Raw genomic sequence first — 288,358 nt, 5'->3', positions numbered from 1 at the left:
ACCTTAGGCAGTATGTTATATCTATAATGCCCTGAAGGTAGTGGCAAGCGTGTGGCTGATTGCATTAGCCACTAATTTGAACTAGTGCCTTGTCTTCTTTTAACTTCCTCAATCTCTCATTGACTGCCTTAGCAGAAATTTCTGCCTCTTTTAAATAAAGTCCACGCAATTATATATTGCCTTTGTATGATATTGTTTTTATGTTAATGAATAAACAGTGATATAAGACCATAAGAAATAGCAGCAGGAGTGGGTCATTTGGCTCTTAAGCCTGCTCTGCCATTTAATGTCTGATCTGATTGTGGCCTTAACTCCACTTTCCTGCCTGTCTCCCAATATCCTTAACTCCCTTCTCAGTCAAAAGTCTGTCCAACTCAGCCTTGAATATATTCAATGACCCAGCCTCAACTGCTCTCTGGAGTAGAGAACTGTAAACATTAATTACTCTCTCAGAGAAGAAATTCCACCTTATCTCTGTCTTAAAAGGGAGACCCCTTACTTTGAAACTGTGCTCTCTAATCCTAGATTCCTCAACCAGAGGAAACATCCTCTCATCATCTATCCTGTTAGACCTCCTCAGAATCCGATATGTTTCAATCAGATCACCACTGATTCTAATAAATTCCAATGAGCATAAGCCCAACTTGCTCAACCTTTCCTCATAAGACAGCACCTTCATTCCAGGAATGAGCCTAGTAAACATTCTCTGATTTGTTTCCAATGCAAATATATCTTTTTAAATAAGAAGACCAAAACAGCATGCAGATGTGGTCTCACCAATAATCTGTACGGTTGTAGCAAGACTTCATTACTGTTATATTCCAACCCCTTGCAATAAAGGTTAACATTCCATTTGCCTTCTTAATTACTCACTGTACCTGCATGCTGAGTTTTTGTGATTGATTGATGAGGACACCAGGTCCCTCTGTACTGCAGCATTCTTTCTTCATTTCAATTACTTTTCCATTCCCCCCAACAAAGTGGACAATCTCACATTTTCTCACATTATACACCAGCTGCCAAGCTTTTGCCCATTCGCTTAACTTATATCCTTTTGCAAGAAAGCAAAACATTGGATGCTGGAAATTTGAAATAAAAACATTAAGTACTGGAAAAGCTCAGCAGGTCTGGCAGCATCTGTGGAGAGAGAAACATAGTTAATGTTTTGAGTCCAATATGACTCTTCTTCAGGTCTTCAGTTCTATTTCTCTCTCCACAGGTGCTGCCAAAATGCCTGAGTTTTGCCACAACTTTCGGTTTTTACGTTATATCCATTTGCAGAGTCTTTCTGTCCATTTCACAACCTACGTTCCCATCGATCTTTGTATCATTGCAAAGTTTGGCTACAATGGACTCAGTCTTCCAAACTCATTATCATCGAGGAGGACAAGAGCAGCAGATATATGGGAACAACACCACCTGGATGTTCCCCTCCAAGCCACCCACCATCCTGACTTGGAAATAAATTGCCATCCCTTCACATTGCTGAGTCAAAATCTTGGAAATCTCACCTTAAGAGCATTGTGGGTGTACCTACACCACAATGCTTCAAGAAGGCAACTCACCACCAGGTGGGCAATTGGGGAAGGTAATAAATGCTGGCCTAGCTGGTGAAACCCACATCCCTTGAATGAATTTTTAAAAAGTCCCTTCATCCAAGTATTCAACATATATTGTAAACGGTTGAGGTCTCAGCACTGACCTTTGTGGCATTCCATCAGTTAGTTTACCAGCCTGAAAACGACTCAATTATCCCAATCAGTTACCTAGTCATTTATCCATGCCAATTTATTACTCCAACCAATATATTACTCCAACATCATGAGCTTTTATTTTTATAGCAACCTTTTATGTGGACCTTACCAAATGCCTTTTAGAAATCTAAATGCATGAGATCTACTGGTGTCCCTTTATCCACCCTGTGTGTTACATCCTCAATGAACTCTAAATTTTGGCAAACAGGTTATCTGTGCAGTGTTGGTGTGCTCCAAAAGCTTGTCATTCCAAATAAACCTGTTGGACTTTACCCTGACATTGTGAGACTTCTTACTGTGCCCACCCCAGTCCAACACTGGCATCTCCACATCATTGCTATAAATATATATATATTTATGTTTAAGAGACTGTTTACAAATTCAGCTCTATTCCGCAGGCAGTCGGTGTATCTGGAAAACATCTATCCCTGATGGTGAGAGAGCGAGATAATTACTCCTTTTAGTCATGTCGTGTTTACTTAGAGAAGAGCTAATGGATTTTTGTTTATAGATGGAGATTTCCCCAGGGGTTTTGATTAACAGAATGGAAGGTGGGTTTATGTATGCAGGGTCATGTGATGATGTGGGTAATTGGAGGAGCCAGGTTTATAGCAGGGAGAAACAGTTCAGTTCTGGCTGGGAACTTCTTGAAGACAGAGATCTTCTGCAAGCCACTGAAACTCATTCTTTCTGTCTCTCTGAAAGCTTCAAAACTGTCTACACTTACTATAACAAGTATAGTTGTGATTGCAAACTGTATTTAATATGTTTTTTGAGTTTTTAAGAGGAATGTTGCTTAGTTGGAACTGAAATAGACATAAGTTAGAAATAAGGTTGTTTCCTTTCCTCCTTAATTCGTGTTAAACTGATAATAGTTAAGCTGCTTCATTTGTTAGAGTTATATTTCAATTGTGTTATTGAATAAAATTTGTTTTGCTATAAAATATCCCTAATTTGCCAGTGGAACTACTCCTGGAGTGAAGCATCCAATCCTCACATTTATGTTAAAATAGAAAAATGTTGGGTTCTTGTCTGACTTCCTCATGTCACTTGGAGTTCTGGGCCAGGACCCTAACATCTGTTTCATGTAGACATGACTTAATTGTAGAATTATTTTCTAAATGTCCGGCTGCTACTTCTTTTATAATGGATTCCAGCATTTTCCCCAATGATAGCTGTTAGACTAACTGGCCTAGATTCTGCTTTCTGTCTCCTTCCTTCCTTGAAAAGAAGTGTTTGAATACAGGTTTACAGAGATAAAAGTTTTTATGAGGAGATTTTGGTGGTGCTGGTTCAGTTGAGGTTAAGTGATGATTCAGTACAATCATGTATCTGTACAATCACCTGAAACAGGACCATCAAAATCTTTTTACACAAACTTTTATCTTTGCTTTTTCTCAACTACAACTCATACCCATGTTATGCGCACCTCTTCAAAAATGGACTGATCTTCCTGGATAAAGTCGGGCCAATATATTTGAATTATGTTCTGTAATTATGGACGCATCTGCTGTCAATATACTATGAATAGATTATGTGGCAATTACCTTGTTAAGAGAATTGCTAGTTAAACATAGAAATCATAGAAATTATAGAAACCGTACAGTACAGAAAGAGGCCATTCGGCCCATCGAGTCTGCACCGACCACAATCCCACCCAGGCCCTACCCCCATATCCCTACATATTTACCCACTAATCCCTCTAACCTACGCATCTCAGGACACTAAGGGGCAATTTTAGCATGGCCAATCAACCTAACCTGCACATCTTTGGAATGTGGCATTGATTGTACTATAAATCCAGGCAGCTGGAATACTTGGAGAACAGTGCTTCTTGTCGGTTAGTAATACTGAGGGAGTGTCACACATTAAACCAACTTCAACCTAAAGATGAGTCTGAAGTGATTCCTCCATCACAGCTGATTTTGTGAGTAACATCTGCAAGGCCACATTATCAGATACCAACAGCCAATGAAAGGCTGCTGACTGCCCATTGTTCAGCAGTCACTTTTTTTTTTCATTCATTCGAGGAATATGGATGTTGTTGGCGAGCTAGCATTTGCCCCTCCCTTGTTGCCTTTGTTCAGAGGGCAGTTGAGAGTCAACCACATTGCTGTGGCTCTGGAGTCACATGTAGGCCAGATCAGGTAAGGATGGCAGATTTCCTTCCCTAAAGGACATTAGTGAACCAGATGGGGTTTTCCGACAATTGACAATGGTTTCATGGTCATCAGTAGATTCTTAATTCCAGATCTTTTTAACTAAATTCAAATTCCACCACTCCCATGGTGGGATTTGTACCTGGATCCCCAGAACATTAGCTGAGTTTCTGGATTAATAGTCTAGTGATAATATCACTAGGCCATTGCCTCCCCATGTATGTGTGGGGAAGGTGGAGAATCTGAATTTTAGGCATTAGTCATTGCTGCTGAAGGTTGTTGAGGGGTGGGTGTACATTGAGCAGTATGAGGTAGGTGGTGCAGTGGGTAGATGATAGCATTTGAAGATGTATTTACTGACCTTGACCATCTATCTGAACTTATTAAACATTTTCTGAACTGAATGGCTTGCTGGGCCATTTCAGAGGGCAGTTAAGAGTCAAACACATTGCTATGGCTCTGGAGTCACATATAGGCCAGACCAGGTAAGGATGGTAGATTTCTTTCCCTATAGGACATGAGTGAACTAGATGGGTTTCTCCAACAATCAACATTGGTTTCATAGTCATCAGTAGATTCTTAATTCCAGATTTTTTTTATTGAATTCAAATTCCACCATCTGCCATGGCGGGGAACCTGGATCCCCAGAACATTAACTCAGTTTCTGGATTAACAGTCTAGCGATAGTACCACTAGGCTATTGCCTTTTCCAGTGTGGGGAAGGGGCAAAGTATAAGAGGCACGAAAAGTGGAAGAAAGGTGTTGGGGCTGAGGGAAAGAATGCCCAGATTGGTTTGTACGTTCCTCTAGAACATAGAACAGTACAGCACAGGACAGGCCCTTCGGCCCACGATGTTGTGCCGAGCTTTATCTGAAACCAAGATCAAGCTATCCCACTCCCTATCATCCTGGTGTGCTCCATGTGCCTATCCAATAACCGCTTAAATGTGTTGTAGGGAAATATCCCTTTACCAGTGCAGAATAGAAGTTGAGTCGCAAATCAAGGTTCAAAGCGTGTCTTTATTGTACAATTACTGGGATCCCAGGGAGACCCCCGTAGCCAGCTCAGAAACAGTGGCTTGGCCACGTTGATCTCAATCCTTTCACATCAGCTCTGGATCTTTATAGGGATCCAAATTCGAGCGGGAACATTTGATTATGCATTTTTACAATATGTATAAAGTGGTCTGTCAGTTTAAAAAGTCCCTAGGAAGTTTCATCGATTAGCATTTGTATGGTGTGTGTTCGTGTTAATGGGATTACTTGGTCCTGCCCCGGTGTCTAAATGCGTTTCCCATTATCTTCTCTATGTGTCCTCTTATCTGAATTGATCTTATTGTTTCGTGTCTGTGTTTCCTGCTTGTGAGATTGAGTGTTAATGTCATCCTGTCCTGTTGGATGTCTGGAGTATTTCATTCTAATCTTTTATTCTTATATCTTAGTTTATCAGATTTTTATGTCTGCCTTGGCCGAATTGGTAATATTTCAGTGATAGCTTGGTTTTGATAACCCACTCTATGTCTCGTTTCGTAGGGATCTTGATCGTCCTTGGCCAGTTTAAAATACAGCTGCGCGCTGTTGCTAGGCAGATTAGGGATCTTCCGTAGTCTTTGAAATTCGCGAGTCTCTTAGCTGTGCAGGGGGGGACCCGATCGAATATCCATCCGGGGATGCCCCTCTGCATTATTGGCCCGTTATGAGTGGTGCCAATTAGTCCAATAAGTAAATATGTTTGATGATGCAAAATATGGTTTTCTGGAAAATTTCCTCCTTCAAATGTTTCTAAAGTCTCTGACTCCACTATCACTGCAGGCAGTCCATTCCACACCCCAACCACTCTCTGCGTAAAGAACCTACCTCTGATATCCGTCCTGTATCTCCCACCACGAACCCTATAGTTATGCCCCCTTGTAATAGCTCCATCCACCCGAGGAAATAGTCTTTGAACGTTCACTCTATCTATCCCCTTCATCATTTTATACACCTCTATTAAGTCTCCCCTCAGCCTCCTCCGCTCCAGAGAGAACAGCCCTAGCTCCCTCAACCTTTCCTCATATGACCTACCCTCCAAACCAGGCAGCATCCTGGTAAATCTCCTCTGCACTCTTTCCAGCGCTTCCACATCCTTCTTATAGTGAGGTGACCAGAACTGCACACAATATTCCAAATGTGGTCTCACCAAGGTCCTGTCCAGTTGCAGCATAACCCCACGGCTCTTAAACTCCAACCCCCTGTTAATAAAAGCTAACACACTATAGGCCTTCTTCACAGCTCTATCCACTTGACTGGCAACCTTTAGAGATCTGTGGATATGGACCCCAAGATCTCTCTGTTCCTCCACAGTCTTCAGAACCCTACCTTTGACCCTGTAATCCACATTTAAATTAGTCCTACCAAAATGAATCACCTCACATTTATCAGGGTTAAACTCCATTTGCCATTTTTCAGCCCAGCTTTGCATCCTATCTATGTCTCTTTGCAGCCTACAACAGCCCTCCACCTCATCCACTACTCCACCAATCTTGGTGTCATCAGCAAATTTACTGATCCACCCTTCAGCCCCCTCCTCTAAGTCATTAATAAAAATCACAAAGAGCAGAGGACCAAGCACTGATCCCTGCGGCACACCGCTAGCAACCTGCCTCCAATCCGAAAATTTTCCATCGACCACCACCCTCTGTCTTCGGTCAGACAGCCAGTTACCTATCCAATCGGCCAACTTTCCCTCTATCCCACACCTCCTCACTTTCATCATAAGCCGACCATGGGGGACCTTATCAAACGAGTCTATCAGAGGTCCCCCGACCATGGGGGACCTCTGATAGACTCTGCTTCAGCATCATTCCTCAATAAGCACTGGGCTGCTGGAATCAAACTTCATTCAAAAAGAACGAGGCAATTCAATGAACCTGACACAAAACCAACTTTCAAGCTCTGTCTTCTTCATGTTCATTGCTCATACTGGGGCATTCTGATTACTTGGAGCAAACCTGAATGAGGTGTCTATTTATGGGAGGTAAGAAGTGTTATGTGTGCCTGCCTGTGTGTTATCAACCACACCCTGTCAGTGATTCATTTATTCTCAAAGGTCAAAAAGCTTTTAAGTGGCACAGTGCCACACCAACAGGAATTCACCTCATGACGTACACAATAACCTTTTCAGGAAGTCCCTCCAAATTGTACAATGAGTCACCATCAGCCAATTAATTTAATAAGATTGATAGTTAAAACAAAACAGCTCAGTAAATGCAATTGTACACGAGCACACTTTAACACAGTTGACACTCAATTCTTGTTCAAACCAACTTTCCCTTCTCTCAGGAAAAGCTACCTCACTTAGTCCACCTTTTGGCGGGGGATGTGATCTGTTGTTCTGGTGTCAATCAGCTGCTGGCAGCAAAACGTGAACTAGACTTCAAAGTAATTTTCTTACTTCACCCTGAACCAGTACATGATTTTTTTTGGAGATGACAATCTTCATTCATTCATAGGTGGGGGGCAACAGAAAGCTCTAGTCGCCAATGCAGTGAAGTGCATTGATGTAAAACAGCAGTCAGACACAAATTCATCAGTGAATTCGACGTACATGCAAAATTAAAAATTGAAAAACCATTCCATTGAATCATGAAAATCATGGAATTTGCTGATGAAAATGCTAAGATTAATAGCTTTGATTAATTTAATTTGAGGTATAATATTTTTTCTAATACAAAATGTGAATTCCCATTAAACTCCAAGTTATTATAAGGGTTATGGTGAGCGGGCGGATAAGTGAAGCTGAGTCCACGAAAAGATCAGCCGTGATCTGATTGGATGGCAGAGCAGGCTTGAGGGGCCAGATGGCCTACTCCTGCTCCTATTTCTTATGTTCTTATTTACACCAGGTTGGTTGTACATACAAGTTAGGAGTGAGCCACTCAGCCGGTCCTGTATGCTCCACCATTCAAAAGGATATGGCTGATCTGATTGTGACCTCAACCCCATAACACTTCATCCCCTTGTTAATCAAAAATCTTTCAAGCTCTGCCTTAAAATTATTCAAAGACTCTGCTCCCACTGCATTTTGAGGAGGAGAATTCCAGAGACCCTCAACCCGCTGAGAAAAAAATTATCCTCACGTCTCTCTTAAATGAGCAACTCCTTATTTTTAAACAGTGAACCCTAGTTTTAGTTTCTCTGACGAGAAAACAAATGTAAAGTAAAAGCTTTATTTACAAGGTGTGACCTGATTGAAGTTCGATATGGAAGAGAGACCGAAACCCACAAATGCCTCTGGTGATTACACAACACATCATAAGACTAATAACACAGAGATGCATTACTTCACAATAAATAACGTCCTTCCCCTTTACTTCAGTAGTATGGCAACAACATTTTAAACATCAATGATTGCCCACTATGAAGATCAGTTATGTTACAAAGTATTATTATCTACATATGTACAATTAATACTAGAATCTTTTTGGTGGACGTCAATTTCACTTTGGTAAGATAAGAGGTTCTGGAGTCTGATCTTTGACATCCACAGTAGAACATAGAACAGTACAGCACAGAACAGGCCCTTCGGCCCACGATGTTGTGCCGAGCTTTATCTGTAACCTATATCGGTAACCTGTTCCTCACGAGTATCAGGTACTTCATCTTGTGAAGTTGCTTTGTTGTCAGCTTCCAGACAGTTTGGTTGTTCTACTGGAGTAGAATCTGAAGTTGGTTCTGCAGTAATCTTTGGTTCAGGGATTTCACTATCTTGGATGTCTGACACAGGCCTTTCTGATACTGTCTCCACTAATTCACTCTTTGAAGTGAGGATTTGATCCATGTGTCTCCGCCATATTCTCTCGTCATCAAGTTGTACTGTTTAAGAAATCGGCCCTATTTTTACTAAAATGGTCACAGGTACCCACCTTTCACTTGTAAGAGCAGTTTCTCATTAAAAGCCATGATCTATTTTGGACAGTTAATTTAAGTTCCCTCATTATATAAAGTCTGAATTCAGGGTTTTTATTTCATTTATCCACTGATGTTCCTCTCAAAACCATTACCATCACCATGACCCGAGCCATTACCAGGTCATTCCTCATGTGCCTTTGCACCTGAGACGATGTTATTGGGACATTCTCTACCTCGGAGAATGTTGATGCAGCTGTCTTGTGATTTGGTTTTGTCCTGAAGTGGCAATCTTGATAAAGCATCTGCGTCGACATGCTGTTCTGATCTCCCTTACTTGATTTCATAATTATGTGCTGATAATATCAACGCTCATCTTTGTAGAGGATTTGCGTCTAATAATGAAGTTCCCTGGTATGGCCCAAAAATGGTTGTCAATGGCCTGTGGTAGGTCAATAAAATAAATCCCCTGCCAGACAGTACTGGCAAAATGGTTTAATGCCAAAAATTACTCTGAGTGCTTCTTTCTCAAGTGTGCAGAATTTTCTTTCGTGCTCGATAACATTCATGATGTGAACACTATTGGCCCCTCCTCCCCAGTTGCTATAATGTGATATACAACAGCACCCACCCTGTAAGGCGATGCATCACATGCTGGTTGAATTTTCAACTCTGGGTTAAAGTTGACCAATACCTTGGACTGCTTGAGCATGTCTTTAACTCCTTTGTATGCACTTTCCCACTCCTTCATCCAATTCCATTGTTGGTTTGCACACAAAAAAGTATGAAGTGGCTTTAGTAGCGTTGCAAGGCTTGAGATGAACTTCCCTTCATAATTGATTCGCCCTAAAAATGATCGCAGCTGTGATATGTTCTATGGTTTTACAAATCTAGGATCGCTATCATTTTCTTAGGTTCTATGTGGAAGCCATCCTTGTCCATTATGTGACTTGGATGATTTGGAAAATTCACATTTTTCTTTCTTCAATTGGAGCTCCAGTGTTTCATAGAACATATAGAACATAGAAAGCCACAGCACAAACAGGCCCTTCGGCCCACAAGTTGCGCCGATCACATCCCCACCTCTAGGCCTATCTATAGCCCTCAATCCCATTAAATCCCATGTACTCATCCAGAAGTCTCTTAAAAGACCCCAACGAGTTTGCCTCCACCACCACCGACGTCAGCCGATTCCACTCACCCACCACCCTCTGAGTGAAAAACGTACCCCTGACATCTCCTCTGTACCTACCCCCCAGCACCTTAAACCTGTGTCCTCTCGTAGCAACCATTTCAGCCCTTGGAAATAGCCTCTGAGAGTCTACCCTATCCAGACCTCTCAACATCTTGTAAACCTCTATCAGGTCACCTCTCATCCTTCGTCTCTCCAGGGAGAAGAGACCAAGCTCCCTCAACCTATCCTCATAAGGCATGCCCCCCAATCCAGGCAACATCCTTGTAAATCTCCTCTGCACCCTTTCAATGGCTTCAACATCTTTCCTGTAATGAGGTGACCAGAACTGCGCGCAGTACTCCAAGTGGGGTCTAACCAGGGTCCTATAAAGCTGCAGCATTATCTCCCGACTCCTAAACTCAATCCCTCGATTAATGAAGGCTAGTACGCCGTACGCCTTCTTGACCGCATCCTCCACCTGCGAGGCCGATTTAAGAGTCCTATGGACCCGGACCCCAAGGTCCTTCTGATCCTCTACACTGCTAAGAATGGTACCCTTCATATTATACTGCTGCTTCATCCCATTGGATCTGCCAAAATGGATCACTACACACTTATCCGGGTTGAAGTCCATCTGCCACTTCTCCGCCCAGTCTTGCATTCTATCTATGTCTCGCTGCAACTTCTGACATCCCTCCAAACTATCCACAACACCACCTACCTTGGTGTCGTCAGCAAACTTACCAACCCATCCCTCCACTTCCTCATCCAGGTCATTTATGAAAATGACAAACAGCAAGGGTCCCAGAACAGATCCCTGGGGCACTCCACTGGTCACTGACCTCCATGCAGAGAAAGACCCCTCCACAGCCACTCTCTGCCTTCTGCAGGCAAGCCAGTTCTGGATCCACAAGGCAACAGCCCCTTGGATCCCATGCCCTCTCACTTTCTCAAGAAGTCTTGCATGGGGGACCTTATCGAACGCCTTGCTGAAGTCCATATAGACCACATCCACCACTCTTCCTTCGTCAATGTGTTTGGTCACATTTTCAAAGAACTCAACCAGGCTCGTAAGGCACGACCTGCCCTTGACAAAGCCGTGCTGACTACTTTTGATCATACTAAACTTCTCTAGATGATCATAAATCCTGTCTCTCAGGATCCTCTCCATCAACTTACCAACCACTGAGGTTAGACTCACCGGTCGGTAATTTCCCAGGCTGTCCCTGTTCCCTTTCTTGAATATAGGGACCACATCTGCAATCCTCCAATCCTCCGGAACCTCTCCCGTCTCCATCGACGATGCAAAGATCATCGCCAAAGGCTCCGCAATCTCCTCCCTCGCCTCCCACAGTAACCTGGGGTACATCCCATCCGGTCCCGGCGACTTACCAACCTTGATGCCATTCAATAGTTCCAACACATCCTCTTTCTTTATGTCCACATGCTCGATCCTTTCTGTCCACCGCAAACCAGCAGTACAACCACCCAGATCCCTTTCCACCGTGAATACCGAGGTAAAGTATTCATTAAGCACCTCCGCCATTTCTAACGGTTCCGCACAAACTTTTCCCCCTTCACCTTTTAAGGGTCCTGTGCCTTCACATCTCATCCTTTTACTCTTGACATATTTGTAGAAAGCCTTGGGATTCTCCTTAATCTTACCCGCCAAGGCCTTCTCATGACCCCTTCTCGCTCTCCTAATTTCCTTCTTAAGCTCCTTCCTACATCCCGTATACTCCTCTAAATCCTTAACACCTCCTAGCTCTCTGAACCTTCTGTACGCCTCTCTTTTCTTATTCACCAGGTTCATCACAACCTTCGTGCACCACGGTTCCCGTACCCTACCAACACCCCCCTGTCTCATCGGAACGTTGTCATGCAGAGCTCCAGACAAACATTCCTTGAAAATCCTCCACTTTCCTTCGGTACTTTTCCCCAAGAATGCCTCCTTCCAATTTACCCGTCTAATTTCCTCCCTGATGAAACTGTATTTCCCTTTACTCCAGAGAAACACTTTCCTAGCCTGCCTGATCCTATCTCTTTCCAATGCTATCATGAAGGAGATAGAATTATGATCGCTATCCCCAAGATGCTCACCCACCTGAAGGGCTGACAGAGTGTTGAGAGCCTGCCCAACTTGAACATCAGGTGGAGAAACAAACTAGGACTCCTGATCTCGGAAGGGACAGTAGAAGCTGAGATTTGTCATCCAGCACCTCAGAACCCGATGATAAGCCCAGTCATTGATGCCTTCACTTCTCTGTCTTGCTGGAGTCAGACATATTGCTGAGGATGAGCGGAGCATCGCTCTGTTCTCAGTATAAGTCATCATCATTCTCCTGCAATGTCCAGCCAATGGCTTTAGCGCCCTGCCCATGAATTAGGCACCTTCACCAGAACCCCTCACGTGCACTACAGTAGTGATTTGATGTCAGGCCCCATGGTGGGAGAGCTCTTCATTCCCTAGTGCTGGTCAAACCAAAACCGAGATGCTATGAGGGCATTCTTAGCCCTTCACCCCAAGCAGGCCCTGGACATCAAACCTGAAGACCCTCCGCCTCCTCCTCCACATGTTGACCCTCGCTGTCCTTCTTGGTCTCCTCCTGGTCCAGCTGGTTGCCCGGCTGCAGAGACAAGTTGTGACGAGCACAGCAGACCATAGTCATATGGGGCACCATCTGGGGGTTGTATTGGAGGGCTCCCCTGATCAGTTCAGGCACTGGGACCACATCTTGAGCAATCCAATTGCCTGCTCGACAACACACACAATGATGCATGAGTCTTGTTGTAGAGAGTCTCAGCAGGAGTTTGGGGACTCCATACTGGCATCATTAGCCACCTCCTGAGTTGGAACCCTTTGACCACGAGGAACCATCCCTCCAGCCAATGCACTCCTTCAAAAATGGCTGGGATCTGCGGGCGCTACAAGATGTAATTGTCATGGACGCTCCGTGGCACACGCCTGCACGATGCACATTGCGTGGCCATAGATTTGTCAGTGTAGACTCGATGGGCTGAAGGGCCTTTTCTGCGCTGTATGACTCTATGACAGAGTCCGTTACAGGGTTCTGTTTCTGGCCACGTGCAGTAGCATGTCAATGTCGCTACTCCTGTTTGATCACAATCAATAGAATCGCCAACTCGACTGGCTTCATGATTCTCCAGAATCGTAAACTCAAAGGAATAGAACATCATGTGTTTCCCTCTGTGAGCGCTTCTCTGCTAAGCCTCACTCCCTGCCCTGTCACATAATAGCACATCTCCGTGGTTGCTCCTCTCAACCCCACCTGGATGTAGCACCCAGACAGTCTAAGTGGTACCTAACCCCTGACCATTACCGCCCCCTCTTCCCAACTCAACCTTTAGGAGATAGGGCAGTTGAGTGTTTGCATTAGACCAGCATTTTAGCCTCACAGGCTCAACGATGCCCCCTATCAAGATTTTGAATGAGGTGAGCATTGAGAGCCCTACAACCACATTGAATTCTCTGTTATTATGCTGGCATCTTGTGTATCTGTTTTCACCCAGCTAACGGCAGCTGTAACAACAGCAGCGTGTAGTCTGACCCCTGCAATTACATCCTAATGCCATCCATCACCAACATCAAAACCAGTCACCAAAGAAAGGCCACTCTCTTTCTGACACTTGTCATTTTAAACACTTCTGAATATTCTGATGGTTTTAGGATGTGGAGATGCCGGCGTTGGACTGGGGTAAACACAGTAAGAAGTTTAACAACACCAGGTTAAAGTCTAACAGGTTTATTTGGTAGCAAAAGCCACACAAGCTTTCGGAGCTGCAAGCCCCTTCTTCAGGTGAGTGTTACCTGAAGAAGGGGCTTGCAGCTCCGAAAGCTTGTGTGGCTTTTGCTACCAAATAAACCTGTTGGACTTTAACCTGGTGTTGTTAAACTTCTTACCGGTTTTAGGATCAACAGTACTCTTCTGATTGTGAAGAATACGGTATCAATAATTCTGCTTTTACAGACATGGAAATAAGAGTTTGTGAAGTTGGGATTAAATTAATCAAAATGGTTGAACTTGTAAGTATTTCTCTTGTGGGTGGGGTTGTTACCTCAGTGTTCCACAAGGTGTCAGAGGTGATACTGCAAACCTCATCTGACACAGTGCATCAGCCGGTTTCAGTGTATCTTTGAAGTCACCTGTATTTGAATGGTATGGTGACGTACTCTCCTCGGGTTCACAGATTGAATAATAACCACTGGATAATTGTTATTGAATAATCGTAGTTATTGACTGGAGGAAGATATGTTTGCAGCCATTGAACACCTTCAGGTCAGATTGGATCAGAGGTGGGGATTTGGGGCGGGGGGGGGGGGGGGGTGGCGTGGTTGAGTTATGCAGAAAATTGTCTGACACTTGTTGTTTTTTCAAAGATTAGTAGAGCAAACTCAGACCAACAGGATATTTAAATTCTTTTCAGGTTTTTAATGCATTCCATAACTCACAAAGTGACCCAATTTTTTTTGTTCATTTGTGGCATTTATTGCCCATCCCCTGTTGCCCGTGGGGGGCAGCTCAGAGTCAACCACATTGCTGTGGCTCTGGAGTCATATGTCGGCCAGACCAGGGAAGGACGGCAGATTTCCTTCCTGGAAGGACATTAGTGAACCAGATGGGTTTTTCCGACAATCAACAATGGTTTCATGGTCATCAGTAGATTCTTAATTCCAGATTTTTAAAAAATTGAATTCAAATTTCATCTGCTGCCCTGGCTGGATTCAAACCTGGGTCCCCAAAACATTAGCTAAGTTTCCGGATTAATAGTTCAGCGATAATACCACTAGGCCATTGCCTCCCCCATAGGCTTGGCTGTGAAACTGAGTCCTGTTGTTAACGTGCTTTTCATTGCATTTCCAGCAGAGGTTCAGGGATCAGAAGACGTGTCTCCAGCTGATTTCTTCCCCAGAAGTCAAAAATCTCTGAAGCCATTTTTGGTGTTGCCCTAGCTGAGATCAGCCGGAGACCAGCAATCCAAACTGGGATCTTTCAGATCTGGATGTCTCGTTGTCGCCACATGAAACGCTTCTGACATCGTGAGACCTAAGTTTCCTTTCAAAGTCTAACTTTAGAATTTACAAAATTAACTTTACGATGATTGAAGTTTAATTTGGAATTGGCGATGGTAAGTGATTACCTGCTCCAGGCCTGACACAAACATCACACTACTTCTACTGCCATTCACTCTGGATCCACTTCGCAGCGACAAATAGATTTTCTGCAGAATGGGCAGTACAGTGGCACAGTGGTTAGCACTGCTGCCTCACAGCACCAGGGACCCGGGTTCAATTCCAGCCTCGGGTCACTGTCTGTGCGAAGTCTGCACATTCTCTCTCTGTCTGCATGGGTTTTTCTGGGTGCTCCGGTTTCCACCCACAGTCCAAAGATGTGCGGGTTAGGTTGATTGGCCATGATAAATTGACCCTATTGTCAGGGAGATTAGCAAGGTAAATATGTGGGGTTATGGGAATGGGGTCTGGGTGGGATTGTGGTCAGTGCAGAATTGATGGGCCGAATGGCCTCCTTCTGTACTGCAGGGATTCCATGAACTCCACCAACTGAGATGAATGGCTATTAATTTCAAAAAGCCTTGAAAAATGTTCAGATCCTTTTCCTGGTAAATCGGATATATCTCTATGGTTCAAAACAAAGAAAACAGTGTGTGCAGGTAGTGATACATTTATTCAGAGGATACTCATGCTTCATTATTATTGTTTTAAAAGTTAATTTAGTCTTACATGCCTGCAAACCTGGGCTGGTAAAAAGTAATGACTTTTTCTTCAAAATAATAAAAAGTTAACTTTATCTTTGTAGGTATTTTGTGTTGCCACCAAGAAAGTTTATTTTTTTAAATGTGACTTTCTGTCAATGGCATGAGGTAAAAACTATGATCCTTGGATCCCAGGGGATCAGTGAAGTCTTAAGATTTTATTTTCCTTTATCTTCAGATATCATGGCTTTACTTGCCTTTCATTAAACGATTCCAGACCAATCTCAGCAAATCGAGGGCATGATTTTCCATCAACTGGTGTGTTTGCCAGTATGTACTGCTTGGAAGCACCACTGAGAGTATGGAATTTTTCCACATTTTTGTTGTTGTACTCAGCAGTTTATTGCAATTTTTTAGGGCAATTGTACAGGGCATTGGTAAGGCCACTTGGAATATTGTGTGCAGTTTTGGTGTCCTTATCTAAGGAAGGATGTTTTTGCTATAGAGGGAGTGCAGAGGCTGATTCATTTTAAAGTTTATTTATTAGTGTCACAAGTAGGCTTACATTAACATTGCAATGAGGTTACTGTGAAAATCCCCTAGTTGCCACACTTGGGTGCCTGTTCGGGTACAGTGAGGGAGAATTTAGCATGGCCAATGCACCTAACCAGCACGTCTTTCAGACTGAGGGAGGAAATCGGAGCATCCGGAGGAAACCCATGGGGAGAATGTGCAGACTCTGAATAGACAGTGACCCAAGCTGGGAATCAAACACAGATCCCTGGCGCTGTGAGGCAGCAGTGCTAGCCACTGTGTCACCATGTTGCCCTTGTGCCACTGTGCTGCCCTTGATGGTAAGTCTGTCATTGAGGAGAGACTAAGTCGGTTGGGATTATATTCACAGGAGTTTAGAAGAGTGAGAGGGGATCTTATAGAAACTAACAGGGTTATATTAGGTAGATTCAGAAAGAATGTTCTCGATGGTGGGGGAGTCCAGAACTTGGGGTCATAGTTTGAGGATAAGGGGTTAAACCTTTGGGACTGAGGTGAGGGGACATTTCTTCACTCAGAGAGTGGAGAAACTGTGGAATTCATTACCACTGAATGTAGCTGAGGCCAAAACATTGTATGATTTCAAGAAGAAATTTGATATAACTCTTGGGGCTAAAGTGACCAAGGCATGTGGTGGGAAACTAGGATCAGGATATTGAATTTGATCATCAGCCATGATCTAAGTAAATGGCGGAGCAGGCTCGAAGGGCTGAATGGCCTACTCCTGCTTTTACTTTCAATGTTTCTATGTTGCTATATTGCACTTCTGACAGTGCAGGTTGGTTCTAGTTAAGCACTGTTTCTACTGATCTTCAGTTTAAGTTATTAGCATTATAAAACTAAACGACATTGTCAAAAGCATAATAGTTCTACGATACATCATACAGAACTAATAATAGAGACGAGCATGTTCTGTTATTACTGGGCCTGGTTTGTTGCCAAGCAACATGGAACAGATGCTGCCTTGATGTTCAGGCAGAAAGAGCCTCAATGATGAGTTCAAGTGAGAACGTGAAGCACAAACCTCATTTGGAACCTTATTATCAAGATACACTCCTTTGGGAACTTGATTTTTGACATGATCATTGATCAGACTCTCATACTCCAGCAAGATATAATTCTCAGGGGTAAACTCGCTGGCCTGGCAATGATGAGAAATAGTACCATTAGTGTTCGCATGTCTCTGTTTACAGGCTCTGTCATTAGCAACACTTTAGATGAATTGCCCGCTCTTCAAGTGCTCTTCTGGTTCATTTTCAAAATTAGAGCCAGTGCTCCTGTCATGTAGCGAGGTAAGGCTTGAATTCGGATTAGTTAACAAAGGTTTATTAACAGGACAACTATGCACCTTACAGAGCAAGGAGAAAGGTCTTAAACTCCACAGGCCCGAAATTCTGATTGAAGTCCAGACAAGTCCCAGTGAGTCCCCAAACTCAGTTCCCGATTGAGCTCATGGGTCACATGACCCTTTCAGGGAAAGCGCACCCCCCCACCCCGCATCCCCACGGCCCCTTAATGGGTTATGAGACCACAGGACCCCATTGCATTCGATATCACACTGATGCAGCTCTGATGAAGGGTCATCCAGACTCGAAACGTTGGCTCTATTCTTTCTCCACAGATGCTGTCAGACCTGCTGAGATTTTTCAGCATTTTCTGTTTTGGTTTCAGATTCCAGCATCCGCAGTTTTTCGCCTTTACCTTCTGTTCACTTCAACCATTCCAATATTCTTACTTCACCTGGCGTCCATGGCTTTTGTAGGTCCTAAGCTTGAGAATGTCCCCCTTTGTTATCCAATCTATCCATGGGTGGCATGGTGGCACAGTGATTGGCACTGCTGCCTCACAGCAGGTTCAATTCCAGCCTCAGGTGACCCTCTGTGTGCAGTTTGAACATCCTCACCTGTGTCTGCATAAGTTTCCTCCGGGTGATCCGGTTTTCACCCACAGTCCAAAGATGTGCAAGTTAGGTGGATTGGCCATGCTAAATTCTTCCTTAGTGTCCCAAGATGTGTAGGTTGGGGAGATTAGCAGGGTAAATATGTGAGGTTACAGGGATCGGGCAGGGGGGTGGGCCTGGGTAAGATGCTCTGTGGGTTTTTTACCAGTTCATTAAAAGTTTTTCAGTTGGGGCATCCGGACAGGTCAGATTTTTTATCACACTGAAAGTCGGGCTCTGCATGCTCTTAGCAATATCACCTTTTGCTTCTTATCTCCTTGAATGTTGTTAGGATGGAAGAAGTAATGCATGCACTCAGTGTATTGGACCCAGTCTTCCCCACTGGCGTCACTGGGCTCGGGTTTCCTGAAAAGAGACATAATGGCTTTTTCTTACAGGGGAAATTCTTGATTTTCAGAGCTTATCTTATATTCAGAGGGAAAGATGAAAGAAAAAGATGTTTTTCTCCTCATTGCCAATGCAGTAATTCAGCCAAATGCCAGTTTCCTTCACCAATATGCTTCATTGTGCACCAATGGAAAAGGCCTCTACCACGGCTTACAGTCAGATAGTCTTCACCTCAGGACCTACAACTCTGGTCTGGGTAAAGTTACAGCCTTCAAAAGTCTGACTGGCTGCTTCTCTTTGGGCGAGCCTCCACTCGTTCAATAAGGCATCTCGTATTCCACGAAGCCCAGAGGTAGATCTATTGATGATCCCCCATGGCCTTTGTAGTTGTTGTAACAGTCGTATTCCATTCTCTATCCAGAAGCTTTCAAAGTTCATAAGTTCACAAGATATAGGAGCAAAATTAGGCCATTCAGCCCATTGGGTCTGCCCCGCCATTCGATCATGGCTGATATGGTCCACATCCCCATTTTCCTACCTTCTCCCCATAACCTTTCAACCCATTACTAATTAAAAATCTGTTTAACTCCTCCTTAAATTTACTCACTATCCCTGCATCTACCGCACTTTGGTGTAGCAAATTCCACAGATTCATAACCCTTTGGGAGAATGGGCGGCACAGTAGCACAGTGGTTAGCACTGCTGCTTCACAGCTCCAGGGACCTGGGTTCGATTCCCGGCTTGGGTCACTGTCTGTGTGGAGTTTGCACATTCTCCTTGTGTCTGCGTGGGTTTCCTCCGGGTGCTCCGGTTTCCTCCCATAGTCCAAAGATGTGCGGGTTAGGTTGATTGGTCATGCTAAAAATTGCCCCTTAGTGTCCTGGGATGTGTAGATTAGAGGGATTAGTGGGTAAAATATGTAGGGATATGGAGGTAGGGCCTGGGTGGGATTGTGGTCGGTGCAGACTCGATGGGCCGAATGGCCTCTTTCTGTGCTGTAGGGTTTCTATGATTTCTATGAAGTAGTTTCTCCTCAACTCTGTTTTAAATTTGCTACCCCTTATCAAAGAACAAAGAACAATATCGCACAGGAACAGGCCCTTCGGTCCTTCAAGCCTGCACCGATCATGTGTTCCTAACTAGACCATCCGTTTGTATCCCTCTATTCCCATTCTGTTCATGTGGCTATCTAGATAAGTCTTAAATGATTCTAGCGTGTCTGCCTCAACCACCTTGCTTGGTAGTGCATTCCAGGCCCCCACCACCCTCTGTGTAAAATACGTCACCCGCATATCTGTATTGAACCTTGCCCCCCTTACCTTGAACTTGTGACCCCTTGTGTTTGTCATTTCTGACATGGGAAAAAGCTTCCAACTGTTCACCCTATCTATGCCCTTCATAATTTTATAAACTTCTATTAGGTCGCCCCTCAACCTCCGTCTTTCCAGGGAGAACAACCCTAGTTTACTCCAATCTCTCTTCATAGCTAATACCCTCCATACCAGGCAACATCCTGGTAAACCTTGTCTGCACTCTCTCCAAAGCCTCCACGTCCTTCTGGTAGTGTGGCGACCAGAACTGGACGCAGTATTCCAAATGTAGCCGAACCAACATTCTATATAACTGCAACATCATCTGCTAACTTTTATACTTTATGCCCCGTCCAATAAAGGCAAGCATGCCATATGCCTTCTTCACCACCTTTTCCACCTGTGCTGCCACCTTTAAGGATCTGTGGACTTGCACACCCAGATCCCTCTGTGTGTCTATACTCCTGATGGTTCTGCCATTTATTGTATAGCTCCCCCCTGCATTAGTTCTACCAAAATGCATCACTTCGCATTTAGCTGGATTAAATTCCATCTGCCATTTCTCCGCCCAATTTTCCAGCCTATCTATATCCTGCTGTATTCTCTGACAATGTTCATCACTATCCGCAACTCCAGCAATCTTTGTGTCGTCCGCAAACTTACTAATCAGACCAGCTACATCTTCTTCCAAATCATTTATATATATATCACAAACAGCAGAGGTCCCAGTACAGAGCCCTGCGGAACACCACTAGTCACAGACCTCCAATCAGAAAAAGACCCCTCCACTGCTACCCTCTGTCTTCTATGGCCAAGCCAGTTCTGTACCCATCTAGCTAGTTCACCTTTGATCCTGTGAGATTTAACCTTTTGCACCAGCCTGCTATGAGGGACCTTGTCAAATGCTTTATTAAAATCCATGTAGAAGACATCCACGGCCCTTCCCTCGTCAATCATTTTTGTCACCTCCTCAAAAAACTCAACCAAATTTGTGAGGCATAACCTCCCTCGTACAAAACCACGTTGTCTATCGCGAATGAGATTATTCAGTTCTAAATGTGTATAGATCCTAACTTTAAGAAACTTCTCCAACAATTTCCCTACCACGGACGTCAAGCTCACTGGCCTATAATTACCCAGGTTATCCTTGCTACCCTTCTTAAATAACGGGACCACATTTGCTATTCTCCAATGCTCTGGGACCTCACCTGTGTCCAATGAAGAAACAAAGATTTCTGTTAGAGGCCCAGCAATTTCATCTCTTGTCTCTCTCAATAATCTAGGACAGATGCCATCTGGCCCTGGGTATTTGTCTACCTTAATGCTTCCAAAAACACCTAACACTTCCTCCCTTGTAATTGAGATTTGTTCTAATGGGTCTACACATCCCTCTGAGACACTACCAATCAACGTGTCCCTCTCCTTTGTGAATACTGATGCATAATTCCAATCAACGTGTCCCTCTCCTTTGTAAATACTGATGCATAATTCCCCTCCTTTGTTCTTGAGAGGTCCAACTCTTTCTCTGACAACCCTCTTGTTCCTAACGTATGTATAAAATGTCTTGGGATTCTCCTTAATCCTGTCTGCCAAGGACATTTCGTGACCCCTTTTTGCCCTTCTAACTCCCTGTTTGAGTTCTTTTCTACTTTCTCTGTATTCCTCCAGTGCTTCATCTGTTTTTAGCTGCCTGGACCTTATGTATGCCTCTTTTTTCTTTATGATTAGACCCACAATTTCTCTGGTTATCCACGGCTCCTGAATCCTACCTTTCCTGTCCTTCCTTTTTACAGGTCCTGCACACCTATCAACTGCTCCTTAAAAGACTCCCACATGCTAGATGTGGATTTACCTTCGAACAGCCTCTCCCAATCAACAGCCACCAAATCCTGCCTAATCTGGCTGTAGTTAGCCTTCCCCCAATTCAGCACCTTACCCATAGGACAACACTCATCCTTTTCCATGACTAAGACTATGACCTCTCATCCTAGAGTGTCCCACCAGCAGAAGCATCCGCTCCACGTCTACTCTACCCAAAGCTTTTATCATCTTGTGTACCTCAATTTGATCTCCCTTCATTCTTCTAAATTCCAGAGAGTATAGGGATAAACTATTCAATCTCTCTTCATACGACAAACCCCTCCTCTCTGGAATCAATCTAGTGAACCTCCTCTGAACCTTCCTGAGTAAATGGTTAAGAAGTATTTGTCCTGCAACTACTATCAGACTGAGAACTTACAGTGGCTGGCACACATTCATTGCTGATGTCCATCTGCTGGCTGTATGTGGCAACTCTGTGTTCCCTAACTTTTAGACTGTTTGATATCCTTATGACAGTGTCAGTTTTCAGTGAGCAGACAGTGTACTTACCCTGGCAGAGTGTAGCAAATCATTCATTCCCTTGCAGCACTGGTGGTCAGTTCTCTTCTGGGAATCATGGGTGCTAACAATCCCTGCCACCTCCTTCCAGACCACCATGGTCAGATGAGATGGCATCCTTCTGCCATCATGGTGCAACGATATATCTCGTCTTTAGTAGAAGGCCTGTGTGCCAAAGAAGCAAATCCATGTGTTTCCCAACCAGAAACGATAGATGGACAGGGATATCCACTGCTTGTTGAAGTTCAGGTCTAAGACATGCAAGTCAGGTGGCACTGACCTATACAGGAAAGCCAGGTATTATCAACAGCCATTCATCAAACTCCAAAAGACAGTAGCGGACCAAGCCAGAGTCCCAGGCTAGCCACACAGACTCCCACCGCCTATGGCAAGGTCTGCAAGACATAACAGGCTATAAGATGAAGGCATGTAAAAACGCTGGCTCCAACGCACCCCTCCCCAGTGAGCTCACTGTATTCTATGCCCGTTTTGAGCGAGAGGTCAGCGAAAGCAAGCCCTCCATCCCAGAAGCTTCAAATGAATCTGTATCTGAGGTCACCATTGCAGACCTTCTTGAAAGTCAACCCATGGAAAGTGAGTGGCCCGGATGGGGTACCCAGACGAGCACTCAGGTCCTGCACAGACCAGCTGGTGGGGGTATTTGTAGACATCTTTAACCTCTCCTTCCAACAATCTGAGGTCCCTATTTGCTTCAAGAAGACAGCCATCATCCTAGTACCAAAGAAAAGCCAGACGGCGTGCCTTAATGACTACCATCTGGTGGCTCTGACATCCATCATTATGAAGTGCTTCAAAAGATTGTCATGGAATGAATCAATTCCAGCCTCTCGGACTGCCTGGATCCAGTACAGCTCACCTACTGCCACAACAGGTCCACAGCAGATGCCATCTCTCTGGTCCTGCACTCAACCCTGGAACACCCAGACAACAAAGACACCTATGTCAGACTCCAATTTATTGACTACAGCTCAGCCTTCAACACCACAATTTCTACAAAACCCATCTCCAAACTCCGTGGCCTGGGGCTCAGCTCCTCCCTCTGTGACTGGATCCTGAACTTCCTAACTCACAGACCACAATCAGTATGGATAGGCAACAACACCTCCTCCACGATCATCCTCAACACCAGTGCCCCATAAGGCAGTATCCTCAGCCCCTTACGATACTCCTTATACACTTATGACTGTGTGGCCAAATTCCCCTCCAACTCAGTTTTCAAGTTTGCTGACAACAATACCATAGTGGATTGATTCTTAAACTATGACGAGACAGAGTACAGGAAAGAGTTAGAAAGTCTGGTGAACTGGTTTGATGACAATAATCTCTCCCTCAGTGTCAACAAAATGAAGGAGATAGTCATCGACTTCAAGCAGCTTGGTGGAGTACATGTCCCTGTCTACATCCAAGGGGATGAAGTGGAAATGGTCGAGAGCTTCAAGTTTTTAGGTGCCCAGATCACCAACAACCTGTCCTGCTCCCTCCATGCCAACACTATAGTTAAGATAGCCCAACAACACCTCTACTTTCTCAGAAGATGAAGGAAATTTAGCATGTCCGCTGTGACTCACACCAACTTTTGCAGATGCACTATAGAAAGCATTCTTTCTGGCTGTATCACAGCTTGATATGGCTCCTGCTCTGTCCAAGACCCCAATAAACTACAAAAGGTTGTGACCAAAGCCCAGTCCATCACTCAAACCAGACTTCCATCCATTGACTCTGTCTACACTTCCTGCTGCCTTGGAAAATCAGCCAGCATAATCAAGGATCTCTCTCAGCCAGGACGTACTCTCTTCCACCTTCTCCCATCGGGAAAAAGATACAAAAGTCTGAGGACACATGCCAATCGACTCAAGGACAGCTTCTTCCCTGCTGCCATCAGACTTTTGAATGGACCTACCTCACATTGAGTTGATCTTTCTCTACACCCTAGCTACACTAGGGTGTAACACTACATTCTGCACTTTCTCCTTTCCTTCTCTATGCACGGTATGCTTTGTATAGCACGCAAGAAACAATACTTTTCCATGTATACTAATGCATATGACAATAAATCAAATCAAATCAGCTGGAGGAGAATTTCCAGGGAGAATTACTGAACTGTGGAGCTGTAGATTATTTTTTTGGGGGGGACACTGTGGTTGAAGTATAATCCTGAGCTCTTGGACCTGCAATGACTTAATATGTGCCTGGGTGCCCTTGAAATATGGAGCCCAGCACTGCAACCCCATGAGCTGACTTCCTGCTTGCCCACATCCGCAAGAGTCACCTCTGCTCATGGTGCAGGAGGCTCAAGGGGCTGAATAACCTACTCCTGCTCCTTGTTCTTATGTTTGTATGTAGACATCTGGGTATGCTCGTAATCATTGAATCCCCATAGTACAGTAGTATATGAATCACAAAAAATAATGAGCTAAATGACACAAGATTGCATGTGGTTGCGGTGTTTAACATGGGGAAAATGTGAAAATGTCCATTTTGGCAGGAAGAATAAAAATTAAACATACTATCTAAATGGTGGGAGATTGCAGAGCTCTGAATTGCAGAGGGATTTGGGTATCCTTGTGCATGAATCACAAAAGGTTAGATAGATGCAGAAAATAATTAGAAAAGCTACCAGAACGTTACAATTTATTGCAGGAGTGATTGAATACAGAAGTAAGGAAATTATGCTTCAGTTGCACAGGACACTCGTGAGATCAAATTTAGAGTACTGCGTACAGTTTTGGTCACCTTATTTGACAAGGGTGTCAAAGGTTAATGGGGGCAGACACAAAAGTGGAATTAAAACCCCAGTCAGATCAAGCATGATCTGATTGAATAGCAGAGCAGACTCAAGTGGTCAAATGGCCTGCTTTTCCTCCTATTTTCTATGTTCTTAGGCTCTTTGTACACCTGAAACACCAATGGTGCTGTGTACTTGGCTTTGACCGTTCGGTGGCAAACTGGTTAGCGCTGCTGCCTCACAGCACCAGGGACCTGCCTTGGGTCACTGTGCAGAGTCTGCACGTTCTCCCCTTGTCTGCGTGGGTCTCCTCCGGCTGCTCCGGTTTCCTCCCACAGTCCGAAAGACATCCTGTTGGTGCATTCGCAATGCTAAATTTTCCCTCAGTGTACCTGAACAAGCATCGGAGTGTGGCGACTAGGGGATTTTCACAGTAACTTCATTGCAGTGTTAATGTAAGCTGACATGTGACACTAATAAATCAACTTATAAATAACTCAATCACCAGCAGAAGTGTTGTCCACACTAGTATTCAGAACATTATACCAGTCAGACATTACCTCTGCTTGAACATCCTTAAGTGGCAGGGTTACGTGGCATGTAGCTTGCCGATGCTCAGCTTTTGCTCAAGGTCAGAAACCCAGAGCTATAACTCCTCAAATCAATCACACCTCCTGCACATGTGCTTGTCCAGAAGACAAAAAGCATCCCACAGTTTCCACATGACACAGGATGTGCATCCAACAGGATCCAGCTGCTCTGAAGTGTGTCTGTTTATTACACGAGTAGTTAAACTTATCAAAAATAAACTTAAGATTCAGTTATTTGGTATTAAGTTATAAGTAGATTAAATTTTATATTTATCTGTAACTGATCCTTGCTGCCTGCCCTTTGTGATGTGATGTGTTCCGTTGTGTGCACTATGATATTATTTTCTTAGATTCCCTCAGTATTTTTTTTGCTTTGTTTAGATCTCAGGCCTCTCCCATGAAGATCTGCACTTGGCCAATTCTGCAACCCTGCTCTGTTTAAATCTCACCATGAGCAGCAACAAGACAGGTCACGGTGGAATGGACTCACAAGCTACTGAGCAATTGGAGAAACGTCTATTGTGAGGGTTGCTCACAGTCATCTCACATCTCTGGCACCTGAAGCAAAGGCCAAATGCAAAAATGATTCATACTTTTCTGGTCCTAATTAACTTATAATAGAGTTGTACATCTCAGCTTCAATGAACCATCTTTGAAACAGAATATGGTAGACCTTGACATTATGTGTCCAACAGAACATTTCTACTGATTCATCACATCCACAATTTCTGTGCAGTCAACTCTCCAATAAAAGGATTAAATCAGCAATGTAAAGTGAACTAACACACAGGAGCTCTCGAAACAGTCGCTCTGTTAGAGTTAACACTTCATATTCCCAGTTTTAAAAAAATATTTGCCTTCCCTGACTGCATAAATAACTTTTGGTCATTTAAGAACATAAGAACTAGGAGCAGGAGTAGGCCATCTGGCCCCTCGAGCCTGCTCCGCCATTCAATAAGATCATGGCTGATCTTTTTGTGGACTCAGCTCCACTTACCCACCCGCTCACCAAAACCCTTAATTCCTTTACTGTTCAAAAATTTATCTATCCTTGCCTTAAAAACATTCAATGAGGTAGCCTCAACTGCTTCACTGCACAGGGAATTCCACAGTTCACAACTCTTTGTGTGAAGAAGTTCCTCCTCAACTCAGTCCTAAATCTGCTCCCCCTTATTTTGAGGCTATGCCCCCTAGTTCTAGTTTCACCCGCCAGTGGAAACAACTTCCCTGCTTCTATCTTATCTATCCCCTTCATAATCTGATATGTTTCTGTAAGATCTCCCCTCATTCTCTTGAATTCCAAAGAGTATAGCCCCAGTCTACTCAGTCTCTCCACATAAGCCAACCCTCTCAACTCCGGAATCAACCTAGTGAATCTCCTCTGCACCCCCTCCAGTGCCAGTATATCCTTTCTCAAGTAAGGAGACCAAAACTGTACACAGTACTCCAGGTGTGGCCTCACCAGCACCTTATACAGCTGCAACATAATCTCGCTGTTTTTAAACTCCATCCCTCTAGCAATGAAGGACAAAATTCCATTTGCCTTCTTAATTACCTGCTGCACCTGCAAACCAACTTCTTGAGATTCCTGCACAAGGACACCCAGGTCCTTCTGCACAGCAGCATGCTGCAATTTTTTACCATTTAAATAATAGTTCATTTTGCTGTTATTCCTACCAAAATGGATGACCTCACATTTACCAACATTGTACTCCATCTGCCAGCCCCTCGCCCACTCACTTAGATTATCTATATCCCTTTGCAGACTTTCAGCATCCTCTGCACACTTTGCTCTTCCACCCATCTTAGAGTCATCTGTGAATTTTGACACACTGCACTTGGTCCCCAACTCCAAATCATCTGTGTAAATCGTAAACAATTGTGGTCCCTACACTGATCCCTGAGGCCATCCCTGGGGATGGCATTAAACACGAAATTGGAGATGCTTGTGATAAGGGAATATCGGTGATCATGGGTGATTTTAATCTGCACATAGATGGGGCAAATCAAATTAGCCACAATGCTGGAGAGGAAGAATTCCTGGAATGTATACGGGATGGTTTTCTTGACCAATATGTGGAAGAACCAACTAAAGAGCAGGCCACCTTAGACTGTGTAATGAGAAGGGAATCATTGCCAATCAAGCTTTGCGAGACCCCTTGGGGATGAGCGACCATAACATGATAGAATTTTTTATTAAGATGGAGGGTGAAGTAGTTGATTTGGAGACTGGGGTGCTGAATCTTAATAAAGGAAACTATGAAGGTATGAGGCATGAGTTGGTCTTGATAGATTGGGGAGAGTTACTTAAAGGGATGACAGTGGACAGGCAATGGCAAACATTTAAGGAATGCATGGGGGAACCGCAACAACTGTTTATTCCTGTCTGACACAAAAGCAAAAGGAATAAGAGGACCAATCCATGGCTCACAAAGGAAATTAGAGAGAGTAACCGATCTAAGGAAGATGCAGACGGATTGGCCAAGAAAAGTAATAGGCCTGAGGATTGGGAGCAATTTAGAATTCAGCAAAGAAGGACCAAGGGATTAATTAAGAATGGGAAAATAGAGTACAAAAGTAAGCTTGCATGAAGCATAAAGACTGACATTAAGAGTTTCTATAGATACGTGAAGAGAAAGAGGTTGGTGAAGACAAACATAGGTCCCCTACAGACAGAAACGGGGGAATCTATAATAAGGAACAAAGAAAAAGCTGAGCAACTGAATACATACTTTGGTTCTGTCTTCACAAAAGGGGACACAAATCAGATGCCAGAAATGTTGGAGAATGCAAGATGGTTTGATTTATTATTGTCACATATATTAGCATACAGTGAAAAGTATTGTTTCTTGTGCGCTATCCAGACAAAGCATACCATTCATAGAGAAGGAAACAAGAGAATGCTGAATGTAGTGTTACAGTCATAGCTAGGGTGTAGAGAAAGATTAACTTAATGCAAGGTAGGTCCACTCAAAAGTCTGACGGCAGCAGAGAAGAAGCTGTTCTTGAGTCAGTTGGTACGTGACCTCAGACTTTTATGTCTTTTTCCTGACGGAAGAAGGTGAAAGAGAGAATGTCCGGGGTGTGTGGGGTCCTTAATTATGCTGGCTGCTTTGCCAAGGCAGCAGGGAGTGTAGACAGAGTCAATGGATGCGAGGCTGGTTTGCGTGATGGATTGGGCTACATTCACAATCTTTTGTAGTTTCTTGTGGTCTTAGGCAGAGCAGGAGCCATACCAAGCTGTGATCCAACCAGAAAGAATGTTTTCCATGGTGCATCTGTAAAAGTTGGTGAGAGTCATAGCTGACATGCCAAATTTCCTTAGTCTTCTGAGAAACTAAAGGCATTGGTGGGCTTTCTTAACTATAGTGTCGGCAGGGAGGACTCTCATTAGTGAGACGGAAGAACTGAGGGAGATCAATATTAGTAAGAAATGATGTTGGGAAAATTGATGCGATTGAAGGCAGATAAATCCCCAGGCCCTGATAATCTGCATCCCAGAGTACTTAAGGAAGTGGCTCTAGTAATAGTGGATGCATTGGTGGTGATCTTCCAGGATTTTATACACTCTGAAACAGTCCCTGCAGATTGGAGGGTAGCGAATGTCACTCCACTATTCAAAAAGGGAGGTAGAGAGGAAACAGGGAATTATTGACCAGTAAGCTTAACATCAGTAGTGGGGAAAATTCTCGAATCCATTATCAAGGACGTTATTGCAGAGCATTTAGAAAGCAGTGGCTGGATCAGACAATCATGCTTGACAAATCTGTTGGAATTCTCTGAAGATGTAACTAGTAGAGTTGACAAGGGGAGCCAGTTGATGTAGTATATTTAGACTTTCAGAAAGCGTTTGACAAAGTCCACATAAGAGATTATCGGGCAAGATTAAAGCGCATGGGATTGGGGAAATGTATTGAGATGGATAGAAAACTGGTTGGCAGAGAGGAAACAAAGAGTAGGAATTAATGGGTGCTTTTCAAATTGGCAGACAGTAACTAGTGGGGTGCCACAGGGGGATCAGTGTTGGGACCCCAGCTATTCACAATATATATTAATGATTTGGATGAGGGAACAAAATGTAACATCTCAAAGTCTGCAGGTGATACCAAGTTGGGTGGAAGGGTGAACTGTGATGAGGATGCAGAGATCCTTCAGCATGATCTGGACAGGTTGGGTGGGTGGGCAAATCAATGGCAGATGCAGCATAATTTGGATTAATGTGAGGTTATTCACTTTGGAAGCTAGTTATGATGTTAAGCTTGCTGATCTATAATTCCCTGATAAAGGATTGGCTAATTGATAGAAGACAGAGAATTTGAATAAGAGGGGCATTTTCAGGGTGGCAACCTGTAACTAGTGGAGTGCCGCAGGGATCCGTGCTGGAGCCACAGTTATTTACAATATATACCAATGACTTAGATGCTTGATGTGAATGTACAATTGCTAAGTTTGCAGATGACATAAAAACAGGTGGGAAGGCAAGTGGTGAGGATGACACAAAGAGGGGAATTTTCCCATTCTGCCCACCATGGGAACCGTAGCGGATGGGAGGGGCAGACCATGTAAAGGTCCATTGACCTTGAGCAGGTTTTTCTGGATTTGTGGTGAGTGCGGCCGGAAAATCCCACCCAAAGTGTCTGCAGAAGATGTGGACAGGTTCAGTGAATGGGCAAAAAATTGTCAGATGGAATATAAAGTAGGGAATATGAAGTTCTGCACTTTGGTAGAAAGAATAAGGGGCTGAGTATTTAAAAATGGAGAAAGACAACAAAAAGTTGCAATACAGAGGGAATTGGGTGTCTTTGTGCATAAATCACAAAAAGCTAGCATGCTAGTTCAGCAGGTAATAGGAAAGGCAAATACAATGTTGACTTTATTTCAAAGGGAATGGAGTATAAAAATGGGAAGTCTTGCCAAAACTATACAACTGACTAGTTAGACCACACCTGGAATGACATGAACAGTTTTGTCCCCTTATCTGGAGAAAGAGATGCTGGCATTGGAGACAGTCCAGAGAAGGTTCACACTAGGTTGATCCCCGGGTATGGAGGGATTTTCTTATAAGGAGAAGTTAAGTAGATTGTGCCTGCACTCATTGGAGATTAGAAGAATGAGGCATGACCTTATTGAGACATATAGGGGGCTTGACAGGATAGATGCTGAAATGTTTCCAAAGCGCATAATTTCAGAAGAAGGGGTTGCCCTTTTAAGACATTTCTATTGACTTGAACAGCCTCTACCTTCTCCATAAAGGTGGACTCTTTCTATTCCTCCAACTGCCTTGTGGGTTTACAAATGGAGACCTACTACACCCTGCTGTCTATGTGACATATCATACCCATCTGCCAGAATGACTGCTTCCTGTACCTTAGAATCCTTGTGGTCTTCCAGGTGTGACCTAATAAATATTGGGTTGTTACTTTGAAATTCTTCCAGTATTATTAGCTTTCTCACATTCTCAAAATATTGTTCTGACTTCAGTGCACAAAACCACTGGTCCCACAACATATCTTTCTCCCCAGCAAATTCTACACATCCTTCACTTGGTCTTTTCTTTAAAGTCCAAAATTTCAACTGATATGCTTCAGGGACAAGTTCATAAACATTAAGTCGCATAATTTTAAGTTTGTCACAATCTGAAGACTGTTCTTCTGAAAGGCTAGAATACTATTCCACAGTCTTCCCGATCAAAAAACTTTGCAATATGAGAATGTGTGTGTCATTTGGCCAAATCAGCCAAATCCACCTTTTCGAACAAGATAAATATCTTTGAACTCTGTCTTCAGTGAATATATGCAATAGGTGAAGATTCTTTGTTATATCAAAGAACAGAATAGGACTCGATTCCTCCAATGAACTTTCTTTCATCCTGTAATTTAAGTTTTTTTTCTAGCCAGTTCATGCCATCTGATTTCTCTCTCCCTCTCTTCCACTTCTTTCACTCTTTCTTTTACCACTTTTGTTAACCTCTCTTCTGATGATGCAAGGAACCTAACCCTGGTTAATTGCTGCAAATCCCTCAGGGATAAAATTTCCCTTTTCAGAAAGCTCATAGAAATTGACAAAACCATCCTGATTTTCAATCAGTTATATTCAAATTTACCATGGAAATCTATTCAACCTTAATCTCAGCGAGTATCAGCTTTCGTGGATTCAAAATTCCACAAAAGCTGCCAATTGACCAGAGCCCCACAATGTTATTAAGATTCGATTCCGGACCAGTAGCATTTTGTTTAAAGTACAGTAAGAAGTCTCACAACACCAGGTTAAAGTCCAACAGGTTTACTTTGGAATCATGAGCTTCCGGAGCGCTGTTCCTTCCTCAGGTGAGTGACTCACTCAGGTGAGGAAGGAGCAGCATGCCAAAAGATTGTGATTCCAAATGAACCTGTTGGACTTTAATCTGGTGTTGTGAAACTTCTTACTGTGCCCACCCCAGTCCAACGCCAGCATCTCCACATCTTGTTTAAAGTAGACAAGGTTTGAGATGTAAGATACGTGCTCAATGAATAAAGCCACACGATTCCATGGGTTTTGTACAATCAAAAAGTAAACTTTACTATAGATGGTCAGAAAGATAAAATAATTTACAATATCGATCTCACACCCTAGCATTCAGAATAAGGAAGGTTCTGGTCAGCAGCTGGACAAGCCACTGCTGTTCCCATCTTTTGAAATAGAGAGATCGCCAGCTTTCCATTGTACCAACCTTCCTGTCTCCCAGCCTTTCTCCAATGGGCTGGTTAGAACCTGGCCACATTGGGGTGAGCTTCCTCGGAACCAGTGGAGGTGGTTCTGACCTGCATCTATAGCTCTCCATCACCTTTAGAGTTGGCTATAATTGGACACCACGGAGGTATCATGTAGTGTTTGTTTCTTCATTGAGCAGGCAGGAGAGTAAGATTGGTTACCATGGTGAAATGGTGCACTGTGGGAAAGTTCATTAATTTTTGTTATTCTGACAATTACTTTACTATTAATGAATGAATAAATTAACTCTCCTACACTGTATCTCACTTCCATGGCAACCAACCATGTGCGCATCGAAAGCCAATAAAATGCCAAATCTACCATGCCCATCAGCTCCACAAAAAGCTAAGTCATAGCTTATGTTTCAGAGAGCATGATATTCAGTTATATAAAAGAAAAATACCGTGGAAGCTAGAAATCTAAAATAAAAGAAATTACTGGAAAAACTCAGCAGGTCTGGCAGCAGCTGTAAAGAGAGAAACAGAGTTAATGTTTCAAGTCGTATGACTCTTCTTCAGAACATGATATTCAGTTTGTTCCCTATTAGCTGTGGAATCGCAGCAAAACTAGTTTGACCTCGTTCTGTTAAGGGACCACGATTCTAAATTAATACTGAAGTGCAGAAGTAGAAGTGCAATGCTATGACTGCTCCGAACCTAGTTGTGAATAATTACAAATTTGTTTTTCTTCCCCAGTATTTTCCACTTCTTCACTGAGTCACAGTTCCATATGGTTCCAAAGTATAAAAAATGGCAGGTCATGCTGCAGCTGCACAGAAACTTAGTTGGAGCTCATTTGGAATATTGTGTACAATTCTGGTCACCACACTACCAGAAGGATGTGGATGCTTTGGAGAGGGTACAGAAGAAGTTTACCAGGGTATTAGCTATGAGGAGAGGTACGATAAACTCAGTTTGTTCTCACTGGAATGATGGAGGTTGAGGGGTAACCTGATAGAGGTTGACAAGAGTTTGAGTGGCATGAACAGAGTGGATAGTCAGATGCTCTTTCCTCGGGTAGAAAAATCATGTAGTAGGGGACATAGCTTTAAGGGGTGTGGGGAAAAGTTTAGAGGAGATATGCGAGACAAGCTTTTTACACAGAGGGTGGTGAATGTCTGGAGCACGCTGCTTGGGGAGGTGGTGGGAGCAGGTATGATAGCGGCATTTCAGGGGCATCGAGACGAATACATGAATAGGATGGGAATGGAAGGATATGGACTCTGTAAGTGCTTACATTTTTAGTTAGGCAGGCATCATGATCGGCGCAGGCTTGGAGGGCTGAATGGCCTGTTCCTGTGCTGTACTGTTCTTTGTTCTTTGTACTGGCAACCTTGGAAGCTGCAAGTGAGGATTGTATTTTGAGTTGTAGAAGAATGCAAGGCATATTGGCAGTGGTTTGAGGCAGAGGCAGAGACCATTCTATCCTTTGAATAAGAACTAGATAAATAGAGGAAAATAGACAATCTGGAAAATATCAGGCAGTGAGATTACTTGTAGACCACTTTAGTAAAGACCTAGGGCACACAAAGTTGAATGGATTCCTGCTGTAAGGTAAAGTTGCATAGTTCTACTGCCCCACAGTACCTTGCCTAAGGAATCATTGCCCATTTTTGAGAGTTCTTCAGATTGAAAACTTGAAAAATATGTCACCTGCAATTTAAGTAAGGTGAGAGAGGGAAACCAGTGAATTATAGACCGCTTTGCCTAATAGTTCCATGGTGGCACCGTGGTTAGCACTGCTGCCTCACAGGGCCAGGGACCCGGGTTTGATTCCTGGCTTAGGTCATTCTATGTGCAGAGTTGCATGTTCTCCCCGTGTCTGCGTGGGTTTCCTCCGGCTGCTCCGGTTTCCTCCCACAGACCAAAAGACGAGCTGGTTAGGTGCATTGGCCATGGTAAATTCTCCCTCAGATTACCCGAGCAAGTGCCGGAGTGTGGCGACTAGGGGATTTTCACAGTAACTTCATTGCAGTGTTAATGTAAGCCTCCTCGTGATACTAATAAATAAATAAAGTTGTTTTTGGTAAATTATCTTTCAGGAGTGAAATTAGACAACACTCCTTCACACAAAGGGTGGCAAGCATTTGGAACTCTCTTTGCTAAATCCAGTTGAGGTTAGCTAACTAGACAGATACTGGGAATAAATCTAGAGCAGTTCCCATCCATATGACCAGGGCTGTGTAGGTGATGCATTTATTCAATGTTCAGTGGCGCTCACATGTATAACAATACTTATTTCTTGTTAGTCTTATTAATGGGGTTTGTCTAAATAATGGCCCAAAGCTACAGTTTGCCATAGTTCATGGATGTAATAGATCTCTGCTGGGCGGTTCCAACAAGCCTGAACCAGTGAAGAAATCAGATACCTATCAGTGATTGCTGCCTGAAAATATGTTACACGTGAACATAGAAAGAGAACAGGTTGGGGCAGAGTTGTAATCTGATCTGAGATTAAATAGTGTACTTGCTTAGGCTGGCACATACAGACAATGGTCAGAGTCAAGAGGACACAAGTCAGCTTCATCATCATCCTGACGTCTTCAGGAGAGGATTGGGGTGGAGGGAAAAGTAAATGTTTGGCAAAGGTGTGAATTGGAAATTTCAAAACAAATTGTTCATGCCAGTTTATATTTGTCAATTTCTGCTTTTTCCGCCCATCTTCATTTTTTGTGAATGTAAAATCTCACTTCTGCAACTTTTGACTCTTATAGGTGTGTCACACTAGATATTAATCCAGGTCGATTACAAACATCGAAACTAGAAGCAGGGGTGGGCCATTCGGCCCTAAACAGATACTAGACTTACAAAAATTGCTTTTCTGTTTAAAAAAAGGCAGTCAAAAAGCCTGTCTAGAGGAACAGAAGTATAGTATAGATAAATGACGATGCTGTTTAATGACTGTTGGAATTGTATACATAAACAATTAAACATCACGGGCTCAGGATCTAGTTATAAACAGCGGGTAAGGAGCGGGCCAAACACAATTAAACCTCTGTATAAACATATAATGCTGTTATGTATTATAACCTAGCTAATTGACATTAAAACCTATGTTTTATTAGATCTGTGGAAGAATACAGACTATACAGGAATAGGGCAGTGAAGGGCAAGAACAATACAAGAAGGATAATGAACCAACGTGCAAGTGTAATATTTATCGGCTGATTACTAAACACCTAGATGCTCCAAATGATCCTTCTATGTTGTCATTAACATGTCATGTAATTTCAGTAGCAATGTGGATGTGATTGGGTGAGAGATTCAGGAAATTAGTTTGTTTATTTATTGGTGTCACAAGTAGGCTTACATTTAACACTGCAATGAAGTTACTGGGAAAATCTCCGAGTCATCACACTCCGGCGCCTGTTTGGGTACACTGAGGGAGAATTTAGCATGGCCACTGCACCGAACCAACACATCTTTCGGACTGTGGGAGGAAACCGAAGCAGCCAGAGGAAACCCACACAGACACGGGGAGAACATGCAGACCCCACACTGACAATGGCCAAAGCCAGGAATCGAACCCGGGTCCCTGGTGCTGTGAGACAGCAGTGCTAACCACTGTGCCACCATGCCGCTGTACATTTTACATGTGCTGGGCTTCATTATTGTAACCAACCAGGAGAGTTGGCTGAGAAACACTTCCAAATGATATACATTTCCCGTACTCCTGCTTTGGTTTCCTTGCACTGCACTTCATTCCTCAGTTGAGACAGGGCATATACATTTGCACAGTGGACCTGATGGAGACCAGTAAATTAACCTTGTCATGTAAGTGGGATGTGTAAGTGCTGAGGCACATACAATTAGCTGTGCCCTGCAGAAATTTGTAGTAAGTTGGATCACTGAACAGAGTATTTTGTAAATCCCATTTTACAAATAAGAAAACGGAGCAACTGGTAGATGTGAAAGAAAATGGGAAAGAGGACTTACATGACCTAAAGTCATTCCAACGAGCTTTACAGCCAATTATTTTTTCCAGTGTAGTCAGTATTGTAATTTAGGAAACAGTGTAACGAGTTTGAAGACAGCAAATGTAGTAAATCGAGGGTAACACGATGAGGCTGAAAGCCAACAATAATAAGTATTTACAACAAAAGGTCAGATTGAGTCAACCATGCGACTAAACAACTCTCCTCCCAGTCTCTAACTGTGGGACCTCCTCGATCTGGGATACATGCCCTTCTGATTGGCTCGGCTTCCCACCTTGACAATCCATAGGGTTCCACCTGATCACCTGGCCCTTGGGTAAGGCCCCCTTAAAGGGGCCACGCTACCATGCTCCTTCCCCCTTGGCTCCAGAATTCTCTATGGAGGAACAAAGAACAGGGTTAGCACGGCAAACTATATTTTTTTCATTAAACAGGAATGCCCCAGGGTAAATGTCAACATATGTTTAGTTGGTCGGGGGACTTCCAGACTCCGGGAAAACGCCTCAGTTCTCTGAATCAGGCCGGACAGATGCAAAAGGCAAACTCATCAGTTCAACTCCTCCTTGGTACTTGCTGATTCCTCAATTACCATAACAACGATTCTCAGGTCCCTCATTTCCAACTGAAATCCCGATACATTCACAGTAGGGCTTGCCTGTTGATCTATGTGTCTATCACTGCTTTCCTTCTTCGATGGTCAACTTGTTTCCTGAGACGACAGTCTTATATCTCCACAACATAGGAGAGTGGCCCTGTTCTCTCCACAATTGTACCAGCCACCCATGCAGGTCCAGCTGCAAAATTTCTGACCATGACTGAATCCACAACTTGGAACACTCTGGGGGCGATCTTGCCGGCTCATCCCGCCAGTCGATCAGCATGATGAACTGGTGAGATTGCGAGAGAGGCCTCTCATAATAATACTGGCACTGAATTGCTGGCATAATCAGCCTTGCACGTGGCTGGACGTCCACCGGCGAAGATCATGTATGGTCCCCCACCAACGGGGGACCTGTCATGATGGCATAGCTGGTGAGACCGGGGGCCATTGAGGGCCCCCGGGTGTTTGGGGGCAAGGATGGGCAATGCCCCTTAGGCAGTGCCAGCCTTGCACCCTTGCACTGCCCACCGGGCACCGGGCAGTGGCACGGGGCAGGGCCTAAGGGGAGGGGGTGGGGCTTGAAGGGGAGGCAGCGCATGGGGAACTACACACTTTGCAGTTGGGGATCGCAAGGGCGGTGATCAACCGGGGGTGGGGGAGGTGGTGGATGGGGATGGCGATCGAGCAGGAGGCAGGGTGAACAGGGGTGGCGATTGCCGCAGTGGGCGGGACTGGAAATCCTACTCTATCTGTTTTTGTGATGTTGACAGAGGGATGAATATTGATCCGGACACCGGGTATAATTCCCCTGCTCTTTTTCAAAATCTTTTACATTCACCTAAGAGAGCAGGTATTGTGTTTGTTTAATGCCTGTTCCAAAGGACAGCACCTTTGATGGAACAGCACTCCTTTAGTATTCGACCAGGATGTCAGTTCATCTCTGGAGTTGGACTTGAAGCAACATCCTTCTGATGAATACAGCGGAGCATTTTATGGAGCAGGACAAGAATTAGGTGTGTCAGTTCGAATGCAGTTTCAGTTTACGTCAAAGCAATGTTATTTATATATATTATGCAAGCAGGAAAGTTAACAATGACAGAATTTTAAAAAAAATTTGCAATGAGCAATCCCTGCTCATTCAATGGTCCATCGCCGACACTTCTTTTCCCTTCCTTGATCTCTCTGTCTCCATTTCTGGTGATAAACTATCCACCAGTATCCTTTACAAGCCCACCGACTGCCACAACTACCTTGAATACAGCTCTTCATATCCCACATCCTGTAAGGGCTCTATCCCATTCTCTCAGTTCTTTCACCTCCGCCACATCTGTTCTGATGTTGTCACTTTCCAAAATAGTGCTGCCAATATGTCTTCCTTCTTCCTCAGTCATGGTTTTCCACCCACTGTGGTTGACAGGGCCCTCAACCATGTCCAAACCATCCCCCGAGCCACTGCTCTCACTCCCCTCCCCGCCCTCCCAGAATCAGGATAGGGTCCCCCTTGTCCTCATTTTTCACCCCACCAGTCTCTGCATTCAAAGGATCATCGTCCGCCATTTCCACCAACTCCAACATGATGCCACTACACAACACGTCTTCCTCTCATTCCCCTGTCAGCATTCCACAAGGACTGTTCTCTCCAGGACATCCTGGGTCCACTCCTCCATCACGGTAGCACAGTGGTTAGCACTGCTGCTTCACAGCTCCAGGGACCTGGGTTCGATTCCCGGCTTGGGTCACTGTCTGTGTGGAGTTTGCACATTCTCCTCGTGTCTACGTGGGTTTTCTCCGGGTGCTCCGGTTTCCCCCCACAGTCCAAAGATGTGCAGGTTAGGTTGATTGGCCATGCTAAAATTCCCCTTAGTGTCCTGAGATGCGTAGGTTAGAGGGATTAGTGGGTAAATATGTAGGGATACGGAGGTAGGGCCTGGGTGGGATTGTGGTCGGTGCAGACTCGATGGGCCGAATGGCCTCTTTCTGTACTGTAGGGATTCTATTCTATGATTCTATGATTCTATCACATCCAACACCTCATCCCCTGCCCACGGCACCTTCCCATGCAATCGTAGAAGGGCAACACCTGCCCCTTCACTTCCTCCCTGCTCACCATCCCAGGTCCTAAACACCCCTATCAGGTGAAGCAACGCTTCACATGCACCTCCTTCAATCTGGTCGATTGCAATCGCTGCTCTCAATGTGGTCTACTCTACATCGGAGAGACCAAACGTAGACTGGGTGACCGCTTTGCTGAACACCTTTGGTCTGACTGCAAGCAGGATCCAGACCTTCCTGTTGCTTGCCACTTCAATACACCACCCTGCTCTCCTGCCCACATGTCTGTCCTTGGCTGTTGCAATGTTTTAGCGAACCCCAACACAAACTTGAGGAACAGCACCTCATCTTCCGATTAGGCTCTTTACAACCTTCCAGACTGAACATTGAGATCAAATAGTTACGAGTATGAACTCTCCCCTCCACCCCATTGCCATTCATTTTCTTTCATTTCACTACATCTCATTCTCCATTTTATTGCTCTCCTTCTTTTCACCTTCCCCCCCACCACCCTTCTTCAGGCCAACTGCCACATTTCTCAGGCAGTCCTTTACTAAGCTGCACCTTTGTTTTGCCATTAACGTATTCTGATCACTTAATGGACACTTTCAACACCTTCTCAGCCTTCTGCATGCTCATTTACATTCCCTTTGTCCAATTCCACCACCCCTCCCTACCCTCGTTGTATAAATCTCTGCTGACTCCCTTTCCTCTCCGCTCTGATGAAGAGTCATCGAGATTAGGAACATTGTCTCTACTCTCTCTGCACAGATGCTGTCAGAACTGCTGAGATTTTTCCAGCATTTTTATGTTTTTGTTTCAGATTCCAGCATCCACAGTATTTTGCACTGATCTTAATGAGCAATCCCTCCAAGATTAGAAGGATCCCAATCTCCCTCAAAAACTCCATGTATTATGCTTGGTGTTCAGCCAGTGATATGTACACTTGCAGATGTACGAGCTGTACAGGGATTGATGTGGGGCCCCAAAATGACAATCAATCCATGACAATCAATTGCCATCTGCAACATTTAAGGGAACATGAGCTCAGGTAACTGAGGCTTGAAAATATTTGGCCCAGTATGAACCACAATCTCTTGCAAATGGAGGAGAAAAGTATTGTCCTGCCATCCTACTCAGTCCCTGGCATGGACACTCTGTGGTGTGCTATTAATGACATGAACATAATAGGTTTCAGACAGGGATGTGGGAAGTACTGGAAGTCTTGTCCTGCCATATTATCTGGCAGTGCAGCAATGAAATTCCTGTGCTTCTCCACGTGACTGGCAGTACAGCACTATTTATAACACATGGTATAATTCTGTGCTTCACAGAGGAATCTGGCATTTAATAAAACATATAGCAATAACACTGGGTGTGGTACATTTAGAAAGAGGAAAATAGCAATGTCACCCTGATTAATCATGAAGCAATGCGTGGCAAACGTCATGATGAGACTACGTCCTGCCAGGACACTAATATGTGAATAACACGAAGTAAGATTGCCTTAATGATACAATAGCTGAGGTGACAGTCGCACATGACAGTATAACATGGAACATTTTTCAATGTTAAAGGGACAGCATAAATACAAGTCATTGTTATTATAGTAGCAAAACATAATTGCCTTGGAATTACAACAGGAACATAAAACATAGAACATTACAGTACAGTGCAGGCCCTTTGGCCCTCGATGTTGCGCCGACCTGTGAAACCAATCTAAAGCCCATCAAACCGACACTATTCCAATATCATCCATGTGTTTATCCAATGACCATTTAAATGCCCTTAATGTTGGTGAGTCCACCACTGTTGCAGGCAGGGCATTCCAGGCCCTTACTACTCTGAGTAAAGAACCTACCTCTGACATCTGTCCTATATCTATCACCCCTCAATTTAAACCTATGTCCCCTCGTGCTAGCCATCACCATCTGAGGAAAAAGGCTCTCACTGTCCACCCTATCTAATCCTCTGATCATCTTGTATGCCTCTATTAAGTCACCTCTTAACCTTCTTCTCTCCAACGAAAACAGCCTCAAGTCCCTCAGCCTTTCCTCATAAGACCTTCCCACCATACCAGGCAACATCCTGGTAAATCTCCTCTGCACCCTTTCCAATGCTTCCACATCCTTCCTATAATGCGGTGACCAGAACTGTACGCAATACTCCAAGTGCGGCCACACCAGAGTTTTGTACAGCTGCATCATGGCTCCGAAACTCAATCCCTCTACCAATAAAAGCTAACACACCGTACGCCTTCTTAACAACCCTATCAACCTGGGTACCAACTTTCAGGGATCTATGCACATGGACGCCGAGATCTCTCTGCTCATCCATACTACCAAGTATCTTACCATTCGCCCAGTACTCTGTATTCCTGTTACTCCTTCCAAAGTGAATCACCTCACACTTTTCCGCATTAAGCTCCATTTGCCACCTCTCAGCCCAGCTCTGCAGCTTATCTATGTCTCTCTGTAATCTGCAACATCCTTCCGCACTGTCCACAACTCCACCGACTTTAGTGTCATCCGCAAATTTACTAACCCATCCTTCTACGCCCTCATCCGGGTCATTTATAAAAATGACAAACAGCAGTGGCCCCAAAACAGATCCTTGCGGTACACCACTAGTAACTGAACTCCAGGATGAACGTTTCCCATCAACTACCTGTGGCCAAATGGGCCATCTAAAATGGCGATTTGTAAAGCACTCTGGGACAATTGGGCAAGAACTAAAACGACAGGCTGCAGTTTAAAAGACAGAGACAAACAGGGTGCAACCCTGACAAGTGAATAAACAGGATATGTTTCATCTCCAGGATGAAAGAGACTTTCTGGTCACACTAGGTTGTGTACCAGACATGAGGGCGCCGTAGCCCCTTGTTTGGGGGGAAGGTGTGAACTCTATGTGCCTCCAGCACCTACAGGCATGGCCATTGGGTACACACCCAGAGATTGGTGTGGCAGCACCTGATTGGACTCTTATCGATCAGGACGATCAAGCCCTGATCGATTGATTGACAAGAATCAGGAGACAGCACAAAAAGGACACGAAACCAAGGAGGGATAAAAGCTGCTGCACAACAGAAGAAGCTCTCTCTCTCTCGCTCTCTCTCTCTCGCTCTCTCTCTCGCTCTCTCTCTCTCGCTCTCTCTCTCTCGCTCTCTCTCTCTCGCTCTCTCTCTCTCGCTCTCTCTCTCGCGCTCTCTCTCTCACCCCACGAACGGGCTACAACAACGGTGAACATCGCCAGCGACGACCAGCACGAGGAAGCCACCACACCCAAGAAGGAAGGAAGGAAGACCAGAGCCAGAGTGCCAGACCCAGAGTGCCAGACCAGACCAAAGGACCAAACTACGCAGACGGCTACCGAGACCAGCGCACAGATAAAGGCCAATATCTGCTTGGGTACTTGCCAGTCACGCAAAGTTAAGTCAAGGTCTTGTATTGGACTTGAACTTTAGTATTTTCCTGTAAGATAACTTATCGTTGGTTGGGTGGGTGATTATTGATTGTGTGGGTTTAAATAAATATTGGTTGTACTAATAAGACGTCTACCCGTATTATTTGTCCAGCGTATAAGGGTTAAAACAGACTGTGTGGCAGATAAGAGGCAACACACCACCCTCTGTCTTCTTACAGCTATGATGTGGAGATGCCGGCGTTGGACTGGGGTAAGCACAGTAAGAAGTCTCACAACACCAGGTTAAAGTCCAACAGGTTTATTTGGTCAAATAAACCTGTTGGACTTTAACCTGGTGTTGTGAGACTTCTTACTGTTCTTACAGCTAGCCAATTTCTGATCCAAACCGCTAAATCACCCTCAATCCCATGCCTCCGTATTTTCTGCAATAGCTTACCGTGGGGAACCTTATCAAACGCTTTACTGAAATCCATATACACCACATCAACTGCTTTACCCTTATCCACCTCTTTGGTCACCTTCTCAAAGAACTCAATAAGTTTTGTGAGGCACGACCTACCCTTCACAAAACCGTGTTGACTATCCCTAATCAAATTATTCCTTTCTAGATGATTATAAATCCTATCTCTTATAATCCTTTCCAAACCTTTGCCCACAACAGAAGTAAGGCTCACTGGTCTAGAATTACCAGGGTTGTCTCTACTCCCCTTCTTGAACAAGGGGACAACATTTGCTATCCTCCAGTCTTCTGGCACTCTTCCTGTAGACAATGACAACATAAAGATCAAAGCCAAAGGCTCTGTAATCTCCTCCCTAGCCTCCCAGAGAATCCTAGGATAAATCCCATCCGGCCCAGGGGACTTATCTATTTTCACACTTTCCAGAATTGCTAACACCTCCTCCTTATGAACCTCAATCCCGTCTAGTCTAATAGCCTGTATCTCAGTATTCTCCTCAACAATATTGTCTTTTTCCTGTGTGAATACTGACGAAAAATATTCATTTAGCGCCTCTCCTATCTCTTCGGACTCCATGCACAACTTCCCACTACTGTCCTTGACTGGCCCTAATCTTACCCTAGTCATGCTTTTATTCCTGACATACCTATAGAAAGCTTTAGGGTTTTCCTTGATCCTACCTGACAAAGACTTCTCATGTCCCCTCCTGGCTCTTCTTAGCTCTCTTTTAGGTCCTTCCTGGCTAACTTGTAACTCTCAAATGCCCTAACTGAGCCTTCATGTCTCATCTTTACATAAGTCTCCTTCTTCCTCTTCACAAGAGATTCAACTTCTTTAGTAAACCACACTTCCCTCGCTCGACCACTTCCTCCCTGCCTGACAGGGACATACTTATCAAGGACACGCAGTAGCTGTTCCTTGAACAAGCTCCACATTTCAATTGTGCCCATTCCCTGCAGTTTCCTTCCACATCCTATGCATCCTAAATCTCGCCTAATCGCATCATAATCCCCTTTCCCCCAGCTATAACTCTTGCCCTTCGGTATATACCTATCCCTTTCCATCGCTAAAGTAAACGTAACCGAATTGTGGTCACTATCACCAAGGTGCTCACCTACCTCCAAATCTAACACCTGGCCTGGTTCATTACCCAGTACCAAATCCAATGTGGCCTTGCCTCTTGTTGGCCTATACTGTGTCAGGAAACCCTCCTGCACACATTGGACAAAAACTGACCCATCTAAAGTACTCGAACTATAGCGTTTCCAGTCAATATTTGTAAAGTTAAAGTCCCCCATAATAACTACCCTGTTACTTTCGCTCCTATCCAGAATCATCTTTGCAATCCTTTCCTCTGCATCTCTGGAACTTTTCGGAGGCCTATAGAAAACTCCCAACAGGGTGACCTCTCCTTTCCTGTTTCTAACCTCAGCCCATACTACCTCAGTAGAAGAGTCCTCATCAAACTTCCTTTCTGCCACTGTAATACTGTCCTTGACTAACAATGCCACACCTCCCCCTCTTTTACCACCTTCCCTGATCTTACTGAAACATCTAAATCCCGGAACATGCAACAACCATTCCTGTCCCTGCTCTATCTATGTCTCCGAAATGGCCACAACATTGAAGTCCCAGGTACCAACCCATGCTGCAAGTTCACCCACCTTATTCCGGATGCTCCTGGCGTTGAGGTAGACACACTTCAAACCACCTTCCTGCCTGCCGGTCCACTCCTGCGACCTTGAAACCTTATTCATGACCCCATTACTCTCAACCTCCTGTACACTGGATCTACAATTCAGGTCCCCATCCCCCTGCTGAATTAGTTTAAACCCTCCTGAAGAGCATTAGCAAATTCCCCCCCCCCCCAGGATTTTGGTACCTCTCTGGTTCAGGTGTAGACCATCCCGTTTGTAGAGGTCCCACCTACCCCAGAATGAGCCCCAATTATCCAGGTATCTGAATAGAGGAACAGATCCTCTAATTAATCAATATAAAAAGCATTCAGAATTGTTAACTGTTTTTCTCTTTCTACAGATTCTGCTGCAGCATTACAACTGAACATTTCCAGCAGTTTCTGTTTGTATTTCAAATTTGCACCATCTGTAATATGTTACGGACGGGAAGGTGATTAATCTAAACAGCCCCTCTCACTACTCATCTGTAAATAGAAAGGTGTTTTGCATTTCTGATTTCCTCCTTTATGAGTGGTGTACTTTCCCCGACCTTTCAGCTTGGCGTGATCCAATCCTTTGTAAATAACCACACAGCAAACTTGAGATAAGGTCAAATAGGAGAGTTGGTTGATTTTACACACATACAAAACATGGGAAGGGTTTTTGTAATGTACTTTCAGTTTACATTCATACAACAATGTACATCCATTTAATAAAAGAGTGATAGGGAAAGAAAAGAGTTCATGGCAAACAGCACGAAAGCTCATAGTCCCAGAACCAAAAATCCACTGATGCTTTCCTTCAGAGGGTAGCAGGCTGTCTATTGCAAGGTGATCCATCTTTCCAGAAAGGCTGACTTCCATGATGGAAGAAGGCACATCGGGATGAATTCTTCTTGAAGGCACAGATGCAGAAGTTCCAATATTCCAGTAGTTCACAGTCTAGGTGAGGGTCAGGCAATTTACTTCCATGGAGCTCTTGCTGCTACCTGCTCGATGGTAAAATGGGACACTGCCTGGGTTCAGTTCCACACAGCAATATTACAGGTTCCAGCAGCTTGGGGAGGGTCATGTGACATACTTTCCATTTCTTCTCCTGGGTGTTGGACATAGGATGTATTTTTCCAGGTTTGGAATCCTGAGGTGTTGAAGAGAGGAGTCAGGTATCCTTTTGTCCTTTGCAGTCAAACCGCCTCCCTTGCCCAGAGCTTTGCCTTAGCAATGTAAAGAGGCTGCAACCCTTTGGAATTTGATTGTCTGCAGTAACAGAGGGCATCAGCACATCATTAAAGATAACAAGGTCCCTGTTTGTTTCTGAAGATGAGATGTTCCTCTGGTATGAGTCATGGTGAGTCAGGGAAAAGCCTTGTCCATTTAAAAAAATGAAATAATAATTTTATAGTGTAGCGAGGGTTGGTGTGGATATTTATTTTCCTTCCTGTCTTCTGGCCGGGACATGTATTTTACTTTTGTATTGGAATAACTGAATAGAAAACAATGAGATAACGAGGCATAGATGGCAATTTCAATGAATGGTCTGAGGCAAGGGAAGAGATGGGTGTTGTTGATGAAGGTCGAAGTGGGTGGTGCAGGTGATGGATTGAATATGGGGTTATAAACTCAGGATCAAATATTACAGCAAGTCTAGCACCGCAGCCTACGGGGGGAGGGGGTGGGGTAGAGTTTGTGGCAGGGGCCGAAAACAGAGGTTTTGGTTTTCCAAATATTTAATTGCGGGAAATTTCTGCTTATTCTATGTTCATCAAGCAACATTAAAAATCATTGGCGATGCAGTCATTAAGAGAGGAAGTCCTGGTGTCATTACTATACATGTGGAATCTGGCATTGCTTCCGGATGATGTTGCCAAGTGATAAAACGCAGATGAGAAAGAGAAGAGGGCCAAGAACAGGTTCTGGGGCTAATATTTAATTCACTGCCATGTCTCTCCCAGTAAATCCACATAGAAGAAGTTCTGCTCTTCTCTCTGATGGGATTTCCAAGAGCTCTTTCTACCTTTGTCACCTTCATTGTTTTCTATTCAGTTCTCATGAAAGGCAATCGATCTGAACCATTAACTTTGTTTTTTCTCTCATGCTGCCAGACCTGCTGAACATTTCCAACCTTTTCTATTTTTAGCCCAGATGTTGTGCGGAGTTTCCACATTCCCCTCGTGTCTGCGTGGGTTTTCTCCAGGAGCCCCGGTTTCTTCCCACAGTCCAAAGATGTGCGGGTTACGTGGATTAGTCATGCTAAATTGTCCCTTAGTGCCTCAGGACGTGTAGGTTAGAGGGATTAGCGGGATAAATGTATGGGGTTGTGGAGATAAGGCCTGGGGTGGGATTGTTGGCGGTGCAGAATCAATGGGCCGAATGGCCTCTTTTTGCACTGTAGGGTTTCTATGATTTCTCTGATTCTATGCTCACATTCCTGGAGAGCTGTCTCACAAATAGTAACAGTGCAGACTGGCGCATAGAAAATCAGGGATTTATTTCATTATGTCATGAGATGTGGGTGTCACTGACAAGGCCAGCATTTGCTGTCCAAATTGCCCTTGAACTGCATTCCTTTCCAGATTTTATTAATTGAATTTAAATTCCATCGGCTGCCATCTGTTGCAGAATGAGGCAGAATATCATCTGAGATCACATTTTACACTCTACCTTTGGGGGCTGTACCATCAGCTGCTAAACTGTGGAACTCCTCTCTAAACCTCTCCACCTAAATACCTCTCAGTCCTCTTTTAAGACTTGCTTTAATATTCTACCTTGTTCAGCCAAACATTTGCATGACAATCCTGATATGTCCTTAAGTGACGCAGTGTCAAATTGTATTTGATAATCACTCCTGTAATGTGCCTTGGAATATTTTGCTACATTAAAGGCACTGTGCAAATACAACACATTGCAGTTGTTGAGTTCAGAAGTTCTAACATTTGCTTGTCATGAAGACTTTGACTGCAGGTTCAACTTGATGGGTATCACCAATGGGACATTCTCTTACAACTAGATTGTGAGCTTTCTTGCTGAATATACAGTCACCTCAGTATCTTATCACCATTGTTAGAATTATTCCAGACAAATCTTTTCCAGTTGGTTGCTGCTAAATGGCCATTGTTGGATAACCTGGAGACCATACTTCCTCAGCATGAGTAAACAACCTTACTCTCACATGTTATCTATTAACCACAATCGTACATGTAATTAACAAGAGAATAAGCCTCTTGTTAATCACTCAAACCATCAAACCAATAACCATCTTGTCAATTACTCAAACCATCTTCTTGTCAATCACTCAAACCATCTTTGGGAAAACAGGAGATGTATTACTCACCACAGGATTCCGAGCCACATTGTGTTTATGTGGCAAGATCCAGTTCAGTTTCTGGTCAACAGTAACACTGAGGATGTTGATTGTGAGGTATTCAGCGATAGTTAACCATTGACTGTCAAGGAGTGATGGTTAGATTCTTGTTGTAGATGGTCATTGCTTAGCACTTGTGAGGTGTGAATATTACTTTTCACTTGTTAGCACAATCCTGGATATTGTTCAAGTCTTGCTGCATTTGGACATGGACTGCTTCAGTGTCTGAGGAGTCATGAATGGTGCTGAACAATCATCAGTGAATATTCCCACTGCTGACCTTATGATGGAAGGGAGGTCATTGATAAAGCAGCTAAGGGTGATTGGGCCTAGGACACTACCCTAAGGAACTCCTGCAGTAATGTCTGGAACTGAGATGATTGACCTACAACAGCCACAAACATATTCCTTTGTGCCAGGTATGACTTCAACCAGGGGAGAGTTTTCCCCGCTTCCCATTGACTCCAGTTTTGCTACGGCTCCTTGATCCCACACTCTGTTAAATGCAGCCTTGATATCAAGGGCATCTGCCCAGCATGTGGAGAATTGCCCAGTTATGTCCTACACACAAGAGTAATGATTGATCAGCTGATGGGGTGGAGGTGGGGTGGTGGGGGTTGGGAGTCTTACATGGTAATCAGCAGGACATTTCCTTGCCCACATTTGGCCTGATGCCATGAGACTTCATGTGGTCAAGAATTGGCCTTAAAGATTCCCAGGGCCACCCCCTCCCAACTGTGCATCACCTTGCTGTCACCTTGGCTGAGTCTGTCCTGTCGGTGACACAGATATACCCAGGAATGGTGGTGCTGGTGTCTGGGACATTATCTGTATGGTATCGATTTTGTGAGTATGATTATGTCGGGTGGCTGCTTGACGAGTCTGTGTAACACCTCTCCCAGTTTTGGCTCAATGTCCCAGATGTTAGTAAGGAGGATTGTGCAGGGTCAACAGATCCAAGTTTGCTAGTGTCATTTCTGGTCCATCCAGTTTCATTCCTTTTTATTGGCTTTGTTGTGATTTGCTACAACTGAATGGCTTGCAAGGCCATTTCAGAGGGCATTTAAGAGTCAAACACATTTTACGATAATTGACAATGGTCCCATGGTCATCATAGATCATAGAAACCCTACAGTGCAGAAGGAGGCCATTTGGCCCATCGAGTCTGCACCAACCACAATCCCACCCAGCCCTACCCCCACATATTTACCCGCTAATCCCTCTAACCTACGCATTTTAGGATTCTAAGGGGCAATTTTTTTTAACCTGGCCAATCAACCTAACCCGCACATCTTTGGATTGTGGGAGGAAACCGGAGCACGCAGACACGAGGAGAATGTGCAAACTCCACACAGACAGTGACCCGAGCCGGGAATCGAACCCGGGACCCTGGAGCTGTGAAGCAGCAGTGCTAACCACTGTGCCACCGTGCCGCCTCATGTGGAGATGCCGGCGTTGGACTGGGGTGAACACAGTAAGAAGTCTCACAACACCAGGTTAATCACCAGGTTAAACACCATGGTCATCAGCAGACTTTTAATTCCAGGTTTTTATTGAATTCAAATTCCACCATTTGCCTTAGCGGGATTTAAACACAGTCCCCAGTATATTACCCTGGGTCTAACACTGTGCCATTGCCTCCCCGTGATACATTGCATGAAAGAAATCCTGACCGAGCGTCAAATTTATATATTGGGGAAAGTTGGAACTTGCCATTTTGGTCTTCTTCCCGGGGTGAGGGGCATTGATGTATTTTGGGCAGACCTCTGAAACCTTGGGAGCTCGATCGACACTAACCTTTTTATTATACTACACTGTATGGTCAATATTAAAACAAATATTACAGAAAGAACAAACTTGGTTTAAGAATCACATCACAACACCAACAGTTCTGACAGAAGGTCAATGAGTTGAAACGTTGGTCAGAATTCTCCGACCTTGTCTGCGGTTGGGATTCTCCGGTCCCGCTGCAGTGAATGGAGTTTTGGCTGAGCACCAAATTCTTCATTCTTGCTGACCGCAGTGACAGGGCGAACAAGATTGAAGAATCCCAGCCATTAACTCTGTTTTTCTCTCCATACATGCTGCCAGACTTGCTGAATATTTCCATCATTTTCTGCTTTCATTTGAAATTTCCAGCCACTGCAGTATTTTGCTTTGGTGCCACGTCAACTATTTCGTATTAACATCATTAACATTAGTTCAAAGCTCACGACTAAGGATGAAGGAGAACTCTTCACCCATCTACTTTATTCTTCATCAAAATCCGGGATTTCTGGAATTGTTGCCTTTGTAATTCTATCAGGACCCCATTCTAGGTATTCATTCCCCTTTCTTTTTAAGGAACTGATTCCTGACAGGTCTCCTGAGCTTGCATTTTGCTGGTCCCTGCTGAAATCTTCTTGTCTTGCAATGATGGTTTAACTTGAAATGATGCTCCAAATTAACGTTTCCTGCCTCAATTAAGTATTTACTTAAGTGCTTTCTACCCTATTCTCCTCCTTTCAAGGCTGACTAGATCATGTTTTACTAGCCATTGCTCATAGTTCAGTCATTCTGGCCACAGATTCCAAAGTTTAGATACTAACCGCGTACTTTGGTGAGTTGCAGTGAATGAAGCTGCTGTCTATTCAGATTCAGCACAACACTTTTACATTCATTCTTCACTGATGTAACAGTATGGATCCATTTGACAATTGCTACTCTGCAATGACAAGATGTGATCATGGCCGAGTCTATTATTGTAACTTGATCTCTTTCAGAATCTCCTCTGGCTGCTTTGGCACAATTCAGTCAACATGTGCCTCCTTTTTTGCAACAAATAACACCTGGTACTGACATACACTGAATTTCATTTTCCATAGCTTTGTCACTTATCCTTCTCTCCTATCTTAATTATTCTATAAGAATTGACTGTCTTCTAACTTCTTTGATAAATTAATTTGATCAAGTTACATACTACTTCTGGATTCAAGTCACCCTCGATTAGAGATAGAAAGAACTCGAGCACTGATCTTTGGTGCAGTAGCCTCAGTATTTGCCCTGGCATTGCTTACTCCCCCAACTGGAACTACTCTTTACAGTTCTTCAGTCTTTTTCTTATTCATCTCAAATTTAGCTGACATTGGGAAATAAAAAGGGAGGTTTTGAAAAACGTTAAGATGGACAAGTCTTCAGGGCCAGAGAGGGTCTATCCCAGAATACTGAGAGAGGCGAGGGAAGAAATTGCTGAGGCCTTGGCCAAAATCTTTGTATTCTTTATAGCTACAGGCGAGGCACCAGAGGACTGGAGAGTAGTTAACATTGTTCCTCTGTTTAAGAAGGGCAGAAGAGACAATCCAGGAAATTACAAGCCGTGAAATTACAATTCAGTGGTGGGGAAATTATTGGAGAAGATTCTTAGGGACAGGATGTACTCACATCTGGAAGAGAATGGTCTTGTTAGTGATAGGTGGCATGGTTTTGTGAATGGGAGATTGTGTCTCACAAACTTGATTGAGTTCTTTGAGGAAGTGACAAGAAAAATTGACTAGGGCAGGGCAGTGGATGTTGTACACATGGACTTTAGTAAAGCCTTCAATAAGGTTCCTCATGGCAGGCTGATACAGAAGGTGAAGTCATATGTGACCCGAGGTGAGCTGGTAAGGTGGATACAAAACTGGCTTGGGCATACAAAGCAGAGAGTAGCAGTGGAAGAGTACTCTTCTAACTGGAGCTCTGTGACAAGCGGTGTTCCACAAGCTCGTGATCAATGCTAGGGCCTTTGTTATTTGTAATATATATAAATGATTCGGTGGAAAATGTTGGTGGTCTGATTAGTAAATTTGCAGATGATTCAAAATTTAGGGGAATGGCGAATAGTGAGGAGGATTGTCAGGATACAGCAGGATATAAATCAGCTGGAAACCTGGGCCAAAAGATGGCAGATGGAATTTAACCCGGACAAATATGAGATGAAGCGATTTGGAAGGTCTACTGCAGAAGAAAAGTGTACAGTAAATGGTAGAGGCCTTAGAAATATTAGCATACAGAGGGATCTAGGCATGCAGATCCACAGTTCCCTGAAGGTGGCAACTCAGGTGGACAAGGTGGCCAAGAAAGCATATGGCATGCTGAGCTTCATCAGTCAGGGCATTGAGTAAAGGAATTGGAAAATCATGTTGCAGCTGTATAGGACTTTGGTTCGGCTGCATTTGGAGTATTGTGCATAATTCTGGTCGCCACATTACCGGAAGGATGTTGATGCATTGGAAAGGGTGCAGAAGAGATTTACCAAGATGTTGCCTGGTTTGGAGGATATGGACTATGAAGAAAGATTTGTTTTTATTGGAGCATTGGAAGATGAGAGGGGACCTGATAGAGGTCTACAAGATCATGACAGGCTTGGAAAGAGTGATAGTCAGAGTCTTTTTCCCAGGGTCAAAGGGTCAATTACTCAGGGGCATAGGTTGAAATTGAGAGCGGAAAAGTTTAAAAGAGATGTAAGGGGCACGTTTTTCACACAGAGAGTGGTGAATGTCTTGAACATGCTGCTGGAAGAGATGGTGGAAGCAGATTCAACCATCACAAGAGGCATCTGGATAGATACATGAATAAACAGGGAATGGAGACAAATGGATCACATAGAGGAAAGAAAATATTAGATTCAAGAGGCATCTGTGTCGGCACAAACTTGGTGGGCTGAAGGGCCTGTTTCTGTGCTGTACTGTTCTCTTTGTAAAAGCCATCGTCAAACCTCTCCATCTAGAAGGACAAGGGCAGCAGATGCGTGGGAAACCACCACCCACAAATTCACCTCAAAGTCACACACCACTCTGGCTTGGAACTCGTTGTTCCTTCACTGTCACTGGGAGAAAATCATTTAACTCCCTTCCCAACAGCACTGTCGGTGCATCTACACCAGATCCACAGCAATACAGTTGACTCTTAAATGCCATCTGAAATGGTGTCATGACCATTCAGTTCAAGGGCAATTAGGGATGGGCAACAAATTCTGATCCAGTCAGTGACACCCACATCTCATGAATAAAATAAATGGATTGCAGCAGTTCAATAAGGCAATTCACCATCTCCCTGCTCAAAGTTAGTTCGGGACTGGCAACAAATGCTGGCCTTGTCAGTGCCACCCATATCCTGTGAAGGAATACATTTTTAAAAAGTTTAAATTTCATTCACTCTGTCCTTAATATTTAATCAATTTCAATAATTTCTTCACAACAGATGTTAGATTGAGCATGTCTATAACTTCTCGGTTTATTAGAATCATCGAACAGCACAGCACAGAAGGAGGCGATTCTGCCCGATGAAACTGTGCCAGCTCTTTCAATGCCCAGTCCAATTATCTCATTCTCTTTTTACCCATTTCCCTGCAATTTTTTTTCTCCTTCAAGGAATTAGCCAATTTCTTTTCAATGGTTAAAATTGTGTCTGTATCAGGAAGTGAATTTGAATCCTGAGCACTGATTGTGTAAAAAAGCTTTTCCTCACCTGACATCAGGTGCTTTCGTTAATCTCCCTATATCTCTGCCCTTTGATGATCGACCGTTCGTCCACTCAAAACTACTCGGGTGGAAAATTGACAGTGCTCTGGGATAAGTCCTAACACAGAGCTGGAAATTGCAATGGATGATGAGTCACCTGAAATTTTCTTACCTGGTTTGTTGTTATCTTATCTGAACAAAGGCCCTTTTTAACCTTTCAAATCCAATTGACATAAAATGACGTAGTTACATATCAACAACTCAGTTCCAGAGTTCCTCTGTTATGAACAGTTATCTAATGAAATCTTTCTTCTATCAGTTCAGCAAAGGTCGGAGTACAGAGACTCAAACCTTTGAAACGTGTTCAACAAAACTGCACCCCTGAAGAAGGGCTTTGCTTATAATGTCTTCTCGTCTGTTCTCTCCAAAAATACTGACAGATCGCTTTAGTTTCTGATTTCCTTGCAGTTTGTTGCATTTCCTTTTACCATAGTTAAATGTGTCCACATCACCAGCTCTCCCCCACACAGAAGGAGAATGATGCCAGGTGCCATGTAGGGCCCAGACAGGAAAATCAATGTTCTATAATGCAATTACCTTCGCCAATAGAAGACAACCAATGAACTATGACTATCAAACAGCTGCAGATGTAGTGGCTGCATCAATTACATTTTCTTCAACTATTGTGCACCCATGTTCCTGATGGCACTCTGTTCAAACTCACATAATAACTTGGGCAAGTCTTTTCTCCACCTGTGGCATTATGCCCTGATCATAGAATCTCTACAGTACAGAAGTACATCGAGTCTGCACTGCTAAACCCCCTGACACTAGAGTCAACTTAGCATGGCCAATTAACCTATCCTGCACATCTTTGGACTGTGGGAAGAAATCAGGGCACCCGGAGGAAACCCACACGACACGGGGAGAATGTGCAAACACCACACAGACAGTGACCCCGAGGCCGGAATTGAATCCAGGTCCCTGACACTCTGAGGTAGCAGTGCTAACCACTGTGCCACCCCTTCAAAGCAATGACGATTCACAGGAGCAGTGAGGTGGGAAAATGAGGCTGGAGATTTGTGTGAGTTTCCTACGTTCTACTGCTGAGACTGCCGTCCAATGAAGGACAATGGACTACCTTCCAGAGTTGCTGGCCCAGTCAGACAGCTGGCAGCTCAGGCAGCACTATAAATAAAGGTGCTGATTACTGAGGCTGCAGGGATGGACAGGTAAAGAATTTTTTCAAATGCCGGGCCAGGCAGTCAGGCCCCAGCAATCAGAGGGGCGAACCCTCCAGTATCGGTGAGCGTTCAGTGAGAATTCAGTTTAGTAGAAACTGAAGAGTAGGAAGAAGCAGGCAGTGCATGAGTCTGCATGGTTTGTGCCACTCTCAAACAGATACTCAGCACTGGAGACGTTTGGGAATGACAATACCTTGTTGGAGTGTAATTCAGACCATGGCACCCATTGGGCAACTGACTTCACAGATAGGAACAGCAAAGTGTAGAAATACAGATGTTACAGAAGATTCCATAGTTAGGACAATAGTCGGGCTTTTTTGTAATGGTCACTATGAGTGTCACATGTGTTGCATCTTGATGAATGGACATCGCGGAAAGGGTGCAGAATGTTCTATAGGGGAAAAGAGTGAGCTACAGGTTGTGGTATACGTTGGTACCAAAGACATGGGGAAAAGTAGGTATTGAGGCCGCATTGTCAGATTTCCTAGAGCTAAGAAGGAAGAACCTCCAAAGTAGTAATCTCTGGATTATTCTCAGTGACATACATTAGTAGGAAGAGAGGGAAGATTAATACATGGTGTGAGGTGTGGTGCAAGAGGGAGGGCATCATATTTTTGAGACATTCTGAATAGTTTTGGGACAAGACTCACCCATTCAAAAGAGACAGTTTGCACCTCAACAGGACAAGGACCAATGTCCTCATGGGGCTGAAGGATGGTTTATAATAAATTGGCAGGAGGATGGGCACCAACATAGAGAAGTAGTACCATATTAGTTAGGAATGGACTCAGAAGGACTATGAGGAATGCAAAGGCAGGTTTACAATGTATGTATGTAAACAGACAAAATGTGGTAAATAAGGTTAGTGCACTACAAGCACAAATAGCTGTGTGAAATACTGGCAATAACAGACACGTGGCTGAAACATTGAGGACTGGATTCATAATATTCAATGATGTTGAAGGCTCAGAAAAGATAGGGAAAGAAAAAGTGAGGTGTGGTGGCAATACTGATCAATAAAGTAATAATTTTGGATGGAGAGGGGGTCAAGGGCAGAATCCATTTGGATAGAGTTGAGAAGGAAATAGAGGGTGATCATGCTACAAGGGTATTCTGTGGGCCTCCAAATAGTATAAGACAAATAGAGGAGCAAATTTGCAAAACAATTACAAAGCTGTGCAAAACTATAGGGTGGTGATATTGGAGACTTTAATGACTCAAAAATTGATTTGGGTAATGTTAGAGTAAAGAGTAAGGAGAATGAAATATTTCTGAGCTATGTTCAGGGAGCGTCTTTGACCAGTATGTTCTCAGTCCAACTAGAAAGAAAACATTGGGGAAAGATGTGGACCAACCGGACCAAGTGTCTGTGGGGGAACACTTGAGTAAAAGTGATCATCATATGATAGGGTTTTGATTAGTAACAGGGAACAACCTAAAGGAGAACTTCTAAATTGTAAGATGAGTCACTTCCATGGGTTGAGAGAGGATCTAGCCAGGATGAAGTGGAACAAAAGATTGGCAGGAAAAACAGTAACAGAAGAAAGGTAATCCTGGAGGAAGATTTCAAGGATCTCAAATAATGACGAGACAGAGTACAGGAATGAGGTAGAGAATCTGGTGAACTGTTGCGGCAACAATAATCTCTCCCTCAATGTCAACAAAACGAAGGAGATTGTCATTGACTTCAGGAAGCATAAAGGAGAACATGCCCATCAATGGGGATGAAGTAGAAAGGGTCGAGAGCTTCAAGTTTTTAGGTGTCCAGATCACAAACAACATGTCCTGGTCTCCCCATGCCAGCATTGTAGTTAAGAAAGCCCACCAACGCCTCTACTTTCTCAGAAGACTAAGGAAATTTGGCATGTCAGCTCCGGGTCTCACCAACGTTTACAAATGCACCATAGAAAGCATTCTTTCTGGTTGTATCACAGCTTGGTATGGCTCCTGCTCTGCCCAAGACCACAAGGAACTACAAAAAGTTGTGAATGTAGCCCAATCCATCACGCAAACCAGCCTCCCATCCATTGACTCTGTTTATACTTCCCACTGCCTCGGCAAAGCAGCCAACACCCCACGCACCCGGACATTCTCTCTTTCACTTTCTTCCGTCGGGAAAAAGATACAAAACTCTGAGGTCATGAACCAACCGACTCAAGAACAGCTTCTTCCCTGCTGCTGTCAGATTTTTGAATGGACTTACCTTGCATTAAGTTGATCTTTCTCGACACCCTAGCTATGACTGTAACACTACATTCTGCACTCTCTCATTTCCTTCTCTATGAATGGTATTTTTTTTCTGTATCGTGTGCAAGAAATAATTCTTTTCACTGTATGTTAATATATGTGAACATCTTTTCCCCAAGACTTTTCCCCAAGACATATGATGTGAAGCACTGCTGCTTCACAGCTCCAGGGTCCCGGGTTCGATTCCCGGCTCGGGTCACTGTCTGTGTGGAGTTTGCACATTCTCCTCGTGTCTGCGTGGGTTTCCTCCGGGTGCTCCGGTTTCCTCCCACAGTCCAAAGATGTGCGGGTTAGGTTGATTGGCCAGGTTAAAAATTGCCCCTTAGAGTCCTGGGATGTGTAGGTTAGAGGGATTAGCGGGTAAATATGTGGGGGTAGGGCCTGGGTGGGATTGTGGTCGGTGCAGACTCGATGGGCCGAATGGCCTCCTTCTGCACTGTAGGGTTTCTATGATTTCTATGATTCTATGTGACAATAATAAATCAAATCAAATCAAAATCAAATCAAAGATTTGTTTCAGGTATTTCAGCTGTAGGCCAGGTATGTACCAACAATGATAAAAGGGTTTTCACAGTAACATCATTGCAATGTTAATGTAAGCCTACTTGTGATAAATAAACTTTAACTTAAATGTTAAACTTTAGGGAAGGAAACCAAAGTCAGGGATCCTTGACTGATGAGGAATATGAAAAATAGGATGCCATTAAAAAGAGGGTGTATTATTTCTGTCAGGTAAAATCTTCCAGTGAAAACCAGGCAAAATGCAAGAATTGACAAGGGCAGTGAAGAGGAAAATAGAGTCATAGAGGTTTACATCATGGAAACAGGCCCTTCAGCCCAACTTGTCCATTCCACCCAAGTTTACCATTAAGCTGGTCCCAATTGCCCACATTTGGGCATAACCCTCTATACCAATCTTATCCATGAAACTGTCTGAATGTTACTTAGAAGGCACAATTGTATTCCCCTCTACTACTACCTCTGGCAGCTTGTTCAAGCCACCCATTGAATAAAGAATTGCCCCCCTGGACTCTTTTGTATCTCTCCCCTCTCACTTAAACCTATGCCTTCTAGTTTTAGACTCCCCATTCTTGGGGAAAAGATGTTGACTATCTATCTTATCTATGCCCCTCATTATTTTACAGACCTCAATAAGATCACCCCTAAGCCTCCTACGCTCCAGGGAAAAAAGTCCCAGTCTATCCAGCCTTTCCTTATAACTCAAACCATCAAATCCCAGAAGCATCCCAGCAACTCTTTCCTGCACTCTTTCTAGTTTGATAATATCCTTTCTATAATCGGGTGACCAGAACTGCATACAGTATTCCAAGTGTGACCTTACTAATGTCTTGTACAACTTCAGCAAGACGTCCCAACTCCTGTATTCAATGTTCTGACCAATGAAATCAAGAATGCCAAATGCCTTATTCACCACCTGTCCATCTGTGACTCCACTTTCAAGGAGCTATGAACCTGTACCACTAGATCACTTTGTTCCATAACCCTTCCCAATGCCCTAATGTTAACTGAGTAAGTCCTGCCCTGGTCCAATCTATCAAAATACATCACCTCGCATTTATCTAAATTAAACTCCATCTGCCTTTCATCAGCCCACTAGCTCAATTGATCAAGATCCCATTGCAATTGTAGATAACCTTCTTCACTGTCCACGATGCCATCAATCTTGGTGTCATCTGCAAATTGACTAATGCCTCCTAAATTCTTATCCAAATAATTAATATAAATGACAAATAACAGTGGACCCAGCACAAATCTCTGAGGCTGGTCACAGGTCTCCAGTTTGAAAAACAGCCTCTACTACCACCCTCTGTTTTCTGTCATCAAGTCAAATTTGTATCCAATTGGCTATCTCACCCTGGATCCCATGGGATTTAACCTTATGCAACAACCTACCATTCAGCACCTTATCAAAGGTACCGTATGGACTGCTTCAGTATCTGAGGAGTCATGAATGGTGTTGAACATTATGCAGTCATCAGCAAACATCTCCACTTCTGACCTTCTGATGGAAAGAGGTCATTGATGAAGCAGCAGATGATGGTTGGGCCTAGGACACTGCCCTGCGGACCTTCTGCAGAGATGTCCTGGAGTTGAGATGATTGACTTCCAATCACCAAAGAATTTCTGCTCAGCATGACTCCAACCAGTGGAAAACTATTTTCCCCTGATTCCCATTGACTCCAGTTTTGTGGAGCTCCTTGATGTTAAATGCTGCCGTGATATCAAAGGCAGTCACTCTCACCCCACCTCTGGAGTTTAACTCTTTTTTTTGACCATGTTTGAACCATGTGTTTGCTTGTTGTCATGCAACAAAAGATGTGTAGCCTGTCTGTTTAATAAATTTACGTGAATGAATGTTTCAGAGTAGCTGCTGATGCATGCGGCCATTGTGAATTGATTCCAGTATAGTTGCCTTCTGCAGGCGAGTACTTGATTCTTCAATTCAGGTGTTCTGTGGCTTGGTAGAAAGATTTCAGGTTTTTTTTTCCAGCTGCAATCCTTTATTCCTGGCTGGTTGACCTCCACAGTCAGAGAGTTTTTAGGTATTCCTGTAAACATCGCTATTTCATTTTTGCAGGAGCACTGCTTCTGGTACTGGATCGTACACCTTCAACCTGAAAAACTTCCAAGCTAAGAGAGCTGCTTTTCCTCTCAGCGCACACTCAAAAGACAGACTGGCAGGGCAAGCAGGCAGGCTGTGGGCAGCTCTCTTAGCTTGGTACCCTGTCAAAGGCCTTGCTAAAATCCATGTAGACAACATCGACTGCACTGCCCTCATCGACCTTCTTGGTTACCCCTACAAAAAGCTCGATCAAATTCATAAAACATGATTTCCACTCACAAAACCATGTTAACTGTCCCTAATCAGCCCTTGCCTCTCTAAACGCCTGTAGATGCTGTCTCTCAGAATACCTTCTAACAATTTACACATTACAGATGTGAGGCTCACCAGTCTGTAATTACCAGGCTTTTCCCTGCAGCCCTTCTTAAACAAAGGCACAACATTTGCTACCCTCCAATCATCAGACACCTCACCTGTGGCTGTCGATGATTCAAATATCTCTGCTAGGGGACCCGCAATTTCCTCCCTAGCCTCCCACAATGTCCTGGGATACACTTCATCAGATCCCAGGGATTTATCTACCTTGATGCACCTCCTTCTCTGTAATATGTACATTCCTCAAGACATCACTATTTATTTCCCCAAGTTCCCTAACATCCATGCCTCTCTCAACAGTAAATACTGATGAAATAAGACTGGCATTTGAAGATTATGAGAATAACGCGACAGTTAACATAAAAAGGATCACAAAAATCTTCTACCAACATGTAAATAATAAGTGAGTAGTAAGAGGTGGCATGGGGCTCATTAAAGACAAAGAGGGTGATTTATGCTGAGAGGCACAGAGCAAGACTAGGATATTTGGTAGTAGTGGAGAAAGTAGGGATAATAATGGATGGGTGAAAATTGATAGTCAAGATGTACTGGGAAAGCTGGCAGGATGGTTAAATTTCCTGGTCTGGATGGCTTGCATCGCAAGTTATTGGAGGAGGTGTGAGTAGAAATAGAGAAAGGATTTGCCATAATCTTTTGTTCTTGCCTAGATATGAGGGAGGTGCCGTAGGATTGAAAAGTGGCAAATATGGCACCTTTATTCAGAGTAAGAAGGTAAGACAATTGTAATAACTAAAGATGATCAGTTTAATATCAGTGGTGGGTGAGGTTTTGGAAACAATAATCAGAGAAGAAAAATCAACAAATCATGAGGTTTGAGTCAATTCAAGAAAGCCTGCATGGATTTTGAAAAGTTGCACTGTGTTTGACTGATTTAATTAATTTATTTGTTGAAGTAACAGCCAAGTTGATGAAGGGAATGAAATGGATGTTGTCTGCAGTGTAAATGGATTTTAAGAAAGCCTTTGACAACGTCACTGAAATTGAGGCTCATGGAATAGGAAGGATGAGTCCAATTAAGTTTTAAAAAATTGCTTTGGGACAGAACTTTTCAGAAGCATTATTTAATTATTATGCATCTTTTTTCACAAAAAAGGTCACTCGCTCGATTTAAGTAATGTATTTTTTCAGAGGAATGAGAAAAATACTAAATGTTCCAATTTCCATTGCAGCAAAACAGCAGCCGATTTTCATGTACATACACCTGGTCTGGTCATGCCGGAATGTTCTAAGTGCACTATTAAGACTTCCTTAATAATAGATTCCAGCATGTCCCAGTGACTGATGTCAGCATTAATTCCAGTTTTCTCTCTCCCTCCTTTCTTGAGTAAGAATTCCACTTGAGAACTTGCAATCCATTGAGCAGTTCCAGAATAGAGGGATTCATTCATCATGGATTCATTTTCTGCACCTACCGCTTTGAGAACCATGAGATTTAGGCTATCGGGTGCTGGGGATTTGTTAGATTTTACTCCCTTTGGTTTCCCCAAACCTTTTCTCTGCAAATATTAATTACCTTAAGTTTCTCACTCATATCTGTTTACCCACTATTTCTGCTTTTTCGATTTGTGTCTTCTACTGTGAAGGCAGACACTAAATATTTGTTCAACATTTCTTCCATTTTCTCATTCCCCAGAATGATTTCCCCGATCTGCCTCAAAACGATCACCATTTACTTTAACTCCAGCCCTCTTTTTTTACATAGTTGTAAAAGCTCTTATCTGTTTTTATATTGCTGACTAATTTAATGTCATATTCTGTACTTAATCTTTTTATCAAGTTTTTGATTGCACTTTGCAGGTTCTGAGACACTCCCAATCCTCAGGTTTACTGCTATTCTTTGCAACATTATATGCCTCTTCATTTATACTATCTTTAACTGTCCTGGTAAGTTTTTTTTAATAATGGAGTGTATTTTTGTTGAACATTTTGAATTGCTCCTTGAAATGTTTTCCACTGATTATTTATCAAGGTATCTTTTGGTTTATTTACTTAACCAACTTTCCTCAGCTCACAACTTACATCCACATATTTACTTCTGTGGCTTTGTTTAAAATGTTTGTTTGGAACTGGAGTATGTTGTTTTCGAACTTAATATGAAATAGATATTCATGATCTCTCAGGAATCAAGGAATATGGACAGGAAACTGGAGTTGAAATCAAATATCAGCCATGATCATATAAAATATTGCAATGGGTTTTATGGGCTGTACTAGTGATGGCAGAGGGTCCAAGAAATTGATCAGAAATCTCTCGCACTCCTAAAACTTGCCATTAATGTCTGTTGAAAGGAATCACAAGTTGATACTCAATTTGCTTGGATATGAACACCCCTTCCTTAGACATTAAGTACTTGAGTGGCATTTGAATCCAGAGGTTCCAGCTCAGGGGCAGGGATGCTTCCTACTGTGCCACAAAACATCCACTACAGTGCATAGATATAAAATAGCATCATCCCTAGTTGATTCCACAAAATATTATCTCAAGAAACTGTCACCAAAGCATTCTACAAACACATCATCTAGACAACCTTTGTTAAGTGGGTTTGTTTGACCCACATCACGATTAAACAATTATTATCTTGCCTTTGTTACAAGCTCCAATTATTCTTAATGCACTGAATTACTGTGAATAGACCTATAGACTCCTCTCACCAGTGTTTCCAAATTTCCATGTAAAGTGGGAAGGTTCTAATGAGTTAATTAGGTACATGACAAATTTAGACACTGACAAGACTACCAGTAAAGAATTAAATGATCCTTGAAACAAAGTTAGTAAGTCAATGAGGCTTATAGTTTACAGATGTAGATACAGTAAGAGGATTCAACAAATCATTGTGATTCTAAAACATATACATTGATATTTTAAATGTATTTTAAGTATTGTATGAATAATTGCTCACATCAGCCGAAAGCAGATAAGGGATGATGGTGAAGCAAAGAGTTCAGAACCAAAGGCCTGGGAACCCCGTAGTTAGCAAATTTATCAGAAACTTTCTGGTGAGGGAACACATCTTGCAAAATTATGAACATGGATATTCATTGCCTAAACATAGAATAGATATGTACCTGGATGCAGGATCACGTGTCTATCCAGTTTGACAATGAGCCATTGAGAATGGTCACTTTGACCTCTATGATGAGCGTCTAGAGTAACCAGGAAGTGACTTTGGCCAAGATGGGAGTTAGCGTCCGGATTAAATGGATGAATGAAATATCATTATGCTGGATGGTAGAATGGAATTGGCTGAGGTGAATGACAGAGTTTATTATTCATGTGTGTACACAAAATGTAATTGATTTTAAACTAGTGTAAGGCAGGAATAATTGATAAGAAAAACTATAATTGATCTGTTTTTGATGGTAAACATCAGATTCATTGGAGAGGTTCTGCGCTCTATCCCAGAGCTGCTTGACCCTTTTGGTGATCTCTGAGCAGCTGCTTATTGTGTTTTTGTCAAATAACTGTTATCTGCCTTGTGAATTTTGTATTGTCTGTAGATAAAGACAGTACCAGCCATCTCAATTTATCCCACAACACCACATATAATGCTTCTATTTCCTGATCTTCTGAGCCAAGATCATTTCTCACAACTTTCCTTGTGCCATCCTTTACTATCAGAATGACTCTTGCTCCCTTGTCATTTTGCCAGTCTTTTCAAAATGTTTCATACTCTGAACTGTTTATTTCTCCAGATTTGTCATTATATAATCATATCTCTGTAATGGTGATTAGATTAAAACCATTTCTCTTTACCTGCGATGTTAATTTATCTATCCCATTGTGGATACTTTGTGCATCCAGAAAAGAGCCTTTAATTTAATGTTTTAACTGCTATTCTTTGTATGGAGCATATTAAAAGAACAAAGAACAATACAGCACAGGAACAGGCCCTTCGGCCCTCCAAGCCCACGCTGCTCCCTGGTCCAAACTGGACCATTTTTAGTATCCCTCCATTCCCACTCCATTCATGTGGCTATCTAGATAAGTCTTAAATGTTCCCAGTGTGTCTGCCTCCACCACCTTGCCCGGCAGCGCATTCCAGGCCCCCACCACCCTCTGTGTAAAATACGTCCTTCTGATATCCGTGTTAAACCTCCCCCCCCTTCACCTTGAACCTATGACTCCTCGTGAACGTCACCACCGACCTGGGGAAAAGCTTCCCACCATTCACCCTATCTATGCCTTTCATAATTTTATACACCTCTATTAGGTCACCCCTCATCCTCCAACTTTCCAGTGAGAACAACTCCAGTTTACCCAATCTCTCCTCATAACTAAGCCCTTCCATACCAGGCAACATCCTGGTAAACCTCCTCTGCACTCTCTCTAAAGCCTCCACGTCCTTCTGGTCGTGTGGTGACCAGAACTGGGCGCAGTATTCCAAATGCGGCCGAACCAATGTTCTATACAACTGCAACATCAGACCCCAACTTTTATACTCTATGCCCCGTCCTATAAAGGCAAGCATGCCATATGTCTTATTCACTACCTTCTCCACCTGTGACGTCACCTTCAAGGATCTATGGACTTGCACACCCAGGTCCCTCTGCGTATCTACACCCTTTATGGTTCTGCCATTTATCGTATAGCTCCCCCCTATGTTAGTTCTACCAAAATGCATCACTTCACATTTATCTGGATTGAGCTCCATCTGCCATTTCTTTGCCCAAATTTCCAGCCTATCTATATCCTTCTGTAGCCTCTGACAATGTTCCTCACTATCGGCAAGTCCAGCCATTTTCGTGTCGTCCGCAAACTTACTGATCACCCCAGTTACACCTTCCTCCAGATCATTTATATAAATCACAAACAGCAGAGGTCCCAATACAGAGCCCTGCGGAACACCACTAGTCACAGGCCTCCAGCCGGAAAAAGACCCTTCCACTACCACCCTCTGTCTTCTGTGACCAAGCCAGTTCTCCACCCATCTAGCCATCTCCCCCTTTATCCCATGAGATCCAACCTTTTGCACCAACCTACCATGAGGGACTTTGTCAAACGCTTTACTAAAGTCCATATAGATGACATCCACGGCCCTTCCTTCGTCAACCATTCTAGTCACTTCTTCAAAAAACTCCACCAGGTTAGTGAGGCAGGACCTCCCTCTCACAAAACCATGCTGACTATCGTTCATGAGTTTATTCCTTTCTAAATGCGCATACATCCTATCTCTAAGAATCCTCTCCAACAACTTCCCGACCACAGACGTCAAGCTCACCGGCCTATAATTTCCCGTATGCACCTTTACCATAAAGCATTCTGTCCATTCCTGTACCACTCTGCTTGTGTTTACCCAAATAACTACTGTTTGGGTACTGATCAGAATATGTTATGGAATCCAACTCGACCCCAACAGTTTTCTTATTTTAGCATTAATATGAGGATAAGGTGTTTCACTCCAGATGTGATTTTATTGACACACTAGGAAGCTTTTCTCAAAACTAACTTTATTTAACAATATAGCTTAACTATAACAAATGAATTAGCTTAACTTTTACCAATTGAAATACTTAATCATGATAAGATACAATTCTTAACTGTTAACCTATCTCTATTAGTTCCAATTAAAGCAATTTTCCTCTTATAGACTTAAACTCCTCTTAAAAACCAGTTAACACCACACAAGTTAAAAGTCTGTACTTGGTAACAGTCCTGGAGCTTTTTGAACAATTCTAGAAAGAGAGGTATCGACCACAACACCACCTAGGCCCTATTCCCATAACCCCGCATGTTTACCCTGCTAATCCCCTGACACTCGGGTCAATTCAGCATGGCCAATCAACCTAACCTGCACATCTTTGGACAGTGGGAGGAAACCAGAGCACCCAGAGGAAACCATGCAGGCACAGGGAGAAAGTACAAACTCAAAAATGACAGTCACCCGAGGCCAGAATTGAACCTGGGTCCCTGGCGCTGTGAGGCAGCAGGCCTAATCACTGTGCCACCCGTTCTTTATCAAAACTCACTTGCTGCCATTCCTCCACTGATGGGTCAAGTTGTACTGCTTGGATATCTGAAAAATGAAAGGCACAAGACTATAATTGTGGTGCAGAAAGATGAGGAGCATGAAGTGGTTGTGTGCCACCTTGTCCTGCAAGGGAGAGGGAGTGTGTCAGTGAACATAGTTTAGGTGATGCACCTGTCTTGGTGAATAGCTGGCATAGTGTGAGCCTTTCAGCAGTGCTGTGCCATCATGCTGAGTTGAAATATATGTATGTAAACCAAATTGAAAGAGATCATTGCTGTGTGAATGATGGATATGTGGTAATTTGAGATGTGCCTGAAGACAGTCAACAGTTGGTTGCGGTACTTGAAGATGCATTCGCTGACCTCGTACAGTGTCATTGAACATCTTGTGGCAATGAGTTGAGGTCTTCTGTACTCAAGTCCTGCCATTAACCTAGTTTCCTTTCCTCCATTGGATGTGAGCATTGCTGGAAAGGCCAGCCTTTGTTACTCATCCCAAATTGCCCTGGAGAAGATGGTGGTGAGCCTTTTGTTGAACCACTGCAGTCCATCTGGTACACCCACAATGCTGCAAGCCATAGAAACCCTGCAGCGCAGAAGGAGACCTTATGGCCCATCGATTCTACCCCGACTCTCCAAAAGGGCTTCCCTCACAGCCCTATATCCGTAATCCTACACAATTAGCACCTAACCTCGATATCTTTGTACTGTGGGAGGAATGGGAGCACCCAGAGGAAACTCACACTGACACGAGGAAAATGTGCAAACTCCACATAGTCAGCCAAGGTCAGAATCAAACCTGGGTTCCTGGTGCTATGAGGCAGCAGTGCTAACCACTGTGCCACCGTGAAAGGTATTTGAGACAGCAACAATGAAAGAATGGCAATATATTTCCAAGCCAGTGTGCTGTGTGACTTGAAAGGCAACTTTCAGGTGATTGTATTCTCATAACGTCCACTGTCCTTATTCTTCCAGGTGATGGAGGTCATCAGGTGTTGTTGAAGGAGCCTTGGTGTGTTCCTGCAGTTCATTTTGTAAATGGTACCAGTGGTGAAGGGAGTGAATATTTAAAGTGATGGATGGGGTGCCAATCAAGCAGGTTGCTTTGTCCTGCATGGTGTTGTTGTACCTGTTAATTCTCAGATACTTTCAACCAGTTTACTTACTCCAAGGTTTTACCCCGGTGCCCTTATTTGCAAGGTGGACAAAGGACAAACACAAGTAAAGATTCAACAAGTTTATTAAATAACACTATTAACCCTTAAATTACCCACATAAAACAAGAGGATACCCCAGATTCAAGTATACTACCCGTAAAGATGGCTTGGTTAAACTGCAGGCCCGATTCTCTGAGTCCCTCTGGTCTGTCGTCACGAAGGTGAGTCTCGATGGCCGCTTCTTCCTTCCTTCCTTCTCTGGTCAGTCTTCCGAATGGTCACGGCTGTCTCCCCTGTCGAGTCTTCGCTGCTGTGTGCCTCTGAGTGTGTCCCTTTATCCCCAGCCTGCTTGCCTTTCCAGAAACTTCTCTGGCTTCTGGCCAATGAGGTCCCAGGAGGGGTTTCCAATACCCAGTGGGTTTCTTGATGTCTGCCTGACAGGACACCAGGGTCCACTCCCCCAGGTGTCCATCTCCATGTTGTTAAACTTGTTATCAGGTAAGGTTTCTACAGGATCTCTTGGTGACAGAAAGTCTGGCCCGATCTGGGCTTCTAACAATAGACCGATGCATTTCAATGAGGTGCCATGATCTCCTGCTAAGTCTCAAGTAGAGTGTAACGACCTTTGATGGGTGGTTGATGGGTCAGGCCCAGACACATTTGTGTATTGTACAATTGGCCTGCCTGCGGTTTGACTGTATTTGATTTCAATGTGCCCAATTCTTTAATTTAGGATATCCAATTTTATCAGCCTTAAAACTAGGCCCTGTTTATATCACCAGTGTCAAGCTTCTTGAGTGTTGTTGGAGCTGCACTCATCCGGCAAGTGGAGAGTATTCCATCATATTCCTGATAAGTGCCTTGGAGATGGTGGACAGACTTTAGGAAGTGAGGAGGCAAATTACACATTTCAGAATTCCTAGCTTCTGACCATCTCTTATAGCCACAGTATTTATATGGTTGGTCCATTTCAGTTCTGGTCAATGGTAACCCCTATGTTGAGGGTGTGGGAAGGAGGCACCTTTATCAATAGCAATGCTGTTGAACTACCATAGCTCTCTTCTCCCCTGTCTTTCCAATGTGTTTTTGAAAGGCCTTCTCTCCTGCTAAGTATCTTATCTCCTTTCAACATCCTCCACCAAAATCTCCAATGCAACATCTCTCAACAATGGGGCTCAGTCTCTCCAATGTTGTATCTTTCCTCACTCTTTTCCAGATGAGGTTACTCAAGTAAGGAGGGAGAGAGAACACGGGAATTAATGCTGACATCAGTCTTTGGGACATGCTGGAATCTATTATGAAGGAAGTCTTAATAATGTACTTGGGACATTCCGGCATGACCAGACCAGGTGTATGTACATGAAAATTGGCTGCTGCTTTTGCTGCAATGGAAATTGGAACATTTAATATTTTTCTCATTCCTCTGAAAAAATACATTACTTAAATCGAGCGAGTGACCTTTTTTGTGAAAAAAGATGCATAATAATTAAATAAGTCTTCTGAAAAGTTCTGTCTCAAAGCAATTTTTAAAAACTTAATAGGATACGGACCTTCCTATTCCATGAGCCTCAATTTCATTGACTTTGTCAAAGGCTTTCTTAAAATCCATTTACACTGCAGACAACATCCATTTCATTCCCTTCATCAACTTGGCTGTTACTTCAACAAATAAATTAATTAAATTAATCAATAATTCACAATTCTTGCTTCTGCACGGTTCACCTCCCCTTTTGGGGTGCAGACTTGCTTTGAGAAATACAGTCTATCTTTAAGTGATGAGAGATAACCATTCATCATAGTGGCCCCCTATTGATGTGTCCAACCAATGAACAGTGCAATGAGTGCAGACTGGGTGTAGAAATAAATCAAATGAGCAAAAAACATAAAGTTGGCATGCAGTCAATGGACAGAGCTTAATCGTGCATTGCAATCCCTGCATTTTTGGGAGCTGTCAGCTATAGCTCCTAATGTCTTACCTGGCTGAGGAATGAGGGGACTTCTCCCCTTAATTAAACCTCCCTGCCTGGTTACATTTTTTACCACTCGCACCTTCCCAAGACCATCGCAATGGTGCTTATCACAAGATCACAGGTTGGTCTGACTCCCTACACCTCTGACATTTTCCCCTCCTTTCAGCAGCTCACTCCGTTCCACCCACCTCAAGACTTTCAAAATCATCATTCACTATCACCCTCCCAAGTATAACAAAAAATGATTTATTTTCTGCATTCCTCCCTCAGTCTCTGCACTGAATGACTTTATCCTCGACAATTTCGACCTTCATTTCAACTCATCACATTCTCTCTTTGAGTTCACTGCCCTCTTATCCTCCCTGGATCTCTCCTTTCATATGTTCTCTCCAACCCATATTCACAATCACACCCATTATCTTGCCACATCACATGGTCTCACTATTCTAATAGTTTCGTTCATCAATACAAATTTACAGCATGGAAACAGGCCATTCAGCCGAACTTGTCCATGCTGTCCCTTTTTTTAACCACTAAGCTAGTCCCAATTGCCTACGTTTGGCTTATATCCCTTTATAGTCATCTTACTCATGTAACTGTCTAAACGCTTTTTAAAAGACAAAATTATACCCGCCTCTACTACTGCCTCTGGCAGCTCGTTCCAGACACTCACCACCTGTGTGTGAAAAAATTGCCCCTCTGGACCCTTTTGTATCTCTCCCCTCTCACCTTAAACCTATGCCCTCTAGTTTTAGACTCCCCTAACTTTGGGAAAAGATACTAACTATCTAGCTGATCTATGCCCCTCATTATTTTATAGACCTCTATAGAACATAGAACATAGAACATTACAGCGCAGAACAGGCCCTTCGGCCCACGATGTTGCACCGACCAGTTAAAAAAAAAAAAACTGTGACCCTCCAACCTAAACCAATTTCTTTTCGTCCATGAACCTATCTACGGATCTCTTAAACGCCCCCAAACTAGGCGCATTTACTACTGATGCTGGCAGGGCATTCCAATCCCTCACCACCCTCTGGGTAAAGAACCTACCCCTGACATCGGTTCTATAACTACCCCCCTATAAGATCACCCCTCAGCCTCCTATGGTCCAGAAAGAAAAGTCCCAGTCTATCCAGCTTCTCCTTATAAAACAAACCATCAAATCTCGGTAGCATCCTCGTAAATCTTTTCTGCACTCTTTCTAGTTTAATAATATCCTTTCTATAATAGGGTGACCAGAACTGTGCACAGTATTCCAAGTGTGGCCTTACCAATGTCTTGTACAACTTCAACAAGATATCCCAACTCCTGTATTCAATGTTCTGACCAATGGAACCAAACATGCTGAATGCCTTCTTCATCACTCTGTCCACCTGTGACTCTACTTTCAAGGAGCTATGAACAAGTACCCCTAGATCGCTTTGTTCTATAGCTCGCCCCAACTCCCTACCATTAACTGAGTATGTCCTGCCCTGGTTCGATCTACCAAAATGCATCACCTCGCATTTATCTAAATTAAACTCCATCTGCCATTCATCAGCCCACTGGCCCAATTGATCAAGATCTCGCTGCAATCCTCGATAACCTTCTTCACTGTCCACTATGCCACCAATCATGGTGTCATCTGCAAACTTACTAACCAAGCCTCCTAAATTCTCATCCAAATCATTAATATAAATGACAAATAACAGTGGACTCAGCACCGATCCCTGAGGCACACCACTGGTCACAGGCCTCCAGTTTGGGAAACAACCCTTTACAACCACCTGCTGTTTTCTGTCATCAAGCCAATTTTGTATCCATTTGGCTACCTCACCCTGGATCCTGTGAGATTTAACATTATGCAACAACCTACCATGCGGTACCTTGTCAAAGGCCTTGCTAAAGTCCATGTAGACAACATCAACTGCACGGCCCTCATCGACCTTCTTGGTTACCCCTTCAAAAAACTCAATCAAATTTGTGAGACATGATTTTCCACTCACAAAGCCATGCAGACTGTCTCTAATCAGTCCTTGCATCTCTAAATGCCTGTAGATACTGTCTCTCAGAATAACTTCTAACAACTTACCCACTGTAGATGTGAGGCTCACTGGCCCGTGGTTCCCAGGCTTCTTCCTGCAGCCCATTTTAAACAAAGGCTCGACATTTGCCACCTTTCAGTCTTCAGGCACCTCACCTGTGGCTATCGATGATTCAAATATCTTTGCAACATATCCCACAACAATATCTTTGCAACATATACCACAACATCCCGGGATACACTTCATCAGGTTCCGGGGATTTATCTATCTTGATGCGCTTTAAGATTTCCAGCATCTCCTTCTCTGTTATATGTACACTCCTCAAGACATCACTATTTATTTCCCCAAGTTCCCTAGCATCAAAGAACAAAGAACAAAGAACAGTACAGCACAGGAAACAGGCCCTTCAGCCCTCCAAGCCTGTGCCGCTCCTTGGTCCAACTAGACCAATCGTTTGTATCCCTCCATTCCCAGGCTGCTCATGTGACTATCCAGGTAAGTCTTAAACGATGTCAGCGTGCCTGCTTCCACCACCCTACTTGGCAGCGCATTCCAGGCCCCCACCACCCTCTGTGTAAAAAACGTCCCTCTGATATCTGAGTTATACTTCGCCCCTCTCAGCTTGAGCCCGTGACCCCTCGTGATCGTCACCTCCGACCTGGGAAAAAGCTTCCCACTGTTCACCATGCCTTTCTCAACAGTAAATACTGATGAGAAATATTCATTTAGGATCTCACCCATCTCTTGTGGATCCACACATAGATGATCTTGTTGATCCTTAAGAGGCCCTATTCTCTCCCTAGTTACTCTTTTGGCCTTTTTGTATTTGTAGAGGCTCTTTGGATTCTCCTTTGCCTTACCTACCAAAACAATCTCGTGTCCCTTTTTGCCCTCCTGATTTCTCTCTTAATTCTAGTGAAAACAATCCTAGTTTTTTCAACCTCTCCTCATAGCCAACACCCTCGAGACCAGGCAACATCCTGGTGAAACTTCTTTGCACTCTCTCCAAAGCTCCCACATCCTTCCGGTAATGTGGTGACCAGAACTACATGCAATATTCTAAATGTGGTCTAACCGAGGTTTTATATAGCTGCAACATGTTTTCCCAACTCTTGTACTCAATGCCCTGGCTGATGAAGGCAAGCATTCCATATGCCTTCTTAATCACCTTGGCCACCTGTGTTGCCACTTTTAGGGAACTGTGGACCTGTACGCTTAGATCCCTCTGTATGTTAATGTTCCTAAGGGTTCTGCCATTTACAATATAATTCACAGGTGGAGAAGGTGGTGAAGAAGGCATATGGTATGCTTGCCTTTATAGGACGGGGTATAGAGTATAAAAGCTGGAGTCTGATGATGCAGCTGTATAGAACGCTGGTTAGGCCACATTTGGAGTACTGCGTCCAGTTCTGGTCGCCGCACTACCAGAAGGACGTGGAGGCATTGGAGAGAGTGCAGAGAAGGTTTACCAGGATGTTGCCTGGTATGGAGGGTCTTAGCTATGAGGAGAGATTGGGTAGACTGGGGTTGTTCTCCTTGGAAAGACGGAGAATGAGGGGAGATCTAATAGAGGTATACAAGATTATGAAGGGTATAGATAGGGTGAACTGTGGGAAGCTTTTTCCCAGGTCGGAGGTGACGATCACGAGGGGTCACGGGCTCAAGCTGAGAGGGGTGAAGTATAACTCAGACATCAGAGGGACGTTTTTTACACAGAGGGTGGTGGGGGCCTGGAATGCGCTGCCAAGTAGGGTGGTGGAAGCAGGCACGCTGACATCGTTTAAGACTTACCTGGATAGTCACATGAGCAGCCTGGGAATGGAGGGATACAAACGATTGGTCTAGTTGGACCAAGGAGCGGCACAGGCTTGGAGGGCCGAAGGGCCTGTTTCCTGTGCTGTACTGTTCTTTGTTCTTTGTTCTTTGTTCACACCTAAATTTGATCCTCCAAAATACATTATCGCGCATTTGTCCGGTTTAAACTCCATCTGCCATTTCTGTGCCCAAATCTCCAATCTATTTATATCCTGTTGAATCCTCTGACAATCCCCGACACTATGAGCAACTACACCAATCTTCGTGTTACCCGCAAACTTACTAATCAGACCCCATTCCGTCCCCTTATTGCACCGACTACATTGGTCCCTGGTCAAGCAATGTCTTGATTTTAAAACTCTCATCCTCGTTTTCAAACTCATCCATGGCCTCGGCCCTCCCTGTCTCTGTAATCACCTCCAAACACACAACCCTCTGAGATAGTGATGGAAAAGGATGGAAAAGTGATGGAAAAGGATGAGTGGTGTCCCAAGGGTAAGGTGTTGGATTGGGGGAAGGCTAACTTTAGTGGGATTAGGCAGAAATTGGCAGCTCTTGATTGGGAGAGGCTGTTTGAGGGTAAATCCACATCTGGCATGTGGAAGTCTTTTAAGGAACAGTTGTTAGGGCTACAGGACAGGCATGTGCCTGTAAAAAAAAAGGATAGGAAGGGTAGGATTCGAGAACCGTGGATAACCAGGGAAATTGAGGGACTGGTCAAAAAGAAAAGAGAGGCGTATGTTAGGTCCAGGCAGCTAAAAACGGAGGGAGCTCTGGAGGAGTACAAAGAAAGTAGGAAAGAACTCAAACGGGGAATTAGAAGAGCAAAAAGCGGTCACGAAATGTTCTTGGCAGACAGGATTAAGGAGAATCCCAAGGCATTTTATTCATACGTTCGGAACAAAATGGTTTTCAGGGAAAAAATCGGACCTCTCAGGGACAAAAGTGGGGAATTATGCATGGAGCCCAAAGAAGTAGGGGAGATCCTAAATGAATACTTTGCGTCGGTATTCACAAAGGAGAGGGATGTGTTGACTGGGAGTGTCTCGGAGGGGAGTGTTGAACCGTTGGAGAAAATCTCCATTACAAAGGAGGAAGTGTTAGGTTTGTTAGAGAATATAAAGACTGACAAATCCCCAGGGCCTGATGGAATCTATCCAAGGCTGCTCAGGGAGACGAGAGATGAAATCGCTGGGCCTCTGACGCAAATCTTTGTCTCGTCACTGGACGCAGGTGAGGTCCCAGAGGATTGGAGGATAGCTAATGTGGTCCCGTTATTTAAGAAGGGTAGGAAGGATAACCCGGGTAATTATAGGCCGGTGAGCTTGACGTCCGTGGTGGGGAAGTTGTTGGAGAAGATTCTTAGAGATAGGATGTATGCGCATTTAGAAAGGAATAAACTCATTAACGATAGTCAGCATGGTTTTGTGAGAGGGAGGTCATGCCTCACTAACCTGGTGGAGTTTTTTGAAGAAGTGACCAAAATGGTTGATGAGGGAAGGGCCGTGGATGTCGTCTATATGGACTTTAGTAAAGCGTTTGACAAAGTCCCTCATGGTAGGCTGGTGAAAAAGGTTGGATCTCATGGGATAAAGGGGGAGGTGGCTAGATGGGTGGAGAACTGGCTTGGTCACAGAAGACAGAGGGTGGTAGTGGAAGGGTCTTTTTCCAGCTGGAGGCCTGTGACTAGTGGTGTTCCGCAGGGCTCTGTATTGGGACCTCTGCTGTTTGTGATTTATATAAATGATCTGGAAGAAGGTGTAACTGGGGTGATCAGTAAGTTTGCGGACGACACAAAATTGGCAGGACTTGCAGATAGTGAGGAGCATTGTCAGAAGCTACAGAAGGATATAGATAGGCTGGAAATTTGGGCAAAGAAATGGCAGATGGAGTTCAATCCTGATGAATGCGAAGTGATGCATTTTGGTAGAAATAATGTAGGGAGGAGCTATATGATAAATGGCAGAACCATAAAGGGTGTAGATACGCAGAGGGACCTGGGTGTGCAAGTCCACAGATCCTTGAAAGTGACGTCACAGGTGGAGAAGGTGGTGAAGAAGGCATATGGCATGCTTGCCTTTATAGGACGGGGCATAGAGTATAAAAGTTGGGGTCTGATGTTGCAGATGTATAGAACGTTGGTTCGGCCGCATTTGGAATACTGTGTCCAGTTCTGGTCGCCACACTACCAGAAGGACGTGGAGGCTTTGGAGAGAGTACAGAGGAGGTTTACTAGGATGTTGCCAGGTATGGAGGGGTATAGTTATGAGGAGAGATTGGGTAAACTGGGGTTGTTCTCCCTGGAAAGACGGTGGATGAGGGGAGACTTAATAGAGGTGTATAAAATTATGAAAGGCATAGATAGGGTGAACGGTGGGAAGCTTTTCCCCAGGTCGGTGGTGACGTTCACGAGGGGTTATAGGTGAGGTTTAACACAGATATCAGAAGGACATATTTTACACAGAGGGTGGTGGGGGCCTGGAATGCGCTGCCAGGCAAGGTGGTGGAGGCGGACACACTGGGAACGTTTAAGACTTATCTAGACAGCCATATGAACGGAGTGGGAATGGAGGGATACAAAAGAATGGTCTAGTTTGGACCAGGGAGCGGCGCGGGCTTGGAGGGCCGAAGGGCCTGTTCCTGTGCTGTATTGTTCTTTGTTCTTTATATCTGCCCCCTTATTTTATTGATTTATTAGTGTCACAAGTAGACTCACATTAACACTGCAATAAAGTTCCTGTGAAAATCCCCCAGTCACCACATTCTGGCACCAGTTCGGGTCACTGAGGGAGAATTTAGCATGGCCAATTCCCCTAACCAACACATCTTTTGGACTGTGGGAAGAAACCGGGGCACCCGGAGGAAACCACCATTAGTGGCTATACCTTCTGTTGCTTCAGCCCCAATCATTGAATTTCCTCCCTGTGCACAATCTCACCTCACTTTCCTCCCTGTAGACACATCTGAAAGCCTGCCTCTTTCAACAAGATTTTGATAATCTGACCTCACATCTCCTTAAGTGTCATGATGTGGAGCTGCTGGCGTTGGACTGTGGTAGGCATCGTAAGTAGTCTCACAACACCAGGTTAAAGTCCAACAGGCTTGTGGATCCCGTAGCAGAGATATTTGAATCATCAATAGTCACGGGTGTGGTGCCTGAAGATTGGAGGATGGCAAATGTTGTGCCTTTGTTTAAAAAAGGCTGCAGGGAAAAGCCTAGGAACTACAGGCCAGTGAGCCTCACATCTGTGGTAGATAAGTTGTTGGGAGGTATTTTGAGAGACAAAATATACAGGCATTTAGAGATGCAAGGACTGATTAGGGACTGTCAGCATGGCTTTGTGAGTGGAAAATCATGTCTTATAAAGTTGATTGAGTTTTTTGAAGGGGTAACCAGGAAGGTAGATGGGGGCAGTGCAGTTGATGTTGTCTACATGGACTTTAGCAAGGCCTTTGACAAGGTACTACATGGTAGGTTGTTGCATAAGGTTAAATCTCACGGAATCCAGAGGTATCTAAATGGATACAAAATTGGCTTCTTGACAGAATGTGGAGATGCCGGTGTTGGACTGCGGTAAGCATTGGTGACTCACCTGAGGAAGAAGCTTGAGACTCCAAAAGCTAGTGCTGCCAAATAAACCTGTTGGACTTTAACCTGGTGTTGTAAGACTTCTTACTGTTCTTGACAGAAGCCAGAGGGTGGTTGTAGAGGGCTGTTTTTCAAACTGGAGGCCTGTGACCAGTGGCGTGCCTCAGGGTTCAGTGCTGGGTCCACTGTTATTTGTATTTATATTAATGATTTGGATGAGAATATAGGAAGCATGGTCAGTCAGTTTGCAGATGATACCAAGATTGGTGGAGTAATGGATAGCGAAGAAAGTTATTTCTGATTGCAACGGGATCTTGATCAATTGGGCCAGTGGCTGACAAATGGCAGATGGAGTTTAACTTAGATAAATGTGAGGTGATACATTTTGGTAGATTGAACCAGGCAGGACTTACTCAGTTAATGGTAGGGCGTTGGGTACAGTTACAGAACAACAAAATCTAGGGGTACATGTTCATAGCTCCTTGAAAGTGGAGTCACAGTTGGACAGAATGGTGAAGAAGGTATTCAGCATGCTTGGTTTGATTGGTCAGAACATTGGATACAGGAGTTAGGACATCTTGTTGAAGTTGTACAAGACATTGGTAAGGCCACACTTGGAGTACTGTGTGCAATTCTGGTCACCCTATTATAGAGAGAATATTACTAAACTAGGAAGAGTGCAGAAAAGATTTACTAGGATGCTACCGGGATTTGATGGCTTGAGTTATAAGGAGAGGCTAGATAGACTGGGACATCTTTCTCTGGAGCATAGAAGGCTGACGGGTGATCTTATAGAGGTCTGTAAAATAATGAGGGGCATAGATCAGCAAGATAGTCAATATCTTTTCCCAAAGGTAGGGGAGTCTAAAACTAGAGGGCATAGGTTTAAGGGGAGAGATACAAAAGTGTCCAGAGGTGCAGTTTTTCACGCAGAGGGTGGTGAGCATTTGGAACAAGCTGCCAGAGGTAGTAGTAGAGGCAGGTACAATTTTGTCTTTTAAAAAGCGTTTAGGCAGTTACATGGGTAAACATGGGTATAGAGGGATATGGGCCAAATCCGGGCAATTGGGATTAGCTTAGGTGTTTAAAAAAAAGGGCGGCATGGATAAATTGGGCCGAAGGGCCTGTTTCCATGTTGCAAATCTCGATGACTCTAGGTTTATTTGGTAGCATGAGCTTTCAGAATGCTGCCGCTTCATCAGGTGATGAAGGGATAGCGCTCTGAAAGCTTGTGCTACCAAATAAATCTGTTGGACTTTAACGTGGTGTTGTGAGACTACTTACTGCTCCTTAAGAGTGTCAGCATCATACTTTGTTTCATAATACTTACCTGAGGCGCCTTGGCACACTTCATGACATTAAAGGTACCACATAAATGTGGGTTGTTGTGTTTTCACAGGAGTGAAGAAAAGAAAAACACAAGGGTTTGTTTTAATTTCTGGAAAGAGGTGGAAAAAAAGGTTGGTTTTCTTGACTTAAATAAAGAACCCCTTTGTAATTTTCTTGGTAAGTACTATCTTCTCCGGTTCCAATCCTCAGCCAACAATTTCCTTTCTTTCTTCATACAAACCAGCTGTCTTAAATTTACAAACAGGATCCATTTGTTACCGAGTAACATCTGACACCACCTTTTATTTGCCAAGCTCTCTGATAAAACTGGGATAAGGTAATACATTAAAGGAGAGAAAAAAAACAACTGTTTGTGTATTTTCATCAAATCTCAGCCTCACTTTCTCTGCCGCCTTGTTATAATTTCTGTTTTATTCTGCAGCTTAGCCTCAGGTTATCTGCCTTCAGGTATTCAGGGAGTGTAGCTGTTTGCTCCACCTCTTTTTTTTCAAAAGATCATAAACTTAATTTCCACACTACTCCCTCACAGTCAAGAAACTTGTTTGAATGATTTGTATTTAAAAGGTAGAATTTTTACCACTGTGATCGTGTAACAAAGTACACTAATTAATTTCCAGTGTAACCCGAGAACAGCCAAATGAAGCTTCGGTAATGGAGTACAGTCTGAACAAAGTGATTGATGTTTCTGACGGTACCTGGAGTCACGTGATTTCAGTGCCATTCCAGCCTTATAGGAATAGGAAGTGTTCTGACTTCTGTTTCCTTAGTCAACGACATGTCATAGACGTTTGCAATTGTAGTGGGGGAAGAGGGAGGGAGAAAGAGAGAAAGAAGTTGAAGAACCTGTTTGGCAAGGTGCTTCTATTAAAAGAGGGTATTATACAGAAAGCAAATCTTTGGGTGGAGCACTCAAACAGAGGGAGGACGCATTTAACTTGTAGGGGACTCTGGTAAGACACTTTAATTGACTTTCTTTTTATAAAAGATTCCTTGGAAAGCCAGGTTTTTGGAATGTAAATTGCTGAGTGGAGGGGGGAGTAAGTGTTTGTGACTTTTATTTCAGTAAAATCTGTTGCTGTACGTGCCCGACTTTAATACCTTGGGCGGCGAACTTTCATCTGGTTAATTACGAGTTTTAGAAACCAACTATTTACCGTGTCTATTTAAATTTTACTGGCATGCGGTAGAGTGGCTCTGAGGAGGATATCTGCGACTGGTGGGTTTTATTCAGTTTAGTAAATGGTTTCTGTTTCTAAGTCATTAAAAGAAACCTTTTATGTTCTAATGATTAACAAATTAAAAGGTTACCTGCCCGCAGATTGCATCTAAGAGTTTGAATCGCGTGTAAGGTGGCCAAATGGCTCACACACTTTGTGATGGGTTGTTCGTTTGAATGCTTGCTTCATCTGTGAAGTTTACCTGTTAAGTTTACCGATTTGATATTGTATTGAAAGTACTTTTTTGGCTTTGAACGTGGGAGAGTTATTCCTCTCTGCCTGGTGCTATCTTCTTTGAGTCTAAAGCTAGTCTCTGTCGACGCTACTTTCCACAATTCCAAAGTGCGGTGAAGCTTTGCACTGCAACTTGACGCTGTTTAATGTTTTGAGTCGAACTCGATAATCACCTTCTTGCTCAACGAATTTGGACCGACAGAATACATATCTTCTGGCGATGATTCCACTGAACGCAAAATAACACATCTTGAGGACGAGACATCAAACCTTGGTTTGAGAAGGTTGTGATGGATGAGTGCTGGTGGGGGAAGTTTAATTCGAGTGGGAAACTTGCCTACCAACAGTGGAACAAGAAAGAATAAAAGGGTATTTTGATTTATTATTGTCATATGTATTGGTATACAGCAACAGTATTGTTTCTTGCACTCTATATGCATACTGTTCATAGAGAAGTAAAAGAGAGTGCAGAATGTAATGTTACAGTCATAGCTAGGGTGTGCAGAAAAATCAACTTAATGCAACGTAGGTCCATTCAAACCTGATGGTAGCAGGGAAGAAGTTGGTACCCGTCCTCAGACTTTATCTTTTTCTCGACGGAAGAAGGTGGAAGAGAGTATGTCAGGGGTGCGCTGGGTGCTTAATTATGCTGGCTGCTTTTCGAGGAAGTGGGAAGAGTAGACAGTGTCAATGGGTGGGAGGCTGGTTTGAGTAATGGACAGGGCTTCGTTCATGACCCTTTGTCATCTTGGGTAGAGCAGGAGCCATACCAAGCTGTGATACAACTAGAAAGAATGCTTTCCATAGCACATCTGTAAAAGTTGGTGCAAGTCATGGTGGACGTACCAAATTTCCTTAATCTTCTAAGAAAGTAGAGATGTTGGTCGGCTTTTTTAACTATAGTCTTGATGATGATCTGGACACTTAAAAAGTTGAAGCGCTCGTCCATTTCTACTTTTTCTCCATTGATGTAGACAGGGGCATGTCCTCCACTACGCTTCCTGAATTTAATGAATGTCTCCTTCATTTTGTTGACATTGAGGGAGAGATTATTGCCGTCGCACCAGTTCACCAGATTCGCCATCTCTTTCCTGTACTCTGTCTTGTCATTGTTTGAGAACCGACCTATTACGGTGGTGTCATCAGCAAACTTGAAAATTGAGTTGGAGGGGAATTTGGCCACACAGTCATAGGTGTAGAAGGAGTTTAGTAAAGGGTTGAGGGGACTGCCTTGTGGGGCACTGGTGTTGAGGATGATCATGGCGGAAGTGTTGTTGCCTATCCTTACTGATTGCGGTTTTTGGGTTAGGAATTTCAGGATCCAGCTGCAGAGGGAGGAGCTGAGGCCCAGGCCACTGAGCTGAGGCCCTGGCCACTGAGTTTGAAGATGAGTTTCATAGGAATAATGGTGTTGAAGACTAAGCTGTAGTCGATACATGGGTGTCTTTGTTATCTAGGTGTTCCAGGGTTGAGTGCACGGCCAGGTAGATGGCATCTGCTGTGGACCTGTTGCGACAGTAGGCGACCTGGGAAGCCAGGGGTATGTGAAAAAGGCCAGAGTCATACTGGCATGGATGAGAATTTAAGTGTTAAATGAGGAAAAGTGGATTTGGAAGTGAAGACTATTTTTAAATCTTGATACATCGAGGGTTTAAGGAGTTGCTGTAGATCAGCTGGAGTAGAGTGTGATGAGCAAGTGACAGTTAATATGGGTATGATTTGAGTAGTGAAGTTAAGTTAAGAAAATTGGATGTTGTGAATTTCTACAAGCTGCTATGTATGACGTTGAAGCAATTGTGAAATTCTTCAGCGATCCTTTGCCCATAGACACGCAGCCAGCTTCCAGTATCACTGAAGATTTGGCCAAAATGGATTTTGAGGTGAACTTCAGAGGGTAAAGTGTGAAGGTTGGAAGAGAAGCTTGCAAAAGATGCATTTACTGCATTGGGACAAGTAAAATGTGCAATGATGGTCCAACAGAGGAGAATCAGGGGAGGATGGCTCAGCTGACTCTGCCAAATGTCAAGGAAGACAGTGTTCTGGTTAGGAGTCGATACATGAACTGAAGTCAGGCCTTGTCTTTATTGCCACTCCACCAGCACCAGTTGTTTTAAGCACATTACCATCCTCCAGCCCTCAAGCCTGTCATTTAAAGTTTGTGTTGTTTATCATTATCCCCCTCATGTTGACGTCCATTCTTTCCCTTAAGTCTGCATTTCATCTCGGTATAAAATTTATCTCCTGTGGCCTCCCCTTGCTTCGGGCCTCCTGTTGCCTCCCCATTCACAGAAATGTCCTACCCACAAGCTTGACCATTGCTAGCCCCAACTCCCCCCTCCTTCCCCTTTTTATCCATATTTAATCCCACTCTTGCAACCACCAACTCTTCCTCATGTTTCCCATAAAGCTTCATGTTTAAATTGCCAATTTTCTTGCTTTTGGCCTATTAAAAGTCATAATACCTCTCTAATTTAAGATTTCACTCATCTGTCTTTAATGCCCTCTGTTCAAGCTAAGTTGTGATAGATCTCTCAAATCTAATCCTATCCCCTGTCTGATCTTTGCCCTGACAATTTTTTACGCAATATTTCTGTCAATCTATTTCTTCCAGGCATTTTCAATTTGGCATTTGGGAACTTTAATTTGACAATTTGTCAGCTTAACTGTGCTGCTGCCATGGGAACCTGACATGGTAAATATGGTAGTGCTCTCATGACCGAAAGACAGACTGCAGGCCATCAATGTGAAGGCCTACTGGTCTCATCCACATCCTGAGAGTAAATATGTTTACTGCTCAGACTGCAGTACAGAACTGAAGGACTGCATCATTGCTGGGAGTGCCAGAAAGGAAGTTAAACCAAGTTCCTGCCTGTCAGTTCAAAGATCCATGCAGGAAATCATGTGACATTGGTCAAAGATGGCTGCAATTGCTCCAACTATGATTAACTTGTTCATTGTAATTTTAAAAATTCATTCATGGGATCTGAATGCCTTTAACACTCTGAATTATAAACTGATGGAATGCTGCATTCTGAACAGTGTTCTCAACATTTGGAAGTTGTGAAAGATTGTCTTGTCTGTGATCTCAAATCACTGCTTTCCAACCTTCAACATGTCACGGCGCACCTCCTATACTGGGGCGGGGGGCAACTTTTGAGGCACACTACTTATTTTCTCTGGACTGTCCTCCAGCAAAATGGGGCAGTTTTCAGCCTGCTTTCGCCATCAGAGAATGGTGACATGGGCAGAAAATCCAGAGGAAATTGGGAAACATGGGTTACCATGTTCTACTGTGCGTGTGTGAATGCCTAAGATCTGATTTCAGCCATAATAAAGCTGAGCACTGATAGCTTCAATTCTGGCTATCACAAAATCTGGGCTATTGACTTGGAAAATGTGAACAATGTAGGTATAAGCTGCTGAAGGGAACCTTGATTCCCTTAAAAATACAGTTTACAAAAATCCTGCATGAACTGGATAAATTAATGAAATGGTATTCAACATTAATGTTGACTGTTTCTCTCCACAGATGCTGCCTGATTATCTGAGTTTTTCCAACCCTTTATTTCTTGTCAGATTTCCAGCATCTGCAGTATTTGCTTTCGTAATATTTTGAATACTATAACTTCAGTTAGAAAAATGAAGTGCGATGGGAAAAAAAGTGGTAACATAATTCATGAAGAAAGAAGGGAAGGTTGAAATGCTGGGACTGTCTCAGCATAATGCTAATCTTGTTTCTAGGCATTAGTTAAACATAACTGAAGATACAAGTTATTGACATGCTTTCAATATTGTGATTTTTCGGAACATCATACCTGTCTCTTATTTCTCCTGGGTTTTTGCACCCATTTTCTGTGCAGGCGCATGGGGTTCCAAGTCCTGTTTGTCGTGTGCCTGAAAGTGGAGGATGAACCCATGAGCTTCAAACTGTTGGGCGGCACAGTGGTTAGCACTGCTGCTTCACAACTCCAGGGGCCCGGGTTTGATTCTGGCCTTGGTCACTGTTAGTGTGGAGTTTGCATGTTCTCCTCCTACTTGTGTTGGTTTCCTCCAGTGCTCCGGTTTCCTCCCACAGTCCACAAGGATGTGCAGGTTGGGTGGATTGGCCATGTTAAGTTGCCCCTTAGTGTCCGAAGATGTGTAGGTTAGATGGATTAGCCGTGGGAAATGTCTGGGGTTGTGGGGATAGGGTGAGGTGGAAGGCCTCAGTAAGGTACCTTGTCAGAGTGTCAGTACAGACTCGATGGCGGCCTCCTGCCCTGTCGGGATTCTATTCTCAGAAATAAACCTTGTGCATCTCCTCCAGCTCCACTCTTGTTTTATTCACCCTTGGCTTTTCTAATCTTTTGCTTCTCATTCTATTTTTTGTGTGCTTGATTTCCTTATTGTACCTAGATTTCAAGTATGCGCACTTAAAAATAAAAATTATTTGAATTTCTCAATTCAAGTTAGTCTCCTTGTTATATCATTTGAGGGCTGCAAATTTTCTTATAGCTGTCAAGTTAATGAAACTGAAATTTTCCTGTTCTTACTTGTCATCTTGTTTGAATACTGACGGAACACAAGCCGTCTTCCAATTCATTCGAACAATTCCAGCTTTCATAGAACATAGAACAGTACAGAACAGGCCCTTCCCTTCAGCCCACGATGTTGTGCCGAGCTTTATCTGAAACCAAGATCAAGCTATCCCACTCCCTATCATCCTGGTGTGCTCCATGTGCCTATCCAATAACCGCTTAAATGTTCCTAAAGTGTCTGACTCCACTATCACTGCAGGCAGTCCATTCCACACCCCAACCACTCTCTGCGTAAAGATATCCGTCCTGTATCTCCCACCACGAACCCTATAGTTATGCCCCCTTGTAATAGCTCCATCCACCCGAGGAAATAGTCTTTGAGCGTTCACTCTATCTATCCCCTTCATCATTTTATAAACCTCTATTAAGTCTCCCCTCAGCCTCCTCCGCTCCAGAGAGAACAGCCCTAGCTCCCTCAACCTTTCCTCATAAGACCTACCCTCCAAACCAGGCAGCATCCTGGTAAATCTTCTCTGCACTCTTTCCAGCGCTTCCACATCCTTCTTATAGTGAGGTGACCAGAACTGCACACAATATTCCAAATGTGGTCTCACCAAGGTCCTGTACAGTTGCAGCATAACCCCACGGCTCTTAAACTCCAACCCCCTGTTAATAAAAGCTAACACACTATAGGCCTTCTTCACAGCTCTATCCACTTGAGTGGCAACCTTTAGAGATCTGTGGATATGGACCCCAAGATCTCTCTGTTCCTCCACAGTCTTCAGAACCCTACCTTTGACCCTGTAATCCACATTTAAATTAGTCCTACCAAAATGAATCACCTCATATTTATATTCCCTTTAAACTTTTCTCCTTTCACCCTTAACCCATGCCCTCTGGTTTTTTTCTCCCCTAGCCTCAGCGGAAAAAGCCTGCTTGCATTCATTCTATCTATACCCATCAAAATCTTATACACCTCTATCAAATCTCCCCTCAATCTTCTACGCTCCAGGGAATAAAGTCCCAACCTATTCAATCTCTCTCTGTAGCTCAGCTTCTCAAGTCCCGGCAACATCCTTGTGAACCTTCTCGGCACTCTTTCAATCTTATTTTCATCCTTCCTGTAACTAGGTGACCAAAACTGTACACAATAGGAAAATCAATCCAAGCCAAGATAAATTGGTTGAAAACTGTTCCAGTAAAGGCTTGCATTTCTTTTGTCCATCCTGCTAGTGAGGTTTTTGAGATGGCCGGATACCATCAGAAATTTCAGACAATACAAGACGCACGAAGCCAGTGTCTCAGTTTAAAGACATAACCTTTTATTTTGATCAATGGCCGTTAGGAGAAAGCATCAAAGGGATGGAGCAGCTAGCCCCCTCCAAAGAATTCTGGCATAGACAATTCAAATCAGATCGATTGATAGAATTTCTTATCAATTACTCCCGCCTTTAATTGAATGCATTAATTTCTATGATTTTAAATCATAATCATTTGTCTACACTAGCACTGCAATGAAGTTACTGTGAAAATCTGCGGGATGCCACACTCCAACACCTGTTCGGGTACACTGAGGGAGAATTTAGCATGGCCAATACATTTAACCAGCACGTCTTTCAGACAGTGGGAAGAAACCGGAGCGCCTGGAGGAAACCCACTGGGAGAACTTGCAGACTCCGCACAAACAGTGACCCAAGCTGGGAATTGAACCCGGGTCCGTGGTGCTGAGAGGCAACAGTGCTAGCCACTGTGCCACCCTTGTTATGTAGTCCCGAGGGAATGCTGCACTGAAAGGTAAAATTTTCCCTCGGTGTACCCGAACAGGTGCTGGAGAGTGGCGTCTAGGGGATTTTCACAATAACTTCATCGCAGTGTTAATGTAGAGAAGTGATTATGATTTTAAAACGCATGCTAATATTTGGAATGTATTAATGTATTTTTAAGAATCATTGTTCACTTTAACTTGGGTTCTGTGCAGAAACAGCTAGGTTGGGGTCTGAACCCACAGCATCCTGATTCAGAAAGGTGCTGCAACAGAACCAAGGCTCACAAATGGTTCACACGGGAAAATAATGCAAATAAATTGGAATGAAAAATTGACAGATTAAACCATCCATGATAATTGGGAACATGTTAACAGTGAACATTAAGGATGCAAATTAGACTTTTTGAACAAAATGTGCAGTTCCTCAGATGAGTTGGAAAATATATCAAGCTTTTTAATAATGAGGCATATTTGAAACCTAGGTTCAGTAACACCAGCAAATCGAACATTCAATAGATAATTTTGAGGAGAGAGTTTTTTATTTATTAGTCACAAGTAAGGCTTACATTAACACTGCAATGAAGTTACTGTGAAATTCCTCTAGTTGCCACAATCCGGCGCCTGTTCAGACCAATTCATCTAACCAGCATGTCTTTCGGACACGGGGAGAACGTGCAAACTCCACACAGACAGTGACCCAAGCCGGGAATCGAACCCGGGTCCTTTGTGCTGTGAAGCAGCAGTGCTTGCCACTGTGCTGCCCCCTACAAAGATTAGAAAGGCTCACAGTGAATGAAGACAGACAAACTGGTAATATCAAAGCAAAATGTAATGCATTTAATGAAGTAAAAAGTATAGCTAACGTAAGGGTAGGTTTGATTGGTAATGTAAAAAATAACTGGTGATGGAGCTGTGGAAATTTTCAATGGTTACTTCATTGTCTGCATGATGTGGCAATGGAAGATGAGGAGGAGGTTGTTGCACAATTAAACTGGGTAACATGCATCACTGAATAAATTGTAGGAACTCCCAAAGGTGAAAAGCCAGCAGATCTTGACAGCACATATCCTAGATTGATGAAGGAGTCAGAAGAAATGGCAGCGACTCCAGCAAATTTTCCAAAGCTCCTTGGAATATGGAGGTTGTGCTAGTTGCCTGGAATGTTGCCACTTGAATACCCCTGTTCAGAAAGGAATAAGCCAAGCAACTATAGGCAAGTCAGCCCAAGATCAATAGGTAAATTTTGGCGAACATTAGTAACTTGCTTTGAAATTCATGGGATAATTATGAATAGCCAATGGCAATTGTAGAAGGCAAGTTTACGTCAGCAAAGTGTAATGCTGTCCATTGAGGAAATTAAGGTATGCTGATAAAAGACATGTCACGGGCGTGTACTTAATGGATACAAAACAATTTTTCTGAATTTGGTTTGGAAATAGGAAGCAATATGTGCGTCAAATTCCTCTGAGGAAATATTTTTCGTAAGTTCCATCAATATTTGCTTCATGTTTCCAAATCTATGCCCGCCTAGTACAATGTTTTTTATGTATGGTTTTTCCTCTTGCAATGAAATTGGTTATGTGTGCAGCTTAATTTGTGATCAGTCTGCCAAACTCTGCCCTTGCTGAATGTTGTATGTCTTGTATTCCAGACGCCTGTAGGGTGGTGTCAGCTTTTAACGCCAACTTGTGTTTTTGTAATTGGGCTTATGAGCTGCTTTATTTTCAAACTGGCACAACAAAAACCATATGGGGTGGGGATCATGATTCTTACATTTGTTGTTGAAGATTCATTAAAGCCATTCTAATCTAATCTTCTAACTGCATTTGGATAAAATTAAAGTGGTAAATGGGAGGGGATAAAGTGTTAGAATAACAGGTTAGAAATTGCCTGACTCGGGGCCTGATTTTCCCAAATCTTCGTGCCCATTTTCGGGCGCGAAATCGCAGTAAAGTTGGGCGTCGGGCCTATACCGCGATCTGCACCCGATTCCGAGCAGCTTTACCGACACCCGATTCGGACGCGGGTCTGGCCCGCGCCCGAATCGGACGGCCCAACGATTTAAATGCATTTAAATCGACTTAATGAACCACGCACCCAACTCTACCGCCAAATCCCACTTTACCGTCTTCTGGCCCGATCCGCGTCTGCGCTGTTACCGACCTGCAAAATAAAAGTCTGAAGTCGCCGCTGCAGCCTCCGAAGAGCGGGGTCAGAGACTGCAACGGCTCTCTGACCCAGGTCATCCTCTGGTCGGGGTGGGAAGAGGAGAGGGGGTGTGATGTCTCATCCCCTAGGGGGGTGGGAAGAGGAGAGGGGGTGTGATGTCTCATCCCCTGGGGGGGTGGGCGGTGGGAGGGGGGGTGACATCTCATCCCCTGGGGGGGGGGTGTGATGTCTCATCCTCTGGTCGGGGGAGTGGGGGGGGGGCGTTCCGCTACCTGTCTGTGGCCGATCCCTCCTGGCACCATCACTGGTACACTACCAGCCACCGATTTACTCTTCCCTGCAGGTGGGAGAGATGCCCCCCCACCACCACCCCAGGGGATGATTGGTCACACACACACACACACCCGACCAGAGGATGAACGTCAGAGAGCCACTCTTTCCGCTTTACTACTTTTTTTTCGCGCCTGGGCACGCTGTCAGATTTTTTTCAAACTGCGCATGCGCGGTTCAGAGCTCCGATCGGTCCGCCAGTGCTAAGCCCCAACCACAGGGCGGGTCGGACTGGAGCCAGCAAAAAGCGTATGGGCGCACTGCAAAGAGGATTCCGGGCGCGGATCTATTTGACGCCCAGATCCGGCACTTAGACTCAAAATGGTAAAATTCCCCCCTCAGTGTGTGCGTGCGTGAAACTGATGTTAGAATGGCCTAACTGGTGGTAAAATGAATAGATTTCTCTTCTTTTGCGGAATTGGTGGTTGGTTCTACACCATGGCTGGAATGCTCCAGCCGTTCATGCCCTGTCCCAGCTGTCAGCAAGAATGGAGAATTTGATTCTCGACCAAATCTCCGTTCGCTGTTACGGGTGAGGTCAGAGAATCCAGCCCCATGTCTCTTGGTAGATATCTTGAACTGATTAAGTTTGAGTTGGCCTTGGTTTTAACAATGTTGCAAACTTCAAATTGACACACCTAAGATGGCGCTGGAGCGTGGTGACTTCTTGCAAGCTGTGCCCAGCATACCTTCTAATTCTATCTTTTATGCTCGTTCTATGCTTCCAAAACTTTATTCATTAAGTTGACCTTTCTCTACACCCTTGCTATGATTGTAACACTACGTTCTGCATTCTCTCGTTTCCTTCTCTATGAACGGTATGCTTTGTCTGTATAGTGGGCAAGAAACAATACTCTTTACTGTATGTTAATACATGTGACAAAATAATAAATCAAAAGCTCAGGTGAGAAACTGTGCCCATGTTTGGGGTTCAACTCCACAGCTCTTAAGCCACCTGTTCTAACTGGAACATGCAACAAACCCTGCATTTTAAAAAAAAAATAGACTCTGCTTCATTGTGGCAGCACTCTTGCCTGAGTTAGAAATTTGTATGTTAAAGCCTGTAAGAGGTGTCCTTACTGTCAGTTTTTCACTTTAGGATTTTTATAAAGTACAAGCTTATACAGGCACAGGCTTTAGGCTCAACCGCAAATATGTTTATTAGCAAAAAACTCCAAATGCCCTCATACAAGAACTCCAAACTAGTGTAACAAGGCTGCGCTACATTCAAAACCCAACTTTTTAATAAAAGCCTCCGCTGAAAAAAAATCACAGACATAATTCTATTCTAGTACATGGCGCTATGAGTTAAATGCGGATTATTGTGACCGACCATGGGTCATTTCAAAAATTAATGGGTGGCACAGTGGTTAGCACTGCCGCACAGTGCCACGGACCCACTTCAATTCCAGCTTCAGGTCACTGTCTGTGTGGACATCTCCCCGTGTCTATGTGGGTTTCCTCCGGGTGCTCCGGTTCCTCCCGCAGTCCAAAGATGTGTGGGTTGGGTGGATTGGCCATGCTAAATTGTCAGTGGTTACGGGGATAGGGCCTGGGTAGCATTGTTGTCAGTACAGGCTCGATGGGCCGAATGACCTCCTTCCGCACTGTAGGGATTCTATTCTAAAACCCTAAGTTTCTGCCCAAACCTCACCTTGAATCCCCTCAGGATTACAAAATTTTATCAATAATATCAACGCATGTTTTCTGGAGCAATTCTGTTCAGATGGTCACTGCTTAGCACCTTTTTGGCCTGGTTCCTGCCTTAATCCACACAAACCAATTCATCATGATGTTGTTTCTATGACTGAAACGATTACCCCATTTTGGGTTTGATGTCTCTGGCTCCCAAGTTGATATGTATGTCCGTTTCTCCTTGGATGTTGTTGATATTTGGAGAGGCAGTAGCCTAGTGGTATTATCGCTAGACTAATAATCCAGAAGCTCAGCTAATGTTCTGGGGACCCGGGTTCAAATCCCACCACAACAGATAGTGGAATTTGAATTCAATAAAAAAAAGTCTCGCATTAAGAATCTACTGATGACCATTGTCGATTTGTTGGAAAAAACCCATCTAGTTCACTAATGTATTTTAGGGAAGGAAATCTGCCGTCCTTACCTGGTCTGGCCTCCATGTGACTCCAGATCCACAGCAGTATGGTTGATGCTTAACTGTCCTCCAAGGGCAACTAGGGATGGGCAATAAATGCTAGCCAGCCAGCGACGCCCTGTCCCATGAATGAATCAAAAAATATTTACAAGATTCATTACGTGTCGAACATTCATTCTGAGGAAATTTTACCCAGTTTCCAGTCCTCATGGTCTTTGAACCATAGTACATGTGAGATGGTGCCCATTCCCCATTGAGCCGTTGCTGCAGCTGCCCCAAGCTTTAGTGCATCCCTGGTCCTTGGATTGTGTCATTCCAGAACACACAGTCATGGGCAAGTCTTTGCATTGAAAGGCTAGCAAGTTTCAGGCAGACCAGCTCTTGCTGATGTTTGTTTGTATAATGGCTGTTATCTGGAACATTAGCTCTGATCATCTCCCAGTTTCTTTAATTGGATTAGTTTGATGCCACTATTTTGTCTCTGAGGTGGTAATGTCCTGGCGTCTTTACACTGAATCAAGATGTTTTTAAGATTAGTACAATACAGTTCACCTCTCTGTAGGTTGAAGTTTGGTCTGTTTGTTTGCAGTATTTATGTCCATGGAGCTTTTCAGGTTTTATGTGTAATAAAAGTCCAGTTGGGGGAGATTCCAGTCCAACAAATCCCACTTCCAGGTTTTGGTTATGCAACATGCATCATGAGACTTCAGTGCAACTCCAAATGAGTGCTGTGTTTTTGGAAGTGTCATCTCTTATAAATGTCGAACTGGAGCCCTGACTCAATTCTGGGAACTTGGGAGATCTTGTTGCATTATTTAAAATAAAGAGCATTTTTCCACTGTCTTAGGTAGCTCAGCAAAAAGAATAGATGAGATAACTTTTTAGAATCACAGAATCATAGAAACCCTACAGTACAGAAAGAGGCCATTCGGCCCATCGACCACAATCCCACCTAGGCCCTACCCCATATCCCTACATATTTTACCCACTAATCCCTCTAACCTACACAAGTCAGGACTCGAGGGGCAATTTAAGCATGACCAATCAACCTAACCTGCACATCTTTGCAACGTAGGAGGAAACCAGAGCACCCGGAGGAAACCCACGCAGACACGAGGAGAATGTGCAAACTCCACACACAGTGACCTAAGCTGGGAATCGAACCCAGGTCCCTGGAGCTGTGAAGCAGCAGTGCTAACCACTGTGCTACCGTACCGCCCCAGTTGGATCTGAATGACCATTGCTTTGTGGGTTCATACTATGTGCAAAATTACTGCTACAATTTTGAATAATGTGCATTGCATGGTGGCACAGTGGTTAGCACTGCTGCTTCACAGCAGCAGGGACCCAGGTTCGATTCCTGGCTTGGATCACTGTATGGAGTTTGCATGTTCTCCCTGTGTCTGCGTGGGTTTCCTCCGGGTGCTCTGGTTTCCTCCCACAGTCCAAAAATGTGTGGGTTAGGTGGATTGGCCATGCTAAATTGAACCTTTAGTATCATGGAGACTAGCTAGGGTTATGGAAATAGGGCCTGGGTGGGATTGTGGTCGGTGCAGACTCGCTGGGCCGAATGGCCGCTTCCTGCACTGTAGGGTTCTATGATTCTACGTTTCAAATTAATCAATGCCATGCCATGTTTATATTGAAAAATAAGGTGCTATGTAATTCCAATTGCAGTTCTCTCTTTTCCCCCCAAATAATTGTTTGAGTGATATAGAAAATTAAATTAGTTGTATAATGTTTATCCTACCAAATTTCTCAAAACGTCAAAAATAAATTTGAGATTTCTGCTGCTGTAGCCGTAAGAAACTCATTGCGGTATCCAACAGCGGCTCCTGCTACTGCAGGACAGGATTCACTGTCTAAATTCGCGCACACAGCAGGAGCTCTAACTGACCTGTCCTATTAGAATTTCTATTGTGTGCTGCACGTCAATTTCTGACCATTCCCTTTAAATGATAAGGACATAATGCACTAGAGATACTTTATCAAGCAATATGTGTTCAGCAGGCAAGGCAATTTGATTACTGTGTCTTATCAGAAATTTTCTTGTAGGTAAATTTAATATATTTCAAAACCCACCCCCACCACCTTAGTCAAATAGTGGCCCTCAGCCACTCCACATTACAAAACAAACAAACAGTGCAAGCTTGGAGAGGGCATTGACTCTGTCATTATTCCATGTTTCCTGTATTCTTCCCTGTATCCATCATCGCAAATGCAATGCCTGGCTAATTTCCACCACAAACTCAATGATGCTGAGACCAATTTTTATGTTCCTCATATCAGCTGAAACTAGGATTGGAGCCTAGAATCTTCATGGTCTGTGATATATGTTTCTGAGATGATAAACTCCATTACATATGGAGCAGGAAAAGAGGGGGTCTCATTCCCCCTCTGGTTACACTGCGAAATAATAAAGATGCCATTGCCAAAGGAGGAAAGGGATTATTAGCTAGCAAATTTCTCCCTGAATTATAATGCGGTCCTTCCATCCCAAGCCTGGAATGTTATTCTACCTGATGACTCTGATTCCATTTTGCAAGTTGAAGTCCCAGCTATGTTTATAAGTTTATACTTTTGGGGTGCACATTATGTACGTTAGCTGTACAGCTTTTCAGTGGACTGCCTTCATAATGTGGCGCTTTCTTTTTGGTTGAATCAATACCTAAACAATAATGGGAAGTATTGATAAAATAACATGAAAACTTGACATCCTTTGGATGAAGCATGGTTATTCCCACCATTTTATTATAAGCTGTTGACAAAGGAAAATGAAAACTCAAGGCTCTGCCGTTTGGGTCAGACCACGCCACAGTAAAACTATTGACTAGTGAAATAGAAGCGACTTAGGACACTATTTTTGATTGTCCATTAACTGCATAACACTGTAGCACTGAGTCATCAAATCAAAACACTTGCCCTTGTCTTATCTAGCAACCCATATATCAGAGGCACATCGCGTGTTCTCTTCCCAGTATTGTGTAGGCGTTGATTCAACAAAAAGGAAAGCATGACGTTATGAGACCCCCTCTCCTGCTCCATATGTTATGAACACTGAAAAGCTGTAGCTCATATACATGATGTGGAGATGCTGGCGTTGGACTGGGGTAAACACAGTAAGGAGTCTGACAACACCAGGTTAAAGTCCAACAGGTTTATTTGGTAGCCAAGCATTTGCTACCAAATAAACCTGTTGGACTTTAACCTGGTGTTGTTAGACTCCTTACTGCTAATATACATAACATGCATCCCAAAAATATATATTTATAAATAACATAGCTGGGACTTCAACTTGCAAAATGGAACCTGAGTCATCAGGAAAATAACATTCCAGGCTTGGGATGGAAGGACTGTAATATTATTCAGGGGGAAATTTGCAGACTAATATTCCCTTTCCTCCACTAGCAATGGCATCTTCATTGTTTTGTAGTACAGCCATGTGGGACTGGGCTCATTTACCTTGAGAATGAAACCAATGCTTTTTCAGGAGATAAGTATGGGAACACAAAACCTACAATCACTAATGCCATTACCTGAGTGAGCAATCCAAAATATACCCTTAAAGGCTGAAGATTGATGAGAAACCTGTTGGAGGAAGGAGAAGAGACCTGTTGACGTTTCAAGTGTAGCGACGAGTGTTTGATACATGAAGAATGTTTGGGTCAAGCTATGGGGGAAAGAAAAAGCATTGAACAAAAGGTGATAAATGTGGTCAACAGATAGCATCTGTAACAACAAAAGGAAGGATGTAGATGAGAAATCAACAAGCCAAGTCTTTGTTTTGATCAGTAATCCACAGAAAGATGAGTTCCAGAAACACAAGTTGACTGTTCTCGATTCGACAATTTGCATTCATGAAATAACATCTCAGAGGAGGGTGTCCCTTCACCAGATTTTCTTTATTCACAAACGTATCTCCACTCCTAAGAGTTCTTCAGATACAGAGTCAGAATCTGGAGTGTCAGTAGCCCAGATACTCATTATTTACACAGCTGAGACTTCCTGATTGGGCAGGCAATCACTACAATCAATATGTCACTTTAAAGTTGCAAAATGTTCCAAAATTTTCATAAAGCATTTTATGAGCATCTTTAAAGGATGAAAGGGAGGTGAAAAGTTCCAGGAGGGAATTTCGGAATGTGTGGCCTCAGCAGCTCAATGTATGGTCACCAACATCAGAGAGATCAAAATTAGATACGTGCAAGAGGCTGGAATTGGAGAAATAAGAGTGTCCTGGGAGGGTTAAAGGATTGGAGAAAATTGCAGATTTATGAAGGTTGTGGAGCTGAAAACCAGAATGAGAATTTTCATCTGTAGGAATTGCTTTGAGCATTGGTATGATGCGTTAACAAGACTTTGTGCAAGTTAAAACAGGGGCAGCAAAGTTTTGGATGAGTTTTAAGTTTATAGATGGTGGAAGCTAAGGTTGGCTGGTACCCTTCTTTCCCAGAGCACCATATTTGAATTCTTCTAGTCAAATTTCCAACTCTTTTTTTTTGTTGCTTAAATCATTCCACTATTGGTGACCATTTATTAAATTCTTTAATACTGAGGAGTATCCTCATGAACTCACTCCACAGACAGGCATCAGGGAAGGAAACACAGTTTTACTCACTCCACATTTCAAATGACAAGTGCTCCCTCAGGGTGGTCCAAGGGCAGATCACCCAGAGTCACCTGACAATTCCCTTAAAGGGGTATGCCCCAACATAACCATGATTTCAGCCAAGTCTCATCTCTGAAATTTCCTTCCTCGACCTCTTTTGTCTAATTACTCCCCTTGCTGCTTGAAAATTTATCTGCTCAAATATTTATTTCTATAACTGTGTCAAATTTTGTTCGATAAATGCTCATGTGGAGCACATTGACGTTTTATTCAGAGCCCCACTAAATTTGCTATAGTAATGTTTCTATGCACTATTCCACAGAAAATACTAATTGTCATTTAAATGTAAATTTTTTACTCTTAGAGATGAGGGCTTATTTGGTATCAGCTTTCCCCACCCAGCTTTTCAAGTGAAGGATAATGGTGATGCTGGTGTATTTACAGTGGAGTCACTGTCACAGATCCTATCTGTTTCAGCCTCATGTTGCCTCGTTTATACTATTGACATAATTTAGAATTTGTGTGCTCAGGAAAACACTTTGCACACGGATTCACAAATGCAAACAAAGCTCCCTCCCAGTGGTTAAACAGCAACTGTATCCATTCTCTTAAAAATAAGTTGGGGATCACTGCATGAGAACAGAATGGAAGCAAAATACTGTGGATGTTGGAAAGGCCCAGCTGGTCTGGCAACATCTGTGGACTGAGAAATAGAGTTAACATTTTGAGTCCATGTGACTCTGAGGCTTTCTGGACTCCAAGTGTTAACTCTTTCATTCTCTGCTGCCAGTGCTGCTGTGTCTTTCCAGCTTTACTTGTGTTTATTTGCGACGGAATGGACATTTACTCACTCATGCTCAGACTCGTAGTCTGAAAGCTCTCCCTTTCACACCCATTGTCATCCAACAACAACCACCCCCCCCCCCCCCCCCCCAACTCCATGTCAGTGTTTTCACAGCTGTCTTGAGGTTGTCAACTTCATCAGATGACCTCCAGGGTGCAGTTCCCTTGACTTCACCCTCCTGCCATTGTTCCTCAGCATATCCATCTCCATGGTGCACCAAACTACCATCAAAGTTCATAGACTCTACATTACCAGATTAGATGCTTCTCCACTAGTCTTTTTCCACCATGCTCTCATCTTTTTAAAACCAAGTGTTTTGGAGAAAAATGAGTTGTTTTTGATGCCCATATAATTTTCTCACTAGGTTGCTCACTACAGTGTCCTGAGGATTAACCTTTTAATTCCTGAAGAGTTCACAACCTCGAAGTTGCCTGTGATGCACCGTTGTTTCCAAGCAAGGTTTTTTGTTTTTGTTCACTCATTGAATGGTGGGTGTACATAGAACATAGAACATAGAAAGCCACAGCACAAACAGGCCCTTCGGCCCACAAGTTGCGCCGATCACATCCCCACCTCTAGGCCTATCTATAGCCCTCAATCCCATTAAATCCCATGTACTCATCCAGAAGTCTCTTAAAAGACCCCAACGAGTTTGCCTCCACCACCACCGACGTCAGCCGATTCCACTCACCCACCACCCTCTGAGTGAAAAACTTACCCCTGACATCCCCCCTGTACCTACCCCCCAGCACCTTAAACCTGTGTCCTCTCGTAGCAACCATTTCAGCCCTTGGAAATAGCCTCTGAGAGTCCACCCTATCCAGACCCCTCAACATCTTGTAAACCTCTATCAGGTCACCTCTCATCCTTCGTCTCTCCAGGGAGAAGAGACCAAGCTCCCTCAACCTATCCTCATAAGGCATGCCCCCCAATCCAGGCAACATCCTTGTAAATCTCCTCTGCACCCTTTCAATGGCTTCAACATCTTTCCTGTAATGAGGTGACCAGAACTGCGCGCAGTACTCCAAGTGGGGTCTAACCAGGGTCCTATAAAGCTGCAGCATTATCTCCCGACTCCTAAACTCAATCCCTCGATTAATGAAGGCTAGTACGCCATACGCCTTCTTGACCGCATCCTCCACCTGCGAGGCCGATTTAAGAGTCCTATGGACCCGGACCCCAAGGTCCTTCTGATCCTCTACACTGCTAAGAATGGTACCCTTCATTTTATACTGCTGCTCCATCCCATTGGATCTGCCAAAATGGATCACTACACACTTATCCGGGTTGAAGTCCATCTGCCACTTCTCCGCCCAGTCTTGCATTCTATCTATGTCTCGCTGCAACTTCTGACATCCCTCCAAACTATCCACAACACCACCTACCTTGGTGTCGTCAGCAAACTTACCAACCCATCCCTCCACTTCCTCATCCAGGTCATTTATGTAGTTTGCAAGATCAGCATTTATTGCCTATCCAATATATCCAGTAATCTTGAGAAGCTGGTGGAGCACTGCCTCCTTGAACCTGTGGTCCAGGTTCTCCCACAGAGCTGTTCAGGAAGGAGTTCCAGGATTTTGACTCGGCAATGAAGAAGTCTGGATGGTGTGTGGTTTGAAGGGAAGGTTGTGAGAGTGTCTGCTGTCCTTGTGCTCTTAAGTGGAGGTTGCAGGTATAAAATGTGCTTGCAGAGTTGGCAAGTTGCTGCAGTCTGTCTGGATGGTACATACTGTTGCTGCAGTATACCAGTGGATGGTATGCTGATCAAACTGCTTCGTGCTCGATGGTGTTGAATTTCCTGATTGTTGCTGGATCTGTATTTGACCAGACAAATGGAGTGTTCCTCATTCTCCTGATGAGTGTGCCTTGCAGATGATGGACAGGCTTTGGGGAGTCAGAAGGTGAGTTACTCACTGCAGAATTCCCAGCCTCTGACCTCTTTTCACCAGTGTTTATATGGCTGGTCCAGTTGGGTTTCTGGTCAATGATAGTTGGTGGAGCACTGTTGTCTCAGCACTGATAATGCCACTGAGTGTCAAGGGCAGATAGTTAATTCACTCTTGTTGCCTGGAACTTGGCAAGTTACGTTTGCACCACATATCAGCCCAAGTCTACGTGTGGGCATGGATTGCTTGGGATCTGGGGAGTTTGCTCTGCAATCATTAGTGATCAACCCCAATTCTGATTTTTTTTTTAGAGGGAAGGTGATTGATGAAGCAACTAATGATGGGGGCCTAGGACTCCGCCCCAGGATAAAACTGTAGGCATTCTCAGGTTAGAGGTGATTGGCCCAACAGTCATATACCAACCGACTCAAGAATAGCTTCTTCCCTGCTGCTGCCATCAAACTTTTGAATGGATCTATCTCGCATTAAGTTGATCTTTCTCTACACCCTCCGGGTGTATGTCCTCCGGGACTCTTGGACACTAAAACACTCATTCTTAAAGTCTGCCTTGCCTCCCTCAATTCTTTCAAGTGGTGCTCAGCGTGGATGATCGTAGTTTCTTCGGTGGTGATCAGTAGAAGGATTCCCTGCTCACGTTTGACCTGATGCCACGAGACTTCGTGGGCCAATGTTGAGACCTCGCATGTTCACTCCCCAGCTGTGTACTCCTGTGTTGCCATCTCTAGTGGGTCTGTCCTGCCGATGGGACAGGAGATATCTAGTGATTGAGAAGTGTAGTATTGTGACCATGACTATGTTAGACTGAAGTCCAATTGTAGGCAATCTTCTACCTTAACAAACAATTCTTATTTGAATTAAGCAAACATTGCTCAATGTCTCAGGAGAAACTTAATTAGTTTGCATTTCCTAACAAGAGAAGACTTCAGGTGGCATTGCATTATATTTAATTATCTGTTCTCCTTCTGTTAGGACACACGTGAACAAATACCCAACTTGCAGTTGACTTCATTTTACACCTGTGACAATGTGGCTATTCAAATTTGTTACAAGATTCAGGACTTCCTGTTGTGGAAGCAAAGAAGCCAGGTAGCTGATTCCTCCAATGACCATAACAATCAGATGGATACGTTTTGCATCACAATATCTCAATTGCATGGGCCTTGCCATAAGTTTAATACTGGGCCAAAGAGGTAGCAGTGGGACAAATCTACATTCGGTTAATCATCTTTCCCTCTCCACAACCACTGATTTTCACCCCGAGTGAGTGCAGTACCACTGAACATCCTACAGTACTTCACTCGAGCGTCCATTTACTTTGGTGATTGTCCGCAGGACATTTGATCCAAGAGGATCAGAGCAAAATCTTATTTGCACACACCCAATATTCATGTGGTTTTTTTTCTATCAGAGGTCAATGGATGGCAATAATTATGGATGGAATCATCTGGCAAATTCTTCCCCCTTTCTTGCCTGGATTTAGCCTAAAATGTTGCGTATGGTTATCCAATACATAGCCCTGACCAAAGCGTGTCAAAATGGTTTAGATTCTTACTGGTACATGCATCTATTTGAGTGCTAGAACTGCCCTTCTATCTTACAATTCTGATTCTGAGATCCTATTTTTAAAAAACCCCGTGTAAATAGAGAGCGAATGTGTATTTTTTAATATACATCATTTAGAGAGTGTTAGTGCTTCACCAACTAGTTAAGAATCAAGTAAATTTAGACCACTTTAATTGGCAGCGTTGGCCTTTGCTCTCGTGTTACCATCCATTGGGATCATTGTACATCTTTAATGAAGGATAATGTAAGACCTTTTGACAAAGATGCAGGTAGTGTGTGACGAAATCTGATGCTTGCCAAGTAAATGGTTTAAAAATTAAACTTGACGGTTTCTTTGTTAATTTGTTGAATGGCTAATGTTGTCGACAGATACTCTGTTGAATGATTTTTAACTGCTTGATAATTGCAGCACTGTAAAACACTCCACACAGCAGTGTCAAGTGTAGCAAGTACGCTCCCCAGGAGAACAATTGGTGCTACACTACCCCACGTACTGCGTGTCTAAATGTAATGGTTGCGTAGGTTAAGAAAACTCTCAAGTTGATTCATTTTCTCAGTCATTATGGTCCTGTGCTTAAGAATGATTCCTAAATCATCCTCCTGTATTCATTAATTCTGCTAGTCTTCAGTTCCATCCATTTAATTATTCTATTGCATCTTCTTCGGTTATCTCCCTTTTATCTTCATGTGCCGTTGCTCAGTGTTCATGCTTGCCTTTGTAAAGCACTAAGACACTAAGTCTTTTGATTCGGAGTGAAAGTGATTACAGGATAGTTCCTTTCCATAAACTTGTTTTTATAGGTAGAGACCAGATCTAAATGGCAAGTCTGCTCTATGTCCAAGAACAATTGACAAAGACTTGATTGTGCAAGAAGTTCAAAGAATTTGTACTTTTTGTACAGTGTCTTTATCATAGCATTGAAGCACCTTCCAGTATTTTGCAAAATGAAATAGTTCTGAAGTGTACTGAGTTTGTCTTGTTAGCTGTTGTGTGCCAGAAACGTCTTTCAAACACCAATAAAATGAATAGTCAATGATTCTGTGTTTCATATTGGTTACAGCACAAATTTCATTCATGAGATGTGTAGCCAGTATTTATTGCCCATCCCCAGTTGATCTTATGAAGATGGTGGCGAGTTGCCGCCTTGAACTGTTGCAGTCAAACTTTCTAACTGATTCAAAAACAGTTAACGCTCAAATATACTTTCCCTGAAATGTGTCTAGTGTTCCTTAACTTAAAACACTATCTCCTCTTCCCACACACTTTTTTTTGTACATGTTCACCCTTAATGTAAAGTTAAATATAATACTGGAAATACTCAGCAGGCCTGGCAGCATCTGAGGAGAGAGTAACTCCATTGACATTTCAGTACTGAAATATTCATCTGTGAAGATGGCATGATGGCACAGTGGTTAACACTGCTGCCCCACAGCACCAGGGACCTTGAATCACTGTGCGGAGTTTGCACGTTCTCCCATGTCTGCATGGGTTTCCTCTGGGTGCTCTGGTTTCCTCCCATAGTCCAAAATACGTGCTGGTTAGGTGTATTGGCCATGCTAAATTCTCTCTTCGTGTATCCGAACAGGCGCCGGAATGTGGCGACGCAGGGATTTTCACAGTAACTTCATTGTATTGTTAATGAAAGCCTATGGAGTTTAATCCGGATAAATGCGAAGTGATGCATTTTGGAAGAAATAATGTAGGGAGGAGTTATACAATAAATGGCAGTCATCAGGAGTATAGAAACACAGAGGGACCTAGGTGTGCAAGTCCACAAATCCTTGAAGGTGGCAACACAGGTGGAGAAGGTGGTGAAGAAGGCATATGGTATGCTTGCCTTTATAGGACGGGGTATAGAGTATAAAAGCTGGAGTCTGATGATGCAGCTGTATAGAACGCTGGTTAGGCCACATTTGGAGTACTGCGTCCAGTTCTGGTCGCCGCACTACCAGAAGGACGTGGAGGCGTTAGAGAGAGTGCAGAGAAGGTTTACCAGGATGTTGCCTGGTATGGAGGGTCTTAGCTATGAGGAGAGATTGGGTAAACTGGGGTTGTTCTCCCTGGAAAGACGGAGAATGAGGGGAGATCTAATAGAGGTGTACAAGATTATGAAGGGAATAGATAGGGTGAACGGTGGGAAGCTTTTTCCCAGATCAGAAGTGACGTTCACGAGGGGTCACGGGCTCAAGGTGAGAGGGGCGAAGTATAACTCAGATATTAGAGGGATGTTTTTTACACAGAAGGTGGTGGGGGCCTGGAATGCGCTGCCAAGTAGGGTGGTGGAGGGGGGCACGCTGACATCGTTTAAGACTTACCTGGATAGTCACATGAGCAGCCTGGGAATGGAGGGATACAAATGATTGGTCTAGTTGGACCAAGGAGCGGCACAGGCTTGGAGGGCCGGAGGGCCTGTTTCCTGTGCTGTACTGTTCTTTGTTCTTTGTTAGTAAATAAACTTATTTCCAACATTTTCTATTCGCTCAATGAAAAGATTGCTTCAGTTCAAGAATTTGTTGTGTGCTCAACTTAATTATTGAGATTAAGCTTATCTACTTAACTCATCATCATGTGTGCTTTGCCCAAAGGTTGGTCCTTGTTCATAACATCTATCGATCCTGTGCCATTCTTTTCATTTGCCAATAACTTTCTGTTCCTCCTCCTCCTTTTCCTTGCTTCCTCCACATATCTTGCAAGTCTGTTTCCTCTTTGCACTTTGCTAATTTGTTGTTTGTTACTTTTCTGACCAGCATTCTCCTCCAAACCCATATTTCAAAGTTAGTTTGCAAGTTGGTTTCTTTCTGTTAGGTCCACATCCCGCGTCAAAAAATACATTCATAATCCAGCTCTTTTAAAGTCTCTTTTTGAGCTGTTTATTTAACTTTAAGGTTAGGAACTGTCTCTCCTAAACAAATATGACCGTTCCCATCATTCTCCTTGATCTTCTTTCTTTGCATTGTCCATCTGCAGATATTTTGCTTCCTAAATACTTGAATTCTTGCTGCTGTTCTCCTTCCCTTTGTTCTATGAATATTTCTTGGTGATTTTGAGATATTCATCACTTCAATTCAAACTTCCTGCTTGTTGGTCTATTAATACTTTTCATCTTTCTGTATTTCCTTAAAAGTGCTTTGTCATCTGCAAATTCATTTTGTAACCGCAACCCCCATACCAATCCTAACACCAAATTCTGTGTCTTGAAACCCTTCATTAATCATTGCTTCAAAAAGACATTGAAGAGGACCGGCGAAAAAGTGCACCCTTGTCAAAATCCCCTTCCAATTACACATGGTTCCAACTCTCTCATTGGCTCCTCTCACTGTTGCTGTTTTCCCCAGGTGCAGATTCCTTGGGAGTTATCTGTCTCCGGTCTGTTCCAATGTCTTTCAGCACTGTAACTTAATCCAGTCAACCCCATCTAATGCTTTTTTTTTCCAAAATCTGCAAAATAAACATCTAATTCTTGTCCGAACTCGAAGTGAGAATGATACACTCAGGAAGAGAAGGAACAGGAAGTAGCAGCAATGCAAGATGAGAAAATTGCCAAATGTAATTCAGACAGATGCTCGATAAACTTACAGTCGCTCAAGTATTTAACTTTTTAAGAAATCTATATCTTTCTGTTACCCAATTTGAATCACAGACTTGTTCAATTTCGCATCATAGCCTGCATGTGTGAGCTAGAAATTGCATATCCATTTTGTGTACTTCTTCCAATGCTGAATTGTATATTTCCTTTGGTTAACAGTGTAATTATTTTAAGACAAACTGAATGTGGAACTAGTAGGGGTAAGGTGTCTTTCCTAATTTTTCCTTCAGGAACATGTAAGCTATTTTTTCCTCTATCCTCTTCCTCCTGTGCTCCTGGTTGTTGACTTCCCTACAGGCCTGAGGGCACTGTTTGTGTCTCAGTGGTTTGAACCCTAACTATATTTCAGAGTGAGCAACCATTTGCCCAATACATCTCACCAGTTGTGGGGAAATGAGACCCAGTAACAGTTATCTTTTGACTTCACCATTTGAGTGCTGTGATTGCACCTTATACTCCATAAGGGCAGAAAAGTGAATGTGCTTAAATTTCTGGGTCCATGTATCCTGGAGCTGACCACTGAGTTGTTGTTTTTATCCAAGGGTTTCGAGGGTCCTCCTGCATAAATCACGAAAAGCTAGTATGCAAGTTCAGCGGGTAATAGGGAAGGCAAATGGAATGCCTGGGCTTTTTCAAAAGGGAATGGATTATAAAAGTAGGGAAATCGTACTAAAACTATACAGGAGGGCAGGAAGGGAGAGAGAGAAAGGGCTTGACAGGGTGGATGCGAAGAAGTGATTTCCCTTTTTGGGAGAGTCTCAGACCAGAGGGCATAATCTCAGAGTAAGACACCTATTTAGAACTGAGATGAGGAGTAATTTCTTCTCCGAGGGTAGTGAACCTGTGGATTTCTTTACTGCAGAGGGCTACAAAGGCTGGGTCATTAAGTATGATCAAGGCTGAGACAGGCAAGTTTTTACTCAGTAAAGGAATTGAGTGTGAAGTTGAGGGTTATTGTACCAAACCAGTTATGATCTCATTGGATGGTGGAGCAGACTCGATGGACCAAATGGCCTAATTATCTTCTGGTCTTTGGTTCATAGTGGGAGGTCCAGTGATGGTAATGCCATTGAATGGCATGGGGTGATGGCTAGATTCACTCTTGTTAGAAATGGTCATTGCCTGGTACTTGTGTGGTATGAATATTACTTGCCGTGCATTGCTTCAGTATCTGAGGAGTTGCAAATTGTGTTGAACATTGTGCAGTCATTAGCAAACATCCCCACTTCTGACCTTATTATGAAAGGAAGGTTAGTGATGAAGCAGCTGAAGATGGTTGGGCTTGGGACACTGCCCTAAGAAACCCCTGCAGTGATGTCCTGGAGTTGAGATGATTGACCTACAATAACTCTGGCCTTTTGTGCTCGGTATGACTCCAACCAACGGAGAGTTTTTTTTCCCCCCCCTGATTCCCATTGATTCTAGTTTTGCTAGGGCTCCTTGTTGCCACACTCAGTCAAATGCTGCCTTGATATCAAAGGCAGTCACTCTCACCCTACCTCGAGTTCAACTCTTTTGTCCATATTTGAACCACGTGCTTGCTTGGTGTCATGCAACAGAGGATGTACAGTCTGTCTATTTAATAAATTTACGAGAATGTCTACTCTGAAACATTCAATGATGGGTGCGGCCATTATGAATTGATTTCAGTATAGTTGCCTTTTGCAGGTAAATAGTTGATTTGTCAATTCAGGTGTTCTGTGGTTTGATAGAAAGATTCAGTTTTTTTCCAGCTGCAACCCTTTATTGCTGGCTGGTTGACCTCCACAGTCAGAGTTTTTGGGTGTTCCTGCAAACGATGACTATTACCTTTTGTGCGGGAGCACTGCTTCCGGTACTGTATTGCATACCTCCAGCGGCTTTTTCTCACAGCGCAAACTCACAAGATGGGCAGACAGGCTGCAGGCAGCTCTCTTAGCTAGCTTTTAGACTGTTTCTTTGTATATTCCAAGAGGAAACCGGTAAATACTAGTCCATCTAGACAATTAGACCCAGGGTCTTTGAGATGAAATAGTTGCTATGCCCCTTTGTCTTCAGTGTTTGGATGCTTTTAGAAGTTCCCTACCCAAAACACAAGGAGAGGTTCCATTATCCCTTACAGGAAACCTCCTCCAGCCGTTCCTATCATGGCTAACTGTACATTCTCCCCCATCTTTGGGGTTTGTGTCCATTTTAAAATATAAAACTCAGGTATTTTTAAATTTCAATATTACCATGGATATGATCCAGGGTTTAGTTTCGCCATCATCATGACAGCTGTGCTGAGGAAAATGTTCTGCATTGATCACTAAATGACATGAGTGAAATTCGACATTATTTCATTAGTTTGCAATCTTAATGTATTCATTTAAATGTTGGCGTAAAGGAAATTTTTACACACAAACTCAAATATCCAATTAGAATGCATTATCAATAGGGCCACAAACAAATATTCCCCAAAGGAGTGTAAAATAATAACTTTCATGCTGTTTTAATTAGAAAGCATGTTGACTCTGCTGTATTCCTGACTAAGCATTAAGGGATGTTAATTTGTTCAACCAAGGTGTGATACGCGAATGCATGAATAGTGTCTAACTACCAAGCAAAACTCTGAGGGAGCTGGTGTTAGGCTGCTTCACAAATATTCAGCTTCCTCGTTAAAGTCAAAAATTATTTTTCCGCAGTACTGTTGACTTAATGCTATGTTAATTATGATTCAAAGTAGTGAGTTACTGCAGATTGTAATCTAGGAAATTGGTCTGATATTTTGTGCTTCATTTCAATTGGTGATGAAACTCTCTTCCTTTCTCCCTTGTTCACTGTGATGTTACAACACAATTTTTTGATGTTGCAATGTAGCACAGACATACTATGGCAAGGGACATCATTGAGATCTTTGCATTTTCAAATGCCGTTATTTCTCAAATTCTACTTGTTACATTTTAAAAGTAACAGATTACTCAGTTGCCAAAGTATATTTGCATAGAATCCAGGCCAACCACATGAGACCTGAATTGAATTCAAAGAATTAGAATTTAGGATTTTTGTTGAAGGAAAAAAGCTTTGTAGAAAAAACAGAAAATAATGAGGAAAGATGTTTGGAGGCACTTAAAGTTATGTTGGGGTTCAAGGTAAACAGAAATTTATTAGAACATGTAATGCCATATGACGTGGTACATGTAATGGCTTTTAAATAGTAGGTAAGTATTTGAATGTGGAAACATTTAACTGAGTATAGGCAGTGAATGTCCTTTGGCCTGCAGACTTCCACTGATCTTCATTTCTTTCTTTAGCTTATTGGGTAATACTTCAAACCTGCTGGAAATGTTTCTTAATGGTTTGAAATTATGTGAGATGCCCCACATTGGTGAACAAGTTATGGGAAGGCATCAGATGAGTACTTAGCAACACATCAGATAAAACCAGCATGGGCAATGATGATGACTGTGCATAATTTTACTATTAACTTGTTTTTTTACATGATGTGAAATCTGCCCCAACCAAGAACCTGTCTAATTCCAAGCTAAAGGTGAGCAGAGCATCTGAATGTACCACACAAGAAGACAATGCACTCTAGGCTCGTGACTCTTCTATTGAAGAACTGCCTAACATTAGTCCAAACCTACTTTTTCATGGCTTAAAATCCTATTCCCTGATCCCTTTCCAGTTTGTCAATAGGCATGCAACCCAGCCCTTTAAATATTTGTATACCTCGATTAGGTAGTTTTTAAGTCCACATAGCTCTGAATAAACCCATCTCTTTAAGCTGGTATACTGATTTTAAATCTTTGCTGTAAACAGTTACAGCTCTTCCGTCATTTGTTGATTATTGATCACAAAACTGGTTGAACCTTGGAAGGGTTTCCCTCTTGGGTTAAAATCTTTAAATGTAAATTAGTTTAAAAAAAAATAAATCATTACATTTTTAAAATTATTTTAATGTCATATAGGCATGACTAACACAGCCAGCATTTGTTGCCCATTCTTAATTGCCTTTGAACTGAAGTGACCTGCTGTGAGGGCATTTTGCGAGATGGAGATGTCCAATTGGGCAAAATGAGGGGCAATGATGTGGCACCCCACCCTGTCTCTCTTTGTCATTTCATTGTTTAGATACAGTGTCATTACATCCCAGGCCACTCTTGCTCCTTACTGATGGTGCTCCATTTCACTATGATGATTACTTTGCGTATAAAAGTTTTATATTTGGGGGGAAACAGTTTGAAACGGTCTGATTTTACGATAAAGCCTCTTGAGATGTTTTGAAATATCCAGGCAAACGTTTGATGGTTATGGCCTGAATTACATTAAAAATAAAAGGGGAAGATGTGACACTGATGGTCGGAGTGGGACATTATCCCACCTGCTGCTGATGTTTCGACACCAACCAGAAGAGACCTTGTTTGTACACCAACAATGAGTGGCCAACTTCATAGCACAGAAGGCTGCCAATGAGCTCCAGGATTTTCATTTCAGGAAAATGTTTGGTCAGATTTACAAATTGAAATGATCTAGCAATGAGGAACACGAAATCTGGTCTCTCCATGCTAGGTAGAACAATTTGTAGTGGCTGATTTTGAAAGAAACTAATTGTCCTCTTCCTGTAAGATATATTCATATTAATTTTGCTCAGGCTACTTGTACTGTTCTTTTTTGCCCCTGTTCCTGGGTATTCATCTCTTACTTGCCAGGCTATGAATGTTCACCGAATTGGTAAGGGAATGCTATCAATACATATCACTGTCTCAAGTTCTCCAGAGCAAATACAATGCTCCACTAAAATAAACTATCAATAGTTCCCCAGTTTTTATTTCCCTAATAGGCACAGAAGTAGGCTAGACAGCACAGATGTACCATAAAAAGCATTCTTTCTGGTTGTACCACAGCTTGGTGCGGCTCCTGCTCTGTCCAAGACCGCAATAAACTACAAAGGGTCGTGAATGAAGCCCAGTTCATCACACAAACCAGCCTCCCTCCCATGGACACTGTCTACATTCCCGCTGCCTTGGAAAAGCAGCAGCATAATTAAGGACCCCACTCATCCTGGACATACTCTCTTATAGCTGGAAAAAGATACTCAAGTCTGAGGACAGGTACCAACCAATGCGAGAACAACTTCCTCCCATCAAACTTTTGAATGGATCTACCTTGCATTCAGTTGATCTTTCTCTACACCCTAGCTATGACTGTGTAACACTACATTCTGCTCTCTCCTTTCCTTCTCGATGTATGGTTATGGTATGCTTTGTCTGTATAGCGTGCAAGAAACAATACTTTTCACTGTATACCAATACATGTGACAAATCAAATCAACAGCTCTATTCTGGTGATCATACTCTGCATAAACCCCTACCCACCCTTCTTCAATTCACCCTGTTGGCTTGTCCTTCCATTCCATTCCTCCTTTTTGTGTTTCCGGAACTTCCCCTTAAATGCATCTTTTCCTTTTGGGAATTTTTAAAAATCCACTTAACAGAAGCCCTCAGTGCTTTGTGTCGATTTGTCTCTTCACTCCGTGGGACAACTTGTTGTAACGTTATTTGGGGAGCAAGGGATGCAAGGAAAACAAAGTGATTGCCCCTCTGGCCACCTGCTGACAGTGATCTTCAACTTGCAGTGTAGATTCAATATTGTTTTTAAAATTACCCTTTTTTTTTCAAAACTGACTTTGCTACTATTCAATCATTTTCAACATATGTAAAAGTTCTTTTGTAGATTCATTTATCTTTAAACTTCTCTCCTTCCAAGTAAAACAACTGGCCTAAATCTGTGGACAAAAGAAGACCAGCAACTGTTACTTGTTATATACACTAAGTCCCACTGGAAAGTGCATGTTTCAGGGCTAGACTTTTTTTTTGTGGGATAAGGGCATCGTTGGCAAGTTCAGCATTTGTTGTCTATCCCTGATTACCCTTGAACTGACTGGCATGCAGGGTCATTTTAGAAGACAGTTCTTCAGCAGGCAAGTAAGATCTTAGCACCCTTGAAAATACCTTGGTACCGCACTACAGGTCAATCCAGATTTTGTGTTGAAGGTGTAGCGTGAAGCCTAAACATTTTAGTTGTCTGATTTTGAAGGAAGAATTGTCACATCTGACCAAGCTGCCATTTGTACCACGAGTCTCTTGAAGTCATTGAAGGAAAAGGATTTTGGAAGAAGTGAGTGAACTGCTTTTGCAAAGATGGTTTGCATTCTTGTGTCTCTGTTCCCTTGGGTCATATGGAATAACTTGAATCAGCTGCAAGAATAGGGAGATTATTCTAATTTACAATGGTGAGTAATTAAATTCTCCCTCGGAGCTTAATTTATCATTTACCTACAGGTGCTGTTTGATCATTAACATGAGCATGAAAATTGTACTTAATGCATGGAACCTGTTCCATCCACAGATCATTTGGTCATCGTGAATTGGAAACAGAATAAATGAGATGAACTTGCCGCTGGTGTGAAAGTTATTGACTCAATGTGATGAATAAGTAATGAGATGGGTTGTTTTTGCTTTTTCTGTTGCTCTATTTAAATCTTAGTTCTTTAACTTGTCATGTGCCAGGATTAGCCAGTTTCTAAACTTGTTACAACCCTGTGCGCTGTGCCATTGCTAAGAGACTTTTTTTCCACATCGTAACTGTCTCCCATCCTTCTATATAATTTCTTCTATGGCCATCCACTCATTGCTTCTTAGCTATTGCCTTGCCATACTTTTTTCTGCCTTCACTTTCCATTTATGCCCAACGCTCCCCAACAAACCGGCCCATATCATCGGCACTTTGCTACCAACCTTCCCCCCAGTCCTTGTCACAGCATATTTGTTGGGTCCATTCATTTGTTTGAATGGATGAGGGGACAATACTGATGAGTTTTAAAATGGTTTTCTTTAATTGACCAGAGCTTAAAATTAACATGACAAAAGCGAAAAGAAAAGTGAACTTGGAGACTGGTTTTTACTGCCAGCCACTGTCCTAAGCTTGAATGCACTGAAATGATCTCGAGAACAAACACACACTAAAATCCAAACTATAATTCAACCATTATCTTGCTATTGGAAATGTTTTCTGCAGGCTGTCTCTGACTTAGAACAGAGGGGAGTACAATAGGATGAAGGCAGAATTGGCTAATGTAGACTGGGAGCGCAGACTAGTTGGTAGGACAGCTGAGCAACAGTGGCGGATTTTTAAGGGGATTTTTCTCCGTACTCAGCAAAAATATATTCCTGTGATAAAGAAGGAATGTAAGAAAAGGGATAACCAGCCGTGGATAACTAAGGAAATAAAGGAGAGTATTAAATTAAAAACCGATGCGTACAGAGTGGCCAAAATTAGTGGGGAATTAGAAGATTGGGAAAGCTTTAAAAAACAACAAAGAACTACTAAGAAAGCGATAAAGAAAGGAAAGATAGATTATGAAACTAAACTAGCACAAAATATAAAAACTGATAGTAAAAGTTTTTACAAATATATAAAAAGGAAAAGAGTAGCTAAAGTAAACGTTGAACCCTTAGAAGATGAGAAGGGGGATTTAATAATGGGAAACGAGGAAATGGCCTTCAACAAGTTTTTTGTGTTGGTCTTCACGGTAGAGGACACAAATAGCTTACCGAAAATTGATGGTCGTGGGACTGTAGGGGGTGAGGTCCTTAAAATGATTACTATTACTAAAGAGGTAGTACTTGGTAGGCTAATGGGACTAAAGGTAGACAAGTCCCTGGGCCCGGATGGAATGCATCCCAGGGTACTGAAAGAAATGGCAGAAGTAATAGCAGATGCGTTGGTTGTAATTTATCAAAATTCGCTGAACTCTGGAGAAGTGCCGGCTGATTGGAAAACAGCTAATGTGACGCCACTGTTTAAAAAAGGAGGTAGACAAAAGGCGGGTAACTACAGGCCGGTTAGCTTAACGTCTGTAGTTGGGAAATTGCTGGAATCCATCATTAAAGAAGAAGTAGCAGGACACTTGGAACAAAAATGGTTCGATCAAGCAGACGCAGCATGGATTCATGAAGGGAAAGTCGTGTTTGACCAATTTACTGGATTTTTATGAAGATGTAACGAGTGCAGTTGACAGAGGGGAACCAGTAGATGTGGTGTTTTTGGATTTCCAGAAAGCGTTCGATAAGGTGCCTTGCAAAAGGTTGCTGCAGAAGATTAGGGTACACGGAGTTGGGGGTAAAGTGTTAGCGTGGATTGAGGATTGGCTATCTAACTGGAAGCAGAGAGTTGGAATAAATGGGTGCTTTTCTGGTTGGCAGTTGGTGACTAGTGGCGTGCCGTAGGGATCGGTGCTGGGGCCTCAACTGTTTACCATATACATAGACGATCTGGAGGAGGGGACGAGTGTAGGGTAACAAAAATTTGTGGATGACACAAACATGAGTGGGAAAGCGAATTGCGTGGAGGATGCGGAAAGTCTGCAGAGAGATTTGGATAGGCTAAGTGAGTGGGCGAGGATCTGGCAGATGGAGTATAACGTTGACAAGTGTGAGGTTATCCATTTTGGAAGGAATAATAGTAAAATTGACTATTATTTAAATGGTGAAAAATTACAACATGCTACTGTGCAGAGAGACCTGGGGGTCCTTGTGCATGAATCGCAAAAACTCAGTTTGCAGGTGCAGCAGGTGATCAAGAAGGCAAATGGAATGTTGGCCTTTATCGCGAAGGGGATGGAGTATAAAAGCAGGGAGGTCTTGCTGCAATTGTACAAGGTACTGGTGAGGCCGCAACTGGAGTACTGTGTGCAATTTTGGTCCCCTTATTTGCGGAAGGATATATTGGCCTTGGAGAGAGTACAGAGAAGGTTCACCAGGTTGATACTGGAAATGAGGGGGTTAGCTTATGAGGAGAGATTGAGTAGATTGGGCCTGTACTCATTGGAGTTTAGAAGGCTGAGGGGAGATCTTATAGAGACATATAATTTAATGAAGGGGTTAGACAGGGTAGAGCAGAGAGATTCTTTCCACTTAGAAAGGAAACAAGAACTAGAGGACACAGCCTCAAAATAAGGGGGAGTCAGTTTAGAACAGAGTTGAGGAGGAACTTCTTCTCTCAGAGGCTAGTGAATCTCTGGAATTCTCTGCCCATTGAAGCAGTGGAGGCTACCTCGTTAAATATGTTTAAGTCACAGGTAGATAGATTTCTGATCAATAAGGGAATTAAGGGTTATGGGGAGCGGCCGGGTAAGTGGAACTAAACCACTATCAGATCAGCCATGATCTTATTGAATGGCGGGGCAGGCTTGAGGGGCTAGATGGCCTACTCCTGCTCCTATTTCTTATGTTCTTATGTTCTTAATTCTTGCAGCTGCTGTTATAAAAAAACTTGTTTGCCTGCTGTTGTGTACCCTTCAGGAATGCAGTCAATTTTCAGCTAACCATTAGCCTTCTGATTCTACATGTAGTCAAGTTAGCAGAGTTAGTTATAGAATCCTACCGGGCAGAAGGTGGCCATTCAGCCCATTGAGTGTGTACCGACCACAATTTCACCCAGGCCCTATCCCCATAACACCATGCATTTACCCTGCTAGTCCCCCTGACGCTAAGGGGCCAATTCACCTAACCCACACATTTTTGGATTCTGCATAGGTAGAAATGTCTTAAAATGAAGTCTTCACATAGACTGAAGCAAACAAGGCTAAGCATACATAGGATCTCTCAACATTACTTTTAAAATAAAATTCAGGCCTGCATTGCTCCATTGACCTGGACCCTGCCTTGCCTTAGTGATCACTACCTGGCTTCCATTTCAGTATGTTACCTACATGCCTCTGCCCCTCCTTTGCCATTAACGGATGATCATCCTTCTGGACTCTGAAAGAAAAGAAAGACGTGGCCTTCCACGGTATCTTTCACAACATTCAATGATTCTAAATTGCTTCAATCAATAAGATACAAGTGGAGTTATTGTGTAATGTGGGAAACTTGTTCTTTTCACCTTGTCATATCTTGTTCTCCTTTCAAAAAGCCTTGTTCAGCTGTATTTCCTGTTCCAATTCCTCTTTTCCTTTTCCCCATTTTCAGTCACCTTGTATTTTTTTCTTATTTATTGAAAAGCTTTTTGGAATGCTGCCTTCAAGCTATAAATGCTGCTATACATAACTTTCTAAACTTTGCTTATCTGCTGGTCATTTATCCAAGTCTTTTCTTAATTGTTTTCCAAGTTGTTCATTCATAGAATCATAGAAGCCCTACAGTGCAGAAAGAGGCCATCTGGCCCATCGAGTCTGCACCAACCACAATCCCACCCAGGCCCTACCCCCATATCCCTACACATTTACCCGCTAATCCCTCTAACCTACGCATCTCAGGACACTAAGGGGCAATTTTAGCATGACCAATCAGCCTAACCCACACATCATTGGACTGTGGGAGAAAACCGGAGCACCCGGAGGAAACCCACGCAGACACAAGGAGAATTTACAAACTCCACACAGACAGTGATCCAAGCCGGGAATCGAACCCAGGTTCCTGGAGCTGTGAAGCAGCAGTGCTAACCACTGTGCTACCGTGCCGCCCTGTTCAGCGTAGGTAATTCTGAGCTCTTTGCCTAACAGTGCCTCATACTTTAATAATGCATAATTGTATAATTTGTACATGTTTATGCATTGCCCTCTGGCTTTCTCACGGTGCAATCTAAACTCTGCAAATATTTTTTTTGCAGGGGTTTCGATGTCATAAAATAACTTGTTTTCACATTAGTAATATCTGAGCACAACAGAATTGAGGCCCGTTCTTAAATTCTGGAACATTATTTCTGACCGTATGCTGCAAAGTGATAAACGTGATGCGCGATTAAATCACTCGGGAGGCTGGTTCATACCCGGGAAATAAAGGCTTTTATTACTAACAAGAATAGAGCATACTATATACAATACAATCCCAGACTAAAGGGTCACCAGGCAGTGCAGTGACCTTTATACTCCTCCAGGTAGGCGGAGCCAACTGGAGTGTACCACAGAACAATATCAACAGGTAGAACAGCCCAACCCTAACCCCAACCGTGACAACAGTAACATATCTACAAACACCCATAGTGCTGACCATCCATGGCTCAGCACTCATAGTGGTAACCAACTATGGCTCACCACAAAAGGAGGAAGTAGATCACATTTTATTAATATTGTGATGCTCTGGTCTTGCCAAAACTGGTGCCTCTTCAAAGCTGCTTGTTGTGTTTCTCGGGGTTGCAATGTGATAGACAGGCATGTCTGACTCACTTTTTCATGAGTGTGAAAATCGTTTGTTGTTGTTTATTGGTTTAATTTTTTTTTCCCACTGCAAATATTGATTCTTTGCTCAGTATATACCTACTTTGGCTGATTGTCCTTCATCATCTAGACTAAGGAACACACACGATGACTTGGGTTTGATAATGACTGGGCAGTTTTTACATGTCCCACAAAGAGTGTTCTTTTTTTGTTAAAGTACTGCTTCATCTGTGGTTGATGGTGACTGATGCAGGACTGTTAGAATATAGAGAACTCCCTGCTCCTCTTAAAAGATAGCACTTATGACATTGCATTCCCTGAGCATTGCACTCGTGTAGTCACTAATTGTGCTTAAATCCTCAGCTGGGATTTTAAGTTACAGCATTCTGAATATGTCAGGGGCATCCCATACAAGATGGAGCCTATTTCCAGGATTACACTTTTCTGGTAGGAAGCAACGGTTAGGAATAGCCAGCAGGAGAAATGGTCAGTGTTTTTCTCTAATGTATTGACAACTTTGCCATCCCAACAGTAGTCCAGCTGGGAGCTAACTGAGCACAACGGCACATGAAAACTGGGGACTTTTTAGTTGGCAACTCAAGTAATTTATGGATATATTTGTCAAGCCATTTTAATGCTCTTAATCATTGTCCCTCAAAGAGGTGCATGATAGTACTAATCTATTGCTAAGTGTGTTGCAACAACCACATTATAATGCTGCAGCTAGTCTTCTGAGAATCTGTTGTACATTGGGCTAAAAATGAAATTTATTAAAAATGTAACTGGTAAGCCGAAGGAACCCATTGGTACAAACACAACCTGTTTGAAATGGAAAAAGTGCAATCAGACAAAGAATAGGAAAGCGAGGCTATTGAAAACATTGAGTTTAGTAAGTAGATAAATAATGGTGATAGTGAAAGCAAATAATGTCTGTTTGTCTGGACCCTAAACAAAAGAGGAAGCATTAAGCAAATCACGAGGTTGCTTTGACTTAATAGCTCAAACAGGCCATTTGGCCCATATGGTCTGTGCCAACACATTGTGCTTCACGCAATGTTGCTCCTGGCTCAGAGGTTGGCTTAAGCTTCTGTTTCTTTATCGTTCATGTAATTCTACACTACCTCCTTTTTAAATACTTTGCTGTTAACTTCAACGATTATGTGATAGCAAATTCCACATTGTAACCAGCATCTGGGTAAAGAGATTGCACAACTTTATTCATTTTAAAAATCGGTGAAGACTTTGGGGAAAATAGTTTCGTTAAGAGAGGTGGCACCTCATAAGCCCACACGCATCCTCATCCACGATGAGGGCGGTAGATGCAAGGGAACATGACCACCTGCACGTACCCCACCATCCTCGCCCCTGCCCAACCTCCCAAACCATACACCATTCTGATTTGGAGCTGTATCTCCATTCCTCCACTGGTGCTGGTCTAAAATCTGGAACCCCCTTTCTAAGACTAATGTGATTTTACCCATAACCACATGGCTCAAGAAGATGGATCACCCATCACCTTCTCAAAGGACATTGGGATAAATTCTGGCCTTGCTGGTGACGTGACTGACATTTCATTGATTCAGCTGCCAAATGCAGGAAGGTCTGAACAATATTGTGGCTTGCGTGGAGTAAATGTTACCACGTATAAAGTGTCAGGCAATAGTCATCTCCAAAAGAGAGAATCTGGCCATCACCCTTTGTCATTCACCGGAATTATCATCGCTGAAATATATCGGCCGTTCCTTCACACCCGCTGGGTCAAAATTCTGGAATTTCCTCCCTAATGGCAGTGGGTCAACCCACACCAAGTGGACCGCAGCGTTTTAAGAAGGCAGCTCACCACCACCTTCTCGAGGACAACTAGGGATGGGCAATAAATGCTGGCCTAGCCAATGTCCAATGAATGAATAAAAACATGTGTTAAGGCAGAAAGGAAATGCAAGAAGTGGGAAACTGAGATTGATAGTTCTGTTCTCTAAGCAGAATCAAAGCAAAGTTGCATACTGTAAATATTGAAAGCAGCAGTTTGTCAATGCCTTCATACAGTACCTTTTAAACCTAGAAGAATGCCCCAAGGCGAATTCCAGCATTAAATCTGACAACATTGAGCAAGGAAGTACTAGTCAAGGTCTCACAAACTTGGTGAAAGAAGCTTAAGGGTGTTTCTAGTACAATGAGGAGGAGGTGGTGGGGCACAGATGTTTAATAAGCAAATCCCAGAACACAGATGAAACATGGATTCAGTTCTATCTACATTTTACTGTTATGTAGAAGTTGATTTCAAAGTGAGCTAGTCATAGAAGACTTTAAAGAATCACAGGATGCTTGAAGCTACTGAGTGTTAAGGTATCCTTTGGTAATGGGTCAAAGTGAAACCTCACAGTATTTGTATCCCTGTAATGAGAAGAAAAAATATCAGGGCAGAATGTTGGTCAGATAACTGAAGGCATAGAACATTTTTGAAAATAAGACCATAAGACCATAAGACATAGGAGCGGAAGTAAGGCCATTCGGCCCATCGAGTCCACTCCACCATTCAATCATGGTTGATTTCAACTCCATTTACCCGCTCTCTCCCCATAGCCCTTAATTCCTCGAGAAATCAAGAATTTATCAATTTCTGTCTTGAAGACGCTCAACGTCTCGGCCTCCACAGCCCTCTGTGGCAATGAATTCCACAGACCCACCACTCTCTGGCTGAAGAAATTTCTCCTCATCTCTGTTCTAAAGTGACTCCCTTTTATTCTAAGGCTGTGCCCCCGCGTCCTAGTCTCCCCTGTTAATGGAAACAACTTCCCTACGTCCATCCTATCTAAGCCGTTCATTATCTTGTAAGTTTCTATCAGATCTCCCCTCAACCTCCTAAACTCCAATGAATATAATCCCACGATCCTCAGACGTTCATCGTATGTCAGGCCTACCATTCCTGGGATCATCCGTGTGAATCTCCGCTGGACCCGCTCCAGTATGTATTGATAGTAACAGGAAAAGCTATTTGTAGGGGAGCAAATGATCGATCTTGGACAATAGACATCAATGCAACTTAATCCCAGCTAAAGCAATCTACACTCTATTGGGGAAAAAGAAAATTACCACACTTTTTTTTTTATATGCAGCAGAGGGGATGCCAGTTTAAAATTGGATGTGACATTCTGACTGGGTAACGAGAGAAGCATATTGAAGTAAATACTATAAATGGGAAGCTAGTTGCAAATTTAATGAAACAGGATTAAAAACATGGTAAAGGGCTCATGCAGGTGGTTATTTAGAATTCAGGTTTGCTACAGCTATCCAATTGATTCTAGTGGTGCCAGCCAGAACCTTTTTTTAAAGGGATTGTTTGCTTGCGGAGTATATCCTTGAAACACCTTTTTGTTCTGGACCAAGTGAACCAGTTGTCTAACACAGTGGCGTAGTGTTAATATCAATAGAATAGTAATCTGGTTAATGCACTGTGGATTTGGATTCCAGTCTCGCCACAGCAGCTAATAAATCTGGAATTGAAAGATAGACTCAGTAACGGGAGCAATGAAACTATTATTGATTGTTGTAAAAATCCATCTGATTCACATCTTGCCGGCGATGGAAGTCTGAAAGACATGCTGATTAGATGCATTAGCCATGCTAAATTCTCCCTCAGTGTACCGAAACAGGCGCCAGGATGTGCTGAAAGACGTGTTGGTTAGGTGCATTGACCCAAATAGGCACCGGATTGTGGCGACTAAGGGAATTTCACAGTAACTTCATTACAGTGTTAATGTAAGCCTTACTTGTGACTGTTGTAGGGAAAAATCCCTTACCAGCACAGAATAGAAGCCGAGTCGCAAATCAAGGTTCAAAGCGTGTCTTTATTGTACAATTTACTAGGATCCTAGGGAGACCCCCGTAGCCAGCTCAGAAACAGTGGCTTGGCCACGTTGATCTCAATTGGATTACATCAGCCCTGGATCTTTATAGGGCTCCAAATTTGAGCGGGAACATTTGATTATGCATCTTTTTACAATATGTATAAAGTGGTCTGTCAGGTCAGGAAGTTCTCTGGGAGGCTTGTCAATTTGCATTTGTATGGTGTGTGTTCGTGTTAATGGGATTACTTGGTCCTGCCCCGGTGTCTAAATGCGTTTCCCATTATCATCTCTATGTGTCCCCTTATTTGAATTTGATCCTATTGTCCCGTGTCTGTGTTTCCTGCTTGTGAGATTGAGTGTTAATGTTATCCTGTCTTGTTGGATGTCTGGAGTACTTCATTCTAACCTTTTATTCTTATATCTTGGTTTATCAGATTTTTATGTCTGCCTTGGCCGAATTAGTAATGTTTCAGTGATAGCTTGGTTTTGATAACCCACTCTATGGCTCGTTTCATAGGGGTCTTGATCGTCCTTGACCAGTTTAAAATGCAGCTACAGGCTGTTGCTAGGCAGATTAGGGATCTCCCGCAGTTTCTGAAATTCGTGAGTCTCTCAGCTGTACAGGGGGGGACCCGATCGAATATCCATCCGGGGGTGCCCCTCTGCATTGTTGGCCCGTTATGAGTGGTGCCAATTAGTCCAATATGTAAATATGTTTGACGATGTAAAATATGGTTTTCTGTAAGATTTTCTCCTTCAGTCCCTCCTCTCGTCCAGGGGGTGCCATTCATGGCTGACCCCCCATGGACGACCTTCAGAGGAACAGTGATTTGTACAGCTGTTGTCCTTGTCGTTGCTCCTCTTCTTCTGTATCGTTGTTAAGTTCTTGCATCTGGATACTGGCAGTGGGTAGCATTCTTGATGTAATATTTGCACATATCACTTTAATACAGGTTAGGCCAAGGCAGACTGTGAACAGGATGGCTACTACTAGGATTAATCCCTTCATAATATATGCTCCCCAAACGGTGTTAAACAGCCATCCTAACCACCCATCAGTCCCTGTTAACCCCTGTTTAAAGTTATCCAATTGCTTTTGTATCCCGGACATGGCTGCTGTTATGTTTAGTGTCTCGTCGTGTACGTATGTGATGCATTTGTCCTTGATGATGGTGCATACCCCCCCTTGTCTGGCTAGCTGATAGTCCACCGCATATCTTGTTTGTTGTGTGTATAGTCTGAGTTCTGCGAGTTCTTGGTCAATTGCGCCTAATGCTTGTAGGGTGTTGTTTCCTAAAATGGTCAGTCCACATATGAAGAAGTTCCTATTACTGGCACTGATCACCCCTGCGGCGCCTCCCAGGGATAGTGTCCCCAGAAATCCATATCCTAAAGAAGACCCTAGTGTGACAGGGGCCTGCCAGTCGGAGCAAAATTCTGCGCTGATGGCCCTGGTCACTATGCGTTTCTGGACATGCCCCTCACTTGGGCATGGAACCGTGAGAGGTCTGATTGTCCCTACGGAAAAGAACCTTGGAGGCCTGTCTGTGGCCGTCATATATACATTTTTAAATAAAAACACGTACCCGTCTTTAACCCGATAACATGCATTTCCCCGGGGTCGTTTGACCGCATGGCCCCATCTTGTGGAACCTTCCCTCCCCCTGGACTGTCCACTTGATTGTACTTCTTGGTGAGAATCAAATGGATATGTCCCTGAGGCTGAGCTTACGTGGGTGCCGTTGCACTTGCCACACATAAGCTGCCTACCCGCGGTGACTGCAATGCATTTCTGTTGCTTGCAGTCACAGGTGAAGTGTCCTTCCCGGACCCGGCACTCCTGGAGAGCACAATGTGCCTCAGCGCACGAATCATTTTTAGGGACAAAGGCATGCACGCACCCCCATCCCTCTCCCTTAAAACATTGTGGGTAGTTCCCATGTGTCTCCTCCGGTTGGGGTCCCGTCCCCCTTAGAATTCCCGGCTCAGTGAGCTCTACACACCTTCCTTGTATCCCTTGCTTAAAGTACCCAATATGTTCTTTGCAGGGTGCCCCCGATGTGTCAATAGTGAATAACTCTTGTGGGAGCCACCCTGGTGTTGCGATGAATAGGGAGTTTACTGATCGCGCTGAGGGGTAACAAGCGGTCCTATTCCCATAGATCTGGATGTGTGTTTTCAGGAATAGGTTTCCTTCCATGATTGGTGGTTCTGCTCCCCTAACCCCCATATGTTGGAGTGTATTTACAATGGTCAGGGTTATTATCAGATATGTCCCTGTTCCCATATCGCTCTTTTTTTTCAACAGTATTTTAAAATTACAGTATATACAGAAAATAAACAGGCAATTAAATTAAAAGTAGTTGGTTCCGACGTCTTGATAGTAGATCTAGTCCTGGTTCCTGTGGAAGTTGAATGAGCAAAACGGTATTTTTTAGTTCATTTGTCCTCATATAGTTTTAATTGGGTCCAGTGTTTCCAGACCCCCTGTCCCCTTATATCTATACAGGCACAGGTATCTCCGCTAACAATGACCTCGTAAGGTCCGTGCCATCTTGGGGCAAATCCTGGTTTTGCAGGAAGCACTTTTGTTAATACCCGGCTCCCGGCTTTTGGGACTTCTGGTAATATTTCTGAGTCCCCCTCTGCGTCGACCTGTGCCTGATTAGAAATTACGGACCGGCGCATCCCCTTCAATTGGGTGCTAAGGTCTCGGATGTATTGTCGGATACATCCATTCATTTGTATGTAGTCTTATCAAAAGACATCGCTTTCCCCATTAAAATCACATGCCATAGAGTTCCGATCTTTATACGAGTACTCTTACACTATCTCTAATTTGATCATTTGTTTGCGTGCAAGCGCTACACCACAGTACTTCACAAAATAATTATGTCTTTATCAATGCCCAATATAGTATATGAATATATCATACAAAGTTGGTTAAGGCTTTTCAGGATTTGATGTTATTCTTGTGTCTATATGGCAGTGCTATACTGTATAATAAAAATAATCAAGCGGCAGTTGTATCATACCACTTTACACATCGTACCCGTGATATCCAAACCCTTTTAATTTAAGCCGTTTCTTTTTTTTTTAAACTGAGCTCCAGATCGAAACCCCCGCACTCTAGGAAAAGTAACAGGCGCCGAATCAAAATCAAAGCAGGTACAATACATACCAGTTATTTGATTAGGAACATTTTGGTTTCTTAACTGGCTAGGTTTTAAGCTTTGCAGTGCTTTTATATTTGGCAAACCTTGAACCTTGATGGCTCATGAAATTCTGACGGCAGTACATAATTTTAACTAGTTCAGAATACTAAACTATCTGACGTTCGCAAATCGCGATATTCTGCGATTAATACTGTATTTCACTGACTTGATATACTTTAAACTAATTCATAGACCTCAGTCTTTTGTTCCTGCTTTTCTACCTTTCCACAAAATAACTTATTTTCTTCTCTTAACTCCTCAACTAACTCTTATAATTTCTACTTCAAGACAAAGGAAAGAGCACATGCTTCCTTCCAAGGTTTAAATCCTTTCTTAACATTAAAACAAACAACAACAAAGCATCCACGCAACCACTTTGTTTAAACACACACACACATACACATGGAAGCTTCCAAAAGTCATTCCACAGTACATCCTTTTTCATTCAAACTTATCATTTCAGACTGGGATGAGTGTAAAACATTCAAAGAGAATACAGAACATTGATTAAGACAATCGCTTTTATTCTTCTTTCTTCCAAACTGTAATTAACTCAAAACAGAAGTAAATTCAAGAAATCCTATCACTTTAATCTTTAACAGTTTTAACACTCTCCCAGCCCCCTTCAAGGCATCTACATATATTCTCTCCCCCTCTTTCCTGTTTTGGATGGGAGCTACGGGTTGTGAGATTTCGACCAATGTTGGCCGATAAGTGGAGTGGACGGACACCGGCTTTTGTCGGGATTCACAGTCTTCTGTGGGCGTGGCTACACTAACCCTCTCTCTTCTGCCATCTCCCTGGCTTAAGGTTTCTCCTAGTCACCCTGGTGGATTCCGGGAGTGTGGTGCCCCCGGGGTTGTTCCATAGTTGTCCTGGGGTCTCCCATGCTTCCCCCAACATGTTGCCTCAGTGTGCCCTGGTTTATGGCAGTGGTCACAGCGAGGCCCGCCATTCTCAGGTTTCCCTTTGACTGGTGCCCCCCTGCAGAATCTAGCCGTATGCCCTGGCTGGCCACATGTGTAGCAGCTGAACCCGGTTCTCCCCCTATCTCCGTTATGGGGGGTTACAACTCTCTCTCGTCTGGGCTTGGTTTGGGCAGCCTTCTCTTCTCTTATCCCGCTAGCCCACTCGACTAGCTCGTCATAGTCTTGGGATGCTATCACCCCCATCTTAAGGATCTCTTGGTGTGCCTCTGAGAGCCCGTCCTTAAATGCCTGAACAAAAGCCCTGTCCCTCCTATCCGCGTCGTCTCGTCCTGAACATTCCATATATACCCCGAATAATCTCTCTCCAAATTCCGATGCACTTTCCCCCCGTCCTTGTTTAGTGTTTGTGATCCTGCTCCAATTAGTGGGGGAATTCCCTAAGACCCGTTGGACTTCGGTCTTGAATAATGTAAAGGGTGCCTGCTGGTCATCTATCTCAGCCGTTGTAGGAACGGCATGTGTCCATCTTCCTCCATTATAGTCCTGTGCTGCTTGAGCCGCTGGCCCTCCTGCTACCAACCTCCATTTATCCGCTGGACAGGCTGCCCTGACCAGCTGGTGTATGTCCCTTAAATGTAACTGGTGTCCTACCCAGAGCGAATCTAATTCGCCCCAAAATTCCAGGTTTGCGCTTCTGGGTTTTAACTTCCCCAGGGATGCCATAATCTGCTGCCTTTCCCCTGGCGTAAAAGGCTTATAGGTTGCCTTTGGTTGTGCTAACGTCCCTCCTCTCGTGACTGGCGCTAGATTATAATTGTCTATGTTTTCTTTTGATGCTGGAGTGGCTGTATGTTTCTGCACTGACTCGTATGGGCGCCGAGGGTCCGTTTCCTCTGATCTCTGCGTTATCTCCGCAGTGTTGTTTCTGTATTCTAACTCCCTCACTCTCTCCTGTAATACTTTAATTTGTTCTGTCTCTTTGTGTCTCTCCTCCATGGAGGCATTTACTTCCTCAATTAGTCCAGCTAACTGGGTCACTAATATTACTCCCATTACTTTTGTTTTGTCCCGTTTAACTCCGTCTACCCACTTTCTTTGATCTTCTAAAGTTTGTGATGCGTTCCACCCGTTCCGTTTCATCTTTGCAACAATCGCTTCTCTGGCTAACAGATACTTTAAAATGAGAGCTACTGCAGTTTCTCCCTTAACAACGTGGTCTGCCATTTTTCTGTCTAGCAGTCCTGCAACCCCCGTATGCTGGCTGCTACAGTAAAAGTGCCTCAACTCCTGTCACTGATACTGCCCCAGCACCGTCTGTATTGCTGTAGAGCCTCGTAGTGAGGTTCCAGTGGGTCTCTTTCCCCTGGGCTCCCCCAACTATTCCTGACACCTCACGCTTGGACTATTTTGTGTTGTCTTATTGGGATGTGTGCTGGTTGTTTAGTGGGTTTGTCCGCCCCTGTTCCCAGCCCCTCTAAGTACAACGCCTCCCGCTCGGCCACCACCCCCACTAGCAGGGTTGATCCGTTACCCCCCAAAACCGGGTATCCTGCTATGGGCTGTGGTGTTCCCTACAGACGAACAAGGTTATCAAACTCCGCCCGGGTCCCTAATGGATCCTCCGTCGTCGTGTCTCTTGGTCAGGATGGATCGGGTCCACTTTTCCTCAACACTTACACACCTGTACTCTGTTATCAAAGCCCCTGTTATAGTTAGTAACTGTATCGACTCTGAGGTTGTTCGTCCCTTCAGAGTCAGTGTTGTTACCCGATTTACACTGTCCGTGCCTTGCACCCTGAGTGCCTGTCTCTCTTAGCGCCCGCTTCAAAACCCAACCTTAGCGTGGGAGATTTCTCCTCTTAACGTCCAGTTTAGGGTAGGGCACCTTGAGTCAAGCACTCCCTTGTCCTATTGCCTTGGCACAGACAGCGGTTTCATTTACAATCCTGGGTTAGTTACACCAATTAGTTCTGCATGCGGTACTTATCTTTATATTAGTCTTAATTCTTTGTTATCAAATAGCCCAAAACCTGTTATCTTTACCTTTGGTCTTTTACTCCTATTAAAGTTAACAGTTACTTACCTTCTTCCACGCGGTTGTTCTGACCTGTACCTCTTTAGTGCGGACTTCTGTTTCAATTTAAAACTTAGGCAAGATTATACAGTTCTACAAGACAACAATACTCAAAACAGACAAACCCTAACCCTTAAAGGTACCTCACTTTGAACGGAGACCTGCACTCGCCTCTGACTGTTCTGGATTTGTATCAGATTCGTTTAATTTGATCCCGACTTTCAAACTGTGGTTATCAGTCAGAAGTCAGATATCAAATCCTGCTGTGACTACGCCATTTTGTTGTAGGGAAAAATCCCTTACCAGCACAGAATAGAAGCCGAGTCGCAAATCAAGGTTCAAAGCGTGTCTTTATTGTACAATTTACTAGGATCCTAGGGAGACCCCCGTAGCCAGCTCAGAAACAGTGGCTTGGCCACGTTGATCTCAATTGGATTACATCAGCCCTGGATCTTTATAGGGCTCCAAATTTGAGCGGGAACATTTGATTATGCATCTTTTTACAATATGTATAAAGTGGTCTGTCAGGTCAGGAAGTTCTCTGGGAGGCTTGTCAATTTGCATTTGTATGGTGTGTGTTCGTGTTAATGGGATTACTTGGTCCTGCCCCGGTGTCTAAATGCGTTTCCCATTATCATCTCTATGTGTCCCCTTATTTGAATTTGATCCTATTGTCCCGTGTCTGTGTTTCCTGCTTGTGAGATTGAGTGTTAATGTTATCCTGTCTTGTTGGATGTCTGGAGTACTTCATTCTAACCTTTTATTCTTATATCTTGGTTTATCAGATTTTTATGTCTGCCTTGGCCGAATTAGTAATGTTTCAGTGATAGCTTGGTTTTGATAACCCACTCTATGGCTCGTTTCATAGGGGTCTTGATCGTCCTTGACCAGTTTAAAATGCAGCTACAGGCTGTTGCTAGGCAGATTAGGGATCTCCCGCAGTTTCTGAAATTCGTGAGTCTCTCAGCTGTACAGGGGGGGACCCGATCGAATATCCATCCGGGGGTGCCCCTCTGCATTGTTGGCCCGTTATGAGTGGTGCCAATTAGTCCAATATGTAAATATGTTTGACGATGTAAAATATGGTTTTCTGTAAGATTTTCTCCTTCATGACTAATAAATAAACTTTAACATTTGAATCTGGTGCTGATGACTCCTCATTAGCATGCTGCGACTAAGGGATTTTCACAGTAACTTCATTGCAGTGTTAATGTGAGCCGACTTGTGACACTTCTAAATAAACTTTAAAACATCTGCCAACCGTGTCTGGTCTACATGTGACTCCAGACCCACAGCAATGCGCTCGACTCTCAACTATCTTTTGAAATGGCTACTCAGTTCAAGGACAATTAGGGATGGGCAACAAATCTTTGCCAGTGATGCCCACATTCCATGAAAGAGAAAAGGAAATCTCTTGGATCAGTCAACTACGTTAAAGGTGTTTCAAAGTTTGGTTTGTATAATGAGCTGCCTAATTCCACAGTTAGTTAAGCACTTCCAGACAATTAGATCGTTAATAAACTTGGTTCAAATTGTGTCTACGTCTGTTGCAGAAATGAAGCACTTGCGCTTATTTCACAGAAGTCTATATAACCCTGTTCACAAGTACATAACCTCTGCACCTCTATCCTATTGCTGAAGACAGCTGTTTGCTCCTTTTTGCTTGAGTACCAATTGAACCTTGCTCTTCCGATGGCATGGACAGCACAGTGGTTAGCACTACTGATTCACAGTGCCAGGGACTCGGGTTCGATTCCCGGCTTGGGTCACTGCCTGTGTGGAGTTTGCACATTCTCCCCGTGTCTGCGTGGGTTTCCTCCGGTTTCCTCCCACATTCTGAAAGATGTGCTGGTTAGGTGCATTGACTTGAATAGGCGCCGGACTGTGGTGACCAGGGGTATTTCACGGTAACTTCATTGCAGTGTTAATGTAAGCCTTACTTGTGACTAATAAAGTAACTTTTGAATCTGGTGCAGATGACTCCTCATTAGCATGCTGCGATCCTGTCTCCCGTCCAAAGCTGGTGGGAATGGATTTCTTCCAGTATCCTCCTACAGCCCAAAGATGTGCAGGTTAGGTGGATTGGCCATGCCAAATTGCCCCTTAGTGTCCAAAGATGTGTAGGGGGAATTAGCCAGGTAAATGCAAAGGGTTATGAGGATAAGGCAGGGGAGGGGGCCTGGGTGGGATGTTCTATCAGAGAGTCAGTGCAGACTCTTTCTGCACTGCAGGGATTCTGTCATCCCTAAAGGTGAGCAAGTATTGAATCTCATGGAGTGGAGGGGCAACATCACTTTCTTTCTTTAACTCACAAGGAATATATTTTTAAAAAGATAAATCTGAGTTACATGTGCCTCCTATAACGCCAATCAATTCAGACCCCAGCTTTTCTAGGCAGACGCGAGACTCTGGCAAATGGGAAGGTGGAATCATAGAATCCCTACAGTGCAGAAGGAGGCTACTCGGCCCATCAAACCTGCACTGACAACAAGGCCATATCCTTGTAACCCCATGTATTCACCCCGTTAGCCCCCCTAACATAAAGGGACAATTTAGCATGGCCAGTCCAACTAACCCGCACATCTTTGAACTGTGGGAGAAAACTGGAGCACCCAGAGGAAACCCACACAGACACTGGGAGAACTTGCAAACTCCACACAGTCACCCAAGGCGAGAATCAAACTCTGATCTCTGGCGCTGTGAGGCAGCAGTGCTTGTCACTGTGCCTCCCTTTCTCTTGCTTGAATTCAGCTGTAAAAGTGGGATCGTGCCCGGCCCATATGTTCATTACAGTTCAATTTGCTGAGACTATTTGGACCTGAGCTATCCTTCAGAAGGGTTAATGCTTTCTTTGATCAGCTTCTGCTTGTCCAAGTACTCAATTCATCTGTTGATTTTAGGAACTTCCTCGCAATTCGCAAACTTCTGTTGACTTTTTTTAGGTACAGCTGATAGTCTGTCCATTATCCACCATGAAAACTGATGTCCTTTGGTATCAGTTTCCATGGTGGACAGAGTCATCCTTTGTTTGAAAGGAAACCTGCCATTTTCTTATTACAGTAAGAAGTCTCACAACACCAGGTTAAAGTCCAACAGGTTTATTTGGTAGCAAATACCATAAGCTTTCGGAGCACAGCTCCTCCGTCAGATGGAGTGGATATCTGTTCTCCAACAGTGCACAGACACAGAAATCAAGTTACAGAATACTAATTAGAATGCAAATCTCTACAGCCAGCCAGGTCTTAAAGGTACAGATAATGTGGGTGGAGGGAGCATTCAACACAGGTTAAAGAGATGTGTATTGTCTCCAGACAGAACAGCTAGTGAAATTCTACAAGCCCAGGAGGCAAGCTGTGGGGGTTACTGATAATGTGACGTGATAATGTCACATTACAGTAATGTGACATTATCACGTCACATTATCAGTAACCCCCACAGCTTGCCTCCTGGGCTTGTAGAATTTCACTAGCTGTTCTGTCTGGAGACAATACACATCTCTTTAACCTGTGTTGAATGCTCCCTCCACCCACATTATCTGTACCTTTAAGACCTGGCTGGCTGTAGAGATTTGCATTCTAATTAGTATTCTGTAACTTGATTTCTGTGTCTGTGCACTGTTGGAGAACAGATATCCACCCCATCTGACGAAGGAGCTGTGCTCCGAAAACTTATGGTATTTGCTACCAAATAAACCTGTTGGACTTTAACCTGGTGTTGTGAGACTTCTTACTGTGCTTACCCCAGTCCAACGCTGGCATCTCCACATCATTTTCTTATTATGCATTGTCATCCCTCCTACCTGTTTAGTAGACCCACCCTTCTCTTTCGCTTTTCTGTTGTGTTGGTGTGCGTGTAATATTTTGTTTTATGATGCTCCTGTGAACTGCCGTGGGGGTTTCATTACATTAAAGGCACTCAGCACAGTTTATAAACAAATATTTTCCTGGAAGTAGAACTGGAGACTTTTTTTTTAACTATATTGGGCCTTTTGCTTTCTATGCAAGTCTTCTGAATGAAAATAATGACAAGAGGTTTGCACCACATTTACTTTCCCCACCCTCCCCATAGGAATAGGGAATTTAATATCTCTTTGTCGCCTCTCCCTGTTTCTTCAGAGTTGCACAACATCATTGGGCGAGGCCCAAATTGAAATTGCTGTCTTTGTATGCACTGTCATCCTTTTCCATGTCGTTAAGTGACGCAATCCAATTAGTCTCAGCAACAAAAGTTCAAATAGCCAATTTACTGAGAGTCAGAAACTTGCATTTATGTTGCAATTATCCTGGATGCCAGACTTCTGAATGCTTTACAGTCAGTTAAGTGCATTTGAAATGTAGTTACTTTTGTAATGAATTCATGGTTTCTAGTAATCTTTTACATTGTAATTTTTAGTTCTGTGAAGATCAAAATTTAACTGTAGAAACTGTCGTTGGGTCGAAACTCTTGGAATTTCCTCGCTAACAGCATTGTGGCTGTACCTACACAACATTGACTGCAATGGTTGAATAGGGCAGTTCACCACCACCTTTCTGAAGGGCAATTACAAATGGAGACTATGTGCTGGCCTGGCCAGTTAATGTCCACATCCCATGAATGGAATAAGAAAAAGAAATGTAGGCCACGAGGTCCGGGGATATATTGACTTTTAATATGTTGGCTTTTAATCCCGCTAAAATTCCCCAGTACATTTATTGAAGTGCCTTTTTAAATGATTTAAGTGCTGTCAGAGAAAATCACTTGTAGAAATGCTAAGTCATGAGCAGATCAAGAATTCCAGGAGCAAACGTGCCTGGCTGTAATGATGGGTATTGCAATTCACACTCAGCTAAAGTAAACATGAACTCCTGGCAGGCTCATATCATGCTGATTTTCAAGGACCAGTCAAAAATGAAAAATTATGAATGCATAAGCAGATAATAGGAAGGTTGTAGGAATGGATCATTAGGGATTCAATGTGTGACTACATTGACTGTGAAGGTATGAGAAACTTGTGATGTAGTTTCTGGAAAAGGTTATATCATTGCATTCAAGTTGAAGTTTTCAATAGACTACCACATTTCAATGGATGAGTGGCCTGGTAGAGAGTGTACAGTTTGTAATTTTTCCTGCAAGTTTCTGACAATGACAATGTGTGACCAGGGTTCCTGTACAAACATGAAAGTCCTGTGGAAGTGAAGGGCCAATCCTGGGATGGAGAGAGAATCAATTTCATCCTTGGAAACCAGTTTTAATCTAAAGTTTATTTATTAGTCACAAGTAAGGCTTACATTAATATGACACTAATAAATAAGTTTTAACTTTCTAAAAAAAAGTAAGTAGTATCTTCTCTCTTTCCCCATTCCATCAGTTATGTCTAGATTATAGAAATTGCATCACAGAAGGAAACATCCAGGTCATATTCTCTTACTGGTGTTAACTCTCGAATGCTATTTTGTATGCCACTTTGTTTAATTTTATTTTAGCACACAAATAACTGCAGTTCCTCTTGGATGTTCTAGTCTGTGTCAGTAGCTAATTTTGGGCAAGTATCCCATGTTCTAAACCCTCTGTGTGAGAAAGAGACCCTGTGTACAGAAAAGCTCAGAATTACTCAGATTGGGCAGCAACTTTGGAGAAACCACCAGTTAGCATTTCAGAACTATGCTGCCTAACGCGAGTCTAATCTTTTTATATTTTTCCAATATCATAGAATTTTCCATCATCTTACTACTTCAATTCAAAATTAGCACAATAACTAATTTCCTTTATTATTCTTGCCAACTGATGCCAATGGTCTAAATGCAGGTCGTTATGACCAATCCACAGGCGAGGTTACCAAATTTGTCATCCCAGGAAGGGGGATGGCTTCTTTTCTTTATTCAACTCCCTCAGTTGGTCGTAATAAGATTAATTTAAAAAGGATCCCTTCCCTTGAGGATACCTTTTCCCACCCCAATATTTCTGTTCTGAAAGCCAATTTAGAATCTCTCAGTGCAGAAGAAGGCCATTTGGCCCACGAGTCCGAATTGACCACAATCCCATCCAGACTGTATCCCCATAAACCCCATTTACTTCACCTAACTAGTGCCGTTGACACTAAGGGGCACTTTAGCATGCCCATTCCACCTAACCCACATATCTTTGGAGTGTGGGAGGAAACTGGAGCACCCGAAGGAAACAGTGCAAACTCCCCACACAGTGACCCAAGCTGAGAATCGAACCCAGGTCCCTGGTGCTGTGAGGTAGCAGTGCTAATCACTGTGCCACCGTGCTGCCTATGAATTTAAGCAAGCTTTCTTGAGTTTGTGGGTTTATTAGCTACAAATTGGAAGAAAAACAATTAAAGCACATGCATATACATTCACACAGATGAGAATTGAGTCCAACAGTAAGTTTCAAAAATATGAATCAATCTTTGACTTTTGCGTGAGGAGTAGATGGTGAAACGTTGTGACTTCAGTAGTGTTGACTTCCGGTGAATAGTTTTCTGTGGTTTAGATGAGAAGCTGCCCTGTTTCCTTTTCAGCTGTGGATTTGCTTATGTTTATTGATTGGCCTCATCTTTTATTGTCCTTTTTAGTGTGTGCTGCAGAGAGGGTAGAACATGCTACGACACGTGCAAAACTGCAGCAGAAGCAAAGCGATTGATGTATGTGTGTGTTCAAGGCTCTCACTATTGGATCGCTTCCTTTGAATGCTTTGCATCAATTGACACAACACTGAAACAATTGGTGTTCTTTCAGAGGACGTCAGTTTGACCAGGGAAAACTGATCAGCTTGGTTTGTGCTTCTCTGAGCACCAAATTGCAGTGAATAACAGCAAAAGTATTGATAGACTGGTAGCACTAGGGACCCAGGTTCAATTCCCAGCTTGGGCCACTATCTGTGTGGAGTCTGCACGTTCTCCCCGTGTCTTCGTGGGTTTCCTCCGGGTGCTCTGATTTCCTCCCACGGTCCAAAAGACATGCTGGTTAGGTGCATTGGCCATGCTAAATTCTCCTTCAGTGTACCCAAACAGGTGCCCAAGTGTGGTGACTAGAGGATTTTCACAGTAAATGTAAAAAATCTACTTGTGACTAACAAATAAACTTTTTATAAGCAGATGAAAAGTGAAATACTAGAAATCTGAAATACAAACAAAATGTTGAAAAGACTCAGATTGGGCATTATCTGTAGAAAGAGAGAAACACTTAATGTTGGGCGGTGGACGTTTCATCACAACAGAGAAGGTTAGAAATGCGATGGGTTTTGAGTAAGACCGAACAAATGAGAAGTTGTTGTGTGATTGGGTCAAAGGCAAGACCGATCAAGTGATGAAAACGATGGTGCAAGACCAAAGAAGATCGTCATGGGGCAAGCCAAGAAACAAAATATACGAGGAAGGTGTAAATGGGAATAGCAGAATAATTACCAACTGCTATGGTCCAAAAAACTGGGCAGAGGTTATCATCTGGAATTGTTGAACCCAATGACCTGCATTTTACCAATCTCCATGATGGTGGGAATAGAGGTGGTGGAAGGCCAGTGAAATAGGGAGGTTTGCCGGTTGGGACTGCTACCTGATGCATTCCCATTACCTGGGAAAATTCCCAGCAGTGGAATTGAGACAGTCCGGTGTATGGCTTGGCTACTTACTGAATAGAAGTAGGGAGTTAATTTTCATCATTAAGGCCTCTGTTAGGGAGCCACCAGCATGTTAGTTCACGTCAACAGCCTCCTTGTGGCAGCCTATAATGCCATTGAAGTCAGAGGCTCAATGCCCCATGGAAGGTTGTGGGCAGGAAAGGTAGCTCCCTCAACCCACCTCTTCACCTGGAGAGCTTTCCCCTCCAATGGGTGAAGTATTCCTCCCTCAGCCATTCTGAATTTTCAAGTTGGGCGGCATGGTAGCACAGTGGTTAGCACTGCTGCTTCACAGCTCCAGGGACCTGGGTTCGATTCCCGGCTTGGGTCACTGTCTGTGTGGAGTTTGCACATTCTCCTCGTGTCTGTGTGGGTTTCCTCCCACAGTCCAAAGATGTGCAGGTTAGGTTGATTGGCCATGCTAAAATTGCCCCTTAGTGTCCTGAGATGCGTAGGTTAGAGGGATTAGTGGGTAAATATGTAGGGATATGGGGGTAGGGCCTGGGTGGGATTGTGGTCGATGCAGACACGATGGGTCAAATGGTCTCTTTCTGCACTGTAGGGTATGTATGATTTATCAATGAATTGCACTTTACTGTTCAAGGGTGCCTGCATGCTGAGGCACCCTTTACACTCCTGACTTGCTTCAGAGCACCCACCCTCTGGGTTGGCAGCATTGGCAACTCTCTCATCGGCAATTGCCCACTGCCAGCAAGTGTGGGATCCCCATTTGGTCCCAATATTGGGATCTTGAGACCCACAGTAAAATTCAGTGCACTGAGTCTCGAAGGGGAGGCGATGGCCTCATGGTATTATCACTAGACTATTAATCCAGAAAATCAGCTAATGTTCTGACGACTTGGGTTCAAATCCCATCACAGCAGATGGTGGAATTTGAATTCAATAAAAAAAAATCTGGAATTAAGAATCTACTGATGACCATGAAACCATTGTCGATTGTCGGAAAAACCTATCTGGTTCACTGATGTCCTTTAGGGAAGGAAATCTGCTGGCCTACATGTGACTCCAGAGCCACAGCAATGTGGTTGACTCTCAACTGCCCTTGGGGCGTCGAGAGATGGGCAATTAAATGCTGGCCAGCCAGCAACACCCATGTCCTGCAAATGAATTTTTTAAAAAAGAAGGCTGTCAAATGTCTCTTTGGAAGACAATGTTCCCTGAATTTCATTGAAACCATAAGTGGTTGTTGTTGAGTTTTTTTGTGATTTGCAGATTTTGTTCCATGGGACTTTACTTCTATTAACCAAACAATTCAAATAATGTTTCTATTTGATCCATATTGTGAAATTCCTTTTCATCTGCCGGATCCAAACAATGTCCCACCCTCCCCAACACCCTGAGAAAGTAACCGCTCCAAATTATTGAGCAAATTTCCTTTTGTGTGTTGTGGCATTGTTAAAGGTGTTTATAGGAGTGCAAGGTTTAGTTATGGGAGTGGCTGTTGATCCAAAACCTAAAATCCACTGTGCACCCTGTAAATGTGTAACTGCCAATTTTCATTTTTTTCCCAAGTTTTGTTTAAAGTAATCAGTGACTCAGCATTGCTGGAAATACACTCAGTATGGATTTAAGTTTCCCGCTGAAGCTTTTCATTGTTTAGATGCTGATTAAGTTGTTGTGTTTCAATTAGTGTGGTTTTAAAACTTCAAATTGCAGTGTTAAAAATAAATCCCTGTTGGTGAAAACAGCAGGCGAGTTCTTAAAATGCTCCCATGGACATTGCACTGATGAAGGCATTAACCCATTTAAAATAAACATGTTAATGCTGAGGTTCAACTGGTGGATAGAGATAAGTTTACTCTATGTTAAGCATTCATCTATTATCGGCAGCTGCAATTTCAAACGGGCATGGTTTTCAGTTTGAGAGGTTTATATTGTCTTGGAGTGCAAAATGTGCGTCAATGAGCATTCTATCTTTTTTTTAAAAAAGAGTGCAGTTTGTAGACATCAAGAACTGAATTTTGTGTTTTGGGATGTGCTGACTTTCTTCAGCTTGGACTGGTGACTTGATTTTACTTGTTCACTGTCGTCCTTCACAATTCATTACCGTGCTAAACAAATAATCTTTGCAGAGTCAAACAGAAACTTGTCCAGCTTTTGAGGATAGTGAATATTAATCATGGGCGACAACTGATTGACAAATCAATGAACATCCCTTCCCAGATATTACGGTAATGTGCCAAAGTAAAACCATAAATTTGGATTGGGTGTATTGCTATGAGAGTCGTATCTATTCAACGTTGAGTGCCGAATCGTCCGGTTTGTGGTCCAGACCTTCATGCAAGTTGAAATTATGATAATTGGCAATTGCCATTAATTATAGCAACTAAGTTGGTCTTATTATCTCTGCACCTGTTTTCACCATTTTGGCGGAAATATCTGAGTGCACAGGCTGAAATGCTGATAGTCGATATTAATCATTGGCTGGAGTTTGAATGGCGCTTGGCTTGATAGAAATTGCTGAAGGTGGGCAGTGCTACATTAGTTTGACCATTAACTAGAGACTGGGCATTGCAGCCACATTAAACAAATATGCTGCCTTACCTGAGGCCGAGTAGGAATTGTTGCCAGAGGAACCTTTCCATCAGACAGCGTGTAATCGTGTCCTCCAAATGACTAATAGCTCCAGTTATTATAGTACTGACATCAAAGAAATATAGGAGTGAGGGTTATGATCATATACAAGGCTCGACACAGTTCCTTTTGAAGGTACAAAGGTGTGTTTGCTCTCGAGAGATGGCAAAAGAAGTCGAACGATTTAACTAAGTTTGAGACTGAGGTCTGCTAACGTCTCTCTATGTATGGGTGGAAGAAAGTTTTGCAGCAAACTCGTGCAATCTTTAATTGCCTGCATTTTATTCCTCTGGTTTAGAGAAAGGTAAGCTACTTGTTTCATTTTGCAATCAGTATAGCTGAATCAATATTATTTGAAGGTAACGACAATCGCTCTTCCCCCAGAACTACAAACTGAATAATGTAGCCATTTTTTTTTTGGCTTGGTTATTTCCGATTATTTTGTTGTGATATGACAAATCTAAGCGCATTGCAAATACAGTTGGGTTTCATTCTGCTCCCGAAAGAATGCTACGGTAAGCATTTGTGTGATTAAATTGAGATTCCACTCGGAGAATTGTGAACACTGAATTACCACTTCATGCAAATATAAAAGCAAAATGCTGTGGAGCTGGAAATCTGTGACATCCCTCCAGGAGACGATTGTATCAAAGAACAAAGAACAGTACAGCACAGGAAACCGGCCCTTCGGCCCTCCAAGCCTGTGCCGCTCCTTGGTCCAACTAGTGCTCCGCTTTCAGTTGAACTTGATCCCATTTTAAAAAAAGTATAACATGGCTGAAGTAAGCTATTACGATTAAACTTCATGCTATTTGAACTTGGCATGAAAATTTTGGAGGGATGATATGTACGTGTGCAAACATGTGCCCAGCAGCACTCCAGGAGCTTAAGTCATTTCAATTTGATTTCCTTAATGGGTAATACATAAAATAACCATTTTAATCTGAACGATTAAAAGTAGGGGTGGCATGGTAGCACAGTGGTTAGCACTGTTGCTTCACAGCGCCAGGGATCGGGTTCGATTCCCAGCTTGGGTCACTGTCTGTGTGGAGTTTGCATGTTCTCCCCGTGTCTGTGTGGGTTTCTTCCGGGTGCTCCGGTTTCCTCCACATTTTGAAAGGTGTGCTGGTTAGGTGCATTGACCCGAATAGGCGCCGGACTGTGGCGACTAGGGGAATTTCACAGTAACTTCATTGCAGTGTTAATGTAAGCCTTACTTGTCACTAATATATAAACTTTACTTTTAGATTTTTTCTGCTCTTCGCATTTGCTCTGTTACAAAGTTACCATTCAGCCTGTTGTCTTGTCAGCAAAACGAGATTTTTAATAAAATCTCGCTGCACATTTTCATCCCACTTTCCGGCACTTGGTCTGTAGTCTTGCATGCTACAGTCCTTCAGATGCAGATCCAGGAACCTTTTTAAATGAGTTTCGTGCTCCAGCCCTAACCACCAATTTGGGCAGTGAATTGTAGATGCCACCATACTCTGGGTGAAAAACATTTTCCTCATCTCCCCTTTAATCCTTCTACCAAACGCTTCAAACCTTAATTCAACTCTCAGCCAGTGGAAGCAGGACTGCCTTGTGTAGGCCTCTCATAATTTAGTACACCTCAACAATGCCACCCATCAGCCCCCTCTCCTAAGTTTAAAAGAAAAAAATTAGCCAGTCCAATCTTTCCTCGTAGCTGCAAGTTTCAAGCCCTGGTGACATTCCTGTAAATCTCCTCTGAGCGCTCTCCAGGACAACTCAGTCCTTCTGCAATGTGATGACCAGAACTATATACACAATTCCAGCTGTTGCCCAACCAGTATTTTGTACAGTTCCATCATTCCATCCCTGCTTTTATGTTCAATATCTTGTCCAATAAAAGAAAGTATTGCCTATATTTTATTTCCTACCTTTTCCACTTGTCCTTCCATCTTCAAGAACCTGTGCACAGGCACTCCAAGGTGCACTTCCTCAATTCCTCTCAATATCTTCCCATTCACTGAGTGTGCTTTGTTTGCCATCCCCAAATGCATTACTTAACTATTTTCCAGACTGAATTCTATTTGCTAGTTTTCTGCCCACTATTGATCGCATTCTGGAGACAACAGCTATCCTCAGTGTTCAAATTTGTTCATGTTGCATAGTGTGGACCTTTTTGAGTCCTCCCCTAACTCTCTCAGTATTTTCAAAAAGCTCTGAAGATGTTTATCATACTCTGCACAGACGGCAATTTTAATATATAAAGAAATATTCGAAACATCGTATGGAAAAAAAATGCAAATCAGCTGCATTCAACGGTGTTGGAGGTCAAATTGATTTTAAAGGGTATTTCCATCAGACTGTCCCAATAAACTGTAGGTGCAACATGCATAAAAGATGAGCAACAATTATGGCCGAGCAAGCCACTCGGCTGCGTCCAACTGCTACAAAGAAAGCAAGAAGGAATGAAACTGGACGAGCCATCTGGTATCAACCTAAGCACCAGAAATGCCACTGGTAAACCCATACCTATCAATCCTCAAGTCCTCTTTACTATCATCTGGTGGTTTGTGCCAAAATTTAGAGAGCTGCCTCATGGACATCACAGCAGGAACTCCCCAGGGTCTTGTCCTCGGCCCAACCATCTTCAGATGCTAAATCAATGACCTTCCTTCTCTTAAAGTCAGAATTGGGAGTGTTTGCCGATGACTATGTTCAGCAGCATTTGTGACAACTCAGATACTGAAGCAGTCCTTGTCTGAATGCAGCAAACCTGGACAATATCCAGCTTTGCATTAACTAGTGGCAAGTAACGTTCAAAGAAACATATAAACATAGAAAAATAGGAGCACGAGGAGGTCGTTCAGTCCTTCAAGCCTGCTCTGATATTCATCATGGTCATGACTGATCATCCTACTCACTAGCCTGATCCCACCTTCATTCAAGCCATAGAAGTGCCAGGCAATGACCATCTCCAACAAGATGGGGTCTAACCATGTCACTGGCATTGCCATGGCTGAATCCTGCACTATCAACGTCCTGGGTGTTACTATTGGCCAGAAACTGAAGTACACTAGCCATAGAAATATTGTGACTACAAGAGCAGGTCAGAGGCTAGAAATCCTGTGGTGACTTGCTTGCCTCCGATCCCCTAAAGCCTGTCCACAAACTACAAGGCTCTAGTCAAGAGTGTGATGGAATCCTCTCCATTTGCTTGGATGAGTACAACTCCAACAACACTGAAGAAGATCAACACCGTCCAGGACAAGGGGTGGGCAATTCATAGTGGCTCAGCCAGCGATGTCCATATCCCTTTTTTAAAAAGTTTATTCATTATTAGTGTCACAAGTAGGCTTACATTAACACTGCAATGAAGTTACTGTGAAAATCTCCTCGTTGCCACACTCCGGCGCCTGTCTGGGTACACTGAGGGAGAAATTAGCATGGTCAATGCACCTAACCAGCACGACTTTCGAACTGTGGGAGGAAACCCACGCAGACACTGGGAGAACATGCAGACTCTGCACAGACAGTGACCCAAACTGGGAATCGAACCTGGGTCCCTGGTGTTGTGAGGCAGCAGTGCTAACCACTGTGTCACCGTGTCAACCTTAAATGAATAAAAATAAAGACATTCAATGTAGAAAAATAACTCAATTTACACTGATGCTTTAGCATTTAAAAGTTTGACACCAAACCTGGGGATGGAGAGATGGAATAGCAGTCATTAAAAACATTTTTCAGATGTGTCTCAAAGGAGAAAGCTGTGGCGAGTTTCAAGGTGCAGATTTTTATGCTATGAACCTGGATGGCTGAAGGCATGATGGTAAATGGGACAGTAATTGGTGCGATGCATTAGGTGCGAGAGGCAAACTTTTGGGAGTGTAGTGACAAGGGGGAGGAAATTTAGAATGTCCATCCCTATCTTGTAATTCCAAATGCAGAAGCTGGAGTCGAGAGAGATGGTTCGGAGGTCGAGTTGGCATCACCACCATACCAGTGGAACCTGATGCCACACCCTTGGATGATTTCTAAGGGTCAGCGTGTGAATGAGAAATACAAGGGGGCCAAGGATAAATCCTTGGGTGTGCAATGACTGCACAGGTTGTGTGTTCATGTCTCTTGAAGTTGGGCTTAAACCTGCAAGTTTCTGACTGAGCTCTGGATGTTTATTTTCCTCCTTCCGTCTAATCTGGTCCCCTGAATATGTGAGAGATCTTTTGGCTGTTTTTGGAACGTTGTGGAATGGAGGTTTTTTTTTGCTGTCATCTGTTTGCTTATTATATTTAAGTGAATTTTTTATGACTGTCATGTTTTTGCATCAGTGATCCTTAGTAGGGCTATGAAGCATGGATTGCAATGCACAAACTTGCTGGATATTAACTTAGCAGCCTCAAGAGTTCTGGCTCATTTGTACGTTTGCACCTGATATGGAAAAGCTGATGCCCACAAGTGTCCGATTTTATGCAGCATTGTTTTCTAGCTTCATTATGCTAATGACAATACTGTCCAATCGTCTTCTCTGCCAACAATTCAAATAGTATTCATTATTATAAGTAATAGAGCCCTTAGCCTCGACAATGGCGGTGAATGATTGGCTTGCATTCACTGCAGGACAATAAGTGAATGGGTTGAACTGGGAGTGACAGTCAGGTTGGATAGAGAAATACAAAAGGAAAATGCTAGAAATACATAGCTGTCAGCACCTGAAATGACAAAAGATAGACTGTTCCTGAGAAACATCTCCTCTCTGTTCTTTTCAGATACTTTGTGATGAGCTGTTCATGTCCGGCATTTATTATTCCACTGTCTGGTTTTCAGCATTTCTATCTCTAATTATATTTTATTACTATGATTTTAAAAGCACATTGTGTACAGCAATATTTAAGTGGAATAAAGTATGTTTGTTTCCTGTTCCTGGCTTGGCATGATGATTAAACAAGAATTGAATGAATTAAGAATTCTTCTGATGCAAGCTGTTCTGAGTAACTTCTGAAATGTGTGCCTTGGTGCGGATTGGAAGCGATGAGGAAACCTTCGATGACACATTCTGCACCCTCTCTTCTCCTTCTCTATGAATGGTATGCTTTGTCTCTGTATGGTGCACAAGAAACAATACTTTTCACTGTATGCTAATACCTGTGACAAATCAAAAAATTCATTAACTTATTGGATTTCTTAACCTGGCAATTTGGGTTTCTGTTTAGTAATGCGGTGAAATGACTGTGGAAATCTTTTATCTTATATAAAAGTCGTGCATGAGGTTAACAAAGTGTATTGGGTTTTGCACTACGATCCAGCTTAATTTATACTGTGCTGAAGATTGGATAAAAATGAGAGCTGCCTCTTAATTTGCCAAAATTACTCAAGTTGTTTAGGACTGTGCAATTTGTGAATATTAAACTACTTCCATTGAATTTCAAATCTGTGGAAGGTTGCGCCACTTTGTACACTGGAAACCTACTCCGCTTTCATTGAACTAATTCCTCACCTCAGTGACGATTTCTACTTTTTCTTGCTGAACTATATGTTCCCTTTATTAAATAATGTCACCAAAGTCCCTTATGCTAACAGTGGCAGCCAGTAAATGTCTATGGAAAGCGCATTATTTCTTGCTGTTTTCATATATAAAACAGAGCTCCTGAAGTCGATGACCATCTTCTTTTGTTTCGTTGACATTGAGGGAGAGATTATTGTTGCCGCAGCAGTTCACCAGATTCTCTATCTCATTCCTGTACTCTGTCTCGTCATTGTTTGAGATCTGACCCACTAAGGTGGTGTCGTCAGCAAACTTGAAAATTGAATTGGAGGGGAATTTGGCCACATAGTCATCTTGTAAACCTCCCCTTTACACTCCCCAGAACAATTACTTCCTTCCTGTGATACGGTGACCAGAACTGCACATAATACTCAGATGTGACCTCACTGATGTTCCAACATTTATATCCTTACTTTTATATTCTATACTTCTGTCAATTAGGAGCACATTCCATATGCTTTCTTTATTACCTTGTCTACTTGAACAGCTACCTTTTCGAGACCTGTGTACTTGTACACCACGATCTCTCTCCATCTAGCCGCCTTAGTACAGGACCTTGGTGAGACCACATTTGGAATATTGTGTGCAGTTCTGGTCACCTCACTATAAGAAGGATGTGGAAGCGCTGGAAAGAGTGCAGAGGAGATTTACCAGGATGTTGCCTGGTTTGGAGGGTAGGTCTTATGAGGAAAGGTTGAGGGAGCAGAGGAGGCTGAGGGGATACTTAATAGAGGTTTATAAAATGATGAAGGGGATAGATAGAGTGAACGTTCAAAGACTATTTCCTCAGGTGGATGGAGCTATTACAAGGGGGCATAACTATAGGGTTCGTGGTGGGAGATACAGGAAGGATATCAGAGGTAGGTTCTTTACGCAGAGAGTGGTTGGGGTGTGGAATGGACTGCCTGCAGTGATAGTGGAGTCAGACACTTTAGGAACATTTAAGCGGTTATTGGATAGGCACATGGAGCACACCAGGATGATAGGGAGTGGGATAGCTTGATCTTGGTTTCAGATAAAGCTCGGCACAACATCGTGGGCCGAAGGGCCTGTTCTGTGCTGTACTGTTCTCTGTTCTATAGCATATTCCCATTTATTGTGATGGAATTCTCTCCACTTGTCAGGATGAGTGCAGCTCTAACAGCATTCAAAAGGTCTGACTCAATCCAGGACAAAGCAGCTCACTTGATTGGCTCCCCATCCACCAACGTTAAACATCCACTCCCTCCCTCCACCACTGATGCATTGTGGAGCACTTGTGTACACCTACAAGGTGCACTGCAGCAACTTGCCAAGTCTCTTTCACCGCATTCTCCAAACCTGTGACCTCTACCATCTGGAAGGACAAAGGCAGCAGATGCATGGGCACCTGCAAGCTTTCCTCCTAGCCACACACCATGGAGTTATATCACTATTGCTGGATCAAAATCCTGGAACACACTCATAACAGCACTGTGGGTGTGCCTACACCACAAGGGCAGCAGCAGTTCAAGAAGACTGTTTGCCACATCTTCTAAAAGGTAATTGGGGATGGGCAATAAATGCTGGTTGTGCCAGCAACGCCCACATCCCATGAGAATTTGGGAAACTTGCAGAGCTACTTGAAAGTGCCGCACACCTTTTTATAGCCTTTTTCAAAAGAAACCATTAATATCATGATAAAATATCAGCCAGGATATAGGACAGTAAAATAATTAATTTACCATAACCATGTTCATGACTTTTATTGAATCGTCCACACCTTTTAAAGATGCATGTCATAAACTTTAATAGACTAATTTCGATTAGTTTCTCATACATCAGACTTTCGCGTTCCCAGTACTTGGGTTATATGATGGACTTGAGTTGTTTTGTACTGTAAATGTTGTCGTACAAAATATTTAGAACCATGATTTTGTTTTGTGCTGTAACTTTCTATTTGACCCATCATACCTGTGGCTTGATGACAGAAGCCAGAGGGTGGTTGTCGAGGGTTGTTTTTCAAACTGGAGGCCTGTGACCAGCGGTGTGCCTCAGGGATTGGTGCTGGGTCCAGTGTTATTTGTTATTTATATTAATGATTTGGATGAGAATTTAGGAGGTTAGTAAGTTTGCAGATGACGCCAAGATTGGTGACATAGTAGACAGTGAAGAAGATTATCTTGGATTGCAACGGAATCTTGATCAATTGGGCTAGTGGGCTGATGAATGGCAGATGGAGTTTAATTTAGATAAATGCGAGGTGATGCATTTTGGTAGGTCAAACCAGGGCAGGACTTACTCAGTTCATGGTAGGGCGTTGGGGAGAGTTAAAGAACAAAGAGATCTAGGGGTACAGGTTCATAGCTCCTTGAAAGTGGAGTCATAGGTGGACAGGGTGGTGAAGAAAGCATTTGGCATGCTTGATTTCATTGGTCAGAACATTGAATACAAAAATTGGGACATCGTGTTGAAGTTGTACAAGACATTGGTAAGGCCAAACTTGGAATACTGTGTACAGTTCTGGTCACCCCATTATAGAAAGGATATTACTAAACTAGAAAGAGTGCAGAAAAGATTTACAAGGATGCTACTGGGACTTAATGGTTTGAGTTATAAGGAGAGGCTGGATAGACTGGGACTTTTTTCTCTGGAGCATAGAAGGCTGAGGGGTGACCTTATAGAGGTCGATAAAATAATGAGGGGCATAGATCAGCTAGATAGTTAATATCTTTTCCCAAAGGTAGGGAAGTCTAAAACTAGAGAGTATAGGTTTAAGGTGAGAGGGGAGAAATAACTTTTGTGTTTTGTGCTGTAACTTTCTATTTGACCCATCATACCTGTGACAGAAGCCAGTTGTTAGTCCCATGCCATTTGTGACATTTATAGATTTTTGTTAATAGATGATTTCTTTGCAGCATAAAGGTGAAAGAATGATTGTAATGGTGAGCTGCTTAAGGTGACTTTAGTATCTTTTGGTGGAAAGTTTTATGCATTTTTTTTGGTGTTTGTCACATGGATTTTTGAAGAAAGCTGTGCAATACAGTGTTCATCTCAAGTGTTTATATATTTTTGGGAATTGTGAAAATAACTGTATATTTGAGTTTTCAAGTTATTTTATCTTGGGACACAGCCTTTCTTGCCAACATGTGTAAAGGTTTGGCAATGGTGCAGCACTCCTGAATTTCATTAGAGTCTCTGTTCTCAATCTCTTTAGATCCTTCGAAAGCACAATGCTTGTAAGAGGGATTGTTTTCAATTCCTGAATTTTTAAACAGTTCTGTCGACAACTCGAGTTCACTGGCAGGCTTATTTCTTGAAGTAACCTCTGCTGTAGAAGCTACTACAATGATCAGTGGGATTAGTTCATACTCCAACAAATCCTTTATTTGTGAGAGTTTAGGCTTTGCATCCAATGATTTTTTGTTTGATCGGTTTATCTTCCTTCAGCGCAAGGTGTCGCTCAGTTTGCGTTCTGCCAAACAACCTTGGTTCAGCGATGGACAAAAGAGCTGAGCTCCAGATGTGAGGTGAGAGTGACTGCCCGTGACAGCAAGGCCACCTTTGGTCATGTGTGGCATCAAGGTGAAAAAGTCAGTGGGAATTAGGGGAAAATTCTCCAATGGTTGGAGTTGTACTTAATCCAAAGGCAAATGGTTGCTGGAGATGAATGGTCTCAGGCCCAGGACATCAATGCAGGAATCCGTCAGGGCTGTGTCATCAGCTGAACTATCTTTAACTACTTAATCAATGACCTTCCCTGCATCATAAGGTCAGAAGTGGAATGTGCACTGCTAACTGCACATGTTCAGTACCATTTGCAATTGCTCAGATACTGAAGGAGTCTTTGACCACATGTGGCAAGATCTGGACAACATTAAGACTTGGCAAGTAACAGCCCTTTTAGTGCCAGGCCTTCTCAAACAAGAGAGAATCTAAAGATCTCCCTTGACATTCAATAGCATTACCATCATGGAACCCCCACCCCCGACCACCACCACCCATCATCCTGGGGGTTACCATTGATCCAGTTCAGTTTCTGCTCAATTGTTTAAATACCGTCAGAGGCTGGGAATAGTGAAGTGAGTAACCCACTTCTCAATGACTCCCCAAAGCCTGCCTGTCAACTGCAAGGCACAGTGGAATGTGGTGGAATGCACTCCACTTGCCTGGATGAATGCCAACTCCAACAGCACACTAGATTAACACAACATTCAGGCCAAAGCAACAAGCTTGATTGACACCCTATCCACCACTAACCTTCACTCCCTCCACCACTGATGCTCAGTGGCAGCAATGTGTGCCATCTGCAAGAGACCCTGCAGGAAGTCACTAAGGTTCCTTCATCAGCAACTTCCAAACCTGCGCCCACTACTGCCCAGGAGGTGGTGTCCGTTCCCTGCTGGTCTCATCATCCTGTCCAGGAATTGGATTACTGTTCCTTCACTGTCATTGGGTCGAAAGTCCTGGAACTGCCTCTCTAACAGCAGTGTGTGTGCACCACAAGGATTGTCGTAGTTAAAGAAGGCAATGTGTCACCATCTTCTCGAGGGCAATTAGGGAGGGATTAGCAGTAAATGCTGACCTACCAACAATGCCCACATTCTGTGAAAGGATCATTCAGAAAAAATATTTGTTGCCTTTCCCATTCATAATTGCCCTTGAACTGAGTGGCTTGTTCAATCATTTCTGAGGGTAGTTTGGAGTCAACGACGTTGCTATGGGTCTGGATTCACATGTAGGGCAGATTTTGTTCCCTGAAGCATATTATTAGTGAACCAGTTGAGTTTTTAGAATTATGAACGATGGTTGTCTTGGTCACCATTACGGAGACTAGCTTGATGTGCCGGATGTATTCATTAAATGTAAAATCTACCAGCTGCAGTGGTGAGATTTGAACCCACAGTGCTGGAGCATTAGACTCAGCCTCTGAATTACTAGTCCAGTGATATTACCACTATGCTACCATCTTCCTGGTATTTATCCATTGGAGGAACAGATGTTGATGGCAAAGTCGCTGCCATTGGAAAAAAATTGGGTGAGCTGTCTTTGTGATTTTAAAAAGCTTATTTATTAGTCACAAGTAAGGCTTACATTAACACTGCAATGAAGTTACTGTGAAATTCCCCTAGTCGCCACACTCCAGCACCTGTTCAGGTCAATGCACCTAACCAACACATCTTTCAGACTATGGGAGGAAACCAGAGCACCCGGAGGAAACCCACACGGACACGGGGAGAACATGCAAACTCCACACAGACAGTGACCCAAGTCGGGAATCAAACCTGGGTCCCTGGCGCTGTAAGGCAGCAGTGCTAACCACTGTGCTGCCCTGGGTACAGTTGAGTACAATTGAGTGGTAGGCCATTAGTTCACCACCTTGCTGTCATTTTGGTTCCCAGGCAGAATAAAGATGGCAGGTTCCCTTCCCTTGAGGGTACTGGTGAACAAGACAACTTCTTACAATCTGACAATTTGATAGTTGCCATTATTGAAACCGGAAATGAAGGGCCATCCAGACTTGAAACGTTGGCTCTATTCTCTCTCCACAGATACCATCAAACCTGCTGAGATTTTTCCAACATTTTCTGTTTTTGTTTGATTCTTCTATCATCCACAGTAATTTGCTTTTTTTCTGATTGAAATCAGTTTTTTTTAAATTTCAGATTTATTTACTTAATTGAATTTATATTCTCTGAGTAGCATTTGAAAGTGTCTCCAGATCATTAACCCACCCCAAGTAAGTAGCTATTTGTCATGTGAATGCATGCAGGCTACTAAATTATGGTGTCTGAGTAGGATGATGGTAGGCTGATGCTTTCCTTGCCTGCTATCCAGCTCCTCTGGAAGAGAGGTCAAAGTGACCATAGGCCCCTTAGAAAATGAATCTGGGGAGATAAATATGGGGAACAAAGAAATAGCAGAGGAGTTAGAGATATTTTGCACCAGCCTTAACAGTGAACAATGTTTTGAACACCCCATTAATACTAAAGAAAAAACTGGAGGAATTGAGTACCATCACTAGAGAAGTAGTATTAGAAAAACACCTGGGGCTATCGGCAGATAAGTCTCCTGGCCCTAATGGCTTGCATTCTAGGATCCTAAAAGAAGTAGTTACCAAGATGGAGGATGCAATGGGTGCAATTTTCCAAAAATCCTTGGATTCTGGAGAAGTACCAAAGGATTGGAAAACTGCCAATGTGACACCCCTATTTAAAAAGGAAGGAGGCAAAAAGCAGTTAATTATTGGTCGATCAGTCTAATATATATTGTTGGAATCAATTATAAAGGAAGTATCAGCAGCACATTTGGATCCAATCAAACAGTCAGCTTGGCTTCGTGAAAGGGAAATCGTGTCTGATTAATTATTTTTTTGAGGAAGTCTCAACTGGAGCAGACAGAGGGAAACCAGTAGATATGTTGTATTTGGAATTCCAGAAGGCATTGGACAAGGTACTTCACAAAAGGTAAAGTCCTAAGACAAGAGCCCATGGTGTTGGAGGTAGTATGTTGACATGAAAAGAGAATTGGCTACTGGGCAGGAAACAGCAAGTAGGGATAAGGGGTTCTTTTTGAGGTTGGTGACCCGTAACTAGATGGGGTTCCACAGGGATCAGTGCTGGGATCGCAACTGTTTACATGTATGTTAATGACTTGGAGGGAGGAAGTGAATGTACTGTAGCCAAGTTTGCAGATGACAGAAAAATAGGTGGAAAGGCAAGTCCTGAGAGGGTTTACAAAGAGATATTGATAGGTTGATTGAATGGACAAAAAGTTGTCAAGTGGAGTATAATGTGGGAAAATATGAAGTTGTTCATTGTGGAAGGGAGAACAAAAGAACAGAGTATTATTTAAATGGAGAAAAACTGCAGAAAGCTATTGGAGATATTTGTGCATGAAACACAAAGTTAGCACACTGGTGCAGCAGGTAGTCAGGAAGGCTAATAGAATGTTTTTGCCCTTATTTCAAGGGGTTTGGGAAGTCTGACTGAAACTGTACAAGATACGGGCGAGACTACATCTGAGGACCTCCCTGTGAAGGAAATTGACGGTTATGAGGGAAGGGCAGGAAAGTGGATATGAGGAATGTTGGATCAGCCATGAGGGACCAAATGGCCTACATCTGTTCCTATTTCTTCTGTGGTCTTTCCAACAGATGTCACTGTACATTGATATGATCCTAACCAAGTGTGAATGTAGAAATTAAGACCATTGTTTTTCTGGAAACATTGCAGAATTGTTTTATGTTTATTTGACAACCGGATTAGAATAGTTCAACTGTATTCCTTCTATTTATGCTTTGAGAAACTTGGTTGCATTTATTTACAGAGGACAGTGAGTGTGCTTTCATAAATAGTACATTTGAAAGGTGTTATTTTTTATTTAAACATTAGGACCACTGATTGCTTAGAGGTTCTATCCAGGGACTAACAGAACTGGCACATTCTTGGGCTTGAGCACTGCCTAGAGTTAGTCAATTTCAACAGTTGATCTGGGTCCAATAATTGCCTTCAAGACTCTTAAGATTGGAATGTGTGTGTTTCTAATGCTATTTAACAAATTCAGATGAAGGTAAAATAAAATTCTGCAGATCTTGTAAATAAGGACTAAAAGCAGAAAGTTCTAGGAAAAACTGAGTAGGCCTGGCAGCATCTGTGGAGAGAAGTGGAGCTATAATTTTGAGTTGGATGCGGATTGGATTTGCATCCAATTTTAAGCTTTGATGTTATATGCTGCTAAAAAGAGAGAACTGTTGCTAAGTGTTTTTATTTAGAAAACTCAGAATAAACATAAAATTGCCAAATTTCCTACTATTATGACAATTTATATTACAGGAAAAAATGGTGCTTGGTTAATTAGGAGGTGAGGTCTGATTGGCCAAGGCATTCCTGTGGCAAAAGCAATGGGGAACTATTGGCCCCCAAGCTCATGGGTATTTTGAAAATGATGCAAGCTTTGAGAATATTCTGTTTTTCTTTTCAGAAAATTGGGCCCTTGTGTATCAATGTATGTGACCCCTAGCAAATGTAACTGAGTCATGTCATAGGCTTGACTGATTCTTGGGGGTGGCACAGTGGTTAGCACTGCTGCCTCACAGCATCTGGGACCTGGGTTCAATTTCAGCCTCGGGTCACTGTCTGGGTGGAGTTTGCATGCGCTCCCCGTGTCTGCGTGGGTCATGGGTTTCGTCCGGGCGCTCCATTTTCCTCCCACATTCCAAACATGTGCGGCTTAGGTTGATTGACCATGCTAAATTGACCCCTGGTGTCAGGGGATAGCAGGGTAAATATGTGGGGTTACGGGTATAGGGCTTGGGTGGGGTTGTGGACAGTGCAGACTTGATGGGCTGAATGGCCTCCTTCTGCACTGGGGATTCTATGATTCTAAATTGGTTATTAGCGTAGCTATTGACGCACTTGGGATTTTCAGCAAGTGCTGCCAATCACAGAATTGCACGAATAGAATTTTAATTTGGGTATGCAAGCATGAGGAATATACTCTGTACTTAATCTCTTTGTTGTTCTTAATGGGTAGTCTGATTTGATCAGCCACTGCCTGGGACATATGGCCTACTAATCAGCGTTCTTTTCTCCTGTGGTATAACTTATTGTGATCATTTGAAATTTGGCATTCTTGCATTTGTTTTGATGAGTACAAGATGAACACCTTCAACAATTTGTCTGTCTCTTCAGTAATATTCAAGCTCTCTCCAAGTATTCCCTTATCTTGTGAATTCTTGAAAATTCATTCACCTTTCCTGGGACCAACCCAAAGAGGTATGCCACAGCCCTCCAGAACTTCAGTTATCTAATTATTTCAGTTCTTCCGTGAGGTATGGATTACATGGGGATACTTCCATTCGCTTAAGTAATACTCCAATTCCCTTTCTAGATCTCAAAACAGTAAACTCTCCAGCTCCTTGCCCTGGCTTTGACATACAAGGACTGTTTTTCCTTAGTCTGCTCAAAACAGCTTCTCTACAGTTTTTTTCCAGGGCAGCTATTTAAGCTGATTGCTTTCTGCCACAAAGCTCTGTGAGGACCACTGTATACATTTTCCTTCAGCTTCAAAGTAGGTAAATCTTCCAGATTATTTCCCCTCTCTTGATGAGTTGGAGCATCCATTTGCATTCCATGTAGTGAAAGGTAAAGTTGTTTTTTTTTTCACAAGGAGGCTTGACTAACGTTGTTTAATTTTGTGTCTCCCCAATCGGTGAGTTGCAAGACTAAATTTGTTGTTTCCAAACTGAATGGCTTGCTTCTGTCAGCAAACACGCACCTTTAAATTTAACAAATAAACTTCTAACCAAGGCTCCACCCTGAATCAATATCTCTATGGCAAAGTGGCATGCTTTAGGATGAGCTTAAATGGAAATGTAAGTAAATTAATTAACCTGGTTTCTGTAACCTATATGAACATATCTAATGACTGTAATTACCCTCTCTCCAGACTTCCTATGGCAACCGGAGAGATGATCATTCATTGTTCAAGTTTTCTTTGCTATCCACTCTGACCTTACCAGAGAAACACTGGCTACCCTTTAAGTGTATTAAACTCCAAGCCTTTCTGAACTGCATTTACTTCACAGTATCATTTTATCAATCAGATTACCCTTTTTTCTACAGTGAAAAACTTTAATTCTCAAAACTAATTACTGTTCTAATATTGAATTATGAACTGGATTGGCAGGACTTGCAGATAGTGAGGAGCATTGTCAGAGGCTACAGAAGGTTATAGATCGGCTGGAAATTTGTGCAAAGAAATGGCAGACGGAGTTCAATCCTGATAAATGCGAAGTGATGCATTTTGGTAGAAATAATGTAGGGAGGAGCTATATGATAAATGGCAGAACCATAATTGGTGTAGATACGCAGAGGGACCTGGGTGTGCAAGTCCACAGATCCTTGAAGGTGACGTCACAGGTGGAGAAGGTGGTGAAGAAGGCATATGGCATGCTTGCCTTTATAGGACAGGGCATAGAGTATAAAAGTTGGGGTCTGATGTTGCAGTTGTATAGAACATTGGTTCGGCCGCATTTGGAATACTGCGCCCAGTTCTGGTCGCCACACTACCAGAAGGACGTGGAGGCTTTGGAGAGAGTACAGAGGAGGTTTACCAGGATGTTGCCAGGTATGGAGGGGCTTAGTGAGGAGGAGAGATTGGGTAAACTGGGGTTGTTCTCCCTGGAAAGACGGAGGATGAGGGGAGACTTAATAGAGGTGTATAAAATAACAAAAGGCATAGATAGGGTGAACGGTGGGAAGCTTTTCCCCAGGTCGGTGGTGACGTTCACAAGGGGTCATAGGTTCAAGGTGAAGAGGGGGAGGTTTAACACAGATATCAGAAGGACATATTTTACACAGAGGGTGGTGGGGGCCTGGAATGCGCTGCCAGGCAAGGTGGTGGAGGCGGACACACTGGGAACGTTTAAGACTTATCTAGATAGCCATATGAACGGAGTGGGAATGGAGGGATACAAAAGAATGGTCTAGTTTGGACCAGGGAGCGGCACGGGCTTGGAGGGCCGAAGGGCCTGTTCCTGTGCTGTTTTGTTCTTTGTTCTTTGTTCTGGATAGTCTCAACAGAAGCAATAACCCCTTTTGAAAGGTCACTTAGTAAATATCCAAGAGCACTCAAAACGCTCCCTTGTTTGAACACTTGGAATGTATTTTTAGATTGTTCCTGCTTCAAACATATAATTACTGGATCATGTTATGAATGGAGATGATTTGTATACAGCACTTCAGTTAGTTAACATAAAAATTAGTAAGGAAACTGACTTAACTGTCAAGCATTCAGCTTTTGCAGAGCTTGCACTGTGTACCACAGAGATGAGAGGCCTGTGCTAAGAATTTTCTTTGTATCAGATCATTCCATGTCTCCCTTTCATAGCTGAGAATATCGTCAGTGTTTTCTCAAATCATTTTCTCAAATCAGATCTGCTTTTGTAGCTCTTTTGACAATGGCTTTAAAGGGAAAGCGGTAGATGTGGTTTATATGGATTTTAGCAAGGCGTTCGATAAGGACCCCCATGCAAGGCTTCTAGAAAAAGTGAGAGGGCATGGGATTCAAGGGGCTGCTGCCCTGTGGATCCAGAACTGGCTTGCCCAAAGGAGGCAGAGAGTGTGTATAGATGGGTCTTTTTCTAAATGGAGGTCGGTCACCAGTGGTGTGCCCCAGGGATCTGTTCTGGGACCCTTGCTGTTTGTCATTTTCATAAATGACCTGGATGAGGAAGTGGAGGGATGGGTTGGTAAGTTTGCCGATCACATGAAGGTTGATGGGGTTGTGGATAGTCTGGAGGGATGTCCGAAGTTAGAGGGACACAGATAGGATGCAAGACTGGGTGGAGAAGCGGCAGATGGACTTCAACCCAGATAAATGCATAATGGTCCATTTTGGCAGGTCAAATGGGATGAAGGAGTACAATATTAAGGGAAAGACTCTTAATACTGTGGAGAATCAGAAGGACCTTGGGGTCCGGGTCCATAGGACTCTAAAATCGGCCCCCAAGTTGGAGGAGGTGGTTTAGAAGGCGTATGGTGTGCTGGCCTTTATCAATTGAGGGATTGAGTTTAGGAGTCCGGGGATAATGATGCAGCTATATAAGACCCTCGTCAGACCCCACTTGGAGTACTGTGTTCAGTTCTGGTCACCTCATTACAGGAAGGATGTGCAAAAGATTGAAAGGGTGCAGAGGAGATTTACAAGGATGTTGCCTGGATTGAGTGGCATGCCTTATGAGGATAGGCTGAGGGAGCTTGGTCTTTTCTCCTCGGAGAGACGTAGGATGAGAGGAGACCTAATAGAGGTATATAAGATGTTGAGAGACATAGATCGGGTGGACTCTCAGAGGCTTTTTCCCAGGGTGGAAATGGCTGCTACGAGAGGACACAGGTTTAAGGTGCTGGGGAGTAGGTACAGGGGAAATGTTGGGGGGAAGTTTTTCTCACAGAGGGTGGCGGGCGAGTGGAATCGGCTGCCGTCAGTGGTGGTGGAGGCAAACTCAATAGGTTCTTTTAAGAGACTCCTTGATGAGTACATGGGACTTAATAGGATTGAGGGTTATAGGTAGGCCTAAAAGGTAGGGATATGTTCGGCACAACTTATGGGGCTGAAGGGCCTGTTTTGTGCTGTAGTTTTCTATGTTTCTAAGCTTAAATGTCTCTGACATCTTGATGATAAGAATCAAATGCTATTCCTATAGCATGCTTTGACTAGTCTGGTTGTGAATTCCATTTTAATTTGACTGTTTTTGACTACTTGGTTGCATGTTCCACTGGTTTTGTTTCCTGATGCTCTTGAGCAGCTTGTATGAGTTGAGTCTTCTCGTGCTTCCAGATTTCTTTAAATCCTATCCTTGACCATTTCGACACTGTTCATGGATTTGTGCATCAGTCACTTGTTCTTCCTCCATGCAGAATTTCTAGTCCGATATGAACAGGACCCTGTCTTCTATTTCACCAATCCAGCCACTAATAGAAGTCATAGAAGAAAGTCATAGAAACCCTACAGTACAGAAAGAGGCCATTCGGCCCATCGAGTCTGCACCGAACACAAACCCACCCAGGCCCTACCCCCATATCTACCCACTAATCCCTCTAACCTATGCATCTCAGGACACCTAAGGGCAATTTTTATCATGGTCAATCAACCTAACCCGCACATCTTTGGACTGTGGGAGGAAACCGGAGCACCTGATGGAAACCCACACAGACACGAGGAGAATGTGCAAACTCCACACAGACAGTGACCCAAGCCGGGAATCGAACCCAGGTCCCTGGAGCTGTGAAGCAGCAGTGCTAACCACTGTGCTACCGTGCCTTTATTTATATTTTCATGTACACATGGGATGGGATGTTGATATGACTACAGTTTAATTTACAATAAACGTTTGTCGATGCCCTTTCAATCTAACTGAACATTCAACTCTTTTGTTCATGTCAAAGTACTCGCGTCCAGGGCAGGAGTTGAGTGAACAGAATTTTGGAGCTTGTTAGCATTTTTTATTACTTTCTGAAGCTGTTGCTATTTTTTCCAGTTCTCATATTGAGTCGTCTTTACGAATTGGCTAGGATCTTGCTAAAAGCTTGATAACCGAATCACTAAGTCCACGTTCCCCTAATGAGTATCCAAATTTGGGTTGAATATTTTTCAGACATCCTTAAGGCCAAGGATGTTGATCTTGTTGCACTTATTTTGTAATAATAATTCTCCTCATGTCTGTGTGGGTTTCCTCCGGGTGCTCCAGTTTCTTCCCATAGTCCAAAAATGAGCGGATTAGGTTGATTGGCCATGTTAAATTGCTCCTTAGTGTCCCAAATGTGTAGATTAGGGAGAATAGCAGGGTAAATACATAGGGTTATGGGGTCGTGAGCTGGGTGGGATTGCTGTTGGTGCAGGCTCGATGGGCCGAATGGCCTCCTTCTGCACTGTTGGGATTCTGTGGATTGTGAATTGAATCCATATTTAATTTTGCTTTCATCTTTTTCCTTTGCTAAATTTTGTGCTCAGTGAGTTGAGGGAAAATTGAATTGAAATGAGAGCTTTCCAATCAGAAAATGAGCATTTTATTTGCATGTTTTATTTTTAAGATTGATCTGAACATTAAAGTTCAGATCAATTTTAACAGTAAAGGAATTAAGGGTTATGGTGAGCGGACGAGTTTTGAGTCCACAAAAAGATCAGCCATGATCTGATTGAATGGCAGAGCACGCTCAAGGGGCCAAATGGCCAACTCCTGCTCCTCGTTCTTAGATTCTTTTGTGGGTTGTGGGTGTCACTGGCAAGGCCAGCTTATATTGCCCATCCCTAATTGCCTCCTTGAACTGCTCACTTGAGTACATTCAGTGCTAATAGGAAAAGAGCTGCAGAATTTTGACTTGGTGACAATGAAGAAAAAGCAGTGGAGGAAAAGGTGCTGAGTGAGCCTGTCTGAATCCAAACTGAGCGTCAGTGAGCAGGTTGTTGCTGGATAAAGTGCTGCTTGATAGCACTGTCGGTGGATTTTCCACCACTTGGCTGATGGGCTGGTGTTGGCTGGATTGGATTTGTTCCACTTTTTGTGGGATTGGGCAGAATATACTTTGGCAATTTTCCACAAGTTTGGCCACAAGATACAATGAAACCTTGGATATGTTTTGCAGCCTGCTTTGTGTTTTTGTTCATGGATCCCACAGGATGATAAATATTTATCTGTATGTAAATTGCTGTTACATTGTTTTCAAGCAAATAACATCAAGGAAGAGGTTTTCAGTTTTTGGTTTTCAGCAGCTTTGCGTTACATTGTTCACCTCCCTTACAAAGTTTAAAGTATATTTATTTATTCATCACAAGTAGGCTGACATTAACAGTGCAATGAAGTTGCTGTGAAAATCCCCTAGTTACCCCACACCGGCACCTGTTTGGATTAATGGAGCTAACCAGCACATCTTTCAGACTGTGTGAGGACCCGGAGGAAACCCGTGCAGACACGGAGGACGTGCAAACTCCACACAGTGACCCAAGCTAGGAATCGAACCCAGGTCCTTGGCGCTGTGAGGCAGCAGTGCTAACCACTATGCCATTCTGCCACCCCAATGTATTCTATCAAACATTTTGGTCATCTTAAACACCTTGATTAGATATATGAATATTTTATCTTCAATGGAATCCTGGCTTAGTCTATGCAATCTTTTCTCACAACTTAACTCACTTAGCTCCAGTATCATTTTGATGAATCTGCACATGTCCCTTAAAGGCTAATGTATTATTCCTTGGGTGCATTGTCTTGATATAAACACAGTTCTTTGAGTGCATTCTAACTCGAGCTTCACATAACTACAACTCTGAAATGGAGAAAGTTGGCCACCTGCTAACCGCACTATTAACTCTGTGTCTGTTGCAATGTTGCAAGTAGTAAAGTATCAGATGGGCTGCTTGCCCAAGGCCTGTTTAAGGACCTTGGGGGGAAATTTAAGGGCCTTAATCCGCTGCCATTCAGATTTAATGGTGGCAAGAGAGGCCTGTGTTGAACATGCAGCCTCACTGCTTCAGCACAATGGGATGCTGGCTGGTGAAATGGTGGGGACAGTGCCTCCCTTCTGAATCACCACTCTGTCCAGAATGCCACCCCCACCCCTCTGCCGGAGCCTGGTAGCCAGGCCTGGCGAGATCCACAGAGTTACCTGGATTTTGGGGCATCCATGGCTGCTCTCCCTCTTAGGGGTCCTGCAATACTGGCATGGCTATCACTCCCAATGATGCTGCCAGACTACTCTCTTGAGGCAGGGCTTCCTCCAGGAGAACCGTGGAGGTCCCGCCTTGTAGTAAATCCGAGCCCATGAGCTGAAAAATGAAAATGAGCAAGTTAACCAAGCTGATGTGGGCTTGCTCCCAACAATTACACAGTGGTGTGGAGTGTCCTCATGTAATCCAGCTCCATATTACTGTTAAACAAATAGATACAGCACATCTGCACTATAAATTTACAATAGTTGGACTTTATTCTTTGTACCTCATTTGTGCATGCTTTGTAGCTTGATGCTATTGAACTTGCCTCTTTAGCAGGAGTTCATTTTAATCTTCACAATTTGTAAACTTCTGTTTTTTTCTGTCTTTTGCTCTGGCAAGCCACCACAGTATATGATGTATGATTTTGTTAATGTGTGTGTTGCGCATAATTTCTGACAATTGTGTGTGCTCTGTCTCTTTTTGACAGCATCCACATATCCACCAAAATGCTCAGGCAAATAAGGTGAATCTTTGTCCACCAGTTTAGTTGATTCATTAAATTAATTTCCCATTCTAATCTAACATCAAGATTGAATCCTGGGTTCCCCTTTTGAGCCAAAAATTGGTTCGTAAGAGTAAGTGCCCTGGAATTGGAGCTCGAAGGGCTTCACATTTGGCATTCAGCCATGCATAACCAGGTGGCAAGACTTTGAATTGTAACTTCAAAAGGACAATAGTGCTTGTAGTTCAATAATTGATTTTGTTCTTATTTCTCAATATATGCGAATCCTTTTCATTCTAACTGCATGACTAGCCCGTTCCTAAGCAGAGTGCAAAATCTTGCTTATTCAGGTTGATTTCGTGTGTTTGACCCAGGTTCCAAAGGACAACATTAATTGAGCACAAGAATTGGCTATTATTTCCAGATTTCAGATTAGGAGTGGTTATAAAAAAAGAACATTTTGGTGCCATCTTGTTGCCTCATCTTGCACCAAGGGTGGCACAGTGGTTAGCACTTCTGCCTCACAGCACCAGGGACCCAGGTTCGATTCCCAGCTTGGGTCACTGTTTGTGTGGAGTTTGCACTTTCTCCCCATGTATGCATGAGTTTTCTCCGGGCACTCCGGTTTCCTCCCACAGTCCGAAAGACATGCTGGTTAGGTGCATTGGCCATGCTAAATTCTCCCTCCGTGTACCCAAACAGGCGTCGGAGTGTAGTGACTAGGGAGTCTTCACAGTAACTTTATTGCAGTGTTAATGTAAGCCTACTTCTGACAAACTTTAGAAAAAAAGGGAATTGAAAGCTATTGGAGGTAGATGGGAATATGGAACTGAAAACGCAAATATATAAAACTGTAGGTATCTATCAATTTGGAGAGTTTGGCTTTTGGTTTATTCTCCAGATAACTTGTATAAGGAAAAAACACTCAGAAATCCTGCTGCAGCATGAGGGGATGCTGCCAAATACACTGAGACTTTCAATGGTGCAAATTGGACAAATGCTGCCTACGTTTTCCCAATTAGCCTGAAAATCTTTGCTGAAGTGGAGTATACTGGTGCATCACCATCAGCTGTGAGAAACTTGGCTAAGTGTGTAAATTATTTAGCATAGATTTAGTGCAAAACAAATTGTAAAGAATGAAGTATCACAAATGCAAGAAATGTACACAACATGCAAAAACTTTGACAGAAGGATAGTTTTCTTGACCCAGATATCATAGGTATGTGTTCAAGCTGAACATCACCAAAAATAAACATCATGGGCTAATAATGCTTTTTGGGAATCCAGAAACCATTCAACTATGAATGGAAATCACTGGGTAGTGTGGTTTCCAAGTTCCCTGGCTAGAGTGCAAGGAGGAGGCAAGGCCTGATGGAGTCTCAGAGAGAGATCATCAGCTATCAAGCTTTCAAACTGAAATTTACACCTAAATGAAGGAATTTGACTTTATTTTCGTCACTTATGACTGGTTTTGTTAATGCTTCTGTGAAGTGCCTTGAGACATTGTACTATATTGAAGATGTTATGTAAATGCATGTTTTTGTTGCATTACAATGAATGCAAAGCAATAAGGCGATGAGTGAGAGAGAGTGAGGTGATTTTTGAGGAGGCGTTGCTCAACAAGATGTTATCTCCCCCTGCCAAAACAAATCCACAGGTCAACAGTGAGGATCTCTGTGGGCTTCACCAAATTCATAATTGGATACCTCTGGCAGTTCAAGAAAACCAACAACCAAAATCACCTGCCAGGATGCATCTAACTTCATTTCAGGCAGTCATTGGTGATCTTTGTAATATTACTGAGAGGTCCTAGGGCAATTCACATAGTTTGATATTAAAGACGAGAACAAATTTGGGCCATTGGGTATTAAAGGTTTTTGATACATCTTGGCTACCACAGATGGAATACACATGGTTTGTATACTTCTCCAGTCAACATCCCGGAGGGGGAAAGATTTATTATTTTGGTTGGTGTGCAGACTATTCAAGCAAATTTTGCGTTGATATGGAGGCTGCTTTGCAGGTGGTCATGAAGTTGCTGCAGGTGAATTAACCTTTGCAAGTCTGCCTGCCTTTAGCTCTTTCGCATTGGGATGAATTGAACAAGTTACCTATTGACTTTTGACCATAAACTGGGTGTATAAACATCCATACTGGGTGAATAAAGTACTAAACTGAGTGAAGGCTTTACAATGGGAATTCGCTGCAGAGGGAAGGTGCTGCCAAGTAATTTAAACTGAGGCAACAGTGAAAGGAAGGAGAGGCCTGCTGAATAAAAGGTGTGGATTAGCAAAGCACAAATCGGGTGACTTTCTACCCTGTGCAGAAGGAGCAAGCCCAAGAAACAAGTTTAGTTAATTAGTGTAAATAGGAGATGATGATGTTTTATACTTTAATCAATACCATCAGTAATAAACTATCAGTTTTAAGTGAATACATGGTAAGACTGCTTGACACCGAATACATGCAAATCCTGGGCCAGGAGGGAACTCCTGGAACCATCGCCTGTCCTGGATAACCATGTGGGCAGGAGCATTCAGTTGCTGCAGCTCAGGGTTTTGCAGTTCCAGGAGCAGCTGGAGTCGCTGGGCATATGGGGGTGCAGAGAGTTTCCTGGAATAGGGTGATCACTGCACAGCTATGGAGGGTTTACTTCATTACAAGTGGACATCTAGCAAAATAGGGAGAAGTCAGGAGCATAGGAATTTTCCCTGTGTGATCCTCTCAAAACTTTCCATTGCTGAATACTGGTGACACCCCTGGTGTATAGACAAGAGCAGAGCCACAGAATTGTGGGGCAAATAACTGCACAGAGAAGTGTGGCCAGTGTCGCCAAGTGTAGAAATGCATTGGTCATAGGGGATGAGATAGGAGGATTTGGAAATGTTTCTGCAGTCGCTGATGTGAATCTAGCATTCTGTGTTGTTAGGGTCACTGGTATCGCTATACATTTGCAAGTCGTACTGTGGGGGAATGGTGCACAGCCAGAACTTATGGTTCAAGTTTGAATGGCACACAGAATTTGGGGTAACACCTTAGCAGCAAGGGTTGATTAACAAACCGGAAACTGTTAAGAATGAACCGATCATTTTTGGAATGAAGAATGTGGCAGAGTACTGGTAAGGATCAGTGCTTGGGCCTCAGCTGTTTATAGTTTATAACATTGATTTGGATGATGGACCAAGTGTAATATATTGGTGATGCAAAGCTAGATGAGAAAGTAGACTGCAAAGGGATACACGTGTTTGGGCAAAGTGACTGATGGAATATGATATGAGGAAATGATAAGTTATCCAGTATGGTGGCAGGTGGTTTATGAAAAGTGAGACGAGTAATTGTAAGGCAATGGAATTTTGCGGGTAACAAAGTTAACATGCAACTGTACCAAGCAATTAAGGTAAATAGTGCATTATTACAATTAGTTGGGAATACAAGATGAATGAAGTGCTGGTGGAATTATATGGGGTTTTGACCATAAGACATAGGAGCAGAATTAGGCCACTTGGCCCATCAAGTCTGCTCCATCATTCAATCATGGCTGATATTTTTCTCATCCCCATTCTCCTGCCTTTTTCCCCATAACCCCTGATCTCATTAATCAAGAACCTATCTATCTCTGTCTTAAAGGCATTCAATAACCTTGCCTCCACAGTCTTCTGCGGCAAGACCACAGTTAGAATACTGTGTGTAATTTTCATCTCCTTGCCCAAGGAAGAATATTTTGCCTTCGATATGATGCAACAAAAGTTCATTGGACTGATCACTGTGAGGGCGGGATTAAGAAAAGTGGATCTATTTTCTGGAGTTTGGAAGAAGCCAATAGGTGGCATTGAAACCCAAGAAATCTGCACTATTGCAAACTAGTGCCATTATTTTTTTAAGTCTAATTAGATTTCTTTTCTATGTTTGATGGATTGTTTGCGATGGAGCGAAGGAAATTTTTGAGGCGATTTGTTGAGCTGTGTAAAAATTATGATTGATATAGTTATAGTGGAGAATAGCTATTCCCCATTAACTGATGGTACAAGGACTGGAGGAGCAGGGTTTAAGGTTTTAGGCCAGTGTTACAAAGGGGCCAGTTTTCTTTTGGCCCAGCAGTGGTGATGATCTGGCCTATGAGAGTGGTGGAAGCAGAGACAACCAATTTCATTTCAAAAATCATTCATTATGTAAGGGAATAAATTTTGAGAGGCACAAGTATAGAGTGGGGGGATGGGACTGATTGATTGGATTGCTCTACCGAGAGCTGACATGGGCTTGATGGGCTGAATGCCCTCCTTCTGTGCCACAATGATCTGATTATGAGATTCTGAGAGGCCTTGGTCGGGCAGATGCTGAGAGGTTGTTACCCCTGACTGGAGAGTTTAGAACTCTGGTCATAATCTGAGGGTGAGGAGAGAGCTATTTTTGGATTGGGTTTTTGAATCGTGTAATCCTTGATGTGTTTCAGTTATCTGTAATACTCCTAAGTGCTAATCAAGTGTCTCAGTGGCAACCTTGCATAGATTCATGTTTTGCAAGCCCAACTTGTTGGACCAATAACTTGGAACCAAATGCTCGAGAAAATACAGGTAAAGAAACAAATATTTAGCAAGTTCATAATGATGCAGCTGTAGCAGCTTTGGTGGTCAGGACTAGGCATTCTCAGTATTGCTATTTAACTCACAACTTGACATGTTGTACTTCCTCATTTTGTCCATTGTTATCTTCCTCGTGCATTGGACTCCAAATGTAAAAAACAACAAAGGTAACTGGTCCCAAAAAGGCACACACATTTCCCTTGGCTGGTTAGATACAAGTTTAGTATAGCATGGATGTTATTGGGTTGAAATTTCCATTCTTGGACGGCACAGTGGTTAGCACTGCTGCCTCACAGCGCCAGGGACCCAGGTTCAATTCCCGGCTTGGGTCACTGTCTGTGTGGAGTTTGCACGTTCTCCCCCTGTCTGCGTGGATTTCCTCCGGGTGGTCCAGTTTCCTCCCACATTCTGAAAGATGTATTAGTTAGATGCATTGACCCGAACAGGCGCTGGAGTGTGGCGCCTAGGGGAATTTCACAGTAACTTCATTACAATATTCATGTAAGTCTTTCTTGTGACAAATAAATAAACTACTTGTTCTTGTTTTTCCAGCAGTCTTAACTTGCTGAATTCCTGCAATAAGAAAATACGGTTATCAAACCAAGCTGTGACTGCTTTAATGAGAGTTTACAAGGGGCAGTTGGGTTTCTTTCTTTTTGAGGAAATGACATGAAGCATAAATGAGGGGATAGTTGAGTGTGGAGGAAAAAAAATCACTTTTAGCTGTTTGTATATTGATGACATGAACCTTTCTGATTGAGTTCTCCATACTCATCACACTGCACTTGTGCTCAGAACAATCATGGTATTGTAAGTTCTGGTAGTGCAAGGAAACCCAAGTACTTCAACAATGGAACCTTATACTTTTGTGTGTTAGACACATGCCAAATAGAAGCATGTTTCAATTGTTTTTAATATATGGCTGCTGAACATTAGTGTAAATAATTGATGTAATTTTCTATTTATAGTCCTAGAATCCATTCTAATACACAAAGCAAACAACTGTCATACTTGAGGTTCATGTTGAATTAGTCATTTCAAAGCTGATTATTAAAGCAATCCACTTAAAGCAATTATAATTCATAGACCTCAAATGAGGTGCTAAGTAAATACCCATCAACTCCTATTACAACTGCAAGGATCAATTGACATAATAGTTCAGATGCTGTCCATTTGTTATCTTTTTTAGTCTGTATATCGTGCAAGAAACACTTTTCACGATATGCTAATACATGTGACACATCAAATCAAAAGGATGAAAACATAATTGTCAAACTATTTGTAGAAGGATCATCTGAGAGTGTAAACACAGAACAATTTTAAGTTTTTTCCGGTCATCGCAGGTAAATCCTCCACCACGAGCCAATTCAGTATGGAAATCCTAGCTATGTTTCCCAGTCCAGAGCAGTAATGTCCATCCCCCATCCAACCAAGTAAGTCAGAGCCCAACGCAGTAATTACAGACCTGAGGCATTCTGACTGTGAAGATAAATGCAGAATCGGACCATGACAATTTTTGTGGGCCAGTATTCCAATTTGGGGAGCTGAACATCGTCCTTGCAGTACCGTAGTGTTACTCAAACTTTCTTTCTGGTGACCCACTTTTACCAAATGGCCGTCCCTGGTGACCCCACGCCACGTTCACTTGTCTCTGGCCCACTCTTTTTTGTGTAACAAGATGATCCATGTCTACAACTGACTTACTGGAAAGGGGAAGAAAATTGGCACCAGGTGAGTTGGCACCAAGTGCATGTATAGGGCATACTGATCTGTTGATTCTTGCCTCGCGCTGCAGTGAGAATTGACCCAGAGCAAAAATGGAAAAATGGTCAGGTGATCTCTGGGGATCATTTGTCGTGACCCATTTTTCAACATCCATGTGCAACCTCCACTTGGGAAAAATACTGCTGTACTGAGCAATGTCTTGGAGGATGAAGTCCGAAGAGAATGATTCCACTTTCTTATAGATGGATGCATCGGAAGTCACTGATGTCCTTTTGAAAAGTCAGCTGTGCTTCCAACAGATGAACAACATTTCAGGTCTTAGCGCTGCTAAATCTGCATTGCCTAGTTTTTCACCTGATGAAGAATAGTCCACAGCGGATGTTTTGCCTGAGCCTAGATCAGAGTCCCCGAGGATCACACCATTTAAGAGCTGGTTACCTTTCAAGGGTAAAAGTCAGTTTTCACCCATACTTCAGGCCCAGCTGAAAGCAGTCTTCTGTTCAGAGTTATAGCAGAATCTTTACTCCTTCTGAAGCTGAAAAATCCTGTGCAGCAATCTTATCCCCGAGTTGATTGTCTACAAGAAATTTGTCTTCACACACAAGATGAGGCTGTCCTGTCTCCATATTCTTAGCAAATTTTCCCATAGCGAAGCAGCCTTATACAGAGAGAAGTGTGGCTCTCTCACCAATAGACAGTTCTTCTGAAATATCACTCGGAAATCATTTATTCGTTTCCTGATAGTCTAACAGGAAGTTGATCACTTTTTTTCCTTATCTCAGTTCGTTGTGATCTCAAAATGTTCAATACCTCTGTCTTTGATACTGCAGTGCACCTGTGACATTCTTCCCTGAATTTGAAGAGCATTCCTCTTGAGCTTCTTCCCAGCACCATTGAGGGAGCCACAAGTTCCTCAGTGTCGTGAGTTCCTGTCTGCTAGTCCCAGAGGACCAAAGATTGATCCTTTTCAGTCTTCTCTTTTGAATCAGTCTTTCGGTGAGCAGTCTTCTTTGTCCTATGAAGTTTAGCCATCATGAAACCTACACTCCCCAGTCATGCTGAGAGCAATATTGCTAAAATGTTGTCCTATTCTTACCAGATGCAGAAGAAAGCTTTCATGTCTCTAAGATATCTTCCTTAAGGGTCAAAAATACTGTGGGAGATTAAATCTCCTAGAACTGATTTGGAATGGAAGAGTAAGAATTGGCTCGAACCTGCAGTTGGAAGAAGAGAGTTACAGAAATGCAGTGTAAATAGTTAAAGACACGGGGCAGGATTTTCTGGTCTCGCTTGCCCCGAAACCGGAAAATACCGCCCGAGGTCAACAGACTTTCCCATGTCCACCCCTTGCTCACTCCAATTCCTGTGGAGGGCGGGACAATACATTCTGGCCACAGATTCATGTTAAAAAGTAGATAGCATATTTGGTTGGGGCAGGGCGTGATGTAGCATATACAAGGTTAACAAACTGTGCCAATGTATGACTTAGATGATGATGTACCACGAATGCTCATTAGTCATGCACTTGAGAGAAGTTGGAATCATGCCAAGGTGCAATGTGTCCACTCTTTAATGTGTTTAGTGTAGTGCTACTAAATACGTGTTAATCAGATACCAGAGTGTGGCTGCATTCTGTCTAAGAATCAAGGCTATGCCTAGAGTTCAAAGTAGAAGAACACCTCTCACAACAGATATCAATTGCACAATTCAATCTTACGGCCTGGGCCCTGTAAATAAGTAGAGCCCAGTACTTAACATTATACTGTGTTCTAGCAATGTTGTACACTGTCACTTCCTTACGCTGCTGAGTAAAGACAACAAAGTCTGACTCTGGCACATTCATTCTACTATTCTCATACTGTAGTGGATGAGTGCGGCGGGGGGGCAGGAAGGAAGGGGGGCAATAAGCAAGAGGCTGTTTAATGAGATAAGGGGCTAAAGATGAGTTTCTTATGACAGCAGATTGGAGGAGCCATGTTGAGTGTTATGAGGAGAAGTAAATAACAATGTGATCAAGCACCATCATTTTGAATGATGGAGCAGGCGATGGGCTTTATGGCCTCCTCCTGCTCTCTTTTTCTTTGTTTAGGTAAGGAGAGGGGCCTGGTTTGATAGATATAGGAAATGAAGCAGCTATGTGCATGGTCTTGATTGTAGTCACAAAGCAGTCCATGAGCTTTGTAAACTTGTTGGGAATAACAGTGGGCAGAGCTGAGAAGAACATTTCAGTGGAGAAACAAAGCTTGAGGGTAATTTTACCAGCATCCAGCATGATCCCGGAATAGTGTGTACTTTTGTCAGCATGCAACAAGACCCAAAAGCACTTGTTGGGTACAGGCATTCTGGTGACAGTTAATTATATCTGTTATGTACGCTCGAATCTGCAGCTCTTAAACTGGGGCAAAGAAGCAGATCAGATCCAGATGGATCAATCCAAACTCAAAAGAATGATGGTTTTGTTGAAGATTAGGGAATCCAAGGCAAACTTTAGCATTGGTTAACTATGGATACGGCTGTGCAAGAATTGTGGTGAATGGTGGCCCAAGGTAGTTGGGCTTTTTAGTGAGCTGGCAAGAGGTTTCTTTTCACCAACTAGATACTGAAGGAATTGGATTTTTTAAGTGGCATTGTCAGGGTGAGATTGGTGGTTGAGCGGTAGGGAGGTTCTGTGTGGACACGAGGAATAATGGGAGATGGTTTCTGTCAGTGATCGAGAGAGTGCATGTGGAGAAATCACAAGGTAGCATTGAGCCACATTCCCACCACCTTCTGTGACCTTGCTATGAATATGGGTCAAAGTTTATACGGAGGGCAAGGCTCAAGGGGAACAGGTGGTCAGTGAATTCAGAGAGGAGAGGGCAAAGGCAATATATTAACTAAAAAGCAGAAACTGTGCTGATCCTTTATGGGAGGTAATTGGTTTCTCAGTGATGTTTCTCAAAGCTTTGTTCTTTTGTCACTTGCTATCAGAAATTGCTTTCGGTTCATTTGATTTTTGACTTCAGTTGTTTTCTTTTGTCAGGGACCACGAAGGTGATGAGTACTGACAGAGTTTCCAGTCTTGGTGATGATGATGATGGCAGGGGATTTGACGACGTGGTGCCATATAGTGATGATGAGACGGACAATGAATTGGATAGCTCGACTGAAAGGTTGGAAGATACAGAGCAAAACCGCATCAACCAAAAGACCGAGGAGGGATGGCAACCAAAAAGTGGTAAAGCTCGATGATAATTGGTTATTTTAGACTATGAATTAAATTGACATGCTTTGTACAAAAAGCGAATAAAGAAAGGAGAAGAAGAAATAAAATAATTTATAACTGAACAAGGTGGATCAAGTAACAGAGTTGAAAGATAAAATCCGTGCTTTAACACTGTGATGCTGCATAAGTATGAATACTGAAAGCACTCAAAGACAAATGGCAATTTTAGGCTGTTGACTTGATTACTTCATAGAATCCCTACAGTGCAGAAGGAGTCCATTTGGCTCATCGAGTCTGCATCGACTCTCCAAAATAGTGTCTTACCCAGATCCTGTCCCTGGAACCCCACACATTTAACCCACTAATTCCCCTAACCTATGCATCTTGCAACACTAAGGGGCAATTTAGCATGGCCAATCCACCCAACCCACATGTCTTTGAAGCATGGGAAGAAACCAAAGCACTTGGAGGAAACCCACACAGGTGCAGGGAGAATGTGCCACGTACAGACACCCCATGCTGGAATTGAACCCAGGACCCTGGCAATGTGAGGCAGGAGTACTAACTACTGTGCCACCATGCAGCCCCCTTATTATTGCTGAGAAATGCAGTTCTAATGATAGAAGGTGAGACTAGATAGCGAGAGAAGCACAGTATCTGCACAAGTTTACCAGCAAGCTAATTATAGTCTCTTTGCTGGAGTGATGGGCTTTTCAATAACTTAGACCAGCCAAAAGTGCAAGGATCTCTACGGCTGAAAGGGCTAACAAACAATGACTCTTTAGGTGGTGTTTTGTTGGTGACAAAAGGGATGAAGCCCACAAGATGAAGATCATTTTGAAGAAACTGGTGACTACAGGGAAATGCCCATCAGATTGGAAATGCAACGTATGGCATTTATCAGGAAGACCAGCATGGTGGCGCAGTGGTTAGCACTGCTGCCTCACAGCGCCAGGGACCTGAGTTCAATTTCTGGTTTGGATTATTGTCAATGCGGAGTAAGCACATTCTCCCCATGTCAGCGTGAGTTTCCTCCGGGTGCTCCGGTTTCCTCCCAAAGTCTGAGGAGACCTGCTGGTTAGGTGCATTGGCCATGCTAAATTCTCCCTTAGTGTACTCGAACAGGTGCCGGAATGTGGCGACTGTGGGATTTTCCCAATAACCTCATGCCTACTTGTGACGCTAATAAAGTTTAAACAGAGGATAACTTCATTGGAAATAATCTAGTAAATGGCAGCCAGCATTGTTTTCTGGAAGGGGGATTTTGCCCTTTCAGCTACAATGACATTTTCAGTCATTTTCAAGATAAATTGAACAGAAAGGATCTTTCTTAAAAGGCCTTTTAAGTTTTTTAAGAGTTTAAAGCACAAATATAGATAAATGGGTACAAACTGGTAAAAGGACAAATTCGGTCTAATCAAGAAATAGAGCGATAATAATATCTGGAATGGTAGGGTCATGGGAAAAATGTACAGAATTATTTAAGAGTTTGCTTAGGTGATAGGAAAAGCATTGTGCAAGAAGCGGCTTAAAGACTTGTTAACTAGACTTTGATACTTAGATTATTGGATTTTTTTTCACATTAGCCTAAGTAATTGAAGCTAATTATCTGGAACATTCCTTCCCTGAAAACAATTTAAAATTACAGCACCACTTCCAGGATAAAATATTTATCAAGATGTATTTATCATTTGAAAAGAACTTCAGGCTAAGCTCTGCTATTCCCTCCCCAAATGTCAGCACATCGCAGAGCAACTCAACTTAACAGAGCAACTTAGAAAGGATGCGATTGCTGGAATGTATGATGTATTCCCCAGGAATGTAGATCATGGGAACAATTCAGCACTGTTTGCTGTTGCTTCTGCAACTATCAACAACAGCAACTTGCATTTATACAGTGTCTCTTTAAACATTGTTACTGGTCTCAGCACTCACAGGAATGTAATGGGATAAAATTGGCCAAGAATACATTAGGATGGATGACCAGACACTTAGTTACAGAGGTATATTAAAAGGAGCATCTTAAAAGTATGGCGTTGGGGTGAGGTTTTGGGAAAGAATTCTAGAACTTGGGTTTGAGGGGCTGAAGGTTTGACCACCAATGGTGGAATGAAAGTTGAGATTTTGTTAGAAACACCATGGAGACCAATATGAACAAGAATCCGACATGCCAAAAGACACCAATGGGAGAAACTGATGGACAAGATTTCACCATTTAAAACTGCAACAAGTGAACCAAACCCATCTTAAATGTGTCTAATGGGTAAATTGTAGTCAAAAAAAGCCGTAAATTACACTTTACATAGTTGAAGATGACAAAGTTGAACCTCGTGGATTTCTCTGCTTGCACTCTTAGCACATAATTGACATGATGTGCAGTCATAAATTTTTTTCACAACTCTGATTTCTACTACTTTGTCAAGTAGAATTTCATCAGCCTCTTGACAATAGTTCTACTCTGTCCAAATTTCACTGATAACACTACCAATAATAAGGAGCACTTCATTTGGCTCACTGATCCTGAGGGCCTAGCTTCCCCGAGACGCCTCCATCCAACCTTGGATCATGGTATGGTCAGCTCGGGTTCAAAACCAACTCCTTAGCATGCCTGGAGTGCTCAACTTTTCAGAGCCTTTTTGCAGAGGTTCTGACCTCTGGCAGAGATGCTGAAGTTCAAGAGTCCCTGTCTCTGTTTTGACCAGTGGCCAAAATTGGACCTCTCGGTCCTTTGTCGTTCCCAATTAGCTTCCATTTCCATAGGAACCTCAGCCAGGGGCTGATTTCTTAGAAGTCCGATGGTGAGGAAAGCCGATTAAACAACCTCGTCCAGAAACCTAGAGGTTTTCTGTTCAGGGCTGAGGCAAAAAATACAAGTTTTAAAACTACAGATTTCCTCAATATACACAAGGCCAACGCTGAGGGAACCACCCCATTTAGGGAGAGTTACTATCCTAGAAAGATCTTGCCTCTGCAAAAGCGATCATTTTCTCCAAGAAAGAAACGGAGCTACAATCTGGTATCTTTGAATAACCCAAGGGTTATTTTTTTAAAGCCAACATCTGTCTTAATTTAGTGTTGTTGTTTTTACTACTTTGAATATTGTTGAACTCTCTTCATCCTACCCTCTATTTCAGAATACACATGGAAAGTCAAAGCAAATGACAGAAACTTTAACAATCAGTTCACTGTCACGAAATATGGTTGCATGAAAGTGAACAAATACTCGGTGAGTAGACTCTTGGGTAGTTTTTTTTATTCATCTGCCAAACCATAACTTTTGCAACACCTTAAAACTCAAAATGTTTTTTTAAAAAAAAATCTTATTGCTATCATTGTACTTTCTATCTATTGTCTGGGCGTAGAATTCAAGGTCTCATTATACTGAAGCATTTTCTGATTGACAATAGTTGTCCAATTTCTTTTTCAGGGGAATGACATCCGGACATACAAATACAACCTTCTTACCTTTTTGCCACGTAACCTGATGGAACAATTTAAAAGAGCAGCCAATGCTTACTTTTTGATCCTTCTCATTCTTCAAGTAGGTGGTTAAAAACTACATTCTCAATGTTTCTGCATGCACTAAAAACATAGGAGCAGTTGTAGACCATTAAACACATCACGCCTGCTCTGCCATTTAATATGTTCACGGTTGATCATCCATTCCGATGCCTTTTACCCATGGCTGATTTTCCATCTCGCTGCTTTTTTTTCCCCACACTATCCCCATATCCCTTTACGTCATTGGGATTTAGAAAAATGTCTACCTCTACTTTAAACATACTCAATGACTGGGCTTCCACAGCCTTCTGGGTTAGAGAATCCCTATGATTCACAACAGTCTTGAGTAAAAGAATTTCTCCTCATCTCAGTCCTAAGTGGGTTTCCCTCTTAATTCTTGGGCAGCACAGTGGTTAGCACTGCTGCTTCACAGCTCCAGTGACCAGGGTTCGATTCCCGGTTTGGGTCACTGTCCGTGTGGAGTTTGTACATTCCCCCCGTGTCTGCGTGGGTTTCCTCCCACAGTCCAAAGATGTGCACGTTAGGTTGATTGGCCAAGCCAAATTGCCCCTTAGTGTCCCAGGATGGAGGGATTAGCGGGTAAATGTATGGGGTTACGGGGATCGGGCCTGGGTGGGATTATTATCGGTGCAGACTTGATGGGCTGAATGGCCGTCTTCTACCCTATCTGTCCCAAGAAAATACCAAGTATTTTGCTAGCTTCAATGAGATCACTACTTTTATTCTTTGAAACTTTGGAGAATGCAGGCCCAATCTCCCCAATCTATTTATAGCACTGTCCTGCCATCCTGGGAACAAGTATGATGAACCTTCATTGTACTCCCACTATGGTATTAATATCTTTTCTCAGGCAAGGGGACCAAAACTACAATGTATTATTCCAGGTGTGGTCTAACCAAGGTTTTAGACGATTTAAGCAAGATTTTGCTACTGCTGTACTCCATCCCCCTTGCGATAATGGCAAAAATACCATTAGCCTTCCTAATTAGCTGATGTACGTTGGCCTTTAGTCATTTATTGATGAAGACACCCGGGTCCTTTTACACATCTACACTTTATAATCTCTTACCATTTAAGAAATATTTTGTGCCTCTATTTCTTAAATAGAATAAATTCTTCCCGTGTTAGTTTTAAAACTATAAGCTAACCTCTTATTGCACATATCTCTAAAAATCACTGCTTCGTTTACCGATTCATTTTTAGTACGCTGGCCAAGACTGAAAATACTTTGACTTCTCTTTCATCCGACACTCCATTTTACTTTGACTCTGTCTATACTTCCCGTTGCCTCGGCAAAGCAGCCAGCATAATTAAAGACCCCACACACCCTAGACGTTCTCTCTTCCGCCGCCTTCTGTCAGGAAGAAGATACAAAAGTCTGAGGTCACGTACCAACCGACTCAAGAACAGCTTCTTCCCTGCTGCCATCAGACTTTTGAATGGACCTACCTTGCATGAAGTTGTTCTTTCTCTACACCCTAGCTATGACTGTAACATTACATTCTGCACTCTCTCGTTTCCTTTTCTCTGAATGGTATGCTTTGTCTGTATAGCATGCAAGAAACAATACTTTTCACTGTATGCTAATACATGTGACAAAACTTTACGGAAAACAGATATTTATTGGAAGTGTAAGGCATGTCCAATATAGTGAAGTCCTCAATTATTCCAGAGTTGCTATGAATTTCCGAGTATTTGTTTTATTTTTATATTTTGGGTTCCCCATGTTTGCAGTTTGATTCCCCCTTTGAACTTGCTGAACATTGCACTTAGTTTGTTTGATTGCTTTGTTGAAGTTGAGGGTTTTGAGCCGGGGGACAAAGGGAAATCTGACTTGGTTTGTTTAAAGGCTGCAGTGATGCACCGGTGGAATATTTAGCAGCCAGCTGAATGATGTGTGTGCGCCCGTGTGATATAACAATGCTAAGAGGAATGAAAGGTTGTTCTGGATCTGAAATGATTTGATAGCTTCTATAAGAAATTACATTTTTTTCCCCCCATTTTCTTTTTAGGCCATTCCTCAGATCTCAACTTTGGCTTGGTACACTACATTGGTGCCTCTGGTGGTAGTGCTGGGAATAACAGCAGTAAAGGACCTTGTTGACGATATTGTAAGCATTTATTTTGTTTCTTTGTCTAATCATGCATTCTAATAATGTTGAACTTCTGCATATTGTGTGAACACAGCAAACTATCTGCGCCATGTCCTGAGAGCAGGAGAGGCTATTTAACTTGGGTAGGAGTGGAAGGTTTCTGATGGATTCACAGAGGACTGGCGCCACCTGCCTGTCAAGACTTGTTATTAGGTGACCATGTAGCAGCAAAGTCTTTCTAGGCATTAATTAGATATTCCTGGGGCGGAATCTTTTCTGTATTTAGCAGATTTTAAAGTGGGCAGGAAACTCAGCATTGGAGTCGCTGGCAGCTTTGTCCGTCGTATTGTTGAGAACATTGAAAAGAAAATGATGGGCTGGTCCCACGATATCACACTGGCGGGGTAGGATAATTCCCACTGGTCTTCTCACATGGATTTTTTTAAGGGCGGTGATGGGGAGGGGTGTAAGATTCAGGTACAGAGGCCTGATGATGTGTTGTAAATGTATTAGTGATGTTCCTGATATTGAATTTTGGGAGTTACATCACTCTCTGGGCAGGGAGGGGGAGTGATGGATCAGACAATGGCGTCATGCACAGAAGGATGGGCTGAATGGCATCCTTCTGTGCTGTGACCATTCTTGATTCCAGAGCTATTTTTCTAAATTATATTCCAGCAGAAGGAAACGCCCATAAAAGCCAGTACCATTTATTCATTCACCCTCCCCTCAATTTTCAGTTCTCCTCACCAAGAGGTGCGGAACCAAATGTGGTCTGGTTCTTCACATTTTGTGCATTCCAGAACAGTGAGTATTGGCAAATTATTTGACAACAGCAGATATGATTTCAGTTTTCATATTTTTATTCATTCATGGAATGAGAGTATCACAGGTTAAGCCAGCATTTACTACCCATTCCTAATTGCCTTTGAAAAGGCAGTGGTGAGCTGCCTTCTTGGACCACTGCAGCTCATGTGGTGTAGCTACACCCACAGTCCTGTTAGGGAGGGAGTTCCGTGCTTTTGACACAGCAACAGTGAAGGAACGGCGATATATTTCCAAGTCAGAATGGCTTGGAGGGAAACACAGGTGGTGCTGTTTCTGTGTGTCTGTTGCTCTTGTCCTTCTAGACAGTGATGGCTATGGGTTTGGAAGATGTTGTCTGAGGAGCCTTGGTGAGTTCCTGCAGTGCATTTTGTAGATGGTTCACTGCTGCCATTGTGAATGGATGGTGGAGGGAGGGAATGTTTGTGGAAGCAGGCTGCTTTGTCCTGGATGGTGTCAAGCTACTGTGTTAGAGCTGTACTCCTCCAAGTAAATGGAGAGTATTCCATTACACTCCTGACTTGTACTTTGTAGATGGTGGACAGGCTCTGAGGAGTCAGGAGGTAAGTTACTCATCATGGGATTTGGAGTCTCTGACCTCTTCTGGCCTCAGTATTTCCCTGGTTGGTCCAGTTCAGTGCCTGGTCAATGTTGATAGTGGGGGATTCGGCGATACTCATGCCATTGAATGTCAAACATAGGAAAATAGGGGCAGTGGTTAAGAGAGATTGTCAATTGTGTGGCATCAATGTTACTTGTCAATCAAAGACTGAATATTGTCCAGGTCTTGCTGCATTTGAATATGGGCTTCTTCAGTAGCTGAGGTTTTGTGAATGGTGCTGAATGTTATTATCAGCGAACATCCCCATTTCTGACCTTTGTATTGGAAGGAAGGTCAATGATCAAGCAGCTGAAGGTGGTTGGACCTAGGACACTCCCCTGAGGAACTCCTGCAGAGGTGTCCTGAGATAATTGACCTCCAACAACCACAATAATCTTCCTTTTGTACTACTTTGTACAAAGTATGACTGTAATTGGAGGAGAGATTTCCCTCTGATTCCCATTCACTCAGTTGCTATGACTCCATGATCCCACACTTGATCAAATGCTGTCTTGGTGTCAAAGGCGGTCACTCTCACCTCCTCTCTGGAGTTTAGCTCTTGTGTCCATGTTTGACTGAAGGCTGTAATGAGATCAGGAGCTGAGTGACTCTGATGGAACCCAAACCTGAGTATTTAGTGAGAGGTTATTGCTAAGCAAGTGCCGCTTGATAGCACTGTTGAGTCCTACAATGTATTGTCAAGGAACAGTGATATGTTCATTAGCCAAGGCTATTTGTACTAGTAACAATTCCCCTCTGCTCTTCTAATTTAAGACAAACCAGCGATCAACTCTGTGAGTGGCACAGTGGTTGGAACTGCTGCCTCACAGCTCCAGGGACCTGGGTTCGATTCCTGGCTTGGGTCACTGTCTGTGCAGAGTCTGCATGTCCTCCCCATGTTTGCATGGGTTTCCTCCGGGTGTTCCAGTTTCCTTCCACAGTCTGAAAGACGTGCTGGTTAGGTGCATTGGCCATGCTAAATTCTCCCTCCAGTGTACCCGAACAGGCGCCGGAGTGTGGCGACTAGGGGATTTTCACAGTAACTTAACTGCAGTGTTAACGTAAGCATACTTGTGACACTAATAAACAAAATTTAAAAGATTTGATACCAGGCAGTTCCTTACCAACTGTGTTGCCAAACTTACTGTGAGGTATTTGTATTGCATGGTACTTGAGGTTTCATGAACAGAAAATGAATTTTGGATGAGGAAACACTCAATGCAGATCAGGACCATCATTAAGCAACCAAAGTTATACATAAAATAAGGCAGTAGATGCCTCATTCAGATGGTTCTTGCTTTTCACTGACTCTCGTGGCAACATTTGGTTTGTGACTTTTTCCTCTGTCTCCCCATCTTCAAACCTGCGCACCGAACCTGATTTTGCTGTGCCTACTTATCCTCTGCAGCCAGGGTTCATGCTGTGTTCTAATGTTGCTGTCAGACCTTTGAACTTGCTATTCCATTTGTCACTGTCATGGACCTGTGAACAGGATATCCTCAAAACACAAAAAGCCCGTAGTTTACTTTTCCCCAGATAACCATTTGCCTAACTTGATAACCCTTCCAACCATTTAATTCTAGCTCAAAATCCATTGATCCAGATATTTCAAAACATATCATAGTTTGGATATCTGTTCTTCCTTACCTTTCACTATTCACACAACCATCAATTCCTGTTGCACTATAACTTTACTTTGGGTCACTGCCTCAAGTGACACAGGCCGTGTGTCCTGAACATATATTTAGAATTGATCCTTAACATAAGAAGAATCCACAGCACAAAAGAAAAGGTACAGAAGTACACATTTGCTACAGTAAAAAGGGCACAGCAAACTCGCGCTTGAAAACAGCACTACAATCTACACTGAATAATGTTTATTTGTCTTGTACATCACAGGCAAGACACAAGATGGACAGAATTGTCAATAACCGGAAATGTGAAATTCTGCAGGATGGCAGGTATTTTGGATATTTTAAATCTGTTTATAGTGTCCGAAATATATACATTCTTGGCCTTTCTTAAATATCAGTGGTGTCACAAACCACTGCAATCATTCTAACCTTGTTACATACTGAAATTGAGACTTTCCAATTAACCAATCTGCTGGAACCTACCACCAAAATAAATTCTCGTTGCATTCATTGCAGACAATAAGGTGAGCTTCATCCTGTTTTTCAAACAGCCTCCCATGAGTCTTTCCGAACCTGAAAATGGTTAAATTAATTTGCAGTCCTCTGCTGCCAGAGTGGGAGCTGCAAGCATTCCATTTGTGTTGTCTTAGCCTCTGGCAAGGAATCGAAAGCTGCAGTTTGTATTTGTTACTTCACCGCCAATTGTTTTTTTTTAAAGAAATAAATCTGATCTCTCTTGGCCATTAATGTGGCTTTGACCATGCAAGAATATTTCACAATCTTGTAGAAAACTTTACATATAGAAGTGTACACAGGAGCTTCCAGTTTAATGTCCAATAAAAATTTCATTCTGAAGAAACTCCAGACTATGCATGCATTTTATAACCCAATAAACACTGCAGAAAATAAACAAGGAATGCACCTCTAGAGCAGAATGTGTACCTGGATTGCTTTCAGCTCAATGTGTTCATATGGTCTGTGCTCGAAAATACTATAAAATTGGAGTAGCGAAAATTAATTTGTCTATTAACTTTTTAATTGTATGTGGGTAATCAGCATTGACTTTGCATTCACTTTAGTCCCAGATATATCGACATGGGTTAAAACTGGTTATTGGTTAGTTGTCATACTTGTAATGTGTAACCCCTATATACATATATGACTGTAACGTCTGAGCTCCCCAGTGTCAGACTGCACTAGGGAATCCCCTTCACAATTTCTGAAGTTAAGCATATGCACAGCAATTGCCCAGAAGCGCACACTTCATCTGCACAATTGCCCTGTGCTGGAAATCATCTGAAAATGCAATTTAAGTCACAAGCTTTGGATGATTCCAACTGTTTTACACAAATAGTTCCAAGAAAAAGTTAGAATTAATACAATAGTTATCCAGTAGTTGGAAAACGCACAGACTAACGTCGCTTCCCACTCCTCTCTCAGCCCAACCCCTCCAGACTCCCACTGATCTGCCCTGCCCTAAGGGCTCCCCACCCCCACAATCTGAATTGTAACCTACCCATCCTCCCTTGCCTCCCCAAATCCTATCAACTTAGCTTAGACGCTTAGTTTCTCCCTGGCCTGTCAATTCAATGGACCTTTAAGTTTACCTCCTTTATGGTAGCTAGTGCAACCCGGGGTAGGCCCCAAGGAAAGCTGCATTGCCTGTAGCTCACTTGTGCGACAAGTAATTGTGCAGAGAGAGAGCGGCTGATTGCCATTCCCTGGAAGTTACGGCGTGATGCGCATCAATTGGACACGAGGCTCAAAGCCTCGGTAAAAGAAGGCTTTTATTAACTAACAATGGAACTATCAGAACTTTAACACACTATCCCAGACTGAAGGGGTCCCGTCCGAGCAGGGGGTCTTATACCTCTCCCAGGAGGCGGAGCCCGACTGGGATGTGCCACAACAGTAACAATCACGGGTGTATCAATCCCACCCTAGCCCAACAACAACATTAGTACAATCCCACAGTAACCTATATACATTCCCATAGTGCTGGCCAGCCCTGGCCCAGTACTATCCAGTGGGAACCAACGATGGTTCACCACACGGCGCACAACTGTGTAAAGATTGGCTGCAATTCTATCCTTCACCAACTGGAATAGAACAGCAGCTACCCAAAAAAGGAACATAATTTGAGCAGAAATGTAATAGCTTTCCTGATGCAAAATGAATGCAAACCATCAATTTTTCAGTTTCCAGCAATGCAGAGCTGTAGATCCTTTCCTAAAAGCTGGCAACTGGAACAAGCCAACCTTGGGGTACTTTCCTTGAAACGCGTTTAGAGTTGGAACTTGCTTAAATTCATTGTTTTTGCAGAGTCAATTAAACAGTAATTGAGATATTTTTACATTTTTAGGTTTAAAAATGCAAAATGGAGCAACATAAAAGTGGGAGATATTGTGCGCTTGCAGAGAGATGATTTTATTCCAGTAAGTTTCATCTTTTGGGGAAACAAAATGTTCGGAGTTCTTCTATCATGTCAGATTATATATATTCATTTTTTCCCCCAATTATTTAGGCTGATATACTACTGCTCTCCAGTTCAGAGCCCAACAGTCTCTGCTACGTGGAAACGGCTGAACTTGATGGGTAAGAACTTAACATAATGCGGTTGCCACATTACAGGAAGGATGTGAAGGCTTTGGAGAGGGTGCTGAAGAGGTTTAGTTGGGGGGAGACCTGAAAGAAGTCTATAAAATTGAGAGGTTTGACAGTCAGGATCTTTTTCAGAGTTGAAAAGTCTAATACTAGGTGACATGCGCTTCAGGGGGAAAATTTAAAGGACTTGTGAGCGGAAAATCTTTTGCACAGAGTGTGGTAGGTGTCTGGAACATGCTGCCAGGGGTGGTGATGCAGGCAGATATGACAGGGCATTTAAGGGGCTTTTAGATAAGCACATGAATATGCAAAGAATAGAGGGATATGGACCAAGGGCAGGCAGAAGGGATTAGTTTAATTTGGCATTATGTTCGGCACAACATTGTGGGCCAAAGGGCCTGTGCTGTACTGTTCTATGTTCTGTTTGCACGGAGCCTTTAATTCCGGGATGGAAAAGACTAGGCACCTTCACTGCACATGTCACGTTATAATTGGTTCCTGATGTAATAAAAGAGTGGCCTATTAAATATATTGCTTCATCGCTTCCATGATCGTCCAATTTTGACTTTTTGGTGCTGACTTGGGCTGCTCGTTTTAGTTTCTTTACCTATCAACATTTTTATCCTTAACTGCCTTTCAGATCAAATAGCCGTAACTGATTTTGTTCGATTTGAGGTTCTACTGTAACTGCAAATTTTAAAAAAAAATCTTCCTGAGGACTGTTCTCTTTGAAATGACTTATTGTTGTAGTGGCTATTTTTAAAAAATAAAACAAAATCCAGAAACAGCATTGAGACAAATGAATGGGTAATCTGCAGTGATGTTGGCTGACCAACGACTCTTGCTCAAGAATCCAGAAGATTCCCTTTCGTGGAATCCATTTCATAGAATCTCTGCAATGCAGAAAGAGGCCATTTACCCTTCGAGTCTAAACCAACTCTCTGATAGAACATCCCACTCAGGCGCTATCCCCATAACCCCACATAATAACCTCACTAATCCCCCTAATCTAAACTGAGGGGCAATTTAGTATGTCCAAACCACCTGATCTGCACATTTTTGGATTGTGGGAGGAAACCGAAGCACCCGGAAGAAAACTGTGCAGACATGAGATTGTGCAAACTCCACACAGACAGATACTCAAGGCGGGAATCGAACTTGGGTTCCTGGCACTGTGAAGCAGCAGTGCTAACCATTTTCAATAGTGCCATGTGGTCTTTCCTATTCCCTTTTTCACAAATGGGCAGGGCCTTTGTTTCATACACACTGGCCGGTGTTTCCCCAGGTCCTGGAAATGTTTGCGGATAGAAATGATCCCTTCCTTTCTTTAATTAACCCAAAAGATCTCTCCATGTTAATGTGAATGCCTTGAATCTGTCTACTGATGCACAAACAAAGAATTAGAGCACTCTATCTACTGACAATTCTTGCAGAGGTTGCAAATATGTGTACATGTGAACAAAGAACAAAGAACAGTACAGCACAGGAAACAGGCCCTTCGGCCCTCCAAGCCTGTGCCGCTCCTTGGTCCAACTAGACCAATCGTTTGTATCCCTCCATTCCCAGGCTGCTCATGTGACTATCCAGGTAAGTCTTAAACGATGTCAGCGTGCCTGCCTCCACCACCCTACTTGGCAGCGCATTCCAGGCCCCCACCACCCTCTGTGTAAAAAACGTCCCTCTGATGTCTGAGTTATACTTCGCCCCTCTCAGCTTGAGCCCGTGACCCCTCGTGATCGTCACCTCCGACCTGGGAAAAAGCTTCCCACTGTTCACCCTATCTATACCCTTCATAATCTTGTACACCTCTATTAGATCTCCCCTCATTCTCCGTCTTTCCAAGGAGAACAACCCCAGTCTACCCAATCTCTCCTCATAGCTAAGACCCTCCATACCAGGCAACATCCTGGTAAACCTTCTCTGCACTCTCTCCAATGCCTCCACGTCCTTCTGGTAGTGCAGCGACCAGAACTGGATGCAGTACTCCAAATGTGGCCTAACCAGCGTTCTATACAGCTGCATCATCAGACTCCAGCTTTTATACTCTATACCCCGTCCTATAAAGGCAAGCATACCATATGCCTTCTTCACCACCTTCTCCACCTGTGTTGCCACCTTCAAGGATTTGTGGACTTGCACACCTAGGTCCCTCTGTGTTTCTATACTCCTGATGACTCTGCCATTTATTGTATAACTCCTCCCTACATTATTTCTTCCAAAATGCATCACTTCGCATTTATCCGGATTAAACTCCATCTGCCACCTCTCCGCCCAATTTTCCAGCCTATCTATATCCTGCTGTATTGCCCGACAATGCTCTTCGCTATCCGCAATTCCAGCCATCTTCGTGTCATCCACAAACTTGCCGATTACACCAGTTACACCTTCCAAATCATTTATATATATCACAAATAGCAGAGGTCCCAGTACAGAGCCCTGCGGAACACCACTGGTCACAGACCTCCAGCCGGAAAAAGACCCTTCGACCACTACCCTCTGTCTCCTATGGCCAAGCCAGTTCTCCACCCATCTAGCCACTTCTCCTTGTATCCCATGAGCCTTAACCTTCTTAACCAACCTGCCATGTGGGACTTTGTCAAATGCCTTACTGAAATCCATATAGACGACATCCACGGCCCTTCCTTCATCAACCGTTTTTGTCACTTCCTCAAAAAACTCCACCAAATTTGTAAGGCACGACCTCCCTCTCACAAAACCATGCTGTCTGTCACTAATGAGATTGTTCCGTTCTAAATGCACATACATCCTGTCTCTAAGAATCCTCTCCAACAACTTCCCCACCACGGACGTCAAGCTCACCGGCCTATAATTTCCTGGGTTATCCCTGCTACCCTTCTTAAACAACGGGACCACATTCGCTATCCTCCAATCCTCAGGGACCTCACCCGTGTCCAAAGAAGCGACAAAGATTTCCGTCAGAGGCCCAGCAATTTCACCTCTCGTCTCCCTGAGCAGTCGAGGATAGATGCCATCAGGCCCTGGGGCTTTGTCAGTTTTAATGTTCCCTAAAAAACCTAACACTTCCTCTCTTGTAATGGAGATTTTCTCTAACGGGTCAACACCTCCCTCCGAGACACTCCCGGTTAACACGCCCCTCTCCTTCGTGAATACCGATGCAAAGTATTCATTTAGGATCTCCCCTATTCCCTTGGGTTCTAAGCATAATTCCCCTCCTTTGTCCCTGAGAGGTCCGATTTTCTCCCTGACAACTCTTTTGTTCCTAACGTATGAATAGAATGCCTTAGGATTCTCCTTAATCCTGCCTGCCAAGAACATCTCGTGACCTCTTTTTGCCCTTCTAACTCCCCGTTTGAGTTCTTTCCTACTCTCTCTGTATTCCTCCAGAGCTCCATCTGTTTTCAGTTGCCTGGACTTAACGTACGCCTCCCTTTTCATTTTAATCAGATCCTCAATTTCCCTGGTTATCCACGGCTCTCGAATCCTACCTTTCCTATCTTTCCTTTTTACAGGCACATGCCTATCCTGCAGCCTTATCAATAGTTCCTTAAAAGACTCCCACATGCCAGACGCGGACTTACCCTCGAACATCCTCTCCCAATCAACATCCACCAATTCCTGCCTAATCCGGCTATAGTTAGCATTCCCCCAATTTAGCACCCTGCCCGTAGGACAGCACTCATCCTTGTCCATTACTATCCTAAAGTTAACAGAGTTGTGGTCACTATTTGCCACATGTTCCCCTACTGAAACTTTGACGACCTGACCGGGCTCATTTCCCAGAACTCGGTCCAGTATAGCCCCCTCTCTAGTCGGGCTATCTACATACTGTTCCAAAGAACCTTCCAGTACGCATTTTAGAAATTCCTCCCCGTCCGGACCCCCAGCTCTAAGCACTTTCCAGTCTGTGCCAGGGAAATTAAAGTCCCCCACTACAACAACCCTATTTTTTCTGCACCTATCCAGAATCTCCTGACATATCCTTTCCTCCACTTCCCGTGGGCTGTTGGGTGGTCTGTAGTACACCCCCAGCATAGTGACTGCACCCTTCCTGTTTCTGAGTTCCACCCACAGTGACTCAGTACATGACCCCTCTAAGTTGTCTACCCTCTGCACCGCGGTAATATGCTCCTTAACTAATATCGCTACTCCCCCACCTTTTTTAGCCCCTCCTCTGTCTCGCCTAAAACACTTATACCCCGGAATATTCAGCTGCCAGTCCTGTCCTGTCCTTTTAACCAAGTTTCCGTCACCGCAACCACATCCAAATTCCGCATAAACATTAAGGCCCTAAGTTCGTCTGTTTTACCCGTTACGCTCCTCGCATTGAAGCAGATGCACTCCAGACCTCCAGGCCCACTCAGGTCATCCTCCTCCAGAGTGCTCCTCTTCTTAGCTAGCCTTGCCCTGGCCCCCAGCTCAACCCCAGCCTCAGTATTTACTGACCTCCTGTTTTGTTCCCCACCCCCCTGCCACACTAGTTTAAATCTTGCCGAAACACTCTAGCAAAACTCCCAGCCAGGATATTTGCTCCCTTCCAGTTAAGGTGTAACCCATCCTTTCTGTACAGTTGCCATCCTGACTTGAAGATTTCCCAGTTATCTATGAATTTAAAACCCTCCCTCTTGCACCAGTCCTTTAGCCACGCGTTCAACTGTAGAATCTCCCTGTTCCAAGCCTCACTTGCACTAGACACCGGGAGAAGTCCAGAGATTGCTACCCTGGAGGTCTTACTTTTTAGCCTAGCACCCAACTCCCTGAATTTCTCTCGTATGACCCCCCCTGCTCTTCCTACCTACATCATTTTCACCAATGTGTACAATCACATCCGTTTGACTACCTTCCTTTTTAAATATGCTTCCTACCCTCTCGGAGACATCCAGTACCCCGGCACCAGGGAGGCAGACTACCATCCTGGATTCTCGTTCACTCCCACAGAACCGCCTGTCCGTGCCTCTAACCATTGCGTCCCCCACAACTATCGCTCTCCTAAACCCCCTCTTTCCCTTCTGGACCCCTGAGCCTGTCTCCGTGGAGGCGATCTGGTCCTCGTGGCTTACCCCTGGAGGGACTCATCCCCCTCCACAGAATGTGGGACCCGTGCTGGCTGATATATTATCTGGCAGATAGCAACAGCCTAATGATCAAACTTTCTGTTCTTCCAGCATTTTTTAAACTTGTTTCTGCAATCCAGTTATGAGTGATCTATCTCTAGTGAGACCGCATCAAATTTTGCTGCAATCCTAAATATATTCTAACAAGTAGTAACTTTCAGCCTTACACTGAGATTGGCCAACTCACACTTGGGTGCAATTAGTAGAGACCATGTAGACATTTTGAAGCTATTTTTCTTGAGTCTCTGCATGCCTTCAGTGTTTCAGACTATAGTTATGGTTTTTATCCATGTGATGAGGAACACTCGTGCCCCTGAAAGCTACCTGGAATCTTGCTGAATTTTCGAAAGCTGTTTTCTTGGGATTGTCACTCTGCATATTTGGAATAACCTGAAAAAGCATCTGCTTTCATACAAATGCAGCACTTAATCAGTGCTTTAAAAAAAAGTCAATCAGGCCATAGCTAAACATATTACATCTACCCAAGTAGGAAAATGTCGGCATCCTTACTGTGTCAGATTGCCAATTGAATATAGCTTTGTACAGTACGGAATTGTTACAGCAAATTTTGTGAACTTTGGCAGTGGGATTAAAAATGTCCTCATACCTCTGTTGATGGAAAGATTCATATAAGAAGGTAGGCGTTTGCTCCAAGTTCCAACTATGGCTCTCTGCTAGGAAACCTTAACAACTATTCCAGCAGAATAGAAAATTAACACATGATTGAATTATTTGCAACTACTCTGTTTTGTAAATGGATCTTATTTCCTTATGCTTTTCAGTGAAACAAACCTGAAGTTTAAAATGTCATTGGACATCACGGACAAACTGCTTAAGAAAGAAAAGAATTTGGAATCTTTTGATGGTGAGCATATTTACAAAAATGTAGTCACACTGGTTGAACACGCTGATCAAATTTTAATGGGTCAGCAATTTGCAATCAATGACCCAGGTTTTGAGATCAGCGGTGAAGGAGTGGCATTTGCCATTTATTGTTTTTGATTTTATTTATTATTGTCACATGTATTAGCATGCAGTGAAAAGTATTGTTTCTTGCGCACTATACAGACAAAACATACCGTTCGTAGAGAAGGAAAGGAGTGCAGAATGTTGTGTTACAGTCATAGCTAGGGTGTACAGAAAGATCAACTTAATGCATGCAAAGTAGGTCCATTCAAAAGTCTGATGGCAGTAGGGAAAAAGCTGTTCTTGTGTTGGTTGTTACGTGATCTCAGACTTTTGTATCTTTTTCCCGATGGCAGAAGGTGGAAGAGAGAATGTCTGGGGTGCTTGTGGTCCTTTGCCGAGGCAGCGGGAAGTGTAGACAGAGTCAATGGATGGGAGGCTGGGTGTTGTGATGGATTGGGCTACATTCACAAGCTTTTGTAGTTTCTTGTGGTCTTGGGCAGAGCAGGAGCCATACCAAGCTGTGATACAACCAGAAAGAATTGTGCTTTGTAAGTCTATAAGCTTTTTGATTGGCAACTTGTTGCTAGGGAACTAATTCAGCATGGCACTCTCCACTAGAGCTATGGCATGTGTGAACATGGCTGTCAACCAGTAAGATTGGAAAATTCTCAGTGAGAGACAGAGTTTAAATCAGGAAGCATAATTTAGAATTATTAATGTGCAGAAAGTGAATTTGGGTGAGAGAAAGATGCAATTAAGAGAGAGGTGAAAGACAAAGGTGACATTAAATCTCCTTGCTTAACAATAAGACTCCATACTTTAAAAGAAAATTTTCATTGCCAGAGAGGTTATCTGACAACTTTCATCCCTTTAAAAATTCACTTCCACCTGAGTGTCTGAGCAGTAATTTTTACTTTTTATGCTCACAACCTCACACCTTTAGCTGATGCTCAGTTTGTCTTTTGCCAGAACCACTCAGCTCCTGACATCATTACAGCCTTGGTCCAAACATGGACAAAAGGGTAGGTGCGACTGACTGCCCTTGACATCAAGGCAGGATTTAATTGAGTGTAGCATCAAGAAGCTCTAGCAAAATTGGAATTGATGGGAATCCAAGGGTTAACTCTCTTTTGGCTGAACTCATACCTAGTACAAAGAAAAATGGTTTTGGTTGTCAGAAGACAGTTGTCTCAGTCTCAGGAAATCACTGCAGAAGTTTTTCAGGGTGATAAGACTATAAGATATTGAAGCAGAATTAGGCCACTCAGCCCATCGAGTCTGCTCCACCATTCAATCATGGCTGATTTTTTTTCACATCCCCATTCTCCTGCCTTTTCCCCATAACCCCTGATAGGTCCTTATTAATCAAGAACCCATCTATCTCTGTCTTAAAAACACTCAATATCCTGGCCTCCACAGCCTTCAACGGCAAAGAGTTCCACAGATTCACCACTCTCTGGCTGAAGAAATTCCTCCTCATCTCTGTTTTAAAGGATCATCCCTTTAGCATGAGGTTGTGCCCCATGGTTCTAGTTTTTCCTACTCGTGGAAACATTCTTTCCACATACACTTTATCCAGGCCTCGCAGTTTCCTGTAAGTTTCAATAAGATCCTCCCCTCATCTTCTCAACTCCCAATGAGTACAGACCCCGAGTCATCAACTGTTCCTCATATGACAAGCTCTTCATTCCAAGGATCATTCTTGTGAACTTCCTCTGGACCCTTTCCAGGGCAAGCATATCATTCCTTAGATACGGGGCCCAGAACTGCTCACAATAGCCCAAATGGGATCTGACCAGAGCATTATACAGCCTCAGAAGTACATCCCTGCTAATTCTAGCCCCCTCAAAGTGAATGCTATGTAATGTCCTGGGCCCAACCATCTTCCATTCAATGATCTTCTTTCCAGCATAAGTTCAGAAGTGGGAACAATTGCAGACAGTAACAGTGGTCTCAAGATGATAGATTTGATAAACTATAGCTAGCTACAGGACTCTGAATGTCCATTCAGGGCATTCAGCGAAAAATTCAGAAATACAAAGGCAATTAAAGTCTCAACTTTGATTACAAGTCATTAGCATATACCAATGAAAAGAATAGGAGTTATTGCTATCCAATCGTAGTAAAGTTACATCATGCAGACAGAAGGGTATAATGTCCAATTAAAAGTTCTGCATGTTATATTGTCAAGAAATCATAGCTATATTTTAATCATGGCTATATCTCTGACCAATGGTACCTCTACCTCCCTTTCCATTATTATTTGTTCTAATGGGCAGACACAAACTGCAGCTGTCCATTTGATTTAGATGGTCCTTGAGCCTTATCTGGGCTTGCTTTAATCAAAACCTGTCATTTGCACATAGCTTTCCCTGTGTGACTGAGGTTCAGCTTGCAGCTTATGTGATTTTTAAACTTGTGATTTTTTTTTTAACCCTCTCATCATTGCCACTTTCCAAAGGGCAAATTAAGGAGGGCAACAAATGTTAGCCTTGCCAGCAAAGTCCACATCTCATAAAATAATCAGTTTTTGAAAGTATATTCTACTAGTGAAATATTAGTTTAGAGCAGCTTGTGAGACCTGATTAACTGTTCATTAGCAGTCTCCAGCATTTGCTCCCTGATTTAATTAGTAATAACAGTGCTAGTAGTTTCACCACTGATCCAGATATTGCAGCGAGATCAATATGTATGAAAACCAGCCTTCAGAGATAACATTGTGATGTAGAGGACTTGCCTAGATGTGTCTCATTTCAAGAGGGCCTCCTGGAGGCAATTGTGAAGCAAACCTAAAGTCGGGCCATTAATGCCCATGACGTTAGCATTGCTCTTTTTGGGCAGCGAGTTGAGCTGTCGACTCGTCCATTCAGATAGGCCATGGTGCTTCTGCATTGTTGACCTCTGTTTAGCATTCAATAATGACACAGTATCTGCACTCTAACAGACTCGCCACCTGAGCAGCGGTGTATAGTTTAAGTAGTTTTGCACCTTGTGTAAAATAAGTAATTTTTGTGAATGTATTTTTTTTTTTGAGGATATTTGGCACTCCATTAGCCCAAGTAACTGTGTTTATTCTAGGTTTAATAGAATGTGAAGAGCCAAACAATCGACTGGACAAATTTACAGGAACCCTGTACTGGAACAACCAGAGTTATCCTCTAGACATGAACTCAATCCTACTCCGTGGCTGCACAGTCCGCAACACACAGATAACCCATGGAATTGTGATATTTGCAGGTATTTAATCATATTTAATAGATCTTATCCAGGGGGATGAACACATGATGATTTGAGAAGGTACGCTGATGAGGACCGAGCATGTCTGGATTTTTAACAACTGTCATGAGCTTCTGGAAAAAAAAATCAGAACATTTCAGAAATAACTTTTTTTATTTTTGGAAATGTGCACATATCATAGAAATCATAGAAGAAATCATAGAAACCCTACAGTACAGAAAGAGGCCATTCGGCCCATCGAGTCTGCACCGACCACAATCCCACCCAGGCCCTACCCCCATATCCCTACATATTTACCCACTAATCCCTCCAACCTACGCATCTCAGGACACTAAGGGCAATATTTAGCCTGGCCAATCAACCTAATCCGCACATCTTTGGACTGTGGGAGGAAACCGGAGTACCCGGAGGAAACCCACGCAGACACGAGGAGAATGTGCAAACTCCACACAGACAGTGACCCAAGCCGGGAATCAAACCCAGGTCCCTGGGGCTGTGAAGCAGCAGTGCTAACCACTGTGCTACCGTGCCGCAAATAGGATTTGAAGACTTAAGATACAGTTGTTGGCTTCATATGATAACCTCTTTAGCCCATTCCTTGCTTGTACTCTGTGTAGGGAAAGTACTGGCCATGTTAACTGAGACTGTAATCCCGTGAATTTAAGATGGTAAAGTTGCCTAGATAGAAAACATCATCAGAATAATGGCCTTCACCAGGATTATTGTAACCCTGTTGCACTTTTCTGTTCGTCTTGCAGGAGCTGATACTAAAATCATGAGGAATGGTGGGAAAACTAACTTCAAACGGACCAAAATTGATCAGCTGATGAATTACATAGTTTATCTGGTAAAACAGAAACCTTCTCCAGCACATTTAAGCACTGACATGTTCAATATTTTGATAAAATAAGTGATCTACATGTGCAGTTTTACTACTTTCCAGATCTTTCTGTTCCTCATTCTTTTGTCAACTGGCCTTGCTATTGGACACACATTCTGGGAAAGTGAAATTGGCAATGCCACCCTGTCCTGGTATCTTTATGATGGCAAGGACGAAACACCTTCGTACAGAGGTTTCATCACCTTCTGGGGTTATATCATTGTTATGAACACCTTGGTACCCATTTCACTTTATGTAAGGTAAATGTGCCTCATTCTGTTCTCTTTAATTTGTGTGCCTGCATGAACGGAAAACATTCCTCTTAACAGACCAACCTGAGTGCATGAACTTGTTTTAAAAAATCATTTGGGGGGGTGTGGCTGGCAAGACCAGCATTATTGCGCATTCTTACACCATTTCGGTGGCAATTTTCTCCTCATTCCCTGGCAGTAATAAATTAGGAACAGTAGCGTTTTCGCTCTGTTACAAGGCTAGTAATCCAAATCCTGAATGAATGATCTGCTGACTGGAGTTTCAATCCCACCACGCCTTCTCTTTGTCATTGGAATGAGCTGCCAGAGGAGGTGGTGGAGGCGGTACAATTACAACATTTTAAAAGACATTTGGACAGGTACATAGATGGGAAAGGTTTAGAGGGATATGGGCCAATGGGGCTATTTCAGTTTAGGAAACATGGTAGACATGGGCAAGTTGGGCCGAAGGATGTCTTTCCATGCTGTATATATCTCTCTGACTCTATTACTAAATCCCTTTAGCTAACTACTTGTAGTAAATTGGTTTTCTCAAGAGAAAAATGATCAAACTTGCAATACATTTTAATTTATGAAAAAAAAACCACGTGGATTGTGTTTGAAGCAATAGCAAACCTTATCCCCTACTTGCACTCTTATTATTGTATAAATAGACAATTACCATAACATTTTTTGTAATCTCTCCTTTAGTGTTGAAGTGATTCGCATGGGTCAAAGCTACTTCATCAACTGGGATCTCCAGATGTATTATGCAGAAAAGGATACTCCAGCCAAAGCACGTACAACTACACTGACTGAGCAGCTTGGGCAGATAGAGTACATCTTCTCTGATAAGACAGGAACTCTTACACAGAACATCATGGCATTTAAGAAGTGTAGTATCAGCGGCATGAAATATGGTATGTTTCATTCCTTGTGATATAAAAATAGATCATAAAACTGTTCATCTCTAATCTCCCTAAATATGCCAAGGTTTCTCCAACTGCACTTTCCAAGTACACCACCACTGCTGCCTAAAAAAACGAAAGCAGCAGACCTATGGGAATATTGCAACCTTGAAGTTCCCCTCCCGACTCGCATAACATCCTGACATGGAAATATAGCCTGCATCACTAGGTCAAAATCCTCCAACTGTCTAAACAAAATCATTGTAGGTGTACCCATACCATATAGATTGCAGTGATTTAAGAACGCATCTGCACTGTGATCAGCAGTGTGCCTCAGGGATCAGTTATTTGTCATTTATATTAACGATTTGGATGAGAATATAGGAGGCATGGTTAGTAAGTTTGCAGGTGACACCAAGATTGTTAGCATAGTGGACAGTGAAGAAAGTATTCTCCGATTGCAACAGGATCTTGATCAATTGGCCCAGTGGGCAGATGGAGTTTAATTTAGATAAATGCGAGGTGATGCATTTTGGTAGATTGAACCAGGGCAGGACTTACTCAGTTAATGGTAGAGTGTTGGGGAGAGTTACAAAACAAAGAGATCTAGGGGTTACAAAAGAGAGTTACAAAAGAGAGTTACAAAACAAAGAGATACATATTATAGCTCCTTGAAAGTGGAGTCACAGACGGACAGAGTGGTGAAGAAGGCATTCAGCATGCTTGGTTTCATCGGTCAGAACATTGAATACAGGAGTTGCGATGTCTTGTTGAAGTTGTACAAGACATTGGCAAGGCCACACTTGGAATACTGTGTGCAATTCTGGTCACCCTGTTATAGAAAGGATATTATTAAACTAGAAAGAGTGCAGAAAAGAATTTACTAGGATGCTACCGGGACTTGATGGTTTGAATTATAAGGAAAGGCTGGATAGACTGGGACTTTTTTCTCTGGACCATAGGAGGCTGAGGGGTGATCTTATAGAGGTCTATAAAATAATGAGGGGCACAGATCAGCTAGATAGTGAATATCTTTTCCCAAAGGTAGGGGAGTCTAAAGCTAGAGGGCATAGGTTTAAGGGAGAGATACAAAAGTGTCCAGAGGGGCAATTTTTTTACACAGAGGGTGGTGAGTGTCTGGAACAAGCTACCAGAGGTGGTAGTAGAGGCGGGTACAATTTTGTTTCTTTAAAAAGCATTTAAACAGTTACATGGGTAAGACTGGTATAGAGGGATATGGGCCAAATGTGGGCAATTGGGATTAGCTTTGAGCTTTAAAGAAAAGGGCGGCACGGACAAGTTGGGCCGAAGGGCATGTTTCCATGCTGTAAAGCTCTATGACCTCTATCTCGCCCATCACTTTCTCGAGGGCAATTAGGGATGGGTAACTCTGGGTGGGCAATAAATGCTGGTATACCCATAAATTAATTAAAATTTTTAAAAATGATGCTGTCTGTCTCTCGAGCTAATCGTCTGCATGGGTTTCCTCCCGGGTGCACTGGTTTCCTCCCACAGTCCAAACATGTGTGGTTAGGTGCGTTGGCTACGCTAAATTGCCCCTTAGTGTCCCGGGATGCCCAAGTTAGAGGGATTAGTGGGGTAATTATGTGGGGCTACGGGGATAGGGCCTAGGTGGGATTGTTGTCGGTGTACACTCGATGGGCTGAGTGGTCTCCTTCTGCACTGTAGGGTTTCTATGATTTCTATTATTTCTAATATTGCATTTGTATTATAGCATGGCTGCAGGAAATGGACATGATCCAGATTGAATACTATGATATAAATGAAGTGGCTCAGTTAACTTGAATTGATTTCTCACCATGTTCTAAATAGAACATAAATATTGCTTTTGTGGCCTTCATACCACAGCTACAAGGGTCACAAGTGAGCATTCAAGCCATTCTCTACCAGTTTGTGTAATGCTGTTGTCGCTCTGGAGTGCAAGTGGTGAAAAAGTGGAAGTAAAAGTAGCAACAGTTGAGGAACACGGAACTGTGGGTGTGTCTGTGGGGGAAAGTGAAGTGTAATATTTTGTGTAACTAATTCCAAGATAAGTGATTTATCTTTGTTATAATATTTTAAAGGTGATCCAAGAAATTGGTCCTATGTAGTAAATGGGGTAACTCTCAATTTACAAGAGAAATGTCTGAAGCTTGGCTGTTGCTCCACTCAATAGGGGTCATTTTCACTTTCATATTCAACGCTGCTTAGACAGTGAACACCCAAATTTCATAGGGCAGCAGTTTTCTCTACTGACTTGCAAGCAATGTAGCGAGTGAAAATTGCCCTCGTCAATGCATTCAGTTTGGCCTGGAATGAGATCAGTGCCATTCCTCGACTCCTGCTTGCAGGAGGCTACATGGATGGTTAATGAGAGAAAGAATGATTAAAATTACAAATTCTAATGATTGATGTTGCATAGGTAGAATCTGCAGCAACTTTAGCCAAACTGATTCATGTGGCCCTTTACACTCTACACCAGTCTGCTCCCACTCTATCTCTTCCCACCCTGGTACCATTTCCTTCAACTGCTACCTCCCTGTATTTTATATTCTTTCATGTTCTGTGGGCGAGGCCAGCATTTATTGCCCAACCCCAATTGCCCGCAAGAAGGTGGCAAGGAGCAGATTTTTGAATTGCTGCACTGCATGTGGTTCAATTCTGTAGTGGTTTCGTACAACTGAGTGGCTTGCTCTGCCATTTCAGAGGGCAGTTAAGAGTCAACCATGTTGCTGTGGATCTGGAGTTGTATGTAGGTCAGACCGGGTAAGAATAGCAGATTTCCTTCCCTATAGGACATTACTGACAATCGATAATTCCATGGTAACCGTTACTGAATCTAACTTTCAATTTCAGATTTATTTATGAATTGAGTTTAAATTTCAACAGCTGCTGTGGTGGGATTTGAACCAATATCCACAGGACATAGAACATTACAGCACAGTACAGGCCCTTCAGCCCTCGGTGTTGCGCCGACCTGTGAAACCAATCTAAAGCCCATCTAACCTACACTATTCCAATAAATAGAACATTAGCCAGGCCCTCTGGATTACTAGTCCAGAGTGCGTAGATTGCCACTGATAATTACAGACTCTAAATATAATTTTCTGTTTCTTCTACAGGTGAATTGTGCAACATTGTGGGAGACAGGACTGACAAAGTAGAGGTAAACTAACTTGCTTAACTGAAACTCATTTACTTGAAGGCAAAGATGCTGAAATCATTGATCACTGCAGTATAGAAGGCGGCCATTCGGCCCATCCATTCTGCACTGATTTTTACCCAAGCTCAATGCCCGTAACCCTATCCCCGTAACCATATGTATTTTACCACATGCCATTCCCCCTAACCTATATATATCTTCGGACACTAAAGGATAATTTAGCATGGCCAATTCACCTAACCTGCACATCTTGTAGGAGGAAACCGGAGCACCCGGAAGGAAACTTGTGTTGAAACATGGAGATTTCTTTTGCTACATTCCTCGCTGAAGTTCGTTTTCCGTTTTTGGGATGTACGATCATGCAGGATGTTGCATGCAGCCTTAGACCAGAAATGTCCCTCTGAAAACTTTTTAATAATTAATGTACTCAATGAAAGCTTTGTCATTTTTGCAGCAGAAAAGCTATTTTTAGTGGGTTACTAACTTCATTTTCAATATCATCCGAATAAATATACTGTTAAGCACAAGATGAAAAGCTTTGACAGCATGTCTCCATTTTGTTTCAGCAACACTCCAATATCATGTCGATGAAATCTACCTTGGACATGACCCCATAAGTTGAGAGCAGCCCATTCATCCCTCTTCTGCTTAACAAGTGTAATATGTTTTGCGATGCATTGACACAAGGGGCTACTCTGTAGGACGAGGGGAAAAGAGAATATTTATTGAATTTATTGATCTCTAAATTACAAAAATTTGATGTCTTCGAAGGGTCATCCTGACTCAAAATGTTGGCTCTATTCTTTCTCCACAGACGTCATCAGACTTGCTGAGATTTTCCAGCATTTTTTTGTTTTTGGACTGGGACAGTCTGGTTGGACCAATTTGCCAGTTTCTGTACCTTAAATCCTTTGTAATAAGCACACTTAAATTCTCCACCAGCCCCCTCCTCCATTTCTGTCTTGTCAAACAACTCTTCTGACATCCAGTCCTTGGTGAGCTGTGATTTTCGCCAGTTAAGCATTGCATTAACCAAAGCCGCTGTCTGCAGCTTGTTGATGATTTTAAAATTTGTAAAATCCATATCGCAAATTTGTTTTATTCTGCAGCTTGTGGACTTCAGCTGGAACAGTTATGCTGATGGAAACCTCAAATTTTATGACCATTACTTGCCTCAACTCGTCCGTTCAGGAAAAGATCCAGTCGTTGGAGAATTCTTCAAACTTCTTGCACTCTGCCACACTGTGATGGTGGAAGACAATGATGGTAAGTCAAGGACAGAATGTTCCCATTTTGAGACGCATTGAATGGGTTTGAATCCCGCCACGGCAGATGGTGGAATTTGAATTCAATAAAAATATCTGGAATTAAGAATCTACTGATGATCGCGATTGTTCAAAAAACCCATCTGGTTCACTAATGTCCTTTAGGAAAGGAAATTTGTCATCCTTACTTGGTCTGGCCTACATGTGACTCCAGAGCCACAGCAATATGGCTGACTCTCAATTGCCCTTGGGTAACTAGGGATGGGCAATAAATGCTGGCCAGCCAGTGACACCCAAGTCCCACGAATGAATAAAAGAAAAGTTTGTTTGGTATCAATACTTGGAAATACACATATTCAGAACACAAGCACCAATAGTATCTTTTGATTTTTTTTTCTATCACTGGTCCTTTTTGCTGAATTAAAATAATTGTGCCTATTCCTGATTTGCTGCATTCTTGCCATTTTTATGCTGTTGGAAGAAAGCAGTAACTGGGGATCCCACAATCCAGACAGCAATTGAGGAACCCACAATCCATTGCTGGTCTCACAGCTGGCAATGGAGTTAGAACATTGTCAGCCCAATGCTTTGACCCATGCTACCAGAGCGCATCTTGCTTGGAGTGATAGTGGTCAGAGTAATGACTTCAATGAGATTCCTGAGTTAGACCTTCTGGAATATGAGCTCCCTAATTAAGACCTGTTAAGGCTACCCAATGAGGGAGCTCTATAGAGACGTAATGTGGAGATCCGGGTCACCGGCACTTGGGATGAATACTCTGTACTGGGAAGTATCTGCCTGAGTATTACAAACCATTGTAAATAAATCAGTTTGGGTGAATGGACACCAGTCCCTCACCAGTTATTTCAGTCAGATCATACATTGATCCTTATAGAATTCCCTTTCTTCCCCCCCCCACTAATATTTCAAAGTGCCTCACATAAAATAAATTGCTTTTAAATTCAATGATTGTGCAACCTACCACATTTCATTGTATTGTATCCTTGGGTATCAAAAGGATCTGATTCACATGCTATAGTAACCAGTAAAACTATCCTCCGAGCCATTAATATTAGGCGAAAGTTCTCATTTGTTCATGAGCAAATTTCAGATAATTTGTGAGAGACTGAGCAATGTCAGTGGTAATGGGTGGGATTTTTCAGCCGCACTTGCCTCCCCCCCCCCCCCCCCCCCCTCCTGCCCCACAAGACCTAAAAATTCTGCCCGAGGTCAACAGACATTTGCAAGGTCCATGTCCCACCCGCTACCATTCCCGTGGCGGCTGGGACAGAAAAATTCCGCCCACTATCTCATTAGATGTTTCTTTCGAATGCTTTCAGATATAGTAAAGCACGAGAGGTGGGTTGGTTACAGAATCGGGCTTCCTTTCATAAAATTTATATTTTTGAAAGGAAGGAGTGATCTGCAAACAGAATTGTATTTTCTTTGGGCTTCCTCAACACATTCTGAAATGTTCAGTTCTGTCAAGTTGATGGGTAAAAATACCTCCATCACAGGAAAGAAAATTAGCACTGGGATCTATCCTGCTTTTTATTTGGTTCCCCGTCAGCTATTGGAACAGTGATGACAAACCTTGCTTACTTTGATTTTTATCAGTGAACTGAGGGGGGAATTGCTTTTTAAACTTGCTGTTGCAAACTTTAGACTACAGTTTGTCCACATTGTCTTTTGCAACCACAAACAGGGCAACTTGTATATCAAGCAGCTTCTCCAGATGAAGGGGCCCTTGTTACGGCAGCCAGGAATTTTGGGTTTGTCTTTGTTTCACGTACGCAAAGTGCCATTACAATCAGTGAACTTGACGTAAAAAGGACGTACCAAGTGCTCGCCATGTTAGACTTCAACAGCGACAGGAAGCGAATGTCCATCATTTGTAAGTGAAACATTTCTGCAGCTTTTGCTTTCACAACATGTATCCTCTAATCAAGCTATAAAATCATAGAATCCTACAGTGCAGAAGGAGGCCATTCGGTCTATCGTGTCTGCACCGACCACAATCCTACCGAGGCCCTATCCCCGTAACCCCATGCATTTACCCTAGCAAGTCCCCCTGACACTAAGGGCAATTTAGCATGGCTAATCCACCTAACCCGCACATCTTTGGACTGTGGGAGGAAACCGGAGCACCCAGAGAAATCCATGCAGACACGGGGAGAATGCGCAAACTCCACACAGACAGTGACCCAAGCTGGAAATTGAACCAGGGTCCCTGGCGCTGTGAGGCAGCAGTGCTAGCCACAGTGCCACCCTAAACACATTCCTTTTTTATATTGAAAGATTGGTCACTTATAGTCAGTTGATGAATAATAGCATTATAACTTCAATGCTTGGTTAAGTTTTAGTTTTGCTTAAGAGTTGCAAACTATTATCATTTTCATATGTTTTCAGTGAGAACACCAGAGGGTAAAATCAAACTCTATTGTAAAGGTGCTGATACAGTGATATATGAGAGATTAGATCCCAACAGTCCACATTCTGAGTCCACTGAAGAAGCTTTAAAGGTAAGCGAGAGACTTGCTACTGCTCGTGTTCGTTCTGCTGCATGTGTTTCTAATCTGTCGATCGTGAATAGAGCCCTAATTTTTCTTCCTGTTCAATTATTATAAGTTAATGTTGCAAGACTGTTTCAGAATTTTAGCGATTGTTTTTTGTTGTGGTTTAAGAATTTTGATTATTTTTGCATGGAAATGATCTGGAAATAATAATGGGTTGTAGCTTCCAAGCTCCCCATCATCACACTGGGGATATCCCAAAAATGCATTGGGGAACCCCATGCGGAAGTTCAAAGATTAGGGCTTGCACTGCAATTGCCCTTCACTGGGAACCAATCGAAAATGCTATTTACATCGCAAACATTGGATGGTTCTGGCTGTATTGCATAAATAGTTTCTCTGAAAAAAATCAGAATTAAAAGGGCAACATGGTGGCACAGTGCTGTCTGATTGCCAGGGACCCGGGTTCAATCCCAGCCTTGGGTGACTGGAGTTTGCAAATTCTTCCTGTGTCTGTGTGGGTTTCCTTCAGGTGCTCCGGTTTTCTCTCTCAGTGCAAAGATGTGTAGCTTAGGTGGATTGGTCATGCTAAATTGTCACTTAGTGTCCCAAGATGTGTAGGGAATTAGGGGAATTAGCATGGTGTATGTACGGGGTTACGAGAATGGGGTGTGGGGTGGGTCTGGGTAACTTGCTCTTTCGGAGAGTTGGTGTAGATTTGTTGCGCCCAATGGCCGCCTTCTCTCCTGTAAGTATTCTATTCTATAAAATCTATTCTAGCTATTGCAAAGCCAGACCCCGCCAACCCTGACATGACTGAACCCTCCCCCAAATCCTATCCACTTCAGTTAGGCACTTGCCTCCTCCCTGTCCTATCAATTTCACTGGACCTTGAAACTGAGCTGCTTTATGACAGCTCATGCTGTAACTTAGTGGGTAAGTCCTCCTTCAAATCAACTCTCCTGCATTTCGGTGCTGGGCTTTCGAGTCAGCTGTGTTGCCTGGATCTCGTCTGGTCAGAAGGTCAGGTGAGGGAGACACGGGAGATATTTTACAGCACGAAGTAGCATTCTAAAGCTGATTGCCATTCCAAGCAAGTTAAAGCCCAATGTATTCTGCAGCGTCCCATTCCATCACTTTTTATACCCATAGCCCCGTAAGTTTATTTCCTTCAAGTGGCCATCCAATTTCCTTGAAACCTTTGATTGTCTCTGCTTTCATGACCCTTATAGGCAGCAAATTCCAGATCACTCAGTGTAAAAAAAAAAGATCTTCCCCATGTCCACTACACCCTGCGTCTCTCGTACAAAAACTTAACTTGTGTCTCCTAGTTCATGAACCATTAGCAGGTAAAAGAAACTGATTTCTTTTGTCTGCCTTATCTACACTTGTCATTATTAGGTGCACCTCTGTCAAATTTTTGCCTCCGTTTCTTCAACCTCACATTGCAGCTAAAGTTCTTCATCCCTGAAACTAGACCACCTCTGCACGTCCGCAAGAAGGCTTGCATCATTCCTAAAGTGTCGCAGCTTGGTATGGCTCCTGCTCTATCCAAGACTGCAAAAAAAAACTACAAAGGGTTGTGAGCAAAGCCCAGTCCGTCGCTCAAACCAGCCTCCCATCCAGTGACTATCTACACTTCCCATTACCTCAGAAAAGCAGCCAGCATAATTAAGGACCCCACACACCCCGGACATACTCTCTTCCACCATTTTCCGTTGGGGGAAAAAGATACAAAAGTCTGAGGATACATACCAACCGACTCGAGAACAGCTTCTTCCCTGCTGCCATTTGAATGGACCTACCTCGCATTAAGTTGATCTTTCTCTACACCCGAGCTATGACTGTAAAATTACATTCTGCAATCTCTCCTTCTCCATGTATGCTATGCTTTGTCTATATAGTACGCAAGAAACAATTCTTTTCACTGTATACTAATACATGTGACAATAAATCCAATTAAATCAAAAAACCCTTTCATCCCCGGAATCAATCTGATGAACCTCTTCTGAAATGCCTGCAATGCCACCACATCCTTCCTCAAGTAAGGAGACCAAAACTGGACACAATACTCCAGATGTGGTTTCATCAACACCCTATACAATTGCACCAACACTGCTCTGCTTTTATAGTGTAGGTGGTCTTGCTTTAATTAAATTGTCCATCAGTTTGCCTTCCAGATGACACATGTATAAGGATCACAATATCTAACTGATTTCGCACTGCCTTTTCATTGTTTCATCCCTCGGGTTATGCTTTTGGATGTCTAGACTTTTTTTTGGGGGGGGGGGGGGGGGTGGAAATGAAAGCAAGCTCCTGATAGAGGGCTCACATAAAGCAGAAGCAAGTAACAATAACCCAAGAAAATAAGGAAGATCTGAAATTACAAGAGTTTCAGCCAGGCCTTTGTGTTAATTCCTTAGTTCCCCAAGATCTCAGATAAGAATTGTACCTGATCATAGGGGATTATGTATTGTCCCTTTTTCTCTCCACCCCTCTGCTGAACTGTTGGCACATGAATCATGCTGGCGCACATTTGCTGTGTCGCAGCATAAGACATGGCCTTCTGGAGGGAAGGAAATTGAAATGGGAAAACGAGAGCAAGCTTCTTTTGTAGATATTTCTAATGTCTAGAGTCATGAACTATGGGTTGAGCTAGTACTGGGCTAAAGCAGACACTTGGGATTTTCCAGCCCTTCCCGTCGGTGGGGTCTTTGGTCCCGCTAAACGTGGTGGATTCCCCAGTGGTGCAGCTGGCGAGCAACACAATGGCCATTTCGGCGGGAGAGGTGGCCAATGGCGAGCTGCCTCCGCCACTGGAAACCCTGTGGTGGGAAGGCCAGAAAATGCCAGAGTTGTCCTTGAGACCTCAGCGCCCTTGGAACCGGACAACCTGTCCTCTTGTCAGAACATACGAGAGCTTCTTTGCCAAAGTTCATGAATTTTCCTGCCCTTCTCTTCCACTTGAAGAAAGGAGCATTTTAGTTGAAAGTAAATGGTACAGACAGAAAATGGAGACGTGTTTGTGTTTCACAGGAATTTGCAGATGAAACACTCAGAACCTTGTGCCTATCGCACAAAGATATTAGTGAAGCAGAGTTTACAGTGTGGAATAAAAAATATAAAGCAGCCAGCGTTGCCACGAACAACCGTGAAGAAGCACTTGATAGTGTCTATGAAGAAATTGAAAAGAATTTGTTAGTATGTATAATTTTTAAATTTTGTTCTTTTATCTGTTTGACAGTCTTTGGTCTATAATGCTTTGATTGTTTTATCATTCAGACTGATTATCCTGTCTGGGTGGGAATGTTTTATAATATTATAGCTCAGTTTTGCTGCATCTAGTTTCTCTTTTTAAACTTTACTCTCACGCTCTTACTGAAATATTTCGTGTTCAAAATTCTCTAACTCAAAATAGGCGAGAGAGAACATTTTATAGGATGAACCTATAATAAGTATGATGGAGAATGTTTGCCTTTCTGGTCGTTTTGGTCTGTTTCAAACTTTACAAGTGCTTCTTTATAGCTGTATGGGAGGTGGGGCAGCAGATACTTTAGCTTGGGTTCATCTGATCATATTAGAACAAAGAACAAAGAACAATACAGCACAGGAACAGGCCCTTCGGCCCTCCAAGCCCGCGCCGCTCCCCGGTCCAGGATTGAATCCTGAATCGAGGATCCCCGCCCAATTTTCCAGCCTATCTACATACCAATATCCTATCCACCGAGCTGTCCCTCACAGCTACGATGCTTTGTTCATCACAACCTATTAACTCACCCCCACCCCCCCATTCCAGACCATGTGATCTCCAGGGAGAGGCGAAAACCCAGAGTGAAAACCCCAGGGCCAATATGGGGAAAAAAAATCTGGGAAATTCCTCTCCGACCCCCTGAGGCGATCGAAACGAGTCCAGGAGATCACAATGGCCCTGATCGGAAAATGCTTCCCAACCCTAGTCATTTCCACTTCCACGAACACCATATTGATCCGATTATTGGTGTAAATAAGATTCGATTGAATGGCATCCCTGTTGCACAAGTTCATAAATGTGGCTTTTTGTGTGGATCAGGCTCTCCTTGAATCTAAAGAATGAGGGCGGTAGATTTTTTTTATTCACGCCATTAGTCAGCAGAATCATAGTGGTAGTGGTATGAGTACTGTACTTCTCTATTTGAGTCATTTCATTCAGGAAATGAAAGGCAGAAATTTAAACGGCTTTCTATTTTCACTCCATGAATTTTTATTTAACTCATTCATGGGACATTGGGCGTAGCTGGCTAGCCAGTATTTATTGTCCATCCCTAGTTGCCCTTGAGAAGGTGACGGTGAGCTGCCTTCTTGAAACATTGCAGTCCACGTTCTGTGTGTTGACCCATGATTGTTGGTGCAATTCCCAGTCAGGGAATTCCAGGCCTTTGACCTCAATGAAATTCAATTTCCTCTTTTTTTTTTGTAGTATTCTTACTCATTTGCAAGCTACTTGTTCTCCTTTTTGTTTCTAGTGGATGAACGTGTCATTTAAAATAGGAGTGCTTGAAATTTTCTAAGTCCATACTTATGAGAGTCACTAATAAATCCAGTAAGAAATTCGGGGGGACCGTAACCCAGAGTGTGGATAGAATTTGCAAGTTGTTTTTGAAGCAACTAGCTGAGGAGCATTTCAGATAGATACATGAGGGAGAGAGGAATGGAAGTGTTATGTTCATAGCAGGGGAGGGACTTCATGCAACTTGAAGACAGGTGTAGGCAATGTCAGTCCAATGGACTATCTGTGATACCATGTCTTAAGCACTTGTATGCTGATATCCAGTTGCGCAATTTAAGTGTCTTTATATTTGTGCTTCCTTTTCCAACATGACATTCACACTTATTATCTACTCCAGCTTCTTGGAGCAACTGCTATAGAGGATAAACTTCAGGATGGTGTTTCAGAGACAATTGAAACCCTTAAAAGAGGAGATATAAAAATCTGGGTTCTAACAGGAGACAAAAAAGGTAACTAGCCATTGTAATTGCATGTTAATAATGATAACTACAGCTTCAACCACCACTCGTTGGAAATCTCAAGAACTTAAAGGTTGGAGGGGACTTAGTACTGAAATGACTTGGGTGTAAAGTTTAACCTTTTAGAACTTGGGCTCAAGTTGGCCAAGATTGATTTAAATAATACCTCTCTGCTGGCTTGAGGGATTTAAGGTTTTTATTTGGCCAGTTTCATCCCAGTTCTCTAGCAACTTGGCAACGATTAACACTAGACTGGCAATCTCATTCAGGGAGGTCACCGAATTGCTGGTAATGGAAAGGAATCACTGTGATGAACAGATGCTCATCTCGATGTGGGCAGAGGGATCTGGTCAAAGTTGATGGCAGAAGGCTTTATTTTACTCCAGATTGGACATGGCAACCCAGGATGCTGACACTAGTTAGCTGAAATAGAACACTACCTGCTCTAAAATAAATTTTTTGACCAAAGAAAATCAGGGAATTTCTACAAGCCAATTGAAAACACAATAAATAGGAACAGAAGTAGGCCACGTGGCCCATCAAGCCTGCTCTGCCATTCAAGGCAATCATAGCCAATCTTGGGCTTCAACTCCACTTCCCTGCCTGCTCTCCGTATTGCTTTATTTCCCCCAGGACCAAAAATCTTTCCATAAATTTTATTTAAGCAAAGTGTTTGAGAATGAGAAATAATCATCTTTGTGTCTGGTATGGTGAAGTTTGAAAGAAGTTCCCAAATAAAACACTGGCCCTTGGAAATTTGGAGTGATGATCTGTACATAAGTATCGCAGGCATGCACAGTGATTTGTTTTTGCCGGACTAGCGAGGAGCCAGCATCATCTCTAGATCTTCCAGTCCTTCGTTGTAAGCAGTTACTAGTATCACATTGTTACCAAGATTCAACCATGCCTTTCAAGCGGTTATTGGATAGGCACATGGAGCACACCAGATTGATAGGGAGTGGGATAGCTTGATCTTGGTTTCGGACAAAGCTCGGCACAACATCAAGGGCCGAAGGGCCTGTGCTGTGTTGTACTGTTCTATGTTCTATGCCCTTAGTCAACAATTTACACCCTGCATTCTTGTCAGATGAGATTTTTTCCACTTTGGACCAAAAATGGCCAAACAAAAGAAGCTTCTGATTTATTAGATGAGACACCTAAACTATGTTACACATATAATACTGTTATATAATTTTAAGAAGCAGTGCACCAGTGAGTCCCTCGCACTGAGTTCTTATTGCATCATTTTCAGGTCTGCACAGTGTGGTGCAAATAACTTAACTTTTCTGGCTTTTTTCTCATCCCTAACTGGCAAAGATATCTGTCTTAATTCTGGGAATGGCAGTGTGGTTCAGCCACCCAACCCTATGCTGTCACCATTGATTGCTGGCACATCCATCCTTGCAGCACACAGTCAATTGTAAAGCAAACAGATTTTTCGCCAGCTGTTGAGATGATTCTTAACTGCCAGTAAAACGGACTTTTTTCTCCATCTGCAAGAACTTTATAACCACTCAATGAAAGTTATTCAAAGAAAATTGAAATGTGTTTGTTTTTTGGTGACCTCATTCTTGTTTTCTGCTAGTTGACCTCTGGAGATTTAATTTTGAATTCTTGAAGATTTGGACAAATCTGGAAGGTTATTGAACCTACTCCTGGGCAAGCAATCTCCTGGGTTGTCCCTGACAAAACCATGTTCTCCTAATGGACATGTTGCATGGCATTTAATGTCCTCTGCTGAGATAGGTTTGCCAAGATGTGTTGGGGGTGGGGGAGGGAGACTTGTAATTTGGTGAAAGGGTGCACTGCTGAAGATCCCACCACCTTTCTGCCTCAATTAAATCTTGTGCAGGAAGGCTTATGATGACCTTTCTACCCCAATGCTTATTGAGGCCCTTAGGTGGGCAATTAAAGCCCACTAAAGAGCCTCATCGTGTGGTTGCAACCAGCAGCTGGTAGAGAAACCCAAAAGCACACTCTGTCGGGATGGGGGTTGCAGGGGCTGTCCTCATTCAAAGGCACTTAGTATCTGATTTAGGGACCAGTGTTGAAAAGGAGTTGTGCCCTAATAGCTACCCCGTTGTTTCCTTCGTAGCCAATGACTCCAATTCTGCCCTTGTTGTGGCTTGAGGCCCTTGCTGATTCTTGCTCCCCTGGTGCTGTTGATGCCACTGAGGAGCTGCCAAGCCTCTGATTGCTAAGCAGCTCTTGGTGGTTGGGGGACACGGGGGAAGGAAGGACAGGATTTCTCCCTTTGGGGTCTCTGGTCCTGGAGAAGGTTTAACCTGGCCACTTAAATGCCTGACTGGCACATAATATAAAGCGCCTTCCCCAAAGGAGGTGACATTCCAGCTGGCAGGAAGAACCCCATTGCCTGGATAAAATTCTTTGCCCTGACTGCTTCAAGATGAGCAGACCATTCCAATTCACTCTCTAACCCATGCAAATCAGTTGCTACACTGCTACTTTAGAGGTGTCATGGTGCTTTCTTTAGTGGTGATAGAGGTCTAGAGACAGAGGGAGATGAGGGGTTTGCCTTGATCCCAGATGCGATGCTCAATTTCTTGTTATTGATATGAGCTTTGAGGAAAGAGTGCAGATTCAGCTGTTACTGCCACTACGTGAATTTTCGAGAATTGGGTCACAGTAGTCAGTTGGTTTTCCCCCAGAACACCACATGATTGCACAATGTTATTAAAGATGAAACTGAAAATAATCCAAGAGTCTCAGTAGCTACAGCTAGTTGTGTGTACCACAGTGCAAAATAGCAATCATAGAATCATAGAGGTTTACAGCATGGAAACAGGCCCTTCAGCCCAACTTGTCCATGCCACCCTTTTTTTTTGAATGACTAAGGTAGTCCCAATTGCTCATGTTTGGCCCATATTCCTCAATAGCCATCTTGCCCATGTAACTGTCTAAACGCTTTTTAAAAGACAAAATTGTGCCCACCTCTACTACTACTTCTGGCAGCTTGTTCCAGACACTCACCACCCTGTGTGTGGAAAAAATTGCCCTTCTGGACCCGTTTGTATTTCTCTTCTCTCACCTTAAACCTCTGCCCTCTAGTTTTAGACTCCTTTACCTTTGGGAAAAGATATTGACTATCTAGCTGATCATGTGCCCCTCATTATTTTATAGACCTCTATAAGATCACCCCTAAGCCTCCTCTGCTCCAGAGAAAAAAGTCACAGTCTATCCAACCTCTCCTTATAATTCAAGCCATCAAGTCCTGGTAGCATCCTAGTAAATCTCTTGTGCACTCTTTCTCATTTAATAATATCCTTTTATATAATAGAATTCCTTAATGGAAGTCAAAATCTGAGATGTGGCATTATGCAACGTTGTTAAACTGTGTGGAGGAATGAGAAAAATTTGTAGTAAAAATTGATTAATTATTAGTTCACAAAATATTTACTACATGGAATAAACTTCCAGATAAAATAGTAGAGATGAAATTGTAGAATAGTTTAAGAGCCAATTAGAAGCTGCAGTTATTAGGAATTATAATGGGCCAGCTTTATTGCTGTTATGGATCAGTGAACAAAAGTAAGTGAATGGTCTTAATTTAAACTAACATTTTAAAGATTTTTGAATTTGTTGCCTATTTGAGCTTTTTATATAGTGTTACGTATGTTCCTTTCACCTCTGGATTTTGGGTTAAATTCAATATGACTGACGACATAAAAGTCTTGACTGTTGGCTGCTTCTAGGCTCTTAATGAAAAGTATTTGGGCTGTTATAGCTGGTACAGTACAGAATTTTACATAATTTGACATGCGGTTTTAATCTGGCTAAGAAAGATTCACGGGCTGCGATGCTTCTCCATGCTTTCGATTCTAAAAATGTACCTTTTTGAGGACAGGATTTGGGAATGGTTATTCTCCTCTGATCTGAAGTAATTTTTAATCTGAATTGTTTGCAAGTGACAGCAGGCTACAAATTTAGGATTTTGCATCAGTTGCACTCTGCTTTGATGAACATCATTTAAAAAAAAAATCTTGATCTATTGCTCGTGATTAGCATTGCTGCCTCTCAGCGCCAGGGACCCGGGTTCAATTCCCAGCTTGGGTCTATGCAGAGTCTGCACTTTCTCCCCGTGTCTGTGTGGGTTTTCTCTGGCTGCTCCGGTTTCCTCCCACAGTTTTGAAAGACGTGCTGGTTAGGTGCATTGGTCATGCTAAATTCTCCCTTGGTGTACCTGAGCAGGTGCCAGAGTGTGGTGACTAGGGGATTCTCACAGTAACTTCATTACAATATTAATGTAAGCCTACTTGTGACACTAATAAATAAACATTAAAAACTTTGTGCAAATTTGTGACCTAATAAAAGCTGTTTTATTTTCTTCAACTAGAAACTGCTGAAAACATTGGTTTTTCCTGTAGTTTACTAACTAATGAAATGACTCTTTATGATGGAGAGCAAATCAAGTGAGTACTTTTAACTCTTTATCACACAACAAGCTTGCATCTTTCACAACCTCGGTCTCCAATATGCTTTACAACCAATGAAGTGCATTTGAAGTGTGGACAGTTATAATGTAGAAAACGCAGCAATCAATTTGCAAACAGCAAGGTCCCACTAAAAGTAATATAAATGACTACATTTTTAGAGAAAATGTCGCTAAAGTTATAAATATTAGTCATAATATTCTTCTTATCATGCCATCAGATGTTTGCATTCACGTTAGAAAGCAAAAGGAACCTTGATTGTGTCTTTTTGGAGGTAGTCTTTTTGGGGGTGAGGAGGCAGAAGGGGGAGAAAAGTCATTTAATGCTGCACACCTTCTTAGATTTGATTTATTATTGTCACATGTATAAGCTCAGACCGCAATCACAATCTGTGCTCATATGCTTTCAGTGCTGAATGGAAGTTTCAAGCCAGATGACTTGTTCAATTGTCTGGAATGGATCTTACCCATAACTTTCTAATGTAGAGGCCAAAGGGCTGGCACCTTAGTTTCTATATAATTAAAATGTTTACTCGATTGATACCTGAAATGAGCATGTTGTCTTATGAGGTAAGGTTGGACAGGCTGGGCTTGTTTCCACTGGAGTTTAGAAGAGTGAGGAATGACTCAATTGAAGTATCTAAGATTCTGAACCATATTGACAAGGTGGATGTGGAAAGGATGTTATCTCTTGTGGGTGAGTCCAGAACTAAGAGGCACTGTTGTAAAATAAGAGGTCTCCATTTTAGGACCGAGACGAGGAGAATTATTTTCTTGAGGTTGTGCAATTTTGGAATTCTCTGCCTCGAAAGGCAGTGGAAGCAGGGTCACTGAATATTTTTAAGACAGAGGTTGATAGATTCTTGTTAGGCAAGGGAATCAAAGAATATCAGGGTAGAAGGAAATGTGGAACTTGAAACACGAGCTGATCCACAATGATCTTATTGAATGGTGGGAGCAGGCTTGAGGGGTGTAATGGCTTACTTCTGTCCCTATTTCATTTTGATTTTTTGATTTGATTTTATTATTGTCATGTGTATTAGCATACAGTGAAAAGTATTGTTTCTTGCATGCTATATGGACAAAGCATATCGTTCATAGAGAAGGAAACAAGAGGGTGCAGAATGTAGTAGCTAAGGTGTAGAGAAAGATCAACTTAATGCAAGGTAGGTCCATTCAGACATATGTTGGCAGCAGGGAAGAAGCTGTTCTTGAGTCGGTTGGTACGTGACCTCAGACTTTTGTATCTTTTTCCCGAAGGTGGAAGAGAGAATTCCTGGGGTGGGTGGGGTGGGGTGGGGTCCTTAATTATGCTGGCTGCTTTGCTGAGGCAGCAGGAAGTGTAGACAGAGTCAATGGATGGGAGGCTGGTTTGCGTGATGGATTGGGCTACATTCATGACCTTTTGTAGTTTCTTGCGGTCTTGGGCAGAGCAGTAGCCATACCAAGCTATGATACAACCAGAAAGAATGCTTTCTATGGTATATCTGTAAAAGTTGGTGAGAGTCATAGCTGACATGCCAAATTTCCTTAGGCTTCTGAGAAAGTAGAGGTGTTGGTGGGCTTTCTTAACTATAGTGTCAGTATGGGGGGACCAGGACATGTTGGTGACCTGAACACCTAAACACCTGAAGCTTTCTTCCATTTCTACTTCATTCCTTTGACGTAGACAGGGGCATGTTCTCCTCTATGCTTCCTGAAGTCGATGACAATCTCCTTTTTGTTGACATTGAGGGAGAGATTATTGTCACCGCACCAGTTCACCAGATTCTCTATCTCATTCCTGTACTCTGTCTCATCACTGTTTGCGATCCGACCCACTACGGTGGTGTCGTCAGCAAACTTGAAAAGCGGGTTGGAGGGGAATTTGGCCCCACAGTCATGGGTATATAAGGAGTATTGTAGGGGGCTGAGAACACAGCCTTGTGGGGCACTGATGTTGAGGAGGATCGTGGAGCAGGTGGTGTTGCCTATCCTTATTGATTGTGGTCTGTGGGCTAGGAAGTTCAGGATTCGGTCACAGAGGGAGGATCTGAGGCCCAGGCCATGGAGTTTGGAGATGAATTTCGTAGGAATAATGGTGTTGAAGGCTGAGCTGTGGTCAATAAATTGGAGTCTGACATTGGTGTCTTTGTGATCTAGGTTGTTCATTTGTGGAAAATATTATTTACATACCTTAATACATTGAAACCAAGAGCATCTGAATCAATCTCCTGAAGAATTTTATGTAAACCTAGTTTCAACTTAGTATTTGCTGGTTGCCTCTTTATATGTAATTAAAAAAACAGCTGTCTTCCACCCAAGTTACTGGGCAGAATGCATTACAAATGTCATGTTTCGCAAGTATGTGCAGCTTCACTTTGAAAATTGAAATTTAGTTCTTTTAAAAACAGTGAAAACTGAACAGCCCAGCAGTACCAGTCAAGTCTGCTGCTTTGATGATGTTGAGTTTCCTGAGTATGTTGTGCCTCAAATTTGTTGTTTCTTCAGAAGAGAGATTAATTTGCCAGTAACCAATGGAAAGAACAGTGGGACAAGATGCCATGTGTTAAGACTTTTACTGCAACAAATGAACTAAAATTAACACACATCAAATGTTAATTAACAGGCAATCAATATGTTAAACAAATGAAGAAGATTAGTTTTGCATTAACCAACAAAACTGAAATATATCTTGTGAAACCTGCTCACTGTATGCCACAGTTCAGAAAGATGTGTAATATTACAAGAACTCTTTCTGGTCACTCCCAGTTCTCCAGTTTCTCCTATTCATGTCACACCAGATGGAAACATCCTTTGACAACGATTCCATTCATTCTTTGCATTTCTAGATCTGATTATCCCCAGCAAAGCATGACTCAGTGACCCTCTAATCCTTAAATCTCCAAGAGCCCCATCTGTCTGTTCCCTTTCATCTGGACAGGAATCAAACCCTCATCAGCATCCTGCTTGGTTGGTGGCACAAAAATAATCCACATGCTTCCCCACTGCAGTAACTTCTTTGTCTCCCTCACTTAAAACAACAGCTGTCCTTCCTCTGCTTGGAACTTTGTAAAGTTGTTAATATCAGGTTTCTGTTTGAGTTTCTGTCCCCATGGAAGCCATAGCACATGGGCATGATTTCAAGTGGATGTTTGTCCAGACTTCTCTGTTTGCTGGGTTAACGGTGCATCTCAATGGATAACAGTCTTGGAAAGTTCAGCATTTAGGACACTAAATATCAGAATTGTCCAATTCAATGTGATTCTTAAGATTTGTTGAATTGATCTTTCAGCGACATGCTAAACACTATGCAAAGTAACAGGACCAAAATAGCAGCAGGAGAAGCTAACTCTTCCACCAACAATATCTTCCTTCCTAATGAAAAACCCGCAATGATCATCACCGGTTCTTGGCTGGTATGTAATAAATGTGTGTTATGTTTTATATATTTAGAAAGTTAAAATCTAACCTAGTAAATGGTAGGCAGTATAAATCTGGGCTCAATTCCAGCCCACGCAGGCATAGTCGAGGTGGTGGAGAGGGGTCGTGCAATGCCAACTTAATCCGCTAATCCAGGAACTCACTCAATCGAGTGTAATGTTGGTTTCATACCCCACCTGATTTTATTTTCAATTGAAGTCAATAGAGAATAATATTGGGAGAAGTAATTACCTAGCATTCAAAAAGATCCCATTGGTTTCTCACTCAGCACATTGTATTAAAATTATACCCGTTGTGTTACCACTGAACATGTGAAGCATTTTCCAAGAAGCACCAACTCTTCCCTTGTAATACCACACTCTTCCCTGGAGCCAAGTAAATGAAATTCTAAATGGAGACAGAGGGATGCTTCAATTCAGTCTGGATGATTTACCCAGTGTGTCCTCCTTGGGTGATGTGATGCTGGGAGGTGAGTTTGGCTCTGAGCTAATTTGAACAAGGTTGTCTCTTGCATGTGATGGACTATCTCCACACGCCAGCTCTGTTGTAGCGGGAGAATGAAACCTTCTCCACATTAGTGCCAGTTTCTGTAGATTTCTATTTCTGAGGATATGACATCTCAAACTGGTAACACATTGGTGACTCCTTCCCTTACAATCTAATTCCTATTCCTCAGACCACAACTGTGTCAAGGATAAGGAAGGATGAGTATATTCCTGAGTGCCTCTTTCCAATAAACCTCAATTCCCTTCAAAATCTCCAATCTCTATATTCAATATGATGGGTTTTCTATCCGGAAGATTAGATTATAAGTGTATAAAAGTTGTGCTACAATTTTGCAAACCTTAGGCTAGACGAGCTGTACTGTGCACTACTCCTTGGGTTCTATTGGCTTTTGATGGTTTGCAGCATAGTTTGGACAAAATGATACCTAGACTACAAGGTTTAAATTACAAAGTGAGATTTCACAAACTAGGGTTTTATTTGCTGGAAGTCAGAAGGTTAAGGGATGATTTTATTGAAGTTCATAATAAGGCGAGTAGCTGGAGAGAAGCCATTTTAGTTTATTTTTAAGTTTATTTATTAGTGTCACAAGTCGGCTTACATTAACACTGCAATGAAGTTACTGTGAAAATCCCGTAGTTGCCACACTCCGGTGCCTGTTCGGGTACACTGAGGGAGGATTTAGCATGGCCAATGCACCTAACCAGCATGTCTTTTGGACTGTGGGAAGGAACCGGAGCACCCAGAGGAAATCCATGCAGACGCAGGGAGAACATGCAGACTCCGCACAGACAGTGACCCAATTCAGGAATCAAACCTAGGTCCCTGGTGCTGAGGCTGCTGTGCTCCAATGTGTGACCTTGCCGCCCAATCATTTCCACTGATTGGAGAATCCAGTACTAGGCTACATAGCCCAAAGGATTGAGACAAGCCTTTCACGAGTGAAGTTGGGAAACATTTCGATGTACAGAGAGTAGAACTTTAGGAAGTTTCTTTTTGCAAACAGCAATGGTCACATGTTAATTTTCATTCTGAGATTAGTAGATTTTTGGTTACAAAAGAATACTGGACGGGATTCTCCAATCTCATTCACCCTACCACTGCTGCCAGCAAGAATTTGGCTCTCAGTCAAAACTCCATTCACAGAAGCAGGACTGGAGAATCCCAGTCAGGGCGAGGTCAGAGAATTCCAGCCACTACAGAAAAAAAGGCAAAGGTGGATTTGGGCCACAGTTCAGCTGCAATCTCATTGAGGGGATAAATGACCTCCTCCTTTTCCCATGTTCCAACGGTGCACTTGTTTTCCAGAATGAAATACTCAGAGAGAAGAAAAGGAGGAAAAAGAAATGGTTCAGGCGACCAAAAACCAAGCATGAGAAGAAGATGCAAATAGAAAAGGATCAGAAAGATGAAGCCATTAAAGAAAGGCGACAGAAAGACTTTGTGGATTTAGCCTGCCAGTGCACTGCCGTAGTCTGCTGTCGTGTCACTCCCAAACAGAAAGCCATGGTGGTGAGCCTGGTGAAAAAATACAAGAAAGCTATTACTCTTGCAATTGGAGATGGTGCTAATGATGTTAACATGATTAAAAGTAAGTGGAAGGAGGGTTGTTAGTTTCAAGATCTCTTGTCAAGCTATTTTCCTTTTGGTTTCTTTTTGCAAGGTCCTAAGCAAGAAAGGTTCTTCAGGTTAAATGGAATTTTAGCAGGGGGAGAAAGAAAACCGAGCTGCTATATTATTGATTTCTATTTTGAACCAGTGCTTCCGTAGGCTTGGTCAGAGGCCTTGTGGAAGCATCCCTATCTCTAGGCCGGGAGCATCCCTATGTCTCGGCCGGAAGCATCCCTACCTCCAGGCCGGAAGCTCCAGGTTCTTAACCAATGACACGAAAGCCTTCATAACGTGATTTAATGGGCTGATAATCAGCTCAGGAATCCTTCTACCACTTCCCTAATATTCCCCAAAGGAACAAAAGTGCATGTGAAGGTGCACTTAAGAAATTAAAAATTTGATTTGTTACAAAATTAATTTAAGAAATGATTGCAAACTGGAAAAGGTTATCTCATGCTTTCTTTTTGTTTTAAAATAGCATGAGTATGATTTAAAAATATGATATTCCAGGGGCTTTACACATTACATAATGCATGATAATCATTATTGGTACTGCATCCTAATGGGATCTGTTTAAGTTACTTCAGGGGAAAATAAATTGCTTTGTTTTTAACTGAAGTATTGGGTTGGAGCTTTGCTGCAGAACATCACCGAAGTTGAAAAGCTTAGGAAGAAAGACTCCATTGTGAGTTAAAGATGGGTGGGAGGGAGTTTCACACAGTACTCGAAGACATTGCGCATTCTTGTAGGACCCTTCAGTTTCTGACTGGCAGGAGTACTGTTTTGAAAATTCCCAGGTGAATCGAGTCTTTTTTTGCTGGAACAAGGGGGATGAAATTGGTATTTGGCAACAGGACCAAATAAACAGTGACAAATTGACAGCAAACTCCACACTTGAAAGAAGATCCATTATCGTCCAATTGGCGCTGCAATCAAAGATCAATTTCCCATTGTGTGACTGCTGGAAATGATGACCTGCTTTGTGACTGCATTGTGCGTTGAATGTTTAGTGGACTGAATTTTAAACATCTACAATTTTTTTGTAAAATGAGTAGGTTTTTTGATAACAGATGCTTTAGTATTTGTCTTTGCAATTATTTTGTTCTGCATTGCCCCGAACCAGGTGGCTCTGCTTCCCTCTGGGTTCATTCGCGTGAAATCATTGCAATTGGCCAATGTATCATTCTTCCATGGGCTCCATTTCCACACGTTCAGGGTGCAGACTGATGGAGTGACAGATCTGCATGATGCTTGATCCTTTTGAGGGCTTGTTGGTAGTGGTTGAATTAATGAAATCCTCTACAGATGCAGTGGGGGTGAAAGCAAGTTGGAGGAAGTTTTAATTTACCAAAGTGATGCAACATGACCAATAGTGGTTATGTTTCTTTTTCAATTTTCCATTCCATTGAAGTCATTGGATGAGCCAAATGGCTTTTAGTCCATGCTTTCTTATGTTGCAAATGGTAACCTTAATCTCTGCTTCGAAATTGCTGAGATTTGTATGAAAATTTTAGTCAATTTAAGAACACTTAGAAACAGCTCAATTCCCGATTAGCATGAAATCAACTGATCACTTTATCCCATTTAAGCAGCTTTCTGTTTCAATTTTGGTGGCTGAAGATATTGGCGTTTTCACCAAGGTTTCTCAATTCAAAACTCTATACAATGGAACTAGCAAGACTGCAACAAATGATGGTTAGGTTTTTTTGATCAGTTTTGGAAAAAGAGTGTTTAATATAGTAGAAGATGTTGATGACCAGTTTTCTTTGTCCCTTGCTACAGCTGCTCATATTGGTGTAGGGATCAGTGGCCAGGAAGGCATGCAGGCTGTCATGTCGAGTGACTATGCCTTTGGGCAGTTTCGGTTTCTGAAGCGACTGCTCCTGGTCCATGGGAGGTGGTCATACATCCGGATGTGCAAGTTTTTAACCTACTTTTTCTACAAAAACTTTGCCTTTACGTTGGTTCACTTTTGGTACTCCTTTTTCAATGGATATTCTGCGCAGGTAAAAGCATTTATTTAATCTGATCCAAAAGACCATCACTGTACATGATTAGCAGCAGCAACAACTTGTATCACAGTTCTTCAGAATGTGGAAAGACAACAGCCAGTTCACTGAACAGGAAGGAGAGAAGGGATGGAATGGGTGGAAAGAGGCATAGAGGAGACAAATTTTACTAAGCCCTTGAAAGCGGGAAAATAATTCCATCATTGCCATAGATGGAAGCAATGGCATCTGTATTTACAACTTCAATTTACTTTTATCCTTGTATTGTGGCCAAGTGACAGTAGGGTCAGTGCAAAAAGGTTGGTGAATGGAGAGTGGGACAGCAGTGACTGCGATTTCCCCCAGGATGAGTTCTTCATAGCCTGGCCAGAAAGGAGCTGTTAAATTTGTCACATTCCTCCCTCCCAACTTCTCTTCCTGCTGCTTAAGTTTTTCGCCTTGTAAAAGGATTCAAGGGCTTTCCTCATTTAATGATGAGGTTGCATAGATTCAGAAAGAATGTTCCCGATGGTGGGGGAGTCCAGAGTCTAGGGGATCATAGTTTGAGGACAAGGGGCAAATCTTTTAGAACTGAGGTGAGGAGAAATTTCTTCACCCAGGTGGTGGTGAATCTGTGGAATTCACTACCACAGAGTAGTTGAGGCCAAAACATTGTCTGATTTCAAGAAGAAATTAGATATAGTTCTTGGGGCTAAAGGGATCTGCGTTCATCTTTACAAGATTGACAGAGGGTATTGGCTGCAGCTTTTGAGCTCCAAAATGGCGTTGCTTACATCAAATCGGCACGGTACTCTGTCATGATCTGTCTGCATTTGCTAATTCCACCATCACCATGCTGCTTCGGGTGACTGTCCCCAGAATTGTGCTTAAGCCACATGTATCATTGTAGTTGTCAATGAATGCTACCATGCCAGAACAAATGGTGCTGTTGATCCTAACTTAGTGCTGCGGTTTATTCGACAGATTATACCTGTCCTGACAGAAATACATATGCCAGCGATGATTTGACTGTTAATAGTTCAAAGAACATGGTGAAAAGGGCCGTCAGTCTCTTTTAAAGTCATGTTTGATAGCATTACTATTCTTGTTTATCCTTGTTATCGCTTCATTTTTTGTTCAAAGTTTACTGTTGTGAGTAGCGCCCATTTTTGTGATCTAATTAAGTTTGTTTTTACACTGAAAAATGTGCAGTACAATGTATCAGGAACAAATTATGATTTGAAGAGTTGAAGAAATCTAATATTTTTGTTTCTCCTTGTTCACAGACTGCATACGAGAATTGGTTTATTACACTTTACAACGTTCTGTACAGCAGTCTTCCAGTATTGGTTGTTGGGGTGCTTGATCAGGTATATTCCATTCTTGCATTCAATGCCAATATACCATGGATGTATTTATATGTGTGCTGATGACACCCAGCTTGACCTCACCATCACTGCTCTTGCCTCCTGCACTGTTGTTATATTATTAGACTGTTTATCCAACATCCAATACTGTTATGACCCAAAATTTCTCCAATTAATATTTGGAAGACTGAAGCCATTGTCTTTATTCCCTTCTCCAAACTTCATTCCTTAGCCACTGACTCCATCCCTCTCCCTTGAAACCAAGATGAACTTCTGACCTCATATTTGTGCCATAACGAACACTACTTACTTCCGTCTTTGTAACTTTGCCCTCGTCTCCCTTGGCTCCTATGCTGCTGAAGCCTTTATGCATGTATTTGTTACCTCTTTCCAACGCACTCCAGCTTGGTCTCCCACACACTCTTCTCCATAAACTTGAGGTCATCCAAAACTCTGCTGCCCATGTCTTAAACTCACAGTAAGTCGCGTTCTCCTGTTACCCCTGCGCTTGCTGACCTACAAAAGCTCCCAGTCAGTGTCTTGACTTGAAAGTTCTCATCCTTGTTTTCAAATCTATCCATAGTCTTGTTCCTCTCTACCTCTAATCTCCAGCCCCACAACTAAACTAGAGTCACATTGTCGTATTCTGGGCCATGCTTGAGGAAGGATGTGATGGTCCTTAAAAGGGTGCAGAGGAAGCTAACCAGAATGGCTCCAGGGATAGGGCAGCATAATGGCACAGTGGTTAACACTGCTGCCTCAGTGTCAGGAACCCAGGTTTGATTCCCTGCTTGGGTCACTCTGTGTGGAGTTTGCACATTCTCCCTGTGTCTGCGTGAGTTTCCTCCAAGTGCTCCGGTTTGCTCCCACAGTCCAAAGATGTGCGTGTTAGGTGGATTGGCCATGCTAAATTGACCCTTAGTGTCAGGGGAACTAGCTAGGGTAAATGTATGCGGCGATGGGGAGAGGGCCTGAGTGGGGTTGTGGCCAGTGCAGACTCAATGGGCCGAATGGCCTCGTTCTGCATTGTAGGGATTCGATGATTTCAATGATAATGGATTTCAGCTAAAAGGTTTGGTCATAGGAATATGGAGCAGAAACAGGCCCATCAAGTCTGCTTCACCTTCAAACCAATTATAGCTGATCATCTACCTCTGCATCATTTTCCCCACTACTCCATATCGTTTGATATTAGTATCCAGTAATCTATCCATTTCTGTCTTGAACATGCTCCACGATTGAGTTTCCACAGCCCACTGGGGTAGAGAATTCTGAAGATTCAACACCCAAGTGAAAAAAAATCCTCTCAATTCAGTCTTGAGTGGCCTGCCTCTTATTCTGAGACTATATCCTCTGGTTCTTAACTCACTCATCTTGTCTGCATCCACCCTCTCGTGCCTTGTTAAGAATTTTGTAATTTTCAATGAGATCACATCTCATTCTTCGAAAATCTGTAGAGAATACAAGCCCAGTTTCCTTGGTTTCTCCTCATAAGACAATCCTACCATCCCAGGACTTTGTCTAATGAATATCTGTTGCATTCCCTCTCTGGCAAGTACATCCTTTGATTGGGGAAGCTTGAGTTCTCCTTAGAACAGAGGAGGTGGGAGAGCAGTTTGAGGTGTACGAGATTATGACAGGCTTCGGTATGTAGACAAAGAAAAAGTGTTTCCATTTGCTGTTGGTGCAAGGACTAAAGTGCAAAAATTTAAAGTTTGGGCAAGAGACATAGGGGATATAGGAAGAATTTTTTGATGCAGGAAATGGTGGTGACTTGGAACTTGTTGCCCACAATTTTGGTGGAAGCAGAAATGATCAATAATTTTGAAGGAAATTCAATTAAATAAATTTGCTAGGTTATGGAATAGAGCAGGGGAATGGAACTGATTCGTATGCTGTAATGACTGACTGTCTCAAACCCTCTGAGTTATCTGTGTTCCTCTAATTCTGATCTCCTGAATTTTAATCACATTTCCATTGGTGGCTGCACCTTTAGTTGCCTAGGCCCCAAGCTCCGAAATTACCCTCCCTGTCTCTTGACCTCACTTTCCTACTTTAAGATGCACCTTAGAACCGACCTCTTTGACCAATCATAGAAATCATAGAAACCCTACAGTGCAGAAGGAGGCCATTCGGCCCATCGCGTCTGCACCAACCACAATCCCACCCAGGCCCTACCCCCACATATTTACCCGCTAATCCCTCTAATCTACGCATCCCAGGACTCTAAGGGGCATTTTTTAACCTGGCCAATCAACCTAACCCGCACATCTTTGGATGGTGGGAGGAAACCGGAGCACCCGGAGGAAACCCACGCAGACACGAGGAGAATGTGCAAACTCCACACAGACAGTGACCCGAGCCGGGAATCGAACCTGGGGCCCTGGAGCTGTGAAGCAGCAGTGCTAACCACTGTGCTACCGTGCCGCCACCAAGTGTTTGGTCACCTGCTAGAATTCTCCTTATATAGCTCTGTGTCATACCTGTTTCATAATGCTCTGTGAAGTTTCTTGGAAATTCCTTATGTTAAAGGTGCTATGTGGGAGGCAGTGGTGCAGTGGTATTGTCGATAAGATAAGACATAGGAGCAGAATTAGGCCACTCGGCCCATCAAGTCTGCTCCGCCATTCAAACATGGCTGATATTTTTCTCATCCCCATTCTTCTGCCTTTTCCCCATAACCCCCTTATTAATCACATGGTTTCTCCACTCATCATCCAGCTCTCCAAAATCCGCATGATTTCTCTATCCATCATTCTCAGCTTTCCCTGCACCCTCTTACAAACCTGACCACCCATAATCCATGTGGACAATGCCCTAATCCACGTGGCTTCTCCATTCATCATCCCCCAATCCACCCAGCCAGACCACCCCACCTTTATTCGAAGGAGCTGGGGGCACCCACTTCACTTTAAGATTTCACTTTAACCAGCGGAACGAGCGGCGCCTTCAAGGCTCCACATTCGAAAAAAGAATGTTGCGACTCTGTTGCAATTTAAGCCGCCGCATTGTATCCAGTGGCTTCCTCCCTGGGGATTCCCAATCCCCAGACCTCGCTGCAATACCCCTGGCTTTTCTCCCTGAACCTTCCTTCCCTCACTCCCTCCAGCCTCACTCATTCACTCCCTCCCTCCTTCCCTCCATCTCCCAAACCTCCACTCTCCCTCCTCTCCAGCTCCAAACCTCCCTCCTCTCCAGCTCCAAGCCTCCCTCCCTCTGTCCATCTCCCAAACCGCCACCCTTACTCACTCCATCTCCCAAACCTCTTCCCTTACTATCTCCCAGGCCACCAAGAGAGTCACTGGACTAGTAATGCAGAGACCCAGGGTAATGCTCTGGGGACCTGGGTTCAACTCCCAACACAGCAGATGGTGAAATTTGAATTCAGTCAAAGTCTGATGGTGACCATGAAACCATTGCCAAATATCATAAAAACCCATTAATTGACTAATGTCCTTTAGGAAAGGAAATCTGTCGTCCTTACCTGGTTGGGCTTGCATGTGACTCTGGATTCACAGCAATGGGGCTATAGAATAGAAACCCCACAGTGCAGAAGGATGCCATTCGGCCCAACGAGTCTGCACCAACAACAATCCCACCCCAGGCCCTATCCCCATAACCCCACACATATACCCCGCTAATCCCTCTAACCTACACATTCCGGGACAATATAGGCAATTTAGCATGGCCAATCCACCAAACCACGCATTTTTGGACAGTGAAAGGAAACCGGAGCACCTGGAGGAAACCCACATAGACATGGGGAGAATGTGCAAACTCCACACAGACAGTGACCCAAGCCAGGAATCTAACCCAGGTCCCTGGAGCTGTGAAACAGCAGTGCTAGCCACTGTATTACCGTGCCGCCCCATGCTGCTGGGTTGATTTGTAAATGTCCTCAGGGATGATCAATGAATGTTGGCCCTGTCAGCGATGTCCACATCCCCAAAAAAACATAAATGTAAATTTATTAAACTGCTGCTGATGTAGACAATTCTGTGGAGCAAAGCATAATACAAAATAAACTCCAAGCTTTCAAGCCAAACAGATAGAAGTCTCTATGTTAAATACGATTCAATTGGACTACATCTGTTATGTACTAATCATTTGTTTTTCAATTTTTGTAATGTTTGGCAGTTTACTCAATTTTTCTTCAATTTCTTTCCCCTTCTCCTCAGGATGTCACTGACAAGTTGAGTCTTAGGTTTCCAACACTTTATATACCTGGGCAGAAAGATTCTTACTTCAACTTCAAGAAGTTTTTTATCAGCTTGTTTCATGGCATTATTGTGTCCTTGATCATTTTCTTCATACCTTATGGAGCATTCCTTCAAACAATGGGTCAGGATGGGGAGGCACCAACGGATTACCAGTCATTTGCAGTCACGACAGCCTCCTCTCTCATCCTAATTGTCAATTTCCAGGTAAGTAGATGTTTTGAGGTTTCTCCATTTCTCTCTTCCTCCAAAGAAGGGGCCTCATATTCATTCAGATTTCACGTACAAAGCTGCCCTTTACTGCTGTGAGCAAGTTGGCTATTCTTATCAACAGAGTATATTAGACTCCAAGGGCATCCACAGAGTTCAGGTAATGCATTTGGGCTTGGCAATCTAGGTATGGGAATACACAATAAATGAAGGATACCGAGAAGTGTAGTGGAACAGAGGCGTTTTTAGAGTACACATCCACAGATTCCAGAAGGTAACAGGACAGGTGGTTCAGAAAGTACAAGGGATACTTTCCTTTATACCCAAGGCATAAAATATAATGGGGAGATTGTTGAAACTTGAAGTAGAGGGAAGGGAAATGGGATTGAAAAGGAGAAAACAAAGTTCAGTGTTTATTTTTAAAAAAGCAATTTCCAACACTATTTAGATGCTGGACAAATTAAAATCTAGATTTGTAAATGTCAAATTGTTGGTTTTGGAGAGTTTGGTTGGCATTATTAAAACTTATTACATTGTTACTCTTAAATTGGTAAGCTCTAATTTTTATGTAAAAGCAAGTTACTGCAAATGCTAGAATTGTATGCATTCCTGGGCATCTCATGGGTAATGAAATGAAAAAAAAAATCACCCAAGTCCCAGATACCCACGTGCTCCCTTTTGGGAGAGGTGGTGATTTAACCTGAGGATCGCCTCAGGCAAGGGGCAAGGTTGAGATGGCGGGTCCTTCATGAATAACCTCAGCCGATATGGGAATTGAACCCAGGCTGTTGGCATTCCTCTGCATCACAAACCAGCCATTCAGCCAACTGAGCTAAGCAACTCCATTTTAATGGGTAATAAAATCTTACATTGGGTTACAGCACAGAAGGAGGCCATTCATCTTGTAGAGTCTTTATTGGCTCTCTGCAGGAGCAACTGGCCGAGTCCCACTCGCCTGCCCTTACTCGTAATCCTGCAAGTGCTTTTGCTTCAGGTAGTTATCCAATTCCCTTTTGAAAGTCACGACCAAATTTACTTCCACAACACTCTTGGGCAGTGCATTCCAGATTGCTTCAAGTATGCGTTGGTTATTTTGCCATTCAACTGATATTGGTGCCTTCTGTTTCTTGACCTTTCTGCCAATGAGAACAATTTCTCTTTATCTACTCTGTCTGATCCACTCATTATTTTGAACACCTCTTCTCTCCTCTAAAGAGAACACTAGCTTCTCCAGGTAACTGAAACCCCTCATACCTGAAACTATTCTTGTAAATTGCTCTCGAGTGTAATCTGTGGCTCACCTGGTAGCACTCACAACCATGAGTCACAAATTTCAGATTCAAATTGCACTCCAGGTCCTCGGCAAAATACTAGTCTGACACTCTGGTGCAAAACTGAGGGAGTGCTGCACAGTCAGAGGTGTGCTGTCTTTTGGATGAGATGTTAAATCAAGGCACCTGCTTGGGTACTGTCAAATTTTCATCGTTGCAGTGTTGTATTGTCTTCAATCATAACATCCACAAAACAAAATGTACAAATGACTTTATCATATAACATAAAGCTGAGAATTCACTACATTTTTAATTTTGCAGAACATGATACCAATGTAACCTTTCTTGCTTTTATATTTAATGTTTGTTCACATTTTTATTTATTTCTTGCAGATTGCTTTGGACACCTCCTACTGGACATTCGTCAATGCCTTCTCAGTCTTCGGAAGTATCGTTTTATATTTTGCAATCACGTTTGATCTTCACAGTGCCGGAATCCATATCCTATTTCCATCAGTTTTTACCTTTACTGGTCAGTCATGTTACAGTGCAGAAAATGGGCCACTTGATCTAATAGTTTGCGTTATTTATACTCTTTCGAACATATGAAGTAGGAGCAGAAGTAAGACTATAAGATATATAGGAGCAGAATTAGGCCATTCGGCCTATTGAGTCTCCTCCGCCATTCAATCATGGCTGATATGATTCTCTCCCTGATTTTCCTACCTTCTCCAAGTAACCCTTGATCCCCTTATTGATCAAGAATCTATCTATCTATCTCTTAAAGATACTCAATGACTTGGCCTCCACAGCCCTCTGTGGCAATGAGTTCCACAGACTCACTCACCTCTGGCTGAAGAAATTCCTCCTCATCTCAGTTTTAAAGGAGCGTCCCTTCACTCTGTGTTTGTGCCCTCGAGTTCTCGTCTCCCCCACTAGCGGAAACATCCTCTCCACATCCACTTTATCTAGGCCTCTCAGTATTCTGTAAGTTTCAATTAGATCCCCCCTCATCCTTCTATACTCTAGCGAATATAGATCCAGACTCCTCAACCACTCCTCATATGACAAACTCTTCATTCCTGGGATCATTCTTGTGAACCTCCTCTGGACCTCCTCCAAGGCCGGCACATCCTTCCTTGGGTATGGGGTCCAAAATTGCTCACGATATTCCAAATGAAGTCCAACCAGAGCCTTATACAGTCTCAGCAGCACACCCCTGCTCTTGTAGACTAACCCTCTAGAAATGAATGCTAACATTGCATTTGCCTTCCTAACTGCCAACTGAACCTGCATGTTAACCATAAGAGAGTCCTGAACCAAAACTCCCAAGTCCCTTTGTGCTTCAGATTTTCAAAGCCTTTCCCCATTTAGAAAATAGTCTATGCCTCTATTCTTCCGACCAAAGTGCATAACCTCTCACTTACCCAAATTGTATTCCATCTGCCACTTCTTTGCCCACTTTCCTAGCCTGTCCAAGTCATTCTGCAGCCTCCCCACTTCCTCAAGGCTACCTGGCCCTCTACATATCTTTGTATTATCTGTAAATTTAGCAACCATGCCCTCAGTTCCATCTTCCAGATCATTTAATGTATATAGTGTAAAGTTATGGTTCCAACACTGACCCCTGTGGAACACCACTCATCATCGGTTACCATTCTCACCCTTATCCTCACACTCTGCCTTCTCTCTGTCAGCCAATCTTCTATCCATGCCAGACCCTTGCCTCGAACACCGTTGGCTCTTAGCTTATTTAGCAGCCTCCTGTAATGCACCTTGTCGAAGGCTTTTTGGAAATCCAAATACATCACATCCACTGACTCCTTTTCTAACTTCTTTGTGACCTCAAAGAATTCTAACAGATTTATCAGACATGACCTCCCTTCGACGAAGTCGTGCTGACTCAGCCCTATTTTTCCATGCATTTCCAAGAACTCCGCAATTTCATCCTTAATAATGGACTCCAAGATCTTGCCCACAATCTTGCTGACGAGGTCAGGCTAACTGATCTATAATTTCCCATCTTCTGCCGCCCTCCCTTCTTAAACAGGGGTGTTGCATTAGCCTTTTTCCAGTCCTCTGGGACATTCCCTGATTCCTGAAAAATCAACACCAATGCCTCCACAATCTCCTCGGCTATCTCCTTCAGAACCCTGGGGTGTGTAGTCCATCTAGTCTGGGTGATTTATCCACCTTCAGACCTTTCAGCTTCCCTTGCACCTTCTCCTTGGTGATGGCCACTACATTTATGTCTGCCCCCTGACTCTCGAAGTTCTGGCATGTTACTGGTGTCTTCCACCATGAAGACTGATACAAAATACCCATTCAGTTCCTCTGCCATTTATTTGTCCCCCATTACTACTTCTCGAGCCTCATTTTCCAGTGGTCCAATGTTCATTCTTGCCTCTCTCTTACCATTTATATATCATTTGGCTCATCAATCCTGCTCTGCCATTCAATAAGATCATGGCTAATCTTGGTGTGTTTCAAATTCTACATTCCCATCAACCCCAATAACCTAATGTACCTCTGCCTTAAAAATAATAATATTTGAATTATGAGCAACATAGGCCACTTCACACGAGATTGTCTGCTCAAAGAAACATCATTTAAATTTATTAATTGAATAGCAATATTTACAAACCAATATCTACGGGGGTTAGTGAGCTGCATTGAATTATAGCACAGCTGTTTCACTTCTCATCCAGCAAAGTCTTTTCCTAAACTAACATCAAGAACAGTGCAAATTGATTCAGTTTTAAATGATTTCTGAGATTCATTGTGATACTTTGCACTTTTCGTCAATTTTTTCAATTTGTGCTAAAATTAGTAATGAGTGATTAGCGTGGGAAATGACCATGTTACATGGAACATCAAAGCAGGAGTGGACCATTTAGCTCTTCGAGCCTGCTCCACCATTCAATATGATCATGACTGATCCTCCATCTCAATGCTATATTCCTGCTTTCTCCCCGTACTCCTTGATGCCATTAAAATCTTTTTTTTAAATTGATCTCTTTCTTGAATATATTCAGTGACTTGGCCTCCGTCTTTTATGGTAGAGAATTCCACAGGTTCATTGCCCTTTAAGTGAAGAAATGTTTCCTCATCTCAGTCCCAAGTGATCTACCTTGTCTCCTGAGCCTGTGTCCTTTGGTTCTAGATTCCCCAACCAGGGAAAACACCCTCCTGCATCTAGTCTGTCCATCCCTTTTAGATCTATTCTCAACCTTACAAACCCTAGTGAAGAGAGGCCCAATCGAACCAACTATCCTCATAGGGCAGTCCCACCAACCCCAATATCAGCCTTGTGAACCTTCGCTGTGCTCCCTCAATGGCAAGTATATCCTTAGGTAGGGAGACCAAAACTGCACACTACTCCAGGTGTGGTGGCCAAGACCAAGTATAACTGCAACATATTTAATTGGAGGCAGTTCAGAGAAGGTTTATTAGGATGATCCCTGGCATGGAAGGATTGTCTTTTAAGTAAAGATTAAGAAAGGTTAGGATTCTACTCATTGGAATTTAGAAGAATGAGAGAGGTGATCTCATTGAAACATATAGCATTCCAAGTGGTTTGACAGGGTAAATGCTGAGAGGATGTTCCCCTCATGGGAGCGTCTAAGACTAGAGGGCATAGTCTCAGAATAAAGGCGTGCCAATTCAAGAGTCTTTTGAACTCGCAAAAAGCTATGGGTGCACAGTCATTGTGTATATTTAAGGCTGAAATAGATAGCTTTTTGATCAGTAAGGGAATCAAAGGGAAGGAAAGTGAACAAAACACAGAAAATTACAGCACAAGAATAGGCCCTTCAGCCCTCCAAGCCTGCACCGACCATGCTGCCCGACTGAACGAAAACCCCCCCTACCCTTCCGGGGACCATATCCCTCTATTCCCATCTCATTCATGTACTTGTCAAGACACCCCTTAAAAGTTACTACCGTATCTGCTTCCACTACCTCCCCCGGCAACGGATTCCAGGCACCCACTACTCTGTGTAAAAAAATTTGCCTCGTACATCTCCTTTAAACCTTGCCCCTTGCACCTTAAACCTATACCCCTAGTAATTGACTCTTCCACCCTGGGAAAAAGCTTCTGACTATCCACTCTGTCCATGCCTCTCATAATCTTGTAGACTTCTACCAGGCCGCTCCTCAACCTCGTTGTTCCAGTGAGAACAAACCAAGTTTCTCCAACCTCTCCTCATAGTTAATGCCCTCCATACCAGGCACCATCCTGGTAAATCTTTTCTGTACCCTCTCCAAAGCCTCCACATCCTTCTGGTAGTGTGGCGACCAGAATTGAACGCTATATTCCAAGTGCGGCCTAACTAAGATTCTATAAAGCTGCAACATGACTTGCCAATTTTTAAACTCAATGCCCCGGCTGATGAAGGCAAGCATGCCATATGCCTTCTTGACTACTTTCTCCACCTGCATTGTCACTTTCAGTGACCCGTGTATCTGTACACCCAGGTCCCTTTGCCTAACAATACTCTTTGGGTTCTGCCATTTACTGTATATTTCCTATCTGTATTAGACCTTCCAAAATGCATTACCTCACATTTGTCCGCATTAAACTCCATCTGCTATCTCTCCATCCAAACCTCCAACTGATCGATATCCTGCTAGATCCTCTGATGGTCCTCATCGCTATCTGCAAATCCACCAACCTTTATATTGTCCGCAAACTTACGAATCAAACCAGTTACATTTTCCTCAATCATTTATATATATATATATATATTATATATATTACAAACTGCAAAGGTTCCAGCACTGATCCCTGAGGAACGCCACTTGTCACAGCCCTCCATTCAAAAACGCACCCTTCCATTGCTACCCTCTGTCTTCTTTGACCGATGTGGAGATGCCGGCGTTGGACTGAGGTAAACACAGTAAGAGTTTTAACAACATCAGGTTAAAGTCCAACAGGATTATTTGGTAGCAAATGCCATTAGCTTTCGGAGCGCTGCTCCTTCGTCAGATGGAGTGGAAATTTCTTTGACCGAGCCAGTTTTGTATCCACCTTGCCAGCTCACCTCTGATCCCATGCGACTTCACCTTCTGCACCAGTCTGCCATGAGGGACCTTGTCAAAGGCCTTACTGAAGTCCATGGAGATAACATCCACTGTCCTACCCTCATCAATCATCTTTGTCACTTCCTCGAAAAACTCGATCAAGTTTATGAGACACAACCTCCCCTTCGCAAAACCATGTTGCCTTTCACTAATATGTCCACTTATTTCCAAGTGGGAATAAATCCTGTCTTGAAGAATCCTCTCCAATAATTTCTCCACCACTGATATAAGGCTCACAGGCCTGTAATTACCTGGATTATTCTTGCTACTCTCCTTAAACAAAGGAACAACATTGGCTATTCTCCAATCCTCTGGGACCTCCCCTTTAGCCAGTGAGGATAAAAAGATTTCTCTCAAGGCCCCAGCAATTTCCTCCCTTGCCTCTCTCAGTATTCTGGGGTATATCCCATCAAGCCCTGGGGACTTGTCTACCTTAATGTTTCTCAAGAACCCCAATACCACCACCTTTTTTGATCTCGACATGACTCAAACTATCTACACGCCCTTTCCCAGACTCATCATCCACCAAGTCCTTCTCTTTGGTGAATACTGACGCAAAGTACTCATTTAATACCTCGCCCATTTCCTCTGGCTCCATGCATAGATTCCCTCCCTTGTCCTTGAGTGGGCCAACCCTCTCCCTGGCTACCCTCTTGCTCTTTACATATGTATAAAAAGTCTTGGGATTTTCCTTAATCCTGCTGGCTAATGCTTTTTCGTGACCCCTTTTAGCCCTCCTTACTTGTGTAAATTTCTTTCTACTTTCCATGTTTGCCACACTTGCTTCGTGTGTTCCCAGCCTCCTAGCTTTGACAAATGCTTCCTTTTTCTCTTTGACTAGGCTCACAATATCTCTCGTTATCCAAGGTTCCCAAAACTTTGCCATACTTGTCCTTCATCCTTCCAGGAATGTGCCGGTCCTGAATCCCTATCAACTTACACTTGAAAGCTTTCCACATGCCAGATGTTGATTTGCCCTCAAACATCTGCCCCCAATCTACATTTCCCGCCTAATATTGTTGTAATTCGCCTTCCCCTAATTTAGCACCTTGACTTGAGGACTACACTTATCTTTACCCATCAGTACCTTAAAGCTTACTGAATTGTGGTCACTATTCCCAAACTGCTCCCGTACTGAAACATCGACCACCTGGCTGGGCTCATTCCCCAATACCACGTCCAGTATGGCCCCTTCCCTAGTTGGACTATTGACATACTGTTTCAAGAAGCCCTCCTGGATGCTCCTTACAAACTCTGCCCCATCCACGCCCCACGCCCTGAGTCCCAGTCAATATCAGGGAAGTTAAAATCTCCCACCACAGCAACCCTGTTACTTTTACACCCTGCCAAAATCTGCCTACATATCTGTTCCTCAGTCTCCCGCTGGCAGTTGGGTGGCCTATAGTAAACCCCCAACATTGTGACTACACCCTTCCTATTCCTGAGCTCTACCCATATTGCTTCACTGTATGAGCCCTCCGAGGTGTCCTCCCGCAGTACAGCTGTGATATTCTCCTTAACCAGTAGTGCAACTCCCCCACCCCTTTTACATCCCCTCTATCCCACCTGAAACATCTGTATCCTGGGATGTTAAGCTGCCAATCCTGTCCTTCCCTTAACCAAATCTCTGTAATGGTAACAACATCATAGTTCCTAGTACTAATCCAAGCTCTAAGTTCATCTGCCTTACCTGTTACACTTCTCGCATTGTAATAAATGCACTTCAGTCCACCAGACCCTCTCTGATGAGCAATCCCACCCTGCCTGCTGTTTCTCTGAGTCTTACTGGCCCTACTCACTGGTTCCCCTTCAACTAATTCACCTTTGCTTTGGGTGCCACCCCCCTGCCAAACTAGTTTAAATCCTCCCGTGTGACACTAGCAAACCTCCCGGCCAGAATATTTATGCCCTTCCAGTTTAGATGCAACCCGTCCTTCTTGTACAGGTCCCATCTGCCCCAGAGGAGACCCCAATGGTCCAGATATCTGAAACCCTCCCTCCTACACCAGCTGTTTAGCCACGTGTTGAGTTGCACTATCTTCCTATTCCTAGCCTCACTAGCACGTGGCACCGAGAGTAATCCTGAGATTGCAACCCTAGAGGTCCTGTTTTTCAACTTTCTACCTAACTCCCTAAACTGCTGCTGCAGGACCTCATCACTCCTCCTACCTATGTTGTTAGTACCAATATGTACCACGACCTCTGGCTGTTCACCCTCTCCTTTCCGAATGCTTTCTGCCCATTCAGAGACATTCTGGACTCTGGCACCAGGGAGGCAACATGCCATCCTGGAGTCTCTTTCACGTCCACAGAAATGCCTACCTGCACCCCTAACTATAGAGTCCCCTATAACTATTGCTTAGTGCCCTTTGTCCCTCCCTGCTTAACAACAGAGCCAGCCATGGTGCCACTGCTTTGGCTGCTGCTGCTGGTATCCCCTGATAGCCCATCTCCCCCAACAGTATCCAAAATGGTACACTTGTTAGAGAGGGAGATGACCACAGGGGATTCCTGCACTGACTGCCTGCCCCTTCTGGCGGTCACCCATCCAACTGGGCATGAGGAATGCTGGACCAGCCATGATGCTATCGAATGGCGGCCCATGCTTGAGGGGCCGAACAACCGACTGCTGTTCCTGTTTCTAATGGTTGATTTTTTTAAAAGAACTTGAATTTATATAGCACCTTTTCATAATTATGGTCCCAAAACACTTCTGAAGTCAAGTCACTGTTGACTGTAGGAAAATGTGGAAGTCAGTAGACGACCACAAGGTCGTACAAACTTTAATGAGATAAGCAGCCAGATAATTTGTTTTACAAGTGTTGATTGTTGAATGAATATTAGCCAGGAAACCAAGAAAAATTCTCCTCTTCAAATAAGGCCATGAGGTTTTTTTTTTACTTCTGCGAGAGAGAGCAGATGGGCTGGGCCTGAGCCAGAGGTGTTAAGTCACCACTAAGGCTGATGCCAAATTGTCATTCTGGATCATGGAATATTTAAAATTTAGGAAAGAAGACTGACAGTCTCGTCCATGGTATACTGTATGTGATGAAGGTGGGCTCGTTGGACAGCATGCCTCCTCCTTCCATAATATCTGACAACGTGCCACATCTGGTGGTACAAAGGTTTTTACTCCTTGCACAAGAGCAAAGGGCTCATTGAAATTTGATGTAATTAGCCTGAGAAAAGCCGTTTTAAATTCTGCTTTAGCTTCGGTCTTTAACTCTGGAGTAATTTAAACTGTATTCTTCACTTAGGTGCTGCTCCCAATGCTCTTCGACAGCCCTACCTTTGGCTGACTATCATATTGACTGTGGCAGTCAGTCTCCTCCCTGTTCTTGCAGTCCGTTTCCTGACTCAGGTAATCAACCCATCAGAGACTGACAAAGTAAGTACCAAGCTGGCCGTCAAAACTGTTGCTGATTTATTGTCACTCAATTTCGGGGGAAAAAAAAACTTTCAATCCATTTTCAGAAAATAACACTCTTGGATATTCAATATTTTTCTAATGCCATTTCTCTTCAGAAAAGGTGTTTGCAACTGCTTAAATTCACTTGTGAAGTAGACATTTTTTAAGTTAATGTATGATTAAATGTTTGTTTTCTTTGTCGCAGTGTGATAGACATTATAAAAATCCAAAGAGACCACTAGCTCCGTGAGCATAATATAAAAACTGGAGTTTTCTCCAGGGTGGGGTTTGTTCAGGATTTTCTCAAACCTGTCTTAATTTCCTGGTTGGCCTTCATTTAAAAATACAGGAAGGGTTGCTTTGACTTGAAGTGAATCTATCACTGTTGATTAGTCAAGTGGCAATTCAGCAAGACCAGAACAGGGAGTGGCTGAATATAAAGGAGATCATATCTTTGCTTTAAATGATTTGCGGAGAGCTCAACTAGAGGCTACCGACATGAGTAGTTGCAAAAGATAAAGGAATTCTCCCATGCACTTAGTGGCACAATCGATAATGCCAACTGACTGTTCTGATCTTTGGTCAGTGGTACTGAGAGGAACGCATTGTGCCATCATTTAACTGCAATAGAACAGTCAATGTTGGCTTTATCTTAAGCAAGCAGGAATACAAAGGGGGCATGTCACAGTTTTATAAAGTTCTAGTTAGACCATATCTCGAGTATTGCATTCTACTTAAAGAAGTGGTCCTAGAAATAGTGGATGCATTGGTGGTCATCTTCCAAGATACTATAGATTCTGGAACAGTTCCTACAGATTGATGGGTGGATACTGTCACCCCACTATTTAAAAAGGGAGGTAGAGAATGGAGAATTATAGACCAGTCATCCTGGTAGTGGGGAAAATTCTGGAGTCCATTATCAAGGATTTTGTATCAGAGTACTTAGTAAACAATGGTAGAATTAGACAGTCAGCATGGATTTATGAAGAGAAATCATGTTTGATAAATCTACTGGAATTTTTCAAGGATATAACTAGTAGAGTTGATGAGAGGGGGGGGGGGGAACAATGGATGTGTTTTACTTGCACTTTCAGAAGGCTTTTTACAAGGTCCTACATAAGAGATTAGCATGTAGAATTAAAGCGCATGAAATTGAGATTGGCAGAAAACTGGTTGGCAGACAGGAAATAGAGTAGGAATAAACAGGTCTTTTTCCAAGTGGCAGGGATGAGTGCTAGGACCCTAGCTCATAATGTATATAAATGATTTAGATGAGGGTCTTAAATGCAATATCTCCAAATCTGCAGATGAGACAAAGCTGGGTGGGAGGTGATCCTCCCACTGATGCAGTATAATGTGGTTAAGTTTGAGGTTATCTACTTCAATAGAAAAGACAGATTATTATCTGGCTATGGATTGAGAGAGGGCAATGTGCAGTGAGACCTGGGTGTCCTTGTACGCCAGTCACTGAAAGTAAGCATGCAGGTATAGTAGGGAATGAAGAAAGCAAATAGTATATTGGCCTTCATGTAAATTTTAAAAATTCTAACCAGACTAGAGAGGACAGATAGGATGCTCCTGATGCCTGGGTAGTCCAGAACCAGAGGTCACAGTCTAAGGATAGGGGGTAAACCATTTAGGATGGAGTTGAGAAGAAATTTCTTCACCCAGAGAGTGGTGAGCCTGTGGAATTCTCTAACACACAAAGCAGCTGGAGCCAAGACATTGTTTGTTTTTATGGGGCTAAAGGGATCAACTGGGGGGAAAACAGAAACTGAATTGGATGATCTGTCATGATCAAAATGAATAGCGGATCAGGCTTGAAGGGTTGAATGGCCTAATCCTGCTCCTATTTTCTGTTTTTACTTCTGGGCACCACGCTTCCAGAAGAAGGTACTGGCCCTAAAAGTTTCAATGCACATTCACAAGAATGATATTGGGACTAAAATTATTAATCATGAGAACAGATCCATAGGGAAACTCTCTGCTGGTTGGAGTCAAACCTGGTATACAGGAAGATGGTTGTGGAGGGTCAGTCATCTCAACTCCAGGACGTCTCTGCAGGAGTCCCTCAGGGTGGTGTCCTAGACTCAACAATCTTCAGCTGCTCCATCAATGACCTTCCCTCCACCATAAGGTCAGAAGTGGGGATGTTCACCGATGATTGCACACTTTTCAGCACCATTTCCTCAGATGCTGAAGCAATCCATGTTCAAATACAACGAGACCTGGACAATATCCAGGCTTGGGCTGACAAGTGGCAAATCACATTCGTGCCACACAAATGCCAGACAATGACCATCACCAATAAGAGGCATTCTAACCACTGTCCCTTAACATTTAATGGTGTAGCCATTACTGAATCCCCTGCTGTCAACATCCTTGGGGTTACCATTGACCAGAAACTCAACTGAACTCACCACGTAAACACAGTGGCTACAAGAGCAGGTCAGAGGCTAGGAATACTGCAGCGAGTAACTCACCTCCTGACTCTCCAGAGCCTAACAACCATCTACAAGGCACAAGTCAGGAGTGTGATGGAACACTCCCCACTTGCCTGGATGGGTGCAGCTCCAACAACACTCGAGAAGCTTGACAAAGCAGCCCACTTGATTGGCGCCACATCTACAAACATTCAATCTCTCCACCACTTCGCTCAGTAGCAGCAGCGTGTACTATCTACAGGATGCACTGCAGCAATTCACCAACGATCCTTAAACAGCACCTTCCAAACCCACGACCACTTCCATCTAGAAGGACAAGGGCGGCAGATAAATGGGAACGCCACCACCTGCAAGTTCCCCTCCAAGCCACTCACCATCCTGACTTGGAAATATATTGCCGTTCCTTCACAGTCACTTTGTCAAAATCCTGGAATTCCCTCTGTAATGGCATTGTGGGTCAACCCACAGAACATGGACTGCATCAATTCAAGAAGTCATGATGTGGAGTTGCCGGCCTTGGACTGGGGTAGGCACAGTAAGTAGTCTCACAACACCAGATTAAAGTCAAACAGGTTTATTTGGTAGCACGAGCTTCATCAGGTGAGACTCACCTGATGTAGGGGCAACACTCCGAAAGCTTGTGCTACCAAATAAATCTGTTGGACTTTAATCTGGTGTTGTGAGACTACTTACTGTGCAATTCAAGAAGGCAGTTCACCACCACCTTCTCGGGGGCAACTAGGGATGGGCAATAAATGCTGGCCAGCCGGCGACGCCCATGTCCCACAAATGAATTTTTTTAAAAAAAACAAAAAACCGTTTGCACTCCTGACTCAGAACAGTAACTGCTGGTGGAGCATATTGATAATGTGAGCTATCCACTCTTTCTAATAGGCTACTTTCAGATGGGCCAGTAACAGAAAACCTTTTAAAAATACCTCCGCTCATGCCCTTTCTGAGCTCATCTTGTCCATGAGATCTAGCTCCTACTCCCTTGATCCTATTCCTACTAAATTGCTGATCACCTAACTTCCCTCCCAGGTCCCCATGTTAGTTGACATCGTAAACAATAGTCCCCCTCTCATAAACCTGCCATCATCACATCCCTCTTCAAAAAACCATCTTTTTGACCCCAATATCCTTGAACACTACTGTCCAATCTCCAAACTGCATTTCCTCTTGCCTTTTCGAAGCCCGTGAATGTGTTGCAGGTAACAAATCTGTTCCCATCTTGCTCAGAACTCCATTTTTGAAACTCTCCCTCGGGGTTTCTCGGTTCATAAGTTCATAAGATATAGGAGCAGAATTAGGCCATTCAGCCCATCGAGTTAGCTCCACCATTTGATCATGGATGATGTGCTCCTCATCCCCATTTTCCTGCCTTCTCCCCATAACCCTTCAACCCATTACAAATTAAAAATCAGTCCAACTCAAATTTACTCGCTGTCCCAGCATCCACCACACTTTGGGGTAGCGAATTCCACAGATTCACAACCCTTTGGTAGAAGTCGTTTCTCCTCAATTCTGTTTTAAATTTGCTACCCCTTATCCTAAGACTATGACCTCTCATCCTAGAATGCCCCACAAGAGGAAGCATCTGTTCCATGCCCATTATCATCTTGTATACCTCAATTTGATCTCCCCCTCATTCTTCTAAATTCCATAGATTCACAGTATCAAAATGACTCTAATCAGGTTCACAAATGACTGTGTGATTACAACCTTTGAAATAGTTGACCACATCATCCTCTCCTGTTGCCACTCCACTGCTGGGGTGGGACTGCTGTCTCTGCTGCTTATACCACAGTTGGCCCAATGAGCTTTTGCAGTGGTCAACACTGACTTCACCGCAAATATTTGATTTATGATGTCTTGGTTTTGCCAGACCTGAATCTCTTAGTCTTGGTTATGCTTTAAGCAAATTTTCTTTTTGTTTTTAAATGACAGATTCAAGTGAACCGCAAAAAATATGAGATTGAACTTCAGCCCAAACCGAGTAGACCCAAATCTTTCCAGCGGAATGAGTCTATTCGTCGATCAGGCTATGCATTTTCACATCAACAAGGCTACGCTGACCTCATTTCTTCAGGTCGCAGCATCCGAAAGAAAGCCCCGCGCTCTGTACCAGGTGTCAGCAGTAGGACATATGAAACAGCAGGTGCAAACGCAAGCTGAAACCATCAATGTACTGCTTAAGACTTTTTATATTTCACAACAACTCTAGAGATGGCAAAGCATTGATGTTTTTGTTTGAAAAATAAATATTCTCAGGATATCTTGGAAGGAGATTGCAACATGTTTAATGTTAGACTTTCACATCATGTACATTGAGAGATTTGGAATCCTTCCAATTTGCACACAACTAAGATGAGGACCATCTGATCACAGGGGTTAAAACCCGAAGTTGGGATGACCTGCTATCCCAGCACCACTCATCACTTTCTACACTACAACACGGGCACCATTTTAAGGACCTGCATTGAAGAGTTTTATTTCCTGCCCCCACAGAACAGCAATAAAAAATGGAATTGTTTTATTGACTTGCAGTGAGTACCTGAGCGGATGATGTGTTTTTAATGTTTACAGAGATGCAGATTTACATAAGTTATCCAACTTTCATTACCATTTGTGAATATCGAACCTTTTGTCTTTTACTTTGTGCTTTACAAAATGTGAAAGCCTGAATTCCATTTTTCCCCCCACTATCAACGTTCGAAAAAGCAACAGTGAAAATCTGCACTGCCATTTTTATATTCTGATCTTAAGTTCTTAAATATTTTTTTCATAAGTAATGAGAAATTGAGTCTAAATTTTGCTTCTTGTTGACTTTTAAACCAATTTATTATTTCTGCCTTGTCACAAATTAAGTAGTATGTGTACATAGATATATATATTTTAGAAATTATTTCTGTACTAAATGAGGATTTAAAAATAAAATTTATGGTTTTCTGGCTAATTATTCCATCAGCGTAAATCTTTTGTAATGTCAACTCTCACCATGAAAGGTTACTGGAAAATCTAAGCACGAATCATAAGACCTTGAGCATACTACTGTTACAGATCTTCATATCCAGGGGAATTGCAAGATTGTCAGATCAAGTGGAAAGCACATTGACACTGTTTAATGCTCAGATTTCAGAAACTCGTGCCTTCTCCACCTTTTTTGTAAATCCCTGGGAATCGAGGGTTACAGGAATCTCTTCCACCAGATGTGGGTAACTGGAGGTAATGCACGGTTTTAGCATCCTGTTTCTTGTGATAATAGCTGTTTATGTCATATATACTGCCTCTATTTTTCAGAGGAGTTCATAATAGAAGAGCAAAATTGTAATCCATCAAATAAGAATTAATTAACTACCTGAAATAAAGCCTTTAAGGATTCAATGTCTTGATTTATTTTTTCCTCCCAAAAGCCAGTGGTAAGAATGTGGAAAGTGCAGTTGCCGTGAATAGTAGAGATACATTTAAGAGGCAACGAGACGGACATAGGAGGGAAAGAGAACAAATGGTTATGATAGATTTGGATGAAAAAAGATTGCAAGAGCCTAAAGTGGAACATAAACACTGGCATAGACTGGTTGGACCAAATACTCTGTAACGTATGTTTCCTTGAAGCTGCTTCTAATTCTGGCATCACAAATGAAGGAAGGGGTTGTCATAGTGCTATCAGGAAGCACTTTGTTAGTAGTAACACCTCTCTCATGCTCAGTTTGGGTTCCACCAGGGTCCATCAGCTCCTGACCTCCTTAAGCCTTAGTTCAAACATGGATAAAAGGGCTGAATGCCAGATGCCTTTGACATCGGGCAGCATTTGTGTAGTATGAAGGAGCGCTGGAGTCGAGAATCGGGAAAAGCCCGCTACTGGCTGAAGTCGTACCTGGAACGAAGGTTCAAGTAATAATCTGTCGTCCTATTATTGCTTTGGACTGGTGGAATTTAAATTTCATGAATAAATAAAAAGCTTGTCTCCAACGTTGATCAATATTGTATTGCTATTAAAACCCATTTGGTTTGAACATACTGTTGAGGAGCAGTTTATAAGACCAAAATAATCTCAGTGGCCCTCGGGTAAAGAAAAGTCATTTATTTGCCAACGTGTTGGAAGTGTCTCCCCGAAGCAGGACACTACCCAACTGAAAAATCATGGGAACGTTCATACATTGAGAATCACGTCGGCAGTACATTGCTTAAATTCCAATATTGTCTGTTTCAGGTATATAAATACTTCTGCTTGCAGATTTTCAAGAGGCAGGGTATGAGCTATCCCAAGAATTATCTGTCTTCCCTATCTTTGATTTTGCCTTTGATTCTGTATTATGAACTGCTAACTCCTACAATTTATCTTTGCCACACCAGCATTTTAGCTGAGTGGTATCTTGATCCCGAGTGTGGAATTTTACTTAATCTTTCTAATACAACTATATAGCTTCAAATCTCTCTAAAAGTCCCTTTAGTAAGTTACAAAGATTCCCTAGTCCCTTTTAATAGAACATAGAACAGTACAGCACAGAACAGGCCCTGCGGCCCACGATGTGCCAAACTTTATCTGAAACCAAGATCAAGCTATCCCACTCCCTATCATCCTGGTGTGCTCCATGTGCCTATCCAATAACCGCTTAAATGTTCCTAAAGTGTCTGACTCCACTATCATTGCAGGCAGTCCATTCCACACCCCAACCACTCTCTGTGTAAAGAACCTACCTCTGACATCCTTCCTATATCTCCCACCACGAACCCTATCGTTATGCCCCCTTGTAATAGCTCCATCCACCCGAGGAAATAGTCTTTGAACGTTCACTCTATCTATCCCCTTCATCATTTTATAAACCTCTATTAAGTCTCCCCTCAGCCTCCTCCGCTCCAGAGAGAACAGCCCTAGCTCCCTCAACCTTTCCTCATAAGACCTACCCTCCAAACCAGGCAGCATCCTGGTAAATCTTCTCTGCACTCTTTCCAGCGCTTCCACATCCTTCTTATAGTGAGGTGACCAGAACTGCACACAATATTCCAAATGTGGTCTCACCAAGGTCCTGTACAGTTGCAGCATAACCCCACGGCTCTTAAACTCCAACCCCCTGTTAATAAAAGCTAACACACTATAGGCCTTCTTCACAGCTCTATCCACTTGAGTGGCAACCTTTAGAGATCTGTGGATATGGACCCCAAGATCTCTCTGTTCCTCCACAGTCTTCAGAACCCTACCTTTGACCCTGTAATCCACATTTAAATTAGTCCTACCAAAATGAATCACCTCACATTTATCAGGGTTAAACTCCATTTGCCATTTTTCAGCCCAGCTTTGCATCCTATCTATGTCTCTTTGCAGCCTACAACAGCCCTCCACCTCATCCACTACTCCACCAATCTTGGTGTCGTCAGCAAATTTACTGATCCACCCTTCAGCCCCCTCCTCCAAGTCATTAATAAAAATCACAAAGAGCAGAGGACCAAGCACTGATCCCTGTGGCACTCCGCTAGCAACCTGCCTCCAATCCGAAAATTTTCCATCCACCACCATCCTCTGTCTTCGATCAGACACAGTAAGAAGTTTAACAACACCAGGTTAAAGTCCAACAGGTTTATTTGGTAGCAAAAGCCACACAAGCTTTCGGAGCTGCAAGCCCCTTCTTCAGGTGAGTGGGAATTCTGTTCACAAACAGAGCATATAAAGACACACACTCAATTTACATGAATAATGGTTGGAATGCGAATACTTACAATGAATCAAGTCTTTAAGAAACAAAACAATGTGAGTGGAGAGAGCATCAAGACAGGCTAAAAAGATGTGTATTGTCTCCAGACAAGACAGCCAGTGAAACTCTGGGGGGGTTACAAATAGTGTGCCATGAATCCAATATCCCGGTTGAGGCCGTCCTCGTGTGTGCGGAACTTGGCTATCAGTTTCTGCTCAGCGACTCTGCGCCGTCCAACGCCGGCATCTCCACATCATTCGATCAGACAGCCAGTTACCTATCCAATCGGCCAACTTTCCCTCTATCCCACACCTCCTCACTTTCATCATAGGCCGACCATGGGGGACCTTATCAAACGCCTTACTAAAATCCATGTATATAACATCAACTGCCCTACCTTCATCAACACACTTAGTTACCTCCTCAAAAAATCCAATCAAATTTGTGAGGCACGACTTGCCCTTCACGAATCCGTGCTGACTATCCCGGATTAATCCGCATCTTTCTAAATTGTCGTAAATCCCATCCCTAAGGACCTTTTCCATCAATTTACCAACCACTGAAGTAAGACTAACCGGTCTATATTTACCAGGGTCATTTCTATTCCCTTTCTTAAACAGAGTAACAACATTTGCCATTCTCCAGTCCTCTGGAGAATGTAATCATTTAACTCCCATGAAGATCCCTAAATAAACCAAACTTGTTATCTGCTCTCATAAATGGTTGTAATGAACCATATTCATTATTTCCCTTTTACAATACAAATTATGAAGTCGGATTAGGCCACCTATTCCTCTGAGCCAAGTCATGAATGTCCTTTAGGGAAGGAAATCTGCTGTCCTTACTGTGTCTCGCTGACATGTGACTTCAAACCCATGTCAATATGGTTCACTCTTAACTTCCCTCTGCCATGGTCAGGTGAACCACTTATTTGTATCAACTGCTTCAGAAACATCCATGAGGAATAAAACCAGACAATCTGGAACTGGAAATGACAACTGCAAATATCAAAGTTTTCAATGACACAAAACTTGGAGTAATTGTAAACACTGAGGAGGATAGTGATAGACTTCAAGAGGGCAGACCTGTTGGTGGAATGGGTGGACACATGGTAGATGAAATTTAATCCAGACAATTGTGAATTGCTGCATTTTGATAGTATGGTAGCGTGGCCCCTTTAAGGGGCAAGCAAACACAGGTTACGTAGCCTGGGAGCCCATCACAGCAGAGTGGCAAACCTGGATCAATCGTGGCAGAGAGCGGGATCCAGAAGCGGGCTGCCCCACTATGTGAGCTCAGGAGTCAGAGGGTGAAGATCTGATATTGTTCTGTTCTGTTTATGTCTAGTTCTTAATAAACAACTTTGTTGATTTACACCTGCCAAGTTGTGGTTGTGCCTTGCCCTATTACAGATAGGATGAATGAGGAGAGGGTACAATTCTAAAGGAGGTGAAAGAACAGAGAAGCCTGGACACGTGCACTTACCGCAGAAGGGGTAGGGCAGGTTAAGAAAGTGGTTGAGTGGGATCCTAGGTTTTGTAACTGGAGGTAAGGAATACAAGAACAAATAATTTCTGATGAATCTCTATAAACACTAGTTTGGCTCCAAGTGGAGTATTGTGTCTATTTCGGGAAAAGTTAGGAAGAATGTAAAGGCATTAGAGAAGGTTCAGAAAAGTTTTAAGAGAATGACTCATCTAGGAATGAGAGACTGCAGTTCAATAAGAAGGATGGATTGGAAATGAGGATGAATCGGAGGATCTGTGTTTGTTCCTCTTAAAGAAGAGAAAGTTGAGGGGGGATTTGATAGAAATGCTCAAAATCATGAGGGGTCTAGTCAGATTTTTGATGTACAAGGTTACAGTGAGACAGGCAGGAAAATGGAGTTAAAGCCATGATCAGAGCAGCCATGATCAGATCAGCCATTCAATGGAGCAGCAGGCTCGAAGGGCCAAATGGCCTGCTCCAGCTTCTATTTCTTCTGTTCCTACAGAGTAGGACTTTGAGAACAAGAAGACACCGACTTAAGGTGATTGGCAAAAGGGGTAATGGAAAGATGAGGAAAACCTTTTCTAAGCAGTGAGCAGTTGGGATCTGGAATGCAATGAGGGGTGGAGGCAGATTCAGTTGTGGTTTTCAAAGGGAAGTACCAGAAAAGAAATAAATTGCTGATCAATGATAAAGGACAAAGGAGTGCGACGAGCAGAGTTACTCCAGCAGAGAGATGGCCTGAACACAAAGGGCTGAATGGCCAACTTCTGTGCTGTAGCATATAGAACTATATGTTTCTATAGTTTTATGAAATGTTAGACGGGTTGTCAGAGTTTTGATAACTTTTGCTAAAACTCACCTCTGTTAAAATGGATTTGTATCACGCACTGTAATATAATCAAACTATTGTCAGCACCTTTATGTCGGAAACAACTTACGACTCAAACTGTCATCAATCATTCTACAAATTTTCTCCCAAGCTGGAACAATCAACCTCAATCGTCACATTAAAGGGGAAAAATACTAAAGAAGGCATTGTTTAAATTGCATATGTATATGAAAAATTGTATATTTTGCTTGATACTTGGTCACTAAAGTGGTTGAATTATTAAACCTGTATGCTGGTTGGGGTAGGTGGGCAGCTGGCAGCCTGGAAGGGGTTAAAAATAACTTGATAAATTAGGTTTGGGAACCTCTGCCCTGGAGCCATCGTTCTCAGCTAAAGACCAAGCAAGTGAGCAAAGTACAACATCCAGAATGCCCCTGTATGTATAATTCCTGATAAACAACCCATTGGCAGAGCATGAGAGGACTTCTTGACTTTATCGCCAGCTCCCTCCACATTTTCCATCAATGGACAAGTTTCCGAATACTGACCCACTGCACCACCACAGGTCACTATTAGAAGTAGCCAAGGCAATTTAAGTTTTGCTTTTTGTTTCCAAGTCGGGTTCACAAATTTTATTAAAGATAAATTTCACAGGCGATTAATGTGGAAGTGAAAGTTGCTTAAAGGTTTTTTTAAAAACAGCAGTGGCAAACTGCCAGGTTAATACCATATAACTTGTGACATTATGGCAATCCTTCCCTTCCCCTCCTTCCAACCTAGCATTCAGTGTATCATTGACCTCATATCCTTTCCATGACAAATATTACCGACTTCACTGAATCTATACAGTGCAGAAGGAGGCTATTCAGCCCATCGATTTGACACCAACTCCCCAAAAGAGCACCTTACCCAGGCCCACCCCATCCCAACTCCATGTATTTACTCCACTAATCCCCCTAACTTACACTAAGGGCAATTTAGCATGACCAATCCACTTAACCTGTACATCTCTGGACTTGGGGTGGCACAGTGGTTAGCACTACTGCCTCACAGCTCCAGGGACTTGGGTTCGATTCCTGTCTTGGGTCACTGTCTGTGTGGAGTTTGCACATTCTCTGTGTCTGTGTGATTTCCTCCGGTTGCTCCAGTTTCCTCCCATAGTCCAAAGATGTGCGGGTTAGGTGCATTGGCCATGCTAAATTGCCCCTTAGTGTCCCAGGATGCGTTGGTTACGGGGATTAGTGGGGTAAGTATGTGGGGTTACGGGGATAGGGCCTAGGTGAGATTGTTGTTGGTGCAGACTCGATGGACTGAATGGCCTCCTTCAGTACTGAAGGGTTTCTTCACTTTAGATTATATGCTCATATGTCTGGAGTTGGACTGATTGCTCAGTTTGAGCTGGGAGCGCAGCACAGGACTGATGCTGGGATAGGGTTAGTGCAGCTACAGTGAAGGACCATAGATAGAGGGAGGGTGACTTTGACACTGCTACTCAGGTGGAGAGGGTAAATTCCAGCTCTGTTGTGATTTCTACATCCTCCCTCTCTGGTTGTCCCTAGGCAGCGAGAGTAAGTAGAGTCCTGCCCGATCTGATGCAATCCTCCGCCAGCCTCACCCTTTATCTTTCTCTCACTGATGCAATCAGCCTTCTCGGCAACGCGCAAGCGCGGCCTCCTCGGTATTGGGCAGGCGCGGCCCCTGATTGACACCTGTACGTCGTGGCGCGGGGCCACTCTGTCCAATCAGCGGCTGGGGAATGGGGAGGAGGCGGGGCCGGATGTCGCCCCTCCCCCTCGTCGGCCGGTCAGACAGATCGTGCCGGTACTGGGAGGCTGCTGTTCCGCAGAGCGAGTGCAGCGGTAGCGGCAGCGGCAGCCCTGGGCCAGGGAAGGTAGTGAACGAAAAGGAAAACCCTTAAAATGTCTTCCGGGGACATCAGTCAGGAGGCGGAGAAGCTGTCGTTGGGTAAGGAGCAGATTTGCCCTTGAGTTTGGGTGTTACCCGCTTGGTATGGTGTCCGTTCCCCTCTGGGTTGGTACGGTGTGGGTGCCCCCCTCTGGGTTGGTACGGTGTGGGTGCCCCCCTCTGGGTTGGTACGGTGTGGGTGCCCCCCTCTGGGTTGGTACGGTGTGGGTGCCCCCCTCTGGGTTGGTACGGTGTGGGTGCCCCCCTCTGGGTTGGTACGGTGTGGGTGCCCCTCCCAGTTGGTACAGTGTGGGTGCCCCTCCCGGTTGGTACAGTGTGGGTGTCCCCCTAGTTGGTATGGTGTGCATACCCCCCTGGTTGGTGTGGAGTGGGTACCCCCCTTGTTGGTACAGGGTGTGGATGCCCCCCTGGTTGGTACAGCGTGGGTGCTTCCAGGTTGGTACATTGTAGGTATCCCCGGTTGGTATGTTGTGATTCTCTCCTCCCATCCCCGGTTGGTACAGTGTAGGGCGTGAGGCTAGAAAATGCTAAAACTGTCCCTGCTGTCAGAATGGAAAGCACCTCCTCGGGTTTTGGTTTTTGTTCAGGGTCAACTGGGTGTGAAAGAACTGTAGCTTGAATCATCAACCTCAGCACCCATCAGTGTAGTGAACACACACCATAAAGTGTATAAAATTATGAGGAGTCTGGATAGAGTATGCGTACAAATCAGGGTGCACCCACCCACACAAACCAAGGATTGGCACTCAACCCCACACAAACAGGAATGTAGCCACCCTTATTTCTTAAAAAGGGGATTCGGTGGCTAGCTGATTAAACATTGGAATGGACTAATATGTGGAGTGGAATGAAATGCGTTCCCTCTTGTTAAAACTGGGGATGCTGCAGAACATGCGTTAGATTTGTACTATGGATTTTGCTATGTTCTTGGACACTCAAATGTATCACAGGGGTTTTAGAGATGTTATTAAACAGTTCCCTCTGAGGTTAGTTAGTAAAGGCACCGAGTAACAGAACCATACAGACCAGGGTCCAGGGTCACAGCTCCAGGGTCCCAGGTTCGATTCTCGGCTCGGGTCACTGTCTGTGTGGAGTTTGCACATTCTCCTCGTGTCTGCGTGGGTTTCCTCCGGGTGCTCCGGTTTCCTCCCACAGTCCAAAGATGTGCGGGTTAGGTTGATTGGCCAGGTTAAAAAAATTGCCCCTTAGAGTCCTGGGATGCGTAGGTTAGAGGGATTAGCGGGTAAATATGTGGGGGTAGGGCCTGGGTGGGATTGTGGTCGGTGCAGACTCGATGGGCCGAATGGCCTCCTTCTGCACTGTAGGGTTTCTATAAAAAAAAAAAAAGAGGGTATCAGACTCAATTCTCAATCTGAAACCAAAAGTGGAAATACTGGAAAATCCCCAGTCTGTTTGGTTTAGCTAGTTTCAACAAGGCAGGCAGTGGAGCAGTTGTTTGGGTTTGCACATCAGAAAAGGACCAAACCACCACAAGTACGTGCGAAAATGCATGTCTCTGCAAGAGGAGGAGATTCTTCAAGCCATAAAACCTGCAATTTTGAAACAAGTTGAGGAGGCATTTATTGTTTTTAGTTGCTGATGAACAACAGCATAACTCTGATTCATAATTTTGCTCTTTCCCCATCGCTATCAATTATACTGCAATGTGACTGTTCTCTCTAAATCAGCAAAAATACAACATACTGAAATACAGCATCAAATTCGACGCATTCTTGCATTTGCAGTTCTTGGTCTGTAGGCATTCTGGAGGTGAACAGGATTGATGATTTCAAAAGGAAATTCGATACCAAAATAAGGAAAATAAATTTGTAGGGTTATCGGCATAGCCCTGGGAAAGGACCTAACTTGATTAAAAGCAAATTACTGTGGATGCTGGAATCTGAAACCAAAAGAGAAAATGCTGGAAAATCTCAGCAGGTCTGGAAAGGCACAGCAGATTTCGAGTCCAGCTGACCGTTTGTCAAAGCTTTGACAGAAGGTCATCTGGACTCAGAACGTCAGCTCTTTTCTCTCCTTACAAATGCTGCCAGACCTGCTGAGATTTTCCAGTATTTTCTCTTTTGGGACCTAATTTGGTTGTTCGATGGAATCTTGAATTGGTCCCAAAGGGCCAAAAATGTCCCTTCTGTGCCTCTTCTGCTCATCAACAGCATCTTCAACCCCTTGACTCCCTATCACCTAGGACAGTGGTTCCCAAACTTTTTTCACTGGACCGCACTTTCGGAATAAAAATTTGCTCGCGCCACACCAAATTTTTTATTGATAAGAAATACATTCAAAAACAAAAAAATAACAACTACAAGTGCTTGATTCATAACATAGAACACAACTACTTTATAATATGATAATGGGACATCCAGAAAGTATAAAACAATCACTTTGGAAAAATATCTAATCCATGTTTAAATGTTTCTTTGATTGTCCTTGAATCTTCCCGCCACACTTGCCATCCTCTCTTGCCGCACCCTTTGGGAACCATTGACCTAGGAGAAGGACAAGGTCAGTAAGTGTATGAAAGCACCATACACCACCACAAGTTCCTCTCCAAGCCACACAACATCCTGACTTGGAACTATATTGCCGTTCCTTCACTGAATCAAAGTCCTGGAGCTCCCTTCCGAATAGCATTGTGGTTGTATCTTCATCACATGGGCTGCAGTGGTTCAAGAATGTGACTTATCCTACCTTTTCCAGGGCAATTAGAGATGGAGCATAAATGCTCACCTAATTGGCAATGCTCATGTTCCGAAAGTGAATTTTAAAAAGTGAAGCATCCATCTCTTGTAGTGTACATGTACTTTGGGAAAGTAAGCATGGAGAGTTTTTGGTGCATTGACTATAATTAACATCATTGGCCTATATTTGGATCACTGTGACAATCATTTATATCTCTTCAGTAAAATGTTTGCTTCTTCCACAATTTACCAGCTGTGGTAAGAAGCAAAGCAACCCAATTATACAGACTTTGTACGATCTAGTGCCTTGGTCCAGGCCATTTCCAGGGTTAGTTCAGAAGCAATGACATTGTTCTGGATCCAGAGTCACTTGTAGTCAGGTTAAGGTCAACAGATTTCCTTCCCTGAAGGAGATTGCTGAACCAGATGGACTTTTATGAGAATCTGATAGATTCATGGTAGCCATTACTGAAGCTAATTTTTATTCCACGTTTAAATAGTTAACTTTATATAGGTTTTCCATCTGCTTTAGTGGGATTTGAATGCATCCCTTGACCATTAGTTCAGACCTCTGAATTACTTCATATTCAGTAATGTAACTACTATAATACAATACCGATTGACCATATAATCCAGACTGATTTTGGTGCAAAGATAAGGGAATCTGCATTATAGGTGTTGCACCCTTGTTTAAATCAAGGAATGTCTTGTCCATTTTGGTGTTTATTTTGTTAAGGGTCTCGTGCACAATTAGTAGAGGAGCAACTACTCTTCTAGTGTCCTGTTATTTTAAGACCATAAGACATCGGAGCAGAATTAGGCCACTCGGCCCATCGAGTCTGCTCCGCCCTTCAATCATGGCTGATATTTTTCTCATCCCCATTCTCCTGTCTTTTCCCCATAACCCTTTATTAATCAAGAACCTATCTATCTCTGTCTTAAAGGCACACAATGACCTGGCCTCTACAGCCTTCTGCGGCAAAGAATTCCACAGATTCACCACTCTCTGGCTGAAGGAATTCCTCCTCATCTCTGTTTTAAAGGATCGTCCCTTTAGCCTGAGGTTGTGCCCTCTGGTTCTAGCTTTTCCTACTAGTGGAAACATCCTCTCCATGTCCACTCGATCCAGGTCTCGCAGGATCCTGTAAGTTTCAACAAGATCCCCCCGCATCCTTCTAAACTCCAACGAGTACAGACCCAGAGTCCTCAACCGTTCCGCACATGACGAGCTCTTCCCTTCCCTTTCCCGTACGTCAAGATTTTCCCTCGATCAACAGCTCCAGAAGCTGCTTAATTGTTTATTCATCTTATTGCTGTTTCTGTGACTTTATTCAAGAAGGGCAGCAGTGATCAGCCAGGTAATCACAGATCAATTAGTCTAACATCAGTGGTAGGGAAATTATCGAATAAAATTTGAGGGACATGATTAATCAACACTTAGAAAGGCAGACATTGATCAGAGATAGTCAACATGGATTTGTTGGTGGGAAATCCTGTCAAACTAACTGAATTGAGTTTTTTGAAAAGGTAACTAAATATATTGGAGAGGGTAGCACAGTTGATGTGGTTTACATGGACTTTAGTAAGACCTTTGACAAGATCCAACATGGAATGCTGTATCCAAGGTAAGTTGGCAAATTGGATCCAAAATTGGCTTGTTAATAAGAGGCAAAAGGTGATGATGGAGGGTTGCTTTTGTGATTGGAAGCCTATGACCAGCAGTATACCACAGGGATCAGTGCTGGGACCCTTGGTGTTTGTTAGAGACTTTAATGACTTAGATGTGAATGTATAAAGTATGATTAGTAAGTTTGCAGATGATATGAAAATTGGGGGCATTGTTGATAGAACTTAGGCTAGAGACCGATATTGTTTAGCTGGTAAATTGGGCAGAGCAATGGCAGTTGGAATTTAATCCTGATAAGAGTGAGGTGATACGTTTTGTGAGGTCTGATAAAGGTAGGATATACACAATGAACGGCAGGTCCCGAGGAAGTATTAAGGAGCAAAGGCACCTTGGTGTTCATGTCCATAGGTCCCTGAAGGTGGCAGCACAGGTAGATGGGGTGGTGAAGAAGGCATTGGAATGCTTGCCTTTATTAGCCAGGGCATAGAATATAGGAGCAGGGTACAACTTTATAAAACATTGGTTAGGCCAGAGATGGAGTATTATGTGCAGTTCTGCTTTCGGAAGGATGTGATTGCGTTGGATGGGCTGCAGAGGAGATTCACCAGGGTGTTGCCTGGGATGGAAAGTTTCAGCTATGAGGAGACACGGTATAGGATGTGTTTCTTTTCCTTGGAGCAGAGGAGGCTGAGGGGGTACCTGATAAAGGTATACAAAGTTATGAGAGGGATAGATAAGATAGATCGTAGAAACTTTTCCTTTGTGGCAGAGGTGTCTAAGACCATAGGGCATAGGTTTAAGGTGAGGAGTAAGTGGTTTAGTGGGGACCTGAGGAAAGGTTTTTTCACCCGGAGGGAGGTGGAAATATGGCACGCGCTGCCTGAGAGGGTGGTGGAGGCAGGTACTCTCACAACTTTTAAGAAGTTGAGCACTTAAATCACCAAGGCATATTAGGCTATGGACCAAGTGCTGGTAAATGGGATTAGTATAGATTGGTATTATAGTCGGCATGGATGTGGTGGGCCAAAGGGCTTGTTTCTGTGCTGCACAATTCTATGACTGGGCGGCACGGTAGCACAGTGGTTAGCATTGCTGCTTCACAGCTTCAGGGACCTGGGTTCGATTCCCGGCTTGGGTCACTGACTGTGTGGAGTTTGCACATTCTCCTCGTGTCTGCGTGGGTTTCCTCCGGGTGCTCCAGTTTCCTCCCGCAGTCCAAAGATGTGCGGGTTAGGTTGATTGGCCATGCTAAAATTGCCCCTTAGTGTCCCGAGATGAGTAGGTTAGAGGGATTAGTGGGTAAAATATGTAGGGATATGGAGGTAGGGCCTGGGTGGGATTGTGGTCGGTGCAGACTCGATGGGCCGAATGGCCTCTTTCTGTACTGTAGGGACTCTATCATTCAAAAAATATATATTGTTACAAAACCTACTTAAATAGGACCTAAATTACTCAATGTTTCTTGGGGTGTTATTGTTATAAATGCAAGTCTTTTTTTGTTATATTTACAAAAATTTTGATTTGATTTATTATTGTCACATGTATTAACATATAGTGAAACGTATTGTTTCTTGCGCGCTATACAGACAAAGCATACCGTTCATAGAGAAGGAAACGAGAGAGTGCAGAATGTAGTGTTACAGTCATAGCTAAGGTGTAGAGAAAGATCAACTTAATGCAAGATAAGTCCATTCAAAAGTCTGACAGCAGCAGGGAAGAAGCTATTCTTGAGTCGGTTGGTACGTGACCTCAGACTTTTGTATCTTTTTCCCGAAGGAAGAAGGTGGAAGAGAGAATGTCCGGGGTGCGTGGGGTCGTTAATTATGCTGGCTGTTTTGCCGAGGTAGTGGGAAGTGTAGACAGAGTCAATGGATGGGAGACTGGTTTGCATAATGGATTGGGCTACATTCACGACCGTTTGTAGTTTCTTGCAGTCTTGGGCAGAGCAGGAACCATACCAAGCTGTGATACAACAGAAAGAATGCTTTCTGTGGTACATCTGTAAAAGTTGGTGAGAGTCGTAGCTGACATGCCAAATTTCCTTAGTCTTCTGAGAAAGTAGAGGCATTGGTGGGATTTCTTAACTATAGTGTCAGCATGGGGGGACCAGGACAGGTTGTTGGTGATCTGGACACCTATAAACCTGAAACTCTCGACCCTTTCTACTTCGTCCCCATTGATGTAGACAGGGGCATGTTCTCTTTTATGCTTCCTGAAGTCGATGACAAACTCCTTCGTTTTGTTGACATTGAGGGAGAGATTATTGTTGCCGCACCAGTTCACCAGATTCTATAGATCTCTAACACTTCTAGCTACAAAACTAAGATTTTTAACTTTAATATTTTACAGGTGAATTATATGTCTCTGGTCGTGAAGGAGATGATGCAATTGGTACAGGGACGAAGGACAAACCATTTAAAACAGTTCTTCAGGTAAACTTTCAGTCAGTGATAGCTATAAAAAGAAATTCTTCCTTGTTTTACTGAACACTTGTGTAGCTTGTGAATTGATTATGTTTCTGCACATTTTTTAGGCCTTACAAGCTGCAGGGAAGGAGCCATTCCCAACTATCTATGTGGATTCCCAAAAGGAAAATGAGGTATTTCCAATTTTTTTTATGTAAAGGTGCTTTCATCAATATTTCCACGTGATCTATTTGAATATGAGGCCAGATCAATAGTTAGCATGCTGGCTAGAAACAAGCAGCAAAATGTTCCTGGTTTGATTTTTTGGTCTGTGATCGTGATTGGAGCAGGAGAAAAGCTGCAATTGATTTGTAGGAAATCTAAATGCATTTTGCAACTCGTGTATTAGAAAAGTCGAAGATAATGCATTAGTTGAAGGATATCAAACATCGTATATAAGTATTTAGCTTTTAACCTACATGTCTTGTATATCTACTTCATCTAATTTCTATCTTGCTTATGTATGCATAAAATTCATTTATTTATTCTGCCCAAGGCATGTCCTTGTTAGATTATCCACTGAGGTTTCACCCTGAGCCATTCCCTGGATAGTTTTTGTCAAGGGTGGTTTGCCATTGCCTTTCATTGTCAGGGACAAGGAGTCAGGTCTCAAGACTATCTCAGCCAGAATGGGAATTAAGCCCACGCTATTGGCATTATGTTGAATACGAGAGATCTAGCCAACTGTGTTAACTAACCCCCATAAATAATGAATATCATAGACATTAAAATTGAGATTAACTATTTTCCTTGAGGAACCATATGATTCCAAATGCCGAGTGAAGTGCGACTTGTTTCTTTTCAGAAGCACTGCAGATTGAACCAGAGGTACGCGACTAACACTATTTGACTAATGTGGCAATAATATGATTTAAATCATCACCACATTCCATATTGGTGATTAAAATTTTCTGTTGATTAATATGTGAATAAAATCCAAACCACCTCATCAACAATGGTAAACTTACATTAAACAATTCTGACTATTTTAGCACTCGCTGGGATTTGCTTAATTACAATACAACAAGCTCACATTCAAACTGCAAAATTACATATAAGCTTAAGTCCACTGTCTATTTGCAACACCTTAGTCAGCTTCTGATATTAAAATTATTCCTTGGACGTTCTGTGTATAACTTTGTACACTCACTTGGGCAGTAAACTGAATGTGACTTTGGATGTTATGCCTTCCATGGTTATGTCCTTGATTCACCTTTGACCTATGTTTGTGGTGATTTTATTGTCATCTTTAGTTGGCATCTTCTCAACTGTATCTATCCTGCAAACATTTTTTTTTGTTGACTTGTACTGTATTTCTCTGCTTACAAATTTGTCTATTAAAGTAACTATTGGCATGTGGGATCAAAAGGATCAAAGGATATGAGAGGAAGGGAGAAATCAGGATATTGAGTTTGATGATCAGCCATGATCAAAATGAATGGCGGAGCAGGCTTTATGGCCTGAATTGCCTACTTCTGCTTCTAGTTTCAATGTACTTATTACAATTTTCCCTTCTACTTGGACATAAAATAGCTTAACCTTTCTTCAGCCCAACTAACTTCTTGGATCTTCTACCCACACCCGAAAACCCTCTTAAGCCCTATTGAAAATATTCTGATGTAGGTGTATTTAGGCAAACCACAGGGTCCGGACAAGTGTCTTACAGGAACAATGCCATTAAAACTTCAAAAGAAGGGATTCAATGAGAGTCCCCTCTTTTGCGATAGTCTAGTTATAAGTAGGGACACTTAAGCCTTGTCTCACTTAGACATAATCAGTTGCTTTTAAAATAGTGGCACCCTTAAAATTTACAGAGAGAGGTTGGTCCAGCCAAAATGATTTATCTGCAATACTGCCAGCTGCCCTGCAGCAATTTAAAGCAGGAAGTAGTGTTAATTAATACAAGATGAGACTTCCACCCCGATTTGAGAGGAAGTCCTACCTTCAAGACCTGTCGACCAATTGGATAACCTTCTGTCCTGCAGTTCTAGCAGGTGGACGTGTGACGTCTGTTGGGACTACCACCAGACCTGACAGAGGAACCCAGCCTCAGAGGTACGTCTGAGATTTGGCGGAACCAGGACTGCAGGCTCAGGTGATGTGTGCGGGGGGCCGAGTTTGAAAGGCCAAGGCAGAGGATAAAGGAAGTAGGGTTGGTGCCTGTGATGGGGGCAGGGGACTTGCAAAGAAGGTTCCCCCCTCTCCACTTGCCTGGCACCAGCTGTGCAGCTATGGCCACTGCCACACCTAAAATAGTTGTGGGTGTATTAGTTGCCATTAATTGGCCACTTATTGCCCTCAGTAAACATCAGGACAGACAGGTCCACCTGTCACAGACATTTCCCCACCCATCAAATTTCAGATTCGTCGAGCCACTGCTCAATTTTACTTGCCCCCACTGTCATCAGGGAATATGAAACCCAGCCTAATTTGAGGCAAACATAAGGCAAACTGGTGATGACATACATCTGGAGACTGTTGAAGTACCAATCAGAGCAAGACATGCTGACATTTACAGATCACTTCTGGAATATTGCTTGCTGTTTTGGTCATCCACTTCCAAAAAAGGTAAACATTAAAAAGGACTCATTAACCAAGATGATTCTGGCCTTTTAAGTGACCAAGTTTTAAGACCAAGGACCTAAACTTACATTTCATAGAATAGAATCCCTACAGTGTGGAAATAGGCCATTCAGCCCATTGAGTCTGCACAACTCTCTGAAAGAGCCTCCCATTCAGGTCCCCTCCTCCCACCAATGCCTGTAACCCCACATATTTACCATGGCTGATTCCACCTAACTTACACATCTTTGGATGCTAAGGAGCAATTCAGCGTGACCAATCCATCTAACCTGCGCATCTTTGGACTGTGGGATGAAATCGGAGCACCCAGAGGAAACCCCTGCAGACACACAGGGAGAATGTCCAAACTCCACATAGACAGTCACCCAAGGCCAGAATCGAACCCTTGGGTTCCTGGCGCTGTGAGGCAGCAGTGCTAACTGCTGTGTCGCCATACCACCCTATTTACAGGGAAAATACTCCAGAGAGACGTGATGGAAGTTTAAAATCATTAATGTTGTAAGTGACCATGCTCTTTAATTTGGATGACGTTCAGAGATTGGAAAAACCTTTGTATCTCAGGGTATTTGTTTTTGCTTGCCTTGTTATTAAGCTACTGAAGTTGCCAATTGAGTGAGCTGATGTGGTCTCCTCTATATCGGAGAGACCAAACATAGACTGGGTGATCGCTTTGCTGAGCACCTTCGGTCTGTGCGCAATCGGGACCCTGAACTTCCGGTTGCTTGCCATTTTAACACACGATCCTGCTCCCATGCCCACATGTCTGTCCTTGGCTTGCTGCAATGTTCCAGTGAAGCTCAACGCAAACTGGAGGAATATCATCTCATCTTCCGGCTAGCCACATTATAGCCGCACAGGCGGCACAGTGGTTAGCACTGCTGCCTCACAGCACCAGGGACCCGGGTTTGATTCCCGGCTTGGGTCACTGTCTGTGTGGAGTTTGCACGTTCTCCCCGTGTCTTCATGAGTTTCCTCCCACAGTCTGAAAGATATGCTGGTTAGGTGCATTGACCCGAACAGGTGCCGGAGTGTGGTGACTCGGGGAATATCACAGTAACTTCATTGCAATGTTAATGTAAGCCTTACTTGTGACTGATTAAAATAAAAAAATAAAAAAATAAGCCTTCCAGTCTCAACATCGAATTCAACAACTTCAGATGATTAGCCTCAACCCCTTTGTTTTCATTTTATTTAATCTTTTTTACTGTTCTCCATCTTTTATTTCTTCATTGTCTTTCTTTATTTTGCTTTCCCCCCTTGTTCTCCCTATTTTATTCCCTCTTTCCTTACCTTTTCTCCCCCTCTACTTCCCTTTCTCCCCTTTTCTCAATTTTTATCTCTCTTCCACCCATCCCCCCCCCCCCCACCCCCCACACACATTTTCATCTGTCACAGCTTACCCTCTGATTTCAGCCTGTCTGTCATTGGCCATTCACACCTTTTAGTCTCTCTATGGACTGCCATTAGCAGTCCAGATTTTAGCAGGACTGCCATTAGCAGTCCAATTTTTGTGGCTATGACTCATCTTTCATTCCCTCACCCTACAGTATAAATATCTCCTACTTTCTGTGCTTTTTAACTTTGACAGAAGGTCATCTGGACTCAGTTCCAGAGATGTAGAGGAAAGGATTGCAAAGATGATTCTGGATAGGAGCGAAAGTAACAGGGTAGTTGTTATGGGGGACTTTAACTTTACAAATATTGACTGGAAAAGCTATAGTTTGAGTACTTTAGATGGGTCAGTCTTTGTCCAATGTGTGCAGGAGGGTTTCCTGACACAGTATGTAGATAGGCCAACAAGAGGCGAGGCCACATTGGATTTGGTACTGGGTCATGAACCAGGCCAGGTGTTAGATTTGGAGGTAGGGTGAACACTTTGGTGATAGTGACCACAATTCGGTTACGTTTACTTTAGCGGTGGAAAGGGATAGGTATATACCGCAGGGCAAGAGTTATAGCTGGGGGAAAGGAAATTATGATACAGTTAGGCAAGATTTAGGATGCATAGGATGTGGAAGGAAACTGCAGGGGATGGGCACAATTGAAATGTGGAGCTTGTCCAAGGAACAGCTACTGCGTGTCCTTGATAAGTATGTACCTGTCAGGCAGGGAGGAAGTGGTCGAGTGAGGGAACTGTGGTTTACTGAAGAAGTTGAATCTCTTGTGAAGAGGAAGAAGGAGACTTATGTAAAGATGAGACGTGAAGGCTCAGCTAGGGCACTTGAGAGTTACAAGTTAGCCAGGAAGGACCTAAAGAGAGAGCTAAGAAGAGCCAGGAGGGGACATGAGAAGTCTTTGGCAGGTAGGATCAAAGAAAACCCTAAAGCTTTCTATAGGTATGTCAGGAATAAAAGAATGACTAGGGTAAGATTAGGGCCAGTTAAGGACAGTAGTGGAAAGTTGTGCATGGAGTCCGAAGAGATAGGAGAGGTGCTAAATGAATATTTTTCGTCAGTATTCACACAGGAAAAAGACAATGTTATCGAGGAGAATACTGAGATACAGGCTAGTAGACTAGACGGAATTGAGGTTCATAAGGAGGAGGTGTTAGCAATTCTGGAAAGTGTGAAAATAGATAAGTCCCCTGGCCGGATGGAATTTATCCTAGGATTCTCTAGGAGGTTAGGGAGGAGATTGCAGAGCCTTTGGCTTTGATCTTTATGTTGTCATTGTCTACAGGAAGAGTGCCAGAAGACTGGAGGATAGCAAATGTTGTCCCCTTGTTCAAGAAGGGGGGTAGAGACAACCCTGGTAATTCTAGACCAGTGAGCCTTACTTCTGTTGTGGGCAAAGTTTTGGAAAGGATTATAAGAGATAGGATTTATATTGATTAGGGATAGTCAAGACGGTTTTGTGAAGGGTAGGTCGTGCCTCACAAACCTTATTGAGTTCTTTGAGAAGGTGACCAAAGAGGTGGATAAGGGCAAAGCAGTTGATGTGGTGTATATGGATTTCAGTAAAGCGTTTGATAAGGTTCCCCACGGTAAGTTATTGCAGAAGATACGGAGGCATGGGATTGAGGGTGATTTAGCGGTTTGGATCAGAAATTGGCTAGCTATAAGAAGACAGAGGGTGGTGGTTGATGGGAAATGTTCATCCTGGAGTTCAGTTACTAGAGGTGTACCGCAAGGATCTGTTTTGGGGCCACTGCTGTTTGTCAGTTTTATAAATGACCTGGATGAGGGTGTAGAAGGATGGGTTAGTAAATTTGCAGATGACACTAAAGTTGGTGGAGTTGTGGACAGTGCAGAAGGATGTTGCAGGTTACAGAGGGACATAGATAAGCTGCAGAGCTGGGCTGAGAGGTGGCAAATGGAGTTTACTGCGGAAAAGTGTGAGGTGATTCACTTTGGAAAGAGTAACAGGAATACAGAGTATTGGGCTAATGGTAAGATACTTGGTAGTATGGATGAGCAGAGAGATCTCGGTGTCCATGTGCATAGATCCCTGAAAGTTGGCACCCAGGTTGATAGGGTTGTTAAGAAGGCGTATGGTGTGTTAGCTTTTATTGGTAGAGGGATTGAGTTTCGGAGCCATGAGGTCATGTTGCAGCTGTACAAAACTCTGGTGCGGCCACACTTGGAGTATTGCGTACAGTTCTGGTCACCGCATTATAGGAAGGATGTGGAAGCATTGGAAAGGGTGCAGAGGAGATTTACCAGGATGTTGCCTGGGAAGGTCTTATGAGGAAAGGCTGAGGGACTTGAGGCTGTTTTCGTTAGAGAGAAGAAGGTTAAGAGGTGACTTAATAGAGGTATACAAGATGATCAGAAGATTGGATAGGGTGGACAGATGGTGATGGCTAGCACGAGGGGACATAGCTTTAAATTGAGGGGTGATAGATATGGGACAGATGTCAGAGGTAGGTTCTTTACTCAGAGAGTAGTAAGGGCCTGGAATGCCCTGCCTGCAACAGTAGTGGACTCGCCAACATTAAGGGCATTTAAATGGTCATTGGATAAACATATGGATGATACTGGAATAGTGTAGGTTAGATGGGCTTTAGATTGGTTTCACAGGTCGGCGCAACATTGAGGGCCGAAGGGCCTGTACTGCGCTGTAATGTTCTATGTTCAACGTCAGCTCTTTTCTCTCCTTATAGACACTGCCAGATCTCCTGAGATTTTCCAGCATTTTCTTTTTTGATGATGAGAAGCAATGATTACAATGCTGGAAATTTGTCCTTGTTCTCTTGGTGACATCACTGTACTATTTACAATAATAACACGACTGCATTTAACATTTTAATTTTTTTTAAGCGCTGGGAAGTTATATCAAAATCACAGATGAAAAATGTTAAAAAGCTCTGGCAACGGGATCAAATAAAGAATGAATCAAAAGAAAAAAAGGAGGTAAGCAAAACCGTTATTCATTTTGTACTCTTCATTTTAGTGAATTGGCCTTGAATCGGGCATGAGAATTGCTAGACAATGTTTATCTATTTCACTTTCTCTCATACTGGCAATGTGGCATTAGGTGAGGAAAAGCCCCAGTGTAAAGCTTCAGTAACCATAGGTTCAAATTTATTTTCTATTCATTGAATGTGGATGTTGCTGGCTGGGGCAGCATTTATCGCCCGTACCTACTGAGTGGCTTGCTAGGCCATTTCAGAAGGCATTTACCGTGGATCACATGGAGGACAGACCAGGTAAGGGTGGCAGATTTCCTTCCCTAAAGGGCATTCGTGATAGGTTTTTAACAAGTGTTTTCATGGTCATCATTAGATGTTTATTTCCAGATTTTTCTATTGTATTTGTGATGATAGTAGTGGAATTGGTACAGATTTTTTTTATGTTGAAGCGGAATGTTTAAAAATTCAGCTTTATTCTACAGGCAGTTGGTATGTCTGGTAGGAATGCAGCTCAGATGCTGGGGGAGCAGGATAATTACTCATTTAGCCATGTAGTGTTGACTTAGAATAGAGCTAATGGATTTTTGTTTATGAATGGAGATTTTCCCCAGAGGTATTGATTGATTAGGTTGATTGAAAGGGTCATGAGTTATCATAAGGTGCATGGCCAATTCACCTAACCAGCACTTCTTTTGAACTGTGGGAGAAAACCGGAGCACCCGGAGGAAACCCACGCAGACACTGGGAAAACGTACAGGCTCCGCGCAGCCAGTGACCCAACTGGGAATCGAATCCAGGTCCCTGGCGCTCCAAGGCTGCAGCGCTAGCCACTGTGCCACCGTGCTGCCCAGAAGGAAATATGTGAAGGTAGAAATGAGATAAAAGACCTTAAATGTTTTCATTGTAATGAAGTTGGACACACAAAACCACAGTGTTGATAGTTTAAGCAACATACTAGGAAGGCAGATGCGTTAAAACAGGATAAGCTGGTGGGGTTTATTAAATTGGTAAAATAAACCATGGTTGAAGCTGAAGAAGTGCAAAGAATGTACAGCCTGTTCAGAGTTGGTTATTAAGCAAGTGTCAGATATTTTTTCAAGATTTTATTTGTATGGGTACAGTTTACTCGTATACAAGATGGAGTCAGTAAAGTGGTTAAGATCTTGAGGGGTACAGGATCAAGTCAATCTTTAATGGTGAGAGATCAGGTGATATGTAGCTTGGAAGGAGTATTGCCAGAAAAGGTGGTAATATGGGGAATTAACGGTGAAGGGAGTAGTGTTCCGTTATGTAAAGTAAGATTGGAGAATCCAGTGAGAAATGGTGAAGTGGTGGCAGGAGTACTGGATAAATTACCTTTCTCAGGCGTAGAATTTATCCTGGGTAATGATAGATGGGAGTAATTGTGCACATTGTAGATATAGGAAATGCCGTTCCAACTAAGCAATACCCATATAGACTCAGTCCACTGGAGTTGGCACAGGTTCAAAAGTAGATTGAAAGTATACTTAAGAGTGATATCATTGAAGAAAGTTGCAGTGATTGGAGCTTACCTATCATGATGGTACCAAAACCAGAAGGTACATAACGACTATATATGCTGCTCTGAACATTCTGTAATGTAAAATAAGTGGGTAAGGAACTAATTAACAAAAACTGCAAGTGCTGTACCTCTGAAATCAAACAAAGTGCTGGAAATAAATAGGTTGGTTAGGATCTGTGAATAGAAAAGGCATATTTAAGTTTCATGTTGTGATGGAAGTATACACTGAACCATTAATCTACCCTAATTAAAGATGACATCGGAGCAATAGTTAGAGATGACTTTGACTCTCATGATCACAATGTAGAATCAATTTGAGTGGAGATGAGGAATATTGACAAGAAGGGAGATGGGCAGAAAGCAGGAAACTGTAGGCCTGTTCGCTTCTTGTCTATCGTGGGGAAGATGCTAGAATTCATCATTAAGGGGGTTATAGTTGGGCATAACAAAAGGATAGAAGATAGATAAAGGTTATAGCTGGGATAATGAAAGGTTACAAAGACCTGTTGGTTATTTTTCTAAAAATCTAAATATTCATAAAAAGAAATATTTGCCCATCAGGGAGACATTGAGTTTGGTATTGGCATTGCAACATTTTAAGTTGCCAGCAAAGTGTAGTTACTCTGGTAATGCAGGTAAATGTAATGACCAGTTTAGATACAGTATATGAATGACCAGATAATCCATTTTCAGTTGAAGGTAAAACGTTGTCCAGGACAAATTAAACCTTCACTGCTCTTCAGACGATGCCACGTTACCATTGATGTCCACCTGCGAGGGCAGATCTTGACCATAACATTCCACCCCAAAGAGAGCAGTTCCGACAGTGCAGCACTCTCTCAGTACTGCTTTGGAGTGTCAATCTCGATATTGGCCTCTGGAGGGCACTTGATCCCATGATTTTCTGATTGAAGTGAGTGGTCTACCAGTGAGCCAAGCTTAATGCCAATGCTTTTAATTTGGACAGAATATTGTTGAATGGAAAAATATTTAATCAATAGTTACAATAATTTATATTCCAACTTGCACTGATGGGATGAAAGCTATTGATTTAATTAGCTGTTGTTTGGGTTTTAGATAAAGTGAATTTGGATAATTTGAACTGATTTCTAATGGGTACATTTCCACAATGCAAAACTCACACCAGTAAGTAATGATTGGCAGTCTTTTGTCCACTAGGATGAATAATACAGGAAAATTGTGTTTTTTTTTCTGAGGTCAGATTTCCCTGCCCTGCATTTCAGATGGGCTGGGCAAAAAAAATAGCTTTTTGATTTCCAAAAGTCAGTTTTGCTCCAGCCATCACTTAATAACATTTCTATGAATAGTTTTGACCTCTGGAGTTTTCTTCTCCCGCTGAAGTTTGAATTAGTTTCAACATTTATATTACACTCTTGGGATTGAAATGAGGAAAAGCAGGCCCCAGAAATGTAGTACAATGCCAGGAGTTCAGTTGTCTATTTTTAGCACAACGCCTTTCTGCAGTGTGCCATGTTGAACATTTATGTTCTAATATAAAATAATATTTTCTATAGATCTGTATTTTAAGATAAAGAATTCCGTCTCAAAAATGAGGAGCAGATTATTTTCTTGAACCCATTAAGTACAACAATACTTTGCATGAACAAACAGTAAGCCTCAATGAACTATTGCTCAAAGAAAAATATGCTATGCACAGTTATGGTCTCAATATTACTAAAAGGGCACAGTTGCAGCAGATAGAGCGCATAAAAAGATGTAAATGGATGGCACCAGAAGTGAGAGATTACCCCTACAGGGAAAGATTGAATAAGTTGGGACTTTTTTTAGAAAGGAGAGGACTTCGGGGAAACCAAATAGAAGTCTTAAAAATTTTGAATAGTTTGGACAGGGTAGGAAGTGGGAATGTTTCCACTTGTGGGAGAGTTGAAGACGAGGGTCGTAAATTGTTACTAATCAATCAAATGGGGAAATTTCTTTATTCGCTAATTGACGTGTGTGAAACTCGCAGCCAATTTAAGTGCTTGAGGCAAATAGCTTGGATGCTTTCAAAAGGAAACTCAAATGAGAGACAACAATGCAAAGCTGAGGGGATGCAGATGGAATGGGAGGAGTTGTGTGAAATGCAAACATCAGGACAGATGAGTTGGGCTAAATGGGCAGTTTCTGTGCTATATGTCCAATGTAATATGTAGAACTCCAGTAGCAAAGTCAGGCTATCGTTGGAAGCGTAAAGAATTACTGTAATGGTATTTGCTCATTTTTCTGATCAGTGGAACTGTATACTCTTCACTTTTAGTAGTAAAAGATCTTATTTTAAAATCTTTCCTTTTTAATAGCTGGAAGATGCATTACGGCGGGAGAAGAATTTGGAAGAGGCCAAAAAGATAGTTATTAAACTGGATGATAGTCTTGGAGAACCACATCAGGTAATCGACAATACAGATTAAAAATTGACAATACATAATCTACAATGTGCAATAAGCTAACAATGCATACAATAATTTGAACTGGACAACACCCCTGGGTAATTTTATGATAGCTCACGTTATAGCATATTGATCTATCATTAGGAAACCTGTTTAATTTTGGGGGCAATGGGGTGCCCTGATTTCAGTTGCAGAAAGTAAGTAATAAATAAATTGGGTCCTCCAATGCCTTTTATGTCACAAGAAAGTCAGTGTTTACACTTAAAGAATTTAAACTCTCTTCAGTCAAACAATTTAGGAGTAAACCAATGTAAAGTATCAAACTGTCTTTTTATTAATGGACTGATCCAGACCTGTAGGACTTAACTAACTGAAATAGTAAAATAATTAATTTATCATTTTCTTTCCATGGTAGTTTTAGAAAACTCCTACAGAATGGTACTGAGAAGCACTAGGCAGGAATATTTTATGGATGTTGGAATTTCTGTGAGGAATATCTTGGTAGTTATGTCCTATGAGTGTGGATTGCACGGTGCCACTAAGAAAAGCCATCCATGGAACCGTATCTAGGTTCTTTAAAACACTTAGTCAAGTTAGAAGACAGGCACAAAGTGCTTGAGTTGGGAGAGACGAGAGGGAGCAAGGATAGACAGTAATTAGGAACATAGGAGCAGGAATAGACCAATTAACCCCTTGAGCCTGCTGTCAGTCATGTAAGTCCAGATAACTTTTACTGAGGTTTTGAGTAAAAATTGAATATTTATTTTCATTGATTTGCTTAATTTATTTTTCATTGCCACGTTCATAGATAAAAATCCGAGCTACAGAAGCACATAGAGAGCAACGAGTGAAGCTCTTTGGCTGGGTCCACAGGTTGCGTAGACAAGGTTTGTGTTCTACCTTTTGGAATGATTTACATACTAGTCTAGGAAAGAGTTTAGCGGATAACAGTTGTTTCTTTTGCAGGCATACTTTGTAAACTAACAAAATCTGTACTTAACAAAAAAGATTTAGATGTATTCGACCACGCTACAACTGATCTTATTGACTTTTCTATCTTGAATGTTTGTAGTTAGGCTCCAATCATTTCAACTTGGATTTGAATCTTTCTTCATTAAACTATAGATCGGAACTTGGCATCATCGATATCATTTATGCAGTGGTTGAAATTTTATCTAAATGTATGGGGAGCTCCTAAACTTCAGATCCAAAAAAGCAGAATTTAACGTTTACTACTTTGCCGAAACAGTATTTAAGCTGTGCACTTCTTAGTTCTCCTCCTCCTATCAAGTAAACATGGGGGGAGATTATTTTTCCCCATGATATACTGGTGTCCCATTGTATGGTGTAATGATGGCTGGACAAACTGGTATTGCTGGTTTTGATCTGTCATCTTAATGGGCCTAGTCTTTGCTCAATGCATCATCTGAAACTTCCTGATTAATGCATCATAAGAGAATCATCACCACAAATATTATTTCCATTATTTGTATGCTGAGGAAAGAACAAATCTGACTGCAAAGTAAATACTTAGAGTGGAATTTAGTGGACCCTTTCACCGCGGGCGTAAATCCCAATATAGAACATAGAACATAGAACATTACAGCGCAGAACAGGCCCTTCGGCCCACGATGTTGCACCGACCAGTTAAAAAAAAACTGTGACCCTCCAACCTAAACCAATTTCTTTTCGTCCATGAACCTATCTACGGATCTCTTAAACGCCCCCAAACTAGGCGCATTTACTACTGATGCTGGCAGGGCATTCCAATCCCTCACCACCCTCTGGGTAAAGAACCTACCCCTGACATCGGTTCTATAACTACCCCCCCTCAATTTAAAGCCATGCCCCCTCGTGCTGGATTTCTCCATCAGAGGAAAAAGGCTATCACTATCCACCCTATCCAAACCTCTAATCATCTTATATGTTTCAATAAGATCCCCTCTTAGCCGCCGCCTTTCCAGCGAAAACAATCCCAAATCCCTCAGCCTCTCCTCATAGGATCTCCCCTCCATACCAGGCAACATCCTGGTAAACCTCCTCTGCACCCTCTCCAAAGCCTCCACATCCTTCCTGTAATGTGGGGACCAGAACTGCACACAGTACTCCAAGTGCGGCCGCACCAGAGTTGTGTACAGTTGCAACATAACGCTACGACTCCTAAATTCAATCCCCCTACCAATAAACGCCAAGACACCATATGCCTTCTTAACAACCTTATCTACTTGATTCCCAACTTTCAGGGATCTATGCACACATACACCTAGATCCCTCTGCTCCTCCACACTATTCAAAGTCCTCCCGTTAGCCCTATACTCAACACATCTGTTATTCCTACCAAAGTGAATTACCTCACACTTCTCCGCATTAAACTCCATCCGCCACCTCTCGGCCCAACTTTGCAACCTGTCTAAGTCTTCCTGCAAACTACGACACCCTTCCTCACTGTCTACCACACCACCGACTTTGGTGTCATCAGCAAATTTGCTAATCCACCCAACTATACCCTCATCCAGATCATTAATAAATATTACAAACAGCAGTGGCCCCAAAACAGATCCCTGAGGTACACCACTTGTAACCGCACTCCATGATGAATATTTACTATCAACCACCACCCTCTGTTTCCTATCCGCTAGCCAATTCCTGATCCAATTTCCTAGATCACCCCCAATCCCATACATCTGCATTTTCTGCAGAAGCCTACCATGGTGAACCTTATCAAACGCCTTACTAAAATCCATATATACCACGTCCACTGCCTTGCCCCCATCCACCTCCTTGGTCACTTTCTCAAAAAACTCAATAAGGTTAGTAAGGCACGACCTACCTGCCACAAAACCATGCTGACTATCACCTATCAATTCATTACTCTCCAAATAACTATAAATCCTATCCCTTATAATTTTTTCCAACATCTTGCCGACAACAGAAGTGAGACTCACCGGTCTATAATTCCCGGGGAAGTCTCTGTTCCCCTTCTTAAACAATGGGACAACATTCGCTAACCTCCAATCTTCTGGTACTATACCAGAGGCCAACGACGACCTGAAGATCAGAGCCAGAGGCTCTGCAATCACTTCTCTTGCCTCCCAGAGAATCCTTGGATAAATCCCATCCGGACCAGGGGATTTATCTATTTTCAGACCCTCCAGAATATCCTGCACATCCTCCTTATCAACTGTAATACTGTCTATTCTACTCCCTTGCAACCCAGTGTCCTCCTCAGCTATATTCATGTCCCCTTGCGTGAACACCGAAGAGAAATATTGGTTCAATGCTTCACCAATCTCCTCCGGTTCCACACATAACTTCCCTCTGCCATCTATAACTGGCCCTAAACTTGCCCTAACCAACCTTCTGTTCTTGACATACCTATAGAACGCCTTAGGATTCTCTTTAACCCTATCCGCCAAAGTCTTCTCATGTCCCCTTTTAGCCCTTCTAAGCTCGCTCTTCAACTCCCTCTTAGCCAATCTAAAGCTTTCTAGTGCACTACCCGAGTGCTCACGTCTCATCCGAACATAAGCCTCCTTTTTCTTTTTAACCAACAAAGAAACTTTTTTGGTGCACCACGGTTCCCTAGCCCTACCAATTCCTCCTTGCCTGACAGGGACATACCTATCACAGACTCGCAGTAGCTGCTCCTTGAAAAAACTCCACATGTCGGACGTTCCCAGTCCCTGTAATCTCCTAGTCCAACCTATGTTTCCTAATTCTCTCCTAATAGCCTCATAATTACCCTTCCCCCAGCTAAAACCACTGGCCCGAGGTTCATGCCTATCCCTTTCCATCACTAAGGTGAACGTAACCGAATTGTGGTCACTATCACCAAAATGCACACCAACTTCCAAGTCTAGCACCTGGTCTGGCTCATTTCCCAAGCTGCTAAATCTTGCAAGAGGGCCAAAACGGGATTTGCGCAGGTAAGATCTTGGTTTGAGATCTTTCTCATCCCCCTGCTGATAACGTGCTCAGGTTTACTCTTTCCAGGCATGAACCTGATTTCTATTAACTTGAATATATTTAAATCCTACCCCTGGCAGCTTGCTGTCACAATGGCGTGAATCATTGCTGGTTTACAGAAGCAAAAACCAGTTGTGATAACCAAGCTGGGGATGCGGAGTTGCCTGAAGGCCCAGGGGGTTGAGAGCCAAGATTGGTCAGTGTCCCTTGGCAGTGATAGGGAGCAGTGCCAAGTGGGCAGATCCAGAGGGAAAACCTTCCTCCATTTGGGGGTGGTTTCCCTTCTGGGTGATTGAGGGTTGTGGGCGAAGAGAGGGGAGAGCCTGATAATGACAGCATGGAGGTGGAAGCTCTGGAAAAATAGTCCCCTCAAACCAGTTTTCTTCCCTTTATTATCAGATGTTTCAGGCCTTTGCTCAGTTCCCAATGGTAGCATATTTAGCCTGTATACTGGGCATATAAAACAGAAATTATGATTAGACCATTGACGTGTGCTTCCTATAAATTCAAACTCCTGCTGTGGTGGATTTGAACTTTGGACCGCAGGGCATTCAAATCCCACCATGGCAGCAGGTGGAACTTAAATGCAACATCAGGAATGTACTGTCTGAGTGTGTGATGGAGGCAGGTTCAATTGAAAAATTTAAAAGGGAGTTGGATATGTATCTAAAAAGGAAGAATGTGCAGTGTTACAGGGAGGTGGTGGTAGAATGGCACGAAGTGAATAACTCATTCCCTGCCAGTGTCCAAGAAAATCAATTTTATTTCAATATAATTTCTTTAAACTAAGCAGAACAATAAACAAAATAACTTTTGTTAAAAATATGAATGTATATTTATTTTAACAGGAAAGAACTTAATGTTTGTTGTTCTCCGTGATGGCACAGGATTTCTGCAATGTGTCTTCAATGATGAGCTGGTAATAAGACTTATTTTCAATTATTTTATCATGATTTATTACATTTTCAGTCATTGTTCTTTAAAGTGAGGGAATCGCACACCAGAGGTGGTGGTCTAGATTTTTACTGCTGCTGTCTGATGAAAATTTAGTACTGAAAGCATTGTTTGCATAATGCAGACTGTTGTTGTGTTGAGGTTGAAATGAATTGTAAATCCACTTATAATCTTAAGCATACCTGTTGTGGGAAAAATCCACTAGTAGTCAGACTTTGAGATTCAGAAAATACGATTTATTTAACGGAGCTCCGTGGAGACAAGGCACATGTCTGTAGTAGACCTTCTCTCGGTAAAATGTTGGGAGCGGTTCATCTTTATACTTTTTACACAATGGATGGACCGGTGATTTGAACGTTATCACATCGTTTAGGCAGGTACATACAGATATAGACATTTAGCATAGTATTGTTCTTATGAATGGGTACATTTCCTTATGTCTGTATCTATCAATGGTTGGTTTCGGCTCATTCAGGTGTTAATTGGTTTCTTCGCATTCATATTTTCCCGCCCTTCCTATGGCTAATCTATTCCCTTTGTTTCGGGTTTTCCTTATCTTAAAAGATGTCTCGACCCTCAGCTTGGCTTCCTGAGGTGTTTGTTTTACTTTGAGTCACTGTCTGTGATTTAAAAATGGCTTGTCTGTTAGGTTTTGATTTAAAGTGATTTCTGATAAGTGGGAGCCGGTGTCTGCTTTTTTGGCTCCTTTCCCAGTTAACTCTTTATGTGCCAGGCAGCCATTTTAAAGTGTGCTTTCCTTGTATTTTCCCCTTACAATACCTATCTCTTTCTCTGCTTACACTCAAATTCCTGGAACAATCTTAAATTCTTGTTTTAATATATATATATATACCTGAATCTAATATATTTTCTTTCCCTTCAGTGTCAGTGCTACAATGGACTTGTACTATCAACAGAGAGCTCCATTGCAGTTTATGGAACCTTGAAAGTTGTGCCAGAAGGCAAGATGGTAAAGACATTTTCATTAAATAGGAATGTTGAAATGTGATGAGCAAATTAGTCTGCTTGCTAAACCAAAGCTTATCTCCAAAAAACATTTGTTTCAGGTTTCCTATGGTGCAAGGACTTGCTTCATTTTAAGCAATTCAAAGGATGCATTTCAGTAAATTTAGTATCCTTCAAATATTAATAGAATAAATTATGGGAAAGGAAAGTACCAAAGAGAAATGATGTAAAGTGAATTATAGAGAAAAAAATGGACCTCAAAACATTTATGCATATATTGTCTTACCTGCAAACTAAAGAAATATTGCACTTAATGGACCACAATGTACATATCCTCCATTTTATGTAATGAGTGTTTCACCAGGATGGACTTTACACAGTGTCCTACAACAGAGGTGAGGGATAACAAAATTCAAGGAAAATGTAGTCACAAGCGCAAAAAATAATTTTGATCCGAGAGGTTGGAAGCCAAAAAATGTTAAGAGCTGTAAAAAGGGGAAAAGAATCACAGAAATGTTACGGGAGGAAGGAGGTTGTTTAGCTCATCATGCTATACCAGTTCTCCAAATGAGTTATTCACTTCATGCCATTCTACTACCACCACCTCCCTATGACACTGCACATTCTTCCTTTTTAGATATACGTCTAACTCCCTTTTAAATTTTTCAGTTGAACCTGCCTCCATCACGCATTCAGGCAGTACATTCCTGATGTTGCATGTAAGTTCCTGCTGCCATGGTGGGATTTGAATGCTTGTTCCCAGAGCATTTGGGTTTCCCAATAGAGGGAGGCATGGTGTAGTGGTATTGTCACTGGACTTGTAATTCAGAGACCCAGTGTAATGCCCTGTGGTCCAAAGTTCAAATCCACCACAGCAGGAAATTTGAATTCAAGAAAAGTATCTGGAATTAAGAGCCTTATGATGACCATGAAACCATTGTTGTAAAACCCCTTTAAGGAAGGAAATCGCCCTAATCACCTGATTTGTGACTCCGGGTCCACAGCAATATGGTTGCAAGCCACTCAGTTCAAGCACAGTTAGGGATGGGCAATAAATACTGGCCCAGCCAGCGATGCCCACATCCCATGAATGAATTTTAAAACATGAACATGCATCTCTGTTACCACTACACCACCATAGCCCATCAAAGGAAAGAATCTTTCCAGGCAACATGATCAACACAGCTTTACAATTAAATTAAATGTGGGTCCTTTAAAAATCGGTGCAGGTAATATTTCACATGAAAATAAGGAAATGGCAGACTTGGAGACTAATTGTGCAGACTACTGCAAAGCAATAGCAGAAGAGGATGATATACATGATATCCAAGGATAACTTACTGAAGTTACTGGAAGCAAAAAAAGCTAGAAAAAATAATGACAGTAAAGTAAAAGATAAAGTCGCCAAAGTCCCAGGTGACAATTGGCTGCTGTCCCTTTGAGATGAAGAGCTGACTGGTGGTAATTTAACATGAGGATCACCGCACCTCAGATGAGGGGCAAGGTTGAGAAGGCGGGCCTTCATGAATAACCTCAGCAGGTACAGGAATTGAGCCATCACTCTGCATAATAAACCAGCCCTCCAGGCAACTGAGTTAACCGACTGAAAAATTCCCTGGAACAGATGAGTTCCACCCAAGGATTTTAGAGGCAGATGGTTGCAGAGGCGGGTAAGTGGAAGATGGAATTTAACCCTGAAAAGTGAGAGGTGAAGCACTTTAAGAACAAAAAAAATTACAGCACAGGAACAGGCCCTTTGGCCCTCCAAACTTGCACCGCCCATGCTGCCCGACTGAAATAAAACCATCTACTCTTCTGGGGACCATATCCCTCCATTCCCATCCTATTCATGTATTTGTTTAGAAGGAGTAATTTGACAAGGGAGTATACTATGAAAGGTCTGACACTGGGAAGTTCCGAAGAACAAAGGGACCTTAACGTGTTTGTCCATAGATCTCTGAAGGCAGAAAGACAGGTTAATAGGGTGGTGAAAAAGGCATATGGCACACTCGCCTTTATCAATCGGGATATAGATTATAAAAGCAGAGAGATCATGATGGGGTTGTACAGAACTTTGGTGAGGCCACAGCTAGAGTACTGTCTGCAGTTCTGGTCACTCTGGAGAGGGTGCAGAGGAGATTTACCAGGATGTTGCCTGGGATGGAACACTTAAGATATAAAGAGTGGTTGGATAGGCTTGGGTTGTTTTCTCTGGCGCAGAGAAGACAGACGGGGGGACCTGATTGAGGTGCTCAAGATTATGAGGGGCATGGACAGGATAGATAGGGAGCAGCTGTTCTCCTTAGTTGAAGGGTCAGTTACGAGGGGACACAAAGTATAAGTGACGGGTGGGAGGTTTAGGGGGGATTTGAGGAAAAACTTTTTTACTTAGAGGGTGGTGACGGTCTGGAATGCGCTGCCTGGGAGGGTGGTGGAGGCGGGATGCCTCACATCCTTTAAAAAGTACCTGGATGAGTACTTGGCATGCCATAACATTCAAGGCTATGGGCCAAGTGCTGGAAAGTGAGTTAGGAGGGCAGGTCAGGGCATTCCATGTGTTGGTGCAGACTCAATGGGCCGAAGGGCCTCTTCTGCACTGTAGTATTCTGTGAAGAAATTGCAAATACTTTAACCATAATCTTGCAAAGCTGTTTGGATTCAGGAATTCTCCCTTTTAGGCTGGAAAATTGAAAATGTAACATTATTTAAGAAAGGTGTGAGATTTTAATCCAATCTAACATTTGATGTGCCAAAGCTACTGGAATCTATAATGAAGTACCGAATGACTGAGATGAATTTAGAGAGCAACACTGAATTTTTAAAATTGTTAGACCTAATGAACCAAATTATATTTTTTCAGGAAGTAACTGAAGTTGTAAGTGGGCATGTCTGTGGATGTAGTTTGTATGGATTTCCTGTATATGCTCAATGGGGTTCACATCAGAGGCTATTACCTGAAGGGACTATAACTCAAAATTCACAGTAAATTATTGGCCTGGTTAGGAGATTAGTTTGGGGATGGAGAACAGGGATCATGGATTTATGTTCAAATTGGAAGAAAATTACAAGTGTTATCCCGCCAGTCTCTGTGTGGGACCCTCAACTGTTCACAATATTTATTAGACTTGGGTTATGCCATATTGATCCATGTGTTCAAGTGTGCTGATGAAGCAAAGATTGGTGCCAAAGTGAATATTGTAGACAGAGGCATTCGTTTACAAAGAGACTTTAATCATATAGATTAAGTAAGTGGCAAAACTCTAGCAGATTAATTTTGACACAGTAACTGAACTCATCCATTTCGTACCAAAGAAAGATAAATTGGAACAATTTCTTAAATGGCGAAAAGCAAGCAACAGTGGAAGCCCAAAAGAGATTGAGGTCCGAGTACATGTCACTTCAAGAGAAAAATTAGATACAAAAGAAAAATCCAAAAAGCGAGTGGAATTTTAGTAGAATACTTGAATGTTATGGGGAGGATAAGTCAAACTTGTGGAAATGTCCCCAGCTTCAGAATGTGCCACAAAAAGGATGGAAAAGAAATGTTGCCATTTAGTACTTTTTTATTAAAAAATATAATCAGACATGTACGCCAAAAATCTCCATCCTTATTCATGGCTTGGATTCTCTGGTGCTGCTAAAGAGAATGAAGTCTTGACTGGAATGCTAAATTCTCAGTTCTCACTTGCAGTGGGGTGGGCACAGATAAATTTGGAGAAAGCCTGTAACTTGCTCCACCACTCTTTGCAAAATGCTTTAGGGTGTCCTTAAAACACACATACTCCATTTTATTTCATTAATCTCTGTAAATTGGATCTTCACCTCGTGTTTGCACAATATATACTCCCAATGTTTTGGGATGTCCTAAAAAGCAAATACTCATTTTATTTCATTAACCTCTCTGCAAGTTGGAGTTAATATCTTGGCAATGTAATGGAGAATTTTATATCGTCAGTATTTAATACTTCCACCCATTTGACATGCTTGATTTCACTTCTCTGTTCCAGGCTCCTGGAGGGCATGAATTGATTTGTGATTACTGGGAACTGGTTGGTTTGGCTCCAGCAGGAGGTGCAGATAACTTGCTCAATGAAGAATCTGATGTAGATGTGCAGCTCAACAACCGTCACATGATGCTCAGAGGAGAGAAGCTGTCCAAAATCTTCAAAGTACGCTCTGCTGTGGTGCAGTGCTTTAGGGACCACTTCTTTGACAATGGCTACTTTGAAGTATGTTTTTCTATTATTTCTTCCACGTTTCATTGTTAGTAGTTTAAAGGGTGTAAGAATGAAATTAATCATATTGCATTAAGATGCTGAAATATCTTGTCACTCCTCTGGTGGCACAGTCATGGGGTTCAGAGCTTTACTGTGAAAAAACTCCATGGAAAGTGATTAATGAAAGCAGAACAAAGTGTGATTTACTCCTTAATTGCAGTATTTTAGAGCAAGAAGTGAGGTGTGTGTTTGTTGCATTAATACAGTCATAAAGCAGAAATGATTATTGTGTGATCACAAGTTATTTAATGTGACAATCCAAAGAATAGCATTGTCTCGAATGTTAATTTGAGAAAATAGATTGGCTTGAAAATGTATATATTGGCATAAGTTTTCTTTTTGTATCATTTTGTTTCCCTTATTTCCACTCTGTACTGCCCCCTTAATTTTCTTATTGCGTCACGTCTACCTACCTCAATTATCAGTTGATAAGAGGAAACTGTCTCATTAAGCTTTTCTCTAATTGACTCAGTTTGTGGGTTTACTCTGGGTAATTACATATGAAAGATTCACATCCCATCGCACCATATCAGGATGTATAGAGTGGAAGGAAAAGAAACAAAATGATAAAAGAAAACTAACTTAGTCAATATATAAATTTTCAAGCCATTATGCTTTGTTCATCTAAAAATTCTCGAGAGAGTTTACTGTCTAGATTTAGATGCCATTGCAAAAAGAACCTTCCAACACAAATTTCACGTCCCTTTGTAATTCACACTCCTCTGATTTGTGATCAGTGAACTAGCATGTGGGGGACAGTGATGTTTGCTTTACTCGACGTATTAAATATTTTGAAAAACTTCATATTTATTGCAGGTTACACCACCTACCCTGGTCCAGACACAGGTTGAGGGAGGTTCTACACTATTTAAATTGAACTATTTTGGTGAAGAGGCCTTCCTGACACAGTCTTCTCAGCTGTATTTGGAGACTTGCATCCCTTCACTTGGAGATGTTTTTTGTGTTGCTCAGTCCTACCGTGCCGAACAGTCTAGGACACGCAGACACCTGGCAGAGTTAGTACTTTTTCTTCTCCATGTAAACAAGCTAACAGGGACCAGGATTGATTCTAAGCTAGAGACTGTGGGATGTAAAACCCAGTAGAGTGATGCATGTACAATTTATGTAAAGTTGGAGCGAGAAAATGAAACTACTCAAATTTCTGGCTGCTGTGTAAACATGGAAACGTAGAAGATAGGAGCAGGCTGTTTGGCCCTTCGAGCCTGCTCTGCCATTCATTACGATCGTGGCTGATCATCCAATTCTATAGCTTAATTCTGCTTTTTCCCCATAACCTCTGATCCCATTCACCCCAAGTGCTATATCCAGTCGCCTCTTGAATACATTCAGTGTTTTGGCATCAACTACTTCCTGTGGTAATGAATTCCACAATCTCACCACTCTTTGGGTGAAGAAATGTCTCCTCACCTCCGTCCTAAATGGTCTACCCTGAATCCTCAGACTGTGACCCCTGGTTCTGGACTCTCCCACCATTGGGAATACCCTCCCAGCATCTACCCTGTCTAGTCCTGTTAGAATTTTATAAGTCACTATGAGATCCCCCATCATTCATCTGAACTCCAGCGAAAACAAACCTAACCTAGTCAATCTCTCTTCGTACATCAGTCCCGGCATACTCTGAATCAGCCTGGTAAACCTTTGCTGCACTCCCTCGAGAGCAAGAACATCCTTCCTCAGAAACTGCACACAGTACTCTCGGTGAGGTCTCACCAAGGCCCTGTATAATTGCAACAACACATCCCTGCTCCTGTACTTGAAACCTCTCGCGATGAAGGCCATTTGCCTTCTTTACTACCTGCTGCACCTGCATGCTTACCTTCAGTTACTGGTGCACAAGGACACCCAGATCTCGCTGCACACTCCCCTCTCCCAATTTGCAGCCATTCAGATAGTAAATCTGCCATTTTGATTTTGCTTCCAAAGTGAATAACCTCACACTTATCCAAATTATACTGCATCTGCCATTGATTAGCCTATTCACCCAACCTGTCCAGATCATTCTGAACGATCTGTGCATCTTCATCGCAATTCACCCTCCCTCCCAACTTGGTATCATCTGCAAACTTTGAGATATTACATTTTGCTCCCTCATCCAAATCATTAATATATATTGTGAATAGCTGGGGTCCCAGCACCGATCCCTGTGGTACCCGACTTGTTATTGCCTGCCAATTTGAAAAGCACCCATTAATTCCTACTCTTTGTTTCCTCTCTGCCAACCAGTTTTCTATCCATCTCAATATGCTTTGCCCAATCCCATCCGCTTTAATCTTGCATGATAATCTCTTGTACCGGACTTTGTCAAATGCTTTCTGAAAGTCCAAATCTACCACATCGACTGGTTCCCCCTTGTCAACTCTACTAGTTGCATCTTCAAAGAATTCCAACAGATTTGTCAAGCAAGATTTCCCCTTCATAAATCCATGTTGACTCTGTCTGATCCTGCCACTGCTTTCTAAATGCTCTGCGATAAAGACCGTCATAATGGATTTGAGAATTTTCTTCACTACCGATGTTAAGCTTACTGGTCTATAATTCCCTGTTTTCTCTCTCCCTCCCTTTTTGAATATTGGAGTGACATTAGCTACCTTCCAATCTGCAGGGAGTGTTCCAGAGTCTATAGAATCCTGGATGATGACTACCACTGCATCCACTATTTCTAGAGGCACTTCCTTAAATACTCTGGGATGTAGATTATCAGGCCCTGGGATTTATCTGCCTTCAATCCCATCAATTTTCCCAGAGCCATTTCTCAACTAATATTGATCTCCCTCAGTTCTTCCCCCTCACTAAACCTTGCATTCTCCAACATTTATGGCATTTGATTTGTGTCCTCTTTTGTGAAGACAGAACCAAAGTATGTATTCAGTTGCTCGGCCATTTCTTTGTCCCCTAATATACATTTCTCCGTTTCTATCTGTAGGGGACCTACATTTGTCTTCACGAACCTCTTTCTCTTCATGTATTTATAGAAACGCTTAGTATCAGTCTTCACGTTCCCTGCAAATTTACTTTCATACTGTATTTTCCCCTTCTTAATCAATCCCTTGGTCCTTTGCTGAATTCTAAACTGCTCTCAATCCTCAGGCCTATTATTTTTCTTGGTCAATCCGTATGCTTCTTCCTTAGATTGGATACTCTCTCTAATTTCCTTTGTAAGCCATGGATTGGCCCTGTTACCCATTTTGCTTTTGCGCCAGACAGGAATAAACAGCTACTGCAGTTCCCCCATGTGTTCCTTGAATGTTTGCCATTGCCTGTCCACTGTCATCCCTTTAAGTAACACTCCCCAATCTTTCAAGGCCAACTCATGCCTCATATCCTCATAGTTTCCTTTATTAAGATTCAGCACCTTAGTCTCCAAATCAACTACTTCACTCTCCATCTTGATAAAAAGAAACTCTGCTATGTTATAATCCCTCATTCCCAATGGGTCTCGTACAGCTAGGTTGGCAATGATTTCCTCCTTATTACACAGTACCCAGTCTAAGATGGCCTGCTCTCTAGTTGGTTCCTCCACATATTCGTCAAGAAAACCATCCCGTATACACTCCAGGAATTGCTCCTCTACGGCATTGTGGTTAATTTGATTTGCCCAATCTATGTGCAGATTAAAATCACCCATGATCACCGATATTCCCTTATCACATGCATCTCTAATTTAGTGTCTAATGCCATTCCCAACATCACCACTGCAATTTGCGGGTCACTATATGACACCCACTAATGGTTTTTGCCCCTTGGTATTTCTCAACTCCATCCATACAGACTCCAAGTTGTCAGACCAATATCCTTTCTCACTATTGTGTTAATTTCCTCTTTAACCAGCAGTGCCACTCCACCACCTTTTCCTTTATGCCTGTCCTTCCTAAATATTGAATACCCTGGGACATTCAATTCCCACCCCTGGTCACCCTGCAGCCATATCTCCGTAATCCCAAGTATATCGTACCCGTTTACATCTATCTGCGCGATTAGTTCATTTTTGCAAATGCTCCACGAATTAAGGCACAGAGCCTTTAAGCTTGTCTTTTTAACATTGTTTGCCTTGCTCCTAATATTTTTCTCTATCGCTCTGTTTGAACTTTGTCCTTGGTTTCTCTGCCTATCACTTTTCTTCTCTTTTTTACCTTTTGTTTTTGTCCTTGCTCCCTCCTTCTCTGACTCCTTGCATAGGTCCCCATCCCCCTGGCATATTATTTAAAGTAAGAAGTTTAACAACACCAGGTTAAAGTCCAACAGGTTTATTTGGTAGCAAAAGCCACAACTGTGGCTTTTGCTACCAAATAAACCTGTTGGACTTTAACCTGGTGTTGTTAAACTTCTTACTGTGTTTACCCCAGTCCAACGCCGGCATCTCCACATCATATTATTTAAACCCTCCCTAACCACTCTAGCAAACAGTCCCCCAGGACAGCAGTCCCAGTCCTGCCCAGGTGTAACCCGTCCAATTTGTACAGGTCCCATCTTCCCCAGAACTGGTCCCAGTGCCCCAGAATTTGAAACCCTCCCCCTGACGCCATCTCTTCAGCCACGTATTCATCTGATGTATCCTGTCATTTCTTCTCTGACTAGCACGAGGCACCGGTAGTAATCCTGAAATCACTACCTTTGAAGTCCGATTTCTTAACTTTCTTCCTAGCTCCCTGCTTTTAGGACCTCATCCCTTTTTTTACCCATGTTCGTTTGTACCGATGTGTACCACGACCACTGTCTGTTCACCTTCCCCCTCCAGAATATCTTGTACCCACTCCAAGACATCCTTGGCTCAAGCACCAGGGAGGCTACAAATCATCCTGGGGTCTCATTTGCGGCCACAGAAATGCCTGTCAATTCCCCTTACAATTGAATCCCCTGTAACTATTGCACTGGCTCACTTTTTACCCCTCTCTCTGTAGCAGAACCAACCATGGTGCAACGAGTTTGGCTGCTGTTGCTTTCCCCAGAGAGGTCATTCCCTGCAACAGTATCCAAAGCCGTATATCTGTTTTGCAGGGGAATGGCCACAGGAGATTCCTGCACTACCTGCCTATCTCTCTTGCTCTGTTTGGTGGTCACCCATTTCCTTCCTGCCTGCAGAGTCTGAGCCTGTGGTGTGACCACCTCTCTCTATACGTGCTATCCAGGATACTCTGTGACTCGCGGCTGCTCCACTGTGTCTCCAGCCGCCGCTCCAGCCTCCGAAACTCGAGCTTCCAGGAGCTGTAGCTGGAGATGCTTCCTGCACACATGCTGACCGAGGGGACTGGAACTGTCCCCAGCTTGCCACATGGAGCAAGAGGAGCAAACCAGAGCTTGGAGCTCTCCTGTCCTGTCTTCCCCCTTTAAATTAAACTTTTGAAAGATATTTTGTTTCAGATTCTATCCAATTCTCTAGGGTCCTTCTTTCCTGCTCCTCGTTACTGCCGAATAGTTTATACAAACTCTAAACCACAGAAATTACACAGAAACACTATAGTAGTGTACAACAACAACAACTACAATGCCAAGAGAAAAAAGAAAAGAAAAAACTACTGATCAGTCACCAGCCAACCACTTACCTTGCTGGCTGTGACGGCACGGTTCGATTTCCTTCTCGCTCTCACTTGCCCTCGAGTCTCCCTCGCAGGTCCGCCTCTCCCGAAGATGAGCACCTCTTTCCCCTCGGCACTGAATTTCCACTCAGCTCCAAATTCACTCCGGCTGCAGTCTCTCTCCCACTGGCATGAGTGAAAGACAAAAATGACATAAATATTTCTACCATGTTTCTGCACACTTAGCAATATTGTCTGACCTCACCGTGAAAATTATTTCACCACAACTCAACATTGCCTATGTAACAGTTTGCCCTTTAAGAGATTGATGTTGAATCCTTCATGATTAGACCCTCAAAGTAAGAATGGAACAAGAATAATATGATTAGTATCCAACAGTAATATTTATAAAAATCACGCATCCATTGGTCTGGTTCCAGGCTACGCCATTGAACACATTTACCTAGAGTGTTGAAGATGCGGCATTACAATTGGAAATTTCCCAAATGCAGAGTCTGATTAATGTCTGACTCTTTTGGGGAAGTATATGCAGTCTAAAAACATGCCAGATCTCATATGTTTGTTCAGTTTTTCTAAATCTTCAGTGAGCACTATTTAATGATATCTCATTATGGCCTTGGGCCAAACATAGACGCATAGTCATATAACATCCCTTGAGCTCGCGGCTTAATTTGGTCATGTGTGGCACCAAGGAGCACGAGTAAAATTGAAGTTAATGCCGATTGAAGGGTAAACTCTCCAGTGGAAACCAGTCAGCTCACCCTAAGGACATCGTCCTCAGGGTCAAAGAATAAAGTGTAACTATATCTGAGCTGTGCATTCTCAGGCAAAGATCCTTCCCCAGATCAGCCCATAACAGCCATAACATTGCCCAGCTAACCAAACATATATTCACCAGATAAGCATTTTAGCAGTTGGGAGAAGTAGAAATATAGGAGAATTGATTCAAAATGGGCTTTTTCGTTAAAATTACAAGGTACTCTCACGTTGAGGCAGAATGTCCATTCATTACTTTCAACGAACTTCTCAACCGTTTGGAAGGCCTTGTCTGTGATGTGGTTGAACGTATCCTGAAGTCACCTTATGGGGATCTTGTGCGTGAACTGAACCCAGTAAGTAAACGTTTGTTATATTTTAAGTTGCAATTTCCCTATTCAGCTGCATTAGAAGCAGTTTTATACTGAGTAAAAGTAGTTTCAAAAACGGTACACATTAACTTAATTTTTCAAAATTGACTGGTTTATGTTTAAAGTTTAATGTGTTTGGAAAATACTTTAGACTAACTGAAATAATGTTCAGTTTATCTTGAAAACTCTGTTCTTTTAATCCCTTTATTCATGTTATTTTTTTACTAGGATTTCAAGCCACCTCAACGGCCTTTCAAAAGAATGAACTACACAGATGCCATCGAATGGCTGAAAGCACACAACGTTAAGAAAGATGATGGCACTTTCTATGAATTTGGAGAAGTAATTTTTTTTCTGGCATTTGACAATTTTTTGAGTGGGTGAATGCTGCACAGGGTGGAGATGTTCAGACAATAACACATTGAAACACTGTTGTACGTGTTTTGGAATCCTTATCCGAAAACATTTTGGGCCCTTGTGGTGCGAATTTGGTAGTTTCTGCTTGAAATTGCATTTCTTTTTTCTTTCTGTTTTACATATAGAGTCTCCAGCACAGAAACAGGCCCTTCAGCCCACTATGTCAATGCCGACCATCAAATAGCAATCTATACTAATCCCATTTACCAGCACTTGGTCCATAGCCTACAATGCCTTGGCGATTTAAGTGCATCCAGGTGCTGCTTAAATGTTGCACAAGTATCTGCTTCTACCCTCTCAGGCAGCGCGTTCCAAAATTCTACCTCTGGATGAAAATTCTTTCCTCAGATTCCCCAATAAGCCATTTACTCCTCACCTTTAACCTATGCCCTCTGGTCTTAGACAGCTCTACCAGGGGGGGAAAATTCTTCTGATCTACCTTATCTATGCCTCTCATAATTTTGTATACCTATATCAGATCTCCCCTCAGTTTCCTCTGCTCCAGGGAAAACAACCTCAGCCTATCCAGTCTCTCCTCTTTGCTGAAGTTTTCCAGCCCAGGCAATATCTGGTGAATCTCCTTTGCAACCTCTCTAGTGCAATCATGTCCTTCCGATAGTGTGGTGACCAGAACTGCATATCATGTTCCATCTGTGGCCTAACCAATGTTTTATAAAGTCGTACCAAGACCTCCCTGCTATATTCTGTGCCCCGGCTAATGTAGGCAAACATTCTGTACATTTTATATTGAAAATGTGTGCTTAAATCTTGGCTTCACTGAATGGCTCACAAAAATGTTGATGGAGATTTTTCAACTAGGTGCTAAATTCAATACATTCCTCCACATCGCTGTTGTAAACATTTATTTTGTTAACTGAATACCCAGATTTGTAATTTATCAGATTATAATCAACCACAGATGGAACAGAGGGGAATTCAGGATGCAGAATATTGGTGTTTTTTGATGCCATTAACTTTTAGACTCCTGAAGTAATGTTTATGTTACAATTTTATTTTGTGTGGAAAGTGACATCTTTTGCCAGGCTATAGTGAAGAGAGTAGTGCAGATTATATATTATAAATGTCAATAAAGTTTGGGAGAGATCGCAGCTGAGCACAAACTCATCCTTGTGGGTGCATTTTCCTTTGAGTTTTGGATGGTAATAGAGAGCAAAAGCTGACTGATCTCCCCCTGCCGACCTCCCTTCCCAAAGGGTTCAAAACCCACAACAACAGATTGCAAAATTGAATTCAATAAAATTTGATAATGTCAGTTAGCATCGGGAATTGACCGTGCAAGCACCTAGATTGCAGTTAAAAACCCAATTGGTTCACAGTCGTTGGGGAAGGGAACCTGCCACCTCAGTTCAGCTTACATTACATTCCACATTGTGATTGACTCTGGCAAAAGTCACCCTGACCCACACTTTAAGATGAAATTATTTTTAAAAGGTATGTGGCCTATGGACAGATGGAGCTCCTTTTTTTTGTTTCAAAATTTGTACTTCAGTTGTGTGGTTCACAGTAATCTTGCTGATCTCACTGATTCTAAAGCCCATTTTGGTCTTCCTGAAATGCAGGTGGCTTCCAGTGTTCATTGAACTCCATAGAATAATGTTCTAACACTTATGTGTACCTATGAAAATGTTCAAGTTGTCTCAGTAGAACCATATTCCTACTTTGGATGAACTGAATACATTATGACTTTCTTTCACAGGATATCCCAGAGGCTCCAGAGAGACTGATGACTGATGCTATCAATGAGCCTATACTCCTGTGTCGTTTTCCTGCTGAGATCAAATCTTTTTACATGCAGCGCTGCCCAGAGGATCGCAGGCTAACTGAATCTGTGAGAGCACTTTAGATTTTGCATTGATGTGAAATGACCATGGATCTGTATTTAAAGCCAATCCAAAAATTGCTTGGTTACATGTGTATCTGAAGGAGCAACTATATTTTTGATATCATTTCAGTCATTTGTTAAGCAATAATGAAATATTTTGAAGTGTATTCAGACTGGAGAAATAGCTCAGTGCTTCACAAAAGTGTATGAAAAGTCTAGATGAAAACCCACGGTGCAGAATTTGGGAGGGTTTTATGGAAGACGGAGAGGCTGAGGAGTTCGGAACAGGAGTTCCAGATCGTGGGGCTGGGCTGTTTGAAAGCCTGGTCACCAATGGTGAGATAAAGAGAAAATGAAATGCACAGCAGGCCAAAGTAAGAGTCTGGAGAATTTAGGGAGGGCTGAAGGAGTTTTCAGTGATGTACAAAGCAAGGACTGAAAGATTTCAAAACAAGGATGAAAATCTCAAATTTGAGGCATTGGAGTGAGTATACAAGGATGGCTCTGAAGGGTGAATGTGAGTTGGTGTGGAAGTTTTAAATGAGTCACTTTAATCTCCTGTGTGGAGAGCATTGGCATGGTTGAATATAGAAGTGATAAAGAACCAACAAGAATTTCAGTGGCAGACATGCTCATATAGCAACAGATCTTGATGATATTGCAAAGTGGTGGAGAGGATGTGGGAACTGTTAAATGAATGTTTGAATGCATTGGTGATATTTTTAATAAGGATGCAACTTAATTTCCTTGGAAAGCTTTTAATTTGCACTTTTTCATTTCCTCCTCATGAAAACATTTGTTCCAAGTGATGTCAGCTTCCTTTTGTTCGCTTAACCTAGTGGCAGATCTTCATATTTGAAACGAAACAGTGTGGACATGGCAGTTGAGGCTGATCCTGTTCTTACCAACTTGCTTTACGTGAACACTGTCCAGCAGGTGTCACTGTATACCACTTATTGTATGCCAACAGAATCAGGAAAGGAGAGGTGGTGGTGTCGTGGTAATATCACTCGACTACTAATCCAGAAGCCCAGGCTAATGTTTTGCGTACGCAGGTTTAAATCCCACCACAGGAGCTGGAATTTGAATTCAATTAATAAATCTGGAATTCGAGCTAGTCTCAGTAATGACAACTATTAACGATTGTTGTAAAACCCCTTTTGGTTCACTAATGGTCTGGTTCACGAATGTCAGAAGTGGGGATGTTCTGTCCTTTTTGTAACACCTCAGATACTGAAGCACCAAGACCTGGACAACATTCAGGCTTTGGCTGTCAAGTGGCAATAACATTCATGATACACAAGTGCCAAACAATTGCTGTATCCAACAACAGAGAATTCAGCCATCTCCCCTTGATGCTCACAGTATTATCACTGCCGAATCCCCCTCCTTCAACATCTGTTGCCATTGATGAGAAACTTAACTGGACTAGCCACACAATTACTGACAGTACAAGAACAGATCAGAGTTTGGGAATTCAATGGCAAATACCTCATCTTCTGACTCCCTAAAACCCATCCACCATCCAAAAGCACAAGTCAGGAGAGTGATGGAATATTCTCACTTGCCTGGACAAGTCCAGCAACTCCCAACAGTTCGAGGCTCAACACCATTTAAAAGAAAGTAGCAATCTTGATTGACAGTCCACCCACCACCCCATTCACTCCCTCTGCCACCACCACACAGCGGCTACAGTTGTGTATCATCTATAACACACATTGTAGAAACTTGCCACGGATCTTTTGATAGCACCTTCCAAATTTGTGACCTCTAAACCTAGAAAGAAAAGGCAGCAGATGCATGGGAACTCCACCATCTGCCAGTTCCCCTTCAAATCACACCATCTTGACTTGGAACTATATTGTCATTTCCTTCATTGTCACTGGTCAAAATCCTGGAACTACCTTCTTAGCACCCCTGTGGCTGTACCTACACCTCATGGCCTGCAGCGGTTGAAGAATATGGCTCACCACTGCCTTCTCAAGGGAAATTAATAAAGGGCAATAAATTGTCAGCAACATCCACATCCCATGAACAAATATTTTATTTTTCTTATTAATTCATGGGACATGGGCGTCACTGGCTGGCCAGCATTTATTGCCCATCCCTAGTTGCCCTTGAGAAAGTGGTGGTGAGCTGCCTTCTTGAATCACTGCAGTCCATATTCTTTGGGTAGTCCCTCAGTGCTGCTAGGGAGGGAATTCCAGGATTTTGACCCAACGAGTGTGAAAAAACGGTGATATATTTCCAAGTCAGGATGGTGAGTGACTTGGAGGGGAACTTGCAGGTGGTGGTGTTCCCATGTATCTGCTGTCCTTGTCCTTCTAGATGGAAGTGGTTGTGAGTTTGGAAGGTGCTGTCTAAGGATCTTTGGTGAATTGCTGCAGTGCATCTTGTAGATAGTACACACTGCTGCTACTGAGCGTAGGTGGTGGAGGGATTGAATGTTTGTAGATGTGGTGCCAATCAAGCGGGCTACTTTCTCCTCGATGGTTTCAAGTTTCTTGAGTGTTGTTGGAGCTCCACCCATCCAGGCAAGAACATAAGAACTAGGAGCAGGAGTAGGCCATCTAGCCCATTGAGCCTGCTCTGCCATTCAATAAGATCATGGCTGATCTTTTCATGGACTCAACTCCACTTACCCGCCCGCTCACCATAACCCTTAATTCCTTTACCGTTCAAAAATCTATTCTTGCTTTAAAAACATTCAATGAGGTAGCCTCAACTGCTTCACTGGGCAGGGAATTCCACAGATTCACAACCCTTTGGGTGAAGAGGTTCCTCCTCAAATCAGTCCTAAATCTGCTCCCCCTTATTTTGAGGCCATGCCCCCTAGTTCTAGTTTCACCTGCCAATGGAAACAACTTCACTGCTTCTATTTTATCTATTCCCTTCATAATCTTATGTTTCTATAAGTTCTCCCCTTATTCTTCTGAATTCCAATGAGTATAGCCCCGGCCTACTCAGTCTCTCCTCATAAGCCAAACCTCTCAACTCCGGAATCAACTTAGTGAATCTCCTCTGCATCCCTTCCAGTGCCAGTATATCATTTCTCAAGTAAGGAGACTAAAATTATACACAGTTCTCCAGGTGTGGCCTCACCAGCACCTTATACAGCTGCAACATAACCTCACTGTTTTTAAATTCCATCCCTCTAGCAATGAAGGACAAAATTCCATTTGCCTTCTTAATTACCTGCTGCACCTGCAAAACAGGTGATTCATTTGTGATTCATGCACAAGGACACCCAGGTCCCTCTGCACAGCAGCATGCTGCAATTTTTTACCATTTAAATAATAGTCCATTTTGCTATTATTCCTACCAAAATGGACAACCTCACATTTACCAACATTGTACTCCATCTGCCAGACCCTTGCCCGCTCACTTAGACTATCTATATTCCTTTGCAGACTTTCAGCGTCCTCTGCACACTTTGCTCTTCCACCCATCTTAGTGTCATCTGCGAATTTTGACACACTACACTTGGTCCCCAACTCCAAATCATCTATGTAAATCGTAAACAATTGTGGTCCCAACACTGATCCCTGAGACACACCACTAGCCACTGATCGCCAACTAGAAAAACACCCATTTACCCCCACTTTTTGCTTGTCCATGCTAATGCATTACATGTAACACCATGCACCTTTATCTTATGCAGCAGCCTTTGGTGCGGCACCTTGTCACATGCCTTCTGGAAATCCAGATACACCACATTTACAGGTTCTTCATTGTCCGCTGCATGTGTTATGTTCTCAAAGAATTCCACCAAATTAGTCAAACATGACCTGCCCTTTTTGAACCTGTGGGCAGTGTTCCACCACACTCCTGACTTGTGCCTTGTAGATGGTGGACAGGCTCTGGGGAGTCTGGAGGTGAGTTACTCGCCACAGTATTCCTAGCCTCTGACCTCTTGTAGCCACTGTGTTGATGTGGTGAGTCCAGTTGAGTTTCTGGTCAATGGTAACCACAAGGATTCAGTGATGGTAACACCACTGAATGTCAAGGAACAGTGGTTAGAGTGTCTCTTATTAAATATAATCTACTTTTTCAGATTTAAAACTCTGTGCTAAGATCAAATATCTTTCCTTTTAATTTGTAAGGTTGATGTTCTGATGCCCAATGTTGGTGAGATTGTGGGAGGGTCGATGCGTATCTGGGACAGCGAGGAACTGTTGGACGGTTACCAGCGTGAAGATATTGATCCTACTCCATATTACTGGTACACTGACCAGGTAAGTTTATTCATTCAATTATTTATCCATGATGTTCACAGCCTTTCCTCTTCACAGGAAGATTTTAGGGCATGTACAGTTATGTGAAAATAGTACTTGTGTAACCTCCCAATATCCATGTTGCTTCATGCGGAGCCTGAGAACCCCTTGGCCTGTTTAGGTTAGTAGCGTACCATAAGTATATTTACCGCCTCAGCCATGATAGACAAAGCAAAGATGCATTCTTCTGCACTGACCGCCAAACCAAAACTTGCCAGCAGTTCTTTTACCAAAGTGAGATTAAAATAATTCGTTGGTGTAACTGTATAATTGTTCATTAACTTCAATAAATTCTTGTGATATTCTAATTCTAAATTTATTCTTGTGATTTATTTAGATTCTTCATTTTTAGTTTCTACATTTTTCTGACATTTTTGTAACATTGAATTTTTGCCCTAAAAGTTAATTTGATTTCCCTAATTTCAATGGTTTTGTCAAATTCATTTTTTTTTTGTCAATTTTCCCTTTTGTCCTGATGTGGATTCTTTTCTTGGAGAATTCTGAAGTGCAATTCAGGCACTTCAATCCGACCCCTACCCACCTGCCCGGAAATGCATGTGTAAATGTAAAGACTTGATGGGATTTGTTTTGCATTAATTGTCTCTTAAGGACCTCAATTGGCAACAGATGGAAAGGCCATCCATGAGTCTTGCTCAACATAATTCATCTAAGGACTTTAAGATATTGTGATAAGGCAATAAATGTGCGTAAGCTTTTTTCTGCACCATACCATTGGTGGTTGAGGAGACACTATTGCCTCCCTGTGTCCTGTCATCAAACAGCAGTCAGCCAGTGCATTTCTGGAACTGGTCACTGGACAATAATAAATGCTGGACACCTGGGCGTTTTTCCAAATCCTGCAACATAAGAGCAGTGAGACTAAAGATGAAAGAGAGTGCACCTTCTGCAACCCTTTGAACTTAGATTCAAACCCAACCTCTTTTTTTTACCCATCACCTTCCAAGTCTTTTTGAATTAACAAGAAAATTAACTAACATTTTTATATTGGATCTTGTCACATTCTTAGAGCATCCCAAAACATATCACAGCAGTCATTGCAGCCATAAGTTGCTATGTATATATAAACTATTGGCGCATTCCCACTAACTTTTAAGATGATCCCATTATATGTTTTGTTGCTCGTGATAAATGAGGTGTAAATATTGTCTCGGTATCTGGGAGAACTCTCTGCTGTTCTTTGAAAAGTACCAGGGGGTCTTTTATATCTCTTTGACTAAGTGGATTGGTTCTCACTTTAATGTTTCATTTAAAAGATGGTAACTCTAATAATGCACCACTATAGTGACACATCAGCCTAGATTAATTGTTTAAGCCTCCTAATGGGACTTGAACTTGTCGCTACCTGATTTGGGAAGATTAATCTGATCTTAAGCAATTTTGTGAACTACATTCATTAAAATATTTTACTGATTAAATTAATGAAATCAAGAATAAAAAGGTTTGAATACTGTTCTTCTGTGTGCGTGTTTCAATATTTTATCTAGTAGAGCCTTGTGGCTTCTTGAATTAATATTCTGACTAGGTACCTGTTTTGCTGACTGTTTTTTTGCATTTCCATCTACATGCTTCACAAGTATTCTTTTTCCTCCTAGCGTAAATATGGCAGTTGTCCTCATGGTGGTTACGGTCTGGGTCTGGAACGATTCTTAACATGGCTTCTCAACAGACACCATATTCGTGATGTATGTTTGTATCCACGCTTTGTTCAACGTTGTAAACCATAGTGTCTACTTGGTGCAACACTGGAATAAAATACACTTAATGTGCTTTACTGTTTGCAAAAATTAAAAACTGCTAAATTTTCAGCTGATCCATCAGCATCTGAGAGCACGGGCTATTATTCCGGTTAGATAATCTCAGCTGTTCCCTGATTTTGGATATCTGTATTTTAAGAATTGCTTAAATTCTGGAAAATGACATACCTTTACCGCCAGTGAGTCTTGTTAATTATGATTTTTGGAACGCTTGTGATAATTTTCAAATCTGCAGCAACAATAAATCATCCTGAAAAATATTCTATTGCTTTTATTTTTCTGTGACCTCTCCTGTCCAAGTTCAACCCTGTGAAATATGCCGAGTTTACTAATAATGATTGATTGTGGTAGGTAAAGAATGTTTTTTGCTTCAGTCTCAACTTGATTTGTTTACAGCATTCTGAAAGTTGTCCCCTATTTCAGCATGTTATATACTTTGGTGTTTCATCAGAGTCATTCAAAGAGAACCTGGTCTAGCTACTGTGATAAACTAACTGATAACCATAGAACCATGAAAATGTTATGGTGCAGAAAGGGGCCATTCTGTCCATCGTGTCTGCATTGGCCGAAGGGAAAGAAAAGGAACTAGCTGTTCATTTTAATCCCACTTTCCAACACCTAGTCCATAACTTTGCAGGTTACAGCACTTCAGACGCAGGTATTTTTTAGATGAATTGAGTGTTTCAGCCTCAATGATCAACTTGAGCAGTGAATTCCAAACGCCCGTCACTGAGGGTGAAAAAGTTTTCCCCCTCTAATCCTTCTACCAATCACCTTAAATCTTTGCCTCCTGGTAATTAATCCTCAGCGAGGGAAAACAAATCTCTCCTATCTACCCTCTCTGGACCCTCATAATTCTTGTGCATGTCAATTAGGTCACCACTTACCCTATTTTGTTCTTGGGAAAACAACTTTAACCAGCAATCGCTCCTAATAGCTGCAACATTCTTGTAAATCTCAATTTCTCTATAGAGAATGCAATGTCCTTCCTGTAATGTGATGACCAGAACTGTACACACAACTTCACCTGTGGCCTCTCCAGCGTTTTATACAGTTCCATCATTACATCCCTGCTGTTTTAAATTTACTTTGCTCATTAAAGGAAAGTATTTCATATACTTACATGAGCACCTTGTCCACTTGTCCTTTCGCCTCATGTGGGTCCATGTCAAATGCCTTCCTGAAATCCATGTAGACAATATCCACTGCATTAGACTCATTGTTACTTATTTTTTAAAAATCTATTAAGTTAACAAGACACAGTCTTCCCCAATCCATGATCAATCCATGCCTTTGACAGTTTATTCTGTCAGAATTATTTCTGTCACGTTTGTAAAGTAGTTGCATCTCTGCTGGTTGAACATCACGTTACAAGTAGTGACGTAGCTGAGGGATTTGCAGGCTTTTGGGGCACTTCCATCTTAAACCTTAGATGAGTAACATCTAAATAAACCTGCATTGTGTTTGACTTTAACCCTCAAGTGTGGCACCTCATTTCTTTTCTTTCTGTTGAAATTCCTGGCCAATACTTAACAAAAAGAAAGCTGGAAATGAGAATGGGATATATTTTTAAAAAGTTGACCGGATTCTGAAAAATTAAATCCAGCATTTCAGAACAAAAAGACAATCAAAGGCAAGGAAAATAAACCACTGAGACTGCGCACATGGTAAAGTGAAACAGGCTGTGGGAACGGACAGAAAAAAAGTCTGAGAGATCTTTAAACGAGCTACTACTTTGTGGGGGGAGGGGGAGGATGAATTCCAATTCCAATTTTTTTCCATAGTTAGGGACATCTCTTACATTGTATAAGGGTAGTTTGAAAAAAAAAGTAAAGAAATCAAACTACAAATCCAAAAGGAGGAAAAATTGAGGAAAATATCGAATCTGGGAGCTGGTAACCAAAAGGGCTGGCAAAGGTGGTGCCACTGATGCATTTGATGAAGATTGTGAAACTTGGAACATATTGAATAGTGGTGCAGGCTCGCAGGGCCAAATGGCCGACTCCACCTATTTTCTATGTTTCTATCAGAAAAGATTTGAATATTATCTCCAAGCAAATCAAATATCAATGACCTAAAGGTTGCAATATTTCTTAGTTTGGTAGGACATAAAACTTCTTTGTTTCTACAGAGTCAGTTCATGCAGCAAAACCAGGAGTTAAAACCTACGACAAATTAATAAAGGTCTCAGAAGAGCATTTCTCACCAAAACTACTCATCCTTGCAGTCGGGCTCCACCACCAACACTAGTCGGAAGGCAAAATCATTTCTCAGTTCATGACAACCTTACGAAGGCTAACTAAATCTTGTGAATTTGGTATAATGCTTGATAATGCTCTTCATGATATGTGGACTCTGGAACAAAGCTATTCACGGAAAGCTGTTCACTGAATGACTCTTAAATCAGTAATAGAAATTGCAGAGTCATGGAGCTGGCTGCATAGGAGGCTTCACATTTCCGACCTGGGGTGAAGATCTACAATATGCAGACCGCTAGAAATAAATCCGCAAAACTACAAGCATGTCACCAAAGTGCGCAAGTTGGACACTCAACAAAAGAATGCAAGAATTGTGGCAAAAAGGGCCATATTACCAAAGCATGCCAGACATTACAAACTTCCCCTACACCAGAGATGTGTAAGAAAAAGAACACATTGATGTCTGTAAGAAGAATCTATAAGAAGACAGGCAGAGATGAAAACACCTTAGAAGATGATGTGCCAAGTTGAGTTCAAAAACTGAAGCTAGGTGGCGTGGTTGGACATTGGTTCGGCTACTGCCTCACAGCACCAGGGACCTGGGTTCAATTCTGGTCTTGGGTGACTGTGAAGTTTGCATTTTCTCCCTGTGTGTGGGTTTCCTCTGGGTGTTCCGGTTTCTCCTCTCAGTCCAAAGATGTGCAGGTTTGGTGGATTATCCATGGTAAATGCACAGGGTTACAGGGATAAGGCGGGGAGGTGGGGGTGAACCTGGGTGCTCAATGACAGGAGTTGAAGACAAACTCAAAATCAAGCCCAACAGTACACCAAAATGTCTCAAATCCAGAACAGTACCCATACGCTATTTGACCGTAAGTCAAAGATGAACTGGAAAGACTAGTCCAAACAGGAGTCATTCAACCAGTTGCTGCTGCTACAATTGATTGGACTACAGTAATAATGCCTGTACTAAACCTAATGGCTCAGTAAGGATGTATGGAGATTTCCAGATGACTACTGACCCAATTTTGTGTGCCGATCAGTATCCACTACTGTTGACTGCAGACTTATTTGCTGGATTAACTGGAGGCCAGAAATTCAGTAAAATAGATTTATCACAGGTGCACCTACAAATGACTGTGGTTGCTAAATCACAATCATTACTCACCCATCATTGGCACACAAAGGTATGTCTCGATACATTTGGGATGACTTCCGCACTGTCCATGGATCAAATTCTGAGTGGGCTAAATGGTGTACAGTATTATCTAGAAGATATACATATCATGGGTTTAAGTCAACAAGAGCGCTTGAAGAACTTGGAAGCTACACTGTGGAGTGTCTGCAAAAACAAAATCTCCGGGTCAAAAGGGAAAAGTGCCTTTTTCAACACACCCATAAACTATTTGGGTCACATCACTGATAAAGGTGATAGCAATTTTAGAAGCACCCCAAAATGTGATGCAACTGAGGTCATTCCTAGAATTGATTACTTATTACTGTAAATTTGTTCCAAATTTAGCAATGCTATTGAAACTGTGTGTCAAACATGCATGGTACTGGACAAAGAAATGCAAAAGAGTGTATGAAGTGGTAAAGAAAGACTTAAAGAAATCAGAAGTATCAGTTCACTTCAAGATACAACTTGCTTGTAATGCATCACCATATAGGGCCGGTGCAGTGGTCCCACACATCATGCCTTTGGGAGAAGAAAGATTGGTAGACTGCTTCATGAAACAAGCTCAGCTAGAAAAAGAAGCTTTGGGTATTATATTTTGACCAAGATGATTTCATCAATACCAATATGGGAAGGCGATGGCCTGGTGGTGTTAGTGCTGGACTATTAATCCAGAAACTCAGCTAATGTTCTGGGGACTCAGGATCGAATCCCGCCACGGCAGATGGTGGAATCTGAATTCAATTTTAAAAAATCTGGAACTAAGAAACTACTGATGATCATGAAACCATTGTCGATTGTCAGATAAACCCATCTGGTTCACGAATGTCCTTTCGGGAAGGAAATCTGCAGTCCTTACCCGGTCTGGCCTGAATGTGACTCCAGAGCCACAGCAATGTGGTTGATTCTCAACTGCACCCCCCGGGCAATGAGGCATAGGCAATAAATGCTGTAAGAAGTTTAACAACACCAGGTTAAAGTCCAACAGGTTTATTTGGTAGCAAAAGCCACACAAGCTTTCGGAGCCTTTAGCCCCTTCTTCAGGTGAGTGGGAATTCTGTTCACAAACAGGGCATATAAAGACACAAACTCAATTTACAGAACAATGGCCGGAATGCGTTCCAAACAATAATGGTTGGAATTCCAACCATTATTCTGTAAACTGAGTTTCTGTCTCTGCATGCCCCGTCCGTGAACAGAATCCCCACCCACCCGAAGAAGGGGCCCAAGGCTCCGAAAGCCTGTGACTTCCGCCACCAAACAAACCTGCCAGACCTCAACCTGGTGTTGCCAAACCTCCCACTGTGTTCTATGACTGAGTAAGAAGTTTAACAACACCAGGTCAAAGTCCAACAGGTTTACCCGGCAGCAAAAGCCACACAAGCTTTCGGAGCTCCAAGCCCCCTCCTCAGGTGAGTGGGAACTCTGCCCATAAACAGGGCATACAAAGACACAGACCCAATTTACATGAATAATGGTTGGAATGCGAATACTTACAGCTAATCAAGTCTTTAAGATACAAACAACATGAGTGGAGAGAGCATCAAGACAGGCTAAAAAGATGTGTATTGTCTCCAGACAAGACCTCCACATTGTCCCCAGACAAGACCTCCACACAAGCTCCGAAAGCTTGTGTGGCTTTTGCTACCAAATAAACCTGTTGGACTTTAACCTGGTGTTGTTAAACTTCTTACTGTGTTTACCCCAGTCCAACGCCGGCATCTCCACATAATAAATGCTGGCCAGCCAACAACACCAATGTCCCACAAATGAATAATAAAAATCTTTTATGGGCATCATTTTACACTTTTGATGGATCACCGATCCTTGATGACAATCTTCGGACTGTAAAGGTATCCCATCTTCAGCAGCGAATAGACCATAGAGATGGTCCTTGATACAATTGGTACACACCTACGATATTTGTTATCATTTGGAGTAACCTGCAAATGCTTTGTCAAGATTGCGATTACAAATCAAGCAAGAACCTGAAGAAAATTTTGTCAACTTCCTATATTTCTCAAAAGTAGATAGTGCTATCAGCTCAAGAACAGAGAAACACAACAGACAATACAATGATGGGGAAGGTTATGGAAATCAGCCCAAAAGGGAATGATGACAAGTACATCATAAAAATCTGGAATCCAAGCCCATCACGAGAAGACTTGTGTTGACAGCCCAGACTGGAGTTTTAGTATGGGGAATCCGAGTGATTATTCCTCCATGCCTGCATGGAAGAATCCTTGAACAGTTACGTGAGGGACATCCAGGGCTGATGAGAATGAAAGAACTGGCATGTCATTATTTTTGGTGGCCAGGATTAAATGCCAATCAAAGAGAAAGTGGGACAATGTCAGTCCTGTGCAAAACTAAGAAACACTCCATCTTACATCTTTGGGAATGGCTGAAACAGCCATGGCAGAGAGTACGCATAGATTACGCTGGTCCAATAAAGTAAAGTTTATTTATTAGTCACAAGTAAGGCTTACATTAACACTGCAATTAAGTTACTGTGAAATAGCATGGTCAATCAACCTAACCCGCACATCTTTGGACTATAAATGTATTGGCCGAACGATTCGTAGTCACTCAAACAATAAAAGAAATATAGGTCGCCACATTCTGGCACCTATTCGGGTCAATGCACCTAACCAGCACGTCTTTCAGACTGTGGGAGGAAACCGGAGCACTCAGAGGAAACCCACGCAGACACGAAGAACGTGCAAACTCCATATTGACATGACCCAAGCTGGGAATCGAACTGGGGTCCCTGGCACTGTGAGACAACAGTGCCACCATGCCGCCCATAGAGGGACACATATTCCTAGCAATTGTTGATGCACATTCAAATCAGCCAAATTAATTATCATGAAATCCATGACAGCTGAACAAACTATTGAGAAGCTGGATGAAATATTTGCCAGATTTGGTAGACCAGAGCAAGTCATAAGTGACAATGGGACACAGTTTACTTCCAAGGAGTTTGAAGACTACTTAAAAGGAAATAGTATACAACAGTATACAATAGTGTACAACACGTCAAGTCGGCTCCATACCATTCATTCATAAATCATAGGTATCATAGAACCCTACAGTGCAGAA

General features: G+C 42.8%; 2 protein-coding genes across 3 annotated transcripts; both read left to right on the top strand.

Moving 5' to 3' along the window:
• Positions 1–78,416: 78,416 nt before the first annotated feature.
• atp8b1 (ATPase phospholipid transporting 8B1) lies at positions 78,417–232,497 on the top strand. 2 transcript variants are annotated; one of them, XM_078219950.1, is made up of 28 exons: positions 78,417–78,601; positions 164,455–164,649; positions 167,772–167,863; positions 168,065–168,178; positions 170,172–170,270; positions 173,578–173,639; positions 175,675–175,747; positions 175,837–175,907; positions 181,792–181,874; positions 184,997–185,155; positions 185,914–186,002; positions 186,099–186,295; positions 186,998–187,206; positions 190,317–190,360; positions 191,467–191,623; positions 193,328–193,516; positions 194,032–194,144; positions 197,172–197,336; positions 199,019–199,130; positions 203,494–203,569; positions 206,864–206,987; positions 208,825–209,107; positions 210,910–211,133; positions 212,402–212,485; positions 216,661–216,906; positions 218,574–218,712; positions 226,520–226,650; positions 231,063–232,497. In XM_078219950.1, exons 2-28 carry the CDS (start codon positions 164,469–164,471, stop codon positions 231,288–231,290), a joined length of 3,744 nt encoding a protein of 1,247 aa, XP_078076076.1. In that variant the 5' UTR covers positions 78,417–78,601; positions 164,455–164,468; the 3' UTR covers positions 231,291–232,497. The 2 variants fall into 2 exon arrangements, with proteins under 2 accessions (XP_078076076.1, XP_078076085.1); XM_078219959.1 differs by lacking the exon at positions 78,417–78,601 and adding an exon at positions 134,121–134,249.
• Positions 232,498–238,897: 6,400 nt separating this feature from the next.
• On the top strand, positions 238,898–282,141 carry nars1 (asparaginyl-tRNA synthetase 1). The gene is made up of 15 exons (XM_078219935.1): positions 238,898–239,093; positions 245,727–245,809; positions 245,911–245,976; positions 252,685–252,777; positions 256,638–256,727; positions 257,536–257,614; positions 261,542–261,612; positions 262,531–262,617; positions 266,621–266,842; positions 267,707–267,906; positions 273,422–273,557; positions 273,801–273,914; positions 275,707–275,838; positions 279,936–280,067; positions 281,720–282,141. Exons 1-15 carry the CDS (start codon positions 239,048–239,050, stop codon positions 281,849–281,851), a joined length of 1,683 nt encoding a protein of 560 aa, XP_078076061.1. The 5' UTR covers positions 238,898–239,047; the 3' UTR covers positions 281,852–282,141.
• The last annotated feature ends 6,217 nt before the right edge of the window (positions 282,142–288,358 follow it).

The sequence above is a fragment of the Mustelus asterias genome, chromosome 1, assembly GCF_964213995.1.
Source record: "Mustelus asterias chromosome 1, sMusAst1.hap1.1, whole genome shotgun sequence".
Taxonomy (NCBI): domain Eukaryota; kingdom Metazoa; phylum Chordata; class Chondrichthyes; order Carcharhiniformes; family Triakidae; genus Mustelus; species Mustelus asterias.
Note: the sequence above shows the minus strand (reverse complement) of the source record. Positions and strands in the feature narration are given on the sequence as shown.

Bases quoted from the DNA above. Each gene is read 5' to 3' on its own strand.
- nars1 (XM_078219935.1), top strand. From the start codon at position 239,048: ATGTCTTCCGGGGACATCAGTCAGGAGGCGGAGAAGCTGTCGTTGG. The intron at 257,615-261,541 runs GTTTGTGTTCTA...TTATTTTAACAG, and splicing joins CCACAGGTTGCGTAGACAAG to GAAAGAACTTAATGTTTGTT. The intron at 275,839-279,935 runs GTGAGAGCACTT...TTAATTTGTAAG, and splicing joins ATCGCAGGCTAACTGAATCT to GTTGATGTTCTGATGCCCAA.
- atp8b1 (XM_078219950.1), top strand. From the start codon at position 164,469: ATGAGTACTGACAGAGTTTCCAGTCTTGGTGATGATGATGATGGCAGG. The intron at 187,207-190,316 runs GTATGTTTCATT...TTTCTTCTACAG, and splicing joins TATCAGCGGCATGAAATATG to GTGAATTGTGCAACATTGTG. The intron at 211,134-212,401 runs GTAAAAGCATTT...CCTTGTTCACAG, and splicing joins TCAATGGATATTCTGCGCAG to ACTGCATACGAGAATTGGTT.